The 288,358-nt window shown below is 40.5% G+C and overlaps 1 protein-coding gene across 8 annotated transcripts; it reads left to right on the top strand.

Annotated features, from left to right (window-relative positions):
• Nucleotides 1–76,227: 76,227 nt before the first annotated feature.
• Nucleotides 76,228–282,837, top strand: VEGFC (vascular endothelial growth factor C). 8 transcript variants are annotated; one of them, XR_012158639.1, is made up of 10 exons: nucleotides 76,228–76,960; nucleotides 184,521–184,734; nucleotides 188,040–188,230; nucleotides 204,462–204,613; nucleotides 214,327–214,436; nucleotides 214,735–215,068; nucleotides 221,404–221,521; nucleotides 248,520–248,672; nucleotides 254,197–260,229; nucleotides 275,442–282,837. XR_012158639.1 is itself a non-coding variant. In XM_073341688.1 (8 exons), the coding sequence occupies exons 1-7, from the start codon at nucleotides 76,817–76,819 to the stop codon at nucleotides 221,495–221,497; spliced, it is 1,239 nt and encodes a 412-aa protein (XP_073197789.1). In that variant the 5' UTR covers nucleotides 76,228–76,816; the 3' UTR covers nucleotides 221,498–221,521; nucleotides 223,105–223,168. The 8 variants fall into 8 exon arrangements, 6 of the variants coding, with proteins under 6 accessions (XP_073197789.1, XP_073197788.1, XP_073197792.1 ...); XR_012158640.1 differs by lacking the exon at nucleotides 248,520–248,672; XM_073341688.1 differs by lacking the exons at nucleotides 248,520–248,672; nucleotides 254,197–260,229; nucleotides 275,442–282,837 and adding an exon at nucleotides 223,105–223,168.
• The last annotated feature ends 5,521 nt before the right edge of the window (nucleotides 282,838–288,358 follow it).

Below are 288,358 nucleotides of genomic sequence, written 5' to 3'. Positions count from 1 at the left end.
ATGTTACACCTCTGATTTTCAATTTTTATTTATAATAGTCAGCAAGATACTCTTTGTTTGTATTTCTGGATACAAATTGAAACCAAAAGGACTGGGCAGGGTGGCGTGATAAAGGAGCCCTGGCTGTGTTGCATGAGCACCTGTGTTTCCTTTCCCTGAACATCTGCAAGCCTCTCCATAGCATAGATGGGTTGGGCCATATAGGTAGAGAGAAAATTTATGGGGGGAAGACACTGTGGAACTGAGCGAATAGCCACTATATGTGCCATGTGTCTCTCTTAATCCAGCAGATTTCAAAATGGAAGTTGCCCAGTGGTTAATGCCATTCTAAACAGCATATATTTCCTCTCTGCATCTTCTAATCCCTTCAATGGGAGTATGGTACAAACTTGGGAAGAGAACTGTGATGGAGCAGAGAAACCCCATGCCTGCAGAAAAGGGGTTACAGAGATCCCTACCCTGTTATAGCTGCAGCCAATGCCAGGCCTGGAGGGGGGAGAAAAGGAGAGAACCTGGCTCAGTTCAGGGCTGACTGGCAAAGAGGCAAGAGGTAGCACTGCCTCTATGTGCAGGGAGTATCGTGACAAGCCTGAGCGCTGGGACAGCTGCTGGGGAGAACAACGGTGTGATGACAGAGATGGCTGAGGAGACGGGGAGGACCCGGGAATGAGTGTACTTTACTATTTGACGGTAAGGACATTGTGGGGTTAGGCCTCTCCAGTTTTACATCCACTCTGCCCACAGGGACCTGACCTGAGGCTGCAGCAGGACACGGCAAAATGTCCACAAGGGTGCACTAACCCAGACAGGACATTATAGACTGTTTGGACTATCAGGGCTATGCCCCAATCTGAAGGGACATAGGTAGGAAGTGGCCCAAGGTAGCAGATTTGGATTTGCTGCTGGGAGGCCCCTGCCAGAGTTGCTTCCTACAGGGCCCTGGGCTGAGACAGGGTGGAGAGGGAGGGCCTAGGTCCCACTACCATACCCCCACAAAAACTGAGACCGAGAGGAGGGTGGAGGCCTATGCTGTGTACTCAGCACCTCTGGCCCCTCCATCAGAGAAGTAAGGGGCCACAAGTCAGGGGCACTAACCTCTAAGCCACCTGGCCGTCCAAGCATCTTTATTGCAAGAGTCAATTACCTTAGGGAACCAATCTGCTAGGGCTAGGCTGACTCTTTGTTACAGCTACAGGTTCTGTGAGAACCTTGGGCTCTGCAGGATTTCCCATCAGTATCTCTCTTTTGTATGGAGATTAGAATCCCCCTTGAGAAAAGAATACGGAGGAAACTCTGCCAGGTGACCCTCGTGAGTTTCCAACATGTTTTTTTCCCTCGTCCCACAGAAAAAACAGTGAGAGGGTGATGATTGGGGCTAGTGTTTCTCTGAGCTTTCATTCCTGGCAACATTAAAAAACATTAATCAGTTGAGTTCATAATTCTAAATAATACTGTATTAAATGCAGTCAGTTAATAGTACACATATTGTCATAAAACTTATGAACACATTACTGAAAGCTCAAAAAGTACCCAAGGCACACTAAGAAAAGCATTGGGAATTAAGTAGTAATTTTTCATTGTTGTCTTAAATAGGGAAGGTTCACTCTTTAATAAAAATGCGTTGCTAATGAATAACGAAAAGCTCTTGCTTGCCTGTATTATCAATGCATTCTTCACAGAGACAGAGCTGGTACCAGTAGAAGTGGAGAGTGATCTCTAAAAAAAAAACTAATAGATTCTTCTACTGCAGACCTATCATCAGTGTTTGACACAGCTGACCATGGGGAACTACAAAATTATTTGAGAAACCTACCGGGGGGTTGGAGGGACCTGATGTGTACTTTCTCCAGTCCTTCCAGTTACTTGGATTTCAGAGGGTCATATTGGGCACTTGCTCTTCTGACTTGGGAACATTCATAGGTGGAGTCCTACAAGCTGAATTTTATCCCCTGCAGCATTCAACATATATGTTAAATCCTTTGGGGATAATGTAATATGCCATGGACTTCAGTGCCAGAAAAACATAGCCAAACCCTAATATATTTCCTTCACATTAAACAGAGATAATACCATCACACAATTCTCCTGAGCAAGAAAAGCTCCTGGAGAAAGTAGCTGGATGAAAAATAATTCAGTGGAGACAGAAGTGATGCTGGTGGTGGAGAAAATTGTTCTGAAGAACTATTGTTGTTATTTATTTATTCGTATTAGCATAATGCCTAGAACAGAACAGAAAAACAGTCACTGCTCCAAAGAACTTACGACCTAAGGATAAGAAAAAAAGACAACAGGTGACTACAGACAGACAGATGGGAGTACAAGGAAACAGTGAGGAAAATATTGATCAATGTGATAGGCATTGGTCTTGGCACACCAGTGGCCTAGTAATTTCCCAGTTTTTGTAGGCATCATGGCAAAGGATAGTTTTCAGAAGAAATGTGAAGGATAATGAGGTTGCTTTGAGGATGTTTATAGGGAGTTCTTCCTAAGTGTGAGGGGCACTATGGGAGAAAGCACAAAGGAATTTGTCTGAAAATTTAACAAGTGGGCAGTGGAGGTGAGCATCATCGGTCAATCTAGAAGTGGAAGTCAACCTTTCAATAGTGAATGAGAGATGAGGTAGGATGACTATAGGTCATATAGGGCCTTGAAATTGAAGATAAATAGCTTATGTTTGATGTGATAGAAGAAGGGGGAGCCAGTGGAGGGATGCAAAGAGAGAGGTGACATGGTCAAAGCAACAAGCTAGGAAATTATCTTTGTAGCAACATTCTGAATGGATGTGAGTGGACAAGATTGCATATGTCAAGGCCAAACCATAGCTTCACCACTGAATGGGGATCTCTGTCCTCCAATCATCAGTTTGTTATGCACTCTAGGGATCCTCCTAGATTCCTTACAACTCCTGGACACTCATGCTCTCATCAGCTGGAACTGTTTTCTGCCATCCTCTCCACGGCAGGAGGCCATGTCAGCTTCTATCAGATGCAAAGGCAAGTCATGGTGATCAATGTATTCCTTATCTGTTGGCTCAAATTCTGCAATTCACTGTGTCTGGGATAGAAAGAAACTCCAGATGGTACTATATGTTTCTAAGCAAAATATCACCTCAGTGCTCTGCACAGTGCTCTGATTCCCTGTCCAATACCAGACCCAATTTAAAGTCCTCGTCTTAACCTTCAACATTCTAAATGATCTGGGTTTTAGAGTAGAGACTACCTTACCATGACGATGACCTGCCTCAATAACTGTGCTCCTCAAGGATACAGACAGTTGGCATTACCAAGGATCAAACACCTTTATACAAGACACCTTGGCATCTGGCAAGTAGCTACAGAAAACCCTTTCAGAAGATACTAGGCTGACTTCAGCTTTTAGCATCTCTAGAACAGAATGAAACCTTCCCAAACATGGCCTATAAATACTTTACCACGTGCACCTTTTTAGTGTCTTAGAAGGCTAATAAGAGAGCACAGTCCTTGGACTAATCACATTTTTTATAATTTATAACTCAGATAGCGCAGTGATGAGTGAGTCTCGATAGCTAAAACCTCCCTCTTGGTATGCTGCCACACCAATTTGCAGCACTTCAGAAAAATCCCTGTAAACACCTCAACAGGGAGTATGGTCTGAAAAAATATGGGAAGTGTCAGGGCAATGCTTAAGTAATATGTGTGCTATCCTGGGGGAAAAAAAAACCTGTAACTTATTACAGAAAACCAATAGTAAACTAATGCTGCCTTAACTTTTAAACTTTTAACTCTGTAAAGTAGTTTTATACATAAAAGATACAGTACAAAACTGAGGATTTTTATTTTGTTTTCAGACTGTAATATTCCTTTTATAAAAACAGAAGTGACTGTCACATTTTTATCCGCTCTAAAGATAACATGTTATGTCCTTCACTTGTTAATATTTTATTACCAGATTTTCTGTAGGTTAGGGTATTTTTCATTACACCTCCTTTCACAAGGAAGCTGTAATTCAAGTGTTCATCCTGGGGAAATCCAATAATTCAGTTTTATGAAAATAAGCTAGTACAAGGAAGCTACAACTGTAGATTTTTGAAGACTGTGACATAAGTTAATATTGCTAGTAAACAGCATGGTTGAGAAATTTGCATTATTAAAATATGGTCTGAAATAAGTTAAAGATTAAATGTGATCATAATTGTTTACCAATGATTTCAACCATCATTAGCCAGATTTTCAAAAATGCTGCACACTAGCAGCTCCCATTGTGTTTAATGGGATTTGCCAGCTCTCAAGTCCTCTGAGAATCAGGGAGTTCAGGAAACCTCCAATTAATGAAAGTCACTCCCAAGGTATTACAGTTGGTTTTGTAGCAGGATGAAGGCCATCAGTAAATGTGAAAAGCAGAACAGCTAGAGATTTTTGGAGGAGGTCATATGTGCAGCCACTACATTTCATAGGACTTACCAAACCATTAAATCAGTCTCATTATTGCTGTGAGCCAGAGGCTTTGCAATGGTGAGCTACTGGGGGCAGTGCCTATAGCACAAGTATTTAGGGCCAGTGATCTTACCATAAATTTTAATAATTAATTTTAACTTTCAGTTTTATTTATTTACTTTTTGGGAGTCATTACAGTATCAGTAATACTCTAGCTGCCTACATCATCTGACAGTATATTTGCGGCCTTCTCCTCAACTTGAAAGACATATGCTGGATAGCAGCAGCAAAGAAAAGGTAGTCTGCTTAGTCTTTGTAAGGCTACCTTTGTAGTGATGTCAGAATATGTGCTGGCAGCTTTACAAACAACATCATAGACATATTCAGTTTCCTGGGACATTCTAGTAGCACGCTGCACTCTTGTGTGCCAAACTAGAATGCTTTCTGATAAATACTGCATGCAATGCCTTTCTATACCCTTTTCCTCCTTGTGCAACAGTACAAACAATGGCAGATTTTAGCAAGAAGCAGTACTGGGAGCTGATTACAGTTCTGTAATTAGGTGGCTTAGCCGTTTCTTGTGCCTAAATCTATGCAAAACTGCTGGCGGATAGGAAGACAAAGTGGTCTTCCATTGTAAACTTTAACCCAGTGTTTAGTGTACTCACCTGGGATACAGAGGACCATGGTTCAATTCCCTTCTCTGACTGATAAGGAGAGGGAATTTAAACAGGAGTTTCCTATCTCTCAACTGAATGCCCTAACCACTGGACTGTACAGTGATTCTCTTTCTGGCCCAATTATTATTAAATTAAAGTGGAATGGTTTCAACAAGAGCGCTGGAGAAAGAGCCACATGAAAATATCCCATAGTGTAACAGGACATTCACCAGAGAGATGGAATACCTCTATTGAAATCTCTTTTCCCCCTCAGGATGAGAGGGGAATTGACCATGGTCTCACACACTGGAGGTGAGTGCCCTAATCACTGAGCTAAAGGTTACAGTGGAGGCCTTTTTCCTACAGCTGTTTTGTGTGGAGTCGGGTATGCTGTGAGCATGCCTACTAGGTTGGGCCCTGCAGGGAAGACAGACATTCCTCTGTGTATCTTCACCTGGTCTGAGGATTGCACTGGCGCTTAGGCGTGATCTGGGCATCTGGATGTCTAGAGTGAGGCAACAGTGCATATGCTCAGAGGCAGACACATAGGCATCTAGGGACCTTTTACGGTGAAAAATTTAGATGCTGAGTTAGTTTAGGTGTCTACAGGGTTAGGTGGCAGCTGACCAGGGTTTTTGTGTTTTAAGTTCCTAAAACTGGAACTTAGGTACCGAAGGCTCTTTCTGGATCTGGCCTCTGAGCTTAGTACTTCCTGTTTCAAGTACACAGGGGGTCAATTAGCAAGTTCCTTCCCCTGTTTGCTGTCATCAATGGATCTCCCCATCCAGCATTATCCTTGCTGGCCTCTCCCACTGTGAGAAAAGCACTGCTTCCATGCTGCCATCGCATGACCTTGGGTCCACTGATTCAGGCACAGGCCAGAGCTGTGCCTTAAGCCCTTGCAGGCCCAGCTCACTCCTATGATCACAACAGAACACAGTGTTCCTGATTAGGGTGTAACACCAATTTGTTGAATGCCAATATTATGTGTTCACTATTTGCTTTTTGGTGGCCACTCTGCATTGAACAGATGTTTGGACTGAATCATCCACAATGACCTCTGGTCTTTTTCATGAAGGGTTCATTAATTTAGAACCCATGTGTATGTGTAGTTCAGATTATTCCACCCAAAATGCATTCATCATATATAATTTCATCTGCCATCATGCTGCTAATTTGCCTACCTATGTTAGATCCTTCTCAAATTCCTCATAATTTTCTCTAGTCTTGACCAATCTAAATAATTTTGCATAATATGCAAATTTTCCCACCTCACTATTCATCCCTTTTCCAAATCATTAATAAATATATTAAATAATACTGACTATATAGTCAACCTTGGTATACCCTTCTGCTTAACCTTCTGAATGTTAAAAATTATTCCTCTAGTACGACTAGATGCATAAGAAGACAAAGTCACTGCACGGAAGAGCATATAATTCATATTAGATATAAGACAGATAAACAAAAGGGAATGGATGTAACAGAAGAAAAAAAATCATACTGTTTGGTTTGGTTTTGTATGGCTCATACCTGGTTAGTTCTGATTTTTTTAAAACTGGGAGTTATATTTTTATGAGTATGTGGTCAAGCACAAGAGCAGGATTAGATGATACCAGAGAGTAGTTTAGCATGGTGGGAATAACTGAAGGAAGTGAGTTTAAAGGGGGTACATGAAGGGTGAATGAGGTTCAAATGCACATTTTTAGAAGTACCATGCAAGTTAAATGCTGCGTTTTATAGAATTGTAGGATTTCTCATTGAAAGCAGTCAGGTATGTTTGTATTGCTACTTTAAGCAAACTATTCAAGTTTTCTGCTGGATGCTTTTTATGGTTTATTCATCTCTTGTACCTCTTTACTCGCAGAAAAATGTGTATTGTTTAAATAAGTAACTAAGCTTTGTATTCATCTACTTTTTCTTACCACATTCTGATTTCTCCTGCACAAATAAGTAGTTTCTAAACTTCCTATGAGATAAATTCCCAAGTGTATCTTGTAAAACTGTAAATAAAAGTCACATTTAAATGTAACGGTAACTTCAATGAGCAGAGGGGTTTGGTTTGATTTGTTTATTTTTAGTTATATTGCTTCAGCATTTAATTGACTTTCTCCACCAATGAACTCACTTCTTAAGTACAGTGGGGAAAAAACTCATCAAGTGTTTTCTATAAACCCATGTAACCAATTCACTGCTTCATGAATCTTTGCCACAGGAACTATGCCTTGCATTTCTGTTATACTTCAAGAGCAAAGTAGGCCAAAATTCTAAATAGTTAAAGGTCACTAATATGTCAGGTCTTGAGGCTTGAATGGGTTTTCAATCTTCTTATTTGGTGCATATAATTTTATGCACAGGCATGTGCAGATGGTGTCGCTGCACAGAGACCCATGCTTTGTAAAAAGAGAGTGGTGTGCTCCATGAGAAAATGCAAAAGATCAGGTATGAAGACACACATATGGAAGAAGGATGGGGTAATTTATTTACACCCGCAAGACTCAATCCCAAAAGAGTGCCATTTCTTTCCTCTTCCTCAGGCTCCACTAACTTTAGCTGTTTATACTAAGCTCCTGACCTGCTGCTTGTCTGTAAAGAACACAGGGAAAACTCCATGTTCATGTAAGCACAGTAAACAGAACTCTTATCGTAGAAGCTTCCCTACTCAGTCTGCCTGTCTGAACAAGGATCTATCATGTCTGCACTAAATCTCTGGTCCTTCTGCCAGCTACCCATGCTGTGAGCCCATCAAAAGTGCAGAAGATTCTCAGGCTTTTTTGATAGGCACGCGTACACCTACTACATCCAAACACAGGGATAAAAAAAGCTTCATTTAAGGAAGCTCATTAAAAATAACATGTCAGTTACCACTGGCAAATAGGATTTTCTCCATTTCTCTCCTACAACTGGGCAAGAGATCTAAAATACCTTTCAAACTGAGTTCAACAAGCCTTATTGAAAGCTATACAAGATTATGGGATTAATTTAACTAGGCTTTCTTGCTACTAGATGTTCTCTCTGCAATACTCATGCACATGTTTTTTTCCAAAACAAAACAAAAATTGCACCTCCATACCATCAAAAGAAAGGAGATACATAGGCAATGGAAAATATATCATGAAGATGCTATCACTTGCTTATCAAAAAGAAGTTCAAGAGGTGACCTGATTATGATGTATAACTATCTTCGGAGGAGAAAATACTGGGTACTAAACGGGTCTTTAATCTAATGGAGAAAGGCATAACAATAAACAATGGCTGGAAGTTAAAGCCAGACAAATTCCAATTAAAAATAAGGCACACAGTTTGAACAGTGAAAGTGGTTAAACACTGTAACAAATTATTAAGAGAACTGGTTGATTTTTCAGCTCTTGAAATCTTCAGATTGAGATTAGATGTTTTCTGAAAGATATCCTTTTAGGCAGTCGTCAGTTACTGGGCTTTGTTTAGGAGTAACTGGATGAGATTCTATACCCTGAGTTATACAGGAGGTCAGATTAGATGGCCTAATGGTCTTTTGTACCCTTAAAATCTATGATTTATTTTAGAAGCGCTCAGAATATTTTCCAGTAAAAGAACAGTTGGAACAAGTTTGCTAAATATCTACTAGTATATATGAGACTGGGTATATATGATTGAGATGTTTTCAACAAAATCTCCTGCCTTGAAAAATGTTTCAAAACTGTCAATGGTTCAACATTTTCTAAATGAAAACAATTTGTTTTTCCATTTTGAAACTACGTTGTATCAAAATTTAAGCTAATTAGACTGAAAAAAGGTTACAAGAAAGAAAAAGAAGTTGAAATAAAAACAAAACATTTCAAAATTATTGAAATGAAATGTTTCAACCCAAACCAAAATTGTTTTCAGTTTTGCAATTCATGAGCATTTTTTGAGATTTCTACTTTTTGAGATGGTAAAAAATTTCAAACACTCACAAATATTTGTGGGATAGGGAAACCATTTCCCACCCTGCTCTAGATGTGAATTAAATATGTTGGGTTGCATTCCTATTTACCAAATTATGTGGTCTACTCTGAACAAAATGGCTATTACTTAGCAGCCTTCATATAGATGGGGATTTTGAGGCATTGGAAGAAGATTAATTTTGCACTCAAAGGAAATAGTCTATTTGTATAATCTTAAGAAATAGACAGACAAGCATGTGAAAGCATACAATTCTGAACAGGGAAATGTAAAGTATAAGAACTGGATGAGCATATTCAGAAATAATCAAAGGCCCAGTCCTGCAAAACTCTTATGCACATGCATAATTTTAAACTTGGGAGTACTCCCTTTAAAATAAATAGGATTAATCACGTGCTTAGTTACATACATGCCGAAGTGTCTTGCTGGATCAGGGCCCTATTGCAGCAGTCTTATCTGGCTGGCTGGAAGAGGTATAGTTGGATCAGTCTGAGAAGCAGTCTTTTTTTGAAAATGTATCCATGTCAAGTTCTGTCATATGGAAGGAAGAACAATTTTGTCACATTATCCAAATCATGATTTTTTTTTAACTTAAGCAGAATGGATTGAAACTGCTGCTAAAAATATGTTGAAAAATTGGCAATTAAGAAGTATTTCAGTTCACATCTGAACAGAGGAAAATATTTTCTTCAGTTTCAGGGGAGATGGAGGTTGAAAACAACATAAAACATACTTGGCTTCTGGCTTGTAAAGCCATTTCTTAGTTTCTGAATTGCAGAAACACGGGGGGGGGGGGGAGGGGGGAAGGAGGAAGAAAACCTTATTTTCTCAGAATGTGAGTTTGAATTGCCAAAATTCTACCAAAACGAACAGTTGAGAAAATTAAGCAAAGCTGTGTAGGTTCTCATGATACAGTCCCAGTTACACAGAAAATCTATTAAAGTAGGACTAATAGCTGCTGTGTATTTTAACACTGTTCTGAATACCTGTGAATAATGAACAATATTAACTTATGAACTAAATTGATATAGCTTTTATTTGTGAATCATTTTTCTACTATTCGGACAATTCTACTGCCAGGTCCATCTTAGCCAGCTTTCAATGCACTGGGAAAACCTTTTATATGAATAATAAAGATATTTTATATTAGTGCCTGAACAAGTCAATGAAGGAACAAATATTGTAAACCAAAAAGGTGAAATATTTACCTTAAACAGATCTCTTAACACTGTGAAGGACACACGTGAATGCTGATACTGATTAATTGTGAAGTTAACTCCAGAAGGTGCCATATAATATTTAACTGGTGCCTGGCGTTGTCACAGCAACCAAGGATACAAGCATGGAATGTATCTTTTGATTTTAATTATGAAGTGGAAGGCCAGTCTGGGGACAGAATCTGACTTGTACAGAGAGAGGTTACTCAGGCTTAGGAACTCTGGGAATTGGATTACGTTTTCCAAAGAGAGTAGTGTACCACAGTTAAAGGATGAAGTGGGTCTAAGGCTGGATAATCCAACTGTTTGAATCCAGCAAGATAAGAGATGAAGACTGTATGCCTTTGGCTCAGTAGACTACAGAGGTAGTTGAAGCAAGTGGCGCTGGTAAAAATATCCCCTAACATAGTTAGGGAAATAAGCATTCATCTAGGCTTGACTGAGGCTCCCTTGAAAATCCCAGCTATACTGTTGATAAAGTTGTTTTATTTTTCCTGCATTTAATTTCTTTTAAATCCTGTTTCTTTGTTATCTTATGAGAATTATTTTTGAAAGCCTGGTTCATGTTTACTCTTTCCACAATTGTGTATATTTAGCTGAAAATTTTGCTAGACTTGTTATTTATCTTTATTTTTTTCCTTCAGCTTGTGGCTGCTGTTTTCAATCGCTAAGAATGTAATTATGATGGGTGTGGGAATCTAAGTCTAATCTGACCAGCTTCAAAACAAACTAATAAATATCTTAGATGGCGCTCCATGAGATGTATAGCCTTAAGAATGCAGGAAAAGGAAGGATGAAAGTCTGGGTAGATTTTTTTTTTTAAGAGTTCCTGTTACCTTATTTTCGTCAAGTTGGTCTGCACTAGAGGCTGTGACATCCCCTTTTCTTGTTTTGTTTTTTTGTTTTGTTTTGTTTGTTTTTGCTTTAAATAGCAGAACAGGCCATATCTTTATTACAGTAAAATGAAAAAAAATGAAACCTTAGGAGAAAAGTCATAGCAATTTTGAAGGGGAGAGGCACTGATATTGCCTATATTGACTGATTCCTTTTTTTTTTTTTTTTTTTTTTTTTTTAATTCTGCATTGATGTACTTGTTAAGGTTTTCCTTGTCTCACTGGTGGTATAAAAATTTTATGAGCACCTAGATTCATAAGAAGGCCTCACATGCTGGCTCGAGGTACCAGTATCAGTCAACGTCCCATTGTGTCATAGCAATATAGGGTCTCAGAAGTCACTGAGTTTATTCAGCCTACAGTGGGACTACAAAATGGCTGCTAATGCTTAAGGTGGTTCATTGTTCCTGTCATGAAAGTTTACTCTGACTTAGGGACAGAGGAGAAAGCTTATGCTCAAATAAATTGGTTAGTCTCTAAGGTGCCACAAGTACTCCTTTTCTTTTTGTATAAACACTGAGCACTGTTTGAACTCCTGTGAGGTAGTGAAGTGGACTGCTTGCTCTAGTCTGACCAGCATGCTCCTGTTTGTGAGACATCTCTATTTGAGTTGCATAGTTGATCCCCACGTGTGATGCGGTTACATTGGTTGGTATCCCAGGCAATGCAGCACACCCTGAGCTTCCCAGTGCACCTGGGCTGCAGGACTAACCTGAACAAGTGGAGGGAAGTTTCCTTATTATGCCCCCCCCCCACTGTACATCAAAGTAAGAACCAAGCAGAACCATTCGTCGTTAGTGGTAAATTAAGGAATTAAACCTTTGGTACCATCATTTTACCCAACAATACTGGTTAAATTGGTTTTGCATTTATACAGTAGGAAATAATATTTTTCAAGTTTAACAGGGTCTGTTGTACTGAGTGTACATATGTAATGCATGAAAATATCCCCATAGATGATGCATTACTTAGGCACAGAACACTGAGACAAAGATGCACAAAAAGTAGTTAAGATTTACAAGTTTACTCAGACTTGATGATGACTTATTTTAATGTACTACGATTTGTGTTTATCTATAGTAGTTAACAGGGCAACCAGGTTTACTGTAATCAGCACATATTTCAGTGGTTTAATATCTTGGCAGTTTTAAAATGGATCAAGTTAACATGCAACTTCTCAGCCTGTTGGGGAAATTTTGTTACCAAATATGGCTTAAATCTGTTAAGTCATTTGTCAGATAGAGTGCTGCCAAAAATATGGAAATAAATCTTAATTTTTCAAAAAGAAAATTTGTAACCAGTTATTCCGTAAAACAGACTACATCCATTTGGTAATTAAAGATTTTTGAAACAGCTGAGATATTTAACTATGAAATGTGTTTGGGTTTTTTTAAGCATACTCAACTACATTTTGATAACATTTCTTCTGAGGAAAAAACTCTGGTTTCAATGAATGGGGCAAAAATTTAGGGACACTTTAATGGGAATTTGTGTAGCAATATGTTGTTTGAATAGGAAAGTCTTCACACACTTTTATATACCATCTGCCCATGTGATGCATGTGTGGGGCCTGATCTGATTACAGCCAATGGCAAAACTCCCATTTATTTCAATGGAAGAGGATCAGGCTCCAGGATGCATGGTAGGCTAATGTTCAAAATTAGCTTTAAGAAAAGGAGTACTTGTGGCACCTTAGAGACTAACAAATTTATTTGAGCATAAGCTTTCGTGAGCTACAGCTCACTTCATTGGATGCATTCAGTGGAAAATACAGTGGAGAGATTTATATAAACAGAGAACATGAAACAATGGGTGTTACCATGCACACTGTAAGGAGAGTGATCACTTAAGATGAGCTAATACCAGCAGGAGAGTGGGAGGGTGGGGGTGGAGATAACCTTTTGCAGTGATAATCAAGGTGGGCCATTTCCAGCAGTTGACAAGAGCGTCTGAGGAAGGGGGAGGGGGCAGAATAAACATCGGGAAATAGTTTTACTTTGTGTAATGACCTATCCACTCCCAGTCTCTATTCAAGCCTAAGTTAATTGTATCCAGTTTGCAAATTAATTCCAATTCAGCAGTCTCTCATTGGAGTCTGTTTTTGAAGTTTTTTTGTTGAAGAATAGTCACTTTTAGGTCTCTAATGGAGTGACCAGAGAGATTGGAGTGTTCTCCGACTGGTTTTTTAATGTTATAATTCTTGATGTCTGATTTGTGTCCATTTATTCTTTTACGTAGAGACTGTCCAGTTTGACCAATGTACATGGCAGAGAGGCATTGCTGGCACATGATGGCATATATCACATTGGTAGATGTGCAGGTGAACGAGCCTCTGATAGTGAGGTTGATGTGATTAGGTCCTATGATGGTGTCCCCTGAATAAATATGTGGGCACAGTTGGCAGCAGGCTTTGTTGCAAGGAGAGGTTCCTGGGTTAGTGGTTTTGTTGTGTGGTGTGTGGTTGCTGGTGAGTATTTGCTTCAGGTTGGGGGGCTGTCTGTAGGCAAGGACTGGCCTGTCTCCCAAGATTTGTGAGAGTGATGGGTCATCCTTCAGGATGGGTTGTAGATCCTTGATGATGCGTTGGAGAGGTTTTAGTTGGGGGCTGAAGGTGATGGCTAGTGGCGTTCTGTTATTTTCTTTGCTGGGCCTGTCCTGTAGTAGGTGACTTCTGGGTACTCTTCTAGCTCTGTCAATCTGTTTCTTCACTTCAGCAGATGGGTATTGTAGTTGTAAGAATGCTTGATAGAGATCTTGTAGGTGTTTGTCTCTGTCTGAGGGGTTGGAGCAAATGTGGTTGTATCATAGCTTTGTTTTCTCATCTAGAAATTTTGTACATTTCTCTTAATCTTGAGCTGGACACTATGTGTTATTACAGCTCTTTTGCAAACTATAAGATCAGTTATCTCACTCCATTCTTTATAACTGTTCAGTGTAAACTCAGAAACAAACAAAGAAGCAAAAACCACAGCAAGACAAATAAGGACCATTACATCACACTGCAAGCAATAATGTTTGTGTGTGGGGAAACTGTGCCAATACAACAATGGACAGTCCTTCATCTAAATTATCTGTACCATGACAATTTGGGAGAAAAGGGGTCTGAATCGGCATAGCTCAAATAAGGTTAGTACAGTTATGCCAATTTATGCCAGCTGAGGAACTGACCCAAATTTTTTAGACACCTGCAGTCTGACCCAAAGCTGATTGATGTCAGTGAATAGACTCTCATTTAGGTCAGGGGGCTTTGGGTTACACTGCTAGTCCTTGCACTGCTGTGCAGGAGACTTCCTGGGGGATTTTATTTTTTTACCTCTAATATCCTGCAGAAGTGAATTATTACAGAGTTGCAGGCATTGCTTTGGAAATGTGATGTCACAGAAAGTTAGCTAGAGAATCAACTAAAATAGATGTAATCTATAGCCAAAGAGACTGACTTGTATTGCAGGAAAACGCTATCAATGAGCATGTTGCCTGAGTGAGGTGTTCAGGATCTGTTCCACAATCGTTTAAAAAACAACAACATGCAATGTCCTATCCGTGCCTCCCTCACTAGTCAGTGCTGTGGTAAACATGCAGACATGCATTGTACTTTACTACTGTTTCCATCATAGAGTTTTTAAACAGTTGCATCAGATGTTGCTGCTACAATCTGAGAAACCATACATGGGGCAGGAGGGAATACAGGTCACAGAAATTGGATGGAAAGTAAGACAAACTGTACTTGAACTGACAATCTGTAACTGGAGAAAAAGTAACAGAGAAATCAAATAGACGAGATTAAAAGAAATTAGATCTTCCTGGAGAACCCCCCCCCCAACGAGATAAAAAAGAAGTCTTTAAAACAGACCTTGTTTTAGACTTCAGCTTCTAGTGTTAATCAATCTGCTTACATATATTATTTTCTTACATCTTATCAAATCTTTGGTAAACAAATAAGAAAACACTGCCTTGTACCTGTACCGAGCTGAGTTTCTTGCTACAAAAAAGGTTACTTTACAAACACAAACTCTGTCAATCAGTATTCTGCAATTCAGACTTTTTTCCTCACCTGGGATAGAAGCCAACAGCTGAACCAGCACTCTGATCGCTTAAATACCAATTAAGTCCCCATGTGCCTGACTATACCCAGTTAGCAGATTACAATATGCTGGGGAGGATTTAAGAACTAGTAAAACCATCAGTGCGGAGGGTAGATAGTATAGGAAGGAAGAGCTGGGGAGAGAAGTAGGCTAGGGGAGCTACAACCAAAAAAAGGTCTCTAGGCAGAGAGATCCCTTCCTTTCAGCAGAGGGCTGAAGAGAAACTCATGCTGTAAATGTTGTAGTGTATTGACCAGTCAAGACTGTGGAAAAGCAATGTAAATAGACTATATAGTGGTGTGTAGCAACAGAAGATCTCTGAAAAGTCTGTTTAAGCAGAGTACAAGATAGGAGCAGGATTTTGCTCTGCCACAGCCCCCTTAAAATGAACAATTTTTTTTTTTTTAATCCATGAGAAGTGAGAATTTGCTCCTGTGCTCAAGTCTCCACATTTGACTAGCTGGCATCTAACAAAAATCCTTGTTTATAAAACTTCTCTAAACCAAATTTTTGCTAACTTTTGATGTTTGAACTTATCTGAGTATTTTTGTGCTTCAGAAATCTGATGATAGATATACTATCCTAGAGAAGCATAGTGAAAGATACCAAACACTTTTAATTTTAGAAATAAAATGGGAAGTGAAGCCTGCCAAAATGAACCGACACACCACCAGTGAGAGAGAACTTATCAAAACTGCTTATAAGCAGGCAGCTAACATAACTTATTCATCCTTCTTTAGATCACCTGTTTAGCTTAAATCAGAGATACTGCATATGAGAAGCATAAAACAGAAAAAGAATTGTAACCCCTCTCCTGTTCATCATCCCAGTATGAGATTGCTCAAAATAGGGTAAGTCTGCCTTGTGGCTTTTTTGAGAGAAAAGTTGGGTGAGGTAATATCTTTTTATTGGACCAACTTCTGTTGGCAAGAGAGAAGCTTTCAAGCTCTTCAGAGCTCTTCTTCCAGTCTGGGAAAGGTGCTAAATGTTGGTTTTTATGCTGCTTTGGGGGCTGGCCTGAGGTTCCTCAACTTGCTCTGCATTGTGTGCCAGCTTGTATTCACCTCAGACCAGACCTCCTCAGACAAACTACCAGGAACAAAGTTTTATTCTGTAAGGATATATAGAACAGGATTACAGTCCAGTGATATCCTCCTCTCTACTTGCCTCTACCCTCCTAGCTTCCCTGTTAAAATTTCCTGCTGGGAGGGTAGAGGATACTTCCTGGCAGGAGCCAGGAAGTTCTCCCCGCATGCACCTAGTGTAGGTCTGGGGTAAAACAGTGGGCGTAGGCCTACCCATAACTAAAGGCCCTCTCCCTTAGCCAGGGGGAAGGGGCCAGTGAACCTGGACTACAAGATATTATGGGGACACAAATGGAAAAAAAAAAAAAAAGCAGGGACAGAAGTGTAGGTCGTAGAGTAAACATCGGGTGACTGGAAGGGGAGTTCAAACAGAGAGCCCCCAGCGATGCACACTGCTCCTCAAAGGCATCTAAGAAGTCAGTGGACACTACCCAGAGGAACTCTGCCTGGAGACATGATCTGAGAAGGGAACAAAAATAGGCGACACCATTGCAGAGCACCCCACACACACACACACACACACAAACCCTGTTCAGCTTTCTCCTCCTGGTATGATGGATAGCCATCTTGACCAGCACCAGGAGGAGGTTGACAAGGAAGTCTCATGACTTTGGGGGCACAGATGAGGTGTGCGTGAATCAAGAAGTGCAGAGAAAAGTGAAGACAGAGTTTTACTGAGAGGTTCTGGAGGAGCTAGAAGAGGGGCTGCAACCTGACACACCCTATATAGATGTGCACTGGGGTCTCGCTCTTGCCTCAGAAGGGACAGGTGTCGGGGGAGTTTGTGAACTGTGCCATATATATGCCCATGCTCAGGGCTCCATGAAGGAGCTGCCAGCTTATATCCCCAGTGGGCCATGGCACCAGATTGGAGTACAGACTGACCCACTGGGGTTCCTTGCCCTCCTTGGGTGTCAGCATGTCCTGCCACTTGGTGTCAGGGTGGGACATGAGTGAGAGGAATTTAGTGGTGTGAAGCACAAGTGCATACAGGTGTTTTCTGGGTACGGTTTGGCAGCGAACTGGCTGGATATTGTACAGCTGCCTTTGCTTTTGTGTCAGTGGCAGCTAGGGAGGATCGCGGGGTGGGGTGAAATGTGTCCAGGGAGCACCTTCCTGCAGGACCTACTCAAGGAAAGCTTCTCCCAACATGCAACAGTTTGTAGTGCACAGCTCGTAGTTCCCATTGCTGCTGCTGAAGCACACTGGACCTTGGGTTACAGTATACACATTTGGGAAGAGCTTCTCTGAGAATTTTCTCGTGGAACCTACTGTCTAGATACTTTCTTTTTCACAACATACTGCAAAAGAATAATTGTCTGATATTTGGAAATGCTGACTAACACCAGTTCCCACTGATCTCCATGGGAATTAGAACACTCAGCACATATCAGGATTTGTAGGGTTTAATTCTCATGGAAAACAGAATGTACCACAGCACTGGATGAGGGAGGGGGAAATGATTTACCAATGGAAAGCTTGACAAAAATATTAAAATAGCCTAGATTTGATAAACAAATTAACAATAAACTAAATATGTTGAGATGCTTCTTCAGTATTTTAGTACCCATGGCAGGTCTTTCTTGTATTTAAAAATATTTTCAAATTTGTGATTTAGCATAACATACAACTAGGCAAATGTATCGTTCTTTCATGTTTAAATCACTGAAAGCCAGACTATGTCAACAAGTCTTCTCTTTTATGTTTTCATGCTTTCTTGTGTGGGAGAAGAGAATTAGAAAGGGAAGATAAGAGGCAAAATAATTCAGCCCCTCAATTAAAGAGAGACATTCCTAAGTGAACTGCATAGGATACTGAACCAATTAAACCAAAGCACTGCTTTTGAACTTGGCTTTTACTGTATTTGTGCCTTTTCAGTAACTTCCTCTCATAGGCTGGCTGCCTATGCCCCTTTGAGGCAAGTTGGGATCAGTATTGACCATGACTTAGGAGCTATCCCTCAACCTCACTAACCTAGCTACATGAGAACTAATTAGTGACCCCAGTTAGCTGTAATGGGGCTTAATTAGAAAGACTGGCCCCCATTGTGGTGGTGAAGCAGGGAATGCACTACATATGTTGTAGTAGGATTTTATGTTTAAATAGAACTGGGAACTCGGAGGAAACTTAGTGAAAAATAGCACACTATTTCTCAAAATAGAAGTAAAGGGAAAATAAAATAAAGCCTGCCAAAAGGTACTGAGATGGCTTCTTCATCCCTCCTTAGGTCACATGGGTTAGCTTAAATCAGAGATACTAACATAAGAGAAGAACTAAACAGAAAGGGAAGTTCTCCTCTGAAGAGCCTAAGAAAATCAGGCTGAGTCACCCAGAGATCAGCATAGGGACCTGTGTGGGGAGCCCTGAGTTAGGGCCTACAAAAAGCAGGGAGGGCCTCAGAGGTAAACTGTTGGAGTTCTTGGTGAAAGGGGTGAATTCTGTGGGAGAAGAAGTGGTTCAAAAGAATTTCTGTAGGGCCAAGAAACAGGGGATTTGAGTTGAGGCAGAGAAAGGCAGAACTATAATAAGTTGGGCCTTTAGTTATCCTTGTAGGGGAAGGGGAATTATTATGTGACTTGGCTGGAGGGCTGAGCCATAGAAGACCTAGCGAGGAAGTTGAGAGAAGATGCTGGCTGGGACGGCTGACCGTGGGGCCATCTAAGTGATCACAGTGGTAGGGGTGTGCAAGAGACAAAGTCCCCTGTAATTCTGGATTCAGGCATGAGGAGGGCTCCCATGAGGTAAGGACTCACTTTCATTCCCTGTAAGTTGGCCTTCCAGATGTCCATTTCATCTTTTTTTTTTTTGGTTCATTATTTTACTAAATATTCTAGCACTTTTAGACCTTAAGCAGGTGAAGGCTCCATTGTGTTAATATTCAGGGGGGAGGGATCCTTATCTGTAGTTCAAATCAGGTATAAAAATATGGGTGTTCAATAAAAATCCCTCACAAAGGACTAAATTCTGATTGGCTTTGAGCCAGTGATTAAAGCAATCACATTGTACAGATTATCTGGGAATCAGATCCACCAGAGATATTGTAACCAGGAAAAGTTGTAGATTTGCAGTTCTGCTTGCCTTAGCTCTGACTCATAAGGATAACCATGAAAACTGGGACATGTTGCACATGAGGTACCTGCTGCACATGGTGATTTCCTCTTGTCTTCTATACCCCATCCTAAACTTACCATGACATCTTTGCTAATTCTAAGCTGAAATATGTCTTATGCACAATAGGTGTGACTCAAAGCCCTCAGAATAGAAAGACTCCAATTGATTTTGATAGGCATTGGATCAGTGAAGCAATTCATGATTATGCAGTATTTTACGTCCATCTAGCCTTCCATGGCTGGCCTGGCCTGCAATTGATAGTGAGGGGATGAGTGAGGAAATGTTGTTCTATTCATCCCGTAAAGCTTGTCCTGGCTTTTCAAAAAGCCTCTTAGGGTATATTTACACTATAATTAAAAACCCTCAGCTGACTCAGGCTTGTGCGACTCAGTTAAACAGCCCTTTAACTCGCGCTGTAGACGTTTGGGGTCAGGCTGGAGCCCAGGCTCTAGGACCCTGAAAGGTGGGAGGGTTCCAGAGCTCAGACTGCAGCCCAAGCCCAAATGTCTACACCACAATTAAACAGCCCCTTAGCCTGAGCCCTTGGAGCCAGAGTCATACCCTTAGTGTCCTCATCTCCCCTAGGCCTCTAGAGGCACAAAACTGGAAGAAGAATTCTGACAGATTTGGATTAAGTAACAGGTACCAAATGCAACTTGGAGAACAGAAAGGTATCCAAAAAACCCAACAGTTTAGGGAATCTGTGCCAAAAACTGGAACAAGCTTTTTCTATGTGGATTAAAAAAATAATTTAGGGTTCACTACAGAAAACCCATTAAAACTATTAATGCAGTACACAGTGATAACAAAAATGGCAAATAGAATACTTGGTTGTATTAGTGAAAGGAATAAACTATAAAACACAGAAGGTGATTGTTACATTCTGGGATTAGTCCAGACAAATGAGGGGTTGTGTCACCACCTGCCTGGTAGCATTGCATGCCTCACAATGCTTTGTTGTTGTAGCTCCCAGTGTTGGCTGCTCACAAACATAATAACGTATGCAGGTCACACCCTGAGCATCTGTGTGTATAGTAGCCCTGGTCCAGCTGTTTTGACCACAGCCTGTCAGTAACAACCATTTACACTCTGGCTTTCACCAGTCTTGGTTACTACTTGGAGGGTGACCTCAACCTACTCCCAGTCCCAGATATTTCCAAAAACGTGTTCTGCACTGTCCAGCCCTCTCCTGGACAGTTCAGATATTAAAGGTTTGTTGCTCCTGTAAAGAGTTAATATTCAACAGTTTTCTACTTTCACTGGAGTTACCAAACAATTCTGTTTAAACATAGCACTGGATTAGTTTTGATTTAAAAAAAAATTATTAACAGAAGATAGAATTGTAAGTGAATTCAAGTATAAGAGAGAAAGTTAGAAATGGTTACTAGCAAATAAGAGAAAACATGCATCTAAATGTCTAAAACTTAAATCTAACAAGTTTTGGTTCACTGCTTTCTTTAAAATGGCCTTTTTCACCCACAGTCTTCCAGCAATATGGTGACTGACCCTTTCCTTGGTAAGAATCACCCCCAGAGGCCCAACAGTGCTGGTGCCTTTGTCTCCTTAGGTGAAAGAGAGAGAACTTGGGGTTCTCTACCCCTCCGTTTATAGTCCAGGGAGCCCGTGCAGTAGATTCTTCTGAGTTTATTCAGGCAGTAAAGAAAACCACATAGGGTCTGGTGGTAAAGGAGGCTCCAGGCTCTTTCTCCTCACCTATGCTTGCTGAAATGCAAATTTGCTTTGTCTTCTGCCATTTCCTCCCCCTACTGTCTGGAGGACCCTGTTTACTACTTGTATGTAAATTGAGGGAAAACACACATTCCTTTTTTTAGGATAGACCTGTTTGACAGCTTTGCCTAAGTAAGGCTGTGTGGTTTTGAATATGTGCTAATACCATCGTACAGGGGGATTGCATAACTTTACATATAATGTTGCTACATGCATTGCTCCATGATATTATTGACCAGTGAGTTGTTAGTTTTCAAATGATACCACACAAGGCATATTTTGTACAAGGATTATTACAATGGTGTGTAACGTGTGAATACCGGGGTGCTTTCAGTCACAGTGGTAGTGAACCGGTCACTGTACAAGAGCAAGGAGGGTTAATATTTTGGATAGGAGCACAGAGCAAGAAAGAGTTTAAAAATCTGTCTTATAAGAAACAGTTAAGGGAGCTGAGATCTCCCTTGATGGTGGGCAGGGGAAGCACTCTTTGAAGTGACATAGTAGAGGCTTTTAAAGTTGTTAAACTGGTTTGAAGATAATGAAAGGGACGCTTTTTACACTAGCATGTATTGAGGTAAAAAAAATTAGCGACCATAATTTAGAAAGCCTCAATCTTGAAGTCCTGATTCAGTTATTTAGTGCTAACTCACTGATTTTGGAATTTTGCCAGAACAAGGGTACCCTGTCAGCTATCTTTAAGCAAAAATCCCCTTTGAAATGAATGACATCTGCCAAAAAACATCTGTGTAAAGATTTCAGAATTTGTCCCAATACTAAGAAACTAAGAATGCATACTGGAACTCTAGAAAATGTTCTTTATTCTAAAAGTGATAAACAAATGGATTAAGTTAATATGAATGCAATTGAAGCACTGTTTGCATATAAATTCAAAGAACAATTAAACTTATTTTTGAAAAAGGGCATTATAGCATATGATGAAAAAGCAGACTAGTTTGGACAAATATATACTTTTATAATAACCTGTCTGAGTTGTTCTGTGTTTGAGATTATGCGTACCGTTGAAAGCTGTGGCAGGACTGGGAGGGCTAGAACTAGGAAGAAACTCAGCAGTGGAACAGAGATAGGGAAGGGATCATTTTAAGGATAATACTGTTTTCCTTATTCTAATAGAGGTCCTTGTTCAGTCTTAGAATAAAGTCTTCCTGTGATATTTTTTATTACATGATAGATGGCATTATCCTGTTTTTAAATTTTCTTATGTGCTTATCTTGACTATGTAAAACTGAACAAATGAAGCAGAATCATGCAAGTAGAATTATGCAGAATGCAACAAAATCTCATTTATGTAAAGAAACACTCTTTTGTATTACTGATCAGTAAGACATCCAATTTTGCTATATCTATGTAGTTGTCTTTTCTAGCATATTGCCAGTGAGCCTAATGTAATATGTACTATATGAAAAGTCAGGCTTGGGGACTGAATATAATTTGAAAGTAAGAAACCTAAAAATGTGAGAACTTCTTTTACTCTGAAAATGCCACAAACATAAATTGGTGTTAAAATAAAAAAATTGAAGCTGAAAATATTATTCTAACCTTGCATCTTTTCCCCTTTTTTGTTGCAAACTTGTGTGTTGCTCATTGATGGTCCATGCTGTTGAATGCTGTGGTAATTTTTGGCTTCAAATATTTACTTCAGACCAAAAAATTATTATAATTTCCACACATATACATACACAGATATATTTATATTGACTGCTCAACTGCTAAAGACTGTAGTTGCAGATTAACAGATTTTATATGAAATCAGAGGGAGTTTTGTTAGCTAAAACCCTGCAGCTACTTGCTATACTATTTTCAAAGGGGGTTATCAATGCCATTGAACATTTTCACAAATCCTTCCTGTTTTACTTAGAAATATTTGATGAATACAAAGCCACAAGCCTATCATCTTATTGGATCTGTTTGAAATCATTTGCTAAATGGCAAATTATAGGTCAATGTTTAATAACTGAGTTTAAATAATACAAACCAAAAAAGTACCAGGCACCAAAGACATGAAATGCCAAAGGACTCATTTAAGATGCTTGTGCAAATTACCTTATGATCTTCTGTGATCATTTAGATTTAGAAAGATTACATAAAATGGGATTTTCCTCTCTGTTGCTGGAATTCCAGTATATCTGCCCATTGTCCCTTTGGGAAGGTAAAAGTTTATTCAAAGCCTTTAAAATAAACTTTGCATACCTCTATGCCTGATACAGAATGAAAATATTAAATTTTCTAAAAGGAAAATAAAAACATGTTTCTCACCCTGTTGTAATGCTATGATACTAACATGCAGCATATATAATTATGATAGGCTCCTGAAAGTACTGATGCTAAACTTTGGGTGAGTAAGTAGAGTAGTAGGGCAAATAGGTTCCTAACTCTATATTGCTTTCCCCTTCAAGAGGCCTGGTCTTGTGGTTAAAGTACGAGAGGGTCTACATTTTATTCCTGGGTTTCCCATAGATTTCCTGTGTGACGGTAAGTCCCTGTGCCTCAGTTTCCCATCTACAAAAGGCAAGTAGTAATCTTTCCCTACCTCACAACCAGGGTCAAATTCAGCTATTATGAGGTTATATGGAATATTTTCACCTCTCAAAGCTGCTGGGGTTTTTTCCCCTCAAAAAATCCTCAGTTTTCATTTATAAGGCTCTAGCTGTCATGGCTGTAAAGAAAATATCCCAAATATGAGCTGATGCAGAGATGTCCACATGAGTCTGCAGGAAGCCAGGAACAATAGTGCAGTGGGTTATGAGCTATCCCATTCACCCTGGGAAGGGGTTGACTCAGATGTCCAGTGATGGATAATTTAAATGTCAATATTGATAAATCATTCCTTATGTAAGAAAGGAGGGGGAGGTTCACAGACGTGCCCAACTTACTGAGAGTAACATTTCACTTCAAGGGGGTGAGTTTTGGAAGACATTTCTCCACCCCCACCCCTCCCAATCTAGAGGATGCCATGCGCAAGATGGCTAGGGATATGTCTACACTACAATTGGGTAAGCACACACAGACATACCCAAGCTAGCTTGGATCGAGCTAGCTCACTGAAAATAGTGTAACTATGGCGGAACAGGCTAGTCACCCGACTATGTAGCTAGGGGTCCTGGAAGGGATTGTATTTGGGTGGCTAACCTGTGCTACTGCTCAAGCCATTGTGGCTACAATGCTATTTTTAGAGAGCTAGCTCAATCAAAATTGGCTTCAGTGTCCCTACTCACACTACAATCATGCTTCCTGACTGCTGCATAGACATACACTAGCGCAGTGGTTCCCAAACTTGTTCCGCCTCTTGTGCAGGGAAGGGCCCAGCTGGGCTGGTTTGTTTACCTGCCGAGTCCGCAGGTTCGGCCGATCGCAGCTCCCACTGGCCACAGTTCGCTGCTTCAGGCCAATGGGGGCTGCTGGAAGCAGCAGCCGGTACGTCCCTCGGCCTGCACCACTTCCAGCAGCTCCCATTGGCTGGAGCAGCAAACCATGGACAGTGGGAGCCGCGATCGGCCGAACCCGCGGATGCGGCTGGTAGACAAACTGGCCCGGCCCGGCAGGGGCTTTCCCTGCACAAGCAGCGGAACAAGTTTGGGAACCACTGCACTAGTAGATCTCATGTGGGGGCTCCAAATTCAAGGAGCTCAGTTAGCACACATTTTAACTTCTGATCTACTGAGAGTGGTATCTCATTGTGATTATTTACATGAGTGGAGCGTGGAAGTATTCCATCGCCCCTTTTATCCCATTTTGACCCTACTCACAATGCTTCTATGAGAATTGATCTGTAAAGCACTTAGGCCCTGATCCAGCAAAGCAGTTACACACATGCCTAGCTTTAAGTCCCTGCAAATTCAATGGGGCTACACAGATACTTAAAGTTAATCACCCATCTAAGCACTGTGATTAACTGGGGCTGTACTGATTCTCAAATGGAAGGTGCTCTAAAATTGCAATGTATTATATTTATTATTATATATGAAGTATTATTTCTTTTATTTATATGACTTTTTGCTTATATTTTAAACAAGTATTGCTTTTTTATATTCCTGACACTACCTTTCCTAGAATAGCTACTAGGAATATTATCAACATTTATCTCAAGTTTTCATCAGATACATCTTGTGAGAATTTCTGTATGTTACAAGATTTATCATTACCACCACACGTTTTATATATATATATATGGATTACTTTCTTTGAGCATTAGGAAAATAATTATAATTCTCTGATTAATCTGATGCATGTTTGATGGACTTTCCAAACTAATGTAAAGTCTCTTTTCAATAGAGAAGGCAAGGAATCCTTCACCTGATAGGAATTCTCAGATAACAAACTTGGCTTTTTGTTAACCATAGAGAAGCAAGGATGTAAATTTGTCCCAGGTATTTGTACACATACCTTTAATTGCTTTGAGCCTCATAAGGTATTGCTCTGAGAGATCTCAGAAGAATTTCACCTACTTAATGGTGGTAATTTAAGATAAAACCTGCCTTTACTTATGTCCATTTAACTCCACTGAACCCTCATTGAATCCTGCTATTCTATCTTCATTTCTTCACTGAAGTCAAAGTGGCGAGCAGTATAAATGAGGGCAGAATATGGCCTTTACTTCTGTAAACTACTGGAAGAACTGGAGATTCAGGCATGGTCTCCAGTCAGTACCTCATGTTAGATTTGTGTAGAGACAACGTGACACTTGTGGAGAGAGTTTGAAAATATCCTCAAACTTGCCAAACTCCTTATTTAATCCTATAAACAATAAAATACATCAGATTTAAACTTGTTCATGGTTTTGGCTGAATTCTTCATCTTTTGTTAATCTTAAAACCTAAATAGGAGGGTGTGGTGGTGCACCCCATAAGGCTTTATGGAAATATGCTTATGAATATAGATATATATGACAACTGGAATATGTTTCATGCTACATATGCCATGTAACATATCTATTGTAAAGGTTATGATCTACTGAATATATTCATCCTATTTGTATGCATGTGTCATTGTTGTATTTGAAGTTATGAATATTGGCTGTATACTTGTTTGATTTTAAATAACCTTAGTAAGGCATTTGGTCAGCTTCTTTAGAAAGGAATTTACAAGTTAAGTGCCCCATCAAGAAGCACTTAACGCACAAGGGATCTTGGAAGGCTCCAATCCATGAAAGAAGTTTTCCTGGTAACATTCAAGATAGCATGTGGGTGATGGCTGCTGCCTGTGAAAACTGAGTCATGCATGGTCATGTGACTCCAAAACTCCATTTTGCAGCTGGATTCTACACGGGGGAGGGGTGTCCATCCACAAGAAAAAGTCTATTTAAACCCCTGGGAGACCCCTCTATTTTGTCTTCAGCTGGCTCAAGAGAGAGCTTCTCCACCCCCAAGGATACCTGAAAGAAACTGGAATGAAGGACAGTAACTATGGGGGGTGTGAGCGATTGCTGGATCCAGACTAGAAGGAGACTAGTCTGCAAAAGGAAGCTTACTGGAATTCCTCTGAGGGTAAGATTTTTATCTGTATTCAGTTTTCTTACTGAATTAGACATAGACTTGTGTGTTCTATTTTATTTCGCTTGGTAATTCACTTTGTTCTGCCTGTTACTACTTGGAACCACTTAAATCCTACTTTCTGTATTTAATAAAATCACTTTTAATTATTAATTAACCCAGAGTATGTATTAATACTTGGAGGGGCAGGGGGGCAAACAGCTGTGCATATCTCCCTATCAGTGTCATAGACGGTGAACAATTTATGAGTTTACCCTGTATAAGCCTTATTGGTTTATTTGGGGTTTGGACCCCATTGCAGTTGGGCATCTGAGTGTTAAAGACAGGAACACTTCTTAAGCTGCTTTCAGTTTAAGCCTACAGCTGTTAGGGGACATGGTTCAGACCTGGGTCTGGGTTTGCAGCAGGCTAGCGGATCTGGCTCAAACCAGGCAGGGCACTGAGGTCCCAAGCTGGGCGGGCAGGGAAAGCAAGGGCAGAAGTAGTCTTGGCACATCCATTGGCAGCCCCATGGGGGTTTTTGTGGTCCAACCCTTCACAGGGGGGTGTTTTATACAATGAAGCAGTACATTCTTTATTATTAACTGAAATAAATAACAAAGAAACTGAGTCTTAAAAGGCATAATAGGATACCAGGAGTGTCAAGTTAAAGCCAATTGAAAATAAAATCTGGTGGATTTAGGTCTGTCTAATTATAAATTTCCAAATATTTTCTTTATTAACCTCTTTCAACAATTCAAAGTATTTATAGTTTTTAAAAGCAATGTTTGATCTGTTTTACCTCTCCTTGATGATGACCAATGGTTTGAATCTTTCATGCAATACATTGCTACCTTTTAAAAAAATGAATGAGCTGCTTAATGATACCAAATTTGTACATCTGTAATGGCAGCAAGCAGCTGTGGGAAGAAGACAATAAATGAGTGATAATGTCTAAATGGGGAAGGCTGATCAAGAGCAGCAGGGGAAAAAACGGGGGTGGGGAGAGGAAGTGACAGTGAAGATTCACTGACTCATATGATTGACCTCTTTTTATGTTGCTAACATGGATCTTTATCCTCCTTCTTGATCTGTCTTCGGTGTTTGACAGTCTTGCCTTTTTATGCTTTTTCTTCTCTTGACCCCTCTTGCTCTGCATTTTCATGTTTCTCCTCCTGCCTTGCTGATACCTCCTCCAATATATGTTTTACATGGGCCTCATCTTCCTCTCTTCATGTATGTGTAAGGTCTTGTCTACATGAGAAAGTTATACCAGTATAAGCTAAGGTGTGAATTTAAACGAATATCATTTATATTGGTATAATTCCCCTTTTTGGTTTGTTAGGGTGCTGTGGAAGGGGTATAAACTAAGCCAAAAATAGCCACTCCTATTCCGGAATAAAAGTGTCCACCTGGGGAATTATACAGGTATCACTATATCAGTTTACCAATATAATTATAGTGGTATAATTGGAAAAATAATCCCAGGTAGATAAGCCTTTCGTTTCCCTGAGAATTCTCTTCTTGATTCCCCACCACCACCCTTCCCCCTCTCTCTTTCTCTTGTTAAGGAGATTAAGAAAGAGGGAGGAGAAGACGGAATGTTTGTACAATTTTTGTTGTAAAGAAGTTGGCAACATCCTGGACAAAGAGGAATGCTATGGAGGAGAAGGGGACTAGGAAGATGGCTGATTAGGGTGTTTAAAGTGGAAAAAGGTCAAGGGCATTGGACTGGAGGAAAGTTTTAGTTACAGCTTTTATGTTGATAATTCCAGAATCAACCTATCTGCCCCTGACATCCATTTCTTCATCTAGTCTTGCATCATTAATGCTTTTCTGATATTTCTTCTCAATTGTCTAGCTGCCATCTCAAATTTAACTCCTCCCAAATTTAATTTCTGCTAATCCCACTTAATATGTCTTTTCTTTTTCCCACTTCTCTGTCTCTTTTTGGCAATTCTACTACCTTCCCGTCCTTCTGACCCATACGCTCCCAGACATGTACGGTGAACTTCTGGGCTTATTGAGGTGAATGGCAAAACTGCTGTTGACTTCAATAAAGCCAGGATTTCAGCTATAATTTTGACTCTTCTCTCCATTTATCCTCTTCGTGTCTTATCACATGTTCTGGTTTTAATATCTCAAAAAATTACCCTTTTTTTATTGTCTTCACTGCTAAAATCCTCGTCCACTGCCAGCTCATCTCCTGACTCTCTCATGTCTTGTCTCCCTGCCTCTCAATTATCCCCATTCCAATATGTCTAAATAATTTTCTTTTCCCATCTCTCACCCTTCTGGAAATCTTTTTGTCCCTTCTCTCTCATTCTTAGTAGCCCAAAGACTCTCTTGCTCCTCACTAGTTGTCCTATGGTTATGTTTGTCTTTATTTAAATTAGACTACAAATTGTTCTATGTTCTCTAAATCTCTGTGTATATGGCTATCAAAATGGTTCATAATAATAATTGAGATGGTTGGAGAAATAATAAAGGAGACTATATAATTTATTCTGAACAACTATGTTAAATCTTACTATAACATCTGGAGATATATAAACCATTATATATTACTTTTTATTACTGACCTGGGCACAAAAAGTGGGAGTGGGAGTGTGCTAATAAAGTTTGCAGATGATACAAAGCTGGGAGGTATTGCTAATTTAGAGAAGGACAGGGATACCCTACAGGAGGATCTGGATGACCTTGTAAACTGGAGTAATAGGAATAGGATGAAATTTAATAGTGAGAAGTGTAAGGTCATGCATTTAGGGATTAATAACAAGAATTTTAGTTATAAGCTAGGGACGCATCAACTAGAAGTAACGGAGGAGGAAAAGGACCTTGGAGTATTGGTTGATCATAGGTTGACTATGAGCTGCCAATGTGATATGGCTGTGAAAAAAGCTAATGTCGTCTTGGGATGCATCAGGAGAGGTATTTCCAGTAGGGATAAGGAGGTTTTAGTACCGTTATATAAGGCACTGGTGAGACCTCACCTGGAATACTGTGTGCAGTTCTGGTCTCCCATGTTTAAGAAGGATGAATTCAAACTGGAACAGGTACAGAGAAGGGCTACTAGGATGATCCGAGGAATGGAAAACTTGTCTTATGAAAGGAGACTCAGGGAGCTTGGCTTGTTTAGCCTAACTAAAAGAAGGTTGAGGGGAGATACGATTGCTCTCTATAAATATATCAGAGGGATAAATACCAGAGAGGGAGAGGAATTATTTAAACTCAATACCAATGTGGACACAAGAACAAATGGATATAAACTGGCCACTAGGAAATTTAGATTAGAAATTAGACGAAGGTTTCTAACCATCAGAGGAGTGAAGTTTTGGAATAGCCTTCCGAGGGAAGTAGTGGGGGCAAAAGATCTATCTTGCTTTAAGATTAAACTCGATAAGTTTATGGAGGAGATGGTATGATGGGATAACATGGTTTTGGTAATTAAATATTCATGGTAAATAGGCCCAATGGCCTGTGATGGGTTTTTAGATGGGGTAAGATCCAAGTTACCCGGGAAAGAATTTTCTGTAGTATCTGGCTGATGAATCTTGCCCATATGCTCAGGGTTTAGCTGATCGCCATATTTGGGGTCGGGAAGGAATTTTCCTCCAGGGCAGATTGGAAGGCCCTGGAGGTTTTTCGCCTTCCTCTGTAGCATGGGGAACGGGTCACTTGCTGGAGGATTCTCTGCTCCTTGAGGTCTTCAAACTACAATTTGAGGACTTCAATAGCACAGATATAGGTGTGAGGTCTTTTTTAGGAGTGGTGGGTGAAATTCTGTGGCCTGCATTGTGCAGGAGGTCAGACTAGATGATCATAATGGTCCCTTCTGACCTAAATATCTATGAATCTATGAATCTATTATCATTTTAAGTGTCAGATTATAATAGCTGGAGTAAAATGAAGAAATTTAGGAGACCATTTTTTGATGAACACGCAAGCTTCTAGATTGCTTTTGAACTCACTGTTATCTTCTTCTAGGCTGTTTAGTAAATAACACTTGTAAAAGTCTTCAGAACACAGTGGGGATATAAATAAAGCAGACCTAGCAGAGTGAAATTCTAACCAGCTTTTATTTCATTCAGTGGTTCTCTTGCTTCAGCATCAGACTTCACAGACCTTTAATTATGACTATAGAGATGGAATAAAAAAACCTCCACAAAACACAGAACTCCGCTAAAATGAAAATCACTTAATACCAAGTGACAGATGCAGGACTGACAGATTGCCCCTTTTCATCCAGCAAGTAATATTTGTTAAAGTTGAAATACAGAGAGCTGCAACTGGTTGAATAATGATTCCTTGCACTAGTTAAGTGCTGGCATTCAGAGGAGTTTCATTAGGTGAAGTTATAGACAAACAATACTTGGAACCATTCCTTCTCATCACAAATTAAATACAATTGTTGTAAAGTCACTACTCAAGCATTATTTAAAAGGTTTAAGTAGACTTCCCAGGAAGGCTCATTTCCATCCAAATAAAATCCAGCAATGGATAATTCCACCCTATTTGTAATGCCTGGTGGGACACTTAAAGCTTCTGTTGTTTATGAAGTAGTCCAGTGTAAGTAATTTGCCTGGGTAAGAGATCTATAGCTTGCAGGTCAAAGGTCTTGATAGCCTGTGACCCAGAAACAAGAAATGTTCAGTCTTTTTGTGTACATAATGTTTGGCCACTTCAAATCCTTTTGAATAATCATTTGAGAGCCTGTGCTATGCCCTGGCAGCTTTGTGTGAATCTTCTCCAATTCAATAATTGTTTTAAAAATTCCTTTTAAAAATAGCCCCTATCGGAGATAGTTAGGCTGTCCAGAGTTCCTTCTGTGGATCATAAACATCACATTCACCTTAGCAATCAAGGTCTAAGAGGTGAAAAATATCCTTACTGAAGGATGTTCATGCTGACTTCACAGGCAGTATTTATCTTGAAAACTTTAATGTCCTAAAAAGCATGATGGTTAGTCTGTGAATCTCATTGTATTTCTTGATTTCAGAAGATCTCTTCCTACCTCATGCAGTAGAAATATTTATATATATTACTAGAGAACAGAAAACTGGTTTGGTTAATTCAGTTACCTCTTGCAGGAAAGGACTTTGCCAACTCTGCCGTTTATCACCTCACTGCAGCTGCTTGGACAGGCAGCAAAGGATATCAGTACAAAAACATGCCAGTATTTTGAGCACATGCCTCAACATTGTGTCATGTATGGTGCTGAGCAACTTCTGAGCACCATTTTAATTCCAACTGACTGTAATTAAAGCTTGCTCACCATCTTGCAGCACCTTGCAGGACTAGACCCTTTATTGTTTAGGTGGAGTCTTTGCCTTGTTTCAGATGTCATTCTACATATCTCTGTGGATCAGATCCTACGACTAGTTTAAGCATCATTATGGTGCTCAGTAGCTCTTCAGTTTCATGTATACTGGCTCCACCTAGGGCCAAGCAATTCTGAGGATGGTGATGTGAATGTGTGTAAGGATCCCATGTCTTCAGCTGGTTCTATACAGTTGCTAAAGATAGGGACTATCATAAGTGGCTAGTATAAAGGAGCAGAGCATGGCCCTAATGGGAACAACTCATAAATTATTTTGCTGAGATGGCTAATTTTAAGTTGCTGAGGGATTATCTTCTGCCCCCGTCGCCTCACCAGCCTCCTGGAATGGGGGAAATCTTTGGCTGAACAGCAACTCCTTTAATAGAGTTGTTATCTAGGATTGTTCCCTTTGGACTGCTCAGCCCATTCAGTCTTCCTATCTGTCACTCAGGTGGCAGTGATCCAGCCTTCTCTTTGGGTTCTTAAAGGAAACTCTGTCTGACCCTATATGCATGCTGAAGATGCAGGTGTCACAGGTTAGACCCTCTCTCCGGGATGCTACCTGATGTACTGGGATTTCACTGAACCTACCTGCTCCACTAGCCTGGGCTCCCTCTCCTGGTTTTGCTGAATTAGGCTCTCCGGCCTCTGGCAGCACACACGCACATGTAGGGACGCACCAGCTGTAGAATCATAGAGAGTCTGCAAACAGCTCTCTATGAGAAGACTCAGCTAGGAAATCGCCAGCACTCAAGTGGAGGACCCCTCTGGAAAGTACACCCAAAATAATAATGTCTTGTGCTGTAGAGAAATCTGTACAACATAAGCTCATACGTTTGTCCCCTCCCTCAATGTGGAGGAAGATATGCACAACTTCTTGCCCACCCAGTTAGAAATTGCACAAACTGGGTTTAATAATAAACAAAAACAAGTTTATTAACTATAAAAGGCAGTTTTAAGTGATTATGAGGGATAGCAAACAAAACAAGGCAGATTGCCAAGGAAATAAAACAAAACATGCATACTAAGCTTAAGATCTTAAAGAGACTGGTTTCAAGAAATAACTTCACAGCCTAAATGTTGTTTTAGGCAAGTTGCAGAGTTTCTGTAGCTTAGAGTTCCCATTATTTCTCTTTACAGATTAGACTCCTGTTGTTGTCTGGACTCAGCCCTTGCCTTTCCCTCAGTTCAGTTCCTTTGTCTCCTCAGGTACTTTCAGCAGTCTTTCTTCTTGGGCAGGAAGAAAATGGAGAAGAGTCCTGTTTGCCTTACTCCCCAGCCTTAAATAAGATCTATGTACGGTGGGAATCTTTTGTTTCCCAGTCTTCACCTCCCCCACCTTTTAGTGGAAAATTATTAGAAGCCCAAGATGTTGTTTAGTGTCAGGTGACAGGACCCCCTTATCTAGTAGTTGTCACAGCTACATCCCAAGATGCCTCTCAGGAAGGAGAGAGATTAGTATCTTCAAAGTCTTATTGTTTCTTGCTAATGGCCCATTAGGGCTAATGGCCTGTTGTCCGGTGGGTGTCTCCCAAATACACACAGAGTGGTAATTGTTACATAGTAAATATTCCTAACTTTAGATACAGTTGATATGATACATGCATACAAATTGGATAATCACATTCAGTAAATTATAACCTTTCCAATGATACCTTACAAGACCCATTTTACATAAAATATACCTCTATTATGCCATATCCATATCATAAGCATATTTCCATAAAGAATATGGGGTGTAACGTCACAGCAGGTAGGGCAAGAAATTGGCCGTGTGACATCACAGCACTCACAAAAGTCATTCTAAGTTGTCTTTGATGGAGATAGTGTAGGTAACATCACACCTGTGTTACTCTGTGGAAACCACATACAAATCAGGTGCTTTACAATTATTTAGATTATTTCTTTTAAAGTTTACTAAGGATGTCTTGTGGGCTAGCTCTGCCTGAAATGTAGGATCTTTCTCTTCTCCACGTTACCTTGTCCCTCATTTGACTGCTGGTGAGACGGGAACAAGAGAAAGAAGAGTCAAGGCACAAGAAGAAAAAGTTGTGTGCATTTTGTTGTTTTGTTCTAGCTACTAAAACCATTGTTTTCTACAGTTTAGTTTTTATCCTCAGTGTAAAACACAAAACAACAATAGGATCTCAGTGACAGTAAGGCTCTGTCAATTCTTTCTATTAAAAGAGCAAGTAATTTTGAATGTCATGAATAATTTATATCTAGACATAATGTCTTAATCCTTAGCTGACACTCCAGTTATCTCCACAAGACCTCTTTTACAATAAGATTATTTTTGTTATCATGAATTTCATTTAACCGCAGAATCTTTATTATTATTTGTTATTATTAGGGCTACCAAGTGATTAAAAAACTTAATCGCGATTAATCATGCTGTTAAACAATAACAGAATACCATTTATTTAAATATCTTGGATGTTTTCTACATTTTCAAATATATTGATTTCAATTACAATATGGTATACAAAGTGTACAGTGCTCACTTTATATTTATTTTTATTACAAATATTTCCACTGTAAAAAACAAAAGAAATAGTTTTTTTCAATTCACCTAATAAAAGTACTGTAGTGTTATCTCTTTATCATGAACGTTGAACTTACAAATGTAGAATTATGCACAAAAAAACCTGCATTCAAAAATAAAACAATGTAAAACTTTAGAGCCTACAAGTCCAAACAGTCCTACTTCTTGTTCAAGCCAATCGCTCAGACCAGGGATCGGCAACCTTTGGCACACGGCCCATCAGGGAAATCCACTGGTGGGCCGGGCCAGTTTGTTTACCTGCAGCATCTGCAGGTTCGGCCGATCGCAGCTCCCGCTGTCAGCAGTTTGCCGTTCCAGGCCAATGGAGGCTGCGGGAAGCAGCGTGGGCCAAGAGATGTTCTGGCTGCCACTTCCCACAGCCTCCATTGGCCTGGAATGGTGAGCTGTGGCCAGTGGGAGCTGTGATCAGCCAAACCTGAGGATGCTGCAGGTAAACAAACTGTCCCAGCCTGCCAGCGGATTTCCCTGACGGGCCACGTGCCAAACGTTGCCAATCCCTGGCTCAGACAAACAAGTTTGTTTACATTTGCAGAAGATAATGTTGCCCGCTTCTTGTTTACAGTTTCACTTGAAAGTGAGAACAGGCGTTTGCATGGCACTGTTGTAGCTGGCATCACAAGATATTTACATGCCAGATGCACTAAAGATTCATATGTCCCTTCATGCTTCAACCATCGTTCCAAAAGACATGCGTCCATGTTGATGACGGGTTCTGCTCAATAACGATCTAAAGTAGTGTGGACCAACACACAGTGCGGACCAACATGATGTTAATTTTCATCATCTGAGTCAGATGCCACCAGCAGAAGGTTGAAGGAAGATATGCACAGCTTCTTGCCCACCCAGTTAGAAATTGCACAAACTGGGTTTAATAATAAACAAAAACAAGTTTATTAACTATAAAAGGCAGTTTTAAGTGATTATAAGGGATAGCAAACAGAACAAAGCAGATTGCCAAGCAAATAAAACAAAACATGCATACTAAGCTTAAGATCTTAAAGAGACTGGTTTCAGGAAATAACTTCGCAGCCTAAATGTTGTTTTAGGCAAGTTGCAGAGTTGCTGTAGCTTAGAGTTCCCATTATTTCTCTTTACAGATTAGACTCCTGTCAAAAGCACATGAACATCTCTGTAGGATTGTGGCCTTATAGAATAACTAGGGCTGTCGATTAATTGCAGTTAACTCACGCCATTAACTTAAAAAAATTAATCACGATTAATCACACTGTTAAATAATAGAATACCAATTGAAATTAAATATTTTTGACAGATCTGACAAGGAGTCACGGTGAGCAGGGAGACGTGGGAATGGCTGGTCAAGGAGACTTGGACAAGCAGCTGGGGAGGTGAGGGATGGGAATAGGCCTCTTACTGGGCAAGATGACTGGGAATGGGACTTAAAATCCTCAGAAGTAGAGACTATGACTGACTAGGTGTGGAGAATGGGACTGGATGAGGAGTGAGTGGAGAGATAGAGGCTGGGGCAGGGACATGTTGGAAGGAAAGGGGCAGAAGGGGTGAAGCTTGGAAGGAATGGGCAGAAGAATCTGTGGCCACTAGACCACATTCCCCTCCAGAGTCTAGAATGAAACCCAAGATTGCTGAGACTCACCATTCCTCCATTAGCAAATATCTGTGAAACCCTCTGGCAAGATGTCCCATCCCCCTCTAGTGCTGGTCCACGTAAAGGGTAACACCCTACTACTGATACTAGTGCACTGGACAAGGCAGGGATTCTGGAGGGGCTGGGGGGGGGAACAGTATGTGATCATGTACTCAAGAACTGCATCATAATGTATGTGCACAAGGGGAAGAATTAAGGTTGTACAGGTAACCTTAATTCTGGCATTTCCTTTTGATCACTTGACTTTGCAACCTCATTGTTCTTTTAACATAGCTTTTTGTGTATGCAATTATTCATATATAGCTGAAATAGAAAATTGTTGTGAATTTGAGCATAGCGTATTTTTTGGTTATATCTTTTTTGCAATATATGGTATGCTGTAGTGAGGAACTTCAGTGAACTTCTCCAGATGTAAAAGGGAACAGCAATGAAATATCTTGTTTTATACAAGCAAAAAGTAATATGAAAAGTGAGCTGGCTGAAAGACTTGGGCAAATATAATTCTGAGTTAACTTTAATTATGAAGAAGGCATGGTACCTCCACAGTGTTGTACTTATTGATTGTCACAACTTATCCTTAATTGTTCCAATGTATAGTGTTTATCTGTCTTGTACATGACTCCTAGCTCTTTGTAGATTAGATCCAGCTATTAACAACATTCACCAACTTCCCTTTAAAGGGATGGGCACTTGCAGACCACAACTCTGGTCTTAAGATGACATTTAGTTCTGAATAAAATAAAATTATATTAATCACATACGGTGGTAGCACTTTAAAAGCGTCTTTCATTTGAAAGATGTTAGCAGTTTCAACATTATCCTCCATTTTAAGTATAGGGAATATTGCTCAGGCTCAAATTCAGAAAAGCAAATCAACACCTGCTTAAGTCCCATTGATTTTCACTAGGACTTAGGCAACTGCCTAAACCAGTGGTTCTCAACCTATTGACCATGTTGGGCCACATATGCACCTCTCTGTGTGTTTTGTGGGCCACATCCTCACAATATATATTCTACTTGTGTGGCCCTGAGGACTTCACAATGGCCACAGCTGTGTGCTGATTGGGCCGCAAGTAACACAGAGGCCACGGGTTGAGAAATGCTATTCTAAACGTAAGTGTGTGCTTAAACACATTGCTAAATAGGGATGGACATCTGCATGGGGATCTCAAAGAAGTACAGCCTTCAAAAAGGGAAGAAACTTTGTATAGACCAACACCATATATGTGTAGATATATATGTACAAACACAAAGAAACCCAAAAAGAAGCTTTGTATTTAAGGAATGTAAGCAATGATCAGGGAAATGAGAAATCCAAAGATCAGAGAGAGGATGGGAAGCTAAGAAAGTGGATGACCCACTATTTTATTCTGCACATGAACCTGAAATGGATAGTGAGGCAATGAAGATTTCTAAGCAAAGGGATGATGTGTTCTCTTTTCTGTGTGGGTATAAGGAAATAAGTCACCATATTCTGTTCTAAATTTCAAGTTTAGAGGGTTGGGATTCAGGCACATCATAAACTAGGGAATTTACAGTAGTCAGAATGATTGATGATAAACTCCCAAATAACAGTTTTTGCAGCGAAGTAATCCAGGTATAGTCTTATTTAGTCTGTGTTTCAGAAGTGATAGTACAAAGGAAATAACTCTGAAGATATGCTTATTCAAAAACAAGCATATGGAGAAGCCCAGACAGAGGTCCCTTCTACATAGCAGTGTGCATCTCCTGTCCAGGAGCATGTGAGCCACTCGCACACACTAGCATCACCAGGGACAGCTGCTGGTGAGCATGGTGCCTATCCCAGTGGGCGGGGGTGGGGACGGTACAGCCACACCGGAGGAGCTGCCCATGCTGGCACTTACTCCTGCGAGCGTCAGCCCGACATGCTCCTGCTTTCGCCGCTGTGGTTCCTGGTCTGGTCGCTGGCCATGGCCCTGCTGATGTCGTTCATTGTTGCTAGAGACCTGCAGCTCTGCAGATATCCGCTTTATATTCATTAATATCTGCATCCACGGATATAAATTTTGTATCCGCACAGGGCTGTAGTAAAAAGCATTCATGAACTCTTGGATCCTGATTTGTCTGAAACCCGCCAGTTCTGAAAAGTCTGATTTGGGGGGAAAATCTACTTTCTTATATAGGAAAAATAACTTGATAAGCATAGACCCAGATTCATGTTTTAAAATTCTGTTTTGTGTTGTAATCAATTGTTTCCATCCCTTTCTCTCACTTCTAGTTAAATGTTTGTTCTTTCCTAAATCAACTTCCTTTTGTTTTATCATAAGTTCTCACAAGTGCTATGTGGTTTACAGGAGTGGCGGTTTAAGGTAAAACTGGTAAATGAGGGAACACTTTGCGTACCTCTGTACCTTTGGGTGCAGAGGATCTGGAATATCAGGGGCTAGATATCACAGGGGAATGACTCAAAGGGGCTCAGGGGCTAGGGTGTATATCTTGTTAATCTACCGGGCGAAGGTAAGGCTGGCATAAGTCCAGAGGAGAGTGCTTGAGTGGCTGAAGGACTGGCAGTGTCAGGGAGCTGACACCCAGCTACTACAAGAAAGACTCCCAATTGCTGGAGGCAGTGGTAACAAGAGTGTTCACAGTTCAATATGGCAAGAAGCAGAGAATTATAGGAGCAGCTCTTATTATCTATTTAATAAGCTACCATTTGTAATAGTCACTTCAGAAGACATGTTAGGCCCTGACCCTGCATTGTAGCCAATAGCTCGACCCCTGAAACTGTGCAAAGTCTCCTGGGTGTCAAACCAGCAGCATTTAAAATGTGCTTTGACTACTTGTTGTATGATGAACTGCTCAAAAAAGAGAAGAGGCAACAGAGCCAGAGTGGGAAGCCACAACTGACATCTCAATAACTAATTCAGCCAAAGGTCTTATCTAACACATGCAGACCATCTAGCATGAACCCAATCTTCAAGTACATTCAATTTACTGAAATGATTCAGCAGTGCATGCTGCTAATAAGGCAAAGCTTGTAAGTATGATTGTGTTCAACTCTATTAAAGCAGTGTTAAAGTCACTATGGCTGTTTGGCATCAGAGGGGTAGTCGTGTTAGTCTGGATCTGTAAAAGCGGCAAAGGTCCTCTGGCACCTTATAAACAACGGATGTATTGGAGCATGAGCTTTCGTAGGTGAATACCCACTTCATCGGATGCATGTATTCACCCACAAAAGCTCATGCTCCAGTACGTCTGTTGGTCTATAAGGTGCCACAGGACTCTTTGCTGCTATGGCTGTTTGCTGTCTCCAGTCTCCTTTCCTTTGCATTCGAAAGCATACTGCTGTGTACAGTGACTGTAGTGGTGAGGGAAGAGGAGTACGATGTAGGCCTGGTGGTAGGAATGTTAACCCCCACACTAGCCCAGAAAGAGTTAACAGGGCTCAGAAGGGGTTAAGTAACCTGATAAGCCACACTTGAAGGACAGTTAGGCTTGATAGGCAAGCACTGATGGAGGATGGAGTCCAGGTGGGTTAGAGCAGGAAGAGCTGGTATATGGAAGTGAGCATGGAAGCCTGCAGTCATCTCTAGGCTTAGAGAGGGAAAGGGGAAAACCCAGAGGACAAGTAGTAGCCCTGAGATCCTAGCCCTGAAGAAAGAGCTTACGCAGAGGTGTGGTGGAGCAGAAGTCTGATAAAGGTGGAGTAGGAAAAGGCTCTGTGAAATAGCAGCAAAGTTTGGGACACTGCAGATGGTTGCTGATTCAAGGGTCCCTGAGCTGGAACCCAGGGTCATGGGTGAACTGGAGGACAGTTAGGAACAATACCCGGTCAGACAGTCCAGTATGACTTTGTTAGCCTGGAAGGGGAAAACTATAGTGAACTGGCCCTAGAGGAAAAGGAAGCACTGCAGCTCCCTGGAGAGTGAGGGGGCTGCAGCATGAACAAGACCAAAGGGGGCATCAGACCAGACGGTGTTATGCCCCAGGTGCAGCCCTGAGGAGGTACCCCAGCACCGAGTAGAGAACACTATGACAGGCCTCCAGCCCCTTCTGAGGAAATTCTTTTTTCAGTAGCCATGAATAAAGCAATATTACACAAACACATTCTTACTGTGCCAACATTCCACTTGTTCTGGAACCTTAAAATGACACTTACATATCCAGGTTAACAGATTAATAAATTTTAAGGCCAGCAGAGACCATTAGATCATCGAGACTGACCTCCCACTTAACACTGACCATAGAATTTCATCCACGTATTGAGCCCAATGAATAGTGTTTTGACTAGAGCATGTCTTCCACAAAGACATCAGGAGATGGAGAATCCACCACATCTCCTTATAGTTTGTTCCTGTGGTTAATCACCCTGACTGTTTAAAAAAAAAAACATGACTTGTTTCTAATTTGAATTTGTCTTCAGCTGCCAGCCATTGGTTCATGTTGTGCCTTTCTCTGGTTGGCTACAGATTAAATTCTCCACTTGAGTAACTAAGTATTTCTTTTGGTTTTCAAATTCATTTTGGAGCTCTCTCCAACCAGTGATCTAAATGCCTGGAGTAACATTTACACCAGACACGCAGCAAAACTGAAGTCCCTATCCTGCATCTGGCTCTGCTAGTGCAGCCCTCCTGTTTCATGTTAAGAATCCCTGAAGTCAATACCAGTAATACTTAAGATGAGCTTTGAGAGTCCACTGTATATTGGACAGCTCAAAATGAAAGGAGGAAATGTTGCCTGAACTGGCAGTCACAACTGACATCTCAACAACAAATGCAACTGAATGTCTTATCTGACACATGCAGGCCTTCACTTATGAACTTAATCTTCCAGATAAGATCATCAGTTGAATAAGCTATTTAGATATCAGTTGTGGATGCCTCCTCTGGCAACACTTCCTTGTACATGCTGAAGGTCACATCATCTCTTTTTATGCTAGCATCTCTAGCAGGTGAATGCATGTCACTGTACACATCACAAAGCAGAATGCTTTCAGTCCAGTCAGGAAGTATAGGAATAAAAGAAACTGTAAGCCACATTGGCTCTAACAGCACTCGTAGCGTTAGTTCTCTAAAGGCTTTTGAACGCAATTAAATTTATGAGACTTGTCTCATGAGTAGATTCGGGTGTTGAATTATGTCCCAGGTCCCTCTAGATCACCAAAAGATTACGTTAATCATAGAAGGTCTGCATGAATCAGATAAGGCTGTCAACTGAATGAGTCACTGGGATGCCAGTTGTGGCTCAAAGCACCTCTTAGGTACTGCTGGTCTGGTGATCTACCAAAGAACAATTCTTACAGCAGTCACAGTCAGGTGCCTAACATTTATTCTTAAGAATTCATTTGAAAATCTGCTCTGATTACACAACTGTCCTGTTGAGTTCTGAAGTCTCAGTGGCAGATGTGACCTGAAATATCTGAGTTTACAGTGGAATAGTAGACTTGCCACACTACTTCGATGCAGTAGGAGTACATATCAAATGCATGGGTTTTTGTGATTTTTTGTTGGTTTGTTTTTGGGTGGAGGGTGGTGGAGAATGATTTTAGTGGAAAGCAATTCCATACCACAATTAATAGACAACCTTTCTATATCCTTTTTATTTCCAGTATGCTACTGAAAACTGATCAGATGAAACTTTATCCAAGCTCACTAAGTCATTCTAAGGTATTTAATATGAATTCCAGACAGCTAGACTGCAATGCTGGAGTCATGTTATCAGAGGATATTTTGGCAGTATCCAAGAGTATCAAGTATTTCAAATTTAGGTCATCTCTGCATCCCACTATCATTAAGATGTATTATAGTCTAACATTATTTCTGATGATTTTTCCCTGGCACCCACATTGTAAAGTCATCATTTTCTTTGTAATGCTTTTTGAACCATGCACTTCATATATGATAAGCCATTCTGAGGTTGGTTAATTCACTGCATCATTTATTCAGAATAAGGAATAGCAGGAGTGTGAGGTCTAATTAGACATAGTAAGTAATGTTACAAAACCAAAGCTAATCTCCCCCCAACCCTGCCCCTACCCCCACCCCCTTGACAAATACAAATTTAGGGACCTAATTCACAAAACATACATTCTCAATCTCAAAGTGAAGTGGACACTTTTTTAAAAACCTCTTTCAGGATTAGTTGCATATTACCATTTTTTATTATTCAGATAGTCCTGAAATTGCCGGTCAGGTTCCACAATTTCTGTTTTGTTCTTCAGACATGTATAGGGTAAGAATCAGAAACAGCCCAAAAGTAAAGGTTTCTTGGTTCCTTTTGCTGCTTGACTTGTGTTCTTCCTGCCCTCTCCCCCTCAAAAACAGCAGAAATCAATTAATACAATACTACCAAAAATTAATGTTTTATCAACACATTTTCCAGGACAATATTTTTTAATGGTAATGGAACAACGTCTGAAATCTCAGCATTGAATTTGCAGATGCTATAAACCTTGCTTCCTCCAGACTCTCAGTTTCAGGCTCCACTTCCTCTCCCCCCCCAAAAAAGCAGCCTGGAAATGGGTATTGAATAGTAAGAAGAAAATTGATTTCTTACTCTTGCTACACCATAGAACCTCAAGAAACTGCAGTGCTCCAAAGATAAGGAATTCTTGCAATTCCCCTGCCCTTCCAACTAAATTAACAAGGTCTGCCTACTAGAAGAAATAAGCACAGAGGTTCTTTCTTATTTTGGAGCCCTTGGTGCCTATCTCCCTGATGGTTTGTAGCTTCTCTAAATTTATACAAGAAGCACAAATTTATACAAGATGCCACAAACATCTCATCACCACAGTTTAATATTGCACATTATCAGCCTGAATCCCCACTCTGGCACCTCAAGTTCAGGAAGTGGGGGCCCGCAAAGATTTTAAAAAATAATACTTGCCACTCCAGGCTTGTATTAAACTCTCAAGGTTACAACTTCTCTCTGACCTTAGCTTGATAAATGCTGCCACCACCCAAATGCAAAAAAAAAAACCCCTTTGAACTCAGGAAGAAGCACTTGGGAATTCCTCCCTGTGGGGTACCCTCAAGCCCTTTCACACATACACCCCGGGGAAGAGCTGAGAAAGAAAGCAAAGGAAATTAGCTGTGGCTATCAGCTAATTAAACAGCATGCACAAACCTCTTCGGACACCAAACATCCCATCCTGTTCTTAAAAAAGGTAAATTTTATTAAAAACAAAAAAGGAAAAAATACGTCTGGAACTTAGGCTTTTTGCTAGATCTTAAAAGAAACAATTACAAAAATTAAGCACCCAAAATAGCTTTCTTGGGGGTTCAGCTTAAAGGTTACAAGCAAACAAAAGCATCTGGGGTTAGCACAGAGGAGATCCACGAGCAAAAAGAAGAAATAAACCTGATAGCGTCTAACTAAACATTCCCTATCCAAATTATTTCTTCTGGGTATGGAAAATACCTTTTCATACCTGGTTCAAATCTTACACAGCATTTCTGCTTATAGCATTGCTGCTCCACATCCCTGCAGCCCAGAGAACAACAGACAAAGGGAAAGTTTCTTTCCCATTTTTAAAAGTTCTAGCCTTCCCATTGGCTTTTTTGGTCAGGTGCCCACTTGTTTTCTTTTACCTGTGGGCTTGTTAACCCTTTACAGGTAAAGCAAGCAGAGAACAGCTACCAAGAGGGATTTTACAGCAAACTGGCTGGCTGGTTACCAATCTTTATTTATCACACACATACATATGATTATGGCTCCATTAAACTATATTTATACATAGGTATATTGTTTGGTACTATACAAATGTTGGGGCACTCTGTCATGGCTGATGGGAATGTGGAGAAATAAACAAGTTTAAGTTCAGGGAGAATGAAAGTAATCACAGCAATGAGACAAGTTTTTACTTATGTCCAAGAAAAGCATTCAAATTACAATATTTTTATTAGAGGCTGGTAAAATAAATATTAATTAAAAAAAGCAAAACATAAGCCTCAACCTTTTCCCCAAATGGAAATAACGCATCTTACTCCTGATAGTCTATTCTGTACTCTGCTAGCTCTACTCTTAAACTGTACAATCAGCTGTTTCCCAGGCCCACACCTCATTTGAGGACTGACACTGTGGCAGTCAAGGGTGGTATACATCAAGATGCAGAGACATTCTACATATGACCCTCCACAGCATTTAGGAACCATGCTGGGCCTATGTAGTAGGGCTGGAGGTGGAGGAGTAAGCAGAGTGGACACTGTATCCCCTTCCCATTGTAGAGGCAACCTCTGCATCAGCTACAAATGGGCTGGTCCAGAGGGAGACACTGGGGACAAGCCAGAGTGAGCAGGAAGAGGTAATTATGGGACTTCTTGGTTTATAAATCCACTCACCCAAGACCCTACATAAGGGGAGCAGAGTTTCTTGCTCATAGGGTGGGACCTCCCACACCACTTCTTTTGTCCCTGTAAAAGGCCTGAGTAACTGGACTTTGTGGAGAGAGGGATAATTTATGTTATGTTGATGGATTCACAGCTTCTGCGCACATTATTTTTACAGTCCTTATGCTTACTCTCAGGTGTCTTGCTTGATTTGTCAAGCATATTTACTGCTTCTTATAAACTTGTATTGCAACTCTAAATTTATTTAAACCTTTTCTGCAAATACTACAGTAAATTGTGGAAATCATCATTGATATATTAATCTATAACATGAATAATTGAATCATTACTATATTATGGTTATTTGCTTAACATATATTACAGAACTTACTGTAGAAGGCCAACTTTAAGGATATGGGAGCCATAAATCATGGTGGCTCCCACAATTCAGTTTAACAGGATCAAAAATCGTCTCATCATGCTGTATGGACATTTTTTAGCATTAATTATCTAGAGGTTTTCTACTTAGAAAATTGTCTGTTTCACCTAATAAATGAAGGCCCTACAAAATATCATTTTTATAAGTATTGTGTTTGAGTTATAAAAGAACAAAAAAAGTTGAAATACTTATATTATACACACATATGTACTCTAGTCCTGCAAATAAACATGAGCTTAACTTTTAGTACTTGAGTAGTCCCATTGTCTTCACTGAAACTAGTAATATGATTAAAAGGAAGTATATGCATAATTAAAAGGGGTTGCCTAATTGGGGCCTTATTTTGTAATTCAGTAGCATTTCTAAGCTAAAAATCAGGTGTTCCTAAGCTGAATCCTTTTCAGCTTTGGCAGGTTTATTGTTAAAAGTGGAAAATACAGGAATTTGGGCCAAATCAAAGACAATGGATACTTTGGTTCCATATGGAGTGGATCTAGCCCACATGAAGGTGCTGACGCATACTTAACTATTGTGCTGCTATAACACTGAAACTAAATATAGTCCTTATCCTCAAATATAGAATATCCTGCTATCAATACATGGGTTGTAAAATATCCCTGAAGAAAGTCAGCTATTTATTATATTACTGACATATATTTTGTCATAACTCAATGTCTAGCCCCCAACTGTCTGCAACAATTTTCCATCCTAATTTACATTGCATGGGTTGGTCTCGTTGAAGCTGGAAACTAAAGCAGGCCAAATTGTAATCTTTTTTAGATAAAAACAAAATATGCTTGTGTAACTTACCTCTCTCTTTAGAAGTAGTAAGGCACAAATCAAATATATTATCACTTTAATATCTGGTATTGTTGGATCCTCAACAGGTCTAAATCAATGTAGCTCCATGAATGTCAGTGGGGCTAAGCTGATTTATACAAGCTGAGAATCTTATCTTATATTTATTGGAAGCTATATCCAGCTTTGCAGGGAGATGGATTTTATGCTCTATTGAATCTTTTCCATCTCTAAATACCATGATTTTATGGGTTCCCCTATATGATACTATAAAGGGGAATAACATGCATCACCACAGATCGCCCCACCAGAAGAGTTTTCAAATGTTCAACCTCATATATTTCTAAGTCACCCCTTTAGGATGTCATCTTACAGATGTTCCATTAAATAACTAAATAAACTTCTTGCTGCTAGTAGTTAACTCATCTCTAGTCAGCACTGAGGTAAGTAAGCTATAGCTTATTTACAGTCATGGCTCTCTAGTAGTCTCCTCTTATAAAATGAATGTTTGGTTAAAGAGTCAGTTTTATAGAAGATAACAAGGTCTCAAATGTCATCGATTAAGGCCTTTAACCCTTTTTTCTCCAAGCCTGAAAAGAAAAAAAAAAATTACATCTGATCAGAGTCTACAGATATTACTCAGGTGAAATTCTTTTTTAAGTCAATGTGAGTTTTCCCTGACTAAGGAATACAGGACTGGATCCATAAACATTTTGGTTTTGGCATTTTAAAATTTCCCCAGTGAAATACTTGGAAGAAATTAAAACTGTAAGGGATAAAAAATTACACTTTTCCTAGTGACTTCACTGAAAGAATCTATATATAAAAAGCTACATTAAAAGAACACACAAGGTTGCAAATCAAGTGCTCAAAAGTTGGGAAATGCAAGAATTGTGAAACCTTAATTTGGCCTCTTTGTGTGTCTGCATTATGATATAGTCTTTGTCTTTCATCACATTATTACATAGTATTCCCCCCCCCCCCCCCCACATAACTCATCTCATTTGGTGTACAGGATATATCTGCTCTGGGGAATGAATCATGGTTCTGTCGTAAAGATGGCTGTGATCTGTAGGATCCCTGCCTCATTTGTTGCAGAAGTTGGAAAGTGTATAGTGAATGAGGCAAAGGATTGCAGGAAGATAGAAGATGTCTCATGGTTGTCAGCTGAATTACACCTGGAAAGTTGGATTTTTATCCCTGCCCTCTGTCACAGTTTCTTTGTGATGCCGGTAAAGTCCCTGAAACCAACATTGTCACAGGTGGCCACTTTGCATCCTTAATGTTCCTTTAATGTTGCTCATCAAACTTGTACCAGTATTGCGCTATTTAGGGCATTGCATTTAGCTGCCTCTTTCTTGCCACTGGCTTACAGAAGGATAGAAAAGAGAAGAAATAAGTGAGGCTGGAAAAGAAAAAAAATAAGGGGGGATAGAAAAGAACACACAAGGCCCAGGGGATGACAAAGTCTCACATCTCAGGTGGTGGCCTGGATTTAGCCAAAGTTGGTAGTGGTGGCAACATCATCAGCATTCTTCCTCTGGACTGATCTCATCAGAACATCTCTCAGGATCAGGATGACAAAGGTCTGGGGTCTCAGAAAACGGTGGGTGTGTCAGCATGATGGTGAAACTAGCTCTAGTAGCCCATTTTTCTCTCAAAGTCTCTTCCCTTAAGGACTCCAAAAGGGAGTGATGGTGGAAAAGCCCGTCCACATTCTGTCCACCAATTTGACCTACTTTCTGATACACCAATTTTGGTTTTCAATTCCACATGTTTCTTGTTTAACAGGCATGATTTTAACACAGTCCTTAAGTTATATCTGTAGCCTTTTTGTTTGTACTGATCCAGTCTGTCTAACTCACTTTGGAAAAGGTACAAATCAACATTTGTTGTTTTAGGTTATTGTGACATTTTATGGACTCACTCACTTTCTACAGTTGAGCTCACAGCCAGAGTATATTTGTAGGCTCCAATTATTACAACATGTCCCCCAGGTAGAGAAGTCTCAGGAGAGCAGGAGGCGGAGAAGTGTTGCTGCTGGGTAAAGACAGTAATAGGAAATGGATGGCAGTTCTCCTATTTTAGAGGTGAAAAAAAAGTGATGTCTGGGTTTGATCAGGCAGGGAGAGAATTTGAATTTTTCTGTGCATTAAAGGTTTACTTTTCAATCTGAAATTATCATAAATACATTCACAGAGAAAGAGAGAGAAATTAAGAAGTCCAAAGACAGACTCTGGTGAAAACCTACTTTAGCAATGAGTATGTTATCAGTACAGTGGTATGCAGAGATTGGTGAAATGTGCCTTGGAAATAAATAAGATTCATGTTTAAAACAAACAGAAGTGTCAGGCACTCAAGCTGTTGAGTTCTGTCTGCCACAAAATGAAAATAGCTATATGCTTTCAACCTTAATGAAATGTGTGATTCAAAATTTTGTGAAAACATGGACAAGTGTCTCAAATAATCTAACGAACAACTGGGAGGAAGATGGGTATGTTTAAGTTAGGGTGGTATGAGCTAAAGCTGACATATGCATACGTTGCAATTTAACATGCTTGTTTTGCATTTGTTCTCTTTTTATGCTTGTTGCTTAATATTTTCTTCCAGCAGTCACTATTTCTTCATATGACTTTACAGATTATACCCAGGCAATAGTACAGGCTTGCAGATAGTACTCAGTATATTCTTTTCAGGAACCAGGTATAAATTTCCAGCAACATGCAGCTTTATATTAGTTGGTTTGCCCAGAGCCCACCCTCTTCCCTTGGTCGTGGTTATGAAACACTAGTTTTGTTTTAGGAAAACAAATAATTAATTAGCCACCAGGGCCGGCCCACAACATTTTGGCAGCTGAGGCGGGGAGCTCAAATGATGCCCCCATTCCCCCTCGCTTGGGCCAAAACTTTGAAAGGTCTCAATTCTGCCTTCTTCTTGTTCTACTCTTCTTATGGTACTGCTCTGATACCTACCCCCAGTAAAGCAGAACTAACAACTTAAAATGCCTTGTTCAAAAATTTTAAGTAACACTTAACTTTCAAACGCCTGAACAGCAAATGTAACTTTTCTTGTCTGCATAGTAAACACTGGCATTTTTATCTGTTTGAATAATCAAAGTGGTGCTTTCTGTGCCTTCTTGGTTGCAAAGATTTGAACTGCTTCCTGAAGGTCCACAGTCTGGGCCAGCTCATGCCCTATTGAGATGGTTGCAAGGCCAACCAACCTCTCCTGTGTCACTGTGTAGCATAGATGTGTTTTTATTAACTTCAGCTTGGAGAAGCTGCATTCTCCACTGGCAACTGTTACAGGAAGTGTTAGAAGTATGCGCAGAGCAACAAAAGCATTTGGAAAGATGGTTGCCATAAATATAAAGGGAAGGGTAACCACCTGTCTATATACAGTGCTATAAAATCCCTCCTGGCCAGGGACAACATCCTGTTACCAGTAAAGGTTTAAGAAGCTCAGCTAACCTGGCTGGCACCTGACCCAAAGGACCAATAAGGGGACAAGATACTTTCAAATGTTGGGGTGGGGGTAAGGTTTTTGTTTGTGGCTGTTCTCTCTTAGGACTGAGAGAGGCCAGACAGAAATCCATCTTCTCCAACCCATCCTAATCCAAGTCTCCAATATTATAACCAGTAAACCAGGTAAACCAGGCAAGGCGGATTAGTTTATCTTTTGTTTTACATGAATTTTCCCTGTGGGCTTGGGGAGATATTTTGGGGGGGAAGACATCTCCAAGTGGTCTCTTTCCCTGTTCTTTGTTTAAAACACTTGGTGGTGGCAGCATACTGTTCAAGGACAAGGCAAAGTTTTTAATTTGGGGAAGTTTTTAACCTAAGCTGGTAAAATAAGCTTAGGGTGGCTTTAATGCGGGTCCCCACATCTGTACCCTAGAGTTCAGAGTGGGGAAGGAACCTTGACAAGGGTGGTCATCTTATTTGTGCACATATATTCCAGAACAGCCTTTGGAGTTGATCCTGCTGAAATGTATCTTGAAAGGGCTTTCAGTTCATCAACTAAATCACTCGCATCAATATCACGCATCTCATCATGTATCACTGTCTCTAGTGCCCTGCATTGCTGGTGTAGGTCTTCTTCAGATATAGTGAGGAGTTTTGGAATATCATAGAACATTCCAAATATACTGCTGTGTTCCTTGAGCTGCATGAAACGTTCAACTGACTGTATTGCACAATCTAGCACCTGGTTAAAGAATTCAACTTTGAATTGTTGTTTGTGGTCTGTTATGGGATTATCCCATGCCTCAATCAAAATGTCTTCTTCTTCGGTGACTCTTGTATTCTTGAATGGGTGGGAAAATAGCTTCAGTGTGAAGTTCCTCTGCCAACTTCTATGCACACTTCAGAACATTTTGAAATCCCTCATCTGACTGGTAAGACTGTAGGTATGACTTTGCTTTGTCCAGTTGTTCCATTGCTCTGGATATATCAAGGTCAATGCCTTGGAGTCTCTTGCTTACAACATTTATTTCAAACAGTATGTCATGCCACAACACTAAGCCACACAGAAATGTGAAGTTATGTATGTTTCTGGTGATTCCATTTTTCTCTGCCACTGTTCTCCCACAAACAGTTCCTGTCATAGCATTATCCCCCGTAATGGTACCCAGGGCATCATCTATCTTCCCAATTTGGAGTTTGATAGGCTTTATCGCCTCCACTCGACTTTCCCATTGTGTGGCACTTAGTGGTTTTGGTGTCAGAGAGGATGTTCCCAGATGTTGCTTCAAAATTTGCCATTGATGAGTTGATGCAGAGAAAAATACATAGATGCTTTGAATTACATTAAAAAATACAGCAGCCTCACTAGAAGCTGTTGCTGCATCACTGACCACCAAGTTCAATGAATGAGAACTGCACGGGACAAAAAAATCTTGAGGATTTAACTCTCGGATCCATGTCTGTACTCCTCTGTTCTTTCCTCTCATGTTGGCACCATTATCGTAGCCCTGACCTCTCATATCAGCTATCGCAATTCCCATATCTTCCAGCTTTTTAAGAAGCACATTTGTCATACCAGCTCCTGTAGTATCATCAATGTCAATAAATTCTAGAAAATGCTCTCTGACAGACACCATTGCAGGGACATTTTCACTAGGTTCTCTTGTTGTTACAAAACGCACTATTAAAGTCATTTGTTCTGTATGGCTGATGTCAGGTGTGCAGTCCAGAATAACAGAGTAATATCTTGCTGACTTCAGATCTGCCACAATCTTGTGTTTGACTTTTGGTGCCAGTAACTGTATGATCTCATTTTGAATTGTTTTTCCAAGGTAGTGGTGCATGTACATTTCTTGGGTGGTGACTATTCTGAGATGCTCCTGGAGTACATCATCAAACTCAGCCATCAGCTCCACAATTTTAAGGAATTTTCCATTGTTTGGCACATACAGCTGATCTGAAGTGCCACGCAGTGCTAGGTTTTGGGTAGCAAGCATTCGCACAATAGAAATGAGCCTTTTCAGAACATTTTGCCAGTAAAGAGACTCTGATGTAACCTTCTCTTGTTGCTGATCATCTATGGTGGCCTTTAACCTTAGTCTCATCTCAAGCTCTTTCCACCTATGGAATGCTCTCTGGTGATTTGCTGCCTTTTCACGGCATGCCAGATTTCTAGCCAGATTTTTCCAGTCCTTTGTTCCTGTAGAAACCAATGTGGCTGGAACATTAGACTGGAAGAGTTTGCAACAAAAACAGCATGCAGCATTCTGGGGTTTTGAGTACATAAGACATGGCCTCTCCACTTTGTCACCATTGGGGATTTCACGCCAGTAATGTGTTGGATGGAAACTTCTATTTGCATTGTCTTTGGGAAACGAAGTTTTTCACTTGCTGTCACCCATGCAGTACAAGGAAGTCTATCAGGGTACTGCTCACGTGGGTCCACAGTCCTGGATCATCTAGACTTAAGGAACTAAACTCATCAGCAGCTCTTTCTTGTGCCTCTACCACACTCTTCTCTGATCTACACTTTTCTTCAGGAATGTGCGTGGTTACATCCATTTGAGATGGAGATATGGATGCTGCAGTAGCTGCCAGGTCACCTGCACTCTGACTAACTAGAAGATCAGGCATCTCCTCACCACTCAGATCTTCACTGGGACCAGAAGGCTCACCGTGAACATTTGGACTATGTATCTCAGGACAGCTCCTTCCTGCTTAGATAAAAAAAGCTTCCTTTGCTTTCTTTCTTTTTCTGAATGCTGCCCCAAAGGGGCGTTTTCTTCTTTCACTCATGACTGCTGTTCTGTGCCCATGATAGTGGCTCTCAACACTCAGTTGAAGGGACAAACAAGCATGCTGGTAGCAGGACCTGAGTGAGGGAAGATATCAGCGTCTTAAGAGCCTAACTGGCTTCGACTACTTCAGTTGACTGCCTGTTCTCCTCAAGTGGGTTCAGGGAAGCAGCAGGAAAGAGGAAGCTTCCTGAGAAGCTGGTGTTAATCAGTCCAGGCTCCTGCGGGTGCTAGAGAGGCACATAAGAGGCTCCTCCTCTCTCTCCCTGCAGCTCCTGCTGCTTTCTGTTATTCCCTCTCACCTTTTCTCCTGCCTGCCTGCCATGTCTCTTGTACCCTCTTTCCTCCAGTACAGCACTCCACCATCTCTGTGCACCTAGAGCAGAGAAAATACATATGCACCAGCAGCAGACACAATTTTCTACACTCTGGGTCCTAGTGGTGCCCCTCCCCACCCCCAGTCAGGCACCTGAGGTGGTCGCCTCAGTTCGCCTCATGGTAAGGCCAGCCTTGTTAGCCAGTCTTACCGCTTGAGCAAACACACCCGTGGTTTTTCACAAGTTAAAGACAAATATTTTTGTGGGAGCCATTTGTTAAAATACTGGCAGCATCTCACTTGATTCTTGGCTCTGTTTGTCCTGATCCAAATAAAGAATACAAATTCTTTATAAAAGAGAGCATTTTTGTAACAATAGAGCAAACCTCCAATGTGCCTCATCATGTGTAACCTTACATTAAACTTCCATTCCTACAGAATGAAGAATTTTAAAGTCATAGTGTTGAGTTGTGCCAACTTGAAAATAAAAAAGCATTATCATTACTCTCCATACAGGATTGAACTTGATGGAGAATCAGGAGTACTCCCTTGGCAATACCAGAGTTGGAACTTTGTTGCTGTTTTGCACAGGCCATTTACAATTTAATATAAAAAAATCACATGCAAAACAGAAATCCTTTATATAAAATCTATATCCAAAGTGTAAGAAAATTCTTGATTACGTCACTTTTTGCTTAAGCAAAACACATATGGTGAAATCCTGGCCTTACTGAAGTCAGCGGGAGTTTTGCCATTGACTTTCAATACAGACAGGATTTCACCAATTGTAATTTTTAAAAATCTGATTTTGATTAAAGCATAAAAACCTCAATATCTGTTGCTGTCTTCAGATTACACCCCAAGTGGAAATTGTGCAATCTCCTTGATTTCAGTGTAACTGTTTGATTGAAACTTAGCAAATATTTCTCTTGATAAAGCACAACATAGAAGGTAGTCCTAACAGTGATGCACAATGTGGATTCTCATTCACCCTCAACTGTTTAGTTCTGAAGTGAAAGCCGTAATATCTCATTTTGGTTACTAAAGTAATCAGATAAAACTCAATTACACAGAGAGCAGATCTGTTGAGTAGCATGGTGCCATTTTTGCCTAGTTATATTTCAGACTACTTTCACTGCATTTTAAATATCTGAACACCATTGATTATTGCAAATGATATTTCAGCTTTAACACAAAAAGAACCTTATCTCTTCCAATATTTTGGAAAGCTCATATTTCTCATATTTTTGTAGCTAGGTCCACAATTTTAAAAGAATAATCTCTTTTGACAACTAAACTAATTGTAACCATAAGGTTTGCTTATTTAAGCTTTAGTATTCTGGTAGCATGCCTATGACTGATTGAGCAGCAGGACACCATTTGTATACAAGCTAAAATGTTCACCAGACATTAATGAAACCGCAGCCCTGCCAATCTTATATTTAAACATGAGCCAAATTTAGTTGGCTACAATAACTTGTAGACCCTCACAACATACTTCCAAATAAAGGACTGTTGCTTTTTCCGCCCTTTCAGGATATGTAGTTAATATGTAGCCATTTAAATGTCTTTAAAGGGTCACAAACTGAAAATTTCTAAAATTAAAATGAGTAAAAATGTTCATAAAGTGTAAGTGTCCTGTAGGGGTATTAATGACACCCTCTGAGATTTCAATAGATGTCTTACAGTCTCTTTTTTTTAATCTAACTTTTGGAAACAATAACTATGACACTGATTTATTCAGTTCTATTGTGCCTGTCACACTTCAAAAAAAGACACTTTAGAATAAGATATTCTATTTAAGACACATTTAAACAAACCAGGGAGTAAAGCTGCCTGGGAAAATGGGATTTAAGTGTCTAGAAAACAAGATTAGCCTTCTCCACTTGATCTTTGGTGAAATAAAGTTGAACTGAGATGTTTCAAAGCTGACAGGTCCTAGTGCATTCCACTTTTTCTTTGCATTACTGAATCAGAGAGCAGAGGCCATAGGCTTTTGCTGCCCTTTTATTGTTGCTTGGTTCTGTTGAGTTGATTCCCATGTGAGAACTTCTATTACGTACATCTATAGAGCAGCTAAGGCTTCCCTAATAGCTCTGCACTTTATAATGGCTCTCTAGCCAATCCTACAGACTCCTTGTAGTTGTTGGATAGACTCAAATCTCTATGATTAATAGTATGTGGCATTTGATACATTTTTTAAAAGGTTCAGTGAAGTAGGACAAACACGGTCACAAAACAATCTAAGTACAGACACCATTTCAGTTGTTTGAACATCTTCCAGTACTACATCACGTAAAAGTGATAAAATGTGCAGGAAAAATATGGGAGACATCAATGTTGTTTTTACTGATTTTCATTATTGTCTTAATAAATTAAAACTTAGTGTGTCTTCATAGCAAATAATAACAAAAAGCAGACTGGGATGTGTTAGTGTCTAGTCATTTTTGTAATGCAGAGGACATCAAATCAACACAGTATAGTAGATGAAAATATCACTGCAATTACTGAATTCACTGCAAGATTTTATAACTAAACTCAGAAAAAATACCTCTCCAATGAAATTTTGCTTCCTATGATTTAGTGACCAAAAGTACTTCAGCATTCCAAATATATCCTGTAAATGTACAGTGCTTTAGGTGTACAATATCACAGTATCATTATCACCTTCATTTTTCTACTCTGCTTTTATTTCAGCCTATCATCTTGTTTTCCTCTTTTTCTATAGTTGTGTACTGAAAGCCTATTTTTTCACCTTCCCCACCACAACAGTCTCCTAATGGATGGGTGCAGCCATTGGCTTTCCAGTTGCACAAATTGCATGGAGACAAAAGCTCAATGTTTGCAATACGTCTATATGTAGAAGCAAATATAACATAGCCAACATTTTAAAAGTTGGATGTAAAAAGTTAGGCGCCTAAATTCATATTTAGGCAGCTAAGTACCCTGACTTTTTTCCAAATGTGCTTTTTTTCAAATTTGAACTGTGGCACCTCTGAAAAATCAGGCCACTTATTTAGGTGTTTAAATATAGTTGCAAATACCTAAATTTTAGATTTAGATTGGAAACGGTTTTGAGCAGACAACCTGTCTTTATACAACCTGTGCTCAATAAATAGTACAAAAATGTACTTATGTCTGAAAATTGGTCTATAGCTATATTTTTGGCAGTGATGGAATATTGTGTTTTAGTGATGAGCAAATTAAAAATAATATGGGGGATGGATGGCTCAGAGAACTGATAGGAGAACACATTGCATTTTGCCCCTTGGTCTCCAGTTCAGATCTAACCTAAGCTGGTAACCATCAATAAACATCATCAGTTCACAGCTTATAGGTAGAGCTCCATGTTTTTCACAAATACAAAATAGCAAAATAAAATGATGAACAACGCCTAAAACTAGGAACTCACCCTGCAATGGTGGCTCCAGTGGCTCCTGACCTGCAGGCTGGGCCCCCCAACCCCAGTGTAGCCCAGGCCTGAGGCTCTCTGCTCTCTACCAAGCACTGACTCCCAGGGCTTCTCTTCTGGAGTCTCCCTTCACACTTCTGATTGCTGTGTACACATGCCCTCGGTTATGAAAAGATACAGCAGATGAGCAAGGCAAACAAAATGGGAGAAAGAGATAACAAATCATTTACAATATTGTATACAAAATAGAGGCTTCAGCTCCCTACTAGTCTGCTGGTAGAGCTTAGTAAGCTTTGCAGCAGAGGTGACTCCTAAGGAGGGATTTGAAAGTAGTGCCTTTGCACAAAGGATGTTGAAGGCCAGTACATTGATTCTTCCTTCGCTTTGCCAATGACACAGTAAAATAATAGCTTATCTAGGAAGAGTTGGCTAAATTCTGAAGTGTCTTAAAGGTAAGGACAAGAAGCTTGTGCGTGTTGCAGTAGAGAAACAGGAGGAGGGACAGTGACAGTGGAGGGACACAAGGGAAATAAAGAGTGATGAAGTCAGAGCAAAGAGCCAGGAAGATGGTCTTAACAGGAACATTTTAACTGCACATGAGGGGGACAAGTCTTCAGGCACCTAGGCCAGAGAGAATAAGTTGCTGTAGTCTAGATGTAAAATGATGAGCCTGGTTGAGAGTTTAGGCAGTGTGGACAGAGATGCATTATGTTGGATCTTAAAATGTTACACAGGAAGAAGATACAAGTTTTTGGGTTCTGTAAATATGTGGGCCAAGCAATAGGGCAAGACAAAAGTGAGACCCAGATTATGGACCTGAGTAACTGCATTCTCTTCTCACCCATCAAGGCGGTCCCTGAGGGACCATTCAGGGAGTGGGGTAGCATTGTTTGCACTGTTGCTGCCCAGGCTATGCCTGTTCTGAGTGTTAATGCAGCTCTTATGTCTGTAAAAGTCTTAATCAGTCATTTTTCACAAACACTAGATTTACTTTAAAAAAGGAAGTCCTATTTCCCCCATCATCACTTTGTACCTCCAAGTCCCACCTCAACATTAATACATTTTTGTGGGAATGCAAGGCCTCAAAAGCAGTACAACTACTCTTGTTTTGTTGCACTATGTTGGGAAAGGGAGATGGCAAAGTAGGGAGACAGCCCACCGAAAGATGTGCAGGGGGACTCTTCACTTCCTGTGTCTGACATTATACAGTATTTTGATCGTAAGAGAATATAGAACACTGACTGTGTCAGTAATACTGTGTTGTGACTACTTTACATGAAGACAACAAGGATTTCTGATGTACCTATGTAATAGGAAACTCTAAAAGAGAAGCTCCAGTGGTTTTGTTGCACAGAGAATAGTATGGCAACAGGTGCCTAGAAGATTGCCAGTACTTTCCCAGCTTCCAGTATCTATTCATCTAGTAAGCCGAGACTCCATCCTGCTCCCTCAGGTAAAAGTGATTATATAACCCAAGAATAAGGTGAAAACAAGCTGTGTTTTTTTTAGGGAATATGTACATAACCAGGAAAACCCAAGGGGGAAAAACAAGTGAAACATATTAAACACCTCAGTGGTTTAATCCCATGGGCATAAAGCCCAGTCCCATAATTAACTCTCAACAATACTATGGACCGAGCCATTTATACTTGCCGGCTTCAATGCAAGAAGACAGCAGATGGATGTATTGCAGCAAATGCTCTTGCGGAGCAGCCACCAGGCAGTCGCTGGACTCTAAACCTACTACTACCCTGGGTATATGCTGAATGGTAGGACTGCAGAGCCAAAGGATCTGGAACTGATAACAAGTCTAATCAAGATCACTCCACAGTCTTCTCCCGAAGTGATTTCACTGATAGTCGATGGTGATGGTCTCCAATGCCCATGCAAATAACCTGCTACTGGCTGCCTCTGAGGCAGACAGCCCCAACTGTCATGTGCAGCACCCTTATATAGGCTTGGTGGCGTGAAGGTTCCGAGGCACCAGACCTTTCCAGACTGTTCACTCCTGTTCAGAAAAGGGCGCAAAAGTCCTTGGAGTCTTTGCTGTCTTTTGACGCAAACAAGGTGGTGTCCATTATTCAAAATGAGGTCTCACTGATGAACAGCAAATGTATTTAACAATACATATTCAAACTGTTACCAATAATGACGTGAACATATTATAACTAAACATGAATAAAATCCCTTACAGTTTGTGAGTTTCTGATCCTCTGATTCAGGCGGAGTACCACCTTATTCCACAAGTACCCACGCTGAACTCAATCCTATAAAAACAATCCTACAAAAGCCCCAATTCTGCAAGCATTAATGCACATTAATGGTCCAGCTGAGTTCCCAAGGAACTTCTCATGTGCATAAAGTTGGTCATGTGTGTAAGTGTTTGCAGGATGTGGACCAAAGAGGACCACCAGTTTTCATAGTTAAAAACTAATTTTGCAATTAAACAGATGTATATGAACATTCTTTATGCTCATAGTTATCTTTCAGTGAAAACTCTGCAATCTTCATAAGTTCATGGGTAGAATACTTCCTGCTCCACAGATCTTCAAACATCACTACCATAACTTCAATGAGCTGAGATTAGCAGCTCCCAGATCTTTTAAGAGGACAGTACTCTAAATATCATCTGTCGGGGAAAAATGATGTGGTTTCGGTGTCAGCTATTTTTAACAGCTCTTGTGTCATCCAGAAGGTTTTATATTAGCCTTATTGAAATACTGTTCATAACTGCAATGAAATCATAGTTGTGAAATGTAGCTTTTTCTCTTTTCTATCTGACAAGGGTTTGGCCATGTACATTAGATGTAATCTGCTACAGCATGTTGTATGTTCTACTGTAAACATGATATTATAGAAAGATGTCTGTTTGGCAAACATATACAAATTCCAGGAATTTTAAATGCTGCATAAAATATTTATGTAGTTCTATAGAAATTCCACTCAAAAATCTTTCAAGACCCTTATGATTCCACAGACTCCAATAAGCCAGACACCCACATTACAAGTATTGTAAACTGATATTATAAACATTATGTGTATCTGTAGGTTGGGCTTGTAGCAGGCAATGAAACCATAAAATGAGGTAGAAAAAGGGACTAATGTCTTTTTTTTATGGCAGGCAAAGAAACTATGTAAAAATGTCATCTTTTTCCGTGACAGAATTTCTCCCTATGTATTGCAAGTCATATCTGCTCACCTTGAAAAAAATACCTTTTTACTATGTTTTACACATGTTAGTCCTGCAGAAGATAGAGCCATCGGAGAATGAGCTGGTCTTTTATATGAATCATGAGTCGTGAATCATCAACAGAATTGTAGCAAAGTTCCACTTGCAAAATCTTTAACAGGAATGATTCTTGGACTAGAAGGAGCCCAGCTTGACTTTTAGATTCCAGACTAAGTTTACAGGGCTGGCAGTTAGAAAAGGCATATAGTTTTCTTGCAAAATGAGAAACTTTGATCTGGAGTAACTGAGAAACAAAAGGTTTCAGAGTAGCAGCCGTGTTAGTCTGTATTTGCAAAAAGAAAAGGAGTTGTCAAGGGTCCTCCCCCACTCTGAACTCTAGGGTACAGATGTGGCGACTTGCATGAAAACCTCCTAAGCTTACTTTTACCAGCTCAGGTTAAAACTTCCCCAAGGAACAAATTAATTTTACCCTTTGCCCTTGGAATTTCCACTGCCACCACCGAACTTTAACTGGGTTTACTTGGAAACGTAGTTTGGACATGTCTTTCCCCCTAGAATCCTCCCAAACCTTGCACCCCACTTCCTGGGGAAGGTTTGGTAAAAATCCTCACTAATTTGCATAGGTGACCACAGACCCAAACCCTTGGATCTTAGAACAATGAAAAAGCATTCAGTTTTCTTACAAGACAACTTTTAAGAGAAGTAAAAGAATCACCTCTGTAAAATCAGGATGGTATATACCTTACAGGGTAATTAGATTCAAAAACATAGAGAACCCCTCTAGGCAAAACCTTAAGTTACAAAAAAGACACACAGACAGGAATAGTCTATCTATTCAGCACAGTTCTTTTCTCAGCCATTTAAAGAAATCATAATCTAACACATACCTAGCTAGATTACTTACTAAAAGTTCTAAGACTCCATTCCTGTTCTATCCCCAGCAAAGCAGCATACAGACAGACACAGACCCTTTGTTTTTCTCCCTCCTCCCAGCTTTTGAAAGTATCTTGTCTCCTCATTGGTCATTTTGGTCAGGTGCCAGCAAGGTTACCTTTAGCTTCTTAACCCTTTACAGGTGAGAGGATTTTTCCTCTGGCCAGGAGGGATTTTAAAGGGGTTTACCCTTCCCTTTATATTTATGACAGGAGTACTTGTGGCACCTTAGAGACTAACCGATTTATTTGAGCATAAGCTTTCGTGAGCTACAGCTCACTTCATCGGATGCAAAAAACATGGGGCCCCAGGAAGACATTTTTAAAGACTTTTTGGAGCATAATTATACTCTAAGGCCACTTTCTGTAGCATGAACTATTGTATTCCCTAGGAGAAATTACTACAAGATGCTCAACCCTTATCCATGTTCCATGGCAAAAAAAAAAATAATTTCAAAACTTTGGATAATACTTCTTTAAATTAGAAATCACTGAGATCAAATAAATACATCATAACAGAGAGGGGTTTTTTTTTAAGTTTTCTTTTTTAAATCCAGTCAAAGGTCAGTGTCCTTTTCTTTCCTTTTTTTTTTGTAATGTATCCTTCATCCTCATCCTTCCTCGCCCCATCACCTTATGACTCTAGATCAGCACCATGTCATATATAAAATTTAACTTTGAGAGCTCTGTAAACCAGGTGTCACAGAGTGCAGTGAGTGCACTCTGATCACTTAGATGCTATTTAGTTCCCCAGAGGAAGCTGATTGGGGTAATTATCTAATCAGGCTGGTGGGCATAAAGAACCAATTAGCCCATGAGCCCATATCTGATAAAGAGGCACAAAAAAGGAAGTGCTAGGGAGAAGGGGGAGTGTAGATGCCTCAGAGAAAGAAGAGTTCTGTTTCCCTTAGGGCCTGCCTGATGAGAGTGACAAGCACTGTAGATATTGTAAATAGACTGTTGCATGGGGACTGTAGTGATATTGGTGGAGAAAACTTGAAATAAAATATCAGTGAGTGCACACCTGTTGGAGTGGGTGCAGTTTCTGAAGGGAAGAAGACAGGAGTGACACCGTGCCCTGTTAGATCAGGAGACTTGTTCTTTGGTTGATCACATAAAGCACTGTTCACTCTTTGGGCATTGTAAAATATGTATTAATTTACTAATCAATGTTAAACTGATCAGAATTAAGTCATTTCCTACTGGTGACTGGAGTGGTTATTAACTGCTAGGAAAATACAGTGCTGTAAACAGAACGCTGTATCCATAACAATGACGACTGTTTAACTTTCCAGCCCATTAAAAGATAATTATTTAATTTTCTTCTTTATAATTCTTTTACACTTCCAAAGGTTTATAATAACAGACTCCACTTCATGATCTCACCTCTGCCAACTCATCATTAACTGCCAAAAATGTCCTCCCTGTCAGTCATTGTTCTTTAAACAGATGATATTATTGTTAAAAAGAAGTAATACATTCAGCTGAGCTTCAGAATATTTGGCAATATGTTGTTTACATTCCTACTTTTATTTACTGTCTGGGAGCTTTAATGTCCTACCTATCCTGTAGGAAGAATGTGATTTTTTAGTAGAACTCAGTGCAATTTAATGGAATTCACCCTATAGACTGGAAATTCTCTGCAGAAAAACTGGAAGTGCAAGACTTCAGGATTGGATGTTTGATGCATCAAGTGGATACACTATCTGGAACTCTCCCCCGTTTGGGACTAGATCAGAACATTCTCACATGATACCATACCCAATGACCTAGTGGAAGCTTCTACCACTGTAATGTTCATCGCTGCTATTAGTGTTAGGCTGTAGCAGTGTTCAGATCTCCCCTTGGATATACATTTGTAACTGCTCTGTTTACAATGATCTAGACTTTGTACATATTTTATTCCCAGGAATTTCTCTCAATTCAGATACACAAGAAGAATGTACACCCAAGGTGAAATCTGGATCTATTGAAATCAATGGCAAAACTCCCATTAATTTCAGTAGGGCCAGTATTTCACTGTATTGTCAACTACTCTAAAAACTGGTGCAATTCCTCCCATTGAAAAGTAAAGAGGAAACTGTACTCACTGAGAGGCTCAGTCCATGAGGAAGGCCATACTACCGTTTGTTGCAGTGGGCTTCATGTAAAGGATGCCCATCTTTGAGGTTTTGGCCCTTTAATGCTTTCAGAAAATGTAAATGTAAGGAAAAACCAAACAAAACATACTGTTACAGCCTGGAAAAACTGTGGGAAATGATCAAGGAGGCAGGAAATATCAGTGAAGTCCCTCCTGCAGAATTTTCTCCCAATCTTCACCTCAAAAAGAGGGATTTGGGGGACTGCAGAGTAGGCAAAGGATAAGACCCCCCCTCCAAGTCCGTATATCCAGGGGATTTATAGGGTAGGAAGCCCAAGAGATCCATAAATGTAAAAGCCACCATGCGGACAACTCCTGCCTCCCCGTTGTTCTGCTTCCTGTGCCCCTATCTGTGGCACCAAAACTCCTGCCCATTGGCTGGGTTGCCCTGAGACTGCTTATTAGTATTCAAAATGAGTTATATTTGTACAATGCCCAGCTCTATTTACCTGCACGTTTTGGGGATTTGGAGAAATGGAGCACAATGATGATGCCAATAAGGAGAAATCCACTCTCAGTGCCCCTTCTGTGCATATTCATGGCAAACATGCTTCAGACCAGGAAAAAGGTATTGAGAGCTGGTCCCAGGTTAATATGGCTTTTTATGTAAACATAAATTATTCAGAAAAAAGGACATTTATAATTTTGAATGCTGTCTTTTGAATTATATATTTTTTTCTGCTATAATTGTCATGTTCTATGGGAGGTAGCAGATAATGCAGACGAGTGATTCCGTGACTTTTTCCAGTTGCAGAATGAAGGAGGATCAGTGAATCACAGAAATTAATCCATTCACCTGTCAGTGCATATTTGGTCTCTTTATTGCATTTTTATTGCTTTGTCCAGACTAGTTTAATTGTCCCATTCTGCAGCCTACTTTCTCTCTCTCTCTCTCTCTCCGGAAATTTTTCCTTTTCTTCATTTGATCCTGTTACTTCCCATGAAATCTTCTTATACCACCATAAGGAACTCTTCTCTGTCTTTAGTGTTTCTAATCTGCAAATAAAGTAGAAGGTGATTATTAGTCCCCCAGAATTACCAGAAATAGGCCCCTTTGTATTTCTCTGTTCTCACTGAATCTCAAATGCTCTGTTTAATATTAATCATTAAAATTTAAAGTTAATTAACATGTTGTTTACTTTAATTGCAAAGCACTGATTAAGACAGTAAATAAATCTAGAATGTAGCCAGCACTCTGCAGCAACTGACTCGATATTTCCCAGGTTGATAACTTGCAATATATCATAACCCTTTAGTTATGATCTATTAGCTAGTTTTCAACTTTGTGTAGTATATTTGCTGTATTATCTTCATCCACTAATTTGCTCATTCCGTCACTAAAATCTAACAAGCTTCTCCTTTGGCCTTTTTCATAGGAATTGTAATTTATTGTGCCTTTATTGTCAGGTTAGTTTGGGTTTTTTAGGTAAATGCCTATCTAAACAGAATGGAGTAAGAGAAAAATCTAAGCTATATAAAGGTAAGTAACTCAACCAGCAATTCCAAAAATTCTCTACCTTTGATTTACTGCTACATTCCTGTTGTTTGACGAGTAAGGGAATAACTAGCATAAGTGAACCTGGATACAAATATGGCTTCTAATACCAAGTCACCTGCTACCTTCCACTGTGTGGAGCAAACGGTAGCAAAATGCACCAAACGAGGGGCCAATCCCATGGCTCTGCTGCATTCTTTCCCTGACCTCCACATTTCATGGCCACTCCTTCACGGCATTGAGACTCCATGGCTGGGAGTGAGTGGAACGGAGAGAAGTCTGGATGCAGACACTGGATTTGGCTTCCTTTCCTTGGATGTGGTGGATAATCTATTTGAAAACCCACCCACATGTCACTGCTGCTTAGAACAATACTTAATTCTTCCTGGCTGCAACCCTCAGGTTCTCCAAGAGGCACTGCAGGCTGACATCGGTTTGGAAGGGTATCAAGGCAAAACTGCCCCCTGGAAGCATCCTGACATTTGTGGGATTTCCATGGATTTCAGAGCCTGGACCCACTGTCATTTCCATGGGTGGAACAAATAGCGCTCCAACTGCTGAACTGGGGGAGAAATTCAGTGACCAGAAACTTTCTGAATTTCCAAATCCATGCACGGTAAAACCCACGTAATTGTAGCCCTCTGTTTGTCTTTAACACAAGTTGCCCTACTCCTTCAAGGAAGGGTAAAGGTTAAATATGCCCTGAAATGTTTAATTGCCAGCTCTTTGTTTTGTCATGGTTGATAAACCAAAAGCTGATTTAGCTAAAATTACAATGTTTAGCTTTGCACCATAGGAAAGGAGTTTACATGTAAGGTCAAGTGTTCAAGTCAACCTGAAAGAATGAGTAGTGTTATAATACTCCTTGTGTTGTGAAAACATGAAGCTGACTAACTGTTGAAATGCTGAAACTTTCACCTCAAGTATGCGCCGCAGTAGTGTGTGTGCAGGGAGGACTTGGGGAGGGAGTTTTAAAAAACATAAGGCGTCGGACTTGCAGCTCTCTATTTGACCTTGACTGCGAATGGACTGAAGTCATGATGGTTTTTTTCCCATCTCCACTGCATTCAGCAGGGTTTTTTAATGAGGCATCTGCAACACGGTTTTAGCAGACAATGTGCCATGTGAAAGACACCCTAATAAGCACAAAACCTGTTATACTTTAAGTTCTGTTCTGTATCCTTGTATGCATTTTTATATTCAAAATGTAAATCCTGTCTGGAAGGGAAGAGAATAGACTCCTTCATCCCATTCTTAAAACCTAAGTAACTAATTTTCAAAGTATATTCCCAGGTAATGAGAGACACTACATTGTCCCCTTTTGGGGGAAATTTTCCAAATACAGAGATACACATAAATAAGGAAAGAAAATGAGCAGTCTGGCATAAAATTCACTTTAAAGTAATCTTTTCTTTAGTTTAAAGTGCTTTGATTAATACTTAGGCTGGGATTTTCAAAGGAGCCTAAGAAAGCTAGGTGTTCAGCTCCTATTGAAATTCAATACGATTCAATACGCACACGATTCAGGATCAATGAGTCTCAACCGGCTCCATGACAGCCTTACCACCACCACTGTGCTTGAGTGCAGCTCAGATGCAGCTGAGAATCCAACCTATATGCAGTATCCATATTATAAACCCGTTGCACTGAGTCAATAATTTGTAAATAGATATTTTATGCACATATATACTAAGGGTCTGATTTAACCCATCCCAAAAAAGAGGAAAATTTGGATTTAAGGCTGAAATTCTACCTTGAATATGTTTTGCATAAATACAGCGTGGGGAGGGGGGAGAACGGGGGGACTCTATAGCTGATTTAACATATGATGAACACGAGTTGTGCCCTTGCGTTGTAATATTGCCCAGATATACCTCTGCAGTAGGAACTCCAGAAGGCATTGTGCCTACTCCCAACAAGCACAGAAACTATGCCATTTTTAGTGGATGTAACATACACTCCTCTGTGACTGCAGGACTAGAAGTGTCAGTCATTCTACCTGGGTTGCATCACTCAAAGGGGGTAGGAGGGCAGAGTGGAGCTACAGCCTCATCTTCTCTCTATCCCAGTTGGGTGGTACAAGCCAGAAGCAATCATTGCACTCACACAAGTGCAAGGACTGCAATTATGCCTGGTCCCTAAATAGGCATTGAAGGATGAAAGGCACAGTTTGGCCCTGTATAATTTGGTGAATTTAAGGATTCTTGCACGCCCCCCTCAATTTTTAAATATGAAAAAGTAAGTAAACTATGATATCTTTTGAAAACTCACTTTAGTATTATCTAAGCTATAGTTACCTATTACCATATCTAGGTATTTTACAACAAATAAAGATAGCACCAAACGTGCTTCAAATGACCATATTCTCACAGTTTCTCTTGTTCAGTGTATTGTTTTTCTCCTTTATTCTTTTCTTCTAGTCTCCTACTTCCTCCCTTCTGATTTGTGTGTTGGTGCTCAGATGATGCCATTACTGAGGGAAGGCTTATTAAAGAGGTGGATTTGTAGTTGGAACTGAACACAAGCTCATACTCAATCTAATCTCCCTTGATAGTGTGACGATAGCTGTGGCCAGCCACTGAAAACACTCTGCTAGTCTGCCCCTTGTACTGAAGAGTAGTATGCTGGCCAGTTTAGCTGAAGTGTCCCTGTGGCGTGTAGCTGCATTGGACTCTTATGATTAGGTGCACATTCTGAATGAGCTTAGACCCAGAATGCTTACTGCCCTGTAGACCAGGAGTAGCTGCTCAAATTTCATTTGGAAAGAGAGAGACAGCCAGTGGGCCTGATAGAGTACTGATGTGCTGTGTTCATGGCTGCCTTTGTTGGGAGTAGGAGATCTGCTTCATGTTGCATGCCTCATCTTCTTGGTGGCAGTCAGTAGCTTTGTCTGCACATGACTAATATGTGGATTGTTGGCAAGGTCCTCATTTGAGATAAGAAATGACGTTTCCTGGCCCTCTGAAGATGGTGAAAATGTTATAACTAAAGATGCATTCTGAACATCAATGCACCTTCACTCTTGAATTCTTTGTAACCATATACAAAATGCACTGCTTTAATGGCTCTTGGGAATTAAAGGATTAAAGATCGAATATGGAATTTTTACAGCCTTGGTTCCCCATTTTTCTGGTTTTAGGCTTGGGATGTGGGAACAGCTCTGATAATGGCTGTAATACTTCAGTGAATCAGCATAAAACATAAAAAAGCTTTTTCCTCTAAAAAGGTCTAGAACAGGGGTGTGGAACCTTTTTTCTATCAGGGGCCACTGACCCACAGAAAAAATCAGTCACAGGCCACACACAGCCCCATGGGGATGGGGGGCGTGGAGGCTAGGGGATTCCTCTAGGCTCCAGGATGGGGCCAGAAATGAGGGGTTAAGGGTATGGGAGTGGGCTCTGGGCTGGAGCAGGGGTTGGGGTACAGAAGGGGGTGAGTTCCATCTCGGGGTGCAGGCTCTGGGGTGGGGGTGGGGAGGAGGAGTTTGGTGTGCAGGAGGGGGCTCTGGGCTAGGGCCAAGGGGTTTAGAGTGCAGGAGGAGACTTAGGGCTGGGGCAGGGGGTTGGGATGCGAGTGGGGTGTGGGGTCTGGGAGGGAGTTAGGGTGTGGGAGGGGGTTCTGACCTGGGGCAGGGAGTTGAGGTGCAGGAGGGGGTTCAGGATGTGGGCTCCGGCCAGGTGGTGCTTACTTGCGGCGGCTCTCGGTTGGTGGCGCAGTGGGGCTAAGGCAGGCTCCCTGCTTGCTCTGGCCCCGCACCGCTCCCAGAAGCAGCTGGCATGTCTGACCCCTAGGTGGAGGGGTGGCCAGGGAGCTGAGAACCGGTGCTGGGATGGGAGCTGTGGAGCTGGGACGGGCGCAGCGCGTGGAGCTTCCCTGATTGCCCCTGCGCCCAGGAGCTGTGGGGCTTCCGGCCCGTGGTGTGGAGACTTGCTGTGGGCCTGATTAAATTAAGCCCATTAAATTTCAGCCCATGGGCCAGAGGTTCCCCACCCCGACCAGAAAGATGAATTAAACATTAGGTTTAATCATGAAAAAAACTTTAGATTGGAATCCAGTAATGTATGTTGCCAAGTCTAAAATGATTTATGCAACATATAGTAAGTCGGATAGTGAAGGCAGCCTCCCTGACTGCTGATTGATGTATAATATTTCTTGTTTTTTGTTTATAAGAGATTTTATTTCTTGCCATCTCCTTAATATTTTTTCTGTGATCTGCAACACAACAGTCAGATGGTCTTAGGTCAGTGGTTCTCAATTTATTTGACAAGTCCCCTTTTCTTTGTGTCTGTAGTTGTTCACTCCCCACCCCCCAAAAGTACATATACCGCCACCCAGTTCTGAAGGCAGAGCAGAGAGCAGCAGCAGCTGCTGTCCGGGAGCCCAGCTTTGAAGGCAGCACCATGCCAGCAGCGAGTGAGGGAGACAATGTGAAAAGGGATATTCATCAATATTACTTTTCACTGCAGACTTAGCACCGCATTGCCACCCTGGGGCTGACAGCTGGAGCCCTGCCGCCTCAAGGTGAGGGAAAAGATGGGGGGAAGGAGAGCCTGAGCTTGGGTGGCGGGGCTCAGGCTGTTCCCTTTATCCCTGCCTCCCAGGTGTGCACGGCCCTTCTGCAGGAGCCCCAGCCCAGCCACTCAGGTCTGACAGCCAGAGCCCTTTTAAAAAAAAAATGCACACACCTTGTGCCTCCCTTGACCCATTCCCGCACCTCCCTCAGGAGGCCCGCCCCATAGTTTGAGAACCACTGGACTTGGTCATTCCCTCTTTATAGAAACATCATATTTAAGACATAGCATTCTGCATGTACTTGCTTATTTTATATAATCTAAATGAAGCGAGTAATTCTTACAACAGGGATTTCCTATTTGTTCATTTCCAAGCTTGTCTGTACGTTACATTGGCTACTATGACAATGCTGCTATTTAAAATTATTTATTTTTGTTATGGTATCATTTGACAATGGGACTGAGAGCCAGGCAAGATGCTGCCTCACTCTGTGGCTTGAAGCAAATCAACCAAGGATACAGTTTACCCACCTGTAAAAATGAAACTATATTTAGTGATGGGCCCAAACAAAACCACGGAAACTGAACGTTCCCAAACTTTAGTGACTCTGATTCTGAATTTCTGTCATGATCTGAACACCTCTGAACTTTGGCAAAGTTTGGATGTGGAGTCACTGACAAACTCAGTATCTCAGGCCTTCACTAATAATAATGCTTTCCTACGTCGCAGGGAATAAGGGGTGAGGCTTAATTAGCTAGTGCCCATAAAGTACTTCAGAGATTAAAAACATTTATATATGCTAAGGATTATTATTATGACAGCAATTATTCATTTGACTGACCATTGCTTATAAATATTAAACTGATAGTTGACTTGTAAAGGCCATTAATGAGTCACAGGTCTCAGTCAATTCTATTCATTATATTCAATAATAAATAGAGGTGTGAGAATAATAAAATGTCCACTACCATTTCGACCCACTGTCCCCCAAGACTAGTGCACATCCGCCTTTGACAAGGTAGTACTTACTGAAAATAATTTTCACATATAGTAATGTTTACATCTTATCCCTCTGGATGTAAGTGGCCAAGTCAGCGGGAGAACTTACTGCATTCTGATTTTCTAAAATTATGCCAAATTATTATACAGAAATCTTAAACTAAGGAAAAAACAGTATTGGAGAAACCAACAGGTAAAAGCAAACACCATGACACACAGTAGAAGGAAAGTGGAATGAAAAAACAAAGGTAATCACATTAAGACTGAATTTGGCCATCTGTTGAACAATTATACAGGAATTTGTTTTCAATTATTTTGGGGCTTGTTTTCCTCTGTTACATTCCAAAAACATTTTATAAACGCTAGCAGGAAACCAGTTCTGAATGCATTCTCTCTCTCTCTTTCAGTAAATTGTCAGTCTGAAGAGTAACACACTGTTGGATATGTAATGTGATGTGTGTGGTAGTCATGTGCTATTGACTACTAATATTTTTCTGTTGATTTTGAAGTTATTTATATAACAACATGGCTTTGATTATACATAGACTGTACAGAATGTTCAGCTAAGGAGCAGTAACTTTTATTGCTTAGATTTAAAGTTATGACTACAAACTGCATTACTATGTGCAGAGATAGTCAGTTTATAGGCAATCAAACCAAATTGCCCACACACCAATGCTTGTGCAAAGCTTATTACACCACTAGAAAGAAGCTACATTAAAGAGAAAGCTTCCACCCCCATTGTGGGACAACTGAACCCAAGGCCAAAGACCCAGCTCTGGGGAAAGATGGGTGTCAGAGTCTGCACTGCTGCCCTCCTCTAGGGATTCCTGCTCAAGAACAACTTTAAAGATCTGTGGTGGTCCCATGAGTGGAGACTACCCAAGGACTTTGCTGAACAAGCAGTTCCCTTGAGCATGCTAGCCAGTGCTGCCTATTCGTGGGTTGCACCAGCTGGCTCCAGTCCTTTAGTACAGCAAGGATTCAGGTGCCTTTAGTCCTCTGACCCTCACCACACACTGGGAATTTCCACTGCCAGAGGCGTTCTGAAGCTTCAGAAAGAGGAAAACTAGGACTGAATTTCAGAGTAACAGCCGTGTTAGTCTGTATTCGCAAAAGGAAAAGGAGTACTTGTGGCACCTTAGAGACTAACCAATTTATTTGAGCATGAGCTTTCGTGAGCTACAGCTCCGATGAAGTGAGCTGTAGCTCACGAAAGCTTATGCTCAAATAAATTGGTTAGTCTCTAAGGTGCCACAAGTACTCCTTTTCTTTTTAGGACTGAATTGAATCTAAAGAGAATGACGTAATTCAAAGCATGATCCTGCAAGCCCTGAAATGCAGAACTCACATCAAGGGCTTGCAGGATCAGGACCTTACTGATCATCACTGAGGTGATTTTAAACAAGTACAAGTTTCCAAAACAAAACATAAATAAATAAATTTAAAAAATTCTCAGATATTATAGACCAAGTTATCAGTCTAAATATCTTACATGCCACTTCTGCAAAATAATTTTCTTTCTCATTGAATTAAAAGGCTCATTCTTTAGAGAGGAATAATGGATAAATCTACATTCAGAGTCCAGGACTAGCACAGATGCATAGTGCAGTTTCTCCTTGGGCATGATTTACTTCACACCATCCTGATCCAAAGCCCACTGAAGTCAGTGGAAAGACTCCCAGTGACTTCAAAGGATTTTACATTAGGTCTTAAATGACTAGGCTCAGGACCCTAACTTGGATCAGGCAAGGCAACACTAAATACTGAGCCAGCCAAAAAAATGACCCTTTTAAATCAGAGAGCGTGAAGAAGGAAAGAGAGTGCATTAAGCACACAAGCAGTAAAATGATGCGGTACGTTTAAATACTTCCTTTCTATAAAATACACATAAGATATAATGGGGAAAAAAAGAAGTACAGACTGAACATCAGACTGCACCTTTAACTTTGCTGTTGCAACTGTTATTTTACAGCATCTCAGGTGTTTTCCCCTGTGTAATAGGTATGTGTCTCAAAGTGGCAAAGAAGGAAGAGAAACATGAAAGAATGTAATGTTTTGGGGGCATTAAAACATAAAGGGACAGATACTGTGAAACAAGAAGTGATTTTCAGTGTCTTGATTTTTGGATGCCTAACTTAAGGTGCCTTTTAAAAGGTCTTTTTTTTTTTCCTTTCAGAAGTTGGGTGCTCAGCACTTTCTGAAAATCAGGCTCCTATGATGCATCTCAAGATGGGTCTCTGAGAAAGGAGGCACTCAAAATCACTCATGACTTATGAAAATCTTGGCTAACATTCAGATTTTTTTTTAAAATCCTCTGCATAGACACAAAGAAAAAGAGTGATTGCAAGGGGCGGGGAGGAGGAGGAGAGAAGTGAGGCTTACAACAACACTTTCACCTTTTGGAACAACTGCAGAAAAACACCCCAAGGTTCTTTTGATTTGCAGAGCTCAGGAATTGTGCTGTCTGTTTTTCGTTGAGACTTACATTATATACAAACTAAATGAAACCTGCTAGTGAGAAATAAAGATCTTGTGTGTTAGAACAAAAGCAAAACAGCACTATTTGTCTTTTTTATCTCTTGGAAATACCTCTTAATTTATAAAATATGTGAGTCTATTTAGAGACAGAGTGCAATTTAATTTTGAATCTAAACGAAAACACAGTGACTAGCTGAGACTTAAATACAAGGAAAAATCAAAATCACAAAAGAAAATTTGACCACATAAGATTCTTAGTTCTATAAGTTCCACAACAACAATCATAAAACCAAGTTATAATAATGAGCTACTGACTTTACTGCTACTGTTGTAGATAAACTTCCTCAAATCCCACCCTTTCAGCTCGTTTCCTTATTGCAGTTCCCAAATGACATTTCCTATCATTGAGGCATCCTGCTTCTGAAATGTGCATATGTTTCCACAACTGTTTTCTATCTCCATTCATTCAGATGGAACATGTGGACATATCAGGTATGTCTAGACACAGTAAGGGAATGTGCTTGACAGATGTACCTGGTATATTAAAACACCAAGATGGTTGACATTTGGATTTTTGCGGCACCTTAGAGACTAACCAATTTATTTGAGCATAAGCTTTCGTGAGCTACAGCTAGCTCACGAAAGCTTATGCTCAAATAAATTGGTTAGTCTCTATGGTGCCACAAGTACTACTTTTCTTTTTGCGAATACAGACTAACACGGCTGTTACTCTGAAACCTGTCATTTGGATTTTTTTTTTACACTTCTTAAAATAATACATTGAGAAAATTGCTTGAGATGGGTCCATATAAGATTCTGTTTGTTTGCTAATCATAGTTAGTATTGCAGCTACAGAGTAGTGGTGGGCAGACTGAAAAATGGCCATGTATGCCTTCACTTATATCTTATTATACATTGTATGAAACTCACTTCTGTATGGAAGGCCAGTACAAGGCCTATGTGCTATTAAGTCCCACTGAAGTCCTTAAAATAAGTCGGTTACTGGCCTTGCACTGGTCCACTCCATAGGAGTGATATTCATCCTTACTTACTATGCACATATCTTAATAATGATACTGTATAACATTCTTTTGCTTGATTTGAGGGTGAGGGGAGGGGTAAATACTTTTAAGTACTCAAATAGAAAAAAAAAAGGGGGGGGGGGTTCTACAGCAGATTTGATGCCAGGGAAAATTAGGGTTATTCTGTTTACTAGACATCAATATCTGTTGCCAGGTTTGGGCAAAAAGCCCATAGCCAAGATTCACGTTTGACTTTCTTGACCAGTTCAAAGTAAACCAAATATTGATCAATTACTCTGAAATCTCTGGATACTTGGCTGTAATGCACCCTTCTCAGATGATTAGATGAAAAGATTTCCTTGGGTTTGCTGAAAATGTAACTTTGTAATGGTTTTTGGTTATTTTATTCATGCTATAGCATGATATATGATGTACATAATACTGTACATAATTGTTAGCTAAAAAGGATAGTATTTTAAGATTTTATTAATTTAGCTCTTTAAAAGTTTGTGTGCTAACTTACAAGTAACAGAAAATGGTCTCTAGTTCAGCTGAAAAAAATACAGCGTGAATTGAAAAAAGGTCTTAAGAAAGAACGGTTCAGGAACCAGTCCAAATCACCAGTGGCATATCTGATTATCTGCATAAAGAGGATACAAAGCATCTACAATTGGGGATGAGAAGATGTGCAAGATTTAGAACTGCTGGACTCTGCAAGTTTCAGGAATTTTGGCCTCTATCTTGCAGAGAGTTAAGTAGTGATTAACTTTACATTCTGGAGTCATCCCATTTAACTCAATTGTACTACTCATATGCATTAACTTAAGCACAAGTGTATGTGTTTGGAGGATTGGGGTCCTGATTGCAAAGTCAAAGTACAGACAGAATGAGACTGTAAAAGGAGCTGGGAAAATTCTGAAGCTGGGAATTTAGAATAATATGGGTTGTGTTGTGTCCTGTTTTAGTTTTAGGGAATTAAAAGTTGGTCCTTGCCTGACACTCAGAGATTGGAATAGCTGGATCTAAATACATGTCAACCAGGTAGATTTATAGTAACTATGGAAGGCCTGGTCTGTTCCCACATAAGTTATCATGATTTGGAACTCTGGAATTTTTAACTGTGTAAATTTCAGTTCTTCCCAATTATTAAAGCTCACATTTAAGGTACAGCATTTGGGGGGAGGGGTGGCATTTGCTTTTATTAACAAAGGACACTGGAACACTACTAGAAAATCCTTTACCTAAAGATGGATTATATTTACATAAACATATTCGCACACAGAGACCAATGACTGTAATTAGAAATCATGTTGATTTTAAAAAATCCTACTTATAAAGTAGGAAATGTTACTATTTAAAAAACTTTCTTTCTACAATAGGCTGCCATTATGATGAAGGGTCCTGTGATGTTTAAATTCAAACCAGTAACACTATTTTCATGGTTTGTACAGTGCTGCATTCCCAGAGTACACTTTTTTTTTTTTTGCCTCAGTCCTGTAGTTGGACTGCACAGGCGCAAAGGTCCATTTGCTTAGATCCCAGTGCACAACTGAAAACTTTGTAAAGTAACAGCTGAAGAACATTACATAATTATTCCCATTTTTCTTTCATTCAACTCCCACCATAGTTCCCAGTCTGCTGCTATGTTGGTTTCTGTGAAGAAACTAAAGATTTACCAGAAAGACGAGGTGGGAAAGTTAATATCTTTTATTGGACCAACTTCCGTTGGTGGAAAGAGACAAGGTTCAAGCAACACAGGCTGCTTCTTCAAGATCAAAATAAAAACTCTCTGTTGCTCAAAAGTTTGTCTCTTTCACCAACAGAAGTTGGTTAAATAAAAGATATTACCTAACCCATCTTGTCTCTCTGATAACCTGTTACCAACAGGGTTACACTGCTACAGACTTATTAGTACTTTATAGATAGGGCTTCTGATTTTAGGTTTTAACTGATGAACATCAATAAAACACCCCCCCCCCTCCAAAAAAATGAAATTAGTGTTTATCCAACAGTTACTGGAAAAACACTGGAAATGGTTGCTTCTAAGGGCTTGTCCACACAAAGCAGTAATGCGGCGAATGGGGGTGTGATTTCTAAAGTGCGCTAACATGTTGCACATTAATTGGTCAGTGCGAACTAAAGGTCCCTAGTGTGCTTTACTATAGTGCTGTTTGAAACAAACTTGAAAGTGCACTATGGAACATTACAAAGAGATTACTAATTACAGTATGCACTAGTGTATGTTGTATACATTACTCATTACAGTATATACTGTAAAGAGAGCCAAGAAACCCCCAATTTTTGGACATTCACACAAAAGTCAAATTGCTAAAAAATAACCCTGAAAAATGACATTAATAAACTCTGAAAACAGAAGCCCTACTTATCTGAAAAATGTTTTAATCACCTGCAGTTCTGCTTCTACACTATATTTTTTTCTGTATTTCTTTTCCGTTATTTGTTTTAATCTTTATGAAAACTATCTGGCTCTTTGTATCTTAAAATTGTGTAGTTCTTTGTGGCTTCAAAATAATTTCCACAGCATACAGTTGTGATGCTACCGATGATTAAACAGAGGAATAAAACAGATGTACAGAAACTCTTAGGGCCTGATACTGCCACCCTTACTTATGCTGAATAGTTTGTAGTTCTTGAGTAATCATAATGGAATTACTGAAGAAGTAAAGTAACATAACAGTATGGTGGCAGAATCCGGCCCATAGTCACCAAGTTTCCCTCCCCCAAACACAAATACCCTTATGGGGGGTGGGGGGAAAGGAATAAATACAAAACATTTAATACATAAGAAAATTCCTTTAAATGATTTTCAAAAGTTTTCATATGTCAGTAGCTCTTCAATAACATTGATGATATCAAAGGAAAAGAAGTATGTAGGGAATAAAACCCCTTCCTTTCACACACCCAAGACTTAAGCAAAATATGTATCACCTTACTTTCATTAGAAATGTGTGGTTTTTAAAAAGGCTTTATTTTTTAACCACAGCTTCCGTGAAATACGGTACCAATACCCTTCCGATTGAAGGCAGCTTCAAGTCGAGGATTGCTCCAATTCTATTTGAAGAAGCACAGCACCGAAGTAAGGTATTGGTGACGGTCTCTTCTCAAGCTGGCAAAAATCTTGCTTGGGCCACCGGTTAAAAAAAACAAAAACAAAACAACGGCGCCCCAAATCCTCCTCATTTTACTTAGGCAAAAAAGCCCAGTGACTCCTTTCCAATAATCGACCTGAAGTCAATGGAAATTTTGCCTAAGGCCTTCGGGATTTGTCCATTTGTGATGTAAGCAACTCTAAGCACGGACATCACCGCTGAAGGCTGAATAAAATACAATACATACACTTCCTAAGGGTTTCATCCTGCAGCCAGTGGTAATTTGGCCTATGAAGAAAGGGAGTGCAGGGCTGGGGCTACAGTAGTGTGGGTTGTTTAATAGGTGCTTGCAAAGCGCGTTGAGATCCTGGCACGGGGCTTAGTCCCTGGCATCACTTTGAGACCTAGCACCAACTGCCCCCTTGCAGTCAGCTGGCTCTGCAGCCTCCTTGCACCTTTCGGGGCTGCAAAGCGGAGGCGAGTAAGAAAGGTGCGACGCCGCCAGCCGCGGGAGGCAGGTCCCGGCTCGAGGGACAGGCCGGCGCAGCGTGTGGCCCCATCTCGCCGGCTGGCCCGGAGCAGGCGCGCGCCTCCCGTCTCACATTTCCTCAGCCCCGGGAAAAGCGTTGCACGGCGAGTGGCTGCTTGTGGGAAGCGCAGGAGCGGGAGGAGGCAGCCCGAGGGGGGGGGGGGGGGGCTCACACCCTTTCCTCCCCGCCCTCCCGCCGCCAGCCAGTCGCTCAGCCTCAGAGGCACAGGCAGAGGGCGCCTGAGCCATGTCCGCCCCCTGCGGCCGCTGCTGCCGCTCAGCTCCACGCGTTGAGGAGGCTCCAGCACCCGGGGCCCCGCAGCCGCTGACAGGCGTCCTGCGAGCCAAGGCAGGAGAGTGAGTTGAGCGGCTCGCTCTCCCCCGCGCCGGCTTCGCCTAGTCCATGGGGCTGCGCCGCGTGTGTGCAGGCAGGGGGCTGCAGCAGAAGGAGGAAGCCCCATTGGTGTGAGCAGCTGCGCTCTCCCTCTCCTCCCTGCCCTGCCTCACCTCCCTGCTCCTGAGCGAGCCCGGCTCGGATGTCCGGTTTCCTGGTGGCTTTTCACCTGGCAAACTCCAGCTAACTTCGGTGAGCAATTGCACAGCGGCCGGGCGCGTTGGGAGCTCCCTTGCTGGGAGCTGGTGCTGCTGCATCTTCTCCATCCCAGGGATTCTGCCGCCTTGGATCTTGGGGGGAGGCAACCAACAAAGCCAAGGAGCCTCACGATTCCCCGTACACTCCTCAAGCTCCCCCCGCCCCGCCACGCACCCACCCTGCCATCCTTGCACAATGCACTTGCTGGGATTATTCTCTCTGGTTTGCTATCTGGCTGCTGCTGCTCTGCTGCTGGGACCCAGGGAGCCGGCCACCGCCGCTGCCTATGAATCCGGGCAGGGCTACTACGAGGAGGAGCCCGATTTGGGGGAAGCAAAGGTAGGTGCAACTTCCATGCCCTTGCCGCAGACGGGACACCCCTTTCTCCGGCATGTGACTCCTGGATCACTTTGTTTGCAAGTCCTTTCGCGGGAGGGGAAAATATTTGAGGGAAATCTTCTAATGTTGTGGTTCTTCAGAAGGCTTTTTGGAGGGCGGGGGAGGGGTTTGAAATGCACAAGTTGGTGGATTGTTGCAGGTGATACAAATCTGTTTAAAATAAATGGAGACACCTGATATGCAGAATTAAAGCCAGAGGCTCAGCTCATGTAATAAGTGAATATAGCCATCACCCTTGTTGTTGTTGTTATATATGGGTTGTACAGTGTCCTCAGTGCTGTACAACAGAGAAGTAGCCCCACTTCTTGCCCCCAAGGAGTTGACAGTCTAGTTCAGTCCCTAACAAACCAAAATCTTCTGTTATGCAATTGGCTTGGTGTTGGCAGTGAGGTGGATCACTGATATATTTGAGGTTTCTTTGTCAAGGGCAAAGCTGCAGGGTGCCATGTGGGTTTGTGTCCTTGGAGTGGATGCGTGTGGATTCCTGAAACTTTCCGATTTGGATCTGAAGAAGTTTTTTGGATGCATTTCGAGAAGCTGGTGTGTTTGGGAATGATATGGCATGGGAGGCAAATACATAGGAATAATAACAAAAACTGATATTGATTCTATCTTCTGGAGGTCTGTTTTGGAGTTTCTGAAATCCCTAATGATTTACTGAAGGACAACGTGGTTTGCAGAGGGTGTAACTTGACCCTTGAATATGAAAGTGCTGCCCAGACTTACAGTTAAGATTTCAGAGAAATTCTTAGTTTCTACAGGCAGAAGATTCTTAAATTTGTATTCATTTGTATTAGTATCTTCAGATCCTTAATTTAGACTGTAAGTACCTTGGAACTAGCATTATGTCTTCTATGCCTTGTGCAGCTAGCTCCCAGCACTCTGTCAATGCAGAAAAAGAACATATAGTATATGATTGTGTAAGCATATGACATTGCTATGAAGGCTTCAATGTCTAAACTCTTTACTAAATAACCTTTAAGTAGTGCAGTGTTAAAGTTGTGACAAACATATCAATAGCAATAATTACACTATATCTTTAATTCATTCCAATGTGGAAAACTAGACCAAAATGTATTAGTTAACATTACAGAATATATACCTTCACTTTGAAGTTTGCTGTTATTTTTGATCTGTTTGACACAATTAGCTTTATTGAACATATACTCTAATACTGTTTATACAGGTTTAATAGAAGGTCCTATTAGGCTTATAAAACATGTTACAGCATTGACATAGAAAAACCATGGTTATGTATATTTGGTTTATAATGCATATTAGTTACACTAATAATATGTTCAAGCTGTAGACTACATGTATTGCGTGCATTCTTTGTTTTGCATTTCTAAATACATACTAAAATTCGGAATGAAAGAAGTTACTGTGCATACTGTACCACTTTAACAAAGTCTGGACATTTTTATAATCCCTTGGAATTTAGAAATTTATTTTTCTTTAATTTTAAACCCTAAAAATTAGTCAAACTGTATTACGAGCTAAATGCTTGTCAAATATTTTTAAATCCAAGTAATATGAATACAAAACCAATCAACTGGTTTTGATCGCTAACACTATTTCTAAAACTTTTAAATATTTGATACAGGGGAAATGAAATCCTTCCTAGTTAAACTGTATAAACAAGTTATTAGCTCAGAGTGGACTTGATGACTGAGTTATAAACCCATGAAAGTACTTTTTCATAGTTATATTGAAAATGCTGAAATAAGCATGGTGGTTTCTAAAAGTGCTGGAACAACATACGTCTGGTAGAACAGTAAAGAAATGCTCCTGAAAGTTGAATATTGCTGTATGTATACATGCCCATGTTATAGATGATCCATTCTATTTCTTACAAGTTTTAAAGTGATGTTAAAATCTTAAATAGTCACCATTGTGCTGCAGTTTGCAAAAGTACCAGGGTTTAGTGGAAAACTTGGAGCAATGAGGAAACTGAAGGAAGAAAGAATCAGAAATGGGAAGCCAATAGGAAAGCAGGTGTCAGGTGGATCATATTAACAGACAAGATTTTTGTATCTGACTAGAGGTGAGAGGTATAGGGATAGATAGATGCTGTGTTTGTGCCTGGATCTTTAGGGCTTAATCTGGCAAGCTTTAGGCACCTTAGAAGTTCTTACTCCTGAGTAATCCTGTTCATTTCAGTACTACTCCGGTGAGGAAAGTCTGCAGGATTGGGTCCCCATTAACTGTTTATCCTTGTGAGATGAGAGAAGGTTTCAGTGAATTTCTGCAGGAATTAAAAAAGATTAGATAAGTAAACTGTACATAATTATTTCAAGAAAAATATGATGTCATCATATAAGTTATTTACTTGAACTTTCTCAACTCATGGAAAATGAGTGTCTCTTGTCTTCATAGGTAATACTTAGTCCTGCCATGAGTGAAGGGTACTGGACTAGATGACCTCTCAAGATCCCTTCCAGTCCTACGATTCTATGATTTGTATGGGTTAACTGAAATTATTTTAACTTTACATTACATATCCTTTACTGGTACATAGGAAGTTGAGATGAGCTACACTGTCTTTTTCAAAACCTTCTACTATGATAGTTTTGTTCCCGTTGGTATAGAAGTGTACTGTTTTCAATATAGATGACTCAGTGAAAGTTGAAACTTGTCCTAGACATTTGCAGTTAACTGAATGTCAGTTATAGATAAGTAATAGTTATTTTTCATATATTGCTGCCTCAAGCACATGTGGTGCAGCAAGTGGACGCTGATAAGCTAGAGCCATAGTGTCCAATCTTTTCAGCCTGAGGGGACAGTACTTTTGAGACAGATTCTCTTAGCAGCACATAAATAACAGAATCAACCTGCACATCCCCTGCTACGGATTTCCCCCCGAAGGCGTGGAGCTAGTGTAACTAGCCTCTGCGCTTCCCTCTCCACAGCTCTGGCATAGGGGGAGTGACTGAGGCATGTTACGCTTCAAATAAACTACAGCTGACTCACCGTCCTTTGGGAACCAATGCCAGCTGGGATAAGCTAGAACAGCCACTAGACTGCTCTAGTGGCAGAAAATCAGGGAACTGTAACCGGTGGTTGGTTCCCAACTTCTCCACTTTCCCTCTTTTGTGGGGCTGTGCAAGGAAGGCACACCTTTCTTTGCTAAGTGCTCCCTTAGCTTAAGGCAGAACAAGTTTTGCTCCTGTCCTGCTCCTCCTGGGGCTTCTATGGTTCTTTAGAGAAGCAGACAGTGGAGCAGCCTATGGTCTACTCCTCACTCCCCTGTGATCCAGCAGGCCGTCAACAGGGGAGCTGCTGAGCAGTGGTAGTAAGAAAGGGACAGTTGTTGCTCAGAGCACTTTCAGATTACATCAGAATTGATCCTGAAAATGTCAAAAAAAGTGGTGGGAGGCTGCTGGGAAGGTAGAACCCCTTACAGTTTCCAAGCTGATTCCAGTACTTCAGATTAAAATCACAGGCTGTGGCTCAGGAAACATATTTTCAGTTAATCAAATAATTTTCTTTCTAACACAGTTGCACTCGTGGACCACAATTTAGGGTCTTGATTCAACAGTGGCCCTAGCCTAGAGGTAACACACCATGGAGCTAAAGAGAGTTTAAAAAAAGAGATATAAAAAGAAAAGTCTCTTGGTGAAAAATATGAGCTAAAACTGTAGAGAAAGAGGGATTGATAGAACTGAACTCTAAGAGTATGTCTACACTGGTGGAGTTACATTGCTGGCAATTATATCACTGCTCAGCGAGCGCTGAAGGGAAACCGCTGTTGTGTATTCACACTGTCAGCTGCCTGCGCAATAGCATATTCACACTTGTGGTACTTGCATCGGTATTCAGAGCGGTGCACTCTGGGCAACTATCCCACAGAGCATCTCTTCCTTTTCTGCCGCTAAGAGTTGTGGGAAGGCGGAGGGGGTTGTGGGAGATCTTGGGTCCAGTTCAAATGATGTGATGCATTGCTTTGCATCCCAGCAATCCCTGTGTTTCCATCCGCAATTGGCACCATGTTTCAATGGTTTGTGTACTGCACTCTCTGCCTCTTCGGTCTGCAGGAATGGATCCCACACTGTTGCTCTCACTAACACGTCACGAGTGGCAGTGGAGTTATTCCTTAAACTACAAATGCAAGAGAAGCTCAACATTGATCTTACCACGCGTATTAGCTATGACACGAGATTGCTTGTGGCATTCGTGGAGGTGCTGATCACAGTGGAACGCTGCTTTTGGGCTCTGGAAACAAGTTGTGGCGGGATCACATCGTGAGTGATGCACATCTGGGATGATGAGCAGTGGCTGCAGAACTTTCGGATGAGGAAAGCCACATTCATGGGACTGTGTGATGAGCTCGCCCAAGCCCTGTGGCACAAGGACACGAGAATGAGAGCTGCCCTGCCATTGGAGAAGATTGTGGCGATTGCACTGTGGAAGCTGGCTACCCCAGACTGCTACCGATCAGTTGCTAACCAGTTTGGAGTGAGAAAGTCGACCGTTGGACTCGTGTTGACGGAAGTCTGCAGGGCCATTAATCACATCCTGCTCCAAAAGACTGTGCCTCTGGGCAATGTGCGTGACATTGTGGATGGCTTTGCCCAAATGGGTTTCCCTAACTGCGGAGGGGCAATAGGTGGCACGTATATTCCAATTCTGGCATCAGACCACCTAGCCACCGAATACATTAATCAGAGGGGGTATTTCTCTGTGGTTCTCCAGGCGCTTGTGGATCACTGTGGGCTTTTCACGGACATTAACACAGGCTGATCTGGAAAGGTGCATGACGCACGCATCTTTTGGAACGCTGGCCTGTTCAGGAAGCTGCAAGCAGGGACTTTCTTCCCGGACCAGAAGATCACCGTAGGGGAAGTCAGAATGCCCACTGTGATCCTGGGAGACCCTGCCTACCCCTTAATGCCGTGCCTTATGAAGCCGTACACGGGGAATCTTGACAGCGGCAAGGAGCGGTTCAACAACAGGCTGAGCAAGTGCAGAATGACTGTTGAGTGTGCTTTTGGCCATTTAAAGGCCTGCCAGTGCTGCCTATATGGGAGGCTGCACGTGGTCGATGACAATATTCCTATGCTTATCGCTGTGTGCTGTACTCTCCATAATATTTGTGAAGGGAAGGGTGAAAGCTTCACTCCAGGCTGGACCTCTGAGGCTCAGTGCCTGGAGGCTGAATTTGAACAGCCAGAGACCAGAACTATTCGAGGGGCGCAGTGCAGGGCCATAAGGATAAGGGATGCCTTGAGGCAGCAATTTGAAGCTGAAAGCCACTAATATTTGTTGCTATGCTTGGGAGTGCATAATGCTAGGAGGTGATTGTGATTGGTACAGACGATGCACTGTGAAGGTTTAAGAAAATTCCTGTTCCTTTGCAGAGCTCTGTTTGCTTTCAATTAATGGAATAATGATTGCTTTCAAACAAAAACAATTCTTTTATTATAAAACAACAACCGGAGGAGAGAGACAGACAAACAAAACACATCAGCACTGTGGGGGATGGAGGAAGGGAGGGTCCGAGGAGGAGGTGGGGTCCCGGGACAGTTAAAGATTTGTGTATGTCCAGGTATCATATGCAACCTTGTACTTTGGAGTACAGTGCAGTGGGTACTGTACTTCAGCAGGGCTAAACCGCAGAGAGTCGGGTGTTGAGGGTAGTGGGAGTCCACAGGGCTGGACTATGACGGGGCAGGAGTGGAATGCAGTGGGTACAGACTGGAGCCAGGAGGTAAATAAGAGTCTGTTGGCGGTGTCTGGGGGGCACGTGGGAAACAGTTTTGTGACAGCAGCTGCAGGGGGCGGGCTGGCGCGGAGCTGCTTGGTTTGTAGTGCTACTAGTGCCTACAGCGTGTCCGCTTGGCGCTCCATTTAAGAGCCGCTCCGTGGCTTCGTTCTGACGCGCCGCGTTCTCCTTTTGGTCCCTCTTCTCCCTGTCCCGCCACTCCTTCAGTTCTTGTTTTTTGGCTGTGGAGTGCATCATGACATCACGCAGAAAGTCGTCTTTAGTTTTTCATGGCCACTTTCTAATTCTGCGCAGCCATTCATTCGGCGATAACAAAGAGGGAGGCTGGGGTCCCAAGGTCATCTCTGTGAAGCCAAAACGCAACATTTTACAGAAGCAGTATTGTCTGCAACACACAGACCACTGATTCAGTGATTTAAAACACAGCCACTATTCACATACCTGTCACTAACTGGCTGACCCCAGGCAAGCACACATGAGCCACAAGACCCCCAAAATGGTGAGTAACTGCAGGGTCAGGGGAAATCAATGTTCCAGGACCATAATGTACACTGGACATGTGGCTCTTGGGGAGAGTCAGCACTGTAGGGGGGCCTTATTATCATTAGTGTCTCCACATTCTCCACAGGCTGTGTTCATTATGGAAGATATCTCGCTGCTGGGGGTGAGCAGGGAATCAAGAGAGGGTCTTCTCCAAGACTGCAGCTTCTGCCCTGGCCCTTGTGCTGCTCACCTGCATGCAGCAATGATCCCTCTCGCCCCAGTGATGGCAGAGTGGCGCAGGAAAGTTACCCTTAACGGGGCAAGAAACAAAGCAGCTCTGCCAAAGAACCTGCGGCAGCAGATTTCCCAGTATCTCCATATGAGTTTCGTGGAGATCTTTGAGCAGATTGACTCCCTCACTTCACAGCAATCAACAGCCTGTTCCACCGCTCAGACTAGGCATGTGGTGATATGCGCATCATATATACACAAGCCTGCTTTCTGCAACTCCCTGCCCCCAACAACTTGCTTCAGCGATTCCCAGAATCAAAGCCAGTTACTGGGGCCTCCTCTCCTGTTTGCACTTTGTCAAGATCTAACGGCTGTGACTGGCTAGCCTCCTCTGGTATAGAGAAGAGTTCTGGGCTGCGTGCATCTCTGAACTCCGAATTGTCCTCTGCCTCTGGGTCCCCCACCCACTCCACATCCTTGTCCAAGATTTCCTCCTCCTGGCTCAGTCCGCTCTCGATACTGTATCCACAGTGGCCTTTGCAGTGGAGGTGGGGTTGCCACCGAGTATCACATCCAGCTCTTTGTAGAACCGCCAGCTCGTGGGCGCAGCACCGGAGCGGCAGTTTGCCTCCCATGCATTGTGGTAGGCATTCTGCAGCTCCTTCACTTTGACCCTGCACTGCAGTCATGGCCTCCTTCTCTCATGCATCGTGAAATCTGTCTGCAGGTATCATAATTCCTACGGCTGGAGCGCAGCTGGGACTGGACAGCCTTCTCTCCCCAAATGCTGATGAGGTCCAGCAGCTTGGCATTGCTCCAAGCGGGGGATCGCCGGGTATGTGGAGCAGGCATGCTCACCTGGAAAGATGCGCTGAGACCACTGCTTGTGTCACCAAGCAAACAGGAAGGGGACTTTCAAAATTCCCAATGAATTTAAGGGGTGGGGCTCACGGTTGGTCAGCTGAGGGCAGGGCAGTAGAGTTCAAACAGATGACTAGAGAGGCGAGAACAAGACACCTCCCAGAGGACAATTGCAGCACTGTAATAGACCAGGGTATCTACACTTGCACTGCAGTGCTGTAGCCCCGGCACAGAAAGCTGTACGCCTCTCGTTGGGGTGGGGTTTTTTACAGTGCTGCAACTGTACAGTTTCTGCACACTAAGTGGCTTGGGAGTGTGTACACCCCAGGAGTTGCACCACAGAAAGCTGCTTTACTGCACAGAAACTTGCCAGTGTAGACAAGGCCTAAGAAAATAATACTTAGTTTATTGCAAATCCCATGAGAGCAGATTCTCATTACATTAGGGCAACCCCATTGAAACCAGTGGAGTTGCAATGGTGTAACTGAGAGGAAAATTTGACCCATGTATACTAATGTTACTTTCATCAAAGCAAATTTTGAAAACTTTGCACTTGATTTTACTAGAACGCTTTTTGTAATATTTTCCGACTTCTGTATATGTTACATCTGCTTTTGTTATTTTGTGGCTTTTAGTTTTATCTGACAAAATTATTCCCATATACTCTCTGAAACCTAGAGTAAACCTCATTCACTAAAATAAAACCTATTGATACATTCAGACTTGTTCTCCATCATCCTTGCACTCATGGAAGCTAGCAGATACTGCTTGAGATTTTCTTTTTCAAAGAAATATAAGCATTCCTTTTTCCATAGGAGTGAAGTAAACAAATGTGAGCTTTAGCAATTGGCCTCTTCTTAGCAGAAGGGGAAACAGTTGACTAGCATCAAATGTCTTGAAACTTTGGCTTCCCAGGGGAAGGAAGACAATAGCACCTGTCGGGAAGATCTTGTGTGATTTTAATTTTATTATGGAATTACACCTGTTCAGTACATAAGAAAAGAATCCATAGCTTACAGTGAATCTATACTATACACACAAGAAGAAGGATAAAGAACCAAATTCTCCTTTAAAATTACACCTATTCAAATCCATTTGTATCTGCAAAATAAACAGGAAAAACTACAATTTCAAAGCAAGGACACAATGAGTATGTGTTCTATGAGCATAATTACATAAAACTACACTATAACATTTGGTAACGTTAGATTCTGTGAAGGTGGTGAAATCAGTATGTGAGTGTTTTCTTTGTATAAGAAAACGTTTAAAAAGGCTTTTTAAAACTGTCCATTCTTGCAATGTCATAATACAGTATGTTTCTGGCAATCAGCCAATGATGAGAACACCCCAAATCTAGTGATGCTGGTAATGAGATACTTTCTGCAAATATGATGTAGATTGATGTAATTTGAATTTAGCTGGTAGCAAGTTAAAATGAATATGTACTTTGGCTGTTGATTAATTGCAGTTAACTTACATGATTAACTAAAAAAAAATGGTGATTGGAAAAAAATAAATGTGATTAATTGCAGTTTTAATCACGCTGTTAAACAATAGAATACCAATTGAAATTTAGTAAATATTTTGGATGTTTTTCTACATTTTAAAATATATTGATTTGAATTACAACACAGAATACAAAGTGTCCAGTGCTCATTTTATATTATTTTTATTACAAATATTTACACTGTAAAAATGATAAAAGAAATAATATTTTTCAATTCACCTCATACAAGTACTGTAGTGCAATCTCTTTATCGTGAAAGCACAACTTACAAATGTATTTTTTGTTACATAACTGAACTCAAAAACAAAATAATGTAAAACTTTAGAGCTTACAAGTCCATTCAGTCCAACTTCTTGTGCAGCCAATTGTTAAGACAAATAAGTTTGTTTACATTTATGGGAGATAATGCTGTCCGCTTCTTATTTACAATGTCACCTGAAAATGAGAACAGACATGTGCTTGGCACTTTTGTAGCCAGCATTGCAAGGTATTTACATGCCAGATATACTAAACATTCATATGCCCCTTCATGCTTTGGTCAGTGCTTATATTTCAGAGGACATGCTTCCATGCTGATGACGCTCTTTTAAAAAAATAATGCATTAATTAAATTTGTGACTGAACTCATCGGGGGAGAATTGTATGTTTACTGCTCTGTGTTTTACCCGCATTCTGCCATATATTTCATGTTAGAGCAGTCTTGGGTGATGACCCAGCATATTGTTCATTTTAAGAACACTTTCACTGCAGATTTGACATAACGCAAAAAAGGTATCAATGTGAGATTTCTAACGATAGCTACAGCACTTAACCCAAGATTTAAGAACCTGAAGTGCCTTCCAAAATCTGAGAGGGACAGAGTGTGGAGCATGCTTTCAGAAGTCTTAAGAGCAACACTCCGATGTGGAAACTACAGAACCTGAACCACCAAAAAAGAAAATCAACCTTCTGCTAGTGACATTTGACTCAGATGATGAAAATGAACATGTGTTGGTGTGCACTGCTTTGGATCATTATCGAGCAGAGAACCCATCATCAGCATGGACACATGTCCTCTGAAGTGGTGGTTGAAGGGACATATGAATCTTTAGCACATCTGGCATGTAAATATCTTGCAATGCCCACTACAACAGTGCCATGTGAACATTTGTTCTCCCTTTCAGCTGACATTGTAAACAAGAAGCAGGTAGCATTATCTCCTGCAAATTGTAACCAAACTTGTTCATCTGAGCGATTGGCTGAACAAGAAGTAGGACTGAGTGGACTTGTAGGCTCTAAAGTTTTACTTTGTTTTATTTTTGAATGTAGTTATTTTTTGTACATAACACTACATTTGTAAGTTCAACTTTCATGATAGAGATTGCACTATAGTACTTGTATTAAGAGAATTAAAAAATACTATTTTATTTTTACAGTTCAAATATTTGTTTTTATTATAAATATAAAGTGAGCACTGTACATTTTGTATTCTGTGTTGTAATTGAAGTCAATATATTTGAAAATGTGGAAAACATCCAAAATATTTATATAAATGGTATTCTATTATTGTTTAACAGTGCGGTTAATCATGATTAATGTTTTTAATTGCTTGACAGCCCTAATATGTACCATACGCACCTTAACTGTCCACACTTTTGAAGCATATAACTAAGAAGCCCTACCTGTTGCCTATGAATATTTAGCTCCCTTTGGTTGTAACCACTCCTAGAAACTCTTAGGTCATGTCTCCATTTACGCATATCCCCCTTATGCATGAATTAAAGTTGTTACAAAGGGCTGTGCATCCACAACAACCACCATATTGGTTGACGGTTCCAAAAGGGAGAAATGACCATTTCCCTTTCTTCAAAGAAGTCTGACTTGGCAGGGATGATGGTACATTGTCTCTTATAGTCCCAAGTCCCCCACATCCACTCACAGGGAAACATTCTCTTGTCCTATCTCTGTTTAAACCTCTTTCCAGTGTGGCAGCTCCACATGATGTAACCTCATCATTGCTGTAGTTCTCTGTGGAGCTTTCACAGGGAAGAATCTAGAAAAGGATATGTGGAGGCCTGAGCTGTCCTCTTCCCACTCCCATGGCACGTGAGCTCCCCACGGCTACCGTCAGACCCATAGGGTGTAACCATGGAGGTACTGCACACTAGTTTGCACTCCTTCCACTCTGGCCTAACCATCCTTACTACTGAATTGGTCAGGTTGGGAAGGAGGGTTATCTGTATGGCATTAAGAGGCCGTACATACCTTACTCCCGTGTATAACGAGGGCAGCATTTGGCCATATACTAATACAAGTGCCTCAGCTCTGAGATGAATTTTGCCCTTTAATTGTTTGCATAAAGTTTCACAACAGTTATGCAAGAATTCTTAGCTTCATCCTTAGAGTGGAAATAAATAAATTCAATTTGGCACTTGTTTGCCAGTTCTAAAGTTCATACTGAAAGGTAGCAATATGATCTCTTTACCCAGACAGGATTAGATTGATAAAGTACAGAATGTTCTTTTTTTTTTCGCCCTCATAAGTCTCTTTTTGCAATGGAAAACTTGAGTTCCCTTTCTCTTGTCCTAGTTTTAGTCCCAGCTGAGACAGATCTTTCTTAATAACTGAGTTTATCCTAAAGAGCTGCCAATTTATATCTTATGCAAAGTGGCTTTAACTACTTCTAGTGCATGGTGAGGATTAAAAATAGTGTGGGCAATGTGGATTTCAACTGCTCTCCCCACTCCAGCTTTCTCTGGGTTTCTAATCTATGGGGGGAAATATAGATTTGATGGCAAAATATGCCATGCTACTTCTTTTTGTAAACTGTGCTTTACTGTTTATCTTGACACTTCAAGAGGTGTAGCCAGGTTTATTGGTCCAGACTGTAGTCATCAGACTCAAACCAGTGCTACTTCAGGAGGTAGAGGTAACTTTATTTTCCTCATGACTGTGATTTGATTTTATTTTTGTCAGCTTATTTTTGTTATCTTAACTTGTGCTTTTGTGTCGGGCATGACCTGATCAGCATTAGGGATGCATTGTATAAGGTTGTCAAGGTTCCTCCCCCACTCTGAACTCTAGGGTACAGATGTGGGGACCTGCATGAAAACCTCCTAAGCTTACTTTTACCAGCTTAGGTTAAAACTTCCCCAAGGTACAAATTAATTTTATCCTTTGTCCTTGGAATATCCACTGCCACCACCAAACTTTAACTGGGTTTACTGGGAAACGTAGTTTGGACACGTCTTTCCCACCAAAATCCTCCCAACCCTTGCACCCCACTTCCTGGGAAAGGTTTGGTAAAAATCCTCACTAATTTGCATAGGTGACCACAGACCCAAACCCTTGGATCTGAGAACAATGAAAAAGCATTCAGTTTTCTTACAAGAAGACTTTTAATAGAAATAGAAGTAAATAGAAGTAAAGGAATCACCCCTGTAAAATCAGGATGGTAGATACCTTACAGGGTAATTAGATTCAAAACGTAGAGAATCCCTCTAGGCAAAACCTTAAGTTACAAAAAAGACACACAGACAGAAATAGTTATTCTATTCAGCACAGTTCCTTTCTCAGCCATTTAAAGAAATCATAATGTAACACATACCTAGCTAGATTACTTACTAAAAGTTCTAAGACTCCATTCCTGTTCTATCCCCGGCAAAAGCAGCATACAGACAGACACAGACCCTTTGTTTGTCTCCCTCCTCCCAGCTTTTGAAAGTATCTTGTCTCCTCATTGGTCATTTTCGTCACGTGCCAGCGAGGTTACCTTTAGCTTCTTAACCCTTTACAGGTGAGGATTTTTCCTCTGGCCAGGAGGGATTTTAAAGGGGTTTACCCTTCCCTTTATATTTATGACAAAGGTACATGTTGAAGGCCCAATTCAATGCCCTTATTCAAGCAAAACTTAGTCCAACATTTTGTTTGATAAAGATTGCAGTTCATGGCTCTGTCCAGGTATGAGGCATATGTTCCTGTATATCTTCTGAGACATAAGTAAAAGCGTAAGTAAAATTATTTTTCTTTGTTTATTTCTGTCTCTACTGGTTCGTCTGGTGATGTAACATGGCATCTATGAAATATTTTTCTATCATATTTATATTGTAACTTGAAAACAGATACAGACAGATTGCCTCCAGTTTTGAGCAGAGTACCCGAAAGGACTAAGGAACTGGCACTTTAAAATATTTCAGTTAATTGCCACGGAGCACCTGTTTCTTAGAGGTAAATTCTTTATTCCTCTCTAGCCTACTCACCACATACATCATGGCAACTGAAATCATGGGCATGTTATCAAAAGGCTCAGAATGAGTTCTCCAGTGTCCTGACATGGGTTGGGTTCTTTCCCGCCTGGCTATTTAAAAAGGAGGTGTTCCAAAGGTGTAACATCCCAAAGATACTGGAATTATCCTGTTTGTGGTTTATTATTTATTTTTTGTGTTTTTTGTTTTGTCTTTTGAATGAAGAGGAAATGTAAGACAGGCTATATGGTCATTCTTTCTCTCTGAAAAGTTCTGCATGATCCTTTTTATTCCGTCCTTGATTGGAGATTGGCAGAAGGACTTCGGATCATCATTTTTAAAATGTAGATTTATTGTTGTAATTACCATTATAATGTTTATAATGTTATCAGTGGTAACTAAGGTACAAGTGATCATGACATAATCATCTTTATAATGTGCAATCACAATAAAGTCCAGACCATTGATATGTATACTTGGTGCTTTAAAAGGGCCAACTTCACAAAACTGAAAACAGTTATGAGTCAATAGAGCTGGGAGGAAGAACTTCATCAGAAAAATATGAATGATAATTGGGAATTGTTTGAGAACACTTAGATGCTCAAAAAGCAACAATCCCACAATCAAGAAAGAGGCTATATTGGTTAATAAGCCAACCTGATTAGAGGGGAAGTGAAGGCAGCTATAAAAAAAATAAATTTAAATAAATAAAAATAAAAGGAGGAAAGGGGAAGTTGATAGTTATGAGTATAAATCAGAAGATAGGAGTTATAGAAAACTGATAAGGGAAGCAAAAGGACACAAAGAGAAATCTATGACCAGTAGACTTAAGGACAGTAAGAAAGACTTTTTAAAGTATATTAGGAACATAAGGAATCCTAACAATTGTGTAGGTCCATTACTAGATCATAGAATCACAGAATATCAGGGTTGGAAGGGACCCCAGAAGGTCATCTAGTCCAACCCCCTGCTCGAAGCAGGACCAATTCCCAGTTAAATCATCCCAGCCAGGGCTTTGTCAAGCCTGACCTTAAAAACCTCTAAGGAAGGAGATTCTACCACCTCCCTAGGTAACGCATTCCAGTGTTTCACCACCCTCTTAGTGAAAAAGTTTTTCCTAATATCCAATCTAAACCTCCCCCACTGCAACTTGAGACCATTACTCCTTGTTCTGTCATCTGCTACCATTGAGAACAGTCTAGAGCCATCCTCTTTGGAACCCCCTTTCAGGTAGTTGAAAGCAGCTATCAAATCCCCCCTCATTCTTCTCTTCTGCAGGCTAAACAATCCCAGCTCCCTCAGCCTCTCCTCATAACTCATGTGTTCCAGTCCCCTAATCATTTTTGTTGCCCTTCGCTGGACTCTCTCCAATTTATCCACATCCTTCTTGAAGTGTGGGGCCCAAAACTGGACACAGTACTCCAGATGAGGCCTCACCAATGTCGAATAGAGGGGAACGATCACGTCTCTCGATCTGCTCGCTATGCCCCTACTTATACATCCCAAAATGCCATTGGCCTTCTTGGCAACAAGGGCACACTGCTGACTCATATCCAGCTTCTCGTCCACTGTCACCCCTAGGTCCTTTTCCGCAGAACTGCTGCCTAGCCATTCGGTCCCTAGTCTGTAGCTGTGCATTGGGTTCTTCCGTCCTAAGTGCAGGACCCTGCACTTATCCTTATTGAACCTCATCAGATTTCTTTTGGCCCAATCCTCCAATTTGTCTAGGTCCTTCTGTATTCTATCCCTCCCCTCCAGCGTATCTACCACTCCTCCCAGTTTAGTATCATCCGCAAATTTGCTGAGAGTGCAATCTACACCATCCTCCAGATCGTTTATGAAGATATTGAACAAAACCGGCCCCAGGACCGACCCTTGGGGCACTCCACTTGACACCGGCTGCCAACTAGACATGGAGCCATTGATCACTACCCGTTGAGCCCGACAATCTAGCCAACTTTCTACCCACCTTATAGTGCATTCATCCAGCCCATACTTCCTTAACTTGCTGACAAGAATACTGTGGGAGACCATGTCAAAAGCTTTGCTAAAGTCAAGAAACAATACATCCACTGCTTTCCCTTCATCCACAGAACCAGTAATCTCATCATAAAAGGCGATTAGATTAGTCAGGCATGACCTTCCCTTGGTGAATCCATGCTGGCTGTTCCTGATCACTTTCCTCTCATGCAAGTGCTTCAGGATTGATTCTTTGAGGACCTGCTCCATGATTTTTCCAGGGACTGAGGTGAGGCTGACTGGCCTGTAGTTCCCAGGATCCTCCTCCTTCCCTTTTTTAAAGATTGGCACTACATTAGCCTTTTTCCAGTCATCCGGGACTTCCCCGGTTCGCCACGAGTTTTCAAAGATAATGGCCAATGGCTCTGCAATCACAGCCGCCAATTCCTTCAGCACTCTCGGATGCAACTCGTCCGGCCCCATGGACTTGTGCACGTCCAGCTTTTCTAAATAGTCCCTAACCACCTCTATCTCCACAGAGGGCTGGCCATCTCTTCCCCATTTTGTGATGCCCAGCGCAGCAGTCTGGGAGCTGACCTTGTTAGTGAAAACAGAGGCAAAAAAAGCATTGAGTACATTAGCTTTTTCCACATCCTCTGTCACTAGGTTGCCTCCCTCATTCAGTAAGGGGCCCACACATTCCTTGGCTTTCTTCTTGTTGCCAACATACCTGAAGAAACCCTTCTTGTTACTCTTGACATCTCTCAAAAGATATAAATGAATTATCAAAAACAATGCAGAAAAGTCCGGCGTGTTTGATAAATATATCTGTTCTGTATTTGGGGAAAAAACAGATAATGTAGTGCAGGGGTTCTCAAACGGGATTGTGACCCCTCCGGGGGTTGCGAGGTTATTACGTGTGGGGGAGGGTCGCGAGCTGTCAGTCTCCACCCCAAACTCTGTTTCACCGCCAGCACTTATAATAGTGTTTAAATATTTAAAAAAATGTTTTTTAATTTATAAGGGGGGTTGCTGTGTGAAAGGGGTGACCAGTACAAAAGTTTGAGAACCAGTGAATAGTCATGTCATATAACACTCTTTCCATTCCACTAGTATCTTTAGAGGATCTTAAACAACAGCTACTAGAGTTAACTTGCATCCAGGCAGTTTAAAAGATGGCTCAGGAGCTCACTGGCCTGTCAATGTTGATTCTCAATAAGACTTGGAACCATGGAGAAGTTCCAGAAGACTTAAATTTAAAAAAACCCCACTAATAGTATGCCAATATTTTAAAAGGGTAAAAACAGAATAATCCAAGTATTCTAGACCTGTCAATCCCGAACAAGATAATGAACATGAATTAATGGAAAATAGATCCTGTCAAATGACCTTGAAATATATTTTTGATGTGATTACAAATTTGGTGATAAAGATAATAGTGTTAATGTAATATACTTCTGTAAAACATTTCACTTGGTTCTGCATGATATTTTGATACAAAAACTAGAACAATATAAAATTAACATGGAACATATTAAATGAATTAAAAACTGGCTGACTGATAGTTCTCAAAATGTAATTGTAAATGGAGAATCATATCTGAACAGGTGTGTTTCTAGTGGAGTTCTGCAGGGACTGGTTCTTGGCCCTACACCATTTATTATTTTTATTAATGACCTGGAAGAAAATATAAAATTATCACTGATTAAAATTTTCAGATGACACAAAAATTGTGAGAGTGGTAAATAATGAAGAAGACAGACCAATCTGGACAGAGTAATCTGGATTGCTTGGTAAACTAGGGTCAAGCAAACAGTATGCATTTGAATATAGCTAAACGTATGCATCTAGGAACAAAGAATGTAGACAATACTTACAGGATGGGGGACTCTATCCTGGAAAGCAGTGACTCTGGAAATAATGTGGGGATCATGGTGGATTAGCAGCTCCCAGCACGATACTGTGGCCAAAAGGGCTAATGCAATGCTTGGATGTATAAACAGGGGAATCTCGAGCAGGAGTGGAGAGGGTATGGAGCCCGCTCAGCTCACTGTCACTGTATGTCTCCTGGGTGTTGGCAGACACGGTACTGCATTGCTACACAGCAGCCGCTCGTTGCCTTTTGGCAGCAGACAGTGCAGTATAACTGGTAGTTATCGTCGATGTACTCCAGGGTGCTCTTTTAACCGACCTTGGTGAGGTATGGGGCGCCTGGGCAAACATGGGAGTGACTCAGCCAGGTCATTTCCCTTTTAAGTTTCGTCTCATGGTGATTCAGTCCTGCTGGCAGTCCTACTGCACTGTCTTAATGAGCAGCCAGGAGGCGACGAGGGCCAGCAGTCATATTGTACCATCTTCTGCCGAGCACCCAGGAGATGACGATGGCCAGCAGTCGTGCACAGTCTGCTGCCAGCAAGATGTATAAAGATAGATGAAGTGGATCAAAACAAGAAATAGACCAGATTTGTTTTGTATTCATTTTCTCCTCCCTCCCTCCATGAAATCAACGGCCTGCTAAACTCATGGTTTTGAGTTCTGTCCTTGGGGGAAGGGGGGGCATTCTGTTTCTCCTTGATGCAAAGCCACCCCCTTTGTTGATTTTAATTCTCTGTAAGCCAACCCTGTAAGCCATATTGTCAGTTGCCCCTCCCTCCGTCAGAGCAATGTCAGACAATTGTTTCGCACCTTTTTTCAGCGCAGACACCATAGCACTGGGAACATGGAGCCCGCTCAGATCACCGCAGCAATTATGAGCACTATAAACACCGTGCGCGTTATCCAGCAGGATATGCAGGACTATAACCTGCAACAAAAACAAAACCAGGCGAGGAGGAGGCTACTGCAGCGTGGTGACGAGAGTGATGAGGACATGGACATAGACTTCTCACAAAGTACAGGCCCCTGCAATGTGCACATCAGGGTGTCAGTTGGGCAGGTTCATGGCTTGGAACGCTGATTCTGGGACCGGGAAAGAAGCACAAAGTGGTGGGACCGCATAGTGTTGCAGGTCTGGGACGATTCCCAGTGGCTGCGAAACTTTCACATGCGTAAGGGCACTTCCATGGAACTTTGTGACTTGCTTTCCCCTGTCCTGAAGCACAAGAATACCAAGATGAGAGCAGCCCTCACAGCTGAGAAGCGAGTGGCGATAGCTCTGTGGAAGCTTGCAACGCCAGACAGCTACTGGTCAGTTGGGAATCAATTTGGAGTGGGCAAATCGACTGTGGGGGTTGCTGTGAAGCAAGTAGCCCACACTATCACTGCACTGCTGCTATCAAGGGTAGTGACTCTGGGAAATGTGCAGGTCATAGTGGATGGCTTTGCTGCAATGGGATTCCCTAACTGGTGGGTCGGTAGACAGAACCCATATCCCTGTCTTGGCACTAGAGCACCAAGGCAGCGAGTACATAAACCGCAAGGGGTACTTTTCAATGGTGCTGCAAGCACTGGTGGATCACAAGGGATGTTTCACCAATATCAATGTGGGATCGCCCGGAAAGGTACATAACGCTCACATCTTCAGGAACTCTGGTTTGTTTCAAAAGCTCCAGAAAGGGATTTTATTCCCAGACCAGAAAATTACTGTTGGGGATGTTGAAATACCTATAGTTATCCTTGGGGACCCAGCCTACCCCTTAATGCCCTGGCTTATGAAGCCATACACAGCACCCTGGACGGTAGTCAGGAGCTGTTCAACTTTTGAGCAAGTGCAGAATGGTGGTAGAATGTGCATTTGGGCGTTTAAAAGCATGCTGGCGCAGTTTACTGACTAGGGAATATTGGTTTTGCTGAGGTCTAACCATTGTTATTACTGCTTGCTGTGCACGCCACGATATCTGTGAGAGTAAGGGGGAGACGTTTATGGCGGGGTGGGAGGTTGAGACAAATCACCTGGCCGCTGATTACATGCAGCCAGACACCAGGGTGGTTAGAAGAGTACAGGAGGGTACGGTGCACATCAGAGAAGCTTTGAAAACCAGTTTCAGGAATGGCCAGGCTACGGTGTGAAAGTTCTGTTTGTTTCTCCTTGATGGAACACGCACCCCCCCTCCTGATTTCACTCTACTTTCCTGTAAGCTAAGCACCCTCCCCTCCCCCTTCGATCACCACTTGCAGAGGCAATAAAGTTATTGTTGCTTCACATTCATGCATTCTTTATTCATTCATCACACAAATAGGGGGATAACTACCAAGGTAACATGGGAGAGGTGGTGGAGGAGGGAAGGACAAGGCAACACAGCACTTTAAAACTTTAAAACTTACTGAATGCCAGCCTTCTGTTTCTTGGGCAATCCTCTGGGGTGGAGTGGCTGGGTGGCTGGAGGGCCCCCCACCACGTTCTTGGGCGTCTGGGTGAGGAGGCTATGGAACTTGGGGAGGAGGGTGGTTGGTTACACAGGGGCTGTAGTGGCGGTATGTTCTCCTGCTGCCTTTCCTGCAGCTCAACCATACGCTGGAGCATATGAGTTTGATCCTCCAGCAGCATGAGCATTGACTCCTGCCTTCTTTCAGCAAGCTGATGCCACTTACCATCTTCAGCCCACCACCTCTCCTCGCGGTCATATTGTGTTTTTGTGCACTCTGAGATTGTCTGCCTCCATGTATTTTGCTGTGCTCTGTCAGTGTGGGAAGACAGCATGAGGTCAGAGAACATTTAATCACGAGTGCATTTTTTTCTCCGTCTAATCTTCGCTAGCCTCTGGGAAGGAGAAACATATCCAGCTGGTGGAGGAAAAATAAAGGGAGATTGGTAGTTAAAGACACATTTTATATAACAATGGGTATACTCTTTCATGGTAAACCTTGCTGTTAACATTACATAGCACATGTGCTTTCATTACAAGGTTGCATTTTGCCTCTTATTGAGGGTATGCTGATTTAGTGTGAGAGATCACTCATGCAGGGCTGGGCAGCAGAATTTGGCTTGGCGGCAGCCATGGTAAGCCACAGTCTTTTGACTTCTTTAACCTTCATAACGTGGAAATGGCTTCAAACAGCAGCGCCTTCATTTCCCATATGAAGTAGCCGTTGGGTTGTCCATTAAAAATTGGTTGGCAATTTAAAAGGAGGATCTGCGGTTTCCAGGTTCATGTGCAGCAGAAACCCAACTAACCCACCCCCTTCCCCCCCACACACCCAATTCTCTGGGATGATGACTTCACCCCTCCCCTCACCGTGTGGCTAACAGCAGGGAAGATTTCTATGCAGCCACAGGCAAACGGCCTAGCAGGAATGGGCACCTCTGAATGTCTGCTTACTAAAACCACCCTATTTCAACCAGGTGACCATGAATGATATCACTCTCCTGAGGGTAACACAGAGAGATAAAGAATGGATGTTGTTTGAATGCCAGTGAACACCGGGACCATACGCTGCAATGCTTTGTTCCGCAGTGATTCCCGACTACGTGCTACTGGCCTGGTGTGGTAAAGTGTCCTACCATGGAGGACGGAATAACCAGAAACCTTCTGCAAAGGTACATCCAGGGGAGTACATCCAGGAGAGCTTTACAGAGATGTCCCTGGAGGATTTCCGCTCCATCCCCAGACATGTTAACAGACTTTTCCAGTAGCTGTACTAGCCGCAAATGCCAGGGCAAATTGATCATTAAACACGCTTGCTTTTAAATGATGTATAATATTTACAAAGGTACACTCACCAGAGGTCCCTTCTCTGCCTTCAGGGTCCGGGAGCCTGCCTTGGGTAGGTTCGGGGGGTACTGGCTCCAGGTCCAGGGTGAGAAACAGATCCTGGCTGTTGGGGAAACCAGTTTCTCTGCTTCCTTGCTGTGAGCTATCTACAACCTCCTCCTCATTATCATCTTCCTCGCCCCCAAACCCGCTTCTGTGTTGCCTGCCTCTCCTTCGACGGAGTCAAAGCACAGAGTTGGGGTAGTGGTGGCTGCACCCCCTAGAATGGCATGCAGCTCATCATAGAAGTGGCATGTCTGGGGCTCTGAACCGGAATGGCCATTTGCCTCTCTGGTTTTTTGGTAGGCTTGCCTGAGCTCCTTAAATTTCATGCGGCACTGCTGCGGGTCCCTGTTATAGCCTCTGTCCTTCATACCATTGGAGTTTTTTTTCAAATATTTTGGCATTTTGTCTTTTCGAACGGAGTTCTGCCAGCACAAATTCGTCTCCCCATACAGCGATCAGATCCCGTAGCTCCCGTTCAGTCCATGCTGGAGCTCTTCGGGGATCCTGGGACTGCATGGTCGGTCTCCTGTGATGATGAGCTCGGCATGGTGACCTGTGCTGGTGAGCTCGCCTCGCTGGCCAAACAGGAAATGAAATTCAAAAGTTCGCGGGCCTTTTCCTGTATACCTGGCCAGTGCATCTGAGTTGAGAGCGCTGTCCAGAGCAGTCACAACTGAGCACTCTGGGATAGCTCCTGGAGGCCAATACCATCAAATTGCATCCACAGTACCCCAAATTCGACCCAGCATGGCCAATTTCAGCGCTAATCCCCTTGTCGGGGATGGAGTAAAGAAATCGATTTTAAGAACCCTTTAGGTCGAAAAAAGGGCTTCGTCATGTGGACGGGTGCAGGGTTAAATTGAGATAATGCTGCTAAATTCGACCTAAACTCGTAGTGTAGACCAGGCCTTCGTTCGGTCTTGTGGGCTGCTGTCCACTAGGGACTAGGATGATACCATCAAAGTAGGTTTCACTGGAACTCTAAGAAAACATTTGGTCTTTGGAGGTTAAAGGCAAGTTCATTAACCCACTATTCCATGTAACTTGCATGAAATTTGTTTGATTGCATGCTCACTATTGTTTGGATATCACTACTTTGAATATTTCTTGCTAATATGTACCTTTTTTTGGAATTGTTCATATTTATAGTGATATAACACATAAGAAAAGAGATATTTCAGCAAAACCAAAGGAACGGGTATTTTTCAATGATAGAAACATATATCTGTTGGCCCAAATGTTCTATATAAATGCAATCTGCTTTAAAAAGTTATAGTTCTAAGTTTCTTCATAGAACTGTACATTTTTTGTAGATTCACTATTTTTATTCAAGTCTACAGAGTGGTACAAGCTAAAAAAGAAATGTGCCAAGCAGTTCCATGCTGTCTGACTTATATCTCTGTCTTTTTAACGTCTACTCTACAGACTTAAATCGACCTACGTTAGGCTGACTTACAGCCATTGCAGTAATTACTGTGATGGTTCATGCCCACACTGCCCTTCTTCTCTTGGTGGTATATGTCCTCACCAAGAGCGCTTCCACTGACTTAAGAAGGGGCAGTGTGGGGGACTGAGACCTCAGGGGTCTCAGCTCCACATGCAGCTCCCCGCTGGGAGCCTGGCTGCCCCGACTGGCTATGGGCTCTTGGCTCCCCACAGGGAGCATCACTGCCCACCCCCGGGCTCTCACCCCCCTTCCCCCCCCGCAGGGAGTGGGGAGCCTGAGCAGCAGCTCCGCGGGGATCTGGGACCTGGGGGCAGTCTGGCTCAGAGCAGGGAGTGGAAGGCCTGGTGGGCATAGCCCAGGTGGGAGTGGGGATCCTGGGCAGCAGCCCAGCAGGGAGCCTGGAGGCAGCTGGAGCCCAGCCCCCCGGTGACAGCCAAGCTTCTTGTCAATTCTGGAGCTGTGAAATTGACAAGAATGACAGCCAACAGCTGATGTAAGTAATGCAGTGTCTATACGGACACTGTGTCGCCCTAACTACTCCGACACAAGCCCTATGCCTCTTTTGAAGATGGAGTTATGCCCGTGTAATAGGGCACTTATGTTGGTGGGAGCAAGCTGTAGTGTAGACGCTGATATAATTAGGTCAACATAGGTTGATGCAAGGCAGCTCTGTTCGTGTAGACTGTGCCTAAGAGTGGATGTTTTTAAATTACCACAAAGCCTACAGTCATTTCCCAGAAAAGGCAAATTTTTCATACAAGAGCCAATATCAATCAATATACCACTGTAACTTGAACATGATTGTTCACATCACCTCTCATTTTGAACTACGGTCATGCTTGACAAGATTTCTACTTCACTTTGTAGAAAGGCATTAGTTTAAAGTCATTGTAGATTTTCATTTGCAGTCTTCTTCTTTCATATGGCAACTTGAAAAGCCCCATTAAAGGTCAATGTTCACTTTTGTCATCCTCTCTATGGCTTCCAGTGACATGGAATGAATCAGGGCTGTCCCTCCAGTGAAGGATCTTAGAGGGCAGGAGTTCTTTAGATGCTTCATGGTTTGGATGTTCATTTGCAGTATTATTCCTATAGTACTTCATTTGCAGTATTATCCTATTACTTTTATATTAAATATATCGTTTTAATATTTTAATATTCATGATTTGGAAAAAATACAGAAACAAAAACCCAAGCCTGGAAAGAAAATGCTTTTGACAGGAGCATTTTAAAGAAGAAATAAGTTTATGGAAGCAGAGTTTTTGTAAAAGCTATCTGAAGAGAATTGTAATTTCTTAATTTATCCATGAGAAGGTTGTGTGTGTGCTGGAGCAGCTCATCATATATCTGCTTACCGTGCAACCAAATCTTTGTTTATTTTAAAGTAACGCAAAGAGTTGTAGCTGTCCTTGAATGGGCATGGAAGGGATAAGCAGTTTCTAAATATTCTCCCCAAGCCCCCACCCCCCAGGCCACTGCTGAGTGGCAGGGGAATGTAGTTCTTGCTCCTTCCTAGCACTTTTTTGGGACACCGGTGGTGTCAAAAAGGGGATGGGAAGACATGGATTGAGAGATGGGACCATGGCTTTGCTTTCCCTATGCACCACCCAGCAACAGCAACCTGTATCTTTCTGATCAGCAGCCATGGAAATGATCGGGGTCTTTGTTACAACTAATAAGGATCTTGTCGGTTTCACTCTGCTGCTGATTTGACCAGCAATAAAGGCACTCATGATCCAGAAGAGAGGAGGACCTAAAAAAACAGGTGAAAGGAGGGAAAGGGGTAGAGTGAAATAGCAGATACCTTTCTCTTTCCAAGCATCCAGGGACAGAGTAGTAGGATGGTAAGAGAGTATTCCCCTGACCCTCACAACAACTTCTCCGCAACAGGAACAGGGTGGGAGGAGGGAGACAGGAATCCCCTCGCTCACATTAGAAAGGGATTTATGGAGGCAGGGCCATTCCTAGGAAGGGAAGGAAGAGAGAAGCTATCTCTTACAGGAGGTAAGGCGTGGAGAGAGATTCCCACATTGATTGGACAATATTAGTAATAGCACAAAAGGTGGTGTCCTTAATCAGGTATGAAGGAAAGCAACCTATTAGAAATACCAGAGGACTTGGGGTTATGACAATGAGTGTATTTCTCATCAGGTCACTGCTCTTATCTTAAACTCTGATTGCGGAAAGAAGATCCATGTTTTTCATATAAGCCTTAAGAGAGTTGGTTTAGTATCTTCACTTGTTGGTGTCTGGTATTTGTTTCAAACCCTGAAGTACTGTATTTGGGCAACAAAAATGATGTTCATGTGCTGAGTGAACTATACTTTTAAAAATGTATTTAGAAATTATCAAAATGATCATCCTTTCAAGATTATTGCAGTTCGCTGAGGGAGAAGTTGACCAGATCAGTTCGACAGGCCACAGAGTGAAATGGTGGGTGGGATTAATACCCAAATATAAAACAATTAATCATAATGTCAGAGTGCATTTATGACTAGGTTAAGTCAGCATCTTGTTTACTTTATTATAGACCTTTCAATTATATTCATTTTAGCATATTACATTCTTCATTCTTTAAATAATGCCCCATGTTTTATTGAAAAGTTGGAATACTCTTTTAGACCTGTGATTACTTAGAGATCATTATTTGGTGACTGGATGACTCTTACTACTTCTTTAGAATACATACAAATGCTGTTCTTTCAGAGGCACATCTGAGGATATGATTACTCAGCCTTCATGCTCATCAGGTTTTTCCGTCTGGCATCTGTGCAAAATGAGATATTTTTATGAGTCCAGTTATTTTCTGTGAGTCATGAACTATGACCCATATATTTAATGTTTATGGTGACTTTTTAAGAGTCAAAATTACCATAGGTTTCAGAGGAACAGCCGTGTTAGTCTGTATTCGCAAAAAGAAAAGGAGTACTTGTGGCACCTTAGAGACTAACCAATTTATTTGAGCATGAGCTTTCGTGAGCTACAGCTCACTTCATCAGATGTTGATGACTTCATCATCTGATGAAGTGAGCTGTAGCTCACGAAAGCTCATGCTCAAATAAATTGGTTAGTCTCTAAGGTGCCACAAGTACTCCTTTTTTTTTTTTTAAATTACCATATATACTCATTCATTAGCCCGTTCATTTGTAAGCCAACCCTCCCACGATGGATAGGTAAAAATAGTAAAAACTGTATGACCCTTTCATAAGCCGACCCTGTATTTCAGGGGTTGGCAAACTTCGGCTCCCGGCCCGTCAGGGTAAGCTGCTGGCAGGTCGGGACATTTTGTTGACCTGGAGTGTTTGCAGGCACACAGTTCCAAGCGGCCGTGGTTTGACGTTCCCAGCCAATGGGAGCTATGGGAAGTGGCGCCACTGAAGTTAAGCCTCCAGGTATTACAGCCAAAGTAGTTTTCATATTTTTGGCCATTTTTTTTCACCTCATCCGTCTTGTGTGCCTTGAACATGTCCCAGACGAGCATAGCAGGTTTCTTGAAAAGTGGTCTTGGTCTCTTATTCCACACTTTTTCCAGCCATTCAATAGTCCCACTTTCATCCATCCATCCCTTTTCATGTGCACGTACGATGACACTAGCAGGATATTTCTTGTTTTTAGGCAAGGTTTTTCTTTTTAAAAATAAGAACAGGAGGGAGCTGTGATCCATTCGCCAAACAGGATAAAACCACCATAAAATGGATTTTTTCGTGGCCAGTGGTTTTAATTAAAACTGTTTTTTCACCAACATTGGTTACTGTTCTATTGCTCGGGAGATCGAATGTCATCGGTGTTTCGTCCATATTTCCTATTTGTGACCATTCAGATGCATATTCTTTTTGATATTTTATAATAAACCTTTGGAAAGATTTGATTTTTTTCTTCCAGATCTTCGGCAGCTTTTGCACTATCTTTGTTCGCTGCCAAAAACAGAGATTATGACAGTTCATGAAGCGAGTATACCAACCAGCTGATGGGACAAACATTGATGGCTTTACTGACTTGTATGTGTCATCTTTCGACATTTGCAGAGCATGCAGACGAATTCCAGTTCTAGTGACAATGTACCCATTTTGTCGACATTCAACAACCCGCTTATTGAGATCTTTCTCTAGCTCAGGAAATGAAGCACACCTCGTTGGACATTTTTTCTTGCTTCTTGGCATGTCTTTTAGTGTTGGGGTTTTTTTTCCACCATTCTCTTACTTGTTCTCATTGATACAGAATTCACGAGCAGTGGCACAATTATTGTTTGCTTTTGCATGTTCAACAACTTTAAGTTTGAACGTTGTGTGATAAGCAGACCTTTTTCTTTTGATTTCACCGTTCATTTTAAATACTAGTATGAAAACAGATTATTATTATTATTGTAGTTATAGATTTTGTAGGACTTTATATAGGATGACACCTGCTTTATCACTGTCAAATTATTATTATTCTTTGTTTATTTCAAAGCAGCCCTGTAGATTGGCATGTCTGTGGGGATGACAGGCTATTTCAATTTTATTAGAGAGTCCATCGATTCTGCACGTTATATTTTCTGCATGTTATACTTTGTGAAATGCATGGGTCAAATGTCATGCAGATCTGCAGCACTGCTCTTTTAGTATTCCTTTCAAGCCAATCTAGTCCACTAAACAAAGCCTTTGCAACTTTAAAAGGCTGCAGTACTGACATCAATAAACGGGTCGGCAAACTTTGGCTTCCAGCCTTTCAGGGTAAGCCGGGTCAGGACATTTGTTTACTTGGAGTGTCTGCAGGCATGGAGCCCCTCAGCTCCTTATGGCCGTGGTTCGCCGTTCCCAGCCAATGGGAGCTGTGGGAAGTGGCCACAGGGAACTGAGGGGCTCCATGCCTGCAGATGCTCCAGGTAAACAAAACAACAATATATTAGATATTCAATTCAGTGATTTCATACAGTTTAAAATCATCAAATTTTGGTGTAGACCTGTTTATATGCTGCCCCCTGCTCTTTGATGCATCACTTTTTTACCAAAAATTTATTCGGCTTATGAACGAGTATATATGGTATGTCTTCACAGTATTCTATGAAACATACAACCAGTTTTAAAACACACTGCATCATCTTTACAAGTTTTAACATGTGATAACTGTCCAGTAAGATTCATGACAATTTAATTCTAGTTCATTACACATTTTAATCACGTGTCTATACATAGCATATTCAGTATTATAAAATCTTCAAGAAGATTGTCAGGGTTCCCTCCCCACTCTGAACTCTAGGGTACAGATGTGGGGACCCGCATGAAAGACCCCCCTAAGCTTATTTCTACCAACTTAGGTTAAAACTTCCCCAAGGCACAAATTCTTTGCCCTTGGGGGGTATGCTGCCGCCACCAAGTGATTTAACAAAGAATCAGGGAAAGGGCCATTGGAGTTCCTATTCCCCCAAAATATCCCCCCAAGCCCTTACACCCCCTTTCCTGGGGAGGCTTAAGAATAATATCCTAACCAATTGGTTATAAAGTTTAAGTATAAACGCTTGGGTCTTAGGACAATAGAGAAATCAGTCAGGTTCTTTAAAAGAAGGATTTTATTTTAAAAAAAGGTAAAAATCACCTCTGTAAAATCAGGATGGAAAATAACTTTACAGTGTAACAAAAGATTCAAAAACACAACAGAAGTTCCTCTAGGCTTAGCTTCAAAGTTACAAAAAACAGGAATAAACCTCCCTCCAGCAAGGGAAAAATTCACAAGCAAAACAAAAGAATTTAACACGCCTTGCCTGGCTTTGACTTACAATTTTTATAATATGAGAGACTTTAGGATGGTTTATAGGAGAAGGAGTTTTCTGACCTGATGCTTCTCTGCTTCCCAAGAGAGAACACCAAAACAAAGCCTCCCCCCTGTCAGCCCCCCCCCCCCCAAGATTTGAAAGTATCTTCTTTCCCTATTGGTCCTTTTGGTCAGGTGCCAGCACAGGTTATTTGAGCTTCTTAACCCCTTACAGGTAAGGAGGAATTCTAGGCTACCCTTAGCTGTATGGTTATGAGAAAGATATACATCATACCTAGTCCAAAACAATGTCGTCATTGATTATCAGATTCTGCCTCAGGGTGGTACCAGCTTGAATATGCCTGTTCTTGTCTAGTCCCAGTGTGGCTTCCAGGATTAATAACATTGTTCCAACAGTTCATGTTCTTTTTTTCATCTCTATGCAGTTCCTATTTATAATGCAGGTACAGAAATAATTTTCAGCATTTAGAAAACAAAATTAATTGTTTCAAGATTTGTGGTGTAGTTTCTGGAGTTTAATGTAAATTCCTGTCAGGTTGTATCATTCAAATTTGTCACATGAAAAGCAAATTGGAAGAGTAAAATACATGAGACACATATGTGTTTTGTTCTGTTTGTTGCTTTACTTTCATCCTGTGAATTTTAATTAACCAAGTATAAAAATATTGCTGCATTGTGGTCAGATCCATGTGGACAGTAGGCGTGTTTCTTTCTGGATGTGACTTAGGCATTCGTTTCTGATGTTTTTTCTGTAGATCAGTAGCAGCTGTTTCTTGAACATGGCCAGAGCAGTGCAGACAGCCATTGCGCTCATGACTTGGGTAGACAGGGTAGTGTCATAGGAAGAGCAGGATAGGATATTTAGCTTTGGAAGTAAACTGCTGGAGAGACAACAAGCATGAGTGAGTGAGAGATAAGAGGTGTGAGCATCTTTTTGTGATTGGAAACTTCCTGCTTGGGTGACAACCAGGGAGGTACATATCCAAAGGTCTGAACTGCTCTGGCCACATAGCAGAAAACAATTGCCAAGTTAAAAAAATGTACCTGTTCGTTGCTTTTGCTTTTGTCTTTATCCACCATAGCTGCTACTGTATAGTACAGATACTGAAGCAAACGGAGCTTCAGCTTGGCTTTGCTGGTTTTGAACCAGTCATGTTCCTTTTACACTGGAAAGGTCTATACTCTGTGTGCAATAAACTTAGCATGATACAGTAGTAATCTTATTCTCGCACGGTATAGTATTACATATTTTCTTAAGATCAACAAAAAAAATTGGTTTTGTTTTAACTCAGTCTTTGTGGCAGTGTATTTATTTGTGCCACTGTGTAGAATTTTCTGTATTAGAGTTGTGTAAATTGTACACAGAACAAGGACTTTGGATCCAAACATTGTTTTTGTGAACACCATGTCTCCAATTAATTCCCCGCAACTGCCATTTTATTCCTAATTTTTATTCCATACATACATTGCTGATAAAATCTCATGCTATTCATTCAGCAGTTGCTCATGCAAAGATTTATCATACTTTTAGAAAATCTGTTCACATTTTTTTTAACTTAACTGCCTCATAAGGGAGTATGAAAAAGACTTTAATGGTGATGCATAGTAAGGTGTGTTCATTAACTGTCTAGTATAATTTGGTTGGGGATTTCCCTTTCTCAATTTATAAATTATGATACAGTGCTGAGGAATTTAATATGTGAAAATGAAGTCTTATTACCGTGTTGATTTGATGGCTGATCTTATGGCAGAAATTCTAAAGCCAAAGGTTGAGTGATGTACAGGAATCTTTGAAAGAGAGAAAAATAACAAACTAACATTTTTATAATCATTAACTTGCCAGAGTTGATTTTAAACCCCTTACTTTTAGCCAGAGCTAGTAACATGCCAAATCCTTTTAAAAATCCAAATTTTGTGATGGCCCACTCCAGCCATTCTGAAATTGAAAATCATTCCTATTAGCAGAACACCCCAGTGGCTGGACAGACTTGTAGTGGATAAGCATCCTGGTTGTCAAGTGACAGAGTTGAATGTTTTACACTGTGAGAAATTGTAGTCTACTTTTTGTATAAGATTCAGATCAGATTGTTGGCCCCTGTGGTGGCTTAACTGTGTCTGGGAAGAACAAACTCAACCAGAGAAAACTGCATTTCAGCCAGTTTTACTTAGGGGCTGTCTGCATATGGAAATTTACCAACATAATTATACTTCCATAGTTATACTGGCATAATTCCCCATGTGGACACCCTTATTCCAGCATAAGTGTGGCTTTGTGTAGTTTAGCTTGTGTCACTTTGAAAATGGTATAAACTAAACTGGAAAAAGACACTTATTCTGGAATTAGAGTGGGGACTTCAGCTTGTATACTTTTAAAACACTACAGAGTAGACGTAGCCTACTCCAATGAGAGGGATTCTCCTGTCCGTGTAGGTAATCCACCTCCTTGAAGAATGGTAACTAGGTTGTTGGAAGAATTCTTCCGATGACCTAGTGCTGTCTACACAGGAACTTAGGTCAGCTTAATTATACTGCTCAGGTGCCTGGATTTTTTTCTAGTATACTGGCTGGTCTACACTAGTATAACTATAGTGAAATAAGTATGCCAGAAAATTTCCCTGTGCAGGCAAGCCCTTACTAAGATTATGTTGTGTTTGGGAATCTTTGGGTTCTTGCCAATAGAATTTTCTCTATTCTCTCACTCCTATTTAATATGTATACATAGGCCTTATTGAGAAAATAGGGGTTGCTTGTTGAATAATATAAGTCTTTGTAGCCTCCAAAGAAATGAAATCAAATATGCCTTGGGAATTATCATTGTTTATGGCCTCTGCAAAGTGCCACAATGGATAAAAGTAGAGACAGGGGGCGAGAAAGAAGGCTTAAATATAAATATATACTTATTTCCTATTTCAGTGTAATGGGCCATTCTCTTTATACTTTGCCCTTTGTCCTCTTATATATGGATAAAATTTGGTGTTAATAAATCACAGGATCCTAGTAACTGCCATACTAGATCATACCATTGGTTTAGCTAATCAGGTATCCTGCTTCCAGGAGTGATTCATGGTAATTTATTAAGCATCATGTTGGCTTTCTTTGTAGTGAATATTACTGTACATGTGTGTGATTTGTTTAATGACTTACTTTTATTAAACAAGGATAATTACTATAACAAAATCCATGCATAGTTTGTAAACACCTAAAAATAAATTGACAATTACTACGCCCTTCCTTTGAGCAATTGTTGCTAATTATTTTAACATATGGGATGGGAGGTAATTGGCCAAAAAGTGTTTTATGTAAGAGTACTGGTGCATGAAAAGAATTCTGAAATGGATGTGATCTAATTATTGGTTACTTCTTATTTTCATCTCTATTCATGCTGTTTGAATTAAGCTTGTTCTCAATTAAGAGAATTCAGTAGCTTGAGAATCCCCTCAACACTGTTCAGGTCTATGAACCAGGTTGTGTCCTCATTTCATATGGATGATGTGGTCCCAAGGGCTAAGTTCTCCCTTGCACAAAAATACCTTGCGTATGCATGAAGAAGGTCCATAAGTTTCAACATGCAAAGGTTGAGGTTTTTTCCTCAGCATTCCACCATCAGGATGAATAGGGCAGATTTTTCCATATTAAACTAATTGCTCGTGCTGGTGTTTGTTAAACCAGTTTCTGGTTCTGAGAATACCTCCACCCCATACAGCTACCTTCCTTCCTTCCCTTCCTCCATGGCAGTACAGTGCTTCAGATGCCTGTAACTCTCTGTCCTGCCACAATAGCAGCTGCAGAGGAGATTTCTGGTGAGCTAATTTTCTTGGAGCAACATTAATGCTTGGGGTTTGTCTTCACTTGAAATGCTTACAGCAGCACAGCTGAAGCACTGAAGCTCACCACTGTAGCACTTCAGTGTATTCACTATCTACACTGACAGGAGGGGTCAGGATAAGTAATCCACCTTCCCAAGAGGTGGTAGCTAGGTTGACAGAAAAATTCTTCCGTTGACCTAACACTGCCTACACTGGCTCAATCTAACTTTTTAGTGCAGACCAGAACTTGATCAGTATATGTAGTGCCTGGAAGGGAGCAGCCCACAGGAAAGGTAACTCATTGACTACACGGACCCTATAATCTTTGCAGAGTCTGATACAATGGAGTGCTTACCAAGAGGGTCTTATGAAGGATTTGGGGGCTGAGCGGAAGCATGCTGTGGATTAGGCATGTCCTGACAGGCCTAGAAGGTTGGGGTAGAAATTGTCTATATGTAGCTATGACGTCAGATTTGATTGTCCAACAACAAAAAGTGATTGTCTACATTTTCATGCTGTCGGGTCATTCGTCTGTGGAGCAATTCTTTCAGGTAAATTAGAATTCAAAATAGTTGCTGTTATGATGATCTAAGGCATTTCTCTGTATTCTGCTTGTGCTATTTTGGAGAGGTTTGGAGAGGTCTTACTTTGTGAGAGGTTGCTTATTTTTATTCACTGTTTTTAGTTTGTCTGATGATTTTCACTTGGATTTATATGTTTTATTTTGGCCTCTCTTGCCATAAGTCTGAACTAAGAATTTATTTCAACTTTAAGCAAAAATTGTAATTCTAATACCAGTAACGCCTATCTGGTATACATATATATCTGATCATATGGAATTAGCCTCATCCTCGTCTGTTGCTGCTGTTGAGTGCTCACTATGACCATGTCTGTGAACTTTGCTTTGTTCCTGATCCCTCTTTTAACACAGGGCTTTTTGTGTGTAATTTTCAGAATTTTTATAAAAGCAGACTGAAACAGTATTTCTATCATGTGGTGGCATATTGACATCCACGTGGGTCAGTAGCAGGGTTGGAACATTTAGATCCACCACACTGATATTTGCCACTTGAGCTGACAGAGTAACTGATAACATTAGTAGGTTGTCATCCTCTGCATGGACCAGCACTAGAAGGGGATGAGATACACACTTTGCCAGTGGGTTTCACAGATATTTACTAACAGCAGAAGAATGGTGAGACTCTGGGATCTTAGGTTCAATTCCAGGCTCTAGTAGGCACAGACAGTTGTACACATTCCCTCTAAGTATGACCCCTTCTACCCTGTCGACTACAACTTGTCCCAGTCCTGTCTCTTCTCCTCACTTTTTTCATTCCAGACCCAATATCCTCATTTAGCCAGACCCAGTCTCCGCTCCTATGACTTTTCATCCCAGTCCCATTCTCCTTGCTCAGCCAGTCCTACTTACACCACTCTGGATTCCCAGTACCAGTTTCCTCCCCTTCCAGCTCCTCATCATATTTGTCTCTGTCTCCACTCTGGCCTCTAGTTGACTCCCCTACCCACGTTCCCCATTCTCACTGGCTCCCAATCTCCCACCACAGGGCCCTTGTCCAATCTCACTGTCCACTCCCCCAGCTGTCCACTGCCCAGCCAGTTCCAGTTCTTCCCCCATGCCCTCTCTCCTCATCACATCTGTCCCCCCCTCCCCACATCTTTCTTTCCCCACCTCACTGGTTCTCAGTCCTAGTCTCCTTCCCCAACCAATCTCAGTTTCCTCCAGCTCTTCATCTGAGCTCAGTCCCTTGTTGCCTCCCAACTCCCAGTTCCAGCCTCCTTACATAGCCAGTCCAACTTCCTTTGGCTCCTACTCTCCACCTCCATCTCAATTCCCAGTATTCCAGTTTCCCTCTCCCCTCCTCAGTCCCAATTTATGCCATACTGTCCCCTTATCATGCTCCTTGTTCAAATCTATTCGTCCTCTGAGCCTCACAGGTCTGGCTTTTGCCCCCTCTGTATTTGATTCTGGCAGCTTGCCCCTCCATGCTGCCCAGCAACAGGTTCACTGAGAGCACAGGAGAGGCAGTCTCCCTGCTCTCAGTTTAGATGCCCAGATCTGATATATCCTGGAGTATCCTAGAGCTGCAATTGCCAAGAAGGTCTTGTTCAGTCCCAGCCTGGAGCATGTTTATTGTAAATGGAATCTTCAGGGAATTTAATTGCTAAAATCTAAGTCAAACCTTAATTCAGCCCCCTTGTATGTATGTATTATGATAGCCTCCAAACACATGATCACATGCTAAGTTTTCCACAAGACCCTGCTTCATTCAGGAGATGTTCTGCTCCCAGGCTGTTTGGACATGTCCTAAATTACAAGTACCTGACTTCGCAACTTTAATTTACTGGGTTTTTAAAATGTACTATTACATATTTTACTTCAACTATGTTCAGTTGCATTCACCACCCGCATCATCCTTGTCGCCACGGCTGAACTAGACATTGCTGAAAAGACTGTGCTTAACATAAAAAATGTGTCTGTGTCCTCAGACCAAGGATGAGAAGTTAGATGTTACAGTCCTGCATGAAGTTACAGCCCCATTACTTAGTGATGAGTTATAAATAAGACAATAGCTGAGAGAGGAGAGGGAAAAGAGTGAGGAGAAAGCAAGTGAAAGGACAGGAAATCAGTTTCTCTCTTGTCCGGCTATGCTGGAAGGAGGATAGGAGCCTCAGGATAAGATATAATTAAAGGTCACAACTTTATTCCTAAATGTCTGGGAGTACCTGGCAGATACAATTGTACAGTGCAGATAATTTCATAAGCATTTCAGTATATACTGGGGGTGGGGGAAGGCCTGCTCTCAGCCTTCCTCCTTTACCCATCCTGGTCCCCAGCCAACCCACTGCTGGGACCTCGCTACCCCTCTCCTTGAATAAAAGTAAAGGAGGGTGGGTTGATTTCCTGATGTACCAGACACGGGAGCCTTGAATCTGTCCCCACAGCCCCATTTCCACTCCTTTAGAGAATACCTCCTTTAAATCCTTTGCAAGTCCATTTTATCTGACCATTGTATCCCTTCCTTACAGCGTACCTACACCAGACATCTACCCCAAGGAGGCACCAGCAATTAGTTTGCCTGCCTCTCCCACTTACCGAGCCAGGTTCCAGACATCTGCTGATGGCTTCTTTAATATTGGCCAAAAACATATCTGCTCCCAAGTCTGACAAGTGGACTCCCCCAGCTGAGAAATTACAAGCCCCCCTGTGCCATCTATGAATTTGGCTATCTCCCTATTCATATCCCATGGGTATTCAGCTGCTTTGGATGGATGGAAGATTGAACTGAAATTAATTGCCTGAAATTAATGTGGCTGTTCTTGTTTAATCATTTTAGCATACATAGTGTTACCTTACCTTTAGAAAACATCCTTGTATGTGTACTAGCAGAAGAGTTGATAACAATACACCATCCTTTCTGTCATCGAGGCTAATAACTTGGGCGTCAGCCTCATCTCCCTCTCATTTCCCCCACAGGCATTGAGACCATTTTCTAGTCCTTTGTGCCAGGATCCTGCAAAGATTGTAGCATGAGCATAATTTTACAAACATGACTAGTCCCATACACTTCAATGGGATTACTGTTATATGTAACATTATGAACATGCTTAATTCTTTACAGGATGGAGGCCTTCTTGGATAAAGTTCCTAATCCGTTTGCCCCAGCAGTGATGCCAGCCTTGATGCTCCCTTTGTCTTTTTTTTAAATCAACAGCTCCACTCTTTTCAATGAGAGAGGGAGACCTTTTTGCATAGAATGCCTGCCCTACCTCATTTAAATCCCCATAATAATTCAGTCAAGATCATCCAATGTTGCATATCTTTCTTTCAGTTTTTATATTCGTTTTAAAAATTCAAAACGTTAACTGATCTCATTTAATTGACTCTATTAAATAGAAAAGTTACATTTAACTTGCTAAGCTTACACATTAAGTGGTAGACCTGTGATTTGAAACTAAGTCTTCTGACTGCTAGTTCTGTGCTCAATTTGCTAGTTGTCCCTGCAGTAAAAAATTATTTGCAAAAAACCGACATGGTCTGTCGTCTGATTCTGTGAGGGAAGTCAGTTACCACAAACTCATCAAATCTCTAGGAGTAACATTTCTTAGTTAATTTCCATTTCAGAGCAAGTAGGGAGTCATAACATATTGGGCCATCTTCTCTTCTCATTGGTCCAATATATTTTATTGGTTCTAAAAAACTAGTGTCTATGGATTTAATGTCTAATTTTATGGTGATGGAATTGCAGATATTTTAAAAAATAAAAATATTTTTAAAAGGATCCAAGAAACTTTCCCCATTGGATTATAAGAATTTTAAGATAGATTAAATTTTGACCTTCAAACATTGACTGTGTTCCTCTTAATTGCTTGTGGAATCTGCACTGCAGTGTAAGTAAAGAACACATTAGAGATCTTCTCACCAATTTGAATGAATTGAAATCAGTGGGGCCTGCTGGTATTCACCCAAGGGTCCTGAAGGAATTAGCCACTCAGAGCCACTGGCAATAATACTTGCACACTTATGGATAACTGGAGAATTCCTGGAAGACTGGAGAAGAGCTAAAGTAGTGCCCATCTTTAAAAAGAGGGGAAAGGAGGAGCTGGGGAACTATAAGCTGGTCAGCCTGATTTGGATACATGGAAACAAGAATGGCAGAGCCTCCCCAAACGTTTGGGGGCCCAGAGGCCCTGCGACTCCTCTTCCCCCTGAGGCCCTGGCCAAGCCCTCTACCCGTGTCCATGCCTCCCAACCCCCCTGCCAAGGGAAGGTGGAGGGACCCAGGCTCCCCACAGTTGCCCGCGCGGCTCTTACCATGGCCGGGTAAGAGCCACGGGGCAGCTGTGGGCAGCCAGTGCAGACCCTCCACCTCCATCTGCCCTGGACAAGGAACTGGGGAGAGGCATCAGGATCTGCTGTGGCAAAAAGTGGATGGACCAGGCCTGTCCACTTTCAAAAAGTGGGAGGGCGATGGCCCCTTGACACCCCGCCTCCGCCGCCCAGGTCCGGTGCTGCTGTCTGGAAAGCTACTAGAGCAATGTATAAAACATTCAGTTTGTGAATACCTGGAGAATGAAGGGGAAATCACTAGCAGCCAGCTTAGATTTACCAAGAACAAATCATGCCAGACCAGCTTGATTTCCTTCTTTGACAGGGCAACTGGTTTGGTGGATAGAGGGAATGTGCTGGACATAATATACCTGGACTTCAGCAAGTCTTCTGACACAGTCCCACATGACATTCTGACAGCAAGATAGAGAATCTGGGCTTGGTGGAACTACCATTAAGTGGATACATAATTGGTTAAACAACCGCAAATAAAGAGTAACTATTAGTGGAATGATGTCAGATTGAAGGGAGTTGTCAAGTGGGGTTCCACAGAGATGTGTTCTGGGTTTGGTGGTGTTTAACATCTTTATCAATGACCTAGGTATAGGAATAGAGAGCATACTGATCAAATTTGCAGATGACATGAAGTTTGTGGGGGGTGGGGGGGTTGCCAGCAATTTGGAGAATAGAACTAAAATCCAAAGGAATCTTGATAAATTTGAAAAGTGGACTATAGGCAATAAAATGAAATTCAACAAAGACAAATGGTAAGGTGCTGCATTTAAGGATGAAAAACCAAATGCACAAATACAGAATGGGGAATAACTCGTTTGGCAGTAGCACTCCTAAGAAGGATGTGGGAGTTGTGGTGGATCACAACCTCAGCATGAATCAGCAATGTGATGCTGTTGCAAAAACAAATGTGATTTTTAGATTGCATTAACAGAGACATAGCATGCAAGTCACAGGAGGTGATAGTACCACCCTACTTAGTGCTGTTTAGGCCTCAGCTGAAGTAATGTGTCCAATTTCTCCAGCAAGGTTATGGAGAAACTGGAAAGGATCCAGAGGGTGAGCAACAAAGGTAATCAAAGGGCTGAAAAGCAAGCCATACGAGGAAAAGCTGAAGGAACTGGGTCTGTTTAGTTTGGAAAAGAGGAGATTGAGGGGAGACATGATAGTCTTCAAATACTGGAAAAACTACCATATAAAAAAAAAACATGGAGAAAAGTTGTTCTCTCTTGCCGCAGAGGGCAGGACAAGAGGCAGTGTGTTCAAACCACAGCATAGCAGATTTAGATTAAATCTCTGGAAAAACTTCCTAACTGTAGGAAAAGTAGGACAATGAAACAGACAGTGTAGGGACGTTTTGGAAGCTCTTCCACTGGAAGTTTTCAAAAGATAGCTGAATAGCCATCTCTTTTGCATGTTTTAGACATGACTAAGGCTGCGAGTCTGTCATGGAGGTCACGGATTCCGTGATTTTCCATTACCTCAGGGGGTAGGGGTTGAGGGTATGGGGTGGGGAGGGGCACTTACCTTGCAGTGGGGGGCTCCCACTGGTATGGCCCTGCAGCTCCTCGGCAGCGGAGGGGCTGGGAGAGGCTTTGTGCTGCAAGCTGCCTTCCCCCACAGGCTCTGCCCCCGCAGCTCCCATTGGCTGTGGTTCCTGGCCAATGGGAACTGTGGCAGCCGGCGTTTGTACCCCTCTGCTGCCTTGGAGCTGCAGGGACAGGGAGCTGGACAGGGAGCACCTGTCAGCCCCGCCAACCCTCCCCCACCAGCACCAGTGGGAGTCCCGGGCTGTGCGCCATGGCCCAGTCCTCCATCCTCCACCCCGCCCCCGCAGCACCAGTCGACTCCTGGTCCATCACCCACAGCATCACGGGACTGCACCCGCACCCCCACCCCAGTTCTAGTCACAGGTATTTTTAGTAAAAGTCATGGACAGGTCACGGGCTGTGAATTTTTGTTTACTGCCAGTGACCTGTCCATGACTTTTACTAAAAATACCCGTGACTAAAACGTAGCCTTAGACATGACAAATCCTGCATCTTGGCAGAGGGTTAGAGTAGATGAACCTTGAGGTCCCATCTAACTCCATGAATCTATAAAGATATTTAAGTGTTCAAAATACCATATTTTAATGTCAAATGTTCACATTTCTGTTGTGTATTTTGTTTTCATCCCGTATGTGTGAATGTTTAATATTAAAACTGAACTGCACACATTACAGTTTATTACCCTTACTTTTTATTACTGGTCCAGTCCTGCCCCTGGAACTCCTGGAACCTAAACAGCTGGTATATGTTCTTCATTGTCTACATTCTCTCAGGATATTCTTCCAAAATGCTTCATTAAATGAAATATCAATTATAGGCATTTAGTTTCAGCATATGTAATTATCAAGAACAATAAGCAGAGGTTAACTAAGAAATTAGTGGCAGTTGATAGTAGATGTTTAAATGATGAATCAACATCCTATTTATTTTAACTCTTCTTGCTGTTAAGATTTATATCAGTGTCAGAACAGAGCAGTGCTTTTTTTCTTGTTGAAAAAAGTTTAGGTGGCTTTCTAGCTCCTCTTATTAGGAGAGAACCCCAATGGACGTTAAACCCTGTCACTACCTGTGTAATGTACAAAGAAAATTGTTGATAGTTTTATAAAGTTACTTGCTAAGTATAGGGGATAGTTGTCCATGTGTGATCAAACTTCATCTGTTACATGTTGTCAGCATCTCATAGATGATTCCATAGTATTTACTTTCAGATAATATTTTTGAACATTACTTAGCACACACTGTATATAGCATTTTTCCTTTCCAAATTACTTTAAAAAACAATACTTCTGGGAAGTAGGTAAGCAAGTATTCTTTTTCTTAATCCATAGGTGCATGCAAACTGCCTTTCTGAAATCATTCCTAGATACTCTGGTACAGAGGAAACATCATTCCCTTGGAAAGAGGAAATGTTAGGTGGCTGTGTGCCTTTTGAAGTGGTGTGGAACCACCCATGCCACATAGAATATCAGGGTTGGAAGGGACCTCAGGAGGTCATCTAGTCCAACCCCGTGCTCAAAGCAGGACCAATCCCCAATTTTTGCCGCAGTCCCTAAATGGCCTTCTCAGGGATTGAACTCTCAACCCTGGGTTTAGCAGGCCAATGCTCAAACCAGTGAACTGTCCCTCCCAATGTACAACAGGAGTGGGCCCTATTTGAATTATTTCCATAAAGGTCTAAGAGTATGTAGGATCTAGAGTTTCTAGGAGGAAAATATTGAAAAGTCTTGTTTTTATAGAAAATATGGCACATAAGGAACATAAAAAGAATACACATTGTTTTCTCTGGGAAAAGGCTGCAGCTTTATTAGAAGACAAGACTGTAATGAGGTAATGAAAATACTTATTGATTTACAATCCTTAAATCCAGTCAAGTGTCATTATCCAGATCAAGGATGAAAAGCCACTCATTTCACATTCTCATTGGGCTTTGGAGGAAATCAGACAATGTGTAAAACAACTTCTTAGAACCCTGGGTATGATGGTTACCTTTTAGAAAGACTAGCCCAAGTATCAGAGCATGCTGACTTTTATGGCCTCTAATTAACTACATTAGCATTTAATATGGCCTAATAATGGCAACATTTTAAGATACAGAGAATAGGAATGTTGCATATAAGATAAAAATTGGATTCTGTTTGCCTGCCTTCTCATTTTGAATATTCTTCGTGCTACAGAATGGGGAACAGTATATTGGAAAGCCATGACTGAAAAAGATTTAGGAGTCATAGTGAACAACTCAGCATGAACTTCCAATGTGATGCTGTGGATGTATGAAGAGCAGAGTAGTGTGTAGGAGCAGGGAAGGGATTTTACCTCTATGTATGGCACTGGTAAGACTGATACTGGAATACTGTTTCCAGTTCTGGTGCACGCATTTTTAAAAGGCTGTTGAAAAATTAGAGAGAGTACCAGAACTTATCAAAAAGACGAAGAGGTGACTTGATTACAATGTATAACTATCTTCATGGGAAGAAAATACCAGCTACTAAAAGAGTTCTTAAATATAGTAGAGAAAGAATAAATGGCCGGATGTTAAAGCCAGATACATTCAAATTAGAAATACGGCATACATTTTTAATAATGAGGGTGATTGTTCCAATGGTTAATCTGCCAAGGAAAGTGATGGATTCTCCATCTCTTGAAGTCTTCAACTTAAGACTGGATGCCTTTTCAGAAGATACGCGTGTAGTAGGAAGAGAACCTGAGACATAAGCCCTTGTTTTAGGGGCTTGGTAAGAGGAGGGACCTGCTCACAGAATCTGGCAAGAACAGGGCTAATATTGCAAAAACACACATTCCAAACAAGTGCTAGTTACAGAGTACTCATGCAAACACATCCCAATATTGAGTGGTACCAGAACATTATGATGTCAAGGATGGTACAAAAACATTCTCCAAGGATAACAGGAGCACACTGACCCCTCCTGGGTCAGATGATAAGGTCAGAATGACAGTACATAATAGAGATGTTTTGATCAAACCAACATGTACAAGGTAACAAGTAGTAACTGCAGTAACTATGTCAGAGGGGCAGTCTTAACTTGTTTGTATCGGGATATAAAGATGTATCTCAGAGGGAGTATCTTTGTCCAGCCTAGGAAGGAATGGAAAGTCCCACTGTTCACTGAGCTGGTCCATTGTTGTGAGCATACATGTATTAGTGGTCTGGGAGAGTCTGTGGGATACTAGTACCATGCTTCATCGACATTAAACATGGCTTGGGTGCCTTTGTCCCTTAACGGATCTTGTGGGTCATTGGGCAGTTTGCTCGAGGTCTGCCGTGCCAGCTGTCTGCGCAAGGCTGGGGTGGCACAAAGAGGGAAAACACACACCCATCCAAACATCTATTAACATCTAACCACATTGTGCTGTAGTCAAATACAAGTTATTAGGCTCAGTACAAGGGTATCTGAGTGAAATCGTATGACCTGTGGTGGGCAGGAGGTCAGACTAGATGATGTAATCATCCTTTATGGCCTTGAAATATATTACTCTAACTTAGTTACTATTTTAAAGCTTTTCTCTGCAAATGTGAGGGTTAGAAGCATACATTGTTCTTGTTCTTTAAAAAGGAAAGCTGCGATTCTTACGCAATCAATTGTCTCCAGGAGCTGGGGCTTTAAATAAAACAACTACTGTTTTGAGACTTGAGATAAAATCGGAAGAGCTGGCAACATTAATAACTATAAAATGAGTCGTTCAGTCATTTTTGCAGCAAAGTCCAGAACACACGAGCATAAAAGACATAGTATACTATACTTTAGTTTTTAAAATTATAAAAGTAAGATGTTTTCTGAATCTAAACGTTCTTCTCAAATTCAGAACAATCCAGAACACAATTTGTCTATTAAAAATACATTATCCATTATTTTTGTGATTTGTTCTAACAGTATTAAAGACACAATAAAACTCTAAAAACACATAGCTTTTTAGTCAGCTAGGGCCAAATTCTCTTCTCACTCAGTTGTACATCCAGATTAATTCCATTGAAGTCAATAGTCGCTTCATATTTACATTAGAGTGAAAACAGAATTTGGTCCTTAATGTCTACATATACGTTTCACATTCTGTTGACTTAGTGTGCTGAATGTGTAGCAGACACTCACAAAACATATCAGAAAGGAAGCTGTTGCTCTTTATTTTTGAGTGAGGATCAAGGGCCTGATCCTGCTGCAACAGGGAGTGGGATTGAGTATAGTAAACCCATTTGGGGTTGCAGGCTTGGGTCTCCAATTTACTTAAAGTTTTCAAACTGGTTTGCCCATCTTTAAGGTTACCAGGCACTCCAGGAGCACTCAATTAACAGTGATGGGCACTGTATAAAAACACAGATAAAGTTCATTTTACCTTGTCACATAGATTAAAATTTTCCAGATTTGTACACATTGCACATGGAGCATAATGCAGACATATAAGGTTAGGAATATCCCTAAATTGGAGCAGCTTTTTCCTCTGTAGGTCAGAAAACAGGCCCCTGGGGGCAGAAAGTCTGGGATAGATTTAGTGTTATGTTTCTCAGGAGAGACAGAACAGAAGATACAGCCTGTGGAAAGGTGACTTTAAACTATTGTATTCTGCCTGCTTTGGATGTTGGTGTGACCTACAGTGTAAGCTAGAGCACCAGAATAGCTGTAGCTGTTATGGCCACTGCTCCTCCCATCTTCGGCATGTGCCTAAACTGTGAGGGGAGTGGGGAGAGATGGAGGGAAGGAACGTGCAGAGGTGCAGGCATCAGCCCTATCTGCTGCTAGGCTAGGGGAATTCTCCCTAGGCCACTGTGACTCCTTTATGGTACCTATACCCTACTGGAGCAGCCTATAGAAGAAGCCAGAGCAGGGCCCATAATTTAACCTTCCGGATGGAGGAGGTTGCAGCAGCACAAAGCACCCACAACTTCCTCTGTAAAGTATATTCACTTGGATACTGAGAAATTGACATTGCTGGCCAGGAGAAAACATGAGCAGACTGCTGTGACTCAACACAAACCTTTTTTTTATTCAATTAATTCAATTTAAATATTTTCCTCTGTTTAGTTATTTTGTGTGCATGCAGCACTGTTAATGACCACAGAAATTTGGCTCACAAAAACATTCTTTATTTGCCTGAGTAGTAATCAACAAGATGTCAATGTTCCTTACACTTTTTTGTAAAAAAATGTAACCCTTCTGCCCGTCAGAGTTGGCAGCAACAAGGGCCGGGTTCAATATCTAGGGGTTCCATTCCAATAACACAATGCAAAACCTGCTTGAGCCCCCACCCAGTGACCTGGGACAAATATATACTACCCCCGCTGGGCGCCTCTAAGAGGCAATGCTTCCCCTCTCGCAAGCACAGAGTCTGAGTGTAGCAAAAGCCTTTTAATAACAGAGAGAAACAATGTGGCATTATGTTGGGGAAACACCACCAACAGAGTTCATAACACAACCTAGGAGCAAAAGCCCACCCCAAGCAAATTGGGCCGTGTCCTTTCCCTTTGGTTCTGGAGTTCAGCAACCCAAAGTTACCCAAAGTCCCAAAAGTCTCTGTCCCTGGTCAGTGCAGCCCCAGAGTTTGAAAGTTTATGTGCAGAGTTTTACCTCCCAGCCTGGGTGGATATCGGGGTGGGGCGGGTTTAAGGGGCACCTTACGTGGTCCGAAGCTGACTGCTACACCTCTCCGTGGGGGCTCCACTCCACTCTGCTCCACCAGCTGCCCCACAAACTGCTCTGCTCTGCCAGCCCCGCTGCTCGCCATCCCGTGAGCTGCTCCAGCCGTCCCGCAAACTGCTCCACTCCACCAGTTACTCCTCTCTGCCAGCCGTACCGTGAGCCACTCCAGCCGTCCCGCAAACTGCTCCGCAATATATCTTCAGGCCCCCCACTGCTTAACACAACATTCAGTGATTTCAGCTCTTAGTAATTTTAGCTCTTTAGTGATTTCAGCTTGTAGTAGGGGAGCCTCAGTGTTGGTGCACCATTGGCCCAAAGTGAATTCAGCTCAGCAGCCTGACGAGACTCCTAGCGGAATCAAAACTAGCTCTGATATTCCACAGTAGAGAGAGGAGATGGTGCAATTGGCATGTAGGGCCCATATCACAAAGTATTAATACCTGTCCCTAGCCTTTCTCAATTCACTGGGTTTTGGAATCCATGACCCTTGCCTAGCGACTGCTGCTTAGTTGACGGTGAGTCCCTCCATCATAACAAAAGGCCAAGTACAGTTCCACTGTCCTTGATTCACATAATCAGGATAATAACAGTTTATTCTTCCTGCCCCAATAACAGAGAACTGGGGCTCCTACAACAGCCAAAGTGACCATCTAGGCGGGGTGGGTGTGCCTATGCAAATGAGATCAGCCCCTGAAGTTCTTTTCCACAACTCGCCACCAGATGTCAGGGTAGAGCTCATCTTGACTCTGCTTACAATATATAAACTGTAGAGTATGTTTTATCTGTGGAATATTTTGAAGCATGAAATTGTAATAGAGACATCATAAAAACATTTATGGTTTCGTGTATAGCCATATATCTTATAGGCTAAAATAGAGTAATGGTGTCTTCACTTTGTAGATATTTTTGACCTTTAAATTAATATTTAGGTTAAAAATTTCAGAATGGCCTAAGTGACTTGGGATCCTAAATCCTCACTGACTTTCCCTTCTGAAAATTGTATTCCTAATTCTTTAATACTATGTACCAACCAGCTGCAGCTGGATTAATATCGTATAAGCAAATGTAAATACTGTACAAATTAATGTCTATTTAGAATTGTACTTAACTGCCTGGGCATGACTTCAGCGTAATACCATGTTAATAAATGAGGAACAGATGTTTGAATGTGTAGCTATATATTGACAAATGAAAAGAGCAAAAATACTTGGTAATGTACAGTTAGAAAAATTGAGGAAAGGGGAGTTTCTCTTAAGCTGTTCGAAGCTATTTAGCCTCAAATGGAATTCACAGATTCAAAGGAAAGAACATAGAAGTATGTGGTTTGAATCTGTGATTCTGATCATGTAAGAAAGGGTATTTTCAAGACCTCAGAAATTCATACATTGGTCTACTCTGTATATTATATCTGAAAAATTGGCTTTAAACAAAAACCACAATGCATCTTGAACTATGGAGTTGCTCCCTGTCCTCTATAATTAACCAATTCTGTAAATTTTGGGAAAGTTCAGTACAGCTGCTTGGACAAGGATCACAATGTGGAAATGAGCTGGTGTCTCAAGGCACTGAGAATCCATCCTCATGGGTGCCATATGAGGACCTAGACAGATAAACTGAAGAAATCCGATCATATGTCCTGATCCTGCAATTACCAATGAAAGTCATGAATCTGTGAATATCAGGCCACTAATGGTGCCTAATGTTAAACATGCAGGTTTGAATGTTTTGGCTTTGGGTCACAGCTAATATATACTTTCAGAATTACAGTAAAAAAGTTTATGTAAATACACAGGATATCTAGATGTACATCTTTTGATCTCTATATATTGGTGTGGTACATAGAGATTGTGGGATTCTTGGCCCGATAAAAAACTTAAGTTAGTGCAAACATGCCATTGACTTCAATGGGCTTTGTGTTAGCAGCAGTGTGTGTGTGTAACTCTGATTTACTTTAATGGGAGATACATGTGTGCTTCAAGAGAATATAAAAATCACAAATTAAAATTAAAAATTTCTGCCAGAAAATTCTTTTCTCATGACGTGAGAGAAATAAAAGATTAAAACACAATAAAATTGTTAGAGATTGCACAGATACACAGAGAGATGTGACCATGAAGAGTTTTTTTTTTAGGGGTGGGGGTGGGGGGTTGTTTTAACAGCCAATGTAATGTCTGCCTACAAGTGATGCCAAAACATATAGCTGGGGATCCATCTTCCTAATGTCTTAGGAAATCTCTGGAAAGTGTAGGGTGTGTAAAATTCAGGGAACATGATAAAACCTTTGTTCCCCTAATATCCCAGTACACAGGTCATCCAGACAAACTGCTTTGTATATGTTCAGCTTTACAAAGCTGATTTCGTTACAGGATCTGCCGCCTTTATTCAACTCCAAATTTTTTTCTGTACTTTTCTGATTGAAGATAGGTTTTTAAAAGATGTTCAATATCGTGGCCTTTTTTTCAGTCATGACTTTTATCTGCTTTCTCATTCATTAATGGACCTATTTTCTGCCCAGTACAACTTTTTCTCTTGATATACTTTATTTGTAAAAGCTCCTCTTAACTCCATTGGTTAGCCAAATAGTAAAATAATGTTATCTTAATCTTATCACTGCATACCTTCAGTATTGCCATTCACAAGTGTTCAAAAATCATGAGCCAGGCCCAAAAAATCATGATTGGTGTGAAAATGAGATTTTATAAATAATGAGATTTTCACATAATATATGTTGAGTTCTTTTTATTTGCCTTCTGTTATTGGAGCCTTTACGGTTCAAGTTATCAAGTTTTTCTCTGTGATCGGGAGGGTTAGAAACTTACTTTTTTATTTAGTGAAAGCTGAAATTCTCATGTAATAACAAGACCCTAAAAATTGGAGCATCCTAGTATCATGAACTTGCAATAAAATGGGGAGAATTGGATACACTGATTATGATTCTGAGTGTTCTTGCTTGCTCTCCTCTCTCTTTTTACATTTCTGCTATAGATTTTCTTTTATCCTAAGATCTTTGAGCACCCCTTTGTGAAGCCACGTTGAGTCAGTCTATTTTGTCTCATCTACATACAGTGGAACCTCAGAGTTATGGACACCTTGGGAATGGAGGTTGTCCATAACTCTGAAATGTTCCATAACTCTGAACCCCTTGTGGCTGGACCCTTTAGTTCCAGTGTGTGTGTGTGTGTGTGTGTGCGCACGCACACTCTGCTGCCTAATTGATTACTTGCAGTTCCTCAGGGTGTCTGATTGACCAGTAAGTCTGTAACTCTGGTGTTTGTATCTTTCAGGTTTTACTGTTCTTATTTATATGGCTCCCATCACCAGAGTATCTGAGTGCTCTGTTGTTTTGCATTTGTCTTTTTCAGATGAACTGTATTTTGTAGCTAATGTGCTGTGCAGATGCATTTTACATGTCTTCAAACATTCTGACAACTTTACATCTCTCTAAAGAATTTTTGTACTACGATCATGTAAAGATTATTCATTAAAAGCTTTTGGAAAATGTTTAAAGCTTCTCACTGTAAATGTTTTTGTGCATGTGTGTTTTATTCAGCACACACAGTATCAGAAAGCACAGTGACTGCCAAGAACTAATAAGTCTAACCCTTTTAAAATTTTTATTTTTGTTGTATTATTGCAAGATCTCTGTTACTTTATCAGAGTGGTGTAAATGTTGACTACTAAAGTCAAAATATTATTTATGTGTATTACAGTAGAGCCAAGAGGCCCCAGTAGAGATTGTGCTACACACTGTACCAACACATAGTAAGAAATAGTCCCTGCCTCAAAGGGTTCACAGTCTATTTAGACCTTATAGACAAAGGTTGGGAGGTAAAACAGAGACAGAGGCAACGTGTGAGTTTCTCAAAATCACGCAGAAGTTCAGTGTCAGAGTCTCACACTGAGTCCTCTCCAGTACATTATCTACTGAACTAGAATCTTTTCAACAAAATAATTTATATTATATAAAAAGATTATGTATTTTGGATTCAAATAAGCTTATTGATTATTATTATTTTTGGTACTGTCTAAAGCCGCAAAACTGCACACTTAGACAGTTGTTTATTTTTACACACTGAGTATTCCCTTAAAAATACCTCCCGAGAGGTACCACCACCTCACATATACTGGTTCAGAGTGGATTATCCAGAGACCAATGGAAAAAGAAAGGATGTTTTGGGTAAGTAGCCTGAGTTTAAACTGACTCGGGGCCTGCTTTCTGATCTAGAATGGATATGACCTTCTGTCCAAGGTAGGGTTTCAATCCTTCCTGGGAAGGATTGGAAGGACTTCAACCTGTTGAGGCCTTGTAAAGCTGATGGGTGAAACTTGGTAAGTTTTTAGCACTTACATAGGATCTTTTTATTGTGTTCTATAGGTTTTTTCTGCAGTCCTTTCACCTTAAGAGTAAATGGGCTTGCTTCTAAAGAGCTGTGTGGTAACTGCTGGCAATTACACTATTTATAAATAAGGCTAAGATTTTGTCACGGTTATTTTTTGTAAAAGTCACGGACAGGTCACGGGCATTAAACAAAAATTCACAGAAGCCAGTGACCTGTCCCTGACTTTTACTAAAAATAACTGTGACAAATAATTATGGCTCCAGGGTTCCCTTCCACCCATGGTGGCTGAGAGCACCGAGGCCCGCCCCCACCGCCTTCAGCTGTTTGGAGCTGCAGGGCCTGCCCATGGTGGCTGGGAGCTACGAGCTCCCTCTGGCTGACAGCTCCAGCCCCAGTGCCACAGGGCTAAAGTGGAAAATGTCACAAAGGTCTCTGAAAGTCATGGTTTCCATGACTTCAATGACATAATCTTATCACATGCTGGCTGACTGGGAATATCACAGCATAGGCAAGAACTGTGCAGCCTGAAAAAATCACTCAGGAAGGGGAGAGATGTGGGTCTGCAACCAAGGGAGGTGACGGTTAAGGAACTAGGAGTCTACAGTGGGTGCCCTTGGTGGACCAGAGAGGGGAAGTACAGATGTAGTTGCCTTGAACTATGACATAACTAGCAGTGCATAAAATTAGGCATGTATGTAAACCTTTGCAGTACTGGGGCCTGTTTCTTTTCATGCATTTAAAATATTAACATTTGAATTCATTATGGCTCTAATTCAGCCAACCATGTAAGTATGTGCTAAAGAGCTTTACTTAGGTTCACCCCCTAAAGTTAAGTGCCTAAAGTTAAGCATGAGCTGAAGTGCTTTGTGGTATTGGGGCCTATGGTTTAGTCCGAATCAAAGGAAAATAATTTATTTTTATAAAATTTGAAGTTAAATACTTTACGTTATTAATCTAAACCAGAACTGCAAAGATGCTCTGGCCTTATTATAAGGACAATTATCTTCAGAAGCCAAGTGTTTCTAAGCTTTATGTTAAAGAATTCTTATTGAAGAAGATGTTTATTGTAAGGTTAAATTGTGATGGAGCTCAATTAGGATATAATGACTTCATTTCAGGAATAATCTTACAGATCAAAGACTTAACATGAAGTTGAGGTATTTGAGCATGTTTTGTTATAATAGGTCATAATAATAATAGAAAATGTTAATGCATTTTTCTTACTATAAAATTAAACTTAACAGGGATATTGTAATTAAATATTTAAATTCCAATTTGACTCATGTGTCTCACTCTTGAAATACTTTTGATGTGGTTCAGATACTATGTTTTAAAACGCTAAAAATGAACACATTATTGTTAAATACTAATGCAGTCCTTTTTTTTTTTTTAATTATGAACTTATGTTGGACGGGAAAGAAAGCTGCTGAGTCCAGACTTCTTTACTCCTGTTTAATACTACTAATCTGGAATAAGCAGTTAATTTTAATGCCTGATGATGAGTCTCACTTTCAGTGATTGACTGCTTCTCCTTTCCCCTCGTGCCCCATCATTTGTATGTGATGGAACATTAATGTTGTATAATGAGAAGGAAAGATAGGTCATAACCATAAACATTAGAGTGGATGGGAATATTGCTTAACTATTTAATGGGCCTTTTCCAACAACCTTCCTCCCCACCCAAAAATTAATTAAACAAGTAGATAAATCTTTGCCTAAGGCTCCTCAACTACTCCCATTCAAGACGATGATTCCAAACTGTGGAGTGGCAATACTGAAAGTTACTGTAGATAGTAGTGAATCTGCTGGAGTTTGGTTGGTGCGTCAATCACCAGCTGGCCTTCTCAATATCCACAGAACTGGGACACATGCAGGTTTTGGGGGAAGGGGCTGAATTCCACAAAGGCAGCACTAATCTATACCATGCCCTGCTTCACTTTGTGGATGCAGGCTCCTCTCTGCACAGAGATGCAGTGAGAAGCTTTGGGCCATGGTGCATAATTTGTTAAAATTGCCTTTTGATATAGGCCTGATTGAACTTCCATTGAAGTCAGTGGGAATTTTTCAGTTGATTTCAATACGATTTCATGTGTCTTTGTGGCACACTGGGTCAGCGCATTCGGCTGTTAACTGAAAGGATGGTGGTTCGAGCCCACCCAGGGATGGTAGCAGAATTTCACCTTTTGGGGGGAGGGATAGCTCAGTGGTTTGAGCATTGGCCTGCTAAACTCAGGGTTGTGGGTTCAATCTTTGAGGGGGCCATTTAGGGATCTGGGGCAAAAATTGGGGATTGGTCCTGCTTTGAGCAGCGGGTTGGACTAGATGACCTCCTGAGGTCCCTTCCAACCCTGATATTCTATGATTCTAGATCAGTCCCTAAATTCTGTTTGTTTGGTTTTCTTTTTTTTTTTTTTTGTCAACCTTCTTAATTAGAAGCATTTTCAGAATTAGTGATGGGATTCTTCTGCTGTTGATGGTAAGGTGTGTGTTAAAGAGAGACGTGACTTAAAGCTGACAGCAAGAGATTTGTGGTATTATTTCACACATACACACAGTATTTCTATAATAAAACAAAGAGGCATGGGCATTGGCTTTTAATAATTTAAACTTGATGGGACATAACCTTGGATTTTCTCTGATATTTCTGCTGCAGTTTCTGTACTTAATTTAAAAAGATATTCAGATTTGAAGATTTCTTATCAATAGTTTTGGTTTTTCCTTTTGAAAAAAATACACAGAGAGAGAATCTGCGGTAACATGCCCTTAGCATTCCATAGTTAAATTTCCTGAACAAGTACCAACAACGATTGCAAATCTGCTTATAATATTTTGTATACCCACATCCTCTGAACTTTAAACAAACTCAGGTTAACGTCTTTTAACATTTTAAGGAAGCCCTCAGGCTGTTTTACTGACTTTTAGCATATGTCAATAATTGTAATGGACTTTCTTTTTTAGAAACCTAGACCAAACACCTGTAGAAAGTAGTTGTCATGAAACAAACTAAAGGATTTTTCAGTTTTGATGTATGTATTTTTATTATATAAAATGCATAATGTATACGTAATTATATATGCTGAAAATCTAATACCTTTTTCTTCAATTGTTAGCTGGTCTCTTCTACTACAAGTCTTTCTCTAATCCATACAGGGCTCCATAGCTCCCCAGCTGTATTGCTGTTTTTGGTGCAGGGACCACCAGATATAAAACACAGAGGTAGCTGAGAAAGGATATCTGTGCTTAAATTGCACTATGTACTCTTCCATATGTAGATTTGGCATGTTCACAGCCTTCAATTGATTTAAAAGAGCTATTGGCCTCCTCCAGAACTTTGCTTCTCATCACCTATCATGGGTAACCGTTGACAAGCATGAGACTCATCTTTTTCTATAATCCAGTACTATTTCATTTTATGTATTAAAATGTGCTTTGTTCTGTCTTCTGATTTGTCTCAGAAGCTTAAACGAAATTAATATAAAGATGAAAAAATGGGAAGAAGTGTGGGTTTTTACTCTGTGTGATACTTTTGACACTTACTTATTTTTGTACAGCATCACTGTAATGGGGCCAGCACCCTCTTCTCATGAGCACCCCCTCTGGTTGGATGTGTCCATGTTTTTTAAACTAGTCCAGCCCTGGTATGGGGCTGTATCTCCAGGGCGTCCTCCCTGGAAACACTATCTTCCTGCAGCCTTCCCCAATATCAGTTCCTACTAGGGATGTAAAACATTAAATGGTTAACTGGTAAGCAGTAGTCTTACCAGTTAACTCACCCTAACCGTTAACCCCCAGCTGGAGCAGCAGCCTTCTCCCTTTAATTGGTTAACCTGTTAAATGATACAATTTTAATAGTTTAAACAGTTAACTTTTTAAACAGTATTTACATCCCCAGTACCTACTCAGAGTCCGCAGCCAGCTAGGAGCTACTTCATTGCTCCCCGGTCGCTGCTAGCAAACTGTCTTTGGCTTAGTCCTAGCAGCCAGCCAGGAGCCTCTCCCTGCCCTGGTCCCTACCCCTACTTAGCTATCCATCGTTATGCAGTTCCCTCAACCAGCCAGGTGTGGGGTCCTTTCTTATCCAGCTCCACACAGCAAATGCCTGCAGCTCCTTGTATGTGTCCCTCTTGGGCTCTGATTGGCTGCTTCCCCTGCAGCCACTCTAGCCTGCTTGGAGCCTCTCTACTGCTCCTTTCCTGGGATGGGTGTGGCAGAACCCTGAGACCTTTGGGCCTGGTCCACCCCATCACAGTCATTCATAGAGAAATTACATATTGGATTTTAATAGATTAGCATATGCAAGCAAATACAAATATCTGGTAGAATCTGTACATGTGGAGTCAGGTTGCAAAGGGCTACAGTGGCCAAGTTTCATGGAAAATAATTGAATGCTGGGCAAGGCATGAGGAAGAGAATGTGATTAATTTATTAGAAATTTGTTTATTGATCATTATACATCAGGAAGAAGAGAAGCCATACGTATGAGATAAAAACTCAAGTGATTAGAAGCAAAGATGTTTGTGTGAGCTATCCTCCTTTGTGGACAAATATACTGGGGAAAGAATGAAGCCTAAGACTGAGAAACCTCGGAAATATTGTTGAGGTATTAGAGATTAGATGGCTAAGAGCCATAAAGAATGTTGATTCCTAAGAGGCACTTTTTATACTAGCTTTCTGGTATGGACAGGATGTGGTTGAAGATTCTGGAAAATGGGTGAGATGTATTTCTTTTTTTATTTACGGTAGGTGATAAAATAAGCAACTGCATTTTGGACCAATTGAAATATGAGAGCACAAACAAGGGAATATTTTGGAAGATGAATAGTTGAAACACGATTTGATGTGGGCTGTGTTGTGGAGATATTAGGAATTGGGACATGTAGGAAGCAAAAGAGAGTTCAGAATCAATGTGAACACTTAAGTTCCTGCCAGTTATGATAAATCAAAAAGGGAGGCCAAAATAGTGGATATATTGATGAATGATATTACTCTGGTGAAGCCAGGCAAAAAGGAGGTAAAATGGATGTAGATTTTATCTCATCTGCATAGCAGTGAGAAGACTGAATTCAGACAGGAAATGGCCACTGGGGATGACACAGAGGAGAGTGCCAGGGACTGAACTCTGAAGTACATTATTATGGTGGTCACTCATGGAAGAGGAATATTTCTATTGTAAATTGTGAGATTCAGTTGTTCTCTCCTTCCTTCCCCTCCCCCCCCCATTTGTATAGCAATTATATACTACACACTGTACAGATGTACACTAGTAGACCGTAATTGCCAATATGGAGGAGGACCGGAATGTCATACAAGATGATCTTGTAAACTGGAGTAATAGAAATGGGATGAAATTTTGATAGTGCAAAGTGCAAGGTCATGTATTTAGGGACTAACAACAAGAATTTTTGCTATAAGATGGGGATGTATCAGTTGGAAGTGACAGAGGAGCAGGAAGACTTGACTGTATTGGTTTATCACAGGATGTCTATGAGCTGCCAGTATAATGAGGTTGAGAAAAAAGGCTAATGCAGTCCTAGGAGGCAGATAAGGTATTTCCAACAGAGAGAGGGAAGTATTGGTACCCTTATACAAAGCACTGGTGAGACTTCATCTGGAATACTGTGTGCTGTTCTGGTCTCCCATGTTTAAAAAAGATTAATTCAAACTGGAACAGGTGCAAAGAAGGGCTACTAGGATTATCTGAGGAATGGAAAACTGATTGTATGAGAGGAGATTCGAGGAGATTCAAGGAGCTTGGCTTGTCTAACCAAAAGAATGCTGAGGGGAGATATGATTGCTCTCTATAAATACATCAGGTTTAAACTTGCAGGTTTAAACTAGTGTAAATGATGGATTCTCTGTAACTTGAAGTCTTTAAATGATGATGATTTGAGGACTTCAGTAACTCAGCCAGAGGTTATGGGTCTATTACATGAGTGGGTGGTTGAGGTTCTGTGGCCTGCAGTGTGCAGGAGGTCAGACTAGATGATCATGATGGTTCCTTCTGACCTTAAAGTCTATGAGTCTGAGTCTATGAGTACCTGCCCCTTTGAACAGTCTGAAAGGACAAGATGGGCAAAGGGTGGCAGAGAGTATTGTACAGGTGGGAAACTGAGGTAGAGAGATGTCAAATGACTTATGTAAGTCACACAGTCTGTAGAGGAGCTGGGAACTGGAACAGCTCTCGAGTTCCATGCTAGTGCTTTACCCTGAGATCATCCTTTCTGTGTCATTGGTATGTTAAATATTACTTACTGATTTATAGAACATTTTTTCTTGTTTCACAGTGCTTTAGAGAATTACATTCTCTTTCACTTCCTATAGGATTCAGGAACAGTAATATATATTTAATACATTAGTCATCTATTGAATCAACAATGCCTGCAGGTGTACCTACTTCATAAGTAGGCTTGGAAAGATTAGATTTTTATCAGTAAATATTGGTAAACATTGATTTCATGAAACATGCACAAACCAACTAAAATGATTTCCATTGATGATGACTGAAATGTACAGATAGGAAAACTAAGAAAAATGCTGCTCAAGAACTTATTAGAGTTTCAGTTAAGGATATTTACTTCTTGTGTTTAGAGATGTGATGTTGCCAATTTGTGTTTTAACAGTTAAAGCTTTAACTTTTTATATATCAATGTTTATTTTCCTCAGCTGTGAATATTTTAATTGATAAAAATGGAAAAGATGTTTAAAATAAATCCATCCAAATTATTTTAAAGTTGAATTCTTCCAAGCCTATACGTAAGACACACACAAAAAGGAACACAGAATATCAGAAAGAAAAGAGGAAATTTTATTGTATAAATGTCTATAGTCCCTAGATCTACCGGTAAGAAAATATTTACATATGTTGTCTTTCCCAAATGTTTCTGCGAATAGATTTGAATGAACATATTGATATTCTACATACACTGAAAAGTAGAAACTTAAAGTTTAAATTTTTCAGTGGTGGTGGTCATGTTGTTTGTGAGAACTAGCTACTTCTAACGCATATTTTGGTGAGTTTCCTGTTTTATTAACTGATTATTATTCCTGATCGAAGTCCAAGGCTTTCAGTGCACACATACCACATTATCATAGAATAATATAGCTCAGTACAGAAAATAAAGAAATTATAGCCAATCTTTGTCACATTTTTAGAACAAATGTTTTTGTTTTTCATCAAGAAATGCTTAAATATCATTTCAAATGAGAAACTTTTCTTTAAGAAAGATCACTAAACATTATTTAGCTTATCCTTTGACAGAAATGCTTATCTCAGGGTGTACATATGACATGAAGATACCCTGTTTGGGGACAGCTTTCATCCCTGATGTGGAGTTGCCACACATGGGCTGTGCTCTGGGTCAGCTGGTTGAGCTGCTGCACAGGGAACTGGTAGCTCTGAACCAGTCTAGGCGGTGCCAGCATGCAAGATAATTTTAGGGAGAAGCTGCAGATCTACATTTGTGCAGACTCAGGGCACCCATGCAATCAGTGCTAAGGTGTTGTGACTGCTCTTTCAGCCCATGAACAGGAAAATAAGCCACTGGATGTGAAGATGGGATTATGCAGCAGCTCCTCACTTTGACTCTGAGTTTAGACATTGTTCTCCACCAGCTTAGATTCTAAATACATTTATGCTTCTTCTTCAAGTGCTTGTCCATATGGGTGGTCCATTTCAAATGTGCATCCTTGTATACATGCTTATACATATTGCTTTATGTGTGTGGACTGGATTTCATGCCTTGGGCTCTAATATGAACTCTGCAAACTTAATTTTTATGATGTTACAAAGTTTGTAATTTATATAAATATCCATTATGAGAGAGAGCTACTATAATTAAGGATCTTAGACTACCTCTGTTAATCGAGTTTATAACAGAGCTCTAAAAAATAATGTACCAAGTTGTAATATGATATACATAGAGAGTCACAGTCTTGAACCAACGTACAAGCATATGTATTAGACTGACTTTTTACCGGAACACAAAACAAAAAATAGTTTGGTGGTTTAGAGAATATTTATGGACTTCTATAGATTACAGATACTCATTATTAAAAAGGAGATTGTGTTGGCTAGCCATATCTAATGTGGAGTTAATGAAAAATCAGTCTATTGTATCTATTTTCATACATCTCAAATGCAGTTTCATTTTCCTTTGTATCTGTTTTTAATAAAACTGTTACAGCTAACACATCTAAAAGTAAATTAAACGACAAAAAGTAGCAATTGTTTGAAATATTTATCCAGTTATGGTAGTAGGTGTTGCACGCCATCTAGTTAGTTGGAGTTGTCTGCATATTTCAAAGCAGGATTGGGTCCAATGAATCTGGTTTAAGCCTCAAAATCAAGGAAATTTAGAGTTAAAAGCCATATACCATATGTGATGGATTTGAAGCAGCTCTGTAATAATTACTGAATATAATATGCATGTCTGAAATGTTGGTTTAGTTTAATAGCTGGCTGTAGGAAAAAACAAGCAGGAAGGTAAGACAATGATTCAAAATAACTGCTTCAACAAACCCCTGTGGCGGGGGTGGAGTGGGGGGAGAGGGGGTTGTTAAAAGACAACAGAAGGACAATTGGCCTGAAGGAGGTTGGCTTGACATCCTGAAGGAGGTTGGCTGGATTGAAAAGCGTTTCCTCAAGGACAGCTGTCTGAGAGACTTAAGGGGAATAGATTGAGATCAAGATTCCCACAGGTTTGGGTTCTGGTGTACAATAGTCGAGCAGGAGGACCTATTATTAGTATTCTATAAAAAAACCCTTTTCTCTTAAATTATCTTTTTTTCCCTACTGTTAAGATTAAATGATACTTTGTTTTAAAAGGCTGTTTTGGGTCACCGTATTCACTGTTTCTCAAAAGCCCTGATGGGGAAGTATCACAGTATCCTAACCAGTCAGACCTGCTGGGCAAGCACAAGTTGACATACAGGGTATTAGAGCCTTGGACCCAGTCTAAGAATGGGAGAATTACAGGACTCCATCCAATAAAAGGTAAGGGCACAAGGTCTACTCCTGTGCAGATGCACTCAGAGGCACCAGAGAAAGGGTCGGAAGTATAGCTAGCTCTGGGACACTTTATTCGATATGCCTAGGTTTCCCTCTGGCACTCATCATTAGAGCTAGTTTGGGATTTTCCATCAGAATGATTTTCTGAAATGCAGAAAATTCAGGTAGCAAAATCAAAAACTTATGCAGGAAAATTTCAATTTTGCTAAATGTTTCTCTCTGGAAAATCAAAAAGATATATTTTATTTAGGTTCATTTTGATCCAAATCAGAATATTTTGTTTGTTGAATTGGCAAATGTTTTGTTTCAAATCAGTTCCACAAAACATTAAATCACACTTCTCTATTAGAATGTTGTTGCCTAATGGGATTTCTAGTTCAGACCCCCATGCTCTCTTATGGGCTAGGTTGTTTGGAGAACTACATCTCCCAGAATGCAACATGGAGTTCCCTCTGACAAAGCTGTGTGGTGCATAGGAGAGAGTTGGGGTATCAGGCTCTTAAACTATAACTGTTATGAGTCAGTGTGCCACAATTGGGAAATGCAGTTTAATGATGAACTGATTCTAAAGAAAGCATTTGGGGTCATTTCAGCAGACTGAAACAAAACCTTTTGATTTTGGGGATATAAAAATGTTTAATTTCCATCAAAAATGTCTAAACAAAACTTTTTGCCATTTCCAAATTGAAATCTGCTTCATGAAAAATTGCAGCTTCTCATCCCAATTCACGACAAGAACAGATGTTGAAACATCAGAATTTCTCACAGGATGGAAATTCCAAATTTCCATCAGCTCTACTCATCACCATAATATCTGACCATATTAAACAACTGAGAGTTAGGAAAGTATTACTCCCATTTTACAGATGGGGGTATTAAGGTATAGAGCGGTTAGCTGATTCCCTAAAATCACATAAGATGTCTGAGGCAGATCCATGGATATAACATGGGTCTTGTGAGTCCCAGGTTAGCACCTTAATCACAATGCTACCTTTCCTACTATATGCATATTTCCATTTCAAAGGAGTAAACAATCACAAAGTTTATAGATCTTCCTCATTTTTATGATATTATGTCAAGTACTTAATGTTATTTCAGTGTACACATTTTGTGCTCTGTTTTAAAAAATAAATTTGGCATTAGTCCCTGGTAAAGTATTGTTTTTCCTCTTTATCCAAATTGTAGTGGGTTAAGTTTAGCTATAAACTCATACTATGTATGAGTAGCACCTGCAGTTATTCACAAATTGGAGTTTATTATAATTATTATATCTGCGATGTTCAACATATACAATTACTACTAATATTAGTAAACACATTATTCTGTTGTAACGTGGCTATTTTCCCTGTAACTAGTTTAGAACTCCATAATTAGAAAAAGGAAATACAGTTTAAAGGTAGAGATCGATGTATTTCTGGTATATAAATTGGTTCAGCTGATCAAAAGAAAGTAGGCCAGATCTGGAGCCACACCAGTTTGCATCCATCTGAAAAACTGGCCTAACAAGTTTTTTTTTATTATAGGAATCCAAGGTAGATTTATACAATTTCTTTCCAAAATGATAGTTGTAATATCTTGAACATAGTATGTGCTAGATGCTTCTCCCATTGAAATTAACAACAGAATTCCCATTTGATTTCAGTGCTAGCAGGATTACAGTCTGTGTCTTTTTGAAGAGAGAACTTTTTTTAACAATTATTATGATGTAATAAAAATATATGGATTATGTCCACATTGACACATCACAATAATTATATGGTGCCAAAGTTTACTACAGTCTGACACAGTATCATTGGCTTTATTTGAGCCAATATCAGTAAATATTTGCTTATTTATGTTCCCAGTTTAGAAATGCATAATTTCTATACTTTTAAGTTTCTTTATTCATGGCTTCACACTACAGCTGCTACTGAAATAGACTGCAGATATGGCAAGTACAGCAACTTCTACTCTGTTATTATCGGTATTTAACTCGGTTGAATGGATCAGAGACGAATTTGTTCTTTCTTTCTGCTCTCTCCCTGCTTTCAGGGCTCCTTGTTTGACTCTAGCTCTCAAATAAGGAATTTATGTTTCTAGCACAGAAAAGCAGTGATGTGATGGTAATAGCTTATAAATCTAATGAACTGCATGCTAGAAACATTTCCATCTCATAATCATGATTTATATCTGTCTTGTTTAGCCCTTAAACGTATCTCATTTCCTTATTATCTTTTCACTTTCAGTACCTAAATAACTATGCTGTTAAATTTCATGCATGGCTTAACAGGATCCAAAACCTTGTTATGTATTTGCATGATGTAAGTAGTTTGGATTATGTAACATGGAGGGAAAGTAAAGCAGAGTTGAACCACTTGTTCAGTATGCATGGTCATGCAGTGCAAATAGCATATTTCCGCATCTGGTTAATAAATTCAGTAAGTGAGAATTTATCAACATCTGGTATCTGCCTTTTTTGATCCTCCAAATGAACAACTGGTGCATGGTGACCTTCGATATTTTTTTTCGTGGTTGTTTGGAATTCTCACAGTGGTTTTACGCTTAGTTAGGATAAAATGCTGTTGCTGGCATACTCTTGTACATGTTTATATCTTAATCTGCTTCTTGAACTAGTTTTTTTATGCATACTACAAAACCGTACACATTGCTGTTCATGAAGACAAGACTGCTCTGTTCATGCATCCAAAGCAATTTACTTCATACAGCACTTCAATAAGGTTAGGCCCCAATCCTGTAAATGCTTATTGCCTTATCTTTACACACGAGTAGTTCCACTGAAATCTCAAATGCAGAATCAACTATGGGCAGTAAAGAATATACAAAACATAGGCTTTGTGTAATGAAAGGTTGTCTTTGCCTGAAAATGTGGTGATTTAATGGTTTATTTAAATATTGCTCCCTTCACAGTTCTTTAAGTTTATACTGAACTGTCAAGGTTCCTCCCCCACTCTGAACTCTAGGGTACAGATGTGGGGACCTGCATGAAAAACCTCCTAAGCTTATCTTTACCAGCTTAGGTCAAAACTTCCCCAAGGTACAAAATATTCCACCCTTTGTCCTTGGATTGGCCGCTACCACCACCAAACTAATACTGGTTACTGGGGAAGAGCTGTTTGGACGCGTCCTTCCCCCCAAAATACTTCCCAAAACCTTGCACCCCACTTCCTGGACAAGGTTTGGTAAAAAGCCTCACCAATTTGCTTAGGTGACTACAGACCCAGACCCTTGGATCTGAGAACAATGAATAATCCTCCCAACACTTGCACCCCCCCTTTCCTGGGAAATGTTGGATAAAAAGCCTCACCAATTTGCATAGGTGACCACAGACCCAAACCCTTGGATCTGAGAACAATAAAAAAACATTCAGTTTTCTTACAAGAAGACTCTTAATAAAAATAGAAGTAAATAGAAATAAAGAAATCCCCCCTGTAAAATCAGGATGGTAGATACCTTACAGGGTAATTAGATTCAAAACATAGAGAACCCCTCTAGGCAAAACCTTAAGTTACAAAAAAGATACACAGACAGAAATAGTTATTCTATTCAGCACAGTTCTTTTCTCAGCCATTTAAAGAAATCATCATCTAACACATACCTAGCTAGATTACTTACTAAAAGTTCTAAGACTCCATTCCTGGTCTATCCCTGACAAAGACAGAATATAGACAGACACACAGACCCTTTGTTTGTCTCCCTCCTCCCAGCTTTTGAAAGTATCTTGTCTCCTCATTGGTCATTTTGGTCAGGTGCCAGCGAGGTTACCTTTAGCTTCTTAACCCTTTACAGGTGAGAGGAGCTTTCCCCTGGCCAGGAGGAATTTCAAAGGGGTTTACCCTTCCCTTTATATTTATGACATGAACATTTTTTTCTTTTAAATATGGAGAAATATATGAATGCTCTTTCTTTTGTAGCTGTTAGAGTGTGTTTTGAAGTTCCTAGAAATAAGCAGTTAAAATATTATTGGATTTGAGGGAACATGGTTAGTTTAAACTGAGTGTTCAAGCATAGTACACTGTCTCTGTTAGCTACTGATATTATTTTTTCAAATAGAATACATCTTTTTGCTCATTTAAAAAGACTACACTACTGGTGACAAGGCAGAGATATAGGCAATTCACAACCTCTGGAAGTGAGCTAAAGCTTCATAGTTGCATTTCCAAATTTGTGGTTTGCCGGAAATGTGCCTGTGGGTTTTGCCCTCAAAACCATTGAAAGACCTTATGAAACAATGCACCAAGTGCTTTACAGCACTTCATTAGACATTAGTTATTTATAAATTACTATGATGTAAATACCTCTTAGGCTAAAGTGGCCTCTGGATCAAATTTACACCCCACGTAATCCCATTGATGTCAACAGAATTGCACAGGACAAAGTCAGAGCAGAACTCGAATTGGAGGACCAGATCTCAGCTGCTACAAATTGTCATACTCTGTTAAAATCAATAGAATTATATTCACAACAACTGACAGTGCAGAATTGTTCCTGTGTTTTCTGGTCCCCAAATGCCTCCAGCAAGGGAGCTTCTGTCACTTCTCTAGGGAGGTTACAGGTCAGTAGATCTCATTGTTAGAAATTTTGTCCTAATACTCTGATAGTCTTATTGTAATGTTCAGTGTGATATGTATGACCTAGTGTTTGAATATTGAAAGAGGGATTCATGATAACTCAATAATGGAATGATTTGTATGCTAAAACACACATTAAAAAAATAGAGCCAGCCTGGACCCCAAGCCTGCTACCATGGATGTGCTTAACTTTAAGCACGTGAATCTAATGCTTAAAGTTAGGCATGTGCATAAGCATTGGCAGGATTGTTCTGGATTGTATTTACCATGTGAAGAAGCAGCAGCTATGTATGAGGCTATGTCCACACAGGGATAAAAAAAAAACAAGCTTATGGGGGCTCAGAGTCTGCGGCTGAGAAATTGCTTTGTAGGTGTTCTGGCTCGGGCTGGAGCCTGAGCTTTGGGACAGTGTGAGGGTGGAGGGTCCAAGAGCTTGGGATCCAGCTCGAGCCCGAATGTGTGCGCAGCGATTTTTAGCCCCCCAGCCAGAGCCCAGGGCAGCCGTGGCCACAGATCTTTTATCCCTGTGTAAACAAACCCTGAGAGGCCACATAACTTGCCTTTGCTATTTCCTTTGCTAGACATGCACGGAGAGGATATTACAGCATCAGTGATTCACAGGAGGGTATTCACCATGTTTTTTCAAACAATATTATTGTGCGGTCTTGTCACTTAGTAGCTAATACTGTGAACTATTGAAATGTAATAGACCAACCTGAATAAGTATCTTTCATGTCCTCTCCAAGGGCACCCCTGATCCCTGAAGATGATGGAGTCCCTTGTTTCTTTCTCCTCCCTGATCCCCTTTAGGACCAATGAGACCTGTGCGCATAGCGACCAGTGTTCCAGTTAGTGACCGGGTGTACAAAGGACTAACAACCTGATTATCATTTGGATATTACCAAACTGCTACAGCAACCACATAAAAATAAAGTTTATTCCTTGGGCAAGAGAGGGATAAAATAAAAGTATAGGGGAACAGGCAGAGGTCTCAGGGATGATAACTAAACAAGGTCCCAACCAATCTTGCAACAACTGATAGCCCACAACAAAATCAATATAATAAGAAACTCTCACCTCTCCTCAGAGTCCCTGTCACAATCTCAAGAGTTAACTGAGCAACTTCCCCTCACCTCCTTCCCCCACGTCTTTCTTGAGGGCACCCCCTTAAGGGTTCCATTCTTAGCTGTCACCTATCCAGGCAGAGACCCGTATCTCTCTCCCGTTCCAGACCAGGGGTTTAGGTTTACTGTCCTGCTGCACCTGACTCTCCTCAGCAGGTGTGAGCGGGATCCAGTGCCTGTGGTTAACCTCTGTCCAGGGGCTCTAATAGTGTACACCAGTTAGCAACCAGCCTTCACAAAGCAAGCTACATTTATTCTTAGGGTAAAAGCATTACAGAGAAGACCTATAAAAACAATAAAATAACCTACATGCATGCTGGAAGCTTAACAGAGGTCACCCCAACTCCAACCTAGGGCTCTGGTAGGTATCAGACTTTCAAACCTCCCATTTGGGTTTACCCTGTTGGTACAAATCCATGTCAATTTTCAGATCAGAAACCGGAACCCAGACTGGATAGTTCAACCATTTCTTTATATGGCTTGAGCCTTTGATCTTCAGTCTCTGTGGACAGGTAATAATCACCAGTCAAGGTCCCTTTCCTTGGGGTTGATTTTTATTTTTTTGCATAATGAGAGTTGTGGAATTTGCATTTACCACTTACCCACTCCCAGGAATTCCCCCACTTAACATTTATTGTCCCAAAAATTCATGTTTGTCTGGCACATCTCAATATAGTCTTTTGAATTCCTCACGCTTCCCAGGACTCACATCTGTCACTGTCCTCACACAGAGCTAATCAGAGTGGAACTGGAGGTCAGGATGTAGTGCAGGCAGCTCGGTCTAGAGATGACAGCTCTCGCATCCAGCTGGATGGTGTCCACAGAAGAATCAAGCCCTGGCTTGCAGTGGAGGGGGCCTAGGTTTCTACTGGTTTTCAGCCCCCATGTGTGCCAGTTTTTTGGAACTTGGACTGTCTGTAGAGGAGCAAGGGGCTCTGGATCAGTGTCAGGCCCCCTCTTGACTGGGAAAAAATTGCTGCTCCTCCTGTTCTCCCACAGAGAGAGTCAAAACAGCTGCTCCTCCCAAAGCTGTAGGGATCAACCCAGTAGTATAGTCGAGGGTAAAAGTGAGTAAATGGAGTTTTCCCAATTCTCATTTGGGGAATATGGAGTTTAGTTTAGCTTAGTTTACCCACTTTTTTTTTTTTTTGAACCAACACACAACTGGAGCATTATGCAAGCCTCCTTCCCAGCAGGCTCTCTCCCTCTGGTCTCGTGGTCTCTTAGACTCCGTTCGGGAGGGATGGGGAGAGACAGGTCAGTGAAGGCTCTATGGGGCCTTCTGTTCATCACCTTGACATACCAAGACTGTAAAACCAAGCCTAAGTCCTGGTCCAGCCCCCACTAGGGTGACCAGATGTCCTGGTTTTATAGGGACAGTCCCGATATTTGGGGTTTTGTCTTATATCGGTGCCTATTACCCCCAACCCCCGTCCTGATTTTTCACACTTGCTAGACACCGTAGCCCCCACAGACTAGATGCGTCCCACTCCAGCACTGCTGAGGCAGAGAGTCTCTGCCTCTGTGCTGCTCTCTGTGGGAGCTACATCCTGGAAGTGCCCAGACTGTCAGAGGCTACATTCGTATTTACAAAAACACCTAAACAGTGAACTCTTAATTCCTCTGTCACCTGCCTGCTTGCAAACACTACCTATGAATTCTAATGCATGAAGCTGCAAAGCTTGTCCTGGTAAAAGCAGGTCTCATGCTGTCTCTCCATCATGACTTTGTGTCTCACACTGAAATTAAACAAAATAACAGTAGATTTTAAAGTATTGTAATAGTAATTGAAATGCTACCACATATTAAAACGTTTACCAATTTAGTTTACTAAAGCACAAGTGACTAAACATTTTGTAGGCTGTAAAACCAAGTCTTTACAGTTAATTATCAGCTTGGGTCCACCTGTGCTCTGAAGCAGCAGTAGTAGTTTGAAACTGATCCTGTGACCAGGAAAGTGCTGCTGGGCCAGATCGCAGGCATGAATGTGTTGACTGTTACTTCCCTACTCCTGCTGATGGTAAGATGTGGAAATAAAGGCTGAAAGGGAAGAGAGAAATTTGTAGGTAAAAGAGAGACATTTGGTTGAGAGACAGAGAAGTGCTACCAGCAACTGGACAGATTTTGGGAAAAACTCCAAAACAAAGCCATCGCTCTAAAATGATAGCTTATCTAAATTCATAAGCATACCAGAGGGGGAGAATCTTTTGACTGACACCAAAAATTAAAGCCACGAAGGCAGCCCTGGTTAGAGCTAGTAGGAATGTTTTTATAAAAATGAGGTTCAGTGAAATATGCTGTTTTGTCAAAGCTGAAACGTATCACAGAAACATACAGGTTTCCACAAAACTTTCTTCGGGAGGTTTTTGGGTTAGAAGGACACACACACACACACACACACTTTTCCATAAAAACTCTGAAAGGTTTTGATTTTGTTCCAATGTGTAACACAAACAAAATTCAGCACCTCAAAATTTGTCATGAAATGGAGTTATGCACTTGGCTCTAGCCTTACTGCTTCTACTGGTAAGACAGTCACACATTTCAAGCTGCCATCCCAGAGACAAGGCTGTGGGACTGATACTTTTTAGTATGATTTTGCTGTAGTTCTGGTGTCCATGGATACATACAAGAAAGGATGAACGTGGAAGGGAAAAACCCTTGTCACCAGGCCTCAACAGGGGAATGAGGAAAGTGGAGTCCCTGAGAGAGAGAAAGTGTGAGAAAGAAAAAGTCATCTTGGAATTGAGAACCAAGATGGGGGAAAGCAGGAAAAAACACAGGGGGGTGGGGGAGAGATGAAAGGGAATATTCAAGAATGGAGAAAACATGGAATTAGGGACTGCTTGTGAGAGAGGGGGAGCATGTGCACTCAGGGGAAACAAGGAGAGAGACATAGAAGGGAGACTCGGCTCACAATCTGTGTCCTTACTTAAAAACCTCTGTATGTGCTGTGCAAAACCAGTGTTGTTTTTTAGATTGTTTAGAAGTGAGGATTTCATCCACCTTCCAGGATATTGTAAGTTATCCTTGGCAAGGAGGATCCTTGCCACACAAAGAGCTCCCTCTCTTTACCTTTGTCTGTTATTGAAATACAGCAGATTGCACTAAATGGCATATATCACAATTATGGTCTCCTGCAAAGTCTTTATCCCTCCCACCCCCTGTAGAGGTTACTCAGTTTGACCACTCTAACTATATTTCAATGTGTTCAGGAGATTTTTGTTTCCAAAACATTTGAGGCGAAGTGTTCAATTCTGGGTCCTTAATACAGTATTACCAACCCCAAGTGATAAAAAATTATGAGCCATGCCTAAAAAAAATGAGATTGGCTTAAAAATAATAAATGTTAGGTTCTTTGTATTTGCTTTCTGGTTTTTGCTCCTTCAGGGTTCCCATTTTCAAGCTTTTGATTGCAACCACAAGGTCTAGAAATATATTCAAGATGAGATTCTCATGTAATCACATGACCTCAGGATTCAGGACTTAAATAAAAACATCAAATATCTCAAGACTCAAAATAAAACTGCGGTAGGGACTTAAGCTCTCATTTCCATTCCTTTTTTCTTCTTCTTTTCTTCTTCATATGGCTGATGTAGAGCAACAACTATAATTTTACATGGAAATGATTAAGCCAGATAATTATATCAGGAGTAGCAGAGCGTATCACTGTGATGCCTCCTTCGTATTTGTGAATTGGGCATTTAGTTGTTATATGTTCCATGGTCTGCTCTGGGTGATCACAGTTGCACACTAGAGAGTCTAATTTTCCATTTGTGCAGCAAGTATCCATATCTGCTAACTAAAAGATATTAAGAGGTGCTAAGAACTTGCTACTCCCAATGATTCCTGCACCTTTGAAAAACAGGTGGTGGTTGTTGTTATTTAGGTGTCTTACAATAGGCACCTGGGTTTCAAAATTTTGACCATAAAGAATTATAGAAAGAACTGGAAGTTATGGTTCAGAGACTATTGTAATGGAAATTATATTTCCCAGTGCCTCAACCGTCCCCTCATATTACAGTTGATTACTTCAAAATCAAAAAGTGGGCTAGTTTGCAATAAACACAGGATGAGTCATACTTATGATTCACCAGTGTCCCTGACAGTAAACCCATAACTACAGCAGATTACAGAATGTGCAATGCTAAATATGTGTACTTTTCAAAGGAGCAATTTTTCACCCTCAGCTTTTGCATATCTTCAGTGACCTGGTGTGGTGGTGAAATGTAGTCCTAGTTTAATGTTGCTCTTAAAAAAATACTATTATAAAGTCAGTTCTGTAGATTATTCTCCAGTCTAATAAATATTGTGTCACTGCTGCACTGACACAATACCCATGTTGCAGCTCAGAGCTCTATAGGACACCTAAAGCGTGTGCCTCAGTGGTATGGCCTCCCTCACTTGTTTTCGAATGAGATGATGGATGAACCTCATGGTCTTACATCTATCCCAAATTCTCCTATCACATCTTGGCTAAAAAGGTGGTGAGAGACATCCATTTCTTTTGTAGAGTGTGTGCATTTGAAAGATCTATTGTACTTTCAGTGGATTCAGTTCTTGTGAAAAAAATATTAAAATTAAAGTAAATGTAAGGCAATATTGTGGTTTAAGTCAATTTAATGAGGGTGCAATAAACTGCTCTCTCAGTATGTTTCGTGACGTGCTTTGCTTGTATCTAAGGAGATCTCATCTTGAAAATCTAGTCTGAAAAACAGGCTGAGTTTAAGTCCAGATGGAAATAGAATAATTTTAAACGTCAAGGACAGATCCTCAGCAGGTATAAAATGCCATAGTCCAGTTGAATAATAATAATTTACACCGTGGTTCTGTAGGACAGAGCTAACTTTCATATTACTTGTGTTAGCAAACGTTTAAGACCCTAGTCAAGAATGCTCTTTTAGGCTTAAGATATGTGTCTGTTCTAGTCAAGTGTATTTTGTTTCTCAAAAAAATGACAAGCTTTCAAATTTAAATCAATAAAGATGTAACTTTAAAACAGTATAGTTCTAGCTGCATGACTCCCAATGATTTAAGTGGACTCTGTGAACCTGTGAATGGGGCCTTTATGAACCAAAATGCACCCTCTTTTAAAAAGTTCCATACTGTCTCACTGGAGGCTGCCTTATATATGTGTTGGTCATTTCACAGTATATCATATTACTTATCAAAACTTTAATATTGGTGTCATTCACCAGTCAACTGAAGAAGGACCTGAATTCTTTAAAATAAGAGATTTAAATCCTTTGGCTATAGCACAGAAGGATGCATTTTGCAATTTACTTTTTCTTCACATTAGAAAAATGTAGGAATGTGTGCAGGTTAATAGTGTGTAAACAAGATTGCACAGCTCTGAAATGCCATAAAACCTTGTGACATAAGAGTGATAAAACATTATTTGCATAGGCACATTTTCAGACTTCAGTTAACTTAAAAATCAAGATGGTATGTCAGCTTCAGTATCTGCAATCAATTGATGACATCTTTAAAAGAAACAAATATATTTCTTACAGTGTATCAATTCAAGGTTTACTTATTTCAGCTCCTTTTAATTCTTTTCTTCTTCTTGAAAAATCTTGTCGAAATGCCAGGGAAAATACCATCACATTGTCAAATTAACCTCTTTCTGTCATTATGTAAATTTTTGCTAAATAATGACAAAAAAATTAAAGCTTTGATAAACAAAAAAGATTATTTTTGCTCATCAAACAAAGTCCTCTATCTCCTAACAAAGCCTGGAGTAGATTAATTCTTGCTAGGACAAAATTAGTTAGCACAGACTGAGGGCCGAAATAAGGAACCATTATTCTTGTTGGTGATTATTTACAAGGTTAGCTTCACATTGTGGGAATACTCATATGAGTAAGTGCTCACCAGCATTAGGTTGCACAGTTGGCCTTAAGGATATTCTTTTCCTAGTCTACTGTTGTTTAAAATATGCCAATAATGTTGGTTGTGGCTGCATATTTAATTTTGAGTTTCATTTTGTAGTTAAAAGGCAAAGCAGGGATTCTTTGTTATGTTTTTAAAATGCAGTATCCCCTAAATGATAACACTGTTTGGGTACAGAATGAATTTTCTGTGGATTTACAAGTAAATCAATTAATTAGTTTGACTTAAAATTTATTTTAAAATGACTGTCTTGGATGAATCATTTCTTTTCCCTAAATGATTTTATTAATGGATAACCACAGATTCATCAAAATTCCCATATAGTTAAAATCCTTTGAAATTTTGCGCATAAGGCTATATTTGTAGAAATTAGGTAGTAATTAAGTTACTGATTGTTACATCTATTTTATGATTATATATACTACAATAAAGGGTCAGGTCAGTGGCTCAGATAGTTCTTAAGTGGGGCCATTGTGATATCAGAGATCATGTTTAGCCAATCATCACCATTCTTATACGGTTCATGTGTAGGTAATAGTTGGTTTTAATCCATCAGTGGTACGAGGGAGACTGGAGACATGTCAAGAGTTCTCACTGGTAGATTTCCTAGTAAACAATATTTACTACAGAACATAAAAAGCCCACTGTGGGCTATGGTCAAAGTCCATTCAACTGCTGTTTAAATTGCCATATGATTAGGACTTCTGATTTTTTGTTTTTACTGATAAACTCTGATAAAACACCCCCCATAGGGAAAAACAGTGAAATTGGTGTTCATCCGGAAAACACCTGAAAAACCGGGAGATGGTTACTTGTATCTGAGGCCTTGTCTACATGCAGAATAATGTGGATTTAGGGGTGAGGGGAAGAGGATTTCTGAAATTCACTATTATGTTGCACATTAAGTGGTTTGCGTAGACCCCTGCTTGGTGTGCACTAAAGGTTCTCTAGTATGCCTAATGTAGTACTGTTTGAGAAAGCCCTGAAATGACCAAGTTTTGGACAACTACATAAAATTCAAAAATTGCTTAAAAATAAACTGAGAAAAATGAAATCAATAAACCCCCAAAACAAAAATTCTGCATATGATACAAATAAAGTACAGAATCTTTTTCTGTCATGACTTCTTTTTTGTAATTAGGATGCCTCTTTTGAGCTCTATGGGTTTAAATTTAATGATCAGTGCTATCTCATGTAGATTGATATCAGTGTCTCTGATCACTATTTGAATACTCTCTTGATGCCTGAAGCATGGATATGGAAACATTTTTCACAGCCATATTTTCACACTGCCAAAACAAACAAACCAGCAGAGTACTTAATAGAGTGCACAGACATTATAGCATACTGAGATACACGTACTCCACAGAGAGAAAGATAGGAATAGTATACTTTTATCTATTGATAGATTATGGTCAATTGAATATGATATTTTTCTGCTGCTTTTCATAATATATAACAAGCAAAATCACATTTGAAGAGACCTTGTTCATAAAAGCATTTTATAGTTTTAGGATCTCAAAAGATAAAAATCCTAATCAGTATTCAGCTGTAAGTCTTTTCTCTTGATAAATGACAGAGTCATTCACAAAACTCTTTCAATATGAACTGATGTAATATTTAAGGCCAGCACCCTGCAACTGTGTTCTTTAGCAGGGGAACACTTATACAGTTGCACTCTGTATAAGATTGGGTGTGTGTGACTGGATCGTGTTACAGAAACAGGGTAAGTCATGATATGGTGCACTAACTTTGAAATGATGATTTCAAGCAATTTGTAGTTAGAGAGCAGTTTTACTGATCTACATTTTTAATATAACTTTTTTAAAACACTACATTGTACAGATGAAATATGCTTGTCTAACTTACATAATTTTCTATAAAATCAAGCTAATTTTGTGGTGGTGAATAAAAAATATATTTTTTAAACAATCACATTTTCACTTTTGAAAATCAGTTTTCAAGCTTCCATAGGTCTGTAATTACATTGCTTTTCATTATTGTCATTTTACTTTCATACCAAAGTGTTTTAATATTCTATCTAAGATATTAATAACATTCTGTAAGTGTGGATATTAGAGAGCTGATAGAGGATGAGAGGCACATGGGAGCTGAGAAAGTCTGAGAGTTGATGATAATCAGCTTTTTCGCCAGGCCAATTTTCATTACATTTCTGTTTTTTTGTTTTTAATCCTTGCAATGGCAAAAGGCTAACTTTCTTACTGTAAACTATTTCACCTGTTAACACTCTTCCATATCACCCAGCAGAAAAAATAATTAAGGCCCATTCAGGATTGCCCTGGAGCTATGGATCCTGGAAACCCTGGAATCCCCAACTTCGATGTAGTTTCAATGGCGAGGCTGTCCTGTGGTCATGGGCCCTGAGGAAATCTGCCTGGCAGGGCTGCCCCAGAGTGGCAGACCCTGGAAGCCCTGGCTCCCCAGAAGTCCATCAAGTGAGCTAGGAGGAAACCAGGCAGGTTTCTGACTGAACCTTGCCTGTTTTTTACTGGAAGTTCATCAAAACCTGTATGTTTGCCAGTTTCAGACCCCTGCTTCTCCTGGCTTCGGGGGAGGGGGATGCCGCCTTCAGCTCTGCGCTGCTCCCGGCTTCAGAGGGGGTTGAGGAGGGATGCTGCCTTCAGCCTTGCGCTGCTCCTGGCTTTGAGGCGCGGGGGGGAGGGGACATCATCTTCAGCCCTGCACTGCTCCCGGCTTCAGTGTTGGGGCTCGTGGCACCGGGTTTCAGCTGCCAGATGCAGCAGCCCCACTGAAAGGGCTCACAGATCCCCAGTTGAGAACCACTGGGCTAGAGCACTCACCCAGGATTCAGTCCACCTGCTCTAGTGATTCTAATTATTTATCCAAAGTGGAACAGCTTCAACAGAAGAGATGGAGAGAGACCCACCTTAGACTATCCTATAGCCCAATGGTTAGAGCACTTGTCTGACAGGTGGCAGATCCCTGTTCAAATCTTTTCTCCTTATCAGTAACAAGGGGAACTTGATCTGGAGATCTCCTGCATCCCAGGTGAATACACTAGCCACTTGACTAAAAGTTATAAGAGAGATTTCCCCTAGCCCCACCTGTTTTGTGTGGAGTTAGATGTGATTGGAGCACACCTACCAGATTGGGCATTACTTGTGAGTTAGGTGGAGGAATGCCTATCTTTCTCCAGATCATGACTCACACTGAGACTTAGACATCCGGACATCTAGAGGGAGGCAGCAGTGTTCATGCCCATAGGCCAAAACATAAGCTTAGGGAACTTCTACGGTGAAAATGTAAGTGCTAGGTGAATTTAGGAGCTTACAGAGTTTGACAGCAGGGGTTTTGTGACTATCCGTGGTAACTAAATCTGGAATTTAGGCACCAAAAGTGGCAGACGGGTAGGTGCCTTTGTGAATCTAGTACAAGGTACCAGAAAAAATGGACCTGAGGGATGATCGAAGAATTTTACAGGTATCACAGCTCATATGATAGGCCACATCATCCAGGAATCTCCAGGCTGCTTTGATCTGGAGCTGAAATTTTCATGAGATAAATTAAAGAAAAATTGCATGGAAACCAAAAGTACATATTAATTATTACAGTTAATTGTAAAGAAAAAAGTGCCAAAAGTGAAATCTCTGCAAACTGCATGGAAAGTTTTTTAAAGACCCCATAATAGAGGCTGAACTTAAATGTGTACCCCAAATTAAAAAACATAGTAAGAGAAACAAAGAAGTGCCTCCGTGGCTAAACAACAAAGTAAAAGAAGCAAAAAGGAGGAAGATAAATCCCAGTGAGGAAAATAGAAAGGAGCATAAACTCTGGCAAATGAAATGTAAAAATATAATTAGGAAGGCCAAAAAAGAATTTGAAGAACAACTAGCCAAAGACACAAAAAGTAAAAGCAAAAAAAAATGTTAAGTACATCAGAAGCAGGAAGCCTGCTAAACAACCAGTGGGGCCACTGGATGATAAGTTTTGAAAGGAGCACTCAAGGACAATAAGGCCATTGTGGAGAAACTAAACAAATTCTTTGCATCGGTCTTCACGGCTGAGGATGTGAGGGAGATTCCCAAACCTGAGACATTCTTTTTAGGTGACAAATCTGAGGAACTGTCCAGATTGAGGTGTCATTAGAGGAGGTTTTGGAACAAATTGATAAACTAAACAGTAATAAATCACCAGAACGAGATGGCACTCACCAAGAGTTCTGAAGGAACTCAAATGTGAAATTGCAGAACTACTAACTGTAGTTTGTAACCTATCATTTAAATCAATTTCTGTACCAAATGACTGGAGAATAGCTAATGTGATGCCTATTTTTAAAAAGGGCTTCAGAGGTGATCCCAGCAATTACAGGCTGGTAAGCCTGACTTCAGTACCAGGCAAACTGGTTGAAACTATAGTAAAGAACAAAATTGTCAGACACATAGATGAAGATAATTTGTTGGGGAAAGCGTCAGCATAGTTTTTGTAAAGAGAAATCGTGCCTCACCAATCTACTAAAATTCTTTGAGAGGGGCAACAATCATGTGGAGAAGGGGGATCCAGTGGATATAGTGTACTTAGATTTTCAGAAAGCCTTTGACAAGGTCCCTCAACCAAGGGTCTTAAGCAAAGTAAGCTGTCATGGGTTAAGAGGGCAAGTCCTCTCATGGATTGATAACTGATTAAAAGGTAGGATATAAAGGATAGGAATAAACTATCAGTTTTCAGAATGGAGAGAGGTAAATAGTGGTGTCCCCCAGGGATCTGTATTGGGCCCAATCCTACTCAACATATTCATAAATGATCTATAAAACAGTGAGGTGGCAAAATTTGCAGACGATACAAAACTACTCAAGATAGTTAAGTCCCAGGTGGACTGCGAAGAGCTACAAAAGGATCTCCCAAAACTAGGTGACTGGGCAACAAAATGGCAGATGAAATTAAATATTGATAAATGCAAAGTAATGCACATTTGAAAACATAATCCCAACTATACATAGCTAATTTAGAGCCCATCATTTTATGTTACCACTCAAGAAAGAGATCGTGGAGTCATTGTGGATAGTTCTCTGAAAACATCCACTGAATGTGTAGCAGCAGTTAAAAAAGCAAATAGAATGTTGGGCATTTTAAGAAAGGGACAGATAATAAGACAGAAAATATCATATTGCCAATATATAAATCCATGGTATGCCCGCACCTTGAATACTGCGTGCAGATGTGGTCACCCCATCTCAAAAAAGATATATTGGAATTGGAAAAGGTTCAGAAAAGGGCAACAAAAATGGTAGGGGTATGGAACGGCTTTCATATGAGAAGAGATTAATAAGACTCGGACTTTTCAGCTTGGAAAAGAGACGACTAAGGCGGGATATGATAGAGGGCTATAAAATCATGACTGGTGTGGAGAACGTAAATAAGGAAGTGTTATTTACTCCTTGTCATAACACAAGAACTAGGGGTCACCAAATGAGATTAATAGGCAGCAGGTTTAAAACAAACAGAAGGAAGTATTTCTTCACACAACACAGTCAATCTATGGAACTCTTTGCCAGAGGATGTTGTGAAGGCCAAGACTCTAATAGAGTTCAAAAAAGAACTAATTCATAATAAATTCATGGAGGATAGGTCCATGAATGGCTACTAGCCAGGATGGTCAGGGATGGTGTCCCTGGCCTCTGTTTGCCAGAAGGTGGGAATGAGCAAAAGGGAATGGATCACTTGATAATTACCTGTGCTGTTCATTCCTTCTGGGGCATCTGGCATTTGCCACTGCTGGAAGACAGGATACTGGGTAGATGGACCTGTGGTCTGACTCAGTATGGCTGTTCTTATGTTCTTAAGACTAAATCGTTAAAAGCAAAAATAAAATGGCTTATATTAAAAAAAGAAAAGGAGGACTTATGGCATCTTAGAGACTAACAAATTTATTTGAGCGTAAGCATCCGATGAAGTGAGCTGTAGCTCACGAAAGCTTATGCTCAAATAAATGTGTTAGTCTCTCAGGTGCCAGAAGTCCTCCTTTTCTTTTTGCGAATACAGACTAACTTGGCTGCTACTCTGAAACCTGTCATTAAAAAAAGAAAGTTACTCGTTAAAATAATATGCTATAATTTTTAACAGTCCTATAATGTAGATTAGGGAACGGGAAAAGAAAGTCCCATATGAATGTATGGCAGAGAGAGACTTTAAAAGTTGTTCTAAGACTCTTTTTGGGATTGAAGTAATTAGAAAGCTTAACATTATGTTTGGGGCTAATAATAAAACATCCAGATATATTAAACTTAGGGACTTCAACATCCTACATATAATGGTGTAGAAATGCAACATTAAAAAAAAAATCATCCTGGGCCAAATACAAAAAAATTCTATTTTAGTCAGTGGAAGTTTTGAGTGGAAAAGGAATGCAGAGTTGGGCCATTAGGACCAAATTTCAGCCTGGCTTTAACTGAGCCTTTGATTGTCCCTGTAAATAAATCCATCCACAAAACCTGTTGGCACATTTGTTTAAGATACAATCATTGTCATTGAGACACGGAAATAACTAATTGTGCCTGCAAATTGTGTAGTTAAATATCTAAATAATTCAAATGTCAAATGCAAATAATTGAGGGCACATAAATTGAGGCATTTTAAAATGGGACTCTTATTGACTAATATCAAATTCTATATTCTTTGCTCAGTTCTTACTCAGGCAAAAGTCCCATTGAAATAAACAGGAGTTTAGTGGAAATTAATGGATGTTTTGCATACAGAGAAAGAACAGTAAGATTTGGTCCTAACAGCTTGATTTTCCAAAAATGGAAGTCAATGATGGATCTTATTGCAGAGGACTGGTATGTAGGCTTGTGTGATCTCACCAGTCTTGAAAAATATTTCAGGTAAGTGATCACAAAAATGTAATAGCTTATGGTATGAATTTCTAGAGCTATGTGAATGACTACTTTCATTAATCTATTTTCTGAAGCAATTTTAGAATCAAAGCTACAATATTTGATGAGTATAAAAACTGATCAAGGTTCATCTATTTATATTGCTTATTTGTCTCTCCTCCCCAATCCTATTCACATCTATTAAAATAATAAAGTTGAAAACAAGTGATAAATTTTACTTTAAAATAAAATCTAATTTACTTTACCAGAAAAGTGAAAGCCTTTTATTATGTCATCTATTCCAATGGGACCAGCATTCACTATATTAAAATTGACATTATCAGATTGGACATTCTGCTAGGAAGTGTGAGTGAAATTACAGGTCTCAGTAACAAAAATACCAGAGTCAACCACATTAATGGAGATTGGGTTTTATGGCCCAGTCCTGCAAATTGTTACTGCCACATGTAGCCTCATTTATTTCAAAGGGACTCTTCACGGGAATAAATACACACCAAGAGTAACTGTTTGCAGGACTGTAGTCCTACAAAGGTTTATGAATGTGCTTAATTTTATGCTCAAATAATTCCACTGAAACATAAAGACAAAACAATTCCTCTACCACTCTTTTTGTGTATGTGTATAAGGGACAGTCATGTTCTAGTCCTAAATTGTTATAAATATTGGTAATCACTTCTGGTTTCCTTTAAAGGATAAGTTAAGATCACTTTTTTTTAAGACTAGAAAAGCCCTGCTTTTGGGGCACAATCTTGCAGCCCTTGACCAGCTCTATTACTGACATTGTTAAAACTCAAAATTTCCATTCCATGCAAAATGCTAACATTTCAAAATTTCATTTTGTCAGAAATCTGAACAAAAAGTCAAACTTTTGAGATTCCCCTCAAAATGAAATTTCTGACCAATTTTGTTTCAGAAATATCTAAACAATCTTATCAAAGTGCTTCATTTTGATAAGGTTGAAGTACTTCATTTAATTAAGGTTGAAGAGCTTTGTTTCAATTTTTATAATATATATGTCACAATTACAGGGTTCATGCTCGTGTCTTTACTTTCCTAGAAACCTGCCATTCTCCCATTTTTAGAACAGGTGCTAAGATACAGCAGCTGGTGTACCAACCAGGCTCATCCCAACAAGGCAGACTGCATTTAGATACCTGCAGTTCTTCCCATTGGGAGCTTGTGACCAGTGGTGAATCACAAGACAACCTTCTTAAAACAAAATATTGTTTAATTGTAACAGCACAAACAAAGCATGACATAAAAGAAAAGCTTTTGAACACAACAAAAGGCCTACACACAAGTTTATCTTATTTGGAGTCTAACCATCCTCTCAATAGGTCTAACTTGCCCAAAAACGTCAGCCTTTAGAGTCTGGGTTCCCATTCTTTGACCCTGTTTATCCAGTCTTACTGTTCTGTGCCTAGTTATACCAGTTTGGGGATCTCAGCATAATCTTGGATGTGGCTCTTCAAAACAGAAGGCTCTTGAGTTGTGTCTTAAGTGTTTGCTAGGAAATGCATAGCAGGAGCCACCCTCCTTTCTGGGTGCATTTCCTGACAACCCTCTGATAAGTTATCTCAGTATATGCATACAGTAAACATCCTTTCAACAATCAGACAAATAGATATAATATATAACAGTAACAAATTATTACAGGCAGCTCAAAACCCATCATAATAAGACGTACTACAATAGTTGAACCAATAAAGTGGAAGCAAAGTGCCTTGACTTTATCAAAACAAAATGCTTTGATAATTTATCATTAAAAACTTCAACAAAATTGATGATGGACTAGATTCAGCACTGGGTTCTGCCAGTGTAACTCAGGAGCCAAAGATTCCCTAATAGTGGAAATTCCATTCACAACCTCTCCTGGCTTCCAGTCAGCAGAAAGTCATCCTATATCTGATACCACTGATGCACTAGTCTATCCCAAGTCACTTTTCAAAAATTAACATTATAGTAATGAATGCTGATTATGGGCTAGCTTGTGGAGTTACCGTGAGTTCTGAGTAAGGTGCAGCGTATAGTTCTGCTGACTCAGGTGCACAGCACAAACCAAATTGTGACTTTGAGTCACGGTTTGGTCCCTGGATCCCCCTTGCTCCAAAAGTCTCCCTTTGTGTCCAATAAGTTGTGCCAGCCCTTTACATGGCACAGGTTATTTCTTTCTTTGTACCGGCTAAGCTGTATTGGTGGTATATTGGGGAGGCAGCCAAGGTTCTCATCCACGTGTGCAGAAAGGGGATAGCAGCCCCATGGCAGCTTCTGTCTCCTTCATGCTGTGACATGCAATGTGGATAGCCTACACAAAGAGAGTGGGGTGGTGCTTTACATCCACTTACTTCTATGTGCAGGTGCATAGTATGAACCACTGATTGACCCTCTGAATGTGTACAGATGATATAGACTAATCCAGGGGTAGGCAAACTACAGCCTGGGGGCTGAATCCGGCCCTCCAGACATTTTAATCTGGCCCTCAAGTTCCCACCGGGCAGCAGGATCCAGGGCTTGCCCCACTCTGGCATGCCTGCCGGGGAGCAGGGTCGGGGGCTTGCCCCACTCCACGCGGCCCCGGAAGTAGCATCATGTCCCCCCTCCAGCTCCTACATGTAGGGGAAGCCAGGAGTCGCCGCTCACTGCCCTCCCCAAAGTGCTGCCCCCGCAGCTCCCATTGACCGGGAACTGTGGCCAATGGGAGCTGCAGGGACGGTGCCTGTGGATGGGGCAGCATGCAGAATCAGCTGGCCGCGCCTCCACTTAGGAGCCAGAGGCGGGGACATGCCGCTGCCTCTGGGAACTGCTTGAGGTAAGGGCTGCCCAGAGCCTGCATCCCTGACCCCCTCCCATAACCTAACCCCTTCCCCAGCCCTGATCCCCCTCCTGCCCTCTGAACCTCTCCATCCCAGCCCGGAGCAACCTCCTGCACCCCCAACCCCTCATCCCCAGCCCTACTCAAGAGCCCGCACCTCCAGCCGGAGCCCTCAACCTCCCTGTACCCCAAACCCCTGCCCCAGCCCAGAGCTTGCACTCCCAGCCAGAGCCCACACCCCATCACACACCCCAACACCCAATTTCGTGAGCATTCATGGCCCGCCATACAATTTCCATACCCAGATGTGGCCCTCGGGCCAAAAAGTTTGCCCTCCCCTGGAATAATGAAACAACCAAGAGAGGAATTGAAATATATCATTCCAACTCAGACTTTTCCACTATATTTAAATATTCTTAGAACATTTGTTTAATGTAATTAGTTACATTTAATAATTTGCCTATAATCGAATTTCTTCTTCTTTTGTTTTGTGCTCCCTTCATTTGCAATATTCTCTTTAGATGCTTGAAATTAAAACTTCTTTTCCTATTGTGCCACTGTATATGGAAAACTTTACTTTTTTTTTCTTTGCTTCAGTACATAGTTTATATTATTCACTTTCTTCTTGTCATCCGCTTCAGTCTAGTTTTTGGATTATGGTTAGATAGTTAATTTGTGTTTTTCCTCTGCTGACCGGCTGTCTTTGCAGCATCAAAGCAAAAATATTGTAGGGTCAATGTATAAACAGTGGTCTTTATTTTTTGTTTAATTTCTTTGCAACAGATGGTAGATTTACAAAGTCAAAGGGGATCCAAATAATGTTCCTGATCATAACAATTTAATGCAGGCCAAATTACCACTCTGCCCCCCCACCCCAAAAAAAAAAAGTTTTGTTTTGTTTTTAACCAAGGAAAACTAGACACTACTTCAGGATGGCAAATACCCTGCTGTCTGTGTCTACCACATTCTATCTACATTCAAATTATCTTTTAATTGTACCTACTTTAAACTAATGAAGAAGCTTTTTATAAAGTGTTTGGGTAAGATGCCAATTTTTGACATCACAAATACTAAAGCTTTTCTAGCTTTTTGTTTCTTAATGGAATCTTCAGAGTCAGAAGTAAAAAGTTGAGGTATCAATGGTATAGTCATGTGATTTGTTATTCAGTCCAGTGTGCTTCTGAAGAACACAATAGAGATGTTTTTTTTAATAAGACTTTTAGCAAGTAGACTCAATCTTGGGCATTTGTATCAAAAAAGAATCAGAGAGTAACATTTTTTACTGGAATATCCATAGACACTCAGGTTTTTAATAAGTCTTTACATTTCCAATCTCAATTATCATTTGTGAAAGACCATGTCTAGAATTATTTAAAGCAACTGTTTTGTTAATAAATTCAGTGTTATAATTGGACCATTAACTTATTCTCTAGCTTTTTATGAGATTTTTTTCTATTAGTGAATAATGTTTATAGTTGAAATATTTGTTAGAATAGGCAATGTCACAAGGTAGGTGGTCTTCTAATTAATATTATAGTTCAGATCTGTAAACTGTACAAGGATTGTTTAACAGTTCAGAATTCATGCCCTATTATGTTCAGACATTTGTTTAGGAATAAAGTTCAACGTTTGCCTTGAAACACAATTGCTGTCATTTCATGGTCTATGGAAATTATTTTTTTTTCAAGAACTGCTTTAAATGTATAATTAGTTGAAGTAATTTCTGTGACCTCTTACTAAATATTTAGACTGTAGCTTACTTCTGTTTGCGCAGAATTTTATAACTAGTAATTCTTAAACAGTTGCCAAAAAAGAAGGTTTCTTAGCAATACGAGTGACATTATAAACAGTAATAAGAGATGAGATGTGTTTAAATATTAACTTCCATCATAAAAACATCCGAGTTGTCAAAAATGCAACAACTGAGTTGAGTATAAAACTAAATGTTGTCTAAAACCAGGATTGAATTTTTCTTATGATAAACCTGTTTGAGTTTTTACTTTCAAGTCTCAACCAAATTTCCTTTAGTTGCAGAATCATGTAAACAGTTATACAGTACATAGGGTTATCATGTTGTTTAAAGTAGAATATTTCAATGTAGTTTTTCAGATTAAGCTAAAAGTCCTAATTTTGGTTTATAGTTTTTGACCAAAGAGACATATTTCAGGAATAATTTTTTTCAGAATATGCAACTACTAATTAACTATTATTATGTAACGTGGCTGGCAAGGGGCCGACGGCCGGAACCCTTGGCCGGCAGCGGGCTGAGCGGGGCTGGAGGCTGGGACCCCAGTTGGCAGGAGCCGGCGGAACCCGACCAGCACCAGGGTCCCAGCCATTGGCCCCACTCAGCCTGCTGCTGGCCTGGGATACCAGCTGCCGGCTCCGCTCACCTCGCTGCTGGTCTGGGGTTCCAGCCACCTGGCCCCCTGCCAGCCAGGTCCCGACCGCCGGCCCACCCAGCCCGCTGCCGGCCTGGGGTTCCGTTCACCCAGGCAGGCAGTGGGCTGAGTGGGGCCGGCAGCCGAGACCCCGGCTGGCAGCAGCATGCCAGTAAAAATCTGCTCACATGCCACCGGTTGCCAACCCCTGTTCTACAGTTTCAACTTTGGAGAGATACCAGCTAAACTGTGGGTAGTGCTCCATCATAATCCATCTTTTGATGGATGGTCAGAACTCTTATCTTTAACCCTACTAATTACAGTCTGGTATATCTTTACATAGTATGTCGTCTGTCCTGAAACTATGTCCAAGAGTGAGCTGGCATGCAGATTGAAATAATGGAATTATCTCTTAGTTTAGAGATTGCAAACACTTGAGTTCACTATTGAGAACGTTGATGGGAGAATGTGAAGCTTCTTGCATTGTGGTCGCCTTTATTGCAGCTGGCCAAATGATAATAGGTGACTCCAGTTTTCAGCATATTAATGGTTCACTTCATGAGTATAGCTATTCACAACATTCATTTGTCTCAATATTTGTTTGCTTTTAGTGGTGGAACAGTTGGCAGTTGCTAATAGAAATAATAATAATATCAAGGGAATAAATTAAAAATACTTTTTTTATATATTTAACACCATTATAAATGCTGGAGGCAAAGCAGGGTTTGGGGTGGAGGCTGACAGCTTGGGTCCCCCCCATGTAATAACCTCATGATCCCCTCAGGGGTTCCAACCCCCAGTTTGAGAACCCCTGCTCTAAAAGGTACTTAGTTTACACCTAGCAGGACTATGTTAGGACTGCATTAACACAAACTAGGTATCTTTTAGAGCACACCAGCAGGGTCTACCCAGGTTGGTGAGAGTACAGCATGTTAGTTAGCATGCTACACCATGTAGACAAACTCTTAATTTCCAAGAGAATAAGATCTTATAAGCAAACCTCTTAATCAAACTCCAGTTTTTACTCCTGTAAGTCTTCTTCCTCAGAAGTTTCTGATTCATTTTAGTAAATAATTGCTTATCTGGATCTGAGTACCAAAAATGCAGGTTTTACTTTTATAACATATATTCAGCTCTGCAGGCTACATAATTGCCATATAACAATCCAACATCCTGGATGTCTCATTATCAGGGTTCAGTCCAGGGTACAGCATAAAGAGAACCCTAGAGATTGCACTATAAAAGATAACCTCATATCCTTCTTTGAGTAGTGGCCCATATGCTCCACTGTAGGTGTGTCTGCATTGCTGCGCCTCTGATCGGAGATTTTAGATAGCAGTGTCCGGTAGGCCAATGTATGTGCTCTCCCTGTCTCGTGCTTTGCCTCAAGGCTATCCAGTGCTGCTAGGGTGAACCACCCTTGGCTTGAGACAGAGCGATCAGCAGTTCAATTCAAATTTCAGTTTACATTGTATTTTTGTAGTTGACAGTAGAGTTTCCATTCTTTATAGTCTCTAAGTAGAGTTTCCATTTGTTCTCTTTTCCCATTTTCTTTTTCTTAAAAAAAACAAACATCTTTCTCTTATACTTTTGTTTTTCTCCCTGTCATTGTTGACACATTTTTTTGTGCCCTTCACTGGGGACCACTCTCTATCATGGGGTATGCCTGGCTCCCTGGGTTCAAACATTGCCTCTCCTGCCTCAATTAGCGACTGACACTCGTACTGTATTCAGTGCCTCGGAGAGGCTCACCATACACAGAAGTACACCTTCTGCCAAAAGGCCAGGACAAGGAAGAGCTGCGAGCTAAAACTTAAACTGCTAATGATGGATAGTTCCCTCAGACTGGCCTGTGATCTTCTCTTGGGTCTCCTCCTGAACAACAGTCACCCCAAAGATATCTCTCTGGGTACTGACTTGCCGCCAGCAGCAGCAAACCCTAGTGGTACCGAGCATCACTGTGATATTGCAGGAGTTTTGTTTTTCCAGAAACCTACTGGTAACAGAGATACCAGAATCTCCACTATTTGGTACCAATGCTCCAATTCCAAGTACATCCTAATTCCCAGGGTCACATTTGTCACTGGGACATTCACCACCAGCTTCCCTGTCAGTCCCATTCTTCTCCAGTGAAGAGGCAGATAGTGAGGAGGATGACATCGTCTCCTTAGCCTCACACCACAGCCCATCTAAGCAACACTTTTGGAGTTTCAACCTACCTGGTTTGAACACCTGTAGGTGTCACTGCCCATGCCGTTTCCTCCGCCCCGTGGCCATACTGGGATCCCTGGACAGCTTACAGGCATCTTCCATCTAGGCCCTCCAGTGTCTCCTAGAGAGAGAGAGAGAGAGAGCAAAGCAGTCTCCCTCGGCCTCTCTCTCTAGAGCCCCAGAACTGCAGGAGCAAACTTTTGAGGAGGAGGAGCCTAGATTAGAAAGGGATGTTACCCCACCAACAAATATCTCCTCATCTTCACCATCAGAATGTGGATGATTTAAAACTCTTCCAAGACCTCACCAGATTCCCCTCGAGGAGGAAAGAGTCACATCACAAACTATTAGACATCCTGCATATAGCCTCCTCATCACAAATCGCCCTTCCTGTCAACAAGGCGATTTTTGATCCCACCAACGTTATTTGGCAAACACCAGACTCCATAAGACCTACTTGCAAGAGGCCGATAAAAAATATTACATGCTGTCCAAGGAGGTAGACCTTTTCTTTTTTGTACTCCTCACTGAATTCTATAGTTGTGGATGCTGTGAATGCTCATGGAAGACAGTACCACATTAAATAGTGCTAAAGGAACTGGCGGCTGTGATTGCAGAGCCATTGGCCATTATCTTTGAAAACTCGTGGCGAACAGGGGAAGTCCTGGATGACTGGAAAAAGGCTAATGTAGTGCCAATCTTTAAAAAGGGGAAGAAGGAGGATCCTGGGAACTACAGGCCAGTCAGCCTCACCTCAGTCCCCGGAAAAATCATGGAGCAGGTCCTCAAGGAATCAATCCTGAAGCACTTACATGAGAGGAAAGTGATCAGGAACAGTCAGCATGGATTAAACAAGGGAAGGTCATGCCTGACTAATCTAATCGCCTTCTATGATGAGATTACTGGTTCTGTGGATGAAGGGAAAGCAGTGGATGTATTGCATCTTCACTTTAGCAAAGCTTTTGACACGGTCTCCCACAGTATTCTTGTCAGCAAGTTAAAGAAGTATGGGCTGGATGAATGCACTATAAGGTGGGTAGAAAGTTGGCGAGATTGTCGGGCTCAACGGGTGGTGATCAATGGCTCCATGTCTAGTTGGCAGCCGGTGTCAAGTGGAGTGCCCCAAGGGTCGGTCCTGGGGCCGGTTTTGTTCAATATCTTCATAAACGATCTGGAGGATGGTGTAGATTGCACTCTCAGCAAATTTGCGGATGATACTAAACTGGGAGGAGTGGTAGATACGCTGGAGGGCAGGGATAGGATACAGAGGGACCTAGACAAATTGGAGGATTGGGCCAAAAGAAATCTGATGAGGTTCAATAAGGATAAGTGCAGGGTCCTGCACTTAGGACGGAAGAACCCAATGCACAGCTACAGACTAGGGACCGAATGGCTAGGCAGCAGTTCTGTGGAAAAGGACCTAGGGGTGACAGTGGATGAGAAGCTGGATATGAGCCAGCAGTGTGCCCTTGTTGCCAAGAAGGCCAATGGCATTTTGGGATGTATAAGTAGGGGCATAGCGAGCAGATCGAGGGACGTGATCGTTCCCCTCTATTCGACATTGGTGAGGCCTCATCTGGAGTACTGTGTCCAGTTTTGGGCCCCACACTACAAGAAGGATGTGGATAAATTGGAGAGAGTCCAGTGAAGGGCAACAAAAATGATTAGGGGTCTGGAACACATGACTTATGAGGAGAGGCTGAGGGAACTGAGATTGTTTAGTCAGCAGAAGAGAAGAATGAGGGGGGATTTGATAGCTGCTTTCAACTACCTGAGAGGTAGTTCCAGAGAGGATGGTTCTAGACTATTCTCAGTGGTGGAAGAGGACAGGACAAGGAGTAATGGTCTCAAGTTGCAGTGGGGGAGGTTTAGGTTGGATATTAGGAAAAACTTTTTCACTGGGAGGGTGGTGAAACACTGGAATGTGTTGCCTAGGGAGGTGGTGGAATCTCCTTCCTTAGAAGTTTTTAAGGTCAGGCTTGACAAAGCCCTGGCTGGGATGATTTAATTGGGTATGGGTCCTGCTTTTGAGCAGGGGGTTGGACTAGATGACCTCCTGAGGTCTCTTCCAACCCTGATATTCTATGATTCTATGATTAAATCTACCCCTTACAACAAAGACTGGAAGAGACTTGATCTATTTGGGAGAAAAGCATACTCTTCTGCAACTTTACAATTTCAGATTGCAAACCATCAGGCTCTAATGGCAAAGTACGACCACATGATTTATGGCAAACTTAGTGCTTTTATTGAACACCTACCAGACAAACAAAAAGAACAATTTCCAGCCATCTTTAATGGGGACCAGCCGGTACCATGCACAGCACTGCAGACTACTCTAGATACCGCAGACACAGCAGCCTGCTCAGTGTCAATGACGGCGGTAATGAGAAAAGCCGCCTGGTTACTCCTCTCAGGACTACTAAAGGAAGTACAGACAACAGTAGAAGATCTCCCATTTGAGGGCTCCAAGCTCTTCACCAACAAGACTGATGCCTCATTTCACACGCTCAAAGACTTGAGCCACGCTCCGCTCATTAGGGATCTACACACCGGTGCAGAAAAGAAAATTTTAGTACACAATCGTCCTATAGATCCTGACTGGCCCAGTTCCCTCCACCCCAAAAGTACTATGATCCTCAACGCATGAGACCAAGAATCCAAGAAAGAAGGCCATCAGCCCCCCAAACTTCAGCATTACAGCCCATGTCCTGCAAACACCAGTTTTGACACATTAGTTGAAGCCCTGAGCAATCACTCCCATCAACAATTGCTGCTATATACAACTTACACATCCTTTTGAACGCCGCCTTGCTTTGTTCAGATAGAACTGGGAAAATATAACTTCAGACAAATGGGTCTTGGAGATCATTTCCACTCCTGTCCACTTCATCTCCCTTCTTCCCTGTCCCTCTCCAGGGACCTTTCTAACAAAAGTTTGCTACACCAGGACATAGATCACTTGCTGTGCTTAGGGGCTACTCAAAGGAAAAGGCTTTTATTCCAGATATTTTATGATTCCCAAGAAAAAAGGAGGTTGGAGACCCATTTTATATCTAAGAGCACTAAACAAATACGTGAAGGCACAAAAATTCAAGATGGTTACACTAGCAGCAGTTATTCCATCTCTAGACCAGGGAGACTGGTTCTCAACCCTTGACCTCCAAGATACCTATTTCTACATATCAATTCAACTATCCCACGGAAGATTCCTCTGATTCACCTTTGGCCAAGGCCACTACCAATACAGAATGCTTGCATTTGGCCTATTGTCTGCACCCAGAGTATTTTCCAGCTCATCTACGCAAATTGGGAATCATAATCTACGCATATTTGGACGATTGCCTTCTCAGCGCTTGTTCATTTGACGACAACCAATGAGCAACTCGAAAGATTATGGACATATTCGCGCAGCTTGGTTTACAACTCAATACCCAAAAATCAACCTTGACACCAGTGCAACACTTGGAGTTTATAGGGGCTTATCTTTACGCGGTGGAGGCCAGAGCATTCCTCCCACTACACAGATATAACACCCTGACCACCCTAATAGACACAGGTAAGGCCAGCCCACAAATGTCAACCAGAAATTGCCTTCAGCTTCTCGGGCACATGGCAGCGGGCACATTCATGATATCTCATGTGAGACTACACATGCGATGCCTACAAGCATGCCTCAGATTAGTATACGTGCCAAACAAGGACAGATGAAACGAGCCACTGTCGATGCCTTCCATAGTCAAAGACTCCCTAGAATGGTGGAAAGGATCCAAGCAGTGTCTGAAGGGATCCCATCTATGCACCTCCACCAGTATTGATACTGACAAGACACAGCTCTAATAGGCTGGGGAGCTCACCTGAACAACCACAAGGTTCAGGGCAAATGGTCCCCTATGGAGTCCACACTCCATAACAACCTTTTGGAATTCAGAGCAGTCAGGAATGCTTGTGCATTTTTTCTACCAGTACTCAAGGGCACGCATACGAAAAATTGTGACAGACAACATAGCGTGCATGTTTTACATAAATTGACATGGGGGCGGGGGGCAGTCACCCTCCCTCTGCACAGAAGCAGTAAAACTATGGAATTGGCACATTCACCACAAAGTTCTCATGTCAGCCGCTTATCTTTCAGGATTACAGAATTATCATGGCAGACAGTCTACCACAATTATGAATGGGAAATGGACCCGACATATTCAGTTGCTGAGGGACTCCAACAATAGAATTGTTTGCTACTCACCTGAACAAGAAATGCTCCTGTTATTGCTCCAGAGCCTGAATGGGGAAACAGTCACTAGGAGACTCTTTCCTTTTTCAATGTATCAGAGAGCTTCTGTATGCCCTTCCTCCATTCCCTCTTGTATCAAAGGTCTTACTAAAAATAAAGAGGGAAAAAGCAAAAGTTATACTCATAGTTCTCACCTGGCCAAGAAAAATGTGGTACCCCTAACACAACTTTCAAGAAACCAACACTATTTCCTCTTCAACCAATTCCTCACCTCCTGTCCCAGAATGCTGGACAGACCCTTCATCCCTATTTATAGGCTCTCTGGCTTAAGGCTTGGCTCCTCTATGGTTCCAATGCATAGAGAATTTCTGCTCTGAGGTCAAAGAAGTGCTATTACACAGCAGAAAATAAATGTCTTAGTCACACTTAAGTGCAAACTTGGCAAAGATTCCAAATCTGTTGTAATTCCAAACAAATTAACCCAGCATCTTCCACCCTTCCCCTAATTCTAGACTACATACTAGATCTTAAGGGACTATCTCTTAGCTCACTAAAAGTACACCTTGCAGCCATAACGATCTTCAACGAGCAGACAGATGGATATTCAGTATTCGCCCATCCAGCAACAAAGAGATTCCTCAAGGGCATGGGAAACCTCTTCCCACAAACCAGATGCTCCATGCCAACATAGGACCTTAATTTAGTTCTCAGGAGCCTAACAAGGCCATCTTTCAGACCCACGGCTATGTACTCGCTTACATATCTATCCATGAAGACAACATATCTAGTGGCCATCACCTCCTCACGGAAAATAGGTGAAATAGCTGCACTAATGGCACACCCCCCTTCACAATTTTCTTTAAAGACAAAGTCACACTGAGGCCACGCCCAAAGTTCCTCCCCATAGTGGCCTTGTCCTTCCATATGAACCAACTCCTTCACTTTACACCTTCTTCCTAAAGTCTCACCATGACAACAGGGAGGCAATATTACATAGGCTTGATGTTAGAAGAGCTTTGTCCTGTCCAAATAAAATGCCAAAGGACTTTAGGCCTTGTCTACACCACAAAATTAGGTCGAATTTATAGAAGTCGGTTTTGTAGAAAGCGTTTTTATACAGTCGATTGTGTGTGTCCCCACACAAATGCTCTAAGTGCATGTAGTCGGCGGAGTGTGTCCACAGCACCGAGGCAACCATCAACTTCCGGAGTGTTGCACGGTGGGTAGCTATCCCACAGTTCCCGCAGTCTCTGCCACTCATTTGAATTCTGGGTAGAAATCCCAGTGCCTGATGGGGCTAAAACATTGTCGCGGGTGGTTCTGGGTACATATTGTCAGGCCCCCCTTCCCTCCCTCCCTCCCTCCGTGAAAGCAAGGGCAGACAATTGTTTTGCGCCTTTTTTCTTGAGTTACCTGTGCAGACGCCATACCATGGCAAGCATGGAGCCTGCTCAGCTACCGTCACTGTATGTCTCCTGGGTGCTGGCAGATGCAGTATTTCATTGGTACACAGCAGCAGTTTATTGCCTTTTGGCAGCAGACAGTGCAGTATGACTGGTAGCCGTCATCGACGTAGTCCTGGGTGCTCTTTTAACTGACCTCAATGAGGTTAGGGGCACCTGGGCAAACATGGGAGTGACTCAGCCAGGTCATTTCCCTTTTAAGTTTCGTCTCATGGCGATTCAGTCCTACCGGCAGTGCACTGTCTTTTAATCAGCAGCCAGCAGAAGACAATGGCCAGCAGTCATACTGCACCGTCTTCTGCCGAGCACCCAGGAGATGACGATGACTAGAGGTCCTATTGCACAGTCTGCTGCTAGCAAGATGTATAAAGATAGATGAAGTGGATCAAAACAAGAAATAGACCAGATTTGTTTTGTATTCATTTTCTCCTCCCTCCCTCCGTGAAATCAATGGCCTGCTAAACCCAGTTTTGAGTTCCATCCTTGAGGTTTTGAGTTCTATCCTTGAGGGGGCCATTCTGTTTCTCGCAGAGCCACCCCCTTTGTTGATTTTAATTCCCTGTAAGCCAACCCTGAAAGCCATATTGTCAGTCGCCTCTCCTTCCGCCAGAGCAACGGCAAACAATCATTTCACACCCTTTTCCCTGGATTGCCCGAGCAAGAGCAGACGCCGTAGCACAGCAAGCATGGAGCCCGTTCAGCTCACCACAGCAGTTATGACCATTGTAAATACCTCACGCATTATCGTGCAGTGTACGCAGAACCAGCACCTGAAAAACCAGGCGAGGAGGCGACGGCAGCGCAGTGATGAGGACATGAACACACTTTTCTCTAAAACCGCGTTCCCCCACAATTTGGAGATCATGGTGTTAATGGGGCAGGCTCATGCCGTGGAATGCCGATTCTGGGCCTGGGAAACAAGCACAGAGTGGTGGGACTGCACAGTGTTGCAGGTCTGGGATGATTCCCAGTGGCTCTGAAACTTTCGCATGCGTAAGGGCACTTTCATGGAACTTTGTGACTTGCTTTCCCCTGCCCTGAAGAGCAAGAATACCAAGATGAGAGCAGCCCTCACAGTTCACAAGCGAGTGGCAGTAGCCCTGTGGAAGTCTGCAATGCCAGACAGCTACCGGTCAGTCGGTAATCAATTTGGAATGGGCAAATCTACTGTGGGGGTTGCTGTGATGCAAGTAGCCAACGCAATCATTGAGCTGCTGCTATCAAAGGTAGTGACTCTGGGAAATGTGCAGGTTACAGTGGATGTCTTCGCTGCAATGGGATTCCCTAACTGTGGTGGGGCTATAGACGGAAAGCATATCCCTATCTTGGGACCAGACCACCAGGGCAGCCAGTACATAAACCGCAAGGGGTAATTTTCAATGGTGCTGCAAGCACTGGTGGATCACAAGGGACGTTTCACCAACATCAACATGGGATGGCCGGGAAAGGTTCATGACACTTGGGTCTTCGGGAACTCTGGTCTGTTTAAATGACTGCAGGAAGGGATTTACCTCCCAGACCAGAAAATAACTTTGGGGATGTTGAAATGCCTATAGTTATCCTTGGGGACCCAGCCCTACCCCTTAATGCCCTGGCTCATGAAGCCGTACACAGGCACCCTGGACAGTAGTCAGGAGCTGTTCAACTATAGGCTGAGCAAGTGCAGAATGGTGGTAGGGTGTGCATTTGAACATTTAAAGGGTTGCTGGCGCAGTTTACTGACTTGCTTAGACCTCAGCGAAACCAATATTCCCATTGTTATTGCTGCTTGCTGCGTGCTCCACAATCTCTGTGAGAGTAAGGGGGAGATGTTTATGGCGGCGTGGGAGGTTGATGCAAATCGCCTGGCCGCTGAATATGCACAGCCAGACACCAGGGCAGTTAGAAGAGCACAGCAGGAAGCGGTGCGCATCAGAGAAGCTTTGAAATCCAGTTTCATGACTGGCCAGGGTTCTGTGTGACACTTCTGTTTGTTTCTCCTTGATGAAAACCCACCCCCTTGGTTGACTCTAATTCCCTGTAAGCCACCCGCCCTCCCGCCTTCGATCACAGCTTGCTTGCAAAGGAAATAAAGTCACTATCATTTAAAAAACATGTATTCTTTATTAATTGATTATAAAAATAGGGAAATAACTCACAAGGTAGCCCGGGTGGGGCATGGGAGGAGGGTAGGAGGGAAGGAAAAGGCCACTTCAAAACTTGTTGAATGCTAGCCTTCTGTTGCTTGGGCTGTCCACTGGGGTGGAGTGGTTGGGTGCCTGGAGCCTCCCACCCCGCGTTCTTGGGCGTCTGGGTGAGGAGGCTATGGAACTTGGGGAGGAGGGAGGGCGGTTAAGCAGGGGCTGCAGTGGCAGTCTGTGATCCTGCTGGCGTTCATGAACCTCCACCAGACACCGGAGCATGTCCCTTTGATCCCGCAATAGCCCCAGCATTGCCATGCTTCCTCTGATCTTCCTGCCGCCACCTTTCCTCATGTTCATCTGCCACTGTCCTGTACTCTGCTATTGTGTCCCTCCACACAGCTTTGTCAGTGCTGGATGACTGCATGAGCTCAGAGAACACGTCATCGCGCGTGCGTTTTTTTTCGCCGCCTTATCTGAGGTAGCCTTTGGGATGGAGGAGGGAGGCTTGAAACATTTGCAGCTGCTGGAGGAAAAAAAGGAATGAAGTATTTTAAAAGATACATTTTACAGAACAATGGCTATACTCTTTTACGGTGAACAACACTATTCACATTACATAGCCCATGTGATTTTGGTACAAGGTCGCATTTTGCATCTTATATTGAGTGCCTGCGGCTTTGGTGTTAGAGATCACACACTCAGTGCCGAGCAACAGAATTCAGCTTGCAGGTGGCCGTGGTAAGCCATAGTCTTTCAGCTTCTGCAACCTTCATAACGGCAGCCTCCTCCTTTCCCATACTAAGCAAAGTCCGTTGATCTGGCCATTTAGTGCTGCAGTTTTCCTGTTAACGTGCAGCAGCAGAAACCAAACTAACCCCCTCCCCCATCCAATTCTCTGGGATGATCGCTTTTCCCCTCCCCCCAACGCCTGGCTGGTATCAGGGAAGATCCCTGCTAGCCAAACATGAACAGCTCAGCGCCAATGGCCCCCCGTCCCACCGCGTGGCTAACTGCAGGGAGGATTTCTTTTCAGCCACAGGCAAACAGCCCAGTAGGAACGGGCACCTCTGAATGTCCCCTTAATCAAATTCTCCTATTTCAACCAGGTTACCATGAATTATATCACTCTCCTGAGGATACAGAGAGATAAAGAATGGATGTTGCTTGAATGCCAGCAAACATTGGGACCATACGCTGCCAGGCTTTGTCATGCAATGATACCAGATTACTTGCTACTAGCATGGCATGGTAAAGTGTCCTACCATGGAGAATGGAATAAGGTTGCTCTTCCCAGAAACCTTCTGCAAAGGCTTTTAGAGTACCTCCAGGACAGCTTCATGGAGATGTGCCTGGAGGATTTCCGCTCCATCCCCAATCACGTTAACAGACTTTTCCAGTAGCAGTACTGGCCACGAATGCATCCCAAGTCCTCAGGGCTACTCAATCATTAAAAAACGCTTGCTTTTATAACATGTATTATATTTAAAAAGGTACACTCACCAGAGGTCCCTTCTCTGGCTTCTTTGGGTTGGGAGGGTATTTCAGTCAGGGTGATAAAAAGATCCTGTCTATCGGGGAGAACGGTGTGCTGTGTGCTCTCCCCAACCTCGTCTCCTCCTCATCTTCCTCATCTGCAAAATCCTCAGCCATGGCGGAGAATACCCCATCATCAGAGTCCACGGACAGGGGTGGGGTAGTGGTGGCGGCCCCCCGTAGAATTGCCTGCAGCTCAGCGTAGAAATGGCATGTCTGGGGCTCTGTCCTGGAGCGTCTGTTTGATTCTTTGGTTTTCTGGTACGCTTGTCTGAGCACCTTAAGTTTCATGCAGCACTGTGTTGCATCCCTGCTGTAGCCTCTGTCCCTCATGGCCTCTGAGATTTTTTGAAATATTTTGGCATTTCGTCTTTTGGAACGTAGTTCTGATAGCACGGATCCCTCTCCCCATACAGCGATCAGATCCAGTACCTCCCGTTCGGTCCATGCTCGAGCTCTTTTTCGATTCTGGGACTGCATGGTCACCTGTGCTGATGAACTCGCCTGGCCAAACAGGAAATGAGATTCAAAAGTTCCCGGGGCTTTTCCTGTTCACCTGGCCGGTGCATCCGAGTTCAAAGTGCTGTCCAGAGTGGTCACAATGGTGCACTGTGGGATAGCTCCCAGAGGCCAATACCTTCGAATTGCGTCCACACTAATCCTAATTCAAAACGGCGATGTCTATTTCAGCACTAATCCCTTCATTGGGGAGGAGTACAGAAATCGGTTTTAAGAGCCCTTTATGTCGAAAAAATGGCTTCGTTGTGTAGACGGCTGCAGGGTTAATTTGGATTTAATGCTGCTAAATCCAACGTAAACTCGTAGTGTAGACCAGGCCTTAAGAAATCTCCTAAACTGTTCTTATCCTTTATAGACTCAAGGGCTCTGCAGTATCAGTTCACAGACTCTCAAAATGGGTCTCAACTGTATTAACTATTGTTATCATGCCCGTAATCTGCAACCTCCATCCGGAGTCCGCACATATTCCATGAGATCCGTTTCCACCTATGTGTCATTCATTAGAAATGTCCTCATCTCAGAATTATGCAGGGCAGCAACTTGGGCGTTTACTCATACCTTCACAGAACACGATGCACTTACACAACACTCAGCTTCCGATGCCATCTTCATCTGCACAGTGTTAATGTCATTACTAGACTCGACTTTGAAGCCCCAGTCCTCCATCGGGATACTGCTGTGGAGTCACCTCTAGCGGAGCAACTATAGGGACACTACTCGAAGGAGAAGAGAGAGTTACTCACCTTGTGCAGTAATAATGGTTTTTCGAGATGTGTCCCCCTATGGGTGCTCCACAACCCGCCCTCTTCCCTCTATTTTGGAGTTCTCAATATGGGGCTCTGCAGTAGAGAAGGAACTGAGTGATTTGCCCGTTCAGCTTTAGATAGCCTCGAGGCAAGGCATGAGACCGGGAGAGTGCATGTGCAGGCCGAACAGATGCTGCTATCTAAAATCTTCGATCAGAGGCGTAGGGACACAGACACACCTTTTGTGGAGCACCCATGGGGGATGAAACTCGAAGAACCATCGTTACTGCAAAAAGTGAGTAACTCCCTCCATCCTCCTAGAGCTCTCCGCAGCTTTTGACGTAGTGGACCACAAGACACTGTTAGCCACCTATGTGGCATAGCAGGAGTAGATAGCACAGCACTACAGTGATTCCCATCTTTCCTGTCTAGCAGAACTCCGAGAATGGTGATGGATAACTGCTCTTCCTTTCCAATGGGCAGACCTGCAAGATCCCAGAGAGATCCCCCCTATCTCCCATTATTTTCTACATCTACTTTAAACCATTTGGAGAGGTAGTGAAATACCATGGATTCAGCTGGCAAGAATATGGTAATGACACTTATCTGTGTGTATCATTCTCCACTGATGCAATTATGTTCACTATTAAGATGTCAAAATGAGATCAACTTTTGAATGCAGAGCAGCTGACTTAAACTCAACATGGAGAAGGCCAAAGTGTTGCTTTGAAGAACTAACTGGGTCACTTTTCCCCATCTTCTATTGAAGGCATATAGCTCCCATCCGTCAAGGTGGTGTAAAGCCTTGGGGTCCTGTTTTGACTCATAACTAAGCTTACATATGGATGTCACTGGGCATCCAAAAATGTCTTCTTTCACCTCCAGCTTGCTAGGAAACTTTGCCGCTTTCTCCTAAACAAGTCCTCAGGCACTTATGACCAGGCACTTATGACCTCCAGATGTGATTACTATAATTCACTGTATCTGAATGTGAAAATAATGCATAGATCCAGCTGATACAGAACATGGCTGCCCCCTTCTCCATGGTTTAAGCTGCCGTGAGCAGTTAAAGTCCATGCTCTGGTCTCTGCACTGATTCCCAGTTAATTTCTGATACTAGTTTAAGGGCTTGGTCCTAATCATCAAATCAATTAATAAATCAAGCCCTATTTACACTAAAGAATTAATTTTGTTCTGTGAACATCCCTGATAGTTGCATTGCTTTAGAACAATGCAGATCACAAAGACCAGACAAAAGTGCCTGAGGGCTGGGACAAAACAGCCGCAGTCTAAGGGGTGAATATGGGAGGAACTTCCAGACAGGTGAAACAAATCCAGAGACTGACCATCTTTAGGAAATGCTGCAGAACCTACCTTTTTAATGAAGGCTTTCCAGCATGCCCAGTATGACACTCACAACACTGATATTCCTTCTACCTCCATCCCCAAATAGACTTGGTCAACCAAACAGAAACTAACAGTAACAAAAAATTACCCCAAGCAGAGTTTTACACTGAAAAGGGAGAAGAGACAGAAATTCTGTGAAGTCCACTAGGGACTTCATTGCTGCTAATCGATTTTACTTGAGAGATGCTCAGATACTGCACTAATGGAGAGATGATATAACACCCGGAAATTTTAGCCTCCAGCTCTCCCCTGTGAGAATGTATGGTTTAGCTAACATCTAGGAAAATTAAAATTTTGTTTCCTTGAAATGTTAGGTCTCCTTTTTTCCCGTAGCTGTAACTAAGAGTCTCTCTGTCTCTTTAATCTAAAATTGTAGCAATACTGTAATTGTATTTTCTTGTGTAGCAGACCATTTGGCAGGACTACTATAGAATTTAGCTACTTCAGTTCATCTGTGCTTCCAAATCAATATGGAAGGAATTTGCTTCAGGACTTTTCTTTTTTGTAAGAATTCCAAGGGTTTAGGTATTTTCCACACACAGATTTGGTTTCCCATCTTTTTTTATAAGCCTGTCACACACTGTGCAGTGTTTTACAAGAGTGGATTCAATTCTTCCACTCACTGTTTGCTCACATCGTTCACATTATCCAGTCACCCTTCTATCTTGGTAACATATTCATCAAGATAATTTAGTCTTATAAATAAAATATCAAGTTTGTCTCCCGTAAAAGACTTTTTGTGAGTCCATCTGTATTGGTGAATAACTAATGATTCTCAGAGTTCTCAGATAGAACTTTTCTTGTTTACTGAAGTAGGGGAGGAAAAAGATGGCTGCTGCAATGAGTCCTACATAGAGAAAAACTGAAATACATAGGTTTCAAAGTGATTCACAAAGGAGGGGGGAAACGGAAGTACTGAGAAGTTAAGTTGCTTGCCCAAGATTACTTAACACACCTGCATGTGGGATATGTACATACTTCTCTGTCAAAGTTATTTGATCCAAACATTCACCCTTAAGGCACTGTTGGATAATTAGAATAACATGAAGCAACAGAAAGCTATAACTTCAGACAATATCTAAATTAAAATTTTATAGGTGATAAAATGATTTATTGGTAAATATTGACAGAAAGCATTACTGTCAATAATAGGTTAATAAACAAAAGAAGCTTACAGTGTCATTTTCAAAGCCATATTTTAAATATTATTTGAATAAATCTAGTTATGGTAAAATCTCAACCTACAATGTTGCATACAGGAGTACAAATTCAGTTCTCATTTAGTCAGTCTTAACTGCACAGTAAATTTAGGTCAGATTTACACTGATGTAAATTGGAGTAGAATTTGTCTCAGGGTCAGAAACTGGGGGTCAGTGTTCTGAGAAGAACTGAGATCTGTCTGGATTCAAGCACTGTGACAACACTTCTTCATTTTGTTAATGCTTCTTTATATCACTTATATAGCTATATTTAAAACAGATTCTGGTTTTGGTGATTGATAATTTTCTATCCTCAGAATTAGACTACATCTAGACTGTGATGAAAACAGCACCTTATGAGAAAATAATACATAACTATAAAATAATCCAGATATCTTTTAAGGGCATTTGGATGCTATTATTGATTACATTCACAGACTATAGTAACTCTTCAGTAGAGCTGGCTGAAAATTTTCTAGTGGAACAGTTTGCTTTCAGGAATTGCCAATTTGAAATATTTAATGGGAACATATCTATTTTGTCAAAAATTTTGATGGGAAATTATTGAAATGTTTTGTTTTGATAAGGTCAAAACATTTTGTTTTGATTTTATCATTTTGACTTGTGGGGTGTGTGTGTATGACAAAATTATTAAATTTAAACAAAACATTTTGACCTTATTGAAACAAAATGTTCAGTTCATTTCAATGTTGCCAAAACAAAATATTTCAGAACTTTCATTTTGCAGTAAATTTAAAAATTTCTAATATTTGTTCTTATTAGGGGCAAAAGAAATTTCAAAATATCAGAATTTCCTGTGGAAGGGAAATTCTGTTTCCCAACCAGCTGTATTCTTCAGATACTTAATTATGTAGAATAGGTAAACCATGCAGATAAATTAAATAACTGAGGATAGGAATAGTTTCATGCAGGATTATCAACTGTCTCTTTTTTTTTTAAACTAAAGGATTTGTGTACTTTTTCATTTAGAAATAAAACTTTTGCAGGCCTTTTCATTTTGTTTCATCTTCCCTTTATCTGATGTTATATCCTTCTTCCTGTGTGTCAGACTTTCACTCTCTCTTTCTTCAGATCCTTCCTCAAATTCATTTATTTTGCTTTTCTTTCCACCTTTAACCTCTATTCATTTCCCTTTTCTCTACCTCATTCTCAGTGTTAAAAATATCAGAATGTATAAAGCTCATTTACAGTATAATGCAATTCATATCATATTTATTTTAGCCTTTTTTCACTTCCTTTTCTATAATTTCCTTTGTTTTCTATGTTTTCTTGTTTGTTTGATGTGGTTTTAAGCTCTTTGGTGTAGGGACAGTGGTTCTGGTACTGATCTCACTCATATCAGCTGTACCTTGGTATAGTCCAAATGACTTCCTTAGTGTTATTCCTGATTTAAATTAGCATGAGACCAGAATCAGGGTGTCGTCTTCTGAGTTCTGTAAAGAACCACACAAAATTACAGTGTTTAAAATTAATAAAAAGGAGTTTTGCAATTTTGGAAATCAGTTAAATTATACTAGTGCTAAATAGATGTGAGATCAAAATCAGGCCTATCATATTCAAGTTGAATATAAGTGGCATATAGCAAAGTTGATTTTTAATCATAGTATATGGTTCAGATTTTTCTTCAGTTGGAATTATTGTATTTTCATTTCACTGACATTAATCACATCAAAATTCTAGAGGAAAATACATATAAATTGCAATAATTCTAAAAGATTATGCAAGAGAAATGTTTACACAGAGCCTTCTTTAGGAATATTTCCATTTATTTGCACACTACCTGTGTTTGCTTCACTATGCTAAATTAATTACATGCTTTTTTAATATATTTCAATTGGTCAATAAATGTGGTATACAAGTACATTAAAATGGATTGCTTTAGAGCCAGAATTTTCCTATTAAGAAAAGCCTTGAAAATCCAATGTGCTGACAACTATAATCACAGCAGATGCATTAAGTATTATTATTGCATGTTGCACCATCAATTATGTGTCGTAGTCTCTGCCAAATATTAAGTATTTTGACCTTTGATATTAATAGAGAAGGATATAAGGGATACATAAAAGAAACTGTAAATGTAAAGCATGGGAAAACATGTTATAAACTTAATTTTGTTTATAGATTTTTTTTAACCTTCCAGATATTGTTTTTCTGTTAACTATAATTTTATGAAATATTTAACATACTACAGAGTTGGAATACCACATTATGAAATGCATCTATTTTACAGAACAAAAAGTTTTCCAAAATGTAGGTAATTATATAACAGCTTTGGAATAAGAAATCAAGCCATATACTTTCCTGTTTCACAATGCCACTAAGATACCAGAGTGATAAGAACTGTAGAAATATAGATAGGTAGGTCTATGAGTAATTTACTGTGAGGATAGTTTATTTACTACGCTTTGTTACTTTATTTAGAAGGAGAGGATTTGTCATTTGATTAATTTAGAGCCCTTTTCTCCCTTACTCCTCAATAAACCATGTAGATTAAAAGAAATGAAGTGAGCATCTTCTTGTGGGATTTCCTGCTCATACTTCTGTAGGAATTGTTCCACTCCACACAGTCACTCCTGATGTTGTAAAGATTTATCAGTGAAAGAATTTTTCTGGCTTTGCCTCCAAAATGTAACCAGCTCTTACTCAGTGTGATCATACAACTATGCCCAGGGCTGGCCTGAGTATTTTAGGACGGGTCAGTGAAATGTTTCCTTGGACTTAACTGACTCATGTACATAACAGAAAGAGAAAGGAAAACATGGTGTATATAGGTAGTATTCCCCCCTCCCATCTAGGAGCTAGGGCTGGGCCCTACCCTCTGTTGTGTGCAAGTGGCTCCTACTGAAATCAGCGGACTGCTTAATAAATCAGAAGTCACAGTCTGGCCCTCACTGGTTTAGAATTGCCTTTATCTAAATAGCTTGATAATGTTATGTTATTTTTATGGCAACATAACAGTTGTTATGTTTAGTACAATGGTTTTATTTTAAATTTAGGATTACATCTAAAAGTTCATTTGAGAATAACTAGTATGGTGTAAGTAATCAAATATCCAAACTTTAATCACTTCCAAACCTTGTTAATCTGACCTAGCATAACACTGTTAAACATAAGGGCTCTATTCATTAATTTACAGTACATTTCTGTTCTTACTTGGTTTCTTTTTTGTTTTTGTTTTTTTCATGTTACGCTTTCCGGAACAGTTATGATGTTGATTTTCATGAAGCCAAACTACTTAGAGATTTAAAAGTATCATTTCTGGTATGCACTATGCTACAAGCAGATGTACAACCAAAAGCAGAACAAAGAGCCTAGATAAAAAAAGAGTTAGCTGGTTTATTAGATTAATTAACCAAAACCAGTATATGTAGATTTTTGCAAATGTCCAGACATCAGTTAGAACTGCTTTTATAGTTCTGGCTCTAAAAAAATGCATTTATTTAATTTTTTTTATACTGAATACTTTTTCCATTATCAAATATTGCTGTCAGTATATTCCAACTGAGGGTTCCTTGGCCAATTCAATTAATGTTAGAAATGCAGTTGACGCCCTCATTTAATTAAGTGGAAATTAAGATTTAGTTGTGTGTACAATTTGGCAGTAGCATCTGTTTGATTGCTCTGCCAGAATTAAATTTCTTAATGCCTCTAATTGTCTCATTCAACGTGAACCAGTTATAAATACTTGCCTAATTTGCCGCAGTTCAAAACTCATGCCTTTTACAGATTAATAATGACTGCAGCAAGGAGAGATCAACACACATTTTGAAATACATTTGCAGACACATACCAGCAATAAATAGACAACCTTCCTTTTCTTTCTCCTCTAAATTGTTAGTGGTGCTTAGGAGGGCTCTGGTTACAATACTGAGTACAATATGTGTACCTTGCTATTCACCCTTGCTTCCATTCTTTCTTCCCTTGTCAGGCTGAAGAGAAGAAATAGCAAAAGCCCTCTAGTGACTGAATAGGTTCCCTACATTGTATTTGTAAAACTGACTTAAAACATCAGTTGCTTTAAAGGGAAGTGTGTTCATTAATTAAGCTCAATAGCGAGTGATTCCTAAGAACAAAAACTGTGATTCTGTGGTCATTCTAATTACTCACTTGCAACTAGGACAGTTGTAGGCCCAGTTTCATGGATTATTTATAGAATAAACTAGGTATAGTGCACTAGAAAACTTCCCTCTGCTATACTGAAAATGCGTATATACTCCATGTGAATCTATTTTAAACACTCTCCTAGAATTTGGGCAGTTATACTGGAATAATCTTGTTGCACTTCCTCAGCAAACATCAAGATCGTATTCTTCTTCTCCATCAAGACTTCATTTTGCAGTAAATATGTACTGCATCTTATAAATATATTGTTTTTTCCTTTTGCCCACATTTGAAAAATGTGTACATGCTTCATTATGTTCTCCTTTACATGAACACTTTAAATTGTAAACACTATTACATTAACCATACACATGGCCTTCTGGAAAATCCATGAGGAAATGCATTTTTAAAACAATATTTCACCACATTATCTTAGATCAGGACTTGAAAATTATACTTATCAGGAGTGAATACGCAACTTTCTCTGACAATTGGAGCTGTAATATTAAGCAATCCATTTCTGTAGATTTTAAGTTTCAGACACACATTGCATTTCTAGCTCTTGACAGAATTATAGAAATGTAGGGCTGGAAGGGACCTCAAGAGGTCATCTAGTCCAGCCAGCTGTGCTGCCGCAGAACCAAGTGACCTAGAACATCCCTGACAGGTGTTTGTCATGCCTGTTTTTAAAAACTTTCAATTAAGAGGATTCCGTAGCAGCTCTTGGAAGCCTATTCTAGCACTTAACTATCCCATAGTTAGAAAGTTTCTCCAATATCTAACGTAAATTCCTTTGCCGCAGATTTAGTTCATTACTTCTTGTCCTACCTTAAGTGGATTTGGAGAACAGTTGGTCACCATCCAGGATGGATAAAAATCAATGATTTTTAAAAAATGGATTTTTAAAATTTAAATTGGATTTTTTTGAGGAAAAAACCGATCTACAGATATCTTTGAGCTATCATGTAACTTAATTAAAGCTATCTCATCATGGAATAGGGATTATAAATTCTAATTCTATAGTATGAGACAATATATTAATGTAATGTTTAAGAAAAGTTTTGTAAGTGAGTTCCAATAGTTCATAGATTAGGGACCCAATCTTAGGAGGTTCCACAGGCTTCTGTATAGATTATTTAGGTTAATCTTTCTATCTACCCAATGGGACTCAGTGCTCAGTCTAGAAGATACCATCAGAGATGCTAATTTTGCAGTTCTCAAACTGTGGATTTGTGTCTCCAGAGGTTACATGCTTGTTAACAGCAAAAATGTTTTAAAATAATACATAGATGTGAGAAATAACAGACCTCAACTCTATTGTTCCTCTGAAAATTTGTGTACACAGAGTCAATCCCTTACCTCTCTCTAAAAGTGCAAAGTTTCAAAAATTTCAGTGAATAGAAGATTGTTGGGGGCAGAATAGATCTGGACAAGGAGAAGAAGTCTGGAGATAAATGTGAGAAGCGAGGGACATATGCTTTTTTGTTAAAATATTATATGTTTGCTGTTGAAGAAAAAAATCCAGAATATTTAACATTGTTGTTTTAGTTAAACAAAACAATTTACATGTCTCTCTGGTGATGTTCTCCTCCTAATACAGCAAGGCAAGAAAATCCTCCAAATATTAATGATTAACCTGTTGAACTGGAGATAGTTCACCTCCCAGTGACTTCATAAATATCTGCTTTAATTACCTTTGGTAAATGAAATAACCAAATCATTCATTTTCTGATATAGCTATAAAACTAATCTGAACAGTTTTCAAAATAAAACACTGTTCAAAAATGTATAGTTTGTATCTTCTAAAAATGAAACCTATATCAATCTCTGAGTTGTGAAGAATATGTATTAAGGTTATAACAACCAACAAGAATGCTCGTTTATGTAGAAAACCCTGTTTAAATAGAGTCTTCCTGAGCAGTGATTTAAATCATGATTTAAATCAATTTGATTTAAATCAAATCCACACAGTCACCATCCTCATTATAAGAGTCTTGAAATATGTTAAAGGCTGTTTTGAGGTTCCCCCTCAGTCTTCTTTTCTCAGTAGTATGGGTATACAGAGATAAACTTCTGAATGTAAGTGAACCAGGGTGACTTCCTAAGGGTATAGCTATACTACAAACCTAAGGATATATCTTCACTAACTGTCTGATCAGTGGACAGCGATCGATCCAGCGGGGATCGATTTATCGCATCTAGTTCAGACGCGATAAATTGACCCTGAGTGCTCTCCCATCGACCCCTGTACTCCAGCGCCACAAGAGGCGCAGGCAGAGTCAACAGGGGAGCGGCAGCAGTTAACTCACCACGGTGAAGACAACATGGTAAGTCAATCTAAGTACGTTGACTTCAGCTACATTATTCATGTAGCTGAAGTTGCGTAACTTAGATCAATCCCCCCACCCCCAGTGTAGACCAGAGCTTAGTCAACTTACATTAGATTGACTTATAGCCACCACAGTAATTACTGCAGTGTTGCATGTCTACACTACCCTCCTTGGGTTGGTTGTGTGTGTCCTCACCAAGAGCACTTCCACTGACGTAAGAGGGGCAGGGCGGGGAGCTGAGAGCCCGGTCTCTCAGCTCCACTGTCAGCTCTGTAAATGAGCAAAAAAACTGTTAGTTTTGGCTCTGGTTTCTGCTGCTGGACAAGGGGTGGGCAAACTACGGCCCAGGGCCCATATCTGGCCCTTCAGACATTTTAATCTGGCCCTCAAACTCCCGCCAGGAAGCAGAGTCCGGGGCTTGCCCCACTCCGGTGCTTCAGCCGGGGAGCAAGGTTGAGGGCTTGTCCCGCTCCGCTCATACCATGTCTCTGTGTGGCTCCCCTCCAGCTCCTATATCCCCTCTCCAGCTCCTATGCTTAGGGGCAGCCAGGGGTCTCTGCACGCTACCCCAGCCTCAGGTGCCACCCACGCAGCTCCTATTGGCTTAGAACCACAGCCAATGGGAGCTGCAAGGGTGGTGCCTGTGGACAGGGCAGCGCTTAGAGCCGTCTGGCCGCACCTCCATGTAGGAGATGAAGGGGGGACATGCCGCAGCTTCTGGGAGCTGCTTAAGGTAAGTGCCGCCCAGAGCCTGCACCCCTGAGCCGTTTCCGTGCCCCAGTCCTGATCCCTCCCCCTCCGAACCCTTCAGTCCCAGCGTGGAGCACCCTCGTGCACGTCCAACCCCTTATCTCCACCCCAGAGCCCACACCCCCAGCTGGAGACCTCACATACACACCCACCCACACCCCTGCCCCAGCCCGGAGCCCCTTCCTGCACCCTGAACTCCTCATTTCTAGCCCCACGCCAGACCCTGCACCCCCAGCCAGAGTCCTCACCCTCTCCCGCATCCCAGCCCCAAGATTCATGAGCATTCATGGCCCCCATACAATTTCCACAACCAAATGTGGCACTCAGGCCAAAAAGTTTGCCCACCCTTGTGCTAGAAAAACGAATTTAGAAGACCTTTTATTACCTGAGGTAACTTTTTACAATTTGATGTTTGAAGTGAAAATGAATGCAGTGCCTCCTGTCTCGTCTTGGTATATGATAGACCAAGTTGGAGGAAGTGGGGAGGAGGCGGGCTAGCATAGGGCTTGTAGTGTAATCCAGCCAAGTCTCCAGGATGCAGGTGATCTTGGGTACTTCATTGCTGATTTTTTGTTGGTGTATTGTTTATAGGTGACGGATCTTGCATTGATCATGAGAACATCATAACGCCCATATTGGGTCAGACTAACGGTCTACTCATCCCAGTATCCTGTCTTCTGACAGGAGCCAATTCCAGGTGCTTCAGCGGGAATGAACAGAACGAGCAATCATTGCGTGATCCATCTCTGTTGTCCACTGCCAGTTTCTGACAGTCAGAGGCTAGAGATACCCAGAACATGTGGTTGTATCCCTGACTATCTTGGGTAATAGCCATTGATGGACCTGTTGTCCATGAACTTATCTCATTCTTTTTTTTAACCTCACTATAGCTTTGGCCTTCACAACATCCCCTGGCTACAAATTCCACAGATTGACTCTGTGTTGTGTGATGAAAGACTTCCTTTTGTTTTAAACTTACTGCCTATTAATTTCAGTGGCCCCTGGTTCTGGTGTTATCGTGAAGGAGTGAATAACACTTCCTTATTGACTTGCTCCACACCATTCATGATTTTATAGACCTCTATCATATCCCTTCTTAGTTGTCTCTTTTCCAGGCTGAAAAGTTCCAGTCTTTTTAATCTCTCCTCATACGGAGCTGTTCCATACCCTTAATCATTTTTGTTGCCCTTGAGAGATCCCTTTGTAACTCTTCACAGTCTGCTTTGGATTAAATTACCTTGAGTAATTTTGTATTGTCTGCAAATTTTGCCATCTCACTGTTTATCCCTCTTTCTGGATCATTTATGAATATGTTGTATAGCACTGTTCCCAGTACAGCTCTCTGAAGGAAACAACTATTTACCTCTGTCCATTCTGCAAACTGACCAGAAACTTTTTAAAAGACCGGAAAAAAAGGATAAAAATAAATGATCTATGAGAGGACCTCTCCTCTTATCCCATGACTGCTTACTTTGGTTTAAAGCCTTTGGTGAAGGACCTTCTCAAAGGCTTTCGGGAAATCCAAGTACACTATATCCACTGGATCACCCTTGTCCACATATTTGTTGACCCTCTCAAAGAATTCTAATGGATTTGTGAGGCATGATTTCCCTTTACAAAAGCCTTGTTGACTCTTTTTTCCCCAACAAATTGTGTTAATCTATGTGTCTATTAATTCTGGTCTTTACTGTCGTTTCAACCAATTTGCCTGGTACTGAAGTTAGGCTTACCGGCCTTTAGTTGCTAGGATTGCCTCTGGACCCTTCTTTAAAAATTGGTGTCACATTTTCCAGTGATCTGGCTATCATCCAGATATCCTCCAGTCATCAGGTACAGAAGCTGATTTAAATGACAGGTTACATATCACTCACTGTTAGTAGTTCTACAATTTCATACTTTAATTCCTTCAGAACAGCATCTATTTTATTTCAGGTAACTTTGGGTATGTCTACACTGCAGATACCCAAGGCTGGCCCACATCAGCTGACTTGGGCTCGTGCTAAGGGGCTATTTAATTGCTATGTAAACATTTGGGCTCAGTCTGGAGCCCAGGCTCCAGGATCCTGCGAGGTCCAGAATGTCTACATTATAGGAGGAGCTGGGTCCCAGCCCCTTTAAGGGCACTCAGGCTTTGCTGCTGCTCCTAGGGGTTGGTGGCATGCGTAGCAATTAGAGCTGGTCCCCGATGGAGGGAAGAAAGGGGGAGAATACTTCGTATCTCTTGTAATGAAGAATAAATAAGACTAATGTTCTCATTCATTCAGTGATAAAGGGTTTTTCAGTATATATGAAATCTTTGTATCATATATATTATTCCTGCTAGTAATTGTACAGGACATTCAAAAATCATGAGTCAGGCCTCCAAAAAAATCATGAGATTTAAAAAAGGGTTCTTTTATTTGACTTCTTGATTTCTGAGCCCTTAGAGTGTGCTCACTTCAGGGGTTTCTCTGCTGCCTGGAAGGCTAGAAGGTTCTATTTTGTTTTGTAATGGAAGATGAGTTTGTTAGCTCCAAGACCTGGGGTTTTAAGTAAAGCAATAAATATTGCAAGACTGACAATAAAATCACGAGAGTTGGCAACATTGAGAGCAATATTTTGGAACTGTGCAGGGAATAAAATATTTCGTATTATGTAATAGTCTTTAGTTTGTTTACATAAAGAAATTAATTCATGACTAAATCTTGCAGCCAATTTATGTAAGCCATATTCATTGCTAAAATTAATACTACTTGTCACAGACACCTAAAAGCATCCATGTCAAAATTGTGCAGGTTAGGATAAAAAATAAATTTGGTCTGTTTAAAATTGTTAGACTCTGATAGGGATATATTATTTTTAAACTACCTATTTTGTCACCAATATTTTTTTAATGTGGTCATTTCTTGCTGGGATGCAGAAGACAATAGTTAGTGTATGTGTATGTATTTATATGTACAGAAGCAGTAGTTAATGAACACTGCTTATGTTGTCTCTAATATTGCTGTCGAAGGGCCACACTGTGGCCATTCCTGCATGCCCATGCGTGAGGAGTTGTTAAGACATCCCTCCCTCTCCTGTACTGGATACCCATGCTGTGGGTAGCTGCATCTGGGGAGACGGCAATTTCCAGGGAACCATTATGTGTGGTTTTCTCCACCATCATTGTGCATGTGAGTATGAGTGGGCGGGGAATGGATGGAGTGTTGACCAGGTACGTTTTCTGCATGATGTATGGTGGTGGGGTGCATGTTCCCCCTGCAACATGATGGGAATCACAAGGCAGAATGTAATAGTCCTCATCTCTTTCACAAACTGCATTTGAGACAATGGAAAATCACATGGGCCCCTACATGGAGCTTGTGGCAAACTGATGATTGACCCAAAACAAGATTGTTTTAAAGATACCTATGTTCATATCTCATTTATATTTGGAATGGGAAAAATTTATATTTACCAAATAGAGAATTACAAGATAGGGCTGATCCTACAATAACTTATTACCAAATATAGTGTTTACTACTATGAATAGTTTCATTGGCTTCAATTGAACTATTCACAATAGTAAACACTATGCTCTATAGCAAGTGTCTGCAGGATCGGTCCCTAAGGATGTACAAAATTATAAAAACCAATTTTCAAAAATTATCTAATTTCATTTTCACCCATTTTTGCACTTTCATCATTTTTTGCTTTCATGACATTTTGGGAAAACATACAAAATTTTACTTGCTCTCATCCTTTTTAATGTTACATGATGCTAGGTAATATACATATAATAATAAAATCTGTCTAATTCTGTTTGAAAAATTAAAGATGTTATTTAAAAATCATTCGGTTATCCATAATACAAAATGTAATATATTGCCTTAACCTCCAAATTGTATCATGCAAGGGTTTACTTCTGCAACCCTTTTCTCACATGAATAATACTTATCTTTAACAATATGTTTGAGTAAGAATTAGTGATGAGAGAAAGGCATTGCAATATCAGACTTTACAGAACAACACTAGTGAAGACTTTTTCGCAAGAGGATTCTTAAGGGGGAGACTTGATTTTAGAAAAGCTTAGCTGTTCAACAAACTAATTTACAGCAAAACTTGTGCAATGCAGAAAGTAATTAATCTTGCATGTTTCTTTAACAGGCTCATGCAAGCAAAGAGCTGGAAGAGCAGTTGCGGTCTGTGTCCAGTGTGGATGAACTCATGACAGTACTTTACCCAGAGTATTGGAAAATGTTCAAATGTCAGTTGAGGAAAGGGGGCTGGCAACACAACAGGGAACACTCCAGCTTCGACCCAAGATCAGATGATTCAGTAAAATTTGCAGCAGCACATTATAATGCAGAGATCTTGAAAAGTAAGTTCAGGAAATAAAAAATTTATCAAATACTGTAAATCAAAATCTGAAGAAATGTCAGTTGTGTCAAAAACATTTTAAAATCTAAGCACTGAAAATAAAAACGGCTAAGGCCTTCGATTTGTATTAATGCATAAATTAGGACCTTTAGACCAGTGCTTAATTTGTAATGAAAAAGGTGCCAGGGCTCAGCAATTTTTCTTATTTTCATAACTGACGTGGCAAGTCCAGAAGTGCCAGGGCTATGAACTGCCAAGCCTACAGGTGCCAGGGCTCAGCCCTGGCAAGCTCTGGCACAAATTAAGCACTGCTTTAGACGCTTCCATAATGAAAGAAACTAATCCTTATGGCTATTTTTTTCTGATATACGTTTTGTGAACTCAGTGGGATGCATGAGGTGTACACTGATGCAGAAGGAGGTGTTAGCACCATTTTCAGATAGTACACTACAGCAGATATCTGAAATTAAATCCAGAAGTCCTCAGCTGGAAAGAATCTCTGCTATGCTGGGATTTTGAAGACTTTGCAGGAAGTAAGAAGGCAGTAATAGGGGACTCCCAAAGAATGTCCCCACTGGGGGGAAAAAAGCAAATATTTGTCTTTTTCCCCCTCATTTTCTTCAATTAAGCTATAACCCAGAATAATGTATGCATTACTCAGCTATTGATGTGTGCCTCAGATGCACTGGGAGGCTCATGGCAAAGGATCTTCAACCACTTAGAGTAGCCAAGTAATGCACACTTTGGTGTGGCTTATTTTGATTGTGTAAAGTATGTTTATAACATTACAACAGACCAGTTGAAGCATTAATGGATATTAACAGAATTCTTTTTTATTATTATTCTGCCTGAAAATAAATTACTTTATGGTAGGGCTGTCAAGCAATTAAAAAAATTAATCGTGCTGTGAAACCATAATAGAATAACAATACAAAGAGTATAGTGCTCAGTTTATATTTAATTTTGATTACAAGTATTTGCACTTTAAAAAACAAAAGAAATAGTATTTTTCAATTCACCTAATACAAGCACTGTAGTTCAATCTCTTTATCATGAAAGTTGAACTTACAAATACAGAATTATGTACAAAAATTGCATTCAAAAGTAAAACAAAGTAAAATTTTAGTGCCTACAAGTCCACTCAGTCCTATTTCTTGTTCAGCCAATCACTAAGACAGACAAGTTTGTTTACATTTGCAGGAGATAATGCTGCCCGCTTCTTATTTACAATATCACCTGAAATTGAGAACAGGTGTTCTCATGGCACTGTTGTAGTCGGAATGCAAGATATTTACATGCCAGATGCGCTAAAAATTCATATGTCCCTTCATGCTTCAACCACCATTCCAGGGGACATGTGTCCATGCTGATGACTGGTTCTGCTCAGTAACAATCAAAAGCAGAGCGGACTGACATATGTTCATTTCATCATCTGAGTCAGGTGCCACCTGCAGAAAGTTGATTTTCTTTTTTGGTGGTTCAGGTTCTGTAGTTTCCACATCAGAGTGTTGCTCTTTTAAGACTTCTGAAAACATGCTCCACACCGTGTCCCTCTCAGATTCTTAAACCTTGGGTCAAGTGCTGTAGCTATCTTTAGAAATGTCACATTGGTACCTACTTTGCATTTTGTCAAATCTGCAGTGAAAGTGTTCTTAAAATGAACAACATACTGGGTCATCATCCAAGACTGCTATAACATGAAATATATGGCAGAATGTGGGTAAAACAGAGCAGGGGACATACGATTCTCCCTCCAAGGAGTTCAGTCACAAATTTAATTTACTCAATTTTTTAATGAGCGTCATCAGAATGGAAGCATGTCCTCTGGAATGATGGCCGAAGCATGAAAGGGCATACAAATGTTTAGCATATCTGATGCATAAAATAACTTGCAGAAGTGCCATTCTACAGAAGTGCCATGTAAATGCCTGTTCTCACTTTCAGGTGACATTGTAAATAAGAAGCAGACAGCATTATCTCCTGTAAATGTAAACAAACTTGTTTGTCTGAGCGATTGGCTGAACAAGAAGTAGGACTGAGTGGACTGGCAGGCTCTAAAATTTTACATTGTTTTTATTTTTGAATGGAGTTATGTAACACAAAAATGTACATTTGTAAGTTGCACTTTCACAACAAAGATTTCACTACAGTACTTGTGTGAGGTGAATTGAAAAATACTATTTCTTTTGTCATTTGTACGGTGCAAATATTTATAATAAAAATAATATACACTTTGATTTCAGATACAACACAGAATACGAAATAGATGAAAATGTAGAAAAACATCCAAAATATTTAATAAATTTCAGTTGGTATTCTGTTGATTAACAGTGCAATTAAAACTGTGATTAATCATGATTAATTGTTTTAAATGTGATTAATTTTTTATTTAATCACATGAGTTAACTCCTATCAACAGCCCTACTTTATAGTTTTTTTGGTGGAAGTTGTAGAACTTATAAGAGGAAGAATAAAATTTACAATACGGTAGGTGGGTTTGAATTGAATTTTTAGAGGAGGAATTGATTAGATAACCGGTGTAATGTTAGTTCTTCTTTGAGACAGAAAGCAACCTAACAGAAGCTGGCTCCAAGACAGGAACAGGGCTGTTGTGAGGCAAGTTACATCACTTTTTAATGATGAGGTCTCAGCTGTGCACAATTGCAATTTGGCAGAAATGCCCAGCCAGAAAATCCAATCAATGTCTAAGGACCTAGCCGAATTAGAATTTAAGTTTAAGGAAGAAGGTATAAAATATTGCCCTGTAATTTTCTTTTTTGCATTGGAAAAGCATAGAGAGAGCACTCTGTAGTTTACAAAAGTAAATGAACATCCAATTAAATATTTGTCACTTTAATAGTACAGGACACAAATCAAACATGCTTTTTAACATACTGTGTGGTCCAAATCCTGAAGTGTTTGTTACTCAGGGCCAGATGATTCTCCTCTGCAGATATTGCCACATAGGGATAGGAAACTGCATATGGAAATCTCTCTGAAATCTTCAGATATCCTAAGATCTACCAAGGATATGTTTACTAGGATCCCAGTGGTTCCACTACAGCTCTGTCCCCACTGTGGCTCTGCTCCCTGGCAGCACTGCCATGGGATTCTGGAAAGTTACTGCAGAGAGAATTCAGTTTCTCTAAAGAAATGTATATTTCATTGAATCAAGAATCTAAATACACAAAGTCACATGCTAGTCTGATTCCAAACATAAGCAAGTTGCTGTTAATATATGGTGGAATGTTGTTCTTATTTTAACTAGCTGCATTATAACGTATGAACTTCCCTATAACTTGGCAGGTATTGATAATGAATGGAGGAAAACTCAGTGCATGCCACGCGAGGTGTGTGTAGATGTGGGGAAAGAGTTTGGAGCAACAACAAACACCTTCTTTAAACCCCCATGTGTATCCATCTACAGATGTGGAGGTTGCTGCAATAGTGAGGGGCTGCAATGTATGAATATCAGCACAAGTTACATCAGCAAAACGGTAGGTTCTTATTCCAGTTATATTGTGAGTTGTCTTTACATATCAGATAAATGGATAGTTATGCAGTTTAACATATTGCTACATGGAAAAACATATCCCAGAATCTAATTTTATTTCAATTTATTATTCATTTGAACGCACAGTTTCCAAAACTATGTTACCTTTATATACTGTGCAGCTAAGAATAATTAATGGCGTAAGGAGTGGGGAGAAACTATGTTAAAAGAAATTTAGGTTGCAAAGTCAAGCACTTGAAAGTTATGAAATGCCAGATTTGCAATTGCCCATGCAACCTTAATCCTACCTCCAGGTGTGTTCCACTATGCACTGTATGAGATAGGAGTGCTATAGAAAAAATAGTATGTGATCATCTCAATACAGACTGTATCATACTGTACATGCAAGGGGGCAGAAATGAGACTGCATGGACACTTAACTTTCAGGTGCTTGACTTGCCAACTTAAATGACATTTGTTTAACATAGTTGGATTTTTACTGTAATTTCTAGGGTTTTTTAAAGGAAAAAAAGCTAAAATGAAATACTGTTATGTGCAACTATAACAATTACACATTCTATCATTGAGCAGCATAGTTAAGCAGCCTCCCAAATAGCCATTCACTATTGTCATCTTCTCAGATCAGCTGTCTGTGTTTTTCCTTTGATAGTCTCTCTCTCTCTCTCTCTCTCTCTCTCTCTCTCTCGGTGGGTGCTCTAAATGAGGATGATCTAATTTTAGTGTTAATATAATCTCCTTTATCACCTAGTTCCATTTTAGATGAAATACTGCACAATTGGAGCCCCAACACAGCAGAAGCAGCTGTGTAGTGGCAGCTGATGCGAGTAGGATTCCTTAGCATGAAACTGCTTAGTGTACAGCCCAGCTAAGGAAAGGATTAGGGAAAGGGAGAGAAGAATCAATGAGGAAAAGATAAATGTTCATAATCTTATCTCAGTCCCGAAAGCCTTTTTGCAAACATACTGGTTTGAAATTGTACATTCTACCAAGGATTTCCAATGCAGAATGTGAGCTACTCTAGCTTGCTAGACTGCCACACTGGGATGGTACAAGTCAAACAGTTTAAAAAAAGAAAACAACTGTTATTTCAAAGCCAGAGATCTTCCAGCTGGTTGAGAGATACAAATGATATATCTTCACACTGCTATAACTTCAGAAATGTGTGCTTCGATTTGTTAGTAGCTACTATCTCAAATATGTGTTTTTGCCAAGTCCTGCTTACCTGAATAAGAGATCGCCTAATGCATATGTAGTTATAGTATATAGCTCAGATTTCCAAATTCAGGGCCAGATTCTCAGCTGCAGTACATAGGCACCAGTCCATTGATGTCAGTGGAGCAACATCAGTTTATGACATAATTTATGTTTCTGATACTGGTAGTGACCTCATTTTTCAAGATCTTAACAAAGTAGCCTTTTAAGAGGTGAAAAATGTCTTTGGGGGGGACTTGAAATGAACAGTTAAGGAAATATCAGAACTAAAGACAGAAGGCTCTTGGGGGGTGGACTCACCAGAACTAAATAAAGCCTTGCTTAAACAAAAAAAAATAGCACTGGTGGTGGTGGGGTTGGGTTTTGGGGGGTTTTTTGGTTACCTATTCCACAAAGCCAAGGAACTTCATCATTTAGGTTCCTATCCTCCTCCGATTGAATGAAGTCATTAGCAAAATTCCTTAGACATGGTACATGTGACTTCCAGGACCAGCGAGTTTCAGAAGTCTTCTTTTGAAAGGAAGAGACCTTAATACGGCCTTATTTTTTTCATTTTTGCTCACCTGAAAATGGTCATATTGAAGCCATGCAACAGTGGTTCAACATTGCTTTATTACAATGAAATGAGCAAAGAGAACATCTGACAAAAGGCTATCGGATCTAAATTCAAAGGACGACACTGTAAAATTTCAGATGCCACTCACATTTTTTTCACTCCTCCTTCTCTTATATTTCCCAAATGAAATAAGAAAAATTGTTCTATTTGCTATACATTGTTTGATTTCCATAAAAGCCATCACACCAGTTGCCATAGTAGATCCCCATTGGTATTCCTGAGGATAAACTACCATTGCCACTCAGGAAAGCATGAAAAAACAGATGAGTCTTACATGTGAAATGAATTCCAGTGTTTAGGGCCAATAACTGGATACTGAAGATGAAAAGACAGCTAAAGATACACATACCCTTTCCTGATATCACTTTTCCCACAAAATTAATTGATGTAGTTGCCACAGGGAGATTAGGATGGGGAGATGGTCCACAAGACAATTTCTTTATTCAGATGTGGTCCACAACATTCAAATGTGTGAGAACCCCTGGATTAGGTAACTTAATACAGTAGACCTTTTCCTTCTCTAATTTCTGTCATTCAGTAACATCTTAAGTTTGGTGATGGTGGCTTGTCCAGAGAAGAAACTGACTTTTTATTAATTTACTCATTTTATAAAGTATTTATTTCCATAGCATCTGGGTGATGCAACAGCAATTAAATTGCTGTACTCCCTAGACTGAGACAGCAGAATCTGGTGGAAAAGCAACCAGTCCCCCAGTCTAAGCTGCCTACATCTCAGCCACAGTGTCTACAAAGGCACTTCTTCAAGGAAGATTGGGACTACTGACATCTTTCCCCATTTTGTGCCTTTGCTGGCAAGACCCGCAGTTCTTGGTTTCTCTCTGATCATTGAAGTGGAAGTGACCATAAAGTTCTAAATCGTTTAATTTCATGACTACAGTAATAATCTCACAAAAATAGTTTGAAATATGTTTTTGAGGAACTATTATCACAGGAAACATGCTACCAGCTTGAAGTTGCTTGCAATATTTGAGACTTACATTATGTTCAGATGCACAGTTTGGAGATGTATGCATCAGAGGAATGCTTGAGTCATTTATGAACTATGGGCCTGTTTTTCCCATGTATTTTTTTCTGTTTAGTCTGACAAAAATAATAATTTAGTAAGTAATGTTAATATTAGCTATTGTATCAATACAAAGTCAATAAGTTTTCTTTTGACATTTTGATAATGATAGTTTACAGTGTAAGATGATTTAAATTACAAAAGGTGGCATAATGAAAGCTAATATATTAACAGAAGTTAAATGCATCATTTGACTTGATTTTTTTCACTGTTATCAGTTTATATGTTACCCACAAAATTCAGTGTAATTTTTCAAAAGAGAGAGATATGACCTCAAGGCAATTTAGGTAATCATAAAGGAATGAACTATTTTTCACCAAATTATCAAATTACCATTTATTTTCCTCATTTCTAATATAGAAAGGGTGTTTTTTTTTCTTTTTTTTGAACCAAACAAACTTTTGTCCTCTTGCTGGAAAGCTTTCTAGCCAAATTCTGCTCTCAGTTAGACTGGAATACTTGGCCTGTACTTTAAGCCTATAGTGTCAATTTAGGAAGTATACAGATCACAACTCACGGAAACGGAGACTCAATTACTTGGCAGGAAAGCTGCCAGAATAAACCACAATCCATCAGAAAAACATAGTCCCGTTAATACAAATCGGGATACGGGGGGCAAACTACATAAATGCGGTGCTTCATGCAAGAGGGAAATGATAAATTTACACAAAGCATCGCCTTAAGGTAAGGGCCTCAACTGTGATTGTATCAGAAATCACTGGTCACAATGTTAATTTGTACGTACCAGAAAGAATGGCATTATCTCAAGGTAGTTTGGATATAAATAGTTGACCAGACAGTGACTCAGAAATACAAGACTTAAGTAAAGATTGATGTGTGGAAAATATATTGTTGCCTCTATTTGGATTTTGATAGCTTTTCTGGAGAGGCAGTTGGGGATTCTTTTTATTATTGTACTTTACCCTGCCCTACCTTGGCTGCACCTTCTCAAGAGGTGTAGGTACAGAATCTACTCCCTTGTTTTTAAGGATTTCAAAAACTATACAAATAGAGATAAAACCTGTGTTCCTTGAAAAGCATTTCTGTTACAATCACATCAGTGGTTATATAGGTTCATAGTCTTACCCTTGTTCTCATCTAAAAGTTCTTTATTGTAATTTCAGACCTGCAAGAGTTAGGTATTATTAAAAATAGTGTGTCATTTGGTGACTCTGGACATGTGTGTTTTCATAGAATCATAGAATATCAGGGTTGGAAGGGACCCCAGAAGGTCATCTAGTCCAACCCCCTGCTCAAAGCAGGACCAATTCCCAGTTAAATCATCCCAGCCAGGGCTTTGTCAAGCCTGACCTTAAAAACCTCTAAGGAAGGAGATTCTACCACCTCCCTAGGTAACGCATTCCAGTGTTTCACCACCCTCTTAGTGAAAAAGTTTTTCTTAATATCCAATCTAAACCTCCCCCACTGCAACTTGAGACCATTACTCCTCGTTTTGTCATCTGCTACCATTGAGAACAGTCTAGAGCCATCCTCTTTGGAACCCCCTTTCAGGTAGTTGAAAGCAGCTATCAAATCCCCCCTCATTCTTCTCTTCTGCAGGCTAAACAATCCCAGCTCTCTCAGCCTCTCCTCATAACTCATGTGTTCCAGTCCCCTAATCATTTTTGTTGCCCTTCGCTGGACTCTCTCCAATTTATCCACATCCTTCTTGAAGTGTGGGGCCCAAAACTGGACACAGTACTCCAGATGAGGCCTCACCAATGTCGAATAGAGGGGAACGATCACGTCCCTCGATCTGCTCGCTATGCCCCTACTTATACATCCCAAAATGCCATTGGCCTTCTTGGCAACAAGAGCACACTGCTGACTCATATCCAGCTTCTCGTCCACTGTCACCCCTAGGTCCTTTTCCGCAGAACTGCTGCCTAGCCATTCGGTCCCTAGTCTGTAGCTGTGCATTGGGTTCTTCCGTCCTAAGTGCAGGACCCTGCACTTATCCTTATTGAACCTCATCAGATTTCTTTTGGCCCAATCCTCCAATTTGTCTAGGTCTTTCTGTATCCTATCCCTCCCCTCCAGCGTATCTACCACTCCTCCCAGTTTAGTATCATCCGCAAATTTGCTGAGAGTGCAATCCACACCATCCTCCAGATCATTTATGAAAATATTGAACAAAACCGGCCCCAGGACCGACCCTTGGGGTACTCCACTTGATACCAGCTGCCAACTAGATATGGAGCCATTGATCACTACCCGTTGAGCCCGACAATCTAGCCAGCTTTCTACCCACCTTGTAGTGCATTCATCCAGCCCATACTACTTTAACTTGCTGACAAGAATACTGTGGGAGACCGTGTCAAAAGCTTTGCTAAAGTCAAGAAACAATGCATCCACTGCTTTCCCTTCATCCACAGAACCAGTAATCTCATCATAGAAGGCGATTAGATTAGTCAGGCATGACCTTCCCTTGGTGAATCCATGCTGTCTGTTCCTGATCACTTTCCTCTCATGCAAGTGCTTCAGGATTGATTCTTTGAGGACCTGCTCCATGATTTTTCCAGGGACTGAAGTGAGGCTGACTGGCCTGTAGTTCCCAGGATCCTCCTTCTTCCCTTTTTTAAAGATTGGCACTACATTAGCCTTTTTCCAGTCATCCGGGACTTCCCCGGTTCGCCACGAGTTTTCAAAGATAATGGCCAATGGCTCTGCAATCACAGCCGCCAATTCCTTCAGCACTCTCGGATGCAACTCGTCCGGCCCCATGGACTTGTGCACGTCCAGCTTTTCTAAATAGTCCCTAACCACCTCTATCTCCACAGAGGGCTGGCCATCTCTTCCCCATTTTGTGATGCCCAGCGCAGCAGTCTGGGAGCTGACCTTGTTAGTGAAAACAGAGGCAAAAAAAGCATTGTGTGGCTTGATGTTGTGCTTTTCATAGATCTCCAAATGCTTTACAAACGAGACCAGTGTCGTCATCCCAGGTTTACAGATGGGGAAACTGAGGCACAGAGCAGTGACATGACTTGTCCAAAGTCACCAGGGCTATGTCTACACTGTAGCTGGGAACGATCCTCCCAGCTTGGGTAGATAGACTCACGCTAGCAGGGCTTGAACTATTGTTAGCAGGGCTCAAGCTATCATGCTAAAAATAGCAGTGTGGACATCTCCTGATTCCCAAGATTAGAGAGCTCAAGCTGCAACATCACACTGCTATTTTTAGCATGCCAGCCTGTGTATGGGATGGGAGGCCCACATCTGCTGCAGTGTAGACATACCGTAGCAGGTCAATAGCAGAGCTGGGAATAGAAATTAGGTCTCCTGAATCCCAGTTCAGCGCTCTATCCACTAGGCCATACTATCTTAAATGATTGATTAAATGATGTTTTAAAAAGAGAAAAGTGTTTACATTTATTTATATCAGATACCTACTGGATCATGGACAGGATTTGAGAATTCTGGAGGGTAAAACTTTTGAGTATATAGTAAAGTTTACTTTCATGTGTAAATTTATAATTTGGTTAAGTTTCTTCAGAGTCTTTTTGTACAGGATCATTCAGCCACACCTTGGTTTTGAACTTGTTTGAGCTTTTAAATTAAATTGAACCATCCTTTTTAGGAAATGATGGGCAATATTCTTATGTTTGTATCTTTTAAAATTATAGGCCAAATTATGGCTTCTCCAGTGTAAATGTTCAGGAAAGGAGAAAGTGCAAGAATCCTCTTTCCAGCTGTAAAATGCACAGAGGAATCTGCCATCATCTGACTGCTTGCACTCCAGGAGTGCAAGGGTTAGTGAAGGCAGGCCAGTGCTGCCAGTTTTGGCTGTGAGGATTGCTTTTGGGTTATGGCACAGAATACACGTTACTGATTATGCTTGAGGTAAATATACTTGCTATTTAAATTAGAGCTATCTCCAAATTCTTTGAAAGAAATCTCTGATCTGTTTATCTGGCTGTTATGCTTTGGAAATAAAGTGTAGTTTGACATATTCAACTATTCTATTTACCTTCTTTACATATGTAAATAAGATAACAGAAGTTAAAGATGGAAGAGACTATCAGATCTATCCATTGCCATTGCAGGGTATAGCAGATGTATCAAATATTAAACTTATTCTTCACTTGATCTCAATCAAAAAGACCAATGTCTAGAGAACACCTACCATTCACAGGAGGTGATTTCAATCAGTTGACTATGCACCGCTATGATAATATATTATTTAACTGTAGGCTATAAAATAAGCATATGAGAATAAAATATAATGAAAGACAAACATTGAAAATTAAGCCAGATATTTTTTATCCAGATGTACATAAAGTACCAGCCTATCAAAAATACCAGAATAAATAATATGTGGTACCATCTATTAACTTTAAAGTGCTTTTATACGTATGCTTTGATCCCAGATATTAAATATTACAAAAATGGAGACGTATGGAAAATGGATAATATTATGAAATATTTCAGGTTTCAGAGTAACAGCCGTGTTAGTCTGTATTCACAAAAAAAAAAGGAGTACTTGTGGCACCTTAGAGACTAACCAAGACCCAGTTGGCATACACCTACAGTAAATGTGAGGCGTGGCGAGGGGAGCTAAAAGGAGGAGAACTTAATGCAGTTCAGGGCTGACCAGGAAGGAGAACAGAGGCAGCTACTCTTGATGGGAGAGGAGCCTGATTGCAGCCCAGAGCGTGAGCTAGCTTGCCAGCCGGGTATACCCCTGCCAGAAGGGACAGCCAGGCCCAGGGGGAGCAGCTGAACATGTAGTGTTTTGAGACAAGCCCTGAATAGAAGAAGGGGTCCCACCAAAAGCTTGTTGGATTGATCCTGTTTTGAGTTGTGGTTTTTTCGGTTCCTGATTTGCTTTGGATTTTAACGTCCTGTAAAGGGTAGGACTGAAGTGTTCTTTGGCCACTACCTCAGACCTCCCACAGATAGCAATGTACAGACAGAAACCTGTACCCAGGGGTGGCAACCCTGGCACAGCCAGATATAGATCTTTTTCCTTTATCTGGTAGTGTCCTGGATTAAATGAATCAATGATCTGCTCTGGTGTGACAGTTCCTACGTTTCACTCTTTTGTTTGTTAATATATTTTCAAGTATTTGGCTAGATTTTTGTTGATTTTGTACTCTTCCACCAGTTCATTTTGCAATAATGGTTGTAAAAACAAGGGACAGTGAGGGTTTACTATAAACTACATTTGTACAAATCTTAATGGTAAATTCCTGTAAATATAACTATAAATATTCAGCATTTGTCTGGCACTTTTGAAAGCTTTCCATAATGATAATGAAATAATTTATCAATGGCTAATTCTGCTCATTTCCTAGAAATCTTAATATTGTCAGCCAGATAATATTTTGTACCCAGCTTTGTTTCCCATTTAAAAAATTAAGAGGCCTGGTGCTGAAACATTAGGATTTTATTTTTAAAAGGTGAAAAATTAAGTTATGACACACTATACCTGCTAAGTAAAATTAAGTTATGACCAGAGGTTAAAGTAAGCCAGTACGCCCTGGTACGGCGTACCAGCAAGACCCGTACTGCGCCGTACTGCGCCTGGCTTTCCTGGACGGCAATTTAAAGCCCTGGGATAGCAGCAGCAGGGCTCCAGTGGGGATTTAAAGGGCCGGAGCAGTAGCGGCTGCCAGAGCCCCGAGCCTTTTAAATCCCTGCCTGAGCCCTGCTGCCCGAGCCCTGGGGTAGTGGCGGTGGGGCTCCGGCGGGCATTGAAAGGGCCCCGGAGCTCCAGCCGCTGCTACCGCCCAGGCCCTTTAAATCCCCGCTGGAGCCCTGCTGCCGAAGCCCTGGGGTAGTGGCGGCGGGGCTCCGGAGGAGATTTATAGGGCCGGGGCGGTAGCGGTGGCTGGAGCCCCGGGGCCCTTTAAATTCCCGACGAAGCCCGGCTGCCGCTTCCCTAGGGCTCGGGCAGCAGGGCTCCAGCGGGGATTTAAAGGGCTCAGAGCTCCAGCAGACGCTACCACAGAGGAGCCCCAGGCCCTTTAAAGCTCTGCCAGAGCCCAGAGCTCCAGGGTAGAGGTGGCAGCCAGGAGCCCCCAGGGCTCCTCAGTGATTTAAAGGGCCTGGGGCTCCACTGCGGTAGCAGCAGCTGGAGCCCTGGGCCTTTTAAATCGCCCCCAAGCTCCGGGGCTCCCAGCCGCCACTACCACAGCTGGAGCCCCAAGCCCTTTAAATCAAGATTTAAAGGGCCCAGGGATTTAAGGCCCTGCCTCTTCCAGTTCAGGCCTCACCTCTTCCAGTTGAGGCCATGCCCCCTATTCAGGACTCCGGCATACTGGTAAGTCCTTTAACTTACTTTCACCCCTGGTTATGACACACTATAAATGCTATCTTACACTCATAATTGCTTTGTAGTGGTGTGCAGTAGGTATCTGGACCGAAAAAGCCAATTTTGATAAGGGATTACCAGCCAATCTGTTTGATTTCACCCAAAAATAATTAACATATTATAAATTACAAAGACGAATGTGTATGGTTACTCATGAAAAGCTAGTTTATAGAAATCTTCTTATAAATATTTAGACAATAAAGTTCAACAAAGTGCACATTATAATAATGTGTCTGCTAACAAAGCCTTCTTTTCAAAGTAAAACTTCATGCACTTAGCATACCAAGAAAGTCAGCTATCTGATAATGAATGCTTCAAAGTACTATATCTAGCTGCTATTATTAACCATTTTATCTAAATGCTTTGAGAACTAAATTATAAAAATAACACTTACTGTCTGAAGCATGCATGATAGGAAAACGCAGCCAGAAGAACAAACATGATTTTGGAGGTGAAACACATTTATTAGTATTTATTAGTAGTTTTACAAAACAGCAAGTTACATTTTATTCTGATTAAACCAAATTTGTTTATTGTGCATGATCTCTAGCTCGGAGCAGAAAAAATGCTTGTCTCTATCAGCATCTGGGCTGGAAAATGAGCAAACTTCTACCTTAAATATACACTGAAAAGAGAAAATAAATTTGAAAATAATGGTCAATCATGGAGACCTTCATTAGGAACTTTAAAGAAAAAATACATACTTCTAGTTAACAGATGGAACTAAACTCTGAACTCACTTATACTATGCAATTCCCCCAAGTGCAAAGGAATTGAGGCAAAATTTGGACTGTTTTCAATGTTATAAGCAGGGTTTGGATTTTACTCGGATTAGAGACCTTGCTATTTTTCCATTCTCCAGGACTCTCCTAAGGCATCAGCAATGAGGAAATTATTTCATTTAGGATAAAATTGTACATGAATTTCATTAAGATACAGTATATGTGGGGCTGGTAGCAATACCTATTATTATAACTTTGCCAAGATTCATACAAGGAGCTTGTGGGTGGGGACTGGGACTGAAGGCTGATTACGAGGAGGGAAACTGGGACTGACTGGGCAAGTAGACTGGGCCTGAGAGCTGGGGAGGAACACAATAGAGACTGAGAGTCTGTAGGAGTGGGGAGACTGGGACTGGCTGGTCAGGGAGGGGAGGCAGATCTGATGAGGAATCCAAGTGAGGGGGACCAACCCTGGGACTGGCTGGGCAAAGAGATTGGTTGCAGGGGATGAGACAGAAGAGTCTTCCCACTAGGTTATATTCCCATCCAGAGCCTGGAATGGAATCCTAAGGGAACCTGTTGCCTGCAGAGCCCTATTATATTAAATTTGGTCTTGATGTGGGGGTGGAGGGTGGATTTGACCTTATGTGAATAAAATAAAAGTAACCCTGAGCTAAACAAGACAGTTCAGACAGTCTATCAGCTGCCTGACCTCTGGGGAGTCCCAGGGGTAATTTCATGTCCCTGAGATAGCCAGCAGTGGTTCCAGAAAAGAAGCCAGCCAATGAACTAGCCATAAATATGTGCTGCATTTCTGCTTGGAAAATCCAAACTAGAGATTGATAGCTGGCTATTACAGCTTCCAAACATGCCCCATAGTGGCCACAGATGTTGGGTTCATTGCTGGATCAGATGGAAAGTAAGGACTAACAGGAAATGAATTAAAGATGCAAACAAAAGAGAGGAGACATTACTAAGAGTCAAACCTTATTTAATTGAATTGATTCATAGAGAGAACAATGTGAGACCAAATCCTGCTTCCACTTCAGCTCCATTGATTTCATTGGTGCTGCTCCTGCATAGCTGAGAGCAGAATTTGGACCCTGATCTATTTTAAATTTTCAAAGATTAATACACAAAATAATTCTTGGATTAAACACACAATTTCCAGTACAGGTTGAACCTCTCTAATCCGGCACTCCCTGGTCCAGCAACATCCATGGTCCAGCATAGGCTCCAACTCCGTGGGTGCTCTGGGGTAGGCGCTCTGGGGTTGGAGCACCCTTAGGGAAAAATTAGTGGGAGCGGAGCATCCACCGGCGCTAAGCTCCCCTCTCTACCCTCCTCTCCCCGCACCTCTCGCGCGCCAGCAACCCCACGCTTACCATCTCCTCCTTTTCCCTCCCAGCACTTCCAGAGCTCCGCGAATAGCTGATTCGCGGCGTTCAAGCTCTGGGAGGAAGTGGGAGGACATGGGGCTGGCAGCTGGAGGGCCACGCTGGCTGCAAAGCCTGGGGGTGCTGCACCGCACACACACCCCCGCACCTCTACTTCCTGTACCTATGGAGACCCACTGGCACTCTGCATTGACCTCCTGTGGTTCGGCGAATTCTTTGGTTCGGCACCAGTCGGGTCCCGAGGGTGCTGGACTAGAGAGGTTCAACCTGTAGTAATACAGCTCTACCCCGATATAATGCTGTCCTTGGGAGCCAAAAAATCTTACCGTGTTATAGGTGAAACCGCGTTATACCGAGCTTGCTTTGATCCACTGGAGTGCCCCCTCCCCCCCAAGCACTGCTTTACCACGTTATATCTGAATTCATGTTATATCGGAGTAGAGGTGTATTTCCTATAGAAGTAGGTTATGCTTCAGGAATTTGATTAAAATGAAGTGGTTGAACAACACTCTTCTAGAAAAAGAAATAAGTACAAATATGAACTCTTCCTGTACGATTCAGAGCTCTTAGTAGCCTATTCTGGCACAAATAGAGAGAAGACAAAATATCTTCAGTAAGGCAGATGACAGTATCACTTCCAGTCAGGAGAATTGGTGTTTTTTGTTTGGTTTTTTTACAGCCTGTGCCATTTAACAAAAACAAGGAATAGAAATTTAATAACTAATATAATAAGTCTGTGACATAGATTAGTGTACTGTGTCATTTTGATTTTGCCTGTGCATAGCATCTGCTTGTGGATAATATGAAATACTCCACTAAATTCTGTTTAGTTAATAGCAGTATACGTTCGAGATAGTTCACAGAAGTCAAAGGAGTTAGTCTAGTTTTATGCTGGTGTAACTGAGGCCTTGTTTACATGTTAAAATGGAACTATTAATGACCACAGTTAACATTTGCTGCTGAACTGGTGCTAAACATGGTTTAAATGTAGACAAGAACAAACTGTATTTATCTCCATTTCAGCTAAACGTTGTTAAACCCTACTTTTAGATGTTTGCTGAGATTTGTTTTTTTCCAGAGTGTTTAGGCTACTCCAGCAGCATAAATAGGGCAGAAGTAGCTCCTGGGGAATAATTGAGACAGAGAGGACTTCTTCAGGTGGCCTCGTGCTGCAAGAATAGTTCTATACTGCCTCCCTCGCAATCCGGAGTCTAGTCTCGTTACCCAGGGTTTTCAGAACCTTTGCTTTTTGAAAGCCAATTATGTGGTGTTTTGTTTTATTAATTTAGGGTGGCTGAATGCACATCATATGATTGCAATTAGCTTGATTCTGTTCTGGGGTATACACACCCCAGGGCAATAGTCTAACTTACATTATGGGTCAAAGTGGCAGCCAGATGGCCTAAGAATACAGGAGGCACAAAAATGTGTTGAAGCCACCTTTGTCCCCCATCCCTGTTCCTGTATGGCTGCAGCCAAGAACTGGTCTCAGATATTAAATAGTGTTCAGATAATAGGTTTTTTCAGTTCCACCTGTAGTACTGGGCTTGGGGGGTGGTGTGCATGTTCATATATGAGAATTGGGAAAACAGAAGAATGCCTGTGTGATGGTAATTTAAAATGAAGTAAACCCCCTCTGTCTTATTCCAAAAGTTCACGTGTATAGGAAAGTCAATATGATAAGCCTGTTTTCACATCTGTAAATCTTTTTGTTGTCCTTATTTTCAACCTGGCCTCTGTTTTTGTGTGCACAACTTGGTATACACAAGTGATAGAATTTGCATAAAACCCACTGGGTTTCGTGTGTGAATTATATCACAGACACAAAGAGGAGCTAGTACTTATGTATATGTATGTGCATAGGTCTTCTGATGTGGCTGTGTGTGCACAAATGAAAGCCACTTTTGCAAATTTGGTCTTTTGTGTCTATTAAACTAAAGCAAGGAAACTGTAATGAAAACCAAGCATGAACTATCTTCCAGCTAGTTTGCACATGTAGTGTATTGTCGCAAAAACAAATACCACGGTCTGCGGTTGGTGAATGTCTTTTAAACAAATAAATAGGCACTTAGAACGATAGCCATTTAAAAATGAGATTAGTTAAAAAACCTACATCTCTGCTTTATTTGTGTACTTACAATTACTTTTAACATGCTTTTTTTGGATGTGACATACTGGTAAGAATGTGTGTAGTCATGAATTTGACAGTGCTGCTATAATAGGCAGGATAAGGAAGGGGCCAGCAATGGATCGTAAGGCAAAGGGGATTATAAATCTAATAAAAAGTTGATAAGAAGCCTCCTTTTAGGGGTCTGTGCTGAACTCTTAGTGAAGACCCAGGAGGTCTCTCTGGTGATAACTATGCTTGAGAGAGGCAGACAGCAGTTTAGAATTCATTTTAATAGCACAAATCTTTAAACTAAAAGTGGACTTGTCCTTTGACTTGACCTGTTTTGCTAATCCCTGTGCGAACCAAATCTTACAGAGTTATTTTTTCCAACTGAAGCAAGAGTCTAAATGTTAATACAGTTTGGCTAGAAGTTTGCACTGAATTAGATGACATCATTCTTCCCATGGCAGCTCCCTAGCTAGATGACCATTTCATCAGGTTGGACGATCAGTGAATCTGCTTTCTGATTATTTATTTTTAATCCACAACAGTAGACAAATCTATTTACAATCTTTAGACACTCTGTTGCAAATGATCACTTAAAAATATTCACGGTAATTTAATATTCCCAGGAGTTGCTGGACTCACAGGACGGTAGAATAAAAGCCCCTCCGGTTGTTAACAGAAAAGGTGCAGCACAGGCACTGGTCATTCAGACTTCTCTATTAGAAAAAAAGGAATCCCTTTGCCCATTCAGTCCTTGGTTTCCGACAAAAGGGCCCGTTACTGCCAAATATCTTTAAAGGGGCACCGTCATCAAAATTTGGACAAAATTCACATTGTAAAAACTAACTTCCATGAAACCGGAGATTACTAGTAGTATTTCTACAATGTTTTAAATCATTAACAAATAAACATCACCTTGAAGCGTTTGAAACATGAACACTGCAGCACTAACAACCTGAAAGTAAAACTGAATATACATAAAGGATAACTGACATTACTGCATTTCACTAGCCAATCTAAGAGAAATTCAGGAAGTAAATAAAGAACCGAAATAAGAAGTAAATTGAATTTTTAAAATTCTTAACTTTAAGGGTCACATTGTTACTATAATTAATGACTGTGTTTATTTATAACAGATGTTTTAAGTTGAAAATGTCTAATACATGGGAGAAATCTGAATTTTGCTTTTCTTATTAATTTAATAAAACAGTGCATTTCTAGATTTACTGTAGACTGTTATTTTATAACATTAGTGAAGATAATTGGTTGTTTTATTTACCGCAGCTTTACTCTCATTTTACATTGGTGCTACTCCAAAGTATGTAACAATCCAATGGAGTTACTCCAGCATAAAACATAAAAACCGTAGAATCAAGCCCACTTAATTTAGGAGCAGAACCAGACCATGGGCCTATCTTGTGCTTGGAACTATTTGATTAATTTTCCCTATTCTGCATATGTCTTATGTGTTTTGAAACTTTAAAATAAAACCTGTAAATTTTAAGTGGTAACTATATTTCACACTGCTTGTACGTAAGGGGTATAAAACAGTTTAACATACAAGATCATAGGGTTAGCAAGTATATTCCAGCTCAGCGCTAATTCATTGTTACATTGCACAATCCCATCAGTGGAAACTATTGGAGTTTAAAAACTAAGGGTCAAATTTGAATAGATATTTAGGTTCCTTAAGTTGCAGATAGGGCCCAACTGGGATTTGCAAAAGCACCTAACTTCCATCAAAATCAATGGGAATTAGGCACCTAGATGGGATTTAAAATCCCAGTAAGCGCCTATTCTTCACTTCAGACGCCTAAACACCTTTACGTATCTGGCCTGAATATACTTGTGTCAGGAGATTTCCATGAACTGAGTCTCACAGCAAGAGTCTTTATTGTTAAAATGACTTCTCCTGATTTTATTCTGCATCCAGAGGAAAAGTCTTATATTAAGTACTTGAAATGATTTTCCCTTCTTTCCTGTTATTCATCCCAACCTCACTCATTCCACCTTGTATCATTTTTAAGAGTCTTGCTCAGTATTGTTGCTTGTTTTACAGAAAAACAGAAATGTTTTGTGTCCAAGTGGGACATCAGATATTATTGTCCAGTATTACTATAATCACAATAACAAATACAAATAACACAGATGGGACTTTAAAGGTTACCATAAAACTGATCCAAAGTGAACAACACTACCAAAAAAAATCACGCTGCAGTACACAATAAAGATGCTCCCTTCACACAGAAGTGTTTTGACCGAAATCCAGTATCACTGTTTTACACATCTTTGCAATTGCATAACCAATATACCACGTTGTAAAAGTGCCATTTTTTAAACTATTCTTAAGACACGACCTTTTGATGAGAATTGTACCTTGCAAATATTAATTTTTGGATTTAAAAATACCAGCAAGTCTGCAAGTCATTTTCCCTTGAACAATGTGTCCTTTATGCACTCTCTGCTTTTTAACTCTTTCCTTACCTCCCAAATACTCTAGTATGCAAATAAATAGAGACATGTGAAAGACTTTGTAATGCAGGAAAAAATGCTATTTTAATGGAAAGTATAATTACCTAATTGTTATACTCATCAGGTGCATAATGGTAATTTACTAAGTCGTTAATACTGAATAGTGATGGAGAACGAGAATCAAGATTTAAGCTCATTTACATTTCATTTTGTACACACAGTTTTTCTTTTCAAGTATACTCTGATTTAAAAGTGGTTCTTTTCTCTTTTCCCTTTCTGTAGTTATTCGAGATTACCGTGCCACTGTCTCATGGCCCTAAACCTGTAACAGTAAGTTTTGCTAATCATACGTCCTGCCGATGCATGTCTAAGCTGGATGTTTACAGACAAGTTCATTCAATCATTAGACGCTCCTTGCCAGCCACGCAACCACAGTAAGTATATGAGTTGCATATTTCCTTATGCCTTATCATAAAGCCTGTACAATAGGTTACTATTTGTTGTGGTAATTCAGGCAATAGAACTTGGTTAATTGTGAATAGTAATATGCATTTCCCTCAAGAACAGCTTTAGGAAATAGACTAATAAGGAAAATATATCGTTCTTCATTGTTTTACATGGGAGGAGTCCTATTAGTGGTGTTAGCAGAGTACATTTAAGCAATGATGTAATCTAGGGGGCTGAACTCACTGTCACTAAAATCAAAGGGCGTTTTGCCATTGACGCCCATGGGAGGAGGATTGCAATGCAGTGTTGTAGTGCAGCTTTTGATTTTTAAATAAAACTAGTCTATAAAATGACTATATATGATCAAATCATAAAGTACCACACAGTTAGGGTTATGACTAGTCCCTAATCAGCCAAATCATGGACTTGCTTATTCATTTTAATAATCATTATCATTTTCTTTACAAAGCATCAAGCTGCAAAAGCAGTCAGGTTGCCGAACAACAGTCAAAACTATTTTTCATTCATTAGTATCAGAACAATCTACCTCATTGAAATTACAGACATGGTAGGTAAACAAAAACAAAACAATAAATTGCACTCACTTTTTTCTCAGGAAAAAGAAAAGGAGTGCTTGTGGCACCTTAGGGACTAACAAATGTATTTGAGCATAAGCTTTCATGAGCTACAGCTCACTTCATCGGCAAACTCCCACTGATTCCAGTGAGCGTTTGTCTACGTGTAGACTGAGCATGGACCTCAGAATTTAACAGAATACAGTCATTATACCTGAAAACAGTGGTACCATGCTGAACAACTCCAGAAATGATTTGAACCATAAAAGGAATATAAAATAGCCTATTTAAGAAAAATTAAATATAGACAGAATATGAAAAATAAGGCACCCATTTAACATAGCTCTATAAGTACCAGTCAACATTTCTATTACAACCTCTGCTTGTCTACATTCCTTTGCTGTAATACCTACAAAAAATTGACAGTGGTTAGGCTGCTGGCGTGCTGAGACCACAGCCCATCGTGCTGAACAATATTATCTCATTGTTTACTTGTATCCCCCAACTGGCTGTATCCATCTGTCATCTCTTGCTTATACTTAGATCATAAGCTCTTTGGGGCAGGGACTAGTCTGGCCCATGACTGAGGCTCCTGGGTGCTATGAGAATACAAATCATAAATTATAAGATTCGTGGAGTATAAGGCCAGGAGGGATCACTGAGATCATCTAGTCTGACCTCCTGCATAACACAGGCCCTTGGACTTCTTGTTTGTATGTTTTTCTAAAAGGTTATGTTCTAGTTCAATCTTGAATTAAAAATTGCCAGTGATGGAGAATCCACCACAATGCTTGGTAAATTGTCCCAATGACTGATTACCCTCTCTGTTAAAAATGTTGCATGTTATTTCCAGTCTGAATTTGTCTAGCTTCAACTTCCACCCATTGGATCTTGTTATACCTTTCTCTGCTAGATTGAAGAGCCCTCTATTATCAAATTTCTGTTCCCTATGTAGGTACTTACAGACTATGAGCAAATTATCTCTTAACCTTCTCTTTGATAAACTGATCAGATTTCGCTCTTTCTCACTAGGGTCTATCTATACTGCAGTTGAAGAAAGTGATTGAAGAAAGTGATTGCCTCTCAGGTAGACATACATGCGCTAGCTTTAACCTAGCTAGCATAGCTAAAAATAGCAGTGAAGCCACACCAGTGCAGACTAGGAATGCAAGCACTTACCTAGGGTTCCAAACGGGCCTGTACAGCCCATGCTGAAGCCCACACTGCATGGCTGCACTGTTGTTTTTAGTTGTGTTGGCGCACCTGAGTTGCAATCACACCTTTTATTGTAGTGTTTTCCAATTGTTTAATTATTCTCTTGGCTCTTTTCTAAATCTTCCCGAGTTTGTCAACCTCCTTCTTGAATTCTAGACACAGTACTGCAGCAGCAATCGCACTAGTGCCAAATAAAGAGGTGTATAACCTCTACTCTCACTTGATATTCCCCTGTTTATACATCCAAGGATCACATTAGCCCCTCTGGCCACAGCGTCACACTGAGACATCTTGTTCACCTGATTATCCACCATGAGCCCCAAACCTTTTTCAGTATTGCTTCCCAGGATTGTCCCGTCCCCCATCCCCCCATTCCAGTAAGTATGGCCTACATTCTTTCAATTTAGATGTATGATTTTACATTTGACCATATTGAAACACATATTGTTTTCTTGGACCCAGTTTATCAAGTGATCCAGATGGCTCTGTATACATTACTTGTCCTCTTCATTATTTCTCACTTCCCCAATCTTTGTATCATCTGCAAACGTATTAGTAATGATTTTGTTTTCTTCCAGGTAATTGATAAAAGTCTGAAATAGTGCAGGGCTAAGACCCAATCCCAGCAGGACCTCCCTAACCACACCCACCTAATGATGATTCCTCATTCATAATTGCATTTTGATACCTATCAGTTAGCCAGTTTTAATGTGTGTTATGTTGATTTTATATCATTCTAGTTTTTTTATTCAAAGTGTTGTAAGGTACCAAGTCAAATGCCTTTCAAAAGTGTAAGCATATTACATCATCACTATTGTCTTTATCAATCAAATTTGTAAACTCATAAAAATACCAAGTTACCTTCAACTGACCTGGTTTTCATAAACTCATGTTGATTGTCATTAATTATATTACCTTGCTTTAATTCTTTATTAATCAAATCCCATATCAACCATTCCATTATTTTGCCAAGGACAAATTTGTAATTACCTGGGACATCCTATTTAGCCTTTTTAAATATTCATGCAACATTTGCTTTCTCCCAGTCTTCTGGAACTTCCCCAAGACTTATAGACAATCAACATTAATGGCCCAGCGAGCTCCTCAGCCAGCTCTTTTTAATACTCTCAGATTCAAGTTATCCAAACCTGCTGATTTAAAATGGTCTAATTTTAGCAGCTGTGTATAACATCCTTCTGAATTACTATTGAAATGGAAAGTGTTTCATCATCACCACATGAATACTTCATCTGGCTTTCCCAAATGTAGAAGAGAAATATGTATTGAACCCTTCTGCATTTTTATTAACAATTCTAGCATTTCCATCTAGTAATGGACTATACCATTGTTAGGATTACTTTTGTTCCTAATATTTTTTTTTAAACCCCTTCTTATTGTCCTTAACTCTGATGGTCATTGATTTCACCTTGAATCTTTTTGCTTCTCTGATCAATTTTCTACAATTGCAATCTCTTAATTTATATTTATCACTAAGGCTAAGATTGTCAGGGATATTTTTAGTAAGGGTATGTCTACACTCCCTGCCAGATCGGCGGGCAGCAATCGATCCAGTGGGGGTCGATTTATCGCGTCTAATCTAGACATGATAAATCGACCCCCAAGCAGTCTCCCATCAACTCCTGTACTCCACTGCCGCGAGAGGTGCAGGTGGAGTCGATGGGGGAGCGGCGGTTTGAGCATTGGCCTGCTAAACCCAGGGTTGTGAGTTCAATCCTTGAGGGGGCCATTTAGGGATCTGGGGCAAAAATTGGGGATTGGTCCTGCTTTGAGCAGGGGGTTGGACTAGATGACCTCCTGAGGTCCCTTCCAACCCTGATAGTCTATGATTCTATGATTCTATGATTCTATGACTCACCGTAGTGGAGATACCGCAGTAAGTAGGTCTAAGTACGTCAACTTCAGCTACGTTGTTCACATAGCTGAAGTTGTGTAACTTAGATCAATTCCCCTCCCTCGCCCGTCCCAGTGTAGACCAGGGCTAAAAGTCACGGAGAGGTCACGGGCAAAACAGAAAAATTCATGGAAGCCATGAACTGTCCCTCACTTTTACTAAAATTATCCCTGACGAAATGGGGATCTGCGGATCCCCACCATATTTCAAGGGGGCAGCTGCAGCAAGACTAGGAGCTGCCTGTAGCAGCTGGGAGCTTGAGACGTCCCTCACTGCCTCCCTCTGGGAGCTCGGGGCCACCCACGGGGGCCAGGAGCTGCTGCAGCGGCAAGGAGCTCAGGGCTTCCCTCACTGCCTCCCGCTAGGAGCTCAGAATTCCCCACCACAGCACCCCCCCTGATGACAGGGAGCTGGGGGGTTCTTCCACTAGGGGCTGGGGGGATTCCCACAGCTTCCTGCCTCACTCCTGTCCACTGCGGCTGAAGTCACTGAGGCTGCTAGAAGTCATGGATTCCGTGACTAAATTGCAGCCTTATTCATCGCTATCAACTTCCTCTTCCTTCCACTTGTTATATATTATTTTTATAGCTACTTTTATTTTGCCTCTAAACCAGGTCAGATTTTTTTAACCAGTGTAGCCTTCTTTCTTAGTTGTCATGTTTTGGGTATCTAGAAAAATATTCTTAGAATTTAAGCAGGAAAAAAAGTGAATGATTATTGGGAATTGTCTTTCTCCTAGTTGGTTTGGCTTATAATTGTCATAATTTTTTTCAGCTTTTTTGGAATTAGCCCTTTAAAACTAAGTGTATATGGTTTGGAGCTGGTTACATTTGTTGTGTGCAAACAGAACAAAAGTCATGGTCATTTGCACCGAAGCAATCACTAATTTTTAGTTCTGTGATCAATCTCTGTATCTCTCTAGCTGAGATACAATATAGAATTCCTCCATGTTGAGTGCAACACTTTTTGTGTTGGGAAATTGTCATCTATACATTTTAGAAATTGAGGATATTTTAGTGCTGGCAGAATGAGATCTCCAGGATGCATCACTTAGAATGAAGCCCCTAATGATAACACAGCTTTTTTCCCCTTACACATAATACATAGGTGCTTAAAGAGCCAGTCATTCCTGTTCCCTCATATGATTTGGTGGTCTGTAGCAGACACCAGCTAGTATTCATCTTGTGCTTTACCTGGTAAACATTGAAGTGTTCAAGATCATTTGCTTCTGAGTTGTCCGCGACGCAAACAGATAATATCATTTATGACAGAATCCCTCTGTCCCTCCCATTTTGCCAACTTGATCCTTCCTAAAGAGGTTATAGCTTTTGATTTTAACATGCAAATCACCACTAGGTTTCAAGAATACCAATTTAGGTTACATAAGAATAGCCATACTGGATCAAACCAAAGGTCTGTCTAGCCCAGTATCCTGTCTTCTGACAGTGGCCAATGCCAGGTGCCCCAGAAGGAATAAACTGAACAGGTAATCATCTAGTGATCCATTCCCTGTCACCCATTCCCAGCTTCTGGCAAACAGAGGCTAGGGACACCATCCCTGCCCATCCTGGCTAATAGCCATTGATTGACCTATTCTCCATGAATTTATCTAGTTCTTTTTTAAACCCTGTAACAGTGTTGGCCTTCACAACATCCTTTGGAAAAGGGTTCCACAGGTTGACTGTGTTGTGTGAAGAAATACTTGTTTTAAACCTGCTGCCTATTAATTTCATTTGGTGTCCCCTAATTCTTGTGTTATGAGAGGAGTAAAAGTACTTCCTTATTTGCTTTCTCCGCACCAGTCATGATTTTATAGACCTCAATCATATCCATCCTTACTCGTCTCTTTTCCAAGCTGAAAAGTCCCAGTCTTATTAATCTCTCTTCATACAGAAGCCATTCCATACTCCTAATCCTTTTTGTTGCCCTTTTCTGAACCTTTTCCAATTCAAATATATCTTTTTTGAGATGGGGCGACCACATCTGCACACAGTATTCAAGATGTGGGCGTACCATGGATTTATATACAAGCAATATGATATTTTCTCTTATCATCTATCCCTTTCTTAATGATACCCAGCATTCTGTTCGCTTTTTTGTATATTGAGTGGATATTTTCAGAGAACTATCCCCAATGAATCCAAGATCTCTTTCTTGAGTGGTAACAGCTCATTTAGACCCTATCATTTTATATGTATAGTTGGGATTATGTTTTCCAATGTGCATTACTTTAAATTTATCAAAATTGAATTTCGTCTGCTATTTTGTTGCCCTGTCACCCCGTTTTGAGAGATCCTTTTTTTAGCTCTTCGCAGTCTACCTGGGACTTAACTATCTTTAGTAGTTTTGTATCATCTTCAAATTTTGGCACCTCACTGTTTACCCCTTTTTCCAGATCATTTATGAATATGTTGAATAGGATTGGTCCCCAATACAGAGCCCTGGGGGATACCACTAGGTTGAATTTATGCTCATAAATAATCTATTTAAATTGCTCTTGCTAATTACTGAGGATCCTAGCATGGGTGGATAGGTAATTAAGAATTCATTATTAAGAATAAGAATTCTTAATTACCTATTCACCCATGCTAGGACCCTTCATCTTCTCTTGGTGCCTTGATTAATTTTATCAGCATCCTGATTTTGTTCCAAATGAATGGTCATTAGTTCCCCTTTTCATCCTCTCCTTTTGTTATTAGTTTATTGCTCTCCTGATTAATCCAGCAATCCTGGCCCCTACAACTTTGGAATGGGTTTTAAAAAGCAATTGAAAAAAGGAGATAGCAATTTTTATTAATTTGGATGGGAGTTTTTGCTCATGCTGGGGAGGATGACTTGGGGGAGAGAGGACATGGAAGAAAGGTGCCTGAGGGAGAGGCATACAAGCATCTGATAAGCAATATTGGCAAAGTGAAGGTGGGGACTGACACCTTGCTAAACTAGTGGACAGGATAGGGTGGTGCTAAATGATGGAAGGCCTTAAAGACAAAGACAAGGAGTTTGTGTTCAGTGCAGTGAGGAGGATGAGCTCATTGGAGGCTGGTGATGTGTTAGGATTGCTTAACTAGGATGATGATCCTAGCCGCAGCATTTCTGAATGGGCTTGCAGGAACAATGTAGTCGGCATCAAGGTAAAAAAGAATGAGATAAATATTTGAGGGATGAGATGGTGAGAGCCTGAACAAAGGCCCTGGCAGGCTCCATAGTTAGAAAAGTTTGAATATTACAAATATTATATAGGTAGAAACAGCAAATAGTTGATACAGCCTGTATAGGGGTGTAGAGAGAGGCCCAAATCTAAGATGGTGCCCAGACTATACCCCTGAGTGCCTATGAAAATCCGCAAAGACAGAGAAATTGGGGGAGAAGGGAAGATCACTTTATGTGGTTGACAGTGATCAGGTTTTTGTATTGTAGACTGTATTTGGGGCAGGCATACTGGCAGAGTTTAGTCAACCATGACAGAGAGCCTGGCTGGTTCTGTTTCCTTTGTCACATTCTTGGTCAGGCTACAAATGTTTGAGGGGGCGGCAGAGGCTATCTGCTGAACCATCAGAAGTGTCTCACATCACTGATCTCTGCAGTTTATTAAGGAGCAGCGCTGATGACATCCAAGGGAAACTCTGTCGTCTTTAGGTGTAAAAATGGTGACTGAGATGTGAGTGGTAGATTGGGGTGGGCAGGGGAATCAGACTGATTGATTTAGGACTTGCTTAGGGTTAGGGTTATTTGAAGGGTCTTGTGATTTTGAAGTTATGTTTCTCTCTAAAGTCATCATAATATTTGCTTTATACACAAAGTATTAAATATCTTTCAATAGCAATATGCCTAATTAAAAACAAGCATGTATTATGTTGCAAAACGTCTATGGTATTTTATAATTGATGACACCTGTGTTCCATTCTGCAAGCAGCGAATCATTAGAACTCATTCATTGTAGCTATCTTTTACATAAGGAGTAATAGACATTTGAGAGTCAGAACCATGACCAGAATTACACTGGGAGTACTATCCGTATCTATAAACATACTTAAATGGGTTGAGGAAGGAAGATAATTAGGGCAGATCCCAGCCTGCACAAAGGGGTCTTGTAGCTTCCTTAAGCAGTTGACTGAGGATTTCTCTGGTGTGTGTGGGGGGGGGGAACCTCAGCTAGTATAGGGGACATACTAGGGATATACATAATGTGCTGCAGTGATCCGTAGGAGCTAGTTACAAGTTGGTGCATCTTGAAGCTTCAACCTTTGTTCACACATCCCTGTGTCCAACAAGATGTGCTAAATGCAGCTCCTGAGCATGTATGGATAATCAAGAACTGGAACCTGATTCCTTTTGGGATTTTATACAGGAAACCATTAAGATGCTTTTTTGGGAGGAATTTATAGTCAACAATACACTAATAGCGATAGGTTTTTATATTCGGTGACACCTTCCCAAACCTCATTCTTATTTAGAGACTTATCCTCTCATCTCCTAAGTCTTTCTTTATATTGACTGTTTCAACATAACAAGCTGTTCTCAAGATATTCATCCCCAAATATAAACCTTTCTTTAGCTAATTTGGGTCATATTGTGTCATAATTGCCACTTAGTTCAAGACACTTTTTGTGAAAAACAATGCTGTAGGCTGCATTTTTCTTCATACTGTGATTTTTTCAGAGCTTAGGCATTCTTTCAGTGGGCATGTCTGCACTGTAATTGAGGTATGGTTGTAGCTCAGGCAGACATAGCTACTAAATAGCGTAGATGCAGTGGCATGGGCTGTGCATGCATGCTGAGGACCCTGGGTCTGTATTCATGTCACTCACCTCCACTGAAGCCCATGTCCCCACATCTGCACTACTATGCCAGTGTGGGTGTGTGTACCCAAGCTAAATATATTAGAATATGACCATTTGTGTATATAATCCCACAGTTTGGATTCTCTGACAATAACATGTTCAAATCTTTTTTGTCAGTAGATCAGATACTTTTGCTTTTGTTTTGCCATAAGATCATAATAGTCTTCTATGCAGAGAGACCAACTCTTTGTAAAAAGTGGTTGGAATTTTTTTTCCCATCTATCTATGGCTTCCCTACAGAAGTGGTCTTTCTGTTGAGTAACGGTAGAAGTGCTGCCTTATCTTATAGCTTGTAAGTGCTCCACTGACATTTTTGCCTCCTTAAAAAGCTGTGCTATTCTGATCATATCAGCTGTTAGCAAATGCTGAATGAGCTTTGTTTTATCTTTAGTGGTCTAATGACAAGTACTGAATGTGAAATATTCCAGTTCAATTTTGCAGCCAGTTGTTCAGGAAACCAAGAAAAAGTTTTTCATTCTCAAATATTTTAAAATATTCTCTTTTACATTTTGAAGAGGCCCAGTTCCCAAATTGAACCATCATTTTCTGACTTACATCTCTAATTTCTTTAGAAAACTAGACTTAACAAAAATATCACAAATAGTCTTGTATTTTCAGTTCAGGATTGGATTTCAATTCAAGGAAGTTTTCCAAAATGGAAAAACATTTCCAAATTCAATTAGGATTAAATGAATTCTGAACATGTTAAAAAGACAGAGCTGGACTGGACTTGCTGAAAACTTTTAATCAGTCATTCCAGTGCTAATTACTCACACCTTTCTCTCTTAATACCTATAATGCTTTAAATGAGTCAAACTACTTGTCCTTGAACCTGTCTTCCCAATTGGCAGCCCTTTAATGAAGCAGAGTATCATGACATTTTTATTATGTGTAGTGCACTAAATCATAATGTATGTGTAGTAGTATATACATGCTTAGATGAAATAGGATCACAAAACCCAGTATGTTTTATCATCCATTTTTCAGATACTGAACAGAAAATAACCTATACAGCGCAATATGCTGGTGACAATGTGAATGAAATCAAAGCTTTCAACGGTTACCTTTCTAACAGGAGAATGCCTGTTATCAATACATAAAGTTACTTATCTTTTGTAGTCTTATGGCAATAAGCAAACAGTGTATTTCATCCATAGGTGTCACGTGGCAAACAAAACTTGTCCAAAGAATCTTATCTGGAATAATCAGATTTGCAGATGTCTGGTGCAGCATGACTTCAGTTTCTCTTCCCATCATGGAGATACTGGTAAGCAGTTATGTGTTATAGGATTAAATGTAGTTGTTCTGTGCTGATTTACAGAAAAAGAAAACAATACACCATGAAAATTAAACAGTTTGAATCTTTTTAATTCTTTGTAATTGGTTGTTTACAGAATGGCATTTTAGATAAGTAAAATGCATCCTCAGGGTGGGATTATATTTTCACCATTTTAAAATTGGATTAATCATAATTCCTTAATAAAAAAAATGTGAAATACACAGATGGGTTCTCCATTTTTAGTAATGTGTGGATTCAGATTTTTTAATGTTTGCTGTATTCCTAGACACTGCTGATGAATTCCATGATATCTGTGGACCTAACAAAGAGCTTGACGAAGAAACCTGTCAATGTGTCTGCAAAGGGGGTGTACGGCCTTCAAGCTGTGGACCCCAAAAAGAATTAGATAGAACATCGTGCCAGTGTACATGTAAAAACAAACTTTTGCCTAGTTCTTGTGGTCCCAACAAAGAATTTGATGAAGATAAGTGCCAGTGTGTATGTAAAAGAACCTGCCCTAAATATCAGCCACTAAATTCTGCAAAATGTATCTGTGAATGTATAGAATCTCCAAATAAATGCTTCTTAAAAGGAAAAAGGTTTCATCACCAGACATGCAGGTGAGTTAAATGACTAAAAGACTCTGTAATCTAATTGTTATAGCACTGGACAGAGACTAAAAATGTTGGGTTACCTTTGCCATGGGATTACTTTATGACCAAGAGCTTTATGATTTGCCTATCTGTAAAAGGACAGTCTGAGGCTTAATGAGTATTTGAAAACCACACTGAGGTTCTTGGATCCTATAGATAGTCACTGTGATTTCAGGTCGAGGAAAACAACACAAATCAGATGTCAAGAATTAGAACATTCAAAAACCAGTAGGAGAACACTTCAATCTCTTTGGTCACTTGATTACAGACCTAAAAGTGGCAATTCTTCAACAAAAAAACTTCAAAAACAGACTCCAAGGAGAGCCTGCTGAATTGGAATTAATTTGCAAACTGGATACAAATTAATTTAGGCTTGAATAAAGACTGGGAGGGGATGTGTCATTACACAAAGTAAAACTATTTCCCCTCCTACTGTTCTTGTAAAGTGCTGGAAATGGCCTACCTTGATTAGCACTACAAAAGGTGCCCCCTTCCCCCCCCAGCTCTCCTGCTGGTAATAGCTCACCTTTCCTGATCACTCTTGTTACAGTGTGCATGGTAACACCCATTGTTTCATGTTCTCTATGTATATAAAATCTCCCCACTATATTTTCTACTGTATGCATTTGATGAAGTGAGCTGTAGCTCACGAAAGCTTATGCTCTAATAAATTTGTTAGTTTCTAAGGTGCCACAAGTCCTCCTTTTCTTTTTACAGATACAGACTAACACAGCTGCTACTCTGAAACCTAACATAAATTTACACTCTTTTAGTAGGTCTTTTGGCTGAGACATAGTATAAAACCAAATTCTAGACTATTTGTGGTTCTTAAAAATCCCAGTGTACTTTTCACTAGCCAATATCCAAACTAACTGTCCAAATTATCCTTTAAAATGGGATTCTGGTCAGCAAGCAGACTAAGTTTGATAATGTTCATATTGCATACAAGATGTTTCTCATAGCTAGCAGTGTAATCGAAGCCACTCAATTTGGAAATATTTCACAATTCTGAAAATCAATTTTTCTTCTGCTTCCTACACCATCACTATGAATTTAAAATGCAGTAATCTGTCACATAATTTTGTTGAGGTAATTATTATATGTATACATAAGGCACCTGTCACTATCATATCTTGTTTGGCTGCTTTGCTGAAACACTATTAATTCTGCAATGTTGAAAACAGTGAAGTCTTGTTTTTTAAGTAAAGCTAAGCAGACAATACTGCTTGGAGAAACAAGATCACTGAGTTCATTGATAGTAGTAATAATAGTAAATATTTATAGTATGAGATACATATTTGTTAAATTACCTAAAACCATTGAAATGGTTACAAAATAAACATTTTAATTTATTTATAAATATTCTGGCAGCACCTAAAGGGCCCCAGACAGGACTGATGGACATAGAATAGAATATGGATCCTGCCCTAAAGATTTTAATATCTAAAATGACAAGACACACAATCAAATATAGACAAACTATATCAAAATACAGCTCACATAGTACATCTCTCCTCCCTCCATTGTATGTTCAGCAACAGCTCCTGGCCACTCCTCGTACCTGACTTAATAGGAAATAAGGGCAATTACCACCAGGCATTTGGCACCTTGAAGGATGGGGGCTACAAAGAGGTCATCAGTGTCTAGTTTAAATTCCTTCTGGGGTGCAGTGCAAATTACACTTTGAGTTTTGGTCCATGCACCACAGGAATAAAGTTCACTGGTAAGAGACACATTTAGTGATCTTCTCCAACCACAAAATGTGCCTCTTTAGTGGTGTTATGCACCAGAAAACAACATTAACAGAATATTAAGGTTGCAAAGTCAAGCACTCAAAAGTTAGGAAATGCCAGAATTAAGTTTGCCTGTGTAACCCCCTTGTGCATGTGCATTATGATACGGTCTTTAATTGTAGAGTCATATACTGTATTTTTCAGAGGACTCCTGCCTTCTTCAGTCCACTGGTGCTCAATTCATGAGAAGCTATTCAATATTTTGTTTTCTCCTCATTGTTCAGTGTTTGGTCTAGTGCCTTATTTACTGCACACCATTCAAACCCTGCTCTGAAAACAGTTATTCACTTCCTCATGTGCTTGTCTATGGTGTTCTTCTCTATAGTATCCTACTGCTTCATAAACAATTTATCTTCACAACATTTCTGAAAGGAGAGGAGGGGGAGGTAATATCCCCACACTGTCAGAGTCCCAATTACCAGTCCCTCTCCCTCCACATCTGCAGTCTTAGGGGCCTTGCCCAGCCAGTCCCAGTTCCTCACTCCTGGCTCCTCACCTGACATTTCTTTCCCCACCTCCCCTTCCTGGCCCAGTCTTTGTCCTGTCAGTCCCAGTTCTCCCCGCTACACCTCACCACTCCTTGACACATCTGTCTTCCTTCCCCTCACCCAATCTCAGTGTTACCCCAGCCAACTGACTCCCAGTGTTTCCCTTCCCAGCTCTCAGTGTCCCCACAAGCTCCCAGTTCCTAATCTGCCTCTTTGCCCAATGAGTCCTATTTGCAGCCTCAACTCCCAGCTCCCAACTCCTTGCCAACTCAGTCCCAGCCTACCTCCCCCTCTCCAGTCACAATGGATTCCTTGTCCCAATTTACTCCTTTCCCTTCCCCCGCTTCAGCTTTGGGACCCCTCTGCACTTCAACTAGACTGCCGCCTCCTCCTCCATGCTGCCTGGGTACAGGAGAGTTGCGCTTCCTTCTCTTAATTCCACACCCTAGGCCCAAGCCCCCAGCTCAGAGAAGCTGGAAGCAGCATTTACAGGGAAAGTCTGGTTTTGCCCTTGTAAAATGTAGGCTGGAGCAGGCCTGGTCACTCTGTGGGGATGGCAGCACATTGATAAGTAGTAAAAGGACCAAACATGCTCCATGAGGACAGAATCTTCTGAGATTTTAGTTGTTCTGTTTTGGCAAGACTCTATTGAGCATGTGACCGACTGACATAGCTGTGTTGGCCTAACTTTTAAGTGTAGACCAGGCCTAATGTCAGATTGAGGGCAGGGAGATCTGTGGGCCACATGAAAGCATACAGACAGCAGTATCCAGCCTGTGTGACAGCCCTTATCTACTATTTTTTTTATTTGTTATCCAACTGCTTTGCTAGGGTTAGGCATCCTGGGAAATTATCCAAATAGCTAAGGTTTTTGGCTTTGCCTTAAAGATCAGTGCCTCAGATGGTATGGCCTTCTAGGGGGAATTTAGACAAACGCTTTGAAATCTTTAAATGAAAGGCACTATAGAAGCACAAAACATCATTGTAACATGCAGCTCAGAAACAAATTCTACATCCACTCCACCCCCATTTTTGTATCCACAGAAAATTAATTTTCCCAGTCCAAACTTACTCCTGTTTTTTTTGGGGGGGCTGGCACAGATCGTGTTACACCCTTCAGTGATGGCATACAGGAGGATAGGTGCATTTCTATCAAATACCCACATTATTTTGGTTAGGGACTCTGCCTCTTTCTTGCTTCAGCATCCTCAACACCTTTCCAACACTAGCACCCCCACCCCAAACTGCAGGTGTTATATATTTTACGAAATGTTTAGCATTAGGCAAAAGGATCAACTTGATCTTTAAGAGAAATTCCATGAAAGTTGTTAAATTTATCCGAGATAGGACAAACTCTAGAGCTAAGTGACATGATAGAACACAAACCTCGGCATTACATAAAACATGCTAATGAATTAGACCACTGTAACAAATTACACTGAAAGCTCTGAACAAGATATGGCGAGTCAATAACTACCATTACTGCTGTGTCTTCCTCATTCTTTACTGATTTCTTCGTATTCGTGTTCATTGGTGTAATTAATTGGCTTGCATTAATGTAACTGTAATCCAAGATCTCATTTTATAAACACATTACTGTAAAGTGGCAAAAATAAGCATGCAATGTGCTAAACCATCTGCAATGATAATTAGAGTATGCATAGTCTAAAAACAGAAAAAATTGCCTGGGGAAGAGAATATTAAAAGTACCTCAATACTATATTGTGTAGTATCTGTAAACAGAAATATATAGCAAGAATTATTACAATAGAACATCATTATACCAGTATGTTTCATAAAACAGAGACACATTATTTAAAGACAAGTTTAAAATATAACTGTTGAAACTTGAAACATATACTTTTCTCTCTTGAGTCGCTGCCAATGTCTGAAAAAGCCACAGACTAGTACTTTGTCTCCATTACACACCAGAGGTTATTTGGCATTGTTATTGTAAGGTTATTTTAGGTCAAGCTGTTAAAAAAAATGAGGTGGGGGGAGAGCAGCCAAGGAATTAGGAAGCCAAGGAATTAGCTTTGTACGACTCCTTGTACAAGCAAATATGCACTAATGAGGAACATCTTGTTTATAGATGTAATCTGTCATTTAATGATCTATTTGCATTAAAGTTATTTCAGTTAGTAATACTGTTATTGGTACCCTTTCTTCTTCTTTAAAATTTACCATGTACATATGGGCCTGGATCCTACAATAAAAATCACATGGTGCAATTCAGCAAACAGACTCCCACTGAACCCACTGGGGATCTGTGGAAGTATACGGGTTTCCCCTGTGCTGTTCTCAGCACAGGATCAGGGTCATGGTATAGAAAAATCCATCTTTTTCTATTACGCAAATGGCTGGTAAATATACAGAAAAAAGTAAAGCATTCTGGCCTGTAACATCAGCTCGTTAGGGAATGCTGGCTCAAGCTAGGAGACATTCAGTAGTGGCATACTAAACAGGGTTGCCTACTAGAAAAAAATGTTAGAAGTATTTGCCAGAATAATATACCAATGTATACGCTAGCTTAGAACGTAATTAGAGCTGGGTAAGTATTTCAAAAGAGTATTAATGAATATTATTCATTTGAATAAAACCACAGAGTCACCTCAGCAGTATTCGTAACCCCATTTATTTGATTTTTCATTGCAAGTTAGTTCAGAGCAATGGAAGAGGAGGAATATTCATGCACATACGTAATACTCAGGCCTATCTCCAATAAAATACATCTTTATAGTGTTCTCTAGCATAAGTGCAGCGTAAGTGTACACAGTCAGACGTATATTTCGCTTTGATTTATGTGCCTGCCCCCTTTTACCAACAACTTTTTTTTTCCTTCCTCCAGTTGCTACAGACCACCATGTACAGTTAGAACGAAACGCTGTGAGCCTGGATTTTATTATAGTGAAGAAGTGTGCCGCTGCGTACCCACATATTGGAAAAGACCGCTTATTAATTAGTGAAGAAAGCACTCCTTGCCATTTTGGTGTACATTTTTCCATTAAAAAAACAACTGTGTTAACATTGGAATTAACTGTGCACCAGAGATCCTGTGGGAGTCACAGAGACAGACACATTGTGCTTTTTCCCCCCAAGAAATATGGAAAGCACATGTAGACAATAATGGGGCTCATGTTGTGTAAAGAACTCACTAAGGACTTGTTTTTCTGCCAATGACCAAACAGCCTTGGTTTTCCTCCTTGTGATTTTTTTAAAAAGAGATAATGACTATATAATTTATTGCCACTAAAAACATTGTGCAGCATTCCTGTTTATAGCAGTAACAATTGTTAAAGCTCACTGTGATCAATATTTTTATATCATGCAAAATATGTTTAAATAAAATGAAAATTGTATTATATACTGGTGAGAATGTTCAATTGATTATTTTATGACCCAGTCTGTACAAACCAACCACAGCTCAACAACATGAATGGTGGTTCTTAAAATAGTTTCTGGAAATCCAGAGCTAGAATTCCTATCCAATAAAAATAAGTGATTTTATGAAAGTAAGTATAAGTGAGACAGCAGTGAACTTTTTGTATCTGGTTAAAATATCTAGGCTGAGCTATTAAAAAAAAAGTTATATTTACAACATCTATGTCCAATAATATTTTACTATTTAGACAAACTAGCTAAGCATGGGAGATATTTCATAAAAACTATTATGAGTTCTCTCTATTGCACAGGAACAAAGCTTGTTCAAAGGAGAGCAGCAGCTATTAATAGTCACATACATGCATGCCGATATATATTCAAAATATTTTATATGGTAAGTGTTCATGCAGGTATAATAAATAATTAAAATCTAACTAAACATATTTACATATGGAAATATGAATTATGCTATTTTATTTAGTTGTAAAGATTGTGCCCTAAAATTCAAAACAAAATAGTTTTAAATTATTTGATGTTTTACTATTTCATATGGTAAGTCAAATGATTGTGATCTAAAGTATCTTGTATGCCAGATGCTTTTAAGAGAAAATAATGTATTTTTCTTTCCACTGGGCACCAGAAAAGACTTCCAACAAGCCAGTCTGGATTTACAAGATAATCTCTGTACAAACAATTGTTACAGAGTATTTTTACATGGAGAGTCTCCAGTCTAACATCTACAAACTCTAGAAAAAGAGGTAAGCTTTTAAATTGGACAGAATAAAAATATGAATGAGATTGTCTAATAGTAATCAAGGAATCATTTCATTTCCACTTCCAGTTGTGCATGCACTCAATATGTCTGAGATAGGGAAGTTTTCACCAGTAGCACCTGCTAGCTTGCATATGAGGCCCTACCCTACCTCATGCTCCCTAGTGAGGGTATAAAGGGTGCTCGTGGTCAACTGCCACTCCAGTTCCTTCTCTACCACTTAACTTTGAAAAAGGGTCTCTGAGCAGGGGAAAGTAGGGCAGGTATATACATATGAATATACATATGGACAACTCAAGTTACTCTACAAGGTAAGCAACTTCTTTCTTTAGGTGTTTGTTCTTATGCAAATTCCACTTCTGGTGACTTCTAAGCAATAATTTCAGTCAGGAGTTGGGTGCTTGGAGTACCCACAGCAGCATCTGAAGCAGATGCTTGTACTCATGTATAGAGCTGACTGAAGGTGTTTATAGAACCTTATGTTGCATCTTTGCAGATAGCCAGGATGGAGAAATTATTGAGCACAGCCACAGATGTTCTCTGGACTCTTTTTGAATGTGTCCCCACAGGAACTGAAACCTTATTTGGTTATGCATCCTGAGGTCCATTTTGGACAGTCTTTGGGTAGAAACAGCATTACCTTTCATTAAAGTGAAAGTTTGGGAGACCGTCTGAACAGTTTAGCCTTGTCTAGATAGAAAGTCAGTGCTCTTCATACATCTAACAAGTACAGCTTAAATTCTTGTCTGCTGTTATGTGATTTTTTTGGATAAAACGCAGGAAGATGAATGACCTGATTCAAACAGAACCCAAAGACAACCTTCAGAATGAACTTAGGGTTGAGCCTCAAGGACACTTTATCATGATGAAAGACAGTATATGGTGGATCTGCCATGAGACCTCCCAACACTACGATTCTTTTGGCCAGAAGTACAGCTACCAAGAATGTGACTTTCATTCACAGGTGGGATAAGGAACAATAGGCTAGAGGCTCAAAAGGGGGATTCATTAAAGGTTGACAGCACTAAGTTGAGATCCCATGATGTTGTTAAATGAGATACCAATGGAAAACACACAGATAAGACCCTATAGAAATTGTGCTGAGACCAGGTGTGTAAATATGGTAGTGTTGTCTACTGGAGGATGGATGACATTGATAGCCACAAGACAAACGTGGATGGAACTGGGGGATAGACCGGAGGTCTTCAGCAATAAGATGCACTCTAATATGGCATGGATTCCTGCTTGCATCAATTCTGGCTGGCTGGTGTTGTTTGAATCATATGACATAGCGCTTTCACTTGGCACTCTAGCACTTTCTAGGCATGTCCTTCCTGATCCACGTTAGGATGGACTGTACTCCATGTGATCGTGCTCCTTCTAGCTCTCACATTATCCAAACACCAGACAGGTGTTTGGGATGGTGAGTCATGCCTCTGTCCTTAGTCAACAGATCAATGGACAGGGCGAGCAGACAGATTGCTGATGTAACAGAGGGAACAGGAACTATCTGGATCATGTTGGTGCTACTAAGATAACTCTCGCCTCATTCTGTTTAATTTTGTTCAGAACTGTGAGCAGCAAGGGGATTGGAGGAAACCTACATAAGGTGTTGACACCATGAAATCAGGAACGTCTCCTAACAAATTCAGGCATAAGAAGAAAACAAGCACAGCCATACTGGATCAGATTAATGGACCAGCTAGCCCAATATCCTGTCTTCCAACAGTGGCCAATGCCAAGTGCTTCAGGGGGAATGAACAAAACAGGCAATCATCAAGTGATCCATGCCATGTTGGCCACTCCCAGCTTCTGGCAGTAGAGGCTAGGGATCCGGAGCATGTGGTTGTATCCCTGACCATCTTGGCTAGTAGCCATTGATGCACCTATCCTCCATGAACTTATCTAATTCTTTTTTGAACCCTGTAATAGTATTGGCCTTCACAACATCCCCTGGCACCGAGTTCCACAGGTTGACTGTGCATTGTGTGAATTCCTTTTGTTTGTTTTAAACCTCCTGCCTATTAATTTCGTTGGGTGAACCCTGGTTCTTTTGTTATGTGAAGGAGTAAATAATATTTCCTTTTTCAGTTTCTCCATGCCATTCATGATTTTATAGCCCTCTATTATATCCCCCTTAGTCATCTCTTTTCCAAGGTGAACCAGTCCCAGTCTTTTTAAAATCTCTCCTCATACGGAAACTGTTCTATAGCCTTAATTTTTGTTGCCCCTCCCTGTGTCTTTTCTGAGATGGGACAACGAGAACTGCATGTAGTATTCAAGATGTGGGCATTATGATATTTTCTGTCATATTCGCTATCCCTTTCCCAATGATCCCTAACACTGTTAGCTTTTTTTGACTGCTGCTGCATACTGAGCAGATGGTTTTTAGAGAACTATCCACAATGATTCCAAGATTGTTCTTCAGTGGTAACAGCTAATTTAGGTCCTATCATTTTGTATGTATAGTTGGGATTGTTTTCCAAGGGGCATTATTTTGCATTTATCAACATTGAATCATGAAGTGAGCTGTAAATCACGAAAGCTTATGCTCAAATAAATTTGTTAGTGTCCAAGGTGCCACAATACTCCTTTTCTTTTTACGGATACAGACTAATATGGCTGCTACTCTGAAATCTGCCATTTTGTTACCCAGTTTTGTGATCCCTTTGTAATGCTTCACAGTCTGCTTTGGATTTCACTATCTTGAGTAATTTTGTATTGTCGGAAAATGTTGCCACCTCTCTGTCTACCCCTTGACCATTCCTGGACCCTATCTTTGGCACCTATTGTTTGGGCTCAATGCTATCACCAGAAGACTCCCACTGATTGAATTTGAGTTGAGTCATGTTGTCCTGTAGCTCCCACTTACGATCCTTGTAAAAATGTCTGCAGCACAGCTGATGTCTGTGAATGCAGTTATGTAAGTACCTGACATCATGTGACTCAGTACGGCAAGGTAAGCCGATACTAATGTTTGAGGGGTTAGCTGACGTTGACTGATTAATTGTAAAATGTCTCAGTCTCTCTACAGGTAAGAGAGGGTTACTCACCATGTGCAGTAACTGAGGTTCTTCGAGATGTGTCCCCCTGTGGGTTCCCCACTTCAGGTGCAAGAGCTCCCTGCGCTGTTGATAGGAGTTTTTGGTAGCAGTGCTTGGTCAGGACACGCATGCACAGCAGTCATCTCACGGTGCTGTTGGCACCTCATCTAGCACACGCACGACCTGAGCCCTTCAGTTCCTTCTCAACTGTTCTCGGCCTGAGACGGAGCTCTTTCTCCTACCTAGAAAAATATTATAATAGAAATGGTTTAGTAAGTTTTCATTCAGTTAGTCTTAGTCTCTGATCAACGTCCCAAGGACACACAGACACCTAAAATGGAGCATCTCCAGTAACATCACTTGAAGTAGTATGCCCTTGCAGTGATTGAATCCGGTCTCAATTCAATGAATTCCATCTTCTGTGTCAGGGCTAAAATGGACTTTTGCTATGTTTAATCTGAGGCTGAGATGTTGAAAGATACCTCACCATGTGTGTGTGGCCTCTTGTATGCTCTGGTATGATTGACCTTTGATGAGCCAGTTGTCCAGATAAGCAAGACTGCAATGCCCTGAGCTCATAGATGGGCTACCACAACCATTAACTCCTGTATGAATACTCTCAGTGCTGTCAATAGTCTGAACGGAAGCATCCTGTATTGATGATGGTCTATACCTATGACAAACCTCAGGAATCTCCTGTGTGTTGAATGAATGTCTTTTATGAAAATTTTCAGAGTAACAGCTGTGTTAGTCTGTATTCGCAAAAAGAAAAGGAGTACTTGTGGCACCTTAGAGACTAACCAATTTATTTGAGCATGAGCTTTCGTGAGCATCCGATGAAGTGAGCTGTAGCTCACGAAAGCTCATGCGCAAATAAATTGGTTAGTCTTTAAGGTGCCACAAGTACTCCTTTTCTTTTTATGAAAATAGCATTTTTGAGATCAAGAGTTGTAAACCAGTTGCCTTGATCCCGGGATGGGATTATTGCAGAGTGGGTGACCATCCTGAACTTCAGATTTTGAATGTAGGCGTTTAGTAGCCTTAGGTCCAGGATAAGCCTTTTGTCTTTGGGATGAGGAACTGTCTTGAACAGAAGCCTCTCTAGATGTGCCGAGTGGGGACTGGTTCTGTAGCTCCTGGGTCTGGAAGTGATTCCACCTTTTGTATAAGAACCTTCTCTTAGAAGGTCCCATGCTGATTTTCCCCATTCTATTTGGCACCATCTGTGTGTTCAGCTTGGTCAGAGTGCTGGCCCCTTAGCGGTACTGGCTGTACTTGTCATCACCTGGGACACAAGGCCTCCAAAGTTTTGGAGTGGGATGTAGATAGTCCTTTTCTCTTTGAAGACAATGAGTTGGAGAGAGATCTATCCTTCTCATTTGGGGGGCAGGGTGTGAGGGGAATGTCTAGATCCTATGTCCTCACTCTTTCCCAGCTTCTTACTGGAATCTAAGTGCTTGATGTTGAAGGCTCTGGAACTAACTGAAGCTGACCTCAACAGGCCACTCCTGGATTCCTAAGGCCAATGTACAGGGGGGGAATCCCCTGGGTCTGGACCAGTCTTTGCTCTTATGGTTCTATCCACGAGGAACATTTTCAGACAGACCTCCCTCTCCTGTCTGGTCCATCTCTAAAAGGAATGGCAGATGCTGCACTTGGAGGTGATGTCAGTCTCTCTGACGTGGTATAAAACAGCGTCGTGCTTGTCATTGAAAGGCAGTGTCCTCAGACAGATCCCACAGTTTTTGAAACCAGGAGCCTTGGGTGTAATCCAGAGGCTCCTGGTGGCAGGAAGCAGGAGGGAGACAGGGGATATAACCCCCATACCTGAGACCCCTCTACCAAACTAAACTATTTCTAAATACATACTAAATAAATAAATACTAAATACGTACAAGAAGAAAGGAGCTATCCAAGAGTACAGCTAGGTGTAGACATGAGCACTCTGTCTAAGGCCAAAGGTGTGAGAAGGAACTGGAGTGACAGTTGGCCAGCAACAGACAGTGCTACCAAAAACCTTTCAGTCTCAGGTTTGTTGACCACATGTGCTACCAGAAATGGAATACGCATAGGAACAAGCACTCTTTGAAATGATAGTCTATCATGTAGCAATACTTAAATTTTGTACTTAAATGGCTACCATCCATTTCAGGTGGTTTCTTTTCTTGTTTTCTTTTTTATTTTGTGTGTTTTATTATGATGATATCCATGTTCCTTAAAAAATCAATGCATGTTTTAAAAATTTTACTGTACTTTCCTTAGACTGTGGGTTGCTCAGATATCAGAGTTCATAAAACTGAATGAAAGCACCTTGTACTCATTCAATCCACAGGTCAATCTGAAGCTAGTGTAATATGTAGGCAAGAGGGGTGATAGGTTGATGTTTCTTGGAAAAATGATTAGTAGTAGAATTTGTGAGGAATTCTAGTGTTCCCAAAGTTCTTCCTACCAGGCCAGCTGTAATCATCCAAATTGGATCGAAATCAGGCATACAAATACTAAGGAGATGAAGTAACATAATAAAGCAATGAATCTCATCTCAGATTGGGGTGGAGTACCCTTGATGACAGATCAGCACCTGTCATGAATATAAAGGGAAGGGTAAACCCCTTTAAAATCCCTCCTGGCCAGAGGAAAAATCCTCTCACCTGTAAAGGGTTAAGAAGCTAAAGGTAACCTTGCTGGCACCTGACCAAAATGACCAATGAGGAGACAAGATACTTTCAAAAGCTGGGAGGAGGGAGAGAAACAAAAGGTCTGTGGCTGTCTGTATGCTGCTTTTGCTGGGGATAGAACAGGAATGGAGTCTTAGAACTTTTAGTAAGTAATCTAGCTAGGTATGTGTTAGATTATGATTTCTTTAAATGGCTGAGAAAGGAACTGTGCTGAATAGAATGACTATTCCTGTCTGTGTGTCTTTTTTGTAACTTAAGGTTTTGCCTAGAGGGATTCTCTATGTTTTGAATCTAATTACCCTGTAAGGTATCTACCATCCTGATTTTACAGAGGTGATTCCTCTATTTCTATTTACTTCTCCTTCTATTAAAAGTCTTCTTGTAAGAAAACTGAATGCTTTTTCATTGTTCTCAGATCCAAGGGTTTGGGTCTGTGGTCACCTATGCAAATTGGTGAGGATTTTTACCAAACCTTTCCCAGGAAGTGGGGTGCAAAGGGTTGGGAGGATTTTGGGGGGAAAGACGTGTCCAAACTACGTTTCCCAGTAAACCCAGTTAGAGTTTGGTGGTGGCAGTGGATATTCCAAGGGCAAAGGATAAAATTAATTTGTACCTTGGGGAAGTTTTAACCTAAGCTGGTAAAAGTAAGCTTAGGAGGTTTTCATGCAGGTCCCCACATCTGTACCCTGGAGTTCAGAGTGGGGGAGGAACCTTGACATGGTGGCAGAGTGGTAGGATTAACCTGAAATCATTTTGAAATCAATTTGAGATTTTTTGAACTAGAAAATACAGATTTTAAAAAGGATTTTTTTTTCCTTTGGGGCTGCTGGAAAGCAGCTAGTTTTTTCTCTGCTTTGGGGCCAGAGCAGAGACAAAAGGGGATTATCTTTGTGAATTGCAGGTTTTCTTTGCCTGGAGGCAGGGTACTTAACTGCAGGGAAATTCACAGTCTTCCAACCCAGAGTTTTTTTTCCCTAAAAGTAAACGGGGGAGGTGTTCTACCCATTTGCCTGGAGACAAAAGTGGCAAGAGGTTTTTTTTGTAGGATTTTGATTTTTTTACAAGGAGCACCGGTTTGAAAAGGAATTTTTTGTTTTCCTTTAGGCTGCTGGTAAGCAGGTTTCCAAGTAGTTGGAGGTTTTTTGCTTTGATTTGGGGCCAGAGCAGAGACAAAGGGAATTGTCTTTTTCTGTAGGCTGACAATCACTATCAGAGAATAGGAATCCTATTCCAGCACAGCAAAATTTTACAAGCCAAGTTTTGTTCGTTTTATTTCTAACCCTCGGGTGTAAAGTTAGTTAAAAACAGAGAGGTAAAGATGACAGACACCAAGGCACTATACAAATTGGAGTTAGCCAAACTAGAGACAATGAAAGGAACCGAAAAAGCTCTAGAAGCTGCTCACAGGAGAGCAATGGAGGCAAAGGACAAAGAAAGGGAGGCAGCGAAAGAGGCAGAACAACACCAAGCGGCTGCTCACAGGAGAGCTATGGAAGCAAGGGACAAAGAAATGGAGGAGAAGGACAAAGAAATGGAGGAGAAGGAAAAAGAGAGGAAGCATGTGGAGGATGCATGGAGAAGCATGGATAAAGGCTCAGCAGAATATACCAACAAACCCTAGCAATCCTTCTCCAGGTACCACTTCCCATCCCAGAAAGTTCCCCACCTACAAGGCAGGCGATGATACTGAGGCCTTCTTAGAAAACTTCGAAAGGGCCTGCCTTGGGTACAGCATCTCTACAGACCAATACATGGTAGAGCTGAGGCCGCAGCTCAGTGGACCCTTACCTGAGGTGGCGGCTGAAATGCCTAAAGAACACATGAACAAGTATGAACTGTTTAAATCCAAGGTGAGAGTCAGAATGGGGATAACACCTGAGCAGTCTCGTCGGAGGTTCAGAGCCCTAAGGTGGAAACCAGACATGTCATTTACCCGACATGCCTACCACATTGTGAAACATTGGGATGCCTGGATATCAGGAGCAAGTGTTGAATCTCCAGTAAATTTGCCCTTCCTAATGCAAATGGAACAATTCTTAGAGGGTGTTCCTGCGGAAATAGAAAGATACATCCTAGATGGGAAGCCCAAAACTGTAATCGAGGCAGGAGAGAGTGGAGCCAGATGGGTGGAGGTGGCAGAGAAGAAGAAAACTGGTCGCAGTTGGAGCGGAGACCAGAAGGGACAACCCCAGACCACACCCTATTACCGGGGGCCGCCCAAAGCCCTACCTACCTCCCAAAGAACCCTCCAGACCCCTTATCGTCCCACCACCCCGTTCTCCAGAACCCACCTCGCCCCAGTGACCCGTCAGCTGGACGATGTTTTACGAGCTGGGGCATGTAAAGGCCAACTGCCCCAAGAACCCTAACAGATTGCACCGGAATCACCCCAGAGGTCCGCAGGCCCAGATACCTCCCAGATACCCTTGGAGCGGAGGGAAACTGTGAGTGTGGGCGGGAAGAAAGTCACCGCGTGGAGGGACACCGGAGCACAAGTGTCAGCTATCCATGCTTCCTTAGTGGACCCCAGTTTAATCAACCCAGAGATCCAAGTGACGATTCAACCCTTCAAGTCCAACTCTTTCGATTTGCCTACAGCCAAGTTGCCTGTCCAGTACCAGGGCTGGTCAGGAACGTGGACTTTTGCAGTCTATGATGATTATCCCATCCCCATGCTGTTGGGGGAAGACTTGGCCAATCATGTGAAGCGGGCCAAGAGGGTGGGAATGGTCACTCGCAGCCAGACTAAACAAGCCGTGAGGCCTAGCTCTGTTCCGGAAACTTCTATCAGGACCTAGTCAGAGGTGATGGACCCGGACCCCAGGCCAATGTTTGCAACAGCAGTAGTGGATCCAGTCCCAGAGACCCAGATGGAACCAATCCCAGAACCGGAACCAGCCGAACGACCAACACCAGACCCATTGCCAGCACTGAATCCAGTACTTGCAACCTCAACACCAGAGGGCCCCACTGAACCTGAACCAGCAGCAGCCCATAACCCTACACAAGAGGCTCAGCCGGAGCCTGAACCCCAACAGAGTGTCCCAGCGGAGAGCGGTTCACAGTCAATGGAAACAGCCCCATCCCCTACATCGCTTCCAGAGGGACCAAGCATAGGTCCACAATCCAATGAGGAACTGATGTCTCCAGCATCAAGGGAACAGTTCCAGACCGAACAGGAAGCAGATGAAAGCCTCCAGAGAGCACAGAACAACCCACAGCCTCTCAGCTCTTCTAATCGATCCAGGTTTGTTGTAGAAAGAGGACTTTTATACAAGGAAACTCTTTCTGGTGGACACCAGGAAGACTGGCATCCTCAGAGACAGTTGGTAGCTCCAACTAAATACTGGGCCAAGCTCTTGAGCTTAGCCCACGATCACCCTAGTGGCCATGCTGGGGTGAACAGAACCAAAAACCATTTGGGGGGGGTCATTCCACCGGGAGGGAATGGGCAAGGATGTTTCTACCTATGTCCGGTCTTGTGAAGTATGCCAAAGAGTGGGAAAATCCCAAGACCAGGTCAAAGCCCCTCTCCAGCCACTCCCCATCATTGAAGTTCCATTTCAGCGAGTAGCTGTGGATATTCTGGGTCCTTTTCCGAAAAAGACACCCAGAGGAAAGCAGTACATACTGACTTTCATGGATTTTGCCACCCGATGGCCGGAAGCAGTAGCTCTAAGCAACACCAGGGCTAAAAGTGTGTGCCAGGCACTAGCAGACATTTTTGCCAGGGTAGGTTGGCCCTCCGACATCCTCACAGATGCAGGGACTAATTTCCTGGCAGGAACTACGGAAAATCTTTGGGAAGCTCATGGGGTAAATCACTTGGTTGCCACTCCTTACCACCATCAAACAAATGGCATGGTGGAGAAGTTCAATGGAACATTGGGGGCCATGATACGTAAATTCGTAAATGAGCACTCCAATGATTGGGACCTAGTGTTGCAGCAGTTGCTCTTTGCCTACAGAGCTGTACCACACCCCAGTTTAGGGTTTTCCCCATTTGAACTTGTATATGGCCGTGAGGCGAAGGGGCCATTACAGTTGGTGAAGCAGCAATGGGAGGGATTTACACCTTCTCCAGGAACTAACATTCTGGACTTTGTAACCAACCTACAAAACACCCTCCGAACCTCTTTAGCCCTTGCTAAAGAAAACTTACAGGATGCTCAAAAAGAGCAAAAAGCCTGGTATGATAAACATGCCAGAGAGCGTTCCTTCAAAGTAGGGGACCAGGTCATGGTCTTAAGGGCGCTCCAGGCCCATAAAATGGAAGCATCGTGGGAAGGGCCATTCACGGTCCAGGAGCGCCTGGGAGCTGTTAATTATCTCATAGCATTCCCCACCTCCAACCGAAAGCCTAAGGTGTACCATATTAATTCTCTAAAGCCCTTTTATTCCAGAGAATTAAAGGTTTGTCAGTTTACAGCCCAGGGAGGAGAGGATGCAGAGTGGCCTGAAGGTGTCTACTATGAAGGGAAAAGTGCTCGTGGTGTGGAAGAGGTGAACCTCTCCAGGACCCTTGGGCGTAAGCAGCGACAACAGATCAAGGAGCTGTGCACTAGCTACGCGCCAACGTTCTCAGCCACCCCAGGACTGACTGAACGGGCATACCACTCCATTGACACAGGTAATGCTCACCCAATTAGAGTCCAACCTTACCGGGTGTCTCCTCAAGCTAAAACTGCTATAGAATGGGAGATCCAGGATATGTTACAGATGGGGGTAATCCACCCCTCTGGAAGTGCATGGGCATCTCCAGTGGTTCTAGTTCCCAAACCAGATGGGGAAATACGTTTTTGCGTGGACTACCGTAAGCTAAGTGCTGTAACTCGCCCAGACAACTATCCAATGCCACGCACAGATGAACTATTAGAGAAACTGGGATGGGCCCAGTTCATCTCTACCTTGGACTTAACCAAGGGGTACTGGCAGGTACCACTAGAAGAATCTGCCAAGGAAAGGTCAGCCTTCACCACACATCTCGGGCTGTATGAATTTAATGTACTCCCTTTCGGGCTGCGAAATGCACCCGCCACCTTCCAAAGACTTGTAGATGGTCTCCTAGCGGGATTAGGAGAATATGCAGTCGCCTACCTTGATGATGTGGCCATATTTTCGGATTCCTGGGCAGAACACCTGGAACATCTACAAAAAGTCCTTGAGCGCATAAGTGAGGCAGGACTAACTGTTAAGGCTAAGAAGTGTCAAATAGGCCTAAACAGAGTGACTTACCTTGGACACCAGGTGGGTCAAGGAACTATCAGCCCTCTACAGGCCAAAGTGGATGCTGTCCAAAAGTGGCCTGTCCCAAAGTCAAAGAAACAGGTTCAATCCTTCTTAGGCTTGGCCGGTTATTACAGACGATTTGTACCGCAATACAGCCAAATCGCCACCCCACTGACAGACCTAACCAAAAAGAAACAGCCAAATGCTGTTCAGTGGACCGAAAAGTGTTAGAAGGCCTTTAACAAGCTTAAAGCGACACTCATGTCTGACCCTGTACTAAGGGCCCCAGACTTTGACAAACCATTCCTAGTAACCACAGATACGTCCGAGCGTGGTGTGGGAGCAGTTTTAATGCAGAAAGGACCTGATCAAGAATTCCACCCTGTAGTGTTTCTCAGCAAAAAACTGTCTGAGAGGGAAAGCAACTGGTCAGTCAGTGAAAAAGAATGTTACGCCATTGTCTACGCCCTGGAAAAGCTACGCCTATATGTTTGGGGACGGCGTTTCCACCTGCAAACCGACCACGCTGCACTAAAGTGGCTTCATACCACCATGGGAAATAACAAAAAATTTATTCGGTGGAGTTTAGCTCTCCAAGATTTTGATTTCGACATCCAACACATCTCAGGAGCTTCTAACAAAGTGGCTGATGCACTCTCCCGTGAAAGATTCCCAGAATCAACTGGTTAAAATCGTCCTTGAGATGTGGAAAATATTGTTAGTCTTTATGTACTTGGTAGTATATTTAGAGGTGCATGTGTCTTATTAACTCTGTTTTTCCTAGAGCTCCAGGAAGAAATCCCAGCCAGCGTTTCACCCTAGCTGAGATTTGGGGGGCGTGTCATAAATATAAAGGGAAGGGTAAACCCCTTTAAAATCCCTCCTGGCCAGAGGAAAAATCCTCTCACCTGTAAAGGGTTAAGAAGCTAAAGGTAACCTTGCTGGCACCTGACCAAAATGACCAATGTGGAGACAAGATACTTTCAAAAGCTGGGAGGAGGGAGAGAAACAAAGGGTCTGTGGCTGTCTGTATGCTGCTTTTGCTGGGGATAGAACAGGAATGGAGTCTTAGAACTTTTAGTAAGTAATCTAGCTAGGTATGTGTTAGATTATGATTTCTTTAAACGGCTGAGAAAGGAACTGTGCTGAATAGAATGACTATTCCTGTCTGTGTGTCTTTTTTGTAACTTAAGGTTTTGCCTAGAGGGATTCTCTATGTTTTGAATCTAATTACCCTGTAAGGTATCTACCATCCTGATTTTACAGAGGTGATTCCTCTGTTTCTATTTACTTCTACTTGTATTAAAAGTCTTCTTGTAAGAAAACTGAATGCTTTTTCATTGTTCTCAGATCCAAGGGTTTGGGTCTGTGGTCAGCTATGCAAATTGGTGAGGATTTTTACCAAACCTTTCCCAGGAAGTGGGGTGCAAAGGGTTGGGAGGATTTTGGGGGGAAAGACGTGTCCAAACTACATTTCCCAGTAAACCCAGTTAGAGTTTGGTGGTGGCAGTGGATATTCCAAGGGCAAAGGATAAAATTAATTTGTACCTTTGGGAAGTTTTAACCTAAGCTGGTAAAAGTAAGCTTAGGAGGTTTTCATGCAGGTCCCCACATCTGTACCGTAGAGTTCAGAGTGGGGGAGGAAACTTGACAGCATCAAAGTGCACCCTTAAGCCAGTATGACACATAACTTCCTGTCAATTGGACTAATGGTGACTTAAGTCACCAAGGTCTACTTGTCAGTCAATCACATCTAATGTAATTTTGATAATATAAGTATTGCCAGAAAAGTTGCAGAGACCTGGGTACCCATTTATGAATTTCAGGCAGTCAGTCATATAGGCAGAAAATATAATTAGAAACAAATTATGATGAAATATAATTTTTCTGGACTGTACCATCAAAACAAAATTTTACACAATGCTACAAAATAAATTTCCCAGTTCTTATATAGGTCAGAAAAACTAGAATAGAGGCTGTGGTGAGCCAAAATGTAATAGATTATAAGTCTACCCTTGAGGTGAAATGTGATCATCATCAAAAGCTAGGAAACACGGATGAAGGCAAAGTAGTGCCACGAATTCCAACATTCAACTCTGTATGGACCATAAAAATCCCATTGCACACGGCTAAAATGCATGAGAACAAGGGATACCAATAAAGAAGGTCAACTAAAGTCCTAGCTCTACAAATGCTCATTTTGCACATGAACACTGTGTTAAAGCCAGATAAAAAGGTTTAACTAGAATAATAATCAAGCAGACATTTTGAGTTCCAATTGGACATAGTGTATATACTGTGGTCACTGTTTCCCAGTACATCGTCCTCACAGATGGGGAAAGTGGGAAAATGAGAATACAGAACTTTAAAACAAACAACAACAGTCAAGAAGAAAGCATTTATTGCAAACAATTTTTCAAGTTGTTTAGCTTCTGAAATATACTGTGGTTCACAATCTGTGAGCAAGTGCCAAATCTCCTTTTCAACTAAAAATATTGAAATGCAGTCTTTAAATTTTTGACAAAAGCAAGGGCCTAATTTTTTAAAAGATCTGGCCCTATTTATATGTATGCTTAATTTGCATGTGTAATTAACATTACTATGTATACAAATTAGGTATTTGTATGTGCAAATGAATAAGTAGCCATTCTCCCAGATATGCATATGCGCAGATAACTCAGCCATATGAGCATCAGAATGCAACTTTTGGAAGACAGGTCCTAAATATGTTTTGTTTCAAACAAAATATTTTTTAATTTGCTGTAATTATAGGCTTGCAGTAACTATTTGAATTAGCATTAGTCTGCAGATCTCCATTCTCTCTTATGTGATTTTATATATCCCAATTTCAAGAAGCAGGCTATGTTTACGGAAGCTGTTTACACAAGCTACATAAAAGTTGACATTCACCTCCTGCTGTGTGAAGGTGATATATATGGATTACAGTTGGCTTTGGTGCATTTTTATAGTATTGTTTGAATATAAACTATACAATAGTTTCCATTTTATTTTTCATTCTAATCTTATTACTTCATTGTTAACAATGAAATGTGCAGTGTTCAGGGTGTACAGAGCTGAGTTTGTAGGCCAATGCAGATTTTATATTCTAAGTGGCAGCACCATCAAGCACAGTTCAGGCTGTTTTGGCAACTCCAGCCCTTAATAAAAAGGTCACATCTATCTATGTAAAGTGTCTCCAAACTAATGTCAAACATAGTCTAACTGAAAATGTTAAAATAGTGATGTAGACAGAAAAGTGATAGCACTCAGGCATAAAACGATAAATGTGATTTATAGAAATAATGTTAAGGGAAAATGTATCTTGGTTTAAGCTTATGTCACATTACATCAGGAATGTTCAGAGAATGAGATTCATAACTTTCTACCTAGTGCAACTATCCTCATGTTGTGTAGACAGCTTGAATTGTGAATAAACTTCTCTTCATAAACTAACTGTGACTAGGAGACAGATTATGTACAGTATCGTGTATCCTTAGCTCCTTGTGGTCGACATATGGTTATGCTTATAAATTCATACCGAACAAACTGGTATATCCATTCCCTTATCTCCATATAAAGGAGCAGCATAAAAGTTTATGGTGCCCCTCTTGGATTATGTTACTTTAAATGGCCCTCTTTATATAACTTTTATTTTGGGAGCTTTTGACCCTCCAAATCATCTTTATGATTTTCCTAGCCTGTATCTTAATGACAGCTTCCAGGGCCCTTCAACTCCATGTTTTCCTTTCCTCATTTTCATGGAGATTTGTCTTGTTTTGTTTCCAAAAGCATAAACAGGTATAATTAAGTGCAATGAACTGTGTGATGGGACACTCTTTGCAAAGCCTTTACAATACACTTTCCCTTGCAGAGTTATTCAGCTAGTTCATATAAGAGCACTGTTTTCACACCTGTGCCTAATCTGAATAATTTGTGTGGCTGCTGCGCTCTCCAAACAGACTGGCAAGTCTTCCAATCTAGAAACTGTTATGGACATATTGCAGCATTTGGAGGAAGGAGAGGTTATTCCTATCTGGGGAAGTTTGAAATCTACCAATTAAGACTATTATTAAGGGTACATATATCTGAAGTAGCTCTTAGTTGTAGTAATTAAGTACTTGACCTCAATGAATCAACTGAAAAACTGCAGTAGTGCATAGAGGTTCCTTAATAATTTCCTGTCTTCTTCTCCTCTCTTTTATCTCTGATAACCTGCTGAGCAACAATCCAAGAGAATCTTCCACTGCCCTGTTGAATTTGCCAAAATCAGATTGGCCAGGTATAGAAATCACCTCTGTAACTTTCTTTGGATACACAAAATGCTAATAAAAAACAAATGAATTTAGTATATGTGAAAGACTCAAGTTTGACAACCCTGTAATCTAGGGCTCTCCAATTAGAGGTGCAGGATGGGTTTTTAAAAAACTGATAAAAATCAAGCTTTCTAGTTTTAAATTCTCATTTATTTCATTGATAAACTTTTAAAGCTTCTCCATAATATCATGTATGGTGATTTATTTCATATGTATTCCTACATCCAAATGTAGGAAATGGAATATGAACAATAGTGGTTACCAATCTGATTGTGGTGTGACTCATAATATTTCAGTAATTTGTCATAACGATGTATATTATTTTATCCAGTGCCTGAAGCTACAAAGTGAACTTAAATTTAGCTTGGGGATCTGTTAGAATTGCAATGGTTTGCATTACATGAAAAGTTTTACATCATAAAACATAATGCTTTGCTGCTTGCATAAGCATTTGTTTGGCAACCCTCTATGGAAATTTCTGTAAGTCGTTTTATTGCACTATTACCTTGTTTCAGCATACAGTATTGCACAATTGTCTTGTTTCAGCAAAGTACTCCCCATCTAAACCACAGTTTATATGTTCATATTTTTTTTCTGGGTAAAAGTTCTGTATCTGTTCTCAACATACACTGACCTTTCATCTCAATTTCAGTAAAATCTCTATTCCAGTCTCTACATTTGGATCAGCATCTATGGCCATGCCACATTGACTTGGTAACATTCTCAGTATGTGTTAAATCATGCACACAAACTAATTTTAAACAATATAGGCACAAATTCCACTCTTTCCTCTTCTCTTTGAATGAGATGAATCTCTAGTTGGATTTGATTTTTATACAAATCTAGATGGCCAAATTTCCATTTGTATCAGCCTAGCTATGTGGAAAAGACACTAATCTGTTTCTATTCTTCATCTGTCTGCTGCCTTTGCCATCATTAATCCCTAATCTTCTCTTACACTTACTCTGAGCTTTCCAAGTTCCACTCCTAACTTTCTGACTGCACCTTCAGCATGTCCCCATCCTTCTCTTCCCCTTTAAGGGTGAAGTTGACCCCTATACAGAGGACTGGTCCCACTTAAGTCCTATTTTAACATCTTGTGCTGGACTTCTGCTACGGGTGTATTTCATCCTAGGTTAATTTATCCTGTCCGATGATTTCACCCATTCCTCCTAGACAGATGATTCTCAAATCTCTCTTTCTAGCCTTGACCTCTCCCTCTTGTCCAGGGTTCACAACTTTAAAAGCCTTTCTTCTTGGACAGCTGGCCACTGTCTCAAATTCAGTTTCTCCGTAAGAGAGCATCTTGTCTCCTTTCAGTTGCCCCTCTTTCCTCTCTCCTATCAATGCTAACTTGCTTTAGTCTTGACCCCTCATTCTTCTTTTCTCCTTACATCCAAGCTCTTGCTGAGCCCTGTCATTTTTTTCCTGCGTATTACCAAATTCCACTCTCTACACTTGCTACCACCCGGGCAACCATACACCAGCCCAACACTGGGCACAGTCTAGCTATAAGTGATTACTAATGATTTAAAAACTGTGTATATAAAAGCAACCTCTAAAAGTACTTGGCTCAGAACCTCGCATTGTGTATGTACAAAGCCCATCAGCCCATACAGATACAGTTTGCGTGCAAAAATGCGTTTCTGCCTGTGCAAACCTTGCAATCAAAAACTTCCTGCCCAAAAAATGGCTATGTAAAATTGCTCTGAAATATTAGAGGCCAATTTATGATCTCTCTGAAGTTCGGGAGCTCAATCCAGCCTAGCGATGAGCACTCTGGCCCCGATCCAGCATTGCACTTAAGTAGTGCTACTGACTTCAATAATTCAAATCAGTTCCTTAAACTCAAACATTTTTGTTGCAGCAAATTATCTGTGTTTCTAAAACACCAAACGTAAAGTCTTTAATAACTTACATCACATGCTTTTTACTACTTCAGAAAATTGAAGAAATCTCTCTATTTAAAGGGACTTAACAGCAAACCAAATTGCTTTGCTGCTTGAAAATGCATACACCTGCAAAATTGTCCAATGTTTAACCCTCTTAGGTTACCAGGCTAAACTCCAGAGTGCAACTTTGCTAACTCCACAAAGAGACAGATTTTGAAAAAATTTTCAGAAATAAAACCAAGCTAATTACTTTTACTAAGATCAGATTTAGGAAGTACAATATTAATTTCACTACTGCCTCCTGTAATATTATTAGGTTTCCCTGGTGAGAATAATAAATTAATATGAGCATTAAATGGAGTTTAGGTACCTAATAGAGTAAGTACAAAAAAAAGGAAGAACAACAAGACATCCTGGGGTGCATTTTATATTAAGGCTAATAACTAAAATTTCCCAAAAGACAGCGTATTTTATGTAAGGAAAATAAGTTGTGTAGGGTAGCATCATTGTGTGTTGGACAAATTATAAATATGATGAGATATTCTAATCACATTGCTATAGTACTTCCATGTATTAGATCACTTCCAGCAGGCTATAGACAGCACTGTGATAGCAGAAATACCAATATTGAAGGTAAATAGAAACATATGAGATTCATCCTTGCCCTGATACACAAATAAATTCCATCAACATTATGCACACTTTGATGAGACTGTAAGATACCTCAAGGTCCCTGAAAATGCAGATTTGATAGCCCATTCATTCTCCAGCTACCTCAGGATTGTCTGTCTGTCTTCTGAATAGAAATCTGATTTCATTTCTTTACCACATTCTGTTCCTTATATCCCACTGACTATTATTTTTCTCTCCAGTAAAAGTTCCTCAAACTATATTTGACAAATTTCAGACTCTAATTTAAAAAACAAAACCAAGAAACCTTGTACATTTAGAACATACTAATGATGTACAAAAAACAAAACTGTAAGACTAATGATAGATCAAAGCCTACCCTTTAGAGAAGAGCAGCATTCAAACTTACTGATGCACTTAAAACAATATGCTTGTTCTGCGTAATTAAGAATTTATGGAAAATTTATTAAATCTACAAATATTCAGATTTTGGATACCTCAGACTATTGCTATTAAGAATCTCTTAATTAAAGGTTCACTTTGTTTCTTTAAACATACTGGAACTATATCCTGTACCCTTTTGCAAAATACTTCTATTATAATTTGTAGGATTGTAGTTGTTTTCACAACATAATAGAAGAAAAACTGAAATGCAGTTTGGTAAAATATCAGTTTTTTCATAATATCTCTAACAACAACTCAGAATCTCCATTAGAAAGCTATTAGCGTTGTCATCTAAGTTATTATCTGGGCCCTGATCCTGCAATTCACTGCACGGGTGACCTCCTGCACTAGTGGATTCTCATTGACTTATATATGAGACTCCATGCAAGTGCAGGGGTTTGCTCACATGCTTCTAGTTGCAAGACCTGGGCCTAGGTTTCCTGGCTCACTATTATTTCCCACTACGTTTCTTTTAATTAATGACATGTAGAAAGACACACAGAGAAACAAATTATAATCTGTTTTAGCTTAATAATAATAATAAAAGACCTTATTTTATATAAGTGATTACCTGGATTCAGATGCTGAAAGGTTGTGTCTATCCTAGCTCCCTGAATATCAATAACATCTTGTGATGGTTTATCTTTCTAGTTTTAATTTTAATGCTAATAATCTATAAATTACATATTAGCTAAAAGATGCTCACTGTTTTTTATACACTTAGCTGTCTGTATGTGTTCATTTGTGTGGTCTTTTAAAACAGGAGATAATATATTTATATTATTTACTTCTCTTGTGTATGATTTATTGTTTCATGCATTTTGTTCTTTGAAAGAATGTTGGGTTTTTTTATTTCAAAGCTAAATGAAAAATATGAAAAACTCAGTCATATGCTCAAATGAAAAACATGTTATAAGTAAATATGTTCTTCTTGTACATTTAGTAAGTAAACATGCCAGCTCTATTAACTGTATCCCAGGTAAAGGGGCCAGAGTGGCATAAAGGTGCCCTAAAAACCCTTTTTGTGGCTGGGAGACAATTCCCCTAGTGCAGGGGCTGAGGAAGACCAGAGTAAGGCTGCCTTCTGAAAACCCCTAGAAAGCCTAAGGGTAAGAGATCACACTGATCTCTTAAAACCAGTGTAACCCCACCCCCACTCTGGGAACTGCAAGTTCTGTGCTTTGCCTCAGGCATGAGTCACAGTGAAATTATTTGTCCAGGCTTAAGCAATTCATTGCCATTAAAATCCTTTGCAGAAGACAGCCTGATGTAAGGGTATCCTTTAATCCTTCTGAAGTGAGGAGTATATTGCTGAAGTTTCATTGTTGTATGATGATGTAACTTAATGTGAAGAAAAGGTGTAGCTGGCAGTTTTGAGCAGCAAGCAGGGCCCAAGTCAAGTAAACAAGAGAGATTCATGCATACTCGTTAGTAACACAATCTGCAGGAGGAGAAGTGGTGCTGGAGAAAGGAAGGTTCCAGCAGAACAGAAACAAAATAGAGCAGCTATTAGCCACACGAAGAGCAGCAAGGATGGATGCTACAGCAATGGCTATTGGAGACCAAAATGATGTCAAAACACTTCAAGTGAAGACTGTAAAACAAAGGAGCTTTCTTGATATAAATCAGTCTAGTAAGTTTCAGACTTGAAAGTATTTTGGGAAACCCTCAACCAACATGAAGCCATATGGGAGCAGAGCTGGCGATGTGAATGTGTGTGCTGCAAAAGTGACAGGTATGCCAAGTGCCAATATACACACACAGTGTTGGACCCAAAACAGGATAAAGCATGTCCTCCTTAGAAGAATCTCTGCTGGCAAGTGTCACCCATGAATTAATCCTGGATCCAACATTTTCCTTACACTTGCATGTCTGTTTTTTTTTAAGCCACATTAAATTTCCACGCTGTACATATATGCCGTTTCCCTAAAAGGTAAGTTGTGAACATGCAAGAATTTTCCCCAGCAGGATTAAGCATGTGAAGAAGTGGTTGTGAGGGAGAGAGTTACTGATGTGAATGCAGCCAACCCACCTGAAGTCAATGTAGTTGCATATGGATAATGCAGTAGAACTTGGCCCAAATAATTTTGATACTAGACAAAAATCATATAAAAATAGATATTAAATGGAGCCATGAATATAATTCTCCTTGGTGTGAAAGCCTCCTCAAGCCTTTACCCTTCCATCATTACCGTAAGCTCATTTAAGCAACTAGGTAGCTTAGAATATAACATATATAAATCAACCAGATACAATATTTCTAACTCACTGTGAAACATTTCTACTTTCATGAGAGTATGTGTAGTCATTTTGCTGCCACAACTATAATCCAGGAACAGTTTGAATGTTATTTAACCAACATTTATCAAGCATATGATGGCATCATTTCAATGCAGTTGTATATTATGTTCATGACAGCAAGATCTGGCAAAAATCACCAACAATCCTATTCTGTGCAGATTGTTCCAGCATGTTTGATTAATCAGAAGGGGGAAAGAGCAATATATTATCTCCAGTATACAGTTCGCTTATAGAATTAGACTCACAAGTACCTAATACTAAACAGCAGCTGCTGGAAAAATGCCATTTCTCCAGAAGAGCTGACCTGAGAGACACTATCCACCTGCATCTTCCTTGAATTTAATTTTTATTACTATTTTTACACAAAATGAAATTTATAGGTCTCTACTGAAATTCTGGGCCAGTTTTCAGGAAGATGAACAGCAGGAGCCCAGCTGATGGAGTTCAAAGCATACATTGTCGGAAGGGACTTACAGGTGGAAGAGAGAGAGTTGGGAGAGTTTACAGAAAGGCTGTCTGGTGAGCAAACTGTTCTTTAAAAGTTCTTCCTGCCCTAAGAGCCTATGGAGAGCTGACAAAAGCACAATGGAATTTTTTTTAAAATTCAGACATGGTGCACAATTAAAATTCCACATTTAAAATATTAACTAACCTTAAAACACATTTTACTGTAAATGGAAATCATTTAAAATGGTCTGGCTGAGGTCTAAGTTTCCCCTCAGATTGTCTATTATATTTTCCACATCTGAAGAAAGGGTTTAACATCATTGAATGATATTTGGCAGCATAGGCTTTGACGGCAGCACTAAAGTGGGGTTTTTACCCACGAAAGCTTATGGTCAAATAAATCTGTTAGTCTTTAAGGTACCACCGGACTCCTTGTTTTTGTGGATACAGATTAAGATGGCTGCACCCTGATACTTAGCACTAATAAAGAGAGTGTCAAACTGCAGTGTGGAGGAATGCTGAAAGCCTGGACAGAATGAAGATCCAGGCTTTCCCAGTTTCGTCGTATTGTAGGCTGTCATTGTCATGCCCCTAGCTGCTTGGTCATGCAGTAGATAGAACTCACTCATCTAGAACGAGCTACTGAACTAAATACTTTAAAAATTAGCTGGCCACCATATTTGCTTTTTTGGGGAGCTCCATTGAGACAGACCCTTTTGGCCCTATAGCACACGCCATCATTTACACAACGGTGCAAACATTCCCAAAATATAGGAGTAAGAAAGCCCACTAGCCTCTTAAGCAGCTAATGCTTCTGCTCTTGTTCTCCTACTTTAAAAGAAGTAATTTCCTATATCATGAACATTGCCAGATCCCTTCGTAAGCTACCAAAAGTAGCCTAGCAGCAAGCTAATAAGGGCTGGCTATTGGCATTTCCTATCATTCACAGAATAATTGCTCCATGCGCCATTCCCCTGCCATGAGAGGCTGTAAAGAACACACAGCAGAATTCAAAAGGCCTTCCTGGTTTAAGGTAACTCAGAGAAAGACTAGCCTCTCTCCTGGTATTTTCACTGAAACCAGTAAGTACAGAGCCAAGTGAAAGGTGTGAGATAAAAAATCCTACATGTTAAACATATTTATCTATCTATATTGATAACAGTGCTTTATATTACTACACTGGAAAGAATTTTTAATTCCAATTTACTTTTAGCTGTTTATGTCATATGGGCCTGATCCAACACCCATTAAAGTCAAAGGGACCCTTTCCAATGACTTCTGCAGGTGCTGGATCAGACTATCAGTATGGTCAGTGAAAGGTGAATGAAGTCAATTTCACTTTGCTTTATAGTCAGGTTCACTTTCAATGTCTGCATACCAGAGCTTGCAATGCAATGCTTATTTATTTAAAAATAACTGTTCGCATTTCAATTTAAAAACTCACAGAATGTGTGTAATAGTTGTGCCTACTCCAAAGGTCCTACTGTCATCACAACATGGCTCTTGGGTTTTGTACTTGTTTTAATTTAAATTTTGGATGAAATTTAAATTGACAGTGTCCCCTTTATCTCCCCCCCCCCAATGAAATTTGGTTCAGTTTAATTTTAAGCAACCTTCACCACCACTGCCTACACTGTCTGTAATTAGCAGTAGTGAAATTATATAACCTATTCACATCTCAAGATGATGATTTTGTTAATACCAGAATTTGTTGGGTAACTTTCAGAATAAGATGACATTGTCCTGAGTGTTACTAGATGACAATTTCATACTGCTTGGCAGTTCCAGAGCTGTGGCAAATCCAAGAATAAAGCCTGTTAATCTACCTCATGTGAGTAGTCCCATTATTAACTTTCAGTGTGCTTTACTAGCATAGATAAGACATGTTCCTTGGCCCTTTGAGTAATGACTTTATTTTCATGAGATATTCATGACCTCCACAGAGCATTACAGGCAAAGGTACAACTTTTTGTATATTTGCTATAGTTTCATTAACTTGTAGGATAAATTTAATTTGTTAGAACTCAGCTACATTCATCAAGTAGGAATTCTGTTAGTTTTACATGATGTGCACTTTGTTCTTTTGCTGCAGTCTGTTGGTTTATCATTATAGCTGTTGACATAGATAATCATTATTGAACATTTATATATTTCTTGAGACCAATGCATTTCCCAGGAGAAAGGCATTACTTTGATTTTTAGTTTATGCATAAAAGTTAAAATGACTTAGGAATGCAAAACATTTTGAGAGGAACAAATCTTATTATGTAAACTCAAATGGAGTGAAATGTCCTGAAGACAGGAAAGTAACAGTATAAATTCTCCTCCATGTCCTTAATAACTCTGACTTTTCCTCAAGTCTTCCAGGAAAAAAACAGAGTTCTAAATGGCAAAATGTTTTATAAAGTCAACATGAAGCGTCTGTCTAGCATTAACCGCAGGACTGCCATTGGTTCCACAGTAGAAACTCAGGGCAGAAACCTGAGAGGCTTCCTATTTAATGCTGTTATCCTTATTAGTCAAGCTACCTGCACATATTACCAGAGCCAACTGTCTGCAGGGGTAAAATTCTTAAATAGAAGAATTTCTTTTACATTTTCTAAGGCTGTGAAACAAACTGTAAAAAGATGGTATTGTCAAATTCTGCTCTCATACTGTGTAACCCCAGAGGAATGTTAAGAGGAATGCAGCCTAGTGGCGCCAATTCTCCTTTCATGCTGGTGTAAATCAGGAGTAACTCCACTGAAGTCAATAGAATGACACTGACATAAAAACAGTGAGGAGAATAATTATAACATTAAGGCTATCTATTCATCCATGTACTTGCACCACGCCCATCACTGTAATATCTCAGCATTTGATTACTTCTACAAGGAGCATGCAAATTCTCACTTTCACTTTTTCCATCCCTCTGCTGAAGATAAAACATTTGTGTACATATCTTTTTAGCTTAGAATCACTGTTCCCTATCAACTGATTTTAATGGCACAAGGATTGCGCGGGGGGGGGGGGGGTTATTCCCCAAACTCATCAGATCTCTGCCTGTAATGCCTCCTTCCCTGGCATAGTTAAATAACCTTTTGCACAGCAAAGTGAGCATAGCAGACTGACATGCAAGACATCATCTAGAAAACAAAACTTAACTGCCTCAGATCTCAGATGTATAGATTTTGGGTTTAAGTACTTCCTGTCTGCTGTGGATGGCCTGCTAGAAAAATGATAGCTGGAGTAAAGTCTGATTAAATTAGAAACAAAATATTCCTGTTGAAATTACAGTTCAAGCTGCAAGCAAGTGACAAGCGAAAAGAGATCATAAAGTGCAAGAAGGATGAACTAGCTGGAGTGGAGAGGTCAGATCTTGCACATATTTGGAACTTCTAATCCTCTCATGTGGAAGATTGATGAAAATCTGGTGGCTGAAAATGATCAGTTAGCTATTTAAGGAACTTTTCAAAGTCTGAAAACCTGACTGACTAAGGAACTGGTATTAGTTTGCATAATGCAGATTACATAAATGTCAAAGCTAAGGGCCCGAGGGAGTTAGCAAACTACTTCGAATTTAAAAAAAAAAGTCACACAATATGTCTAACTTCAACTTCAGTAACAACTTCTTACACAATAGCAGTAAAATACCTTTTGATTACTTTATTAAAATAAGTGGCCCCCCTTTTTGTTTTTTAACCACAAGTGAGTATTTATTAAGAAAAGTTGCATGTTTTGCTTTACATGTATTTATATGCTGAAAGTTCAATTAAGATAATTTCCTTAACAAAATGCAGACAGTAATCAGAGGGATAGTCATTCCAGACCACATTGAAAAAATAAGAACTGCTAAAATCTAAGTATCAATTTTATAACAGCTCACAAGTCCCTTGAGAGGCCTCTTCAAAGTTTATTTGGTTTTGCTGTGTCAAAGGGAAAAAAAGAGGGAAAAAGTACGTGGTGATATGAAAACGCACACACTTGGGATGTACTAAGGAGGATGGTTTGCTGCCAACAGGTAAGAAGAGCTATGGGAAACCATTTTCCTCACCAGAATAACTGACAAACAAAAATAATAAAATAAATAACACTTCTTCAGGCTCACAGTACAAAAGCCAACAGATTTTTTCTATCATCTAACTTATTTTTAAAGTGAAAGGTAGATTATGCAGGTAGAGAGCTGTAATTTTCACACCAAAATACCCTCTACACAAAACAGCTTGGCAGTTGTTTGTTTTAAACTGTTTAACGATGCATAGCCTCAAGACATAGTATAGCGAGGATGCAATGGATTGGTAACAAAATATGGCTTTATTAAAGTCCAAATACAAAAAATAACACTTATACAACAGCATTAATAGCACATATTATACTTAAATGTGTGTAATTTGAGGTCAGCATATTACTTCCCTCTCACAGGTTAGTATCCAGAATTTGTCAGCCTGGATATGGTGGGCTGTTTGCTTCATTCGCACGAGTAGAAGCATTCCTGATTGGCTTCCCAAGGGAAGTCCTGTCATTTTAAAAGTTGCTACTGCACCACACTGGGATAGGTAGTAGCTAAAATATTCCAGATGTGCCGATGTCCCAGCACACGCCAGGCAGACACCTATTCTTCCTCAGTGAAGGGAGATGATCTCCTTAGGTTTCCTAAGTCTGGTCAACATAACATTTTCACCTTACATAGTAAAACTGTCACAAACAACACAGCAGATACCTTTTTTAAAAAAAATCAGTGCTTGCCAAATGAAACCACGTTGTTGCCTCCTATATTAGGTATATAGGAAATCTGTGTTTTTTGGGCAAAGGATGACTTTAATGATGAACACTGTATCCACCACATATGCTACATTATAAAACTAATTATCTTGCTCCCTATCTTGTGGCCCTCATTGATCAAACCCATTGCCAAAATATCCCAAACTAGAAGGAAGTTGAAGAACATGGGCAACGGACAGAGTCATCACTTAGGCAGTATCTCAAGGCAGCAGCTTACTGTTAATGACCAGTTACAACAGTCAGCAAATATATGGCCACTGCAAATGCCATTGTTCAAAAATAGCTCATCAGTTAAAGCCCAGAAAAGGGATCCCAGATCCAAGGGCCCAAAAAAGAAAGCCTCTGTTGTTGGATTACATGTATCCATGCCCAAGCTTTCTAGTTGTCATTGTGGCTTCTAAAATGCAAGGATTAGATGGTACAGAGATGATTTCATACATGAATGTACATTCTCAATACTAAACACGATCTTCCAGATTTTTCCAAATCCTACACAAAAGTGCAGCCTCCCCCCTACTGAGGTACTCATTTTATGTGTCTGTTTAATCTACCTAGACAGATGCCTTCACAAGGTGAAAGGAAAGGCTTAATCTGATCATAGAATATCTGGGTTGGAAGGGACCTCAGGAGGTCACCTAGTCCAACCCCCTGCTCAAAGCAGGGCCAATCCCCAATTTTTGCCCCAGGTCCCTAAATGACCCCCTCAAGGATTGAACTCACAACCCGGGGTTTAGCAGGCCAATGCTCAAACCACTGAGCTAACCACTGCCTTTGGATGTAAAGTCTCAGCAGCAGACACATAAACAAGTCTTGCTTCCAAAGTACAGAGTTTACATGGGAATGAATATTGATGTCTCTTGTCTCTTGAAACTGGAGCCTATGCTGCATAGAAAAGGGACTTCCTTATACCTTTAACAAAAAGAAAAGGAGTACTTGTGGCACCTTAGAGACTAACCAATTTATTTGAGCATGAGCTTTCGTGAGCTACAGCTCACTCCTTTTCTTTTTGCGAATACAGACTAACACGGCTGTTACTCTTATACCTTTAACAGTTTTCTATAGAGAAAATATAATCGGGAACACTCCCAGAACTGGCTTCTATTAGGGCCTTCACTTGTTCTATTCCTGAAAGGCCCTAAATTGTCCTTTCCCCTGTAAGAATGTTACCCTTTGCTTGTTTTATGTACACTCCTGTTGATTGCTCCTGTTGCACAAAGTTTTGAGGTTTTCTTCAACTGTTGTATATAGTAGCTAAGGAACCTGGGGAACCTGCCAAGAAGAGATCCTAAAGAGAGCTGCTCAATGGAAATAAATTCTATGATGGCCGTTCTGTTTGTAGACGGAAGGAACACCAATCTGTCCAAGTTGTTGTCTCTGCTGAACAGAAAACCAGTCTGGCAGGTAGGGAAAGTCACTTTTCTTGGCTGAATTTCCCCTTCCCCATGTACCCTGATAAGAGGGGGCAAGCATCAAATAAATCCGTACTTAACTAAGTTTGCCTTTAGACTACTTTTTTCTTTTTTTTTTTGTTTGAATTATTCCTTTATTCTAATCACTTAAAATTTACCCTCAGAATCTGCCAAACATTGCGTAATTGTGTTAAAGATCTAATCTTCCTCCCTTGTCAATGTAAATTACAGAAAACAATATTAAGCTTATACTCTAGAGAGTTTTAACCACAATTTATGCAAAGAACATTTCAAAATTTTCATATAACTTAATATGATTAATTATAGGTCTAATACTATTCATAAATTTTCAAGAAAGAAAAATAAATACAGATTTTTAATGACAGACATTCAAAAGCAAAACAATAGCAAGAAGTGGCTCCTCGCTCTTGCATAAGCCTTTTCAAACTAGCAAAGATGATTGTGATCAGTGTTCAAGGCAGCTGCTTTTAGGATTTGATTCTATGAGATGTTCAGCATCTCCTGAAGCATGTGGAGTGCCCTTAACTGCCAAGGACTTAAGCAGACTTCAGGGGGAGTTGAAGGCACTCAGCACCCTGCAAGATCATCCCTGGAGCCCTAATACTCAATTCCAGTAATTCTGTTCTTAGGAAGCCAATATAAAGTCTAGGAGGACTTGTGACACCTTAGAGACTAACAAATTTACTTGAGCATAAGCTTTCGTGAGCTACAGCTCACTTCATCGGATGCATTCAGTGGACAATACAGTGGGGAGATTTATATACATAGAGAACATGAAACAATGGGCGTTACCATACACACTGTAACCAGAGTGATCAGGTAAGGTGAGCTAGTACCAGCAGGAGAGCGGGGGGGAGAAAAAACTTTTTGTAGTGATAATCAAGGTGGGCCATTTCCAGCAGTTGACAAGAACATCTGAGGAACATCAGAACATCTGAGGGGGTTTGGGGGGGAAATAAACATGGGGAAATAGTTTTACTTTGTGTCATGACCCATCCGCTCCCAGTCTCTATTCAAGCCTAAGTTAATTGTATCCGGTTTGCAAATTAATTCCAATTCAGCAGTCTCTCGTTGGAGTCTGTATGGAGTAGAATCTTAGTGGAGTCTCTCTTGAGCCAGTTCTCTCCCTTTCCCACAATCTACTTTTTTCCAGGCAGGACAGCAGCAATGTTTTCACAAGAGGAATAGGGTAACATTATTGTCTATAGGCAGCACTCTGGAACCCCTGCATATAGAATTTCAAAACTCGACATGAACTGGAAAAGTTCATGGTTTGGGGAAAAGAAAAGAACTTAGAGATGATATATTTCTAATTTCGAGGGTTCTTCAGAATAGATTTACCAAGGATTCTGATTACCTTGAGCACAAAGTAAGAATATGTAAGTATTCCAGACATGCCAAACCAAAACTACTATTTAAAAATAGGCTAAAAAAATCATGTTCTTACTAAAAGTACAGTTTACGTATTTTGTTGCTTGCAGTACAACATATTTTCTCAAAAATGTTTTGGAGGGAATATTCCTATAAACAGGGATTTAGATAATCAAGAAAACTTAGGTAAGTGACACGTGCTGCAGACCATAATTGAGATTCAGATCAAAAGGAAATTTCAAAGATTTGCATTTCAAACTGGAGGAAGAGAGGGGAATATTCTTTTTTTTTGGCCAATATAATGGACTGCTTCACATTTATTTATGTATTCATTTTTTATTTAGAAAATATGCTTCTCTACAGTAAACAAAATCTTAAGCAAAGAAAACCTATACAAAGAACAAAAAGTCAAACAGATTACAGGGACTTTCTCCCCCAAAACTCCACATCTTCCATAGTCTCATCCCCGACCTGCTCAGAGAAAGATCTGCATGAATTCATTGATAAGCCTTGCACCCTGCTTTTAAGATTACCAGAACTGCTCCCTTGACTGGGCCATCAGACCCTGAGTTCTAGAGTCCAGAACCCTCTACCAAGAGCACTGCTTCCTTTCTCAGACATTTATTGGCTCTATCATAGACAGTGTTGATGGTAAGAAAGGCACTATGCCTGGTACCCAGGATTGAAACCAGGTAGAACTGTATGTATCAAAACCTTTTTGAATGAATTGTGTCCAGAAACAAATAAGGAAACAGTGAAGCTTCTGAAGAGGTTATATGTTCTCGATGACTGACAATGCAAAGCAAGCAGGAAGCAATATTAGCTGAAATTTCTGAGTGGGAGTCAAATGTGGCCCCATGCTGAGCATATAGCAGTAATCTCGCTGGGAGATGATAGAAGTTGGATTACTGTTGCAAGACCCATATTGGAGAGTGTATGTGCAGTTATGTAACTTAAATGGAGATGGGAAAAGGCTTTCTATCAAGCAGTGCTACCATGGAATTCAGGTACAGTCAGAGGTCTAGAAGCCAACCACATATTACATTCACAATGGGCGGATGTACCCTGTCAATAACAGCAGTGCTGGTAAATCTCATGATTCTGTGGTGAGTCTTGTGACATTTGTTGTTTTTCTTAAAGCTTCAGTTCCTGGTATACTTCAATTCTATACAAATTTCAGCTTCTAGCTTTCCTGTTTTCAGGGAAAATCTTGAAAAGATGACCCAAGTGTACCTTAAAGGCTCAGGACCCAGAAGGCAAATTAGAATAACCCAATTATTTAATTGCATGCTTTTTGGAATACTTGGAATTAGCATTATTATAATTGGGACAGCAAAACCTGCCACTCTGCCCAAATGCTTTCTTCTCCCTACTGTCATAACTTCTACCTTGTCTGCACTGAACTTTAGAAAATCCAGGCTTCTCTCACTGCTCCATACCCCCACCCCACTAGCACAGCTGAACTTCTTCCTAACTCTGTACTGTTGTTACTGCCACTTCTCTACACCACTCTGTGTCTTGAAACCACAACCCGCCATTTACCCATAGTCTTCCTTCCTCTTCCAGTAGCAGAGAGTGCTTTTAAGCTGTCTAACAAAGAGAGGCTGAATGTAATGTCACACAGATTTCCCTGTTAGTGAAATAGCATTATCTCAGAAAGTTAGCTCAGCGAGGAAATTTCAAGTTCCAAATATTCACAATTCTCTCAAAACATGCAGCTACCATTTCTGGTAATTACTTGGCACAACTTCACCATAGTAGAGTGAAAGCAAGATCTGCATATGCAGGTTGTGTAGCAATTACCACAAGGTAATACCGTTCTACACATTATTTCATTTAATATGAAAATAAATAGCAACAAAAGCTAACCCCTATATCGATCAATTTAGCCCTCAAAAAGATTTTTCTCCCTTAAATTCACATAGGATAGGTAGGAAAACTGCTTCTGCTGAACACACAGTTTCTTTCATTTCACTTTAGTGCAGAATACCAATAACATTTTAATTATAACCAAAGTAAAAAAAATAAAAACTATCTAATGTTGTGCCCTGGGCAACCAGCACTATTTTTGATGAGAACACAAAGGCCAGAGACACACTAATGGACCTTGATAAGTAGTTTTCAGTGTTGTAGCAGTGTTGGTCCAAGGACATGAGCGCACCAAAGTTGTTTCAATAAAAGATATTACCTCACCCACCTTGCCTCTCTCTTGATAAGGAGTTTCAGTTCTTTTCAGAAAAGGGCAATTCATAAAGTGTTTCCCTGCTCATTTACTTCCCCACATACAGGCTTGTAGAGTATTTGCTTATATAATATGTGTAACTCTGTCACCCCAGCTGCATCTTTCCACGTAGCACTGTAAAACTGCACAGCTACTTGTCCAAAACAGGAAACATGATGGTTTTGGATCAAAGCCCTGGTTTTCTTTCTAGAGTAGAAATGTAGGAAAATTACATGACATTAGATTCAATTCATTAGTCTAACATTTGCACAGTAGTCAACCTACCCGAATGTTTCAGCACAAACGGCAGTGCCAAGTGATTGAATTCCCGTTGGACACTTATGCAAAAAACATTAATGTCTTCAATTAAGATTTTTCAAACCACTATTTAATTCAGATATAAAGCAAAACAGGAATAAGCGGAAAGCTTAAGGTTTGCAGACTTATTTGTGCTATTCCCATTAACAGGAGTCATATTATCCTGCATGGAAAATCTATTCTGCATTATATAATAAATATCAAATGACTGACCATATAACATATTTAATATGGATTACGAACAATGTAATGGACACATAGCTCTAGGGGTTGAGAGTCAAAGCTATGCGCTAATTAGTTTATCTGTTTAACACAATAACTTTCTTATTAAGTTGACAGTAGATGTATGTTTTGTATCTCTAGCGTAGAGCTGTACTCAAAAGCATTTCTTAATGTTAACATCCTGAACACGGACCATGTGGTGTTTGTGAGTTTGTTCACTTCTGTCTCTACTCAAAACATTCATTGGTCGCCGTTACACAGACTGTATTTGCCAACAGTTACTGCATAGTCATAAATAAGATACCACAGTTTTGCCCCATATTTGAAATAGGAAATAACTGTGGAATCTCAGATACCACACTGTGGTAATTATTGGCAAATGCTGCCTGCTTACAATGATAAATCCACAAAGAAAACCTGATTGGGTGATTCAGAATAAACCAGGTACGTGCCAAGTAGCCACAGACAAGGACTTCTGATTTGTTAAAGGAGGTCAAAATGAGTAGGAACCCTAAATTAGACATCCAGTAGATCAATTCATAAGATATTTCCTAATTTATTCATCTTTGCTGTTCTACTACAGAGTGTCCGAAATAATTCACAAACTTCATAGACAGTTCTTGACGTGAGGGGGAAAAAGACAGTTGCAGACAGAGGTTTGAGGGAAACCAGATGATGGTCTTGTCACTGAAGAGACTTTACTTTAAAAATTGATCTGCCTTATTAATTTCTGTTGCAATAAAATCGTTCCCTTGTACACTGATAGATGGTAATTAAGTTCATGATCCTGTAAAGACTTACACATATGCTTAAATTTTAAGCATGTAGCTGGTAGCATTGTATCAATGGACTATTCACATGCTTAAAGTTAACCATGTGGAGAAGACTTTACAGGCTTTAGACCTAAAGTTGCATTCCTAATGTATTCCTGCCCAAAAGGGCAGAGTATCAAACTGTCCCATAAAAGTTACCCAGGTTCCTAATTGCTAGGATTCTGAGAATTAACACTTGACATTATTTCAACTATCGCTACAATTCAGAAATCTGGAAAGGTAAAGCTGGTTTATTTCATTTATAACTGTAAAATGAAACCCAAAGATTCTTGGATCTAAGTCAGTAAGATTTTAATATAAAGTCTTCCTTATGTCCTAGAAAAGTATTTGCTCTTTTTGTGGAATTAATGTTGGGGCCATAAAAGAATTTAGATTTCTTTTCTATGGGACTGGATTTGACATATTTACTGATTAAAGAAACAAAGCATGAAGTAAGCTTAAGCAGGTTCAGACCTTACTTTCATGTTTGTACATATTTTCAGTGCTTTTCCCTATCCTCAATTGCTTTAGCTTCCTTTCTTGTCTTTCAGATCATCAATGTAAAAGGAAATGGAGCTGTATCCACCTGAGTCACATTTCACCTGCAAAGCTAGAGTGTCAAAGTTAAGTACAAGCGTTTTTTCATCCGGTATTAAAAAAAAATAGGTAAACGTGGGATGTCTGCCACTATTTATGAGCTGCATGGAGCATTCTATTTCTTGGGTTCACCCTAAGAGTATGCGCCAGGCTTGAGTACAGAATGAAAAGTTTTACAACTATAGTTTCTCTTTATTTAGCACATACTTATTCCGTGAGTCATTTGTAGTAACTGATGTGCTCGTTAATGTAGATAATGGATATCATAAAAAAAAAACCCTGATATTTACCCTTTGAGTGGTTTATTTAGTGTTAGAGGATTGGCTTCCAGCAGCATAAAGAGATACAGCGTCTCAGTTGTTCTCTGCTGCATAGGGGAGAGAATTCCATTTTGCCTTTCAGCCAAAGGGTCCTGGCTGACCAGAACCCCCTCAGCGACCAGTCCTTAAAGCAGATAGGATGGGATTCGGAGAGAAGCCAGTGACCCATCCAAGCAATCACCAATCACAAGCTGGACCTAACAGGGAGAAAAGGAGCCCCCAGAGTTTATAGCGAGATGGACAGAACAGTCTGCCATCCTCACTTCTTATGTTTTCAGTGCTCTGGAAGGATTTGGGGACCTGCTTCACAAAATGAAAGGTCTGCCTTAACAGTGAGAACTGCAGTTACTTCACTTAATTAGGAAATGGCTTGAGGGTGAATAAAGTCCTAATCCGTAAGGGCCCTCTGCCAGCTGAAGGCTCACTCAGAACTGAAGGGACATGTGGCCCCACATTGCACACTGGCAACAAGACTGCCTTGTTCTTATGATCATTTTACTGTAAAAAAAATATGTTCAGCCACTCCTATAGGGCTCCAGCAAAAAAACAGTGTTCCTATGGACCATCTGTGTGCCACTGACCAACCAAGAGCTGAAAATAAATGCTGGGGTTACACCCACATGCCTTTTTATTCTATGTGGCATTTTGATTACATTTAGTTATTGGGATATTTTTATTCGAGGGAGAGTCTGATTATTGTTGTGCGTTTAATTGGTCATTCATCTTTTCCCCTTGATTCTCCTGCCTCTTTCTTTTCCTTCAAGTCATATCTTTTCCACTTCTTTCATTAAACCTTGTCCTTTCCTCAGCTGAACTGTTCACTCCTTTTTAGAACTGGTTTCTCCTGGATTGCTTTTAATTCCTAATGTCCTAGAGATTGTAGGGAAATTAATGTATATTAATATATTCCCCTGGACATTAAGTGGAGGCACTGTGTATTGAGAATCTAGTTTAGCTCCAGTGACTAGTAAGCAAAGGGCTGAAATCTATCAGACCAATGAACCAAAATTTCCCCAGGGTCCACTGTTCCTAAGGAGCAGGTAGTTTCCATCATGACTGAGTATCAGTGGCAGTGACAGAGCAGTATAAAAGTAAAATGATTGCTTAGCTCTTAATTTTACTATAAAACACACCTGATTTTCATATTTATTTGACTTTTAAGTGTCAGGTTTTCAAGTCCAGTCAACCTATCTTGGCATAGGTCCCAAGTAGTTAAGGACAGCAATGGCTTTACACCACCTTTGTAATCCCTAGATCCCAGTTAGAAACTGGGCTACTCCAATGTATGCTGGCAGTACATGATCCTTCAGGGACCATTCACTAGAGCAGAAGACACACCATGCCCCCTGCAATTGGAAACACGATCCTATGCAAGGGAGGAGCCCCGAGGGAATGGTGGAGATTTGGCCCCATTCCAGGAGAGTCCCCAAAATGCTTGAGTTACGGTTGCTTTCTGACCTCTTCCACTGATACCACAGTGGAAAGGAGTCAGACTGGGAGCAAAGAATCAAGTCCTCTCTATCTGTGAAAGGAGAATGTTTCAGACATTCAAAAAAAAAAAAACCTATGGATTTCAGAAGTAGCTGTAGATTTTAGCCAATTGCCTGAGACACTAACAGACAGATCACGGTCCATTTAAGTCAGTGGCAGACTTCCCACTGACTGCAATGGGATCAAGATTTTGCCTGGAAGATCCTAATGAGCAACATACTCACTTTTAAATGTATGATTTATGTTATAATTCGAACACTTGTAAAGATTCTGGTTTTTTTAATAGAATATTTCATTCAGACCTTAGGTCAGAAAACTGTTTATATGATCCCAGTAATGTCTTCCCTCCTTTCCAAGTCAAAATACCCCCATAAGAGCCAACAGTTTGAAATTGGGAGTCTCAAGTTAAGCACATAAATCCATGTTTACCATTAAGCACCTAATTATGGATACATAATTTTGGACACCTGAGTTTGCCAAGTTTTGGCAAAGGTTTTTCATCCAGTGACAAATTGTGTAAGATGGAACCTTAGGTACATTTTGATTTGATAGGACTTCCTTAGGTAGTAGGCTGCTACAAGAAGGAATGCACGTGCAGATAAAAACACCAGAAATCTAGGAGAATTACAATTTTTGGAAGAACATTTTTGTCTTCCTATCAAAAGACAAGTATGGTCAAGAGTTTAATAGCATATGCATTTTATGTGATGCTTTCAGCACTTCATATGGTTGTAAAATCCATTACACTAAGCAGTTAGCATGCCATTTCCCCCCAGGGTTCTTCATCTTAACCAAGACAATTTTCTGGCATGTCTTATAATTGTGTTGGCTTTAGGCAGCTATAAATTTCATTCTGGGGTTTTTGTGATTTACTTTACAAGACGTTATGTACCCAAAGCTAAACACTGTCACGGCATTACTATTGCACAGTTTCTAGTTAGGAACAGGGTGATAATGAACTTTTTTTAAAATTCTAAGATACTTATATTTGATGGCCATTGACAGCAAGTGCTGTCTGAACTAGTCAATTCAGCAGAACCAAAAGGGTGACCGCACTGGAGAGAGTCTCCACAACAAAGATCCAGATTCAGTGGCTGCAGAGCATGCAGAAGCTCTGTGTAACCTGTTGAGCTCAGAAGCCACACAGGTTACTCATTCTGTTCTGCTGCCCATCAGCACAGGGTCTGAGCACCTTTCAGCAGTGCATTAAGTTACAGACTAGCATCTATCACACTTAATTTTTTCTTCTTTCTCTCTCCAGGTGTGGAGAACTGTCTGTGGATTTATGTATTTTTCTTTTTTAATTGATGTGGAAACACCACATCTGAGAAACAAAATTTCAGCTTTAAGCAGACACAGGGACCAATTACCACCCCAAAGATCAAATAGGTGACTGCTCCTTGCCCATAGGCCCCTATTTTCCCCCCTTCAAAACTAACCCTTCCTAGGGCATTTTTAACCTTTAAAGATCTGTGGTGGCAGGCCCTTTCTCCACACTTAAAGGGAGCATATGGAAATAAGGACTGAGATACTGTAAGTGCAGCTTTTCTCTGGCAAGAGGCCAGTTAACATCTTAATTCTCCCCACCATTCCTGGAAGCAGGCTGTTTTCGCAGCCAGGTGATTGTGCAACTTTCTCTCTTGTATTCTTACTTCAGTCACAGTGGGGCCCAGTATAGGCAGTAGCCTCTCTCTGCTGGGCCTTACTTGAACTCATTTTACTGACCGCAAGACAAAAAACCCAGAGCGTTTCTTACGGAAAAGCTGCACAAGGTGCTGGTCTCAAACAATATCCAAGTACCAGTAAACACTTACTGGAAGGTTGTGGGCTTCCCTCATTAACTTTGTTCCCTGTGACAGAAATTAAGGAGGGAGACTGGGATGGTGGGGTTGTTATTCAAACTTCTTGGTTCAGGTAATGTAAAAAGGAGGTGAGAAGATTCAGATTGATTCTCTTTTCAGACCATTGTAATTTGACTGACTTCACTATCATTGCATGCACTTATAGCTGACTTAAAAGGTCTGAATTTGACTTTAACTCATCCTTAATTATCATATGGTACATATGAAATAAAATTTGCTTGGAAAAGTTCATAGACATTTAAAACAGCAGTGATCATTATAACCTAATTTGGAGAACTCCACAGGTGAAGGGAGGAAGGACTCCTGGCATATTAGTAGTCATTAAATGCAGCCTAACAGTGTCACACAGCAACTCCAATTTGGGATTGGAGCTTGGTATCTTGTTCACAAGCTAACATAGGGTCAAGAGTGGAAGTTAATGTTAATTTTAGGGAATTCATCCTTGGATAAATAATATTGTGCTCCATTTATTTTGGCAGCTTGTTTAGTATTCAATGGTATGTATGACTGTGTAAACAAAGTTATGTTGTGATTAGAATAGTGACCACTCTAGCTAAGGTTGCAAACCAGTTTCCATTATAAGTTGGTTTTCATCCCCTCCTAACTTAAAATATTGTTCTGAATTTTTCCATGTTTGGTTGGTTGAAAGGATGAGTCCAGGTCCTTTACACGCTATTCTGGACAAATGACTTTTCCCGGGGTTAAAAAAAAAATTTAATCACACTATTTTGAGTTGGGCTTATGTAAAACAGGGCTGAAATCAGACTCTGAAATTGGCACAGACATAACCAGTGCTGAGGGCCTCTACTTGGTGTGAAGACACACTGGATTTGATTTTAAAACGTAAAACATAGTCATTAAACTCCATACAGACTGTTGGCAATAGAGATTTTCCTCAAACTATCTCTTGTGGATATAAACATGAATGTTCAGCTAGTGAAATGTGCTGATCTTTGTTCAAGAAGCTTACAAGCTTTGATAATAAAACAAACTGAGGCCCTGATCCTGCAACTGACTTTGGTATGGGCCAGTGCCCTCATAGAGCCAGATGAACATCACATCCTGAATTTGAAGCTCCAGAAGTCCATCCATGTGCTGGGCTAGAGAAAAACTGCTAGGGCAGAGAAGAGGTGCTGAAGAAGCAAGTTGTTGAGGGTATGTCTACATGGCAACTGCAGGATGTGTTGGCATTCCTGAGCTAGCTTTAATCTAGCTAGTGTGTACACCACTAGAAGTGAAGCCATGGCAGCCTGGACTTCAGTGTGGACTAGCCACCAAAGTACCCAGGGTTCTGGGGGGGCTTGTAGAGCCCATGATGAAACCCCTGCTTCCCTACTGTTGAAGCTAGGCTAGCTGAGGTACGCCTGCATATGCTGCAATCATACACCCAGACTGCAACATAGATATACCCTGTGAGGGAGGGCTGGGTTGGAGGAAGATATCTCAGATAAGCAATGTGAACTCCACTGCATCGGCTGTAGGAGCTATTTTTATTCTACTTTTTTGTTTAATGAAAAATATTTAGTAATTTTAGCATACAGCATAAGCTGTAAGATGTGCAATGTGACCGAATAAACTTTTGCATTTCTTTACTTTGTGCTTTAACTGTGCATCCTTAGCATTGCATTTTTCTTTATTTAGCTATTCAGTTACACTATTTTGTTAGTTTATATTATAACTAATATGTATTTCTATCCTGATACAAGTTAGGATCAGTGTATAGTAGCATATTCCTGACTTAGTGAAGTCTTCAGAGCGTGTGCTATTCTTTCAAATTGCCAGTGATATGCATGTCTTCCTTGTGTGACCATATTAAAAAATTAATCACAGAATTAAAATATGGTGGAAGTTCTTATTTTATGCATGTTCTCATATAACTTTTGACATAGGTGGCTCTTTCTGCAACTGATTCTAAGATTCCATTCCCAACAACATTTAAAGTACATTCCATCATTATTTGCATTGCCTGTTATACCCGAGAATCCATTTGATCTCAGACAATATGCAGCAGTTACTATTGTTCTATAAATTGCCTCTATTGGGTTTTCTGTGTGAACATAGTCTAAAAAGTACGTTGGTTGAATCTGTGGTCAATTCAGTCATTCTGAGAAAGCTCAAAAAATCCCGAGAGAGTTGCAAAGAACAATCAACCCCTGCATCAGGAAGTAAAGAGGAAGTGCCAACCCAGTGGAAAATTTATTTATTACATGTTTGAAGGCTGCTGAAATAACAAAACGTCTGACTTTACAGGCAAACAGGGCACGCACAAAGGCAATGGAATTAATCTCACTTTAGGCCAGCGAACGATATTCAAGTAAGTGTTAAAAGTATTTTTTTAAGTCACTCCCATAAAGTAAAAGGGAAAAAAGCAATGTGGTAATATAAATTAAATTAGGCATCAATGAGAAACTTTCCTTGACCTAGCTCCTTGCAGGAAATTGGCTAAATGTAGCCCCTTGGCGCCACGGAGGTCAGGAGCTCTGCGTCAGTGCTAATTCATTTTTCGTGACCACATTGTGTCGGGAAATCCCGATTCCCAGTGTTGAAGTGTTAAAGTGTTAAAACAAGACTTTGAACTGTATGGGATGTGCATACAATATGGTAGACATGAATGAAATTTCATTTCCTCAGCCTTGAAAGCAGTATAATTTTTTTTAAAATGTTCCACAAAACAATCATTACTCGATGCTTAATCACTTTATTTTATGGGGCTTTATATAACTTTTTCTTTGTGGTGGAATACAGATTGGAATAAGAATACCCGATGCAATTCAAAACTTGTGCTATTTTGGGATGGTCACTCAAACAAAAAAATTTTTAAAAAGTTAAACTAAAATTTAGATAAAACCAAAACTGTTTAAAGCCATTGTCATTTGCAAACAAACAATAACAAAAGAATCTAATTCACAGACTTCCAAAGTCAGAAGGAACCACTATGATCATCCAATCTGATCTCTTGCATAACACAGGTCAAAAATATCTCACCCAGTAATTTCTTTATCAACCCCATAACTTCTATAACTATAACATTTCTTTCTAAAAGACATTCAGTTCTGATCTGAAGAATTCTACTCATGAAGAATCCACCGCATCCCTAGATAAGTTGTCTCAGTGGTTAAGTACCCTCACTGTTAAAAACTCTGCTACATATAGAACATATATAAACAGCCACTAACATTGGCTCAATGTATAGGGTGGTTAGGTGCTGCACTATTGACTGTTTTGTTTATTGCTCTTTGGTGGGTTATTTTTGTGGACAATTGAAGATTAAGGTTTATCATGCTCCCAACTTAGTACCTAACTTAATACGCATGCTGCAGCATTCTGCATTAGCTTCAACTTTTCAATGGTCACAAACTGCAGTCGTATGTAGGGCTATCTAATCTTGAAGTGACAAAGGCAGAGATAATTGTGGCAAGGTCCACTTCAGAGGGAAAAGATCGCCCTCTTCTCACCAAATGCAACTGGAAAAAGACATCCTCATGACAACTGCTGCCCGTATCCACAGGCAGCCTGGGATTTGACAACACTACAAAGCTGTGCATCTGTTTTACAAATGGTGGTTACCATCCCTCAGTGAGGCGTGCCAACATATGTCTCAACAACTCCTCCAGCTGTATCCCTCATTCCAACTCTGTTTTGTCTGGATGAAGTTGCAGCCAGCTAGCTCTCATCTAAGCCCAAGTTGTTTTGAAAAATGGACAAGAAGGGGTGTGTTAGGGGAAGAGAGGGAATGAGTCATGAGAAGTGATGTTTGCATCTCTGGGCAGCTAGCGATATTGGGAGGGTCAAAGTGGGTCTTGGTGACTAGGCAAATCTGAGTTGGCATGATAAAAGGGGCATGCTCTAGGACAAGCTGCCCTCTTACAATCTTTGACAGCCAGGGCACAGATATATAGGGCAGATCCAGAATCTTTTCCCAGGGATGTATCAAAGTTTGTAGCCACAGGTATGGTGGTGAGCTACAAGGCCAAAAGATATGTGAATTATCTGGAATAGGGAGGATCAATACTTACCCACCAAAAATATTGAACTGGGTAGCTGAATTATTCTTCATCACTTCTTCACCTGGGGAGCATATACATATTTTTGGCCAGTGTTAAGGAGGGAATGGATAACTATCTACGAACCTATCTAGAGATGGGGAAAGGCAGCCAAGTTAATTGCTGGTCCCTCCTGGTGGCAGGTGTTCAGATATTCATTCCATGGGGGGGTTAGTTCCCTGATAAACTGGAGTTGGAAGTGGATTTTGGAGAAGGCATCCATCCCCTAGAGACACTGGGGAATGGGTTTGGGGTTCCAAATGTCTGGTACAATGAAGAATCAATGCGCTTTCCTTAGCCCCTTAACCCTTATATGAGGGGAAGGCAGTGGAACCAAGTAACGGTGGGACCAGTTGTGGAGGGTGTGGTGGTCTGATGGCAGCCCTTCATTGAAGAGAAATGATTAAGGAAGGAATCATGACCTCCACTGAATGAGTCATTCCTGGGTAGTTCCCAGGAGAGTTTGTTAATGAAGTTGTGCCCTAATTAAACCATATCACTTGTCTTTCTTCCACATGTCCAGGACAATGGACAATTCTGCTCCAGCTGGGTCAGACATGATAGAGTGCACACTGGGAGTTATTGGCATACTGTGAAATCATTATAGTCCAGGTCTCCTCCCAAACGTCTCAGAAGTATCAGGTTGAACAAGAGAGGAAACAATATAGATCCTGTGATCTTGCAGGAAAGAACCTTTATAACGCAAAAACAATTGTTTACAAAAAAAAGGAGTACTTGTGGCACCTTAGAGACTAACAAATTTATTAGCGCATAAGCTTTCGTGAGCTACAGCTCACTTCATCGGACGCATACAGTGGAAAATATAGTGGGGAGATTTTATATACACAGACAACATGAAACAATGGGTGTTACCATACAGACTGTAACAAGAGTGATCAGGAAAGGTGAGCTATTACCAGCAGGAGAGCGGGTAATAGCTGCTGGTAATAGCTCACCTTTCCTGATCATTCTTGTTACAGTCTGTATGGTAACACCCATTGTTTCATGTTTTCTGTGTATATAAAATTTCCCCACTATATGCGTCCGATGAAGTGAGCTGTAGATCATGAAAGCTTATGCGCTAATAAATTTGTTAGTCTCTAAGGTGCCACAAGTACTCCTTTTCTTTTTATGGATACAGACTAACACAGCTGCTACTCTGAAAATTGTTTACAACTATCCTTTGGCTTTTAACAAGAAAATGAGAACAGAGCCACTCATGAGTAACTCCACACAACTTTGTCAGAGGCTGAAAGTCAGTCAACAAAATCTTACAGTCTAAGGTATTAAGAACAAATCTCAAACACTCAGAAGACAGACAAACACTTAGCGTGAAATCATGGTTCTATTGAAGTCAGTTGAAATTACCATTGATTTCAATGGAGCCAGGATTTCACCCTTTCAGTTTTGTCCATTAGTGGGACAAGAACATGAACTAATGCAACCAAAGCAGTTTCACCCAATTCTTAGGTTGACAGATTTTCTTAATCCTTCTGAGTCAAGGAATCAAAAGGATATTGACCACAGGGACCACATTACTTTTTCTCCAACAATTGCAGCAACTTCCTGTTTGTTTCTGGGTAGAATGAAAAGATGTTGATGTGCTATAACGTCCTATATGGTTTGGGTCCCCGAGTGACTGCCTTGTTGCCTGTGTACCACCACAGCAGTTGAGGTTAGCTGAGAAGCTTGAACTATCAGAACCTTGATTTAACCAACTAGGATGTCAGCGTAATTCTCAGCAGCTCTGTCCTCAGCACAGCTGTCTCCAAATTTAGACACATGTGCAAAATAAAATATTAGCTAAAATAATGTTTAAAAAGAATCCATTGTCTATTTCCCAACCCTATAGCAGACACCTGGTATCCCAGTTAAACAGTACATAACAGGATCATATTTAAACCAATCAAAAGTACATCTCAGAGCCAAACCCTGGCCAGCCTGACATACACAATAATAAAGTCTGTTGCTCAGAGAAGTCATGATGATACAGTTTAAAACTGCACCAAGATTATAATAAACTTTGCTAGTGTTTTTCTACTCGCCTCTTTCCCAATTTGATGTAGCACTTAACTTGAGCAAAACAATGGGGAGAAAGCAAATTATCAAGACATATTCCATAACACCTCTGACAGAAAAAAAAGTAATAAAAATGTGGCTAGAGAAAAAAAGATTCCTATAGGCACACCATGTTCTGACAACCAAAGCTGTCTTTATATACATCATCCTTCCCTTAAACTCATTGACGATATCTGTTCCCTCAATATCATGGGACAGACTGAGCAGTTCATATTCCAATAACCTTATTGGATTACGGATTACCTTTTATTCAGATGAAGACTGAACTAGGATCACCTCTTTGACACTCCATACAAACGATGCAACTTATATCAAGTCACACACCTTTCTTCCAGAATAAGCTATGATGGAATTGTCTTCAATCTCCTGGAGATGTAAATATTCTCCCTTCGCCTGACTGTGGGGGGGCTGCACTCTCTCTCCTGCGTCCCCCAGCACCCGACCTGTCTGGTTTCCCCACCTACCATTTACTTTTGAGAGAGTGAAATTTCCACACACATTGTTCGAGATGCTGTTTACTCTCTCTACTCCAAGCTGGTGGGGGAAATCTTGGTTTTTTTCTTCTCCCCTCTCCTGAGTACTAGGAAGGAGGAGGTTCTTTTTTTTTTCTTCTTCTTCTTCCTCTCTCTCTCTCACACACACACACTTACTTAGTTGGCTCGCTCTTTAGCTATTCAACACAGCGAAAATTCTGCATTTATGGAGGATTTAATTCTTAAGGGTGATTAGATATGGAACAGGTTTGAATTAGACCCATGTGTGTATTGACTAAAAGTCAGCATCCCATGGTTGGGCAGTGGCCTATGTGAAATTAGTTGGCAATAATAGTTCAGTTCCTTTCGGATTGTTGTCTGTCTGACAAAACCCATCAGCACAATTGGCATAACAACTGGAAGTCTCAACAGAGGCTTAGGGATGAATGGTGACAGAGACTAAATTACGGTAGATATTGCTAATGCACATCAGGGTTGAGGCACTTAAATGCAGTGAAGCAACCACACTGCCTATGTTATACCTAGTAGGCTTTCTACCTGGCTTCTTTCATCAATACTTAATGTGCTTATTTTAAAAAAAATAGCATATGTTGTAAACAGCTCAGCAATTACAGAGATATGTGCTCTGGTCACCTGCGAAACTCCATCTCTCACCCTTTAAAAATTTCTTACCATACAATAAATAATTTTATAGCTGATCGATGCTGCAACAAACAGATTTTCATAACTGGCTATGAGCTAATTTTAACAAGATTAATTGAATATGCTGATCTGTTATTGTAAGCATTTATGGGGAGAAAATGGATGGCTTTGTTACAAATTGACATAACTGGATCTACTTGCATACGCTGAAAGAGATCTTCTCAGAGAGAGTGTCATTTTCAAAATATTTACAATGCCAATTGCCTCAACTTTAAAAAAAGAAAGAAAATCAGAAACCAGTGAAGATACTGGGTTTTTCCCTGTTTTGACAGTGAGAGGAATGCTGTGGGAGAAGCGAGTGAGAGCAATGTTGTGGGAGAAGCCTATAGGCATCTAAGTTAATTAGTCAAACAGTTTGGAAGCAATTATCTGACATTTCTCAAGGTGGCAGTCTGCTGTAGTCTCTCTCGTCTCTTAATAAATTAATTCTACAGTAGGTAGCATTCCAGGGGAGTGAAGACTATATTGAATGTTACTTGTGCTTGGTTACTTTTGAAAAATAAATATTGACATACAATTGTGGCTTGTAGGCATAGGCCTGTGTCCCCTGGAGAATCCAGAGGCATTGTGCCTCAGAAAGGAAGAATTTCTCTCAGAGCTTCCTGGGCTATAGAGGAGTACTATTGTTGACGGCAAGCATTTTGAATTTAGTGTGACAACTCATGCAAGCACGCACTGACCAGTGTGAGTAAGGGGATCAAAGTGTAGCCTTCAGTCTCTCTCTATCTCAGGCCCCATCTGTAAAATGTAAATAATAATTCTTTCCCACTTCAGAATTGTTGACTTCAAGGTAACTTCTTGTCATTGTAACTCCTCACTAGTGTGAGGCACAAAGTGACTTGGCCAAGGTCACAAAGCATGTAGTAGAACCAGGCACTGAAAACCTCTCTTCAGTCCCAGTCCACAGTTACCAAAGGACCATCCTTCCTCTGGTTAGTTCTGCAGGGCTGCCTACTCCTAAACTGTGATGCTAAAAACAAACAATTTAAAAGAAATAGCCAGAGCTGTGGTGTGTTGTACACAAGAAATGCACACTGGCAAATGAGCCCATTTACAAGATTTCCCTAGCTGACTGCTGTGGCCCCATAATATTTGCAATTAAATATGAAGCTGAAGTCTTCCAACATTCTCATTACATCAGCAGAAAAGTAAACAAATCAATTAAAGAACAGGACCTGCAGGAACTAAAAGCTATGTTGTTGAAACCCTAATGTAGCTCTCAGAATCAGGTCATCCTGGTGATTCTGGACAGAGTTTTGGTCAGGATGGAGTCTGAAATAAGGTGGTGAAGTGGGGGTCGGGAAATAAGATTAAGTAGAACCTCCCTCAGTACTTTACATTAAAGAAAATTGAACAGAAAAGCCCACAAAGAATTGGGTGCATTTCCTATTTGGAACACTTACTGTAGTTTCTGGAAAACCCAAAGTGCATTCTGAAATGCTTTTTTTTTTAAAATGTGTATATATATATATATATATATATATAATTGCAATGCCTTTCATCCATAATACTTGACAGTGTTTCATTAGCATGAATTAAGCTTCACAACTTCCTGATGAGGTAGGTGGTGTTTTTTATTCACAGATGATGAAACTGAGACACTGAAATGTGTTACATGACTAAGTTCACACCGGTGCATATGCACACCGCACACACACACACACACACACACACAGACCAAGAGACACACACCAAGAGACTCCTATCAGATCAGGGCCCCACTGTACAAGGTCTTACAGAAACATACAGAAGATATGTCCTCTACCCCAAATAACTTACAAATTAGAAGACAAAAGGGTGAGGGAGAGGGATACAATCAAAAGATAAAATATTTTATTTGTGATGCTGCTGCAAATTTCAGATACTTCTGTACAGTAAAGCACAGTTTAGTCTTACAAACACAGATATTTCATAAAAACAAGCCTTTGGACTAATTGTGCAATATTTAATTAGAGGATTTCAAGTTAAATATTCAGTACCAATGAGGAAAGCGAGGCAGTGACAGAACCAACTATAAACCAGAGGACAACCTGAAAACCCAAGGCAAATATCATTTTAAATCTCCAGCCCCAAAGAGTGAAAATAACCAAAGGGGCCCTTACTATCATCCTGTTTAGGCCTTCCTTATAGAGTATGAGATGTACTTTTCCTTATAGAGTATCAATTCCATGCACTAGATCTATTTTGAAGTTTCTGGAAGAATCAGTTAGAAAACAAAGTATTAAAGCCTTGAATATATATCCACATTTCAAGACTCGTACTTGGGTCTCATCCAAAACTCACTTGTTATACAAACAATACAGTAAGCTAAATTGATTTATATGGATTTTGACCCAGGCTTAACAAATGGCAGTGGTCATAGATTTTGGATAACAGCTACACATATTGTGAACTGGAATGTTAGAATTCTATTTGCTCCAGGACAGACTGAGCTCATAAGAAGGAGTAAGGCAGTTACAACTTTCTATTGCTGCCACACAGGAGTCACATTGGCTGGGTACAGGAGAGTTGACAGTTTGAAATTATACTTTCCTCTACTCCAGACATTCAAGTGGGCAAACAAAGCATAGAACTGAGGCTGCTGTAGCAGTGACGAAGATAACATGTTACTTCAACAAACAGCTGGAAACCAGTTTCTGAACAGATTGACATAGCAAGGTTTACTACTGCCTACAATAAACTATGCATAATTGTCATCTCCTGTGATGTATCAAGAGGTGCATAGAAGAGAACGCAGCAGAAAAGGAAGATTAGGATGGCTTTTATCCACAGCTGGATAGCATTGTAGACAAGATTCCTGATCATGATATGAATGCAAAGGTTGGTAACAAACATGGTCAGCAAATGAATAGATGTTGGACTACACAGCATCAGGATGCCAAATGATAATGCGGTACGGATGGTAAAGAGCTTTCTCTGAGATTCACAACTGATTATTGGGGGTACTTGGTTTCCTCACAAAGACATGCACAAGATTACAGGGAACTCACCACATGGTCAAACAAAAAAAATCAGACTAACCATATCATCATCAGTAAAATGCTGGACTGTCACTGTTAGATGTTTGAGTTTATAGAAGTGCTGAATGTGGCAGTAATCATGAACTACTAATTGGAAAGATTATTATTAAAGTCCAAGAAAAAGATGAATGCAACTGGAGCCAAATTTGAACTTGATAAGGACAGTTCTTTGAGGAAGGCATGCAAGGTGAGGATGGCCTGAAATATTCTCCAACCAATTTATGATGATGAAGAAATCTCACTACAGACTGGATGGGAAATATTCAAGGAACTGACACAACGTAGAGTGAAGAAAATTACTGGAAGACATAAGCAAACAAGGAAAATCTGGCCAAAGAACATTCCAGCAGAAGCATAAACAAGCCAAAACAGTTGGAGAAGCTGAAGAAGTAAAAACATTATGCAAAGCACTGAAAATCATAAAGATTGGACAAACAAAAGATGTGGAAAGAAGAGGTTTAACAACTAGAGGAGGCATCAAGAAAGTAAGTCATATGGAAACACAATCAAGCCAACAATGCAAGTGGTAAAAAAGGCTACTGGTGAACCGACAAATATAAAATAAGTATTGGAAATATGAAAGGAGTCTTTTGACAAAATGCTGAACCCTGCAGTTCATCCAGATGCAAGTGTTTTAGAAATGCTAGATGGACAGGGCAGCTTGCAAGGCTGAATGGATATCAGCACTGACCCACCATCAGAAGAAGAAATAGAAACTGCACTGAAGCACTTAAAAAGTGGGAAAGCTGCAGGGATAGACAATATAAGCATTGAGACGCTAAAAGCTGGCGGGACAAGTGTTATGGAAATATTAGAAAAAAATATGCAAGAAGAGGTACCAGATGATTGGCTAAAGGCAATAGTTGCACCAGTCTTAAAGAAAGGAGATCCTGCTGATCCAAACAAATAATTAGACTTATACATTTGTCAGAACTGGGGAAAATAATGATGAAAGTAGTTGTCTACAAATTAAGGCCGGTTTTAGAGGAAGTTGTAGGTGAGAAACGGTATGGCTTCACACCAGGCTAAAGTTATATTGACCAAATATTCATGCGAAAAAGCAAGAATGGGGATTAAAGATATTCACGGATTTCACTGACTTCACAAAAGCATTTGGATTCAGTTTGGTAGGAAACATGCAAAGTTGCAAAATCATATGCAGTTCCAAATAAGAGAATTGTAATTATAAAAGCTATGCAGGAAGACTGCTGCAGTGCTGTAAAAATTGGTGGAAAATTAATTAACTGTTTAAAGTCAAAGTCTGGCTTAAGACCATGTTCTTAAACTGGACATTTAGAATGTTAGATAAATTGGAGGGATATTCGATGATCTAGAGTTAAGCTCTTTCACTTCTTCGGATGACATTGTACAACTGGCAGACATGTTTGAATCAGTGATGATACTCCTTGCCACCTTGGGAAACTGGTGTAGTTGACTTGGACTTACAATAAATGCCAAGTGGTTGCATCTTGGAAAAGGGACAATAGATAAAGTATTGAAATATAGCATCAGTAAAGTCATTGAAAAATTGAATCTTATGTATATGTAGTAAACTTGACCAATGCCGATAGTTTCATCAACAGTGAGGTTAAAAGATGTGCTATGAGTGCTTTACAGAAATTGACTAATATTATAGACTGATAAGAACATTACATTTGGTACCAAAGTTAAAATTTTTCAAACAGTATCTGTCTGTGGTCTGGAAGCAGAGGCCTTAAATTAAACAAACATCAGAAGGCTGTAGACAGTAGAGATGAGAGTTCTTCAAAAGATGGCAGGTTTAAAGTGGAATGATTTAATGACAAATGAAAAAATTAGAATGAGAATAGGATGTGAAGTCAGAGTATGGGATTGGCTTTAATCAACAAGATTAGGATGGTGGAGACACTACAGAAGATAAGCCGATGATAGAATGCTAAATAAAATAATGCAAACACAACCAAAGTCAGTCTGACCTAAAGGCTGATCATCGACTTGATGGCAGGACATCATACCTGGGAATATAACCAGGCAGGGTTTAAAGAAAGAACAAACAATGGACAGGAATGAATGGTGATACTGTACTGCATGTACTGTACCCCATGTCTGCAGAGACACTCTGGGATGAAAGAGACTTGGATCTCAAAGACTGCTTCTTTGGAACAAATTATTTTAAAAATGAAATTATTATTTCCTGGATTTTAGTTTAGTTTAGAGAAACAGAGAAAAACTGATAATTCTGCAAGCCGCTATTATAAATTCATATGATTGTTTTCATCATTTCATTAATGAATAGATACAAAATCAACAGAGATCTGTTATTCTCGTTTGATTCCCTGAAGTACCTAGACACTCTGGCCCAGATTCTCTACTATGCAGAGTTTCTACTTGGCGCAGCAGAATGCCACTTGGGACAGCTCCCTGATAGGGAGATTGTTATGGCTCCCTCATTCCCACAGTAGATTTGTGCTGTGTGTTGGCTCTTGCTCTAGCATAGGTAAAAATATTTTAGGGAATACCAGCTACATGCCCTCTACCTCTACCTCCACCATACCCTTTGATTGGAGCAAGGTTGAGATCATGCAAATGTCGGCGCAGAGCCAACATACCTAACAGAGTTCCATCACACTGGAGTTCTCTCAGCCTGTCAGATCTAGACATTTTCCAGCCCTCTGCAGCATAATGTGACTAGTTTGTACTAGAGAGTCTTGCCCTCTGAACCCTGTTCTCCTCTCAAATAATATATCAGTGTAAATGAGGGGTAACTTCAATGAAGTGAGTGGAGGTACACCAGTATAAGTAAATGAGAGAAGAATACTTCATTCTTTTTTCATTATTCAATCTTCCAATTAAAGATATTACCTCATGCACTTTGTCTCTCTAATATCCTGGGACCAGGAGGGCTACAACCGAATACACACACTTACATAGTAGCTATAAATATAGTCAAAGTGCATACAACCTGTGAAAGGTGCCTTTTGTATGTCCAAACTGAAATACACATTTTTCTAAATAATGACAGACAGACAGGCAGACAGAACCACACTCACTCCTCTCTCCCACCTCCCGCCATACCACACAGATTTACTCTTCTTTCAAGATTGTATGGTTTTGGAGCTTACACAGCTTGTCTCTCTTTAACTTGATTACCATACTCAAGTGCTACCACACGTACCTGGTGCGTCAGGAAACACACACATTGGGTGTTGTCACATATCCCAAGGATGTTATTTTGAAGTGTCAACTTCCACTTTATTTTATTTTTTATTACTCTCCAGGGTTGTACTAATTTTGACAGCTGCTAAACTCATTTTCTTATGGTTTTAACTACTTTAAAAACAAAGAATCACCACAAAGGGCCAAATCCTACATTTCTGAGCCCCAAAGGTTCAAAATATCATGGCAATGTCAGGGGCTTTATTTTGTTTGTTTCCCTCCAACAAGACAGACCAAAAGAGCAAAAGGGTCCAGTAGCTGCACTGAACTGATTTCTTCTTAATTTGTTTTCTGCTACTTAGAAAACACTGTGAAAGTGGTGATTTTCATAACAGTTCATTCTGACCTGGGATATTTTTATTGCCTTCCAATAAGCTACAGGATAACTGGGTTGGTTAAATAAACCTCTTTAACAGTCACCCATTCTTCAAACCAAACGCTTTCTGAGGTACCACATGTCTAAGGCAATCTGTAACCTCTCAACCTTCACCTTTTATTAGCAGGAACTCTTCTTTATGCTAGGTTTCAGAGTAGCAGCCATGTTAGTCTGTATCCGCAAAAAGAAAAGGAGTACTTATGGCACCTTAGACACTAACAAATTTATTTGAGCATAAGCTTTTGTGAGCTACAGCTCACTTCATCGGATGCATGCAGTGGAAAATACAGTGGGGAGATTTATATACACAGAGAACATGAAACAATGGGTGTTACTATACACACTGTAACAAGAGTGATCAGGTAAGGTGAGCTATTACCAGCAGGAGAGCGGAGGGGTGGGAAGGGGAGGATGAAGGGAAACCTTTTGTAGTGATAATCAAGGTGGGCCATTTCCAACAGTTGACAAGAACGTGTGAGGAACGGGGATGGGGAGGGGGAAATAAACATGGGGGAAGTAGTTTTACTTTGTGTAATGACACATCCACTCCCAGTCTTTATGCTGTTACTTCCCCAGAGACCATATTATTCCTCGATGATCCCCAAATCTCGCCTGATCTTGGGCTTCCCAGCTACCTTGTGCATAATGAAAATTTGAAGGCTCAGAGGTGAAATTGAAATGCACAGCAGTAATTAGTGTACTATAAAAAGTTTGCCTTGCTGTGAAAGGACTGCCTACTCACCCTCCAGAACAGTGCTGCCATTGGGTAGGGTAAGCAGAACATTCCCCAAGATGACTCCTGCATGTATGTTGTGGAGGAAGGACAGACAAGACTCACTGAAAGACTGCATCTGCCCCATGATGGAAGGGAGAACTGCTCCCCCATAAAGGTAAGGGGAAAGGAAGGAGTCATGGAAAGGGATTTTCTTCTTGATTTCCACAAACTGGAAGTCATCTTTTTGCATGTGTATAACTGCTGCAAGGAACAGAACTCCTCCACCAAGGCTGTAACGAGGGTGGTATGAGAGGGGCAGCCGCCCAAGGCACACAGACGCCACAGTGGTGAAAAAAGGGGGCAGAAGGACAGAGGTAATATGCCCCCCTCAGATTTCTGCCTTCCATTTAGCACAGAGGTTTTCAAATTGCCCCCTTAGTTTGAAAACCTCTGTGCTAAATGGAACGCAGAAATCTGTGGCATACAAATATGCTTGCTAGGAGCTTGCCAGGATATGCTTGCCAGGAGCTAACACGTTTAATTACAGCTCTGTTCTCCACATCTGTACATAACAGGCAAATAGCAATTACAAAATTTCACATCCATGAAGGGAAGAGCTGGCTATTCTGTAGTCTGAAAAGTGGGGAACGAAGAAAAGTTTAAAGTTTTCATGAATGAAAAATATTGCAATTAGTTGGAAAAAAGTCAGATGCACAAACTGGCCAAACCTCTGGATGCTGCTGATTCATACACAAATAAAGCAAGCACTCACTGATGTTGGCAGTGATGCAAGAGAAATTTCTTTTAAAGGATAAAATGTTCTTGAACAGTATTTCAGTGAACTAACCTGTGTCTACATTTTAGCTGGACAAAATTTACAACATTTGGTCTTGTGAAAGTGAACAAAGTTGCAGTTCTCCATTTATGTTTGAGTTTTCAATTGTAGCCTTAGCACATTTGAGACTGCTGAAAGAGCACTGGATCTACCACTTTTGATGCTTCAGAGAGCACTAGGAGAAGAGATTTTTCTGCACCAAAAGTTCTCTCTCATGAGGATCCAAACTGGATTTTTGTCAGCTTCGCATAAAAGAATCCATAATGTGCCCTTTGCCATGCTGCAACAGAATGCACTGAAAAGGTGTAGTTCAGTATCAGCAATAATGGCTACATGCCGCTGGTATGATGTCACTATTCTATTTACATGTGGACGATTTTGTACTTGGTAAATACTATAGCAACTCGCACCATGTTTAGCACCTTTCATCCAAGGATCTTAAAGCACTTTACAAAGGTGGGTAAGTAGTATTCATTTTTACGGATGGGGAAACAGGTACAGAGGCTAAGTTACTTCCCCAAGATCACACAGAAAGTCATTTGCAAAGTCCGTCAGGGATAAAATCCACACACACACACAAATCAGGGATTAGTTAGTGCTGCTGAGAGCAGCATTAATTCATCCTCCAATTTACATAACCCTACAGAGCCACATGTCTAGATTTACACTTCAGTGACACCAATGTAACTAAGATCAAACTTGTCGCATAGAGCATAGTTGGCAGCCCAGCATCCAGTGGCAGCACATCAGGAAACAGACCTTATTTTATTTGGAGCCTGAATAGATTAGAGAGGGGAAAGTCTCTTCTTGCCTAACTGGGATTCATAGTAAATCCTGCCCCAAACCCTAGAGAACCAGCATCTTTTTACTGCTTCCACTTCCATCCATTCCACATTCCTGATAGTCTCATCAGACAAGAGGGAGGCAATGCATCATACAAGTGATGTGAAGAAAAGCTGCTGAGTTTGATTTAATTTGCTTCTCTCCACATATTTTTGTGGGGGAAGGACTGTGCACATCCCAAAGTAATTACATGCAGTAAATCCCAAAGTATCAACACTCTAGTGTTGAAGACAGAAGTATGGCAACACATATTTGGATAGAACAGTACCACCACTTACCATGTAGTTATTCCTCCCATACATACTAAGAGACAGATTTCCATTAGTTACCATGTAAGAAGTATCCTTACATGACATTTGGGCTGTTTTTTTCTGTGCTGTGAAATTAAGTGATTCGGAGGTCTCCGTTTTGGGTGCCCAACTTAAGATACCTTAGAAGTGCCTGATTTTCAGAGGGTGGGTATTCAGCACTTTCTGAAATATTAGGCCCCCTTAAGAGGTGTCTTGAATTGGCCACACAAAAATTGAGACATCCAAAATCACTAGTCATTTTGAAAGTCTTGGCCTTTGGTTTTATATAGCACTTTTCAAGGGACCAGATTCACCCAGCACAAGCATCTGCAATATGGTTCTTTGCAATTCTGTGCCTCAAACTGGTAGTCTAGTAACAGTAAGCAAGTGCAGGAACCATTATATATTCAGCCATGGCTCACACCCAAAAGTTTAAGTAACTTGGTAATAGTCTATATGTAGCTAGGTGGGAAGACGACTTCTGATAGCAGAGAGCTCTTTAATTTAGCACACAAAGATATAAGAAGATCTAATGCCTGGAAGGTGAAGCTAGACAGACTAGAAAGAAGGAACCCCCCCCCCTTTTTTTTAAAAAAAAAAAAAGCCAGTGCAGGTCATTAATCATTAGAACAACTTACCTAGGAGTGTGGTGAATTCTACATCAATTGAAGTCTTTAAATCAAAATTAGACCTCTTTAACTCAACCAAAAGTTATGGGCTTAAAGCAGGAATCACTCGTAAAAATTGTATGTCCTATTATACAGGAGACTAGATAATCATAATGGTCCTTTCTAAGCTTAAAACTCTTTGGATTTATGAACTACCTAGACCACTAGAAGCTGTTTTATTGGGGGAGGGAGTGTTAGCCAATGCAGAAGTTACCCTTTAATCTTGTCAAAAAGTGACATGGAATCTTTCATTTCTACCTGGATAGTGTCTGGAAATGAGAGGAAGGGCCTTCAGATGAACACTCTCGCAAGCACCTTCAGTAGCACAGCACTACCAGAATGTCCCTACGAAGGTACTGCTCCCTGTTGACTCCGCGCCTGCTCACAGCCTCGCTCAGTCCAGCTGGTCTCTTAGCTTACAAAGTGGAATCCTACCAACAGAGCTATACTTTACTAACAAGTATAATGTAGGAATATTTTTAGATTAATCTAATTGCATCATTAAACTAAAACCAGGGCAGCATAAAATCTGTGATCAAATACAGAGATTAAAAGATTCCTCATTAAAAAAGTAAAATTTGCAGGCACCCTCTTAGCTTATTATTTGATTCCAGGCCTAAAGCCAGGAATCAAAATGTTGAAATCGCATTACCTTATATTTTATTGAAGAAAACAACATTGCTCGCTTGAATAATCAAATGTCAATCACCAAAGCTTTTCAGCCCCTCACAGTTCTGCAAGAATTTGTCAACGACATCTGAAGAGTTGCATCATAACATCATAAAAATACTACAGTATTCTAAAAACACCACCACATCATTATTGTATAAAATGTAAATCTTTTAGATAAAAACAGTAGAATGTTCTGAAATTATTTGAACATGAAGCAGTAATTGAGATTTTTATTCGGAACCTGGACATTAAAATAATTTGTCCAATTTACATCTTCAGGTCGGATCCATCTTTGAAATCAGAACTACTTGTAACTACCTAGTCACAAGTGTCGAGATACACAATGGATTGTCAGTTGTATACAACTTTTGAAAGAACCAAAAAGTTGTACATTCTTGGACCTTTTCCACTTTAAAACTACAGTAAAAATTAAAGGATGGCTTTTCAAAATGTAATATTTTTATAGCAGATCATCATGGCAATGATAATAAATTGACGCCCAGTATTATGACTTTAGCAGCAGCAAAACATCAGAATTATAGAAATGTAGGGCTGGGAGGGACCTCAAGACGTCATCTAGTCCATCCCCTGCACTGAGGCAGGGCCAAGTATTCCCAGGCCATCCCTAACAGATAATTGTCTAACTGAAAAAAACAATAGGGTGGATTCCACAACCTCCCTAGGTAGTGCTTAATTTGTGCCAGCGCGTGCCAGGGCCGAGCCCTGGCATCTCTAGGGTTGTCAGTTCAGAGACCTGGAACCTCTGCTTGCTGCATCAGTTCTGAATGTTTAAAAAAAAAAAATTGCGTGAGCCCTGGCAACTCTTTCATCAGAAATTAAGTACTGTCCTTGGGTAACTTATGCCAGTCGTTAACTATCTTTACACTTCGAATTTTTTTTCTAATATCTAACCTAAATTTCCCATAACACAAACTAAACAGATTACGTCTTATCCTAGCCTCAGTGGATATGAAGAACAATTGATCACCATCCACCTGCAAAAATACCAACCAAAACCACCACCACAAAACACACGCTACTTTTTATTGTAATCTTTTGATCAAACTATTCTGTAAACTATAAAAAAAATTGCTCATCTCTATATTATTTTTTTGCATCAGGACAGAGGACCTGTACTGTATGTCTGAAGGGTGCCATCCTTGGCGCTCATTTTTTAACTCAAAGGATGTCTTCTAAAAGGGCTTCATTATTCCATCAAGTCTCATTTCAAGAGGAGTGTCAGCGCTCTCTGCATAAGTGAAAAAAGCTGCTTGTTCTCTCTGGCTAAAGCAGTCTGTTTTCCAGAGCAGGAAATGAAAGAAAGCTACTTTAAAGAATGATTTTTAAACCGGTGCTAACCTGAGGAAGAGAACATTCATCTTAAGGGCAATTTCCTTAACCAGTAATTTTCTGTATTCCACATGTAATCATTCAAAATTTGTTTTGAATAGAGCTTTCTCCTTATATAACTTATTTTTCTCTTATTTGATCCTTCAAAAAAATTCTAATCCTTCTGTGTATGTTGTCATGGTCTGTTTATATGGAAAGAATTGTACTATCACAAACTTACAATTGGTAATGAAGACTTCACAAGTGGATAAGAGAAGCTGATGGGGGAAATCAGCATCAATGTTTTTGATAATGAGAAACAGATGTAATCTGATAGACTGACTCAGCAGAAACAAATACAGGTGCAGTCAAGTCAGCAATTTTCTTTAAATAATAATGCATTATTATCCGATTATAAACAAGTTAACATATGCAAAGGTGGCATGACTAAAAACAACCCTAGGTTGGGACAAGCTTACGACCCTGGTGTGAAATCCTGCCTTTCCTTCTCTGTCCCCAAGCAACCTTGTAAGTCTCTGTCTCGCTGAACACTTGTGCAAATATTAGAAGAATGTAAGCTGTTAACCTTTTGCTCACTGTGCACCAGCTAACAATTCTCCAACCTGTTGAAGGAGGGAAAGAAAATGACAAGGGATCTAAAGATTACATATACACTTTCCCCTTCTTCTAAAGCAGGGCAGTTCTGAAATCAGTCAACCTCAAGTGGAACCAAGGCCTAAATAAAATCAAACTGTTCTCATTTCATGGAATAAAAGAAAAGCTAATTTGAAACAACACACACAAATCTGTTGCCAGATAACTGCTGAATAAACATGTGCACTGCTTTGTAAACAGACAAAAATGTCACGTCAGTTTTCTGTAAACAGAGTGAAGATGGACACAAGACGAAAGCAGCATCTTCCCTACCAAGGGCTTTGTTGACATTTAGTAGAGTTAATTGTAACTATTTGCTAGTTTAAAAAGTATCTTCTATTGCAGTTAGATTGCACAAACCTGAAGACACTTCACAAAAACTGGCTACAGGCTTTTCTTCTAATTTGGTGCTATCGTTTGAGAGATGAATGGCAAAAAAAAAAAAAAAAAAAGTCAAAAATGCAACTCAGTACATCTCTTAGGAAAACATTACAGGTCAAGTTCTGCCCTTTTGAAGGTCCTTGTGTGTAAATGGAACATTTTTTTTCCACCCGAAAACAGCTAAGAACTGAAATACTGATGTTTTGTGATTCACTCATCTACGTCCCCTCCCATTCAGTAAATTTTGTTTGGATTAGGAATTAAATTGGTCGGAGGGCATGTACTTGACTTATGAAGGGTGAAAAGGTTTAAGACTAGTGTTTGCTCAAAGGGACTTTTCTCCTGCACCCTTCTTTACTTAGCTTTGATGAGATTTCTCTTATGGAGAGAGGGGTGTGTTGCTATTGCTCCTATAAACTTAACATTCAGTTTAAGCAATTTCTGTTTTGATGTGGACTCTCAGACATGGTGGTCTGAAAAGAAAATGAATGACTGTATAAAGGATCAAAACTGTTCCACAGAACTAAAGACTTATTAATCAAGTCATAAATTTATTTTTATAAATCACTTAGTAGTTTGTAAAAGTTTGGTATCCCTCTGGATGAGAGATTTATAAATTATATTTCATTTTATAAATGGAAGATTAGTTTTGTGTCAAAAGGGTTCAGTTATGGTTTCTGTGGGAATTATGAGTCACATTTTGGTCTCAGTTATGCTGGTATAAATTTGAAGTAATTTCATAAAATCTGCTCTTCATTGTTTACTTTTCAATTTAACAGATGTAAGATTGATACATATTACACGGCCTGACTTTTGGTATTTCATAGTAATGGTGATCATTTTTGGTGGAGTGAATGCTTACGTTCCCTTACCATTTTAAATGATGATGCCCAAATATGCCTCTTACTCTTTTCTCGTCCCAGGGTTTTACAATCTCTGAGATTTTTACATCCCACAACGTGGGGAAGGGGGACTCAAATTAAGAAAAAACTTTGTTAAACATATTTAAAATTTTTGCACAATCCTTCTTGCTTTACTAGTGCAAACCTCTCAATGATTTCAGCAGGTTATGAAGCTCAGTAAGGAGAGCTGAATTGGAGCCTTATTTGGGGGTAATTTCATCCTCTGGTTCTCCCAGTGCATCTAGTCTCTCTTTATCCGTCTTCTAAAAGTTGTCAAGATTGTCCCAGCTCTAGAGATGTGGGTGCTATACAGCACTTCATAACTGACACATGCAAAAGGGTCTGGAAATTCAGTCATGGCCCAGATTCTGAATACAGTTCCACTAGTTGACTTCAATGAAGCCATTGAAAAATCCAGGTGACTTAAAAAGAGTTACTCAGACATACTGTCAGAATCTGACCAATAACTGAATTTTACATGTAAAATCTCTACCATCATCATAAAACCTGTGAGATGATGCCACAGGCATCTAACAGGGCACAGTGATCATAAACAACAATTTAGGGTAGCTAGTGATTATTTCCAGTTGAAATCATATAGAATATAAGTATTCAGAATTTTATTACTCAAATTGTCCAGGAACTTTAACACCCACCTCTTATTAAAAAATAAGGTGCCACTGAGTTATTAAGGATGAATATTGAGGACCTCAGTTTTACATCTGATCTAAAAGATGGCATCTAAAAAGAAATATCTACCTAGGTATTAAGTAAATAATTTCTCTCTATTTTATCATTCTCAGCCTGTAGGAGACATAGCTTGGTTATTTTATAGCTTTTTGGTTTGCTTGCTTCTTTATGCCTGGTTTGAGCACAAGGTTTGTGTCTATGTCAAGAAACTACTGAAATGAATTTTGCGTTTGCTTCTGAAAGTGGTTAGCTATGAGGACGCAGTTTTGTCTTGTAGGAGTACGTTCCATAGTCTAGGTCCAGCTCCTGTGAAAGTTCTGTTTCCTGCATTCACAAGCCTCCCCCCAGTTATCCGACAAGTTTATTGTTCCAGTGGAACACAACAACTGTCATATGAGGTCATGACTGCAGAGGAAGAAGCAATATTTCAAGTAGCTACTCCAATGCAGGACCTTGAAAATCAGGACAGAGACCTTGAACTGGACCCTCTACTTAATTGGGGAGGGGCCAGTGTAGCGTGAGGCCCAAGGTGATCATAGAAACCTATGTTTCTAAGCAGACTTTTTTTTTTTTAAACAGTTAGATCTTTCTCCTTCACGGGGGCTTCATTATCAAACATGAGTTGCAATAATCAAAGCTAGGTATCATAAATGCTTTCTCAGGACTTTGTCGGATAGGATGATGCTCACACTTCTGACCAGTTGAAGACAGAGCAGGCATATTTTGCTGCTAGGGCATTGAGCATTCCCAATCTGTGGACTAATTTAGTCAGTGGCAGAGCAAGGATTAGAACTCAAAACTTCCTAATGGCCAATTGTGTGCTCATTGATCCAATCCATAACACCTTTCACAAGGGCATCCTGTAGATGTAGAAAAAAAATATGTGGGGAGAGGACTGAGCCTTGAGGAATTCTACAGCAGAGGGCTTTGGAGTTGGAGTAACTGTTGCCCATAACTACTCTCAGGGTTTGGCCTGGGAGGAAGAACTTGAACTATTACAGGGTGTTTCTGTTCACCCCTGCAGCATCTTGGGCAATCAGGTGCTCAAAGGCATCAAATGCCAAGGAGAGGTCCAGCAAGAGGATTTTAGATGTAGTTTACTTGTCAGGGACAGCAGGAGGTCACACACCAAAGCAACAAGCTTGACTGAGAAGGATCCAGAGTGCCAGCATCTAACAGGTGTCATTTGAGAAGGTTGTTTGCTAGCTTCTCTAAGCCATTCAATTCAAGATCCACTGCAGAGATTGAGTGGGAAAATGAATGAGATTTGTGTGTGTGCAGCAAATACAAAACCTGACTGAAGTCTGGAGTATATAATTATGAAGGGAATAAACAGAAATGTTACAGTACTTTCACCTTGCATCAAATGGAAAAACTAAAGCACATCTAAAGCTAAGAAAGGTCTTTGCAGACTCTCTTTACACAGAGAACATTTATGAACAGACCAAAGTATGCAATATGGATTTTTCAAAATCATTTAAAAAAATTAGATAAATATTTGACAAAAATATATTATTCAGTACAATGGCTTAAGTCTGATTGCATGGTCCAATGTTTCTAGGCCTTTTTCTGTCTAATTAAATTTACTGTGTAGCCATAAAACTGTAAAATGTAATGTGATCTTTCATCAGTGTAAACTGATAGTATCTTTCTCATCTGAAAATAGGTGTTCATTGTTTTAATTTCCTGTAGGAAATTAATTACATTTCCTCACTTTGGCATATTACATTATGTTATGTAATAATCCAGCCCACCCAAATTATTTAAAGTTAACTATTTTTTCCTCATCCACCAAGGTGAAATCTGCTTGGAGACATGCATTAACAAATGAAAACTATACAGTAATTGGACAATTTACAACTACCTGGATAATATCCATTAAGAACCCAAATAGTGAGGGGACCAGTTCTCTCTTCCTGACATATGGAAGTTTTCTGAATAGTTATTCATTTAATGATTTCTTTTCTTTGTTTAAAACAAAAACAAATCTAAGCATCCCTATGGGAACACTAAAGATGGGCCAAAAGCACCAATCACTTGCTAGACAGTAGATCCCATAGAAAAGTTACCCATAACTAGCCACAGAATTGATCTTGCATTTCATTGCAAGGAACTGAAAACATGAAATGATTTTTTGACTATTTCTTCAGTGCCATAGGTGTACAATTTTACTTTAAAAAAAAACAATTTCAAGAGAAAGGTACCCCCCTGCTTAAGAGTGGCAATTGCTCTTGGTTGTGTGGTAGGAATGAGTCCCTGCCTGGACTACATCTCACATGTTGTACCACAATCTCCTTGCTGCACTCCACTAGGGAGTCCCATTTTACCCGCACAAAATTCTCTTTGTTACACACACTCTAAGGCACCCAATTTTACCCTAAATTTGTTGACCGTTCATTCTAGGACATCCCACCGCTACCTAGTTCCTAGGACTTAAGGCATAATCCAGTTGATTTAGGTACCCTCACTCTTTCCCAGTTCCTAGGACTCCAGGTGAAAGGCATCAAACTTTACCTGTCTGTGGGATCTGGACAAACACCCATTCCCTGTGGACTCAGGGCTTAATCTTCTGTGGGTTTATGGGGACTTTTACCAGTGAAAGAGCCTTACAAAGTAATATCCTACTTAATCTCTATTTATTTAACAATCACCAAAAAAAGAATGCACACACTAAGCATACAATGCTCACCACTCCCAATAAGACAGATGAACTTTTCCTGATGGCCAGTCAGGTTCAGGTCATCTGGGGACTCCAGCTTCTGCACAGTAATGATTGGCAAAGTGCTGAGGCCTGGGAGCTCTGATCTTGGGGCTGTGTCCTGGAGTTGGTTCCAAAGAACTTCCTTTTGGACCCTAGTTTATACAGTGAAACTTGAGTCTTGCTTAGTTGTACCTTAACCAAGCATTTTACTGAAATATTACTGAACAATTTTCTAAACCAGTCCTAACACATTGTAATAATTCTTTAACCAATCATACCCCACCTCCATTGCTGACTTACACCAACCAAAATTAGTTATGCAACAGACAGAAACAATCAAAAAACCAGACAGACCACACAGATAAACAATAGAGAAGTGGGGACCATAAAGACATAACCATAAAGAAGTAGGGATTTCACAACTACAACTATTGATAAGTGATTTCTTGCCAGACAGAATGCTATCAAACAAAGTTTTCCTTAACCATCTTAAGATCTGTTTCTTTATCTGGTAATGGTGGGTACTATTAGGACACGATCGCTTTTTAACAGCCAAATATTACATTATTATAATGTAATTTAGATGAATGTGAGGATGTGACTTCCTGCTTCTTTGCTCATGGCTGCTGCTCTTCTAATATGGCTGCAGAAAAAAGTCCTCAGGCCTTACAATATGGATACAGGAAATGGCCTTATCCTTACACCATGACCATGCTGCATCAAGGTCCTGCCAGGGATTCTGGCCCAGATGAGAAACTGGAACTCAGGAAACATTGCAGCAGTTCAGTAGACATAGAATAATGTTGAACTGATTCAAAACAAAAACATTGTTTCAGAATGCTGAAGCAAAATATTCAAAAAAATTCCCATGTTAGAAATTATTAAAACGTTTTGCTCTGCAAAAAGTTGTGCTATTCTGTTTGGGGTTTTTGTTTGTTTGTTTTTCCGGTCTCAAATTCAGGATTAAAAACAAAATGTTGAAATATCACTCTTCCCCTGGGCTGGAAATTCTTTTTTTAAAATAATATCCACCAAATAGTAGCCTATTTTAATATGCTTTTGAGGATCCACACTGTTCATTTCCAATGTTCTTATATTAGGAATTTAAGAGAACAAGCAACAGCTCAAACTGCAAATTATTTTAAAATTGTTAATGTTTAAGGAAGAAATTTACAATTTAGGGCTTGTCTACACAAAAACTAGAAGGAACTAGCTAAACTCATAATTTACACCTTATTTATTTATATTGATTCAGTCTGTTTGTGGATGTATATTTTGGATTCAGTGTGTCCTACTGTGATTAAACTTAAATTGATAAAAATCAACTTTGCATTTTTTGCAGTTTTTCAACAGACAAGTGATAAGGGCTTCCAGCTGTTACAGATAATAGAATGGGACCACTGTGAATATACTCTATTATTTATAATGTAAACAAGTCTCACACTGGACTCTGTGCAATATTTCAGCGGTATCTTCAGAGAGCCCCGCAATGATTTTTTTCTTTGAGGGGCCCCATCTACTATTCACTGTTAGTAAAAAGCACAGATAATTTCCCTACATTTTATTTTAAAATGGGCCTAAATAGGTACTTTAACCAGACTTTGAGGAGGCTGTGAAAAGGAGTTGTATAATCCATCATCTGCAAAGGGGTGTAATAGGGGTGCTGGACTCCCCCTCTCTTCATTCGGCCATTCCAGCCCCTCCCCTCTACCTCCATACCTATGTCATCTCTCCAAGAAGGGATTGGCTACTGGGTCTGTGTGCTGTGCATAGTGCTGTACAGGGGAACTGTCTGTCTGTTCTAGGGTTAGTCAATGTGATCTATGCTGCTGGCCAGCCTTTGCCAAAATAAGAACTGAATATGAATATTGTAGTCTTTCTGCCAAGACTTCACTGACAACACAAACTGGTGATTTTCAAAAATGCACATCTTAGCCAAACCAGAACAGAATTTCATGGGAGAACGAAAAGGCACTTTTTTAGTCCCTTAAGCAAATAATGGATGTCTCAGAAAGGGTGCAAATATATTTTGTAACTGAAAAAGTGTTAGGCAACCTGTAACAACATTACCAACGAACTATTCTCCCGTGATGAGAAAGAAAAAGATATTCACTTTTGTTGTACTTTCTCAGTTTTGTCCCCAATGACAGCATTTCCAGTTCAAAGAATGCTCTTATGATTACAACACTACCTACTATATTTTAGTCCTGTCTTGTGCTGTGTTTAAGAGCATCTCATTTCCCAATGCCCTTGTGTTTGACTTTGGTTTTAAAATGGACATCTGAGGCATCCAAGTCATGGTCTTTGGTCTCTCAGCAATAATTTTTACTTCTGCTATAGCAGAGCAATCTCAGTTTCCCTACTTCAGAAGGCCTCCACAGGGGAATTACTACTTTGTAATTGCTTGACCTACACTTTGCAATACCATCATTTGCACACAAATATTTCTACTACCCATATTGACACAGAAGGATAAAGAGAGGTTACAGAAACTGAAGAGCATGGAATGTGACAGGCTAAAAAAAATGCCTGTGTAGTCCCCGTTCTCCTGTATCCCCCTTTTGCCTTCCCATTTCACTCTTATCTGTGTTCTGCTGAAGGTGAACTGTGATTACATAACAACTCTGGGGAGTAAGATATAAATCAGGCAACATTTTCCCTCACAAAAATGGCTTAATCAGGAGGCTATTATAAGACCTTTATAAATGTACTGTAGTTAATCATCGGGCTATGTGGGTAAATTGACATGGGAGTGTATCTATCACCTACTCTAATCGTAAGTCATATGTGCAAGGGAGAAGGGATACAGGCTGCATAAGGAATGCTGATTGTTTATGCTGTATGTAGACTGGGAAGGATGAATGGGGGTGGAATGAAAGGAAAGGAGGAAACAGTTACTAAAACTAGCTCCTGCATTTTCTCACACTTATGGGTTTAAAACACTACCGTACCACTCAATAACCCCAGTATTTGGAAAGATTTATTACTTGGCTGATTTGTCTTAAGAATCAAAAAAGTGAGAGGTAAGAAGAAGTTTAGAAGCTCGAGACCCTTCCAAGAATCCCACAACATATTTACATATTACATATAAAAGTACATTAAGAAGAACTTTAAGACTGCTTTCAAGTCAAGAACTCAGAAGTTGGAACTGCCAAAATTAAGGTTGCCCATACAATCTCAGTTTTCCTTCCCTGTGCAGATGCATTTTGATACAGCCTCTAGCTGCGTGATCACATGCTACTTTTGCCACGACACTCCTGACCTCAATCATTACACAGGATGAATGGTGCTCAGTGAACGGGTTTTTCTTTGTACCCACGTTATTTGTGTATGGTCCCTGCTTTATTTACTGCACACTATGCAAACCCTGCACTGAACACAGAATTATTAATTTCCTAGGGGCTTTTCTATGTCACTATGAGTGCTTAGCAAACATAAATGAATTTATCTTCTTAGCAGCCCTGTAAAATAAGCTAGTATTATCATCCCCATTTTACAGATGAGGATTTACAGGTCAGAGAGTTTAAGGACAAAATTGACAGAAGTTTCCACTGATTTTGGGTGCCCACTTTCATAGGTGCTGTAAGTAGGGGTGCTACCACACCCCTTGGCTTGAAGTGGTTTCCATCATATCCAGGGTTTACAGTTTGGTTCAGTGGCTCTCAGCACCCCGACTACACAAATTGTTCCAGCACCACTCCTCACTTTGAGACAAGAAATGTCCAATTTTTCAGAGTACCTAGTGTTTATAGCAGGTTATATGTTCAGAGCATGGCTTCCATTAATTTCAGTTGCAATTGGGTATGTTCAGCACTTCTTCCAATCAAGCCTAGATGCCTCAAATTGGGAATACAGAAAATACAGAACCCATAATTAGTTACTGACACCTGCAAAAGGTTTGGTGTCACTAACTTGCTCATTATCACATAGGAACTCTGTGGCAGAGGCAGGGATAGAATCCAATTTTCCAGGATGATATTGTCACAGTTCAGGGCAACACCACCGATATTCCCCCTCTGTGGTCCAGCAGGGGCACCCACTTCTTTTGGGTAGAGACCCGCATATCTCCCTCCTGACAAGGGTTTTTCCAGGTTGCAGAGTCCCCTACCTACACTGTGAATTCCCAAGCAAGCCAGACACCCAAAAGATCAGAGTTTCCACTTCGCTTTCTCTTCAAAGCTTATGAACAGCTGTAATTGCCCCCAGTTATAAGCTACCACACAGCTCATTCCAAGCAATTACCTATATTCTTTAGGTAAAAGCACTACAGAGAAAACATATTAAAAACAATAAAAGAATGTATGTATGTTCTATGCTTTTTATGCTAAGAAAGCTTACCAGAGATTGCTCTCACCCTCCATCTCCAACAAAGGCTCTGGTCACTGTCAGTCCTCCCAACCTTTCCCTAAGAATTGTGGGCCCCCTCGAATAAAAGGCCCTGTCCTTTTGCTGAATCATAAAGAAGGCTCAGAGTCAGTTCAAAAACTTTGGATATTTATCCAAAAGTCCTTTGTCTGTGGGGCTCTAGAGAATCCAGTTTAAACTAGTTAGGCAAGACTCCCCAGGAGGGAGGTGTTAACCTGAGTGAATTTGCCAAATCAAGCCCCACTGTTCTTACTTCCTGGAGGGGGTGTAGTTACCCTCCCTAGTCCATATTGGTACATAAGTCTTCTGTGTTAAGATCTCGCAAAGATATTACAGGAATTGCCATATCTTCTACAGCTATTCCACTGTCTTAGCCATGAGACACTCCATTATTTCCCTGTAGTTCGCTGCCTCATTCACTACTCATCTTCTAACTTCTGTAACAAATGAGGCAGAGATCCTACAGACAGCAATCTCATTAACTAGACAATCCTGATTCATCCTATAAACACAGCCCATCCTATGCTTTGAATGGCACCCTAGAGATCCTGTGGAAAAAACAGTACGTGGAATATTTTTGTGAAGATGGTGTGACAAGATCACCCTGGGTTCATGGCCAATTGCTTCCCCTTAGTGAATCTCTGGCAGGCCACTGACTCTTAAGCAAGTCATCGGTGGTGCATCACGTCACAAGAATAGTCCTGCATTCGGTCTACCTTCCCTGAAGGAGGCTCTGACAGGCAGCAGATTCTCAAACAGTTCCAGCCAGGCTTTGATCGTGGAGTGAGAACTGGAGTCTTCTCTCCTTCCCAGCCAGCCTCCAACAGAGCTGTGCTCTTTCCTTTTAATTGCTGTCTCCAAGCCTGATATTTATTGCAGGTGTAGTGGAGAAGGGCTGATTGAGCCCACAGCAGAATATTAACCCTTTCCTGGCCAGTGCGAGGTTTGTATACTCCATCACATATGGCAAAACAATGTATAGTCTCTCTCCCAGAAACAAACTGGGTTTTTTTGTTTGTTTGTTTGTTTTTTAGCAAAAATCATCACTCTGAGGCACAAATGTGGCATGAAAAGTTTCAGCCCAAATAGTTAAAGGGCAAAGTGATAAACAATTGAAAACTGGAACTTGTAATGGAAACTTTTAGGTAACTTTAACGACAGACATCACTGCCAGCTCCACCTATACTGTTGTCATGTTCAGCACTGATCACTTCGCGGAGCAATGGCAGCCCTCTGATCTGCTAAATTTTTACTTCTAAAGCTAACATTAATAGTGTATAAATAGTTAAACACAAACAAAAATAAACCACAAAAGTATAGAAGTTTGCCAGCAAGAATAAGTTGGGTGAGGTAATGGCGGGTGTTGGAATTCAGATTTTAGCTAAACAAATTAATGTCAAATGAAGACTTTCCTCATCTGATGACAAAGGCAAAAGATTCCATTATATCAAAGAAATATAGTACAGCTCAAAATAGTAAACAAAAATCT

This window comes from Lepidochelys kempii, chromosome 4, assembly GCF_965140265.1.
Source record: "Lepidochelys kempii isolate rLepKem1 chromosome 4, rLepKem1.hap2, whole genome shotgun sequence".
NCBI lineage: Eukaryota > Metazoa > Chordata > Testudines > Cheloniidae > Lepidochelys > Lepidochelys kempii.
The sequence above is the reverse complement of the archived record's forward strand: the minus strand, read 5'-3'. Positions and strand labels throughout refer to the sequence as shown.

Excerpts from the sequence above, each read along its gene's own strand:
- VEGFC (XM_073341686.1), top strand. The coding sequence starts at position 76,817 with ATGCACTTGCTGGGATTATTCTCTCTGGTTTGCTATCTGGCTGCTGCT. Across the intron at positions 76,961-184,520 it reads CCGATTTGGGGGAAGCAAAG|GCTCATGCAAGCAAAGAGCT; the intron begins GTAGGTGCAACT and ends TTTCTTTAACAG. Across the intron at positions 215,069-220,230 it reads TTTCATCACCAGACATGCAG|TTGCTACAGACCACCATGTA; the intron begins GTGAGTTAAATG and ends TCCTTCCTCCAG.